This window comes from Sciurus carolinensis, chromosome 18 (assembly GCF_902686445.1).
Source record: "Sciurus carolinensis chromosome 18, mSciCar1.2, whole genome shotgun sequence".
NCBI classification, from domain to species: domain Eukaryota; kingdom Metazoa; phylum Chordata; class Mammalia; order Rodentia; family Sciuridae; genus Sciurus; species Sciurus carolinensis.
Genome location: NC_062230.1, coordinates 38,978,126 through 39,247,342, shown reverse-complemented (window position 1 = coordinate 39,247,342; position 269,217 = coordinate 38,978,126). Strand labels below are relative to the sequence as shown.

The 269,217-nt window shown below is 50.8% G+C and overlaps 24 protein-coding genes, 1 long non-coding RNA gene, 11 other non-coding genes and 4 pseudogenes across 67 annotated transcripts in view; 27 read left to right on the top strand and 13 right to left on the bottom strand.

Moving 5' to 3' along the window:
* Flywch1 (FLYWCH-type zinc finger 1) overlaps positions 1-15,985 on the top strand; it is a 21,707-nt gene extending 5,722 nt beyond the window's left edge. For 3 of the 4 annotated variants that reach the window (XM_047534109.1, XM_047534110.1, XM_047534111.1), the window contains 8 exons: positions 5,029-5,466; positions 6,092-6,562; positions 7,825-8,280; positions 8,434-8,697; positions 10,784-11,047; positions 11,941-12,213; positions 13,389-13,461; positions 15,286-15,985. In XM_047534109.1, coding sequence (XP_047390065.1) covers positions 5,139-5,466; positions 6,092-6,562; positions 7,825-8,280; positions 8,434-8,697; positions 10,784-11,047; positions 11,941-12,213; positions 13,389-13,461; positions 15,286-15,325 — 2,169 coding nt within the window. In that variant the 5' untranslated portion in view covers positions 5,029-5,138 and the 3' untranslated portion in view covers positions 15,326-15,985. The remainder of the gene's footprint in view (positions 1-5,028; positions 5,467-6,091; positions 6,563-7,824; positions 8,281-8,433; positions 8,698-10,783; positions 11,048-11,940; positions 12,214-13,388; positions 13,462-15,285) is intronic. The other variant, XM_047534112.1, reaches the window with a different exon arrangement.
* A 6,266-nt stretch (positions 15,986-22,251) lies between these two features.
* Kremen2 (kringle containing transmembrane protein 2) lies at positions 22,252-26,899 on the top strand. Of its 2 annotated transcripts, none has more exons than XM_047533337.1 (9): positions 22,252-23,202; positions 23,446-23,620; positions 24,384-24,475; positions 24,570-24,658; positions 24,877-25,030; positions 25,404-25,736; positions 25,805-25,930; positions 26,012-26,090; positions 26,338-26,899. In XM_047533337.1, the coding sequence occupies exons 1-9, from the start codon at positions 23,112-23,114 to the stop codon at positions 26,546-26,548; spliced, it is 1,350 nt and encodes a 449-aa protein (XP_047389293.1). In that variant the 5' UTR covers positions 22,252-23,111; the 3' UTR covers positions 26,549-26,899. The 2 variants fall into 2 exon arrangements, with proteins under 2 accessions (XP_047389293.1, XP_047389292.1); XM_047533336.1 differs by having other exon boundaries at positions 22,255-23,202; positions 24,570-24,694.
* Positions 26,900-28,255: 1,356 nt separating this feature from the next.
* Paqr4 (progestin and adipoQ receptor family member 4) lies at positions 28,256-32,335 on the top strand. The gene is made up of 3 exons (XM_047533338.1): positions 28,256-28,782; positions 30,084-30,305; positions 30,409-32,335. The coding sequence occupies exons 1-3, from the start codon at positions 28,617-28,619 to the stop codon at positions 30,840-30,842; spliced, it is 822 nt and encodes a 273-aa protein (XP_047389294.1). The 5' UTR covers positions 28,256-28,616; the 3' UTR covers positions 30,843-32,335.
* On the bottom strand, positions 31,730-39,775 carry Pkmyt1 (protein kinase, membrane associated tyrosine/threonine 1). 6 transcript variants are annotated; one of them, XM_047533330.1, is made up of 10 exons: positions 39,586-39,718; positions 39,048-39,144; positions 38,326-38,496; positions 35,422-35,919; positions 34,115-34,608; positions 33,343-33,449; positions 33,075-33,247; positions 32,834-32,991; positions 32,060-32,137; positions 31,730-31,979 (listed from the first exon to the last, which is right to left on the bottom strand). In XM_047533330.1, exons 4-10 carry the CDS (start codon positions 35,770-35,772, stop codon positions 31,868-31,870), a joined length of 1,473 nt encoding a protein of 490 aa, XP_047389286.1. In that variant the 5' UTR covers positions 35,773-35,919; positions 38,326-38,496; positions 39,048-39,144; positions 39,586-39,718; the 3' UTR covers positions 31,730-31,867. The 6 variants fall into 6 exon arrangements, with proteins under 6 accessions (XP_047389286.1, XP_047389288.1, XP_047389290.1 ...); XM_047533332.1 differs by lacking the exon at positions 38,326-38,496; XM_047533334.1 differs by lacking the exon at positions 38,326-38,496 and having other exon boundaries at positions 35,422-35,789.
* Positions 39,776-46,087: 6,312 nt separating this feature from the next.
* Positions 46,088-61,802, top strand: Grep1 (glycine rich extracellular protein 1). Its single transcript, XM_047532960.1, has 21 exons — positions 46,088-46,154; positions 47,759-47,788; positions 47,885-47,914; positions 48,899-48,934; positions 49,116-49,145; positions 49,242-49,274; positions 49,363-49,422; positions 49,718-49,750; positions 49,861-49,917; positions 50,742-50,777; positions 52,142-52,177; positions 52,260-52,295; positions 52,391-52,426; positions 52,667-52,798; positions 53,514-53,555; positions 53,685-53,717; positions 54,146-54,208; positions 54,298-54,327; positions 55,249-55,302; positions 59,353-60,186; positions 60,814-61,802. The coding sequence occupies exons 1-20, from the start codon at positions 46,088-46,090 to the stop codon at positions 60,141-60,143; spliced, it is 1,665 nt and encodes a 554-aa protein (XP_047388916.1). The 3' UTR covers positions 60,144-60,186; positions 60,814-61,802.
* A 4,160-nt stretch (positions 61,803-65,962) lies between these two features.
* Positions 65,963-69,876, top strand: Cldn9 (claudin 9). The gene is made up of 3 exons (XM_047533175.1): positions 65,963-67,503; positions 68,288-68,384; positions 69,150-69,876. The coding sequence occupies exon 1, from the start codon at positions 66,663-66,665 to the stop codon at positions 67,314-67,316; it is 654 nt and encodes a 217-aa protein (XP_047389131.1). The 5' UTR covers positions 65,963-66,662; the 3' UTR covers positions 67,317-67,503; positions 68,288-68,384; positions 69,150-69,876.
* On the bottom strand, positions 67,945-71,563 carry Cldn6 (claudin 6). 5 transcript variants are annotated; one of them, XM_047533170.1, is made up of 3 exons: positions 70,717-71,563; positions 69,774-70,419; positions 67,945-69,254 (listed from the first exon to the last, which is right to left on the bottom strand). In XM_047533170.1, the coding sequence occupies exons 2-3, from the start codon at positions 69,786-69,788 to the stop codon at positions 68,568-68,570; spliced, it is 702 nt and encodes a 233-aa protein (XP_047389126.1). In that variant the 5' UTR covers positions 69,789-70,419; positions 70,717-71,563; the 3' UTR covers positions 67,945-68,567. The 5 variants fall into 5 exon arrangements, with proteins under 5 accessions (XP_047389126.1, XP_047389128.1, XP_047389129.1 ...); XM_047533172.1 differs by having other exon boundaries at positions 69,774-70,318; XM_047533173.1 differs by having other exon boundaries at positions 70,118-70,419; positions 70,717-71,560.
* Tnfrsf12a (TNF receptor superfamily member 12A) lies at positions 70,835-72,835 on the top strand. The gene is made up of 4 exons (XM_047533174.1): positions 70,835-71,091; positions 71,782-71,886; positions 72,062-72,196; positions 72,276-72,835. Exons 1-4 carry the CDS (start codon positions 70,998-71,000, stop codon positions 72,329-72,331), a joined length of 390 nt encoding a protein of 129 aa, XP_047389130.1. The 5' UTR covers positions 70,835-70,997; the 3' UTR covers positions 72,332-72,835.
* Positions 72,836-72,879: 44 nt separating this feature from the next.
* On the bottom strand, positions 72,880-74,678 carry Hcfc1r1 (host cell factor C1 regulator 1). Its single transcript, XM_047533176.1, has 3 exons — positions 74,247-74,678; positions 73,659-73,787; positions 72,880-73,463 (listed from the first exon to the last, which is right to left on the bottom strand). The coding sequence occupies exons 1-3, from the start codon at positions 74,339-74,341 to the stop codon at positions 73,328-73,330; spliced, it is 360 nt and encodes a 119-aa protein (XP_047389132.1). The 5' UTR covers positions 74,342-74,678; the 3' UTR covers positions 72,880-73,327.
* On the top strand, positions 73,013-77,427 carry Thoc6 (THO complex subunit 6). 3 transcript variants are annotated; one of them, XM_047533167.1, is made up of 13 exons: positions 73,013-74,786; positions 75,378-75,489; positions 75,592-75,656; positions 75,741-75,844; positions 75,928-75,965; positions 76,048-76,096; positions 76,197-76,268; positions 76,356-76,458; positions 76,547-76,596; positions 76,677-76,739; positions 76,843-76,953; positions 77,040-77,174; positions 77,255-77,427. In XM_047533167.1, exons 2-13 carry the CDS (start codon positions 75,407-75,409, stop codon positions 77,333-77,335), a joined length of 954 nt encoding a protein of 317 aa, XP_047389123.1. In that variant the 5' UTR covers positions 73,013-74,786; positions 75,378-75,406; the 3' UTR covers positions 77,336-77,427. The 3 variants fall into 3 exon arrangements, with proteins under 3 accessions (XP_047389123.1, XP_047389122.1, XP_047389124.1); XM_047533166.1 differs by having other exon boundaries at positions 75,374-75,489; XM_047533168.1 differs by lacking the exon at positions 73,013-74,786 and adding an exon at positions 75,052-75,131 and having other exon boundaries at positions 75,374-75,489.
* A 47-nt stretch (positions 77,428-77,474) lies between these two features.
* Bicdl2 (BICD family like cargo adaptor 2) lies at positions 77,475-84,818 on the bottom strand. 4 transcript variants are annotated; one of them, XM_047533162.1, is made up of 10 exons: positions 84,663-84,818; positions 83,176-83,471; positions 80,776-80,991; positions 80,554-80,670; positions 80,294-80,452; positions 79,357-79,554; positions 79,095-79,241; positions 78,400-78,530; positions 78,057-78,177; positions 77,475-77,975 (listed from the first exon to the last, which is right to left on the bottom strand). In XM_047533162.1, exons 2-10 carry the CDS (start codon positions 83,455-83,457, stop codon positions 77,814-77,816), a joined length of 1,533 nt encoding a protein of 510 aa, XP_047389118.1. In that variant the 5' UTR covers positions 83,458-83,471; positions 84,663-84,818; the 3' UTR covers positions 77,475-77,813. The 4 variants fall into 4 exon arrangements, with proteins under 4 accessions (XP_047389118.1, XP_047389120.1, XP_047389119.1 ...); XM_047533164.1 differs by having other exon boundaries at positions 80,294-80,440; positions 84,663-84,817; XM_047533163.1 differs by lacking the exon at positions 84,663-84,818 and adding an exon at positions 84,119-84,606.
* A 5,487-nt stretch (positions 84,819-90,305) lies between these two features.
* Mmp25 (matrix metallopeptidase 25) lies at positions 90,306-100,320 on the top strand. 3 transcript variants are annotated; one of them, XM_047533672.1, is made up of 10 exons: positions 90,306-90,904; positions 91,295-91,427; positions 93,364-93,502; positions 93,606-93,895; positions 98,070-98,246; positions 98,350-98,431; positions 98,585-98,667; positions 98,976-99,128; positions 99,201-99,458; positions 99,578-100,320. In XM_047533672.1, the coding sequence occupies exons 1-10, from the start codon at positions 90,800-90,802 to the stop codon at positions 99,844-99,846; spliced, it is 1,689 nt and encodes a 562-aa protein (XP_047389628.1). In that variant the 5' UTR covers positions 90,306-90,799; the 3' UTR covers positions 99,847-100,320. The 3 variants fall into 3 exon arrangements, with proteins under 3 accessions (XP_047389628.1, XP_047389629.1, XP_047389627.1); XM_047533673.1 differs by having other exon boundaries at positions 90,307-90,654; XM_047533671.1 differs by lacking the exon at positions 90,306-90,904 and adding an exon at positions 90,950-91,163.
* A 5,000-nt stretch (positions 100,321-105,320) lies between these two features.
* On the top strand, positions 105,321-108,899 carry Il32 (interleukin 32). 3 transcript variants are annotated; one of them, XM_047533674.1, is made up of 9 exons: positions 105,321-105,395; positions 105,545-105,590; positions 106,621-106,659; positions 106,790-106,849; positions 107,201-107,227; positions 107,403-107,462; positions 107,903-108,013; positions 108,264-108,302; positions 108,450-108,899. In XM_047533674.1, exons 2-9 carry the CDS (start codon positions 105,576-105,578, stop codon positions 108,690-108,692), a joined length of 594 nt encoding a protein of 197 aa, XP_047389630.1. In that variant the 5' UTR covers positions 105,321-105,395; positions 105,545-105,575; the 3' UTR covers positions 108,693-108,899. The 3 variants fall into 3 exon arrangements, with proteins under 3 accessions (XP_047389630.1, XP_047389631.1, XP_047389632.1); XM_047533675.1 differs by having other exon boundaries at positions 105,340-105,395; positions 105,548-105,590; XM_047533676.1 differs by lacking the exon at positions 106,621-106,659 and having other exon boundaries at positions 105,374-105,395.
* Positions 108,900-111,680: 2,781 nt separating this feature from the next.
* Zscan10 (zinc finger and SCAN domain containing 10) lies at positions 111,681-115,364 on the bottom strand. Its single transcript, XM_047534189.1, has 5 exons — positions 114,969-115,364; positions 114,500-114,767; positions 114,286-114,347; positions 114,107-114,164; positions 111,681-113,346 (listed from the first exon to the last, which is right to left on the bottom strand). The coding sequence occupies exons 1-5, from the start codon at positions 115,362-115,364 to the stop codon at positions 111,794-111,796; spliced, it is 2,337 nt and encodes a 778-aa protein (XP_047390145.1). The 3' UTR covers positions 111,681-111,793.
* Positions 115,365-119,920: 4,556 nt separating this feature from the next.
* Positions 119,921-121,997, top strand: LOC124969904 (uncharacterized). The gene is made up of 3 exons (XR_007106048.1): positions 119,921-120,002; positions 121,332-121,455; positions 121,670-121,997. It is a non-coding gene; the product is annotated as an uncharacterized LOC124969904 (long non-coding RNA).
* Positions 121,998-128,806: 6,809 nt separating this feature from the next.
* LOC124970756 (shugoshin 1-like) lies at positions 128,807-130,495 on the top strand (annotated as a pseudogene).
* A 1,856-nt stretch (positions 130,496-132,351) lies between these two features.
* Znf205 (zinc finger protein 205) lies at positions 132,352-143,782 on the top strand. 8 transcript variants are annotated; one of them, XM_047534354.1, is made up of 8 exons: positions 135,952-136,032; positions 136,476-136,541; positions 136,622-136,759; positions 138,816-139,005; positions 139,225-139,316; positions 139,780-139,900; positions 141,996-142,109; positions 142,398-143,777. In XM_047534354.1, exons 3-8 carry the CDS (start codon positions 136,703-136,705, stop codon positions 143,471-143,473), a joined length of 1,650 nt encoding a protein of 549 aa, XP_047390310.1. In that variant the 5' UTR covers positions 135,952-136,032; positions 136,476-136,541; positions 136,622-136,702; the 3' UTR covers positions 143,474-143,777. The 8 variants fall into 8 exon arrangements, with proteins under 8 accessions (XP_047390314.1, XP_047390307.1, XP_047390308.1 ...); XM_047534358.1 differs by lacking the exons at positions 135,952-136,032; positions 136,476-136,541 and adding an exon at positions 132,352-132,965 and having other exon boundaries at positions 141,996-142,076; positions 142,398-143,782; XM_047534351.1 differs by lacking the exons at positions 135,952-136,032; positions 136,476-136,541 and adding an exon at positions 132,353-132,965 and having other exon boundaries at positions 142,398-143,776.
* Positions 143,783-148,050: 4,268 nt separating this feature from the next.
* On the top strand, positions 148,051-148,162 carry LOC124970842 (uncharacterized; annotated as a pseudogene).
* An 8,481-nt stretch (positions 148,163-156,643) lies between these two features.
* Znf213 (zinc finger protein 213) lies at positions 156,644-162,760 on the top strand. Of its 2 annotated transcripts, none has more exons than XM_047534425.1 (6): positions 156,644-156,983; positions 158,347-158,860; positions 159,531-159,654; positions 159,887-159,960; positions 160,134-160,257; positions 161,228-162,760. In XM_047534425.1, the coding sequence occupies exons 2-6, from the start codon at positions 158,462-158,464 to the stop codon at positions 161,872-161,874; spliced, it is 1,368 nt and encodes a 455-aa protein (XP_047390381.1). In that variant the 5' UTR covers positions 156,644-156,983; positions 158,347-158,461; the 3' UTR covers positions 161,875-162,760. The 2 variants fall into 2 exon arrangements, with proteins under 2 accessions (XP_047390381.1, XP_047390380.1); XM_047534424.1 differs by having other exon boundaries at positions 156,644-157,174.
* Positions 162,761-164,002: 1,242 nt separating this feature from the next.
* LOC124970611 (caspase-2-like) lies at positions 164,003-169,942 on the top strand. 2 transcript variants are annotated; one of them, XM_047534101.1, is made up of 11 exons: positions 164,003-164,135; positions 164,217-164,357; positions 164,442-164,637; positions 164,751-164,839; positions 165,677-165,787; positions 165,916-166,083; positions 166,612-166,834; positions 167,160-167,276; positions 168,076-168,150; positions 169,046-169,149; positions 169,749-169,942. In XM_047534101.1, the coding sequence occupies exons 1-11, from the start codon at positions 164,061-164,063 to the stop codon at positions 169,860-169,862; spliced, it is 1,413 nt and encodes a 470-aa protein (XP_047390057.1). In that variant the 5' UTR covers positions 164,003-164,060; the 3' UTR covers positions 169,863-169,942. The 2 variants fall into 2 exon arrangements, with proteins under 2 accessions (XP_047390057.1, XP_047390058.1); XM_047534102.1 differs by having other exon boundaries at positions 169,757-169,901.
* A 65-nt stretch (positions 169,943-170,007) lies between these two features.
* LOC124969965 (uncharacterized) lies at positions 170,008-175,863 on the top strand. Its single transcript, XM_047532959.1, has 4 exons — positions 170,008-170,021; positions 170,265-170,377; positions 170,943-172,164; positions 175,243-175,863. Exons 1-3 carry the CDS (start codon positions 170,008-170,010, stop codon positions 171,935-171,937), a joined length of 1,122 nt encoding a protein of 373 aa, XP_047388915.1. The 3' UTR covers positions 171,938-172,164; positions 175,243-175,863.
* Positions 170,572-170,644, top strand: Trnar-ccg (transfer RNA arginine (anticodon CCG)). Its single transcript has one exon. It is a non-coding gene; the product is annotated as a tRNA-Arg (tRNA).
* On the top strand, positions 171,945-172,017 carry Trnar-ccu (transfer RNA arginine (anticodon CCU)). Its single transcript has one exon. It is a non-coding gene; the product is annotated as a tRNA-Arg (tRNA).
* On the bottom strand, positions 175,405-175,477 carry Trnak-cuu (transfer RNA lysine (anticodon CUU)). Its single transcript has one exon. It is a non-coding gene; the product is annotated as a tRNA-Lys (tRNA).
* Positions 175,767-193,845, bottom strand: LOC124969964 (basic proline-rich protein-like). The gene is made up of 6 exons (XM_047532958.1): positions 193,810-193,845; positions 193,108-193,654; positions 186,712-187,243; positions 179,429-179,558; positions 177,579-177,722; positions 175,767-176,603 (listed from the first exon to the last, which is right to left on the bottom strand). The coding sequence occupies exons 1-6, from the start codon at positions 193,843-193,845 to the stop codon at positions 175,767-175,769; spliced, it is 2,226 nt and encodes a 741-aa protein (XP_047388914.1).
* On the top strand, positions 176,700-176,771 carry Trnap-ugg (transfer RNA proline (anticodon UGG)). Its single transcript has one exon. It is a non-coding gene; the product is annotated as a tRNA-Pro (tRNA).
* Trnap-ugg (transfer RNA proline (anticodon UGG)) lies at positions 184,319-184,390 on the bottom strand. The gene has a single exon. It is a non-coding gene; the product is annotated as a tRNA-Pro (tRNA).
* Positions 185,533-185,605, top strand: Trnak-cuu (transfer RNA lysine (anticodon CUU)). The gene has a single exon. It is a non-coding gene; the product is annotated as a tRNA-Lys (tRNA).
* Trnap-cgg (transfer RNA proline (anticodon CGG)) lies at positions 185,705-185,776 on the bottom strand. Its single transcript has one exon. It is a non-coding gene; the product is annotated as a tRNA-Pro (tRNA).
* Trnap-agg (transfer RNA proline (anticodon AGG)) lies at positions 187,393-187,464 on the top strand. The gene has a single exon. It is a non-coding gene; the product is annotated as a tRNA-Pro (tRNA).
* On the top strand, positions 189,478-189,550 carry Trnak-cuu (transfer RNA lysine (anticodon CUU)). Its single transcript has one exon. It is a non-coding gene; the product is annotated as a tRNA-Lys (tRNA).
* On the top strand, positions 189,970-190,041 carry Trnap-agg (transfer RNA proline (anticodon AGG)). The gene has a single exon. It is a non-coding gene; the product is annotated as a tRNA-Pro (tRNA).
* On the top strand, positions 193,745-193,817 carry Trnar-ccu (transfer RNA arginine (anticodon CCU)). Its single transcript has one exon. It is a non-coding gene; the product is annotated as a tRNA-Arg (tRNA).
* A 2,912-nt stretch (positions 193,846-196,757) lies between the features above and the next one.
* Positions 196,758-200,764, bottom strand: LOC124969962 (tRNA-splicing endonuclease subunit Sen15-like; annotated as a pseudogene).
* Positions 200,765-202,190: 1,426 nt separating this feature from the next.
* Positions 202,191-203,129, top strand: LOC124970102 (olfactory receptor 1F1). Its single transcript, XM_047533178.1, has one exon. It carries the CDS (start codon positions 202,191-202,193, stop codon positions 203,127-203,129), a length of 939 nt encoding a protein of 312 aa, XP_047389134.1.
* A 6,593-nt stretch (positions 203,130-209,722) lies between these two features.
* On the top strand, positions 209,723-210,598 carry LOC124970103 (olfactory receptor 1F1-like). The gene has a single exon (XM_047533179.1). The coding sequence runs from the start codon at positions 209,723-209,725 to the stop codon at positions 210,596-210,598; it is 876 nt and encodes a 291-aa protein (XP_047389135.1).
* A 5,300-nt stretch (positions 210,599-215,898) lies between these two features.
* LOC124969961 (olfactory receptor 1F1-like) lies at positions 215,899-216,841 on the top strand. Its single transcript, XM_047532957.1, is given in 2 exon segments — positions 215,899-216,473; positions 216,475-216,841. Coding segments are annotated over 2 exon segments (942 nt in total).
* Positions 216,842-230,237: 13,396 nt separating this feature from the next.
* Znf200 (zinc finger protein 200) lies at positions 230,238-242,127 on the bottom strand. Its single transcript, XM_047533177.1, has 5 exons — positions 241,973-242,127; positions 240,986-241,314; positions 240,281-240,372; positions 239,865-239,985; positions 230,238-232,657 (listed from the first exon to the last, which is right to left on the bottom strand). Exons 2-5 carry the CDS (start codon positions 241,233-241,235, stop codon positions 231,957-231,959), a joined length of 1,164 nt encoding a protein of 387 aa, XP_047389133.1. The 5' UTR covers positions 241,236-241,314; positions 241,973-242,127; the 3' UTR covers positions 230,238-231,956.
* Positions 242,128-248,410: 6,283 nt separating this feature from the next.
* On the bottom strand, positions 248,411-251,043 carry LOC124969960 (26S proteasome non-ATPase regulatory subunit 11-like; annotated as a pseudogene).
* Positions 251,044-255,833: 4,790 nt separating this feature from the next.
* Mefv (MEFV innate immunity regulator, pyrin) lies at positions 255,834-266,780 on the bottom strand. The gene is made up of 10 exons (XM_047532737.1): positions 266,470-266,780; positions 263,750-264,559; positions 261,839-262,185; positions 261,315-261,410; positions 259,941-260,171; positions 259,508-259,530; positions 257,902-258,017; positions 257,710-257,742; positions 257,318-257,350; positions 255,834-257,160 (listed from the first exon to the last, which is right to left on the bottom strand). The coding sequence occupies exons 1-10, from the start codon at positions 266,744-266,746 to the stop codon at positions 256,610-256,612; spliced, it is 2,517 nt and encodes an 838-aa protein (XP_047388693.1). The 5' UTR covers positions 266,747-266,780; the 3' UTR covers positions 255,834-256,609.
* Positions 266,781-269,217: the final 2,437 nt, after the last annotated feature.

Below are 269,217 nucleotides of genomic sequence, written 5' to 3'. Positions count from 1 at the left end.
TCACATCATTCTGTACAGGAAGTCTCTAGGTTGCTCCTTTTCTCTGTCAACTTGTTGCTTCCATAAATTTGGATTTTCAGAAGACTTTTATTAATTTTACATTTTTTATAAATTGCAAAAATAGAGCTGGGGTATAGCTCAGGGGTACAGTGTTGGCCTAGTTAGGCAAGAATCTGGGTTAGATCCCAGCACTGCGAAAACTAAAGAATTGCAAAAATAGTACAGAGAATTTCCACAAACCCATCACCCAGCCTCCCTGAACGCCAGCATCTTATTTAAGTGTCCAGGCAAAACCCAGAAATTAATCTCAGAATAGTGCCCTTAACTCCAGCTACTGACCTTATTCAGCTTTCAGCAGTGCTTCCCAGGCCTTGCTTCTGTTCTGGGTTTCATGTTGGCACAGTGGACGTGTCCTCTGCCTTCCTGATGTGACCCTTTCAAGTGTCCTGGTCCGGGTTTTGTAGGACGCCCTCCCTGGGGCTGGTGTGATGAGAACGAGGGTGCATTTGGGGCAGGATTTGAGCTGACGGTGCGGATAGGTCTGCAAGCTGGCGAGGATGCCCGTGGCCACTAGAGGGCGTCTACTGGGTTTCTCCTGGGCGACTTCCCTGGGGAAGAAGAAACCCAGTCTCTTCAGAGGTTACACGGTAATGGAATCCCTGTTTTTTTCTGAGAGTTGCAGAGTTAGGAAGCTGGGAGGTACAGTTTATCTTTAAAGTGTTTGATATTTTCCCACTGTAAAAAGAGTTCATGAACAAGTTTGAGAACAGAAGAAATTTAAGAAAATATAAAATCACCATTCTTAACACTTTCAACATTTTGATTTATTATGTCCTAGTTATTTAAATGTTTGAAAGGTATGGACATGTAAAACAAAATTAGTCAATAAATAACAAATGTGACCCAAGTGGAAAAGCAATAGAAGGGAAGACTAGTGAGCTGAGAGAGAGGTATTATTGGTGTCTTCATAACAGTCTGTCTTTTGTTTTTGTACCAGGGATTGAACCTGGTACTGGGCCTCGCTAAGTTGCTGAGGCTGGCTTTGAACTCCCTATCCTCCTGCCTCAGCCTCCTGACACGCTGGGATTACAGGCCTGCACCCCTGTGCCTGGCCTTTGTTGAATTTCTTAACCCATTATGTCTCCAGTTTTCAATTCTGTGTAGGATGATGGGATATAATGGGTTCATTGGCCCTTGATTTCTAACTAATATCTTTCATAAATTTCTGGGGGGTCATTTTAAAGCCCATCCCTGGTCCCGGGAAACATTTCCAGATTCTTGATTTGAAAACATTTCATTTTATCATGAAGGCAGTGGGAACATATTATGGGAAACATCGCCATCGTGTGGCCACCTAGAATATTGCTGTGGATGTGTTTTTGTAGCTGTTAAGAGCTTCGGTTATATAAAGCTTTGGTCCTTTATGAGGGCTCCATCTGGTCTGCAGGTGAGATGTTCTTCTCTAAAGGGGAATACAGTAGCAAACCACATGTTTTAACACAATGTGCGTGCTACAAAAAAGTGTGCACTAAAGGCACTAATATGAGAATGGAATAGTTGTGCATTTGGCAGAATTAGTGATCTACCAGCATTATGTTCTTAACATTTGTAAATGGGTTCCATATAAGTTTTAGGATATGATATTCCAAACTTAGAAAACATCACAACAGCCTGGTATGCCTGTAATCCCAGCAACTGGGGAGGCTGAGGCAGAGGATGGCAAGTTTAAGGCCAGTCTTGCCAACTTAACAAGGCTGTCTCAAAGTGAAAGAAAGGACTGGGGATGTAACTCAGTGGTAAAGCACTCTTGGGTTCAATCCCCACAGCCCCCCCCAAAAAAGAAAAGAAACAACATCACAACATATAACATATAATTCATGCCACCTGTCTCCATGGATGAGGAAACCAAGGCCAGGTAGGAGAACTTTAGTAGAGCAGTCTAAGGAATAGAAAATCTTTTTCATCCAGGTGACCCTCAGGATATGAGTCACACCTACAAGTATTGGTTTTTAACAACCTCACTATGGTACAATTAACATACCATGCAATTCAATGTTTTTAGTGTATTGACACAATTGTGCACTCCTCACCATTTTAGAACATTTTCATTATCCCAGATGGAAAGCCCATTCCCCTTAGCCATCGCTCCCCAATCCCCCCACCCTTCTAGCACCAGGCAACCACTTGTCTGCTTTCAGTCTCCATAGATTGTCCCATTCTAGACATTATGAATGTGTGCACGTGTATATGTGTGTATGTATATATATATAGGTAGATAGCTAGATAGATATAGATTTGGGGGGTGAGGCTGGGGATTGAAGTCAGCTTTGTGCATAGTAGGCAATCACTACCTCTGAGCTACACCTCCAGTCCCTAGGCATTTCATGTTGATGGACTCCTACAACACTTGGTCTTTGGTGACTGCCTGCTTTTACTAAGCATGTATTAAAACTTCATTCCTTTTTATTTGCTGAATAATATTGCACTGTATGGATGGGCCACCTTCTGTGGTTCATCCTCTCACAGGGAGGACTCTCGCTGAAGGCCAGGCCCGCGTGTTTCAAAGGAAGTTTCAGTGTAAAGTGCTCCGGGGTCCAGTCCCCAGTACCACCACCACAACAAAAAGTCATTCTAGATTTTATGCCAGATACTTCACGACCATTAAGATGATTCCACCTCAACCCGCGAGGCACGGTCACTTGCCAAGTATACCAGTTATTGTTGTGTAATGAATGACCCCGGTCTTAGTGACTTAAAATGACAATAGTTCATCATTGGTCAGGGTTCTGTGGGTGCACACGGCTGGAGGGGCAGTGGCCTGGCAGGAGAGAGGATCCCTTCTGTCCAGCAGTGCCTGGTGCCCACATGGCCTTCCATACAGCTTCCTTCCTTGGCATACCCGTGGCCATGGCCCAGGTAGAGGAGTGCTTGGGCACTTTCACTGTGGGCAAGACACTGAGGACAGTTCAGATTCAAAGGTGGAGACAAAACCCAACACAAAGGGCCCTGCCTACTTGGAAAGGAGGACCTGTCATTTAACAGTCTACCACCCCAAGCCCTTCAACTGGTGAGTGGGAACAGTCCAGCAAATCCAAATTCTGGTACATTGCAGGGACCCAGCGGGAGGTCAACACAGTGCTGGCCTTTTTGCTGTGCTGGTGCTTTTCCATATATTTTGAGGTACCTAGATCTTGGATGGTTTTTAAATAGAATTTTAGTGGAGGGGACTGCTTTGTCTGCTCTTAGACTCAGGGTGCAGCTCCATGGGAATGTGGGGGTTTCTTTTTTCCCACCCACCTTGACTCAAGAGGCCGAGCCTGCACACCTGATGGTCCCAGGCCCTGAGGCTGTGGAGGGGTCCTCCTGCTGTGGGCGGGCCCCCACCACGAGCTGGGCGGGCGGCAGCCTCATGGCTGCGGTGGGTGGCCTGAGCGGTCGGAAAGGCCTGACGTGGGTAGGCACCTGAGCTAGCCGCTAACGCCCCAGGGCGGAGACGCCAGACAGGGAGGACACGGGTCTCGATTGCCACAGCCATTCGTTTCCATCCATTTGCTCCCGGACGGAGAGCGCGCCCTGGAGCCCAGGGGCGGATTGACTGCAGAGGGACATGCGCCTGAGTCACTCAGCGCAGGGCGGGGCGTTGTGTGGGCGGGGCTCCTGGCGGCACCACCTGCCTGTCCTGGAGGCCACCTTGGGTGTCTGCCACAGACAGTCCCCCGGTCCCTGGCGTCCCCCGTTGCCTTGTGGGCGGGATGGGCAGGACTGCGAAGGACACACGGAGGAGCAGGGGTTGACTTTTCCAGGGGCTGAACTGAGGCGGGGGGATGATGCGGAGGACAGGCTGGGGATGCTTGGGGCTCCCCATCGTTTGCCTGTTACTTGGCAGATTTCCTTCAAGCCCTGTCCCTTGGGATGGGGTCTTCTCTGCTGCCCTGTGCTGGGCGCCTGTGTAGCTCCCGCCCGACGTGGAAAGCTGTTAGGGACTCAATGCCCTTCTACCTTGGCCCCTGGAGCTGACCAGGACTTTGTGGGGCTGACTGTGGGGCCCCAGACCAGGAAGCATGGGGGCAGAAGTGAGATACCAGTGGTAAATGGAACCACAGAACTTGTGGGGGTGCTGCAGTCTTATTTAGGGGCTCTTACTGAGCAGTGGGAATCATCCCTTTAATGCACACTGCCCAGCTGACCCAGAAAGCCAGCCCATGCTGATAACATGCTGCAGCCCCCAAGGCTGGGTCTCCAGGGCAGCCTGGCCCTGCACTGGCACCTGGTTATCCATCCTTCCTTCTTCTCCAGCCTGGAAGTCAGAGAGCCCCCAGTGACCTGGAAGGACTCTCCAACAACCTGCCCAGCTCCAACTGCTGAGGCCATGTCAGCAACAGTGCAGGCACAGGTCGCTGCTCTGGAGGGACTCCAGCATCTCTGGAGGCCTGGAATGGCCTGGGACCTGCACATTAGGCTAGGGACTGGCTCTGTGACTCCAGAAAGTCCCACCTCCCAGGGCTTCAGTGCTCTGGTCTGCAAAGTGCAAATGCTGACCAGGCCTTTGTTCCTTGAAACAGGTGCACAGCATCAAGGTGAAATATGTGGGGTCAGAGAGAGCCAGGAAAGTCCCTGGGCATCTAAGCAAAAACTGGGATCCACCTTCCTTCCTCGTCAGCCTCAGGAATGTCAGGTTTCTGTGCCTCAGTGTCCTCGTCTGAACACTGAGTCAATAAGAATGGCTGACTCAGAACACTGGGCTGTCAGCCTAGACAGAATAGAGGTGAGGACCCTGCATCTGTGCTGGGACCACAAGGGTCCCTAGGTGGAAACTCAGTTACGAGTGTGCGAGGCACCTAGAGAGAGGCCTTGCCTGCCGTGTAGTGTACAGTGGGGAAGGAGAGGCTCTGCGGAGAAGCACAGGCACAAGGCCCGGCCTCTCAGCCCCAAGGCAGCCGCATCTGCCCCCAGTTGCATCCAGATCTGTTTTCTAGGGCTCCAAGCCCAAAGGCTTCCTCTACTGACTGGGCTTTTGCCTCCTCCTAGGACAGAGCCCCTGGACTCCCAGGCTCCTGGTCAAGGAGGAGGAGGAGACACCTATCTGCCAGGAGTGAGGGTGCTGAGTTTGGCCTGAGGACCAGGCCACTGGTCTCGGGATGCCCCTGCCTGAACCAAGCGATCAGGAGGAGGAGAATGTGCAGGCTGGCCTGGAGCCTTCCCCTGATGTGGGCACAGATGTTGTCCCAGCTGCCCCCAGGAAACCCCAGGACTTCCCCAATCTGGTCCTGCTGATGGCCTCTGACCAGGATGGGGATGGAGTGGACTCCAAGCCCACTGAAGTGCACTGTATCGTGTCCTTGGAGATGTCTGGTCCTGCAACCCTGACCAGCACCCTCCAGATCCTTCCAGCTGAGGAAGAGCAGGCCCTGATAGTCCAGCCCAGCCTGAGGGCTCCTGAGCAGAAACGCAGCAAGCTGGATACAGGTGAGGTTCTGGGTCTGTTGCCCCTGGCCCCACCCCCTTTGTGGGCCTGCATGCTGAGGTGTGTGCCTGTGCACCCACCCTTCCATCATGGCGACCTTGGATGTCCTGTCCCTGCTCCTAGCAGAGCCTTCTGGTCTCTAGTCACCACTTCATCCCAGGCTGGGGTGCAGATAACGTGATGTCACCCTTGTGCAGCATAGGACCTTCTGGGCACCCAGTCCGCCTTAGCTCATGGGAATTTCAGTGATGTGCAGAATTCCTTTAACGCCTTAAAAACAACCCCCCCCCACGGGGCTGGGGCGGTGGCTCAGCGGTAGAGCACTTGCCTGGCATGTGTGGGACCCTGGGTTCGAGACTCAGCACCCCATGTAAATACACCAATAAAATAAAGGCCTATCGACACCTGAAATTAAAAAAAAAAAAAAAAAAAATCCAAAAACACCCCCCCACCACCATTAGCCTGGAAAGTCTGGCTTTGGGGCTGGCAGCCAGGTTCTGAGGCGGTACCCTATGCACCCAGTGACCCTGCCCCAGTCCAGAACCCCTCACTCTCAGGGGCCCTCATCCAGGCCTCTGGCCTTGGACCTTGGCCCTGGGCAGCTGACCCAGCCCTCTATTCCCCCAGCAGCCCCCCAGCCCCTGGAGTTCCTGAGGACCCCATTCGGGGGCCGCCTCCTTGTCTACGAGTCCTTCCTATACAAGCAGGAGAAGGCTGTGGGGGACAAGGTGTACTGGAAGTGCCGCCAGCATGCAGATCTGGGCTGTCGGGGCCGCGCCGTCACCCGAGGCCTGCGGGCCACAGTGATGCGAGACCACTGCCACCCGCCCAACACGGAAGGACTGGAGGCCCAGTGCCAGAGGGAGGAGACGCCCAGCCCGGCCCTGCCAGAGGGCTTGGGGGACTCCCAGGGGCCCCAGGGCCCTGGAGGCCAAGTGGAGGAGCCACCTGAGGGGGTAGGGCCGTGGCTGAACCCTGAGGAGCCAGAGCCCACGCCTGGGCAGCTACAGTGCAAGTCGGCCCCAGAGGAGGATGAGGGGCACCGAGCCCTGTCACTGCTGAGCTTGCCGCCCAAGAAGCGCCCAGCACTGGGGTTGGGTGAGTACGCCACCCCGGCCCATTCTCACGCCAAACACAAGGTCCCGTGTGTTTTTAACATTACACTCAAGGGAAAAAACGTGCTCAAGGTTAAGTGACTGAAAAATATAAGTACATCCCCATGATTAAACCCAAGGGACACCATCTTTGCTCCTGAACCAGCTGCAATCTGGGGTCCCATGTTCTTCCAGAATTGTCTAATATGGGGCTCAGAAGTCAGCATTTAACTGGTTCCAGTGATTCTGGGTGCCTAGTGAGTCTTGAGCACCTAGGTTCAAATGCCAGCCCCACCTGGTGGTGACCCTCTAACCTCAGAAAATATGCTTAACTCCTAGAATTCCAGAGCTTTATCCTAAGGCAGATGTGATAACATGGATGTTATGGAGATTGTGGGCTCATGCTTAGGAAGTGCTCAGCACCTGCCCAGCAGGCAGGGCCTGGGCAAGAGGGAGATGTGAGTTTTCATGGTTTTGTTACCACTAACTAGGAAGTGGGCCTAGATTCCAGAAGCTGAGGCCTCCTGACCAGAAGGGATTAAGGAACAGAGGTGATGCTGCACTGCTACCTGGGACAGGACAGGGCAGGGGGTTCTTCTCCACCATGTATCATTCAGTATCACTTGAGTTTTATAGCAGCATGTGCATGTATTGTTCAAAACATACATAGATAAAAAATTTTTAGCCAGGTGTGGTGGCGCATGCCTGTAATCCCAGTGGCTTGGAGGCTGAGGTAGGAGGATTGCAGGTTTGAAACCAACTTCAGCAACCTAATGAGGCTGTAAGCAACCTAGTGAGATCCTATCTCCAAAAATAAAAAATAATAATAAGGGCTGGGGATGTGGCTCAGTGATTAAACCTTGGGTTGAACCCTTGGGTTCAATCCCTGGTGTATTAAAAAAAAAAAAAAAAAAAAATTAAACAAACCCTAAACAATAACCTGTGGCCAAGAGTGACCAGGAAGATAGGCTGCCAAGTCAGAGCCAGCTCAGGCCCTCCCAGAGTGACTTGGGGCTGGTGTTTGACCCCCAGGAGCCTGGGACACCTCACTGGCCCTGGGAGAGGAACCTCACCTCCTCCCTGGGTGGCTTCGGGAGGGTCAGTGGGAACACACCCAGGCTCTGCACATGCCTGGCCCGGGGAAGCCACAGCACGTCTCCATACAGGAGAGAAGCACCCTCGGCTGCCGGCCGTCCTTCCTGGGACCGCTGGCTCCTTCCGCTCCTGTTGTCTCTGTCTCATGACTGCCCTGGGTCCCGCCCCCAGGCCAGGCCAGGCCCCTCGAGTTCCTGAGGACGTGCTATGGGGGAAGCTTCCTGGTGCACCAGTCGTTCCTGTACAAGCGCGAGAAGGCCGTGGGGGACAAGGTGTACTGGACCTGCCGGGACCACGCGCTACATGGCTGCCGCAGCCGTGCCATCACGCAGGGCCAGCGGGTAACAGTGATGCGTGGCCACTGTCACCCACCGGACATGGAGGGCTTAGAGGCTCGGAGGCAGCAGGAGAAGGCCATGGAGACACTGCAGGCCAAGCCAGATGGCCTTGAGGGCGGTGCCGACAAGCAGCTCCCTGGCGTGGACAGTCTACTCTACCAGAGGGGACCAGGTACCCTGACTCTGACGAGGCCCCGGCCCAGAAAGAAAGCAAAGGTCAAAGATCAGGAGCCTGCACAATCCCAAGCCCTGCAGGGATCCCCTGAGGAGGACCAGGATGCAGACCCTGGTGAGTCTTTGTCCTCCAGCGGCTCAGCTGGCCACACCTCAAGCCTTGCTTCCTGAATTGCAGGGAGACCAGAGGGATCCAGCCCACCCCTGCCTCTCCAGCCCTGTCCCTGCTCTCTGCATCCTCCCTGACTGCCTCTCTGATTTCCCTCAGGTGGTCCTGAGTTCCTGAGGACCCCTCTCGGGGGCAGCTTCCTGGTGTACGAGTCCTTCCTCTACAGGCGGGAGAAGGCTGCTGGCGAGAAGGTGTACTGGACGTGCCGGGACCAGGCGCGCATGGGCTGCCGCAGCCGGGCCATCACCCAGGGCTCTCGGGTGACTGTGATGCGAGGTCACTGCCATCCACCTGACCTGGTGGGCCTGGAGACCCTGAGGCAGCGGGAGGACTGCCCCAACCCCACTCAGCGGGGGAGCACAGGTGCCTGGGAGAACTCCAGCCTTCCCTCCTGGCTCACTTGTCACACCCTCCTCCGTCATTCAGTGAACCTGCTCATCCCCCTCCTCTGGCCCCTCCCTGGTCACCCACCCCTCAGCCCACCTGAGTGTCCCACTCTCCTGAACCTGCTGTGGACCAGCCCAGCAGTTTCCCAACGTCCGTGTGTGTGCCGGGGCTCTGCTCAAGGACTTGCTGTGCCTGGCTGTTCCTCTGTCGTGTCCCTCATCTGATTTCTTCCTTTGCCTCCCGTTACTGGGGTATCACGCCTCCTGGGATGACTGGCATTTTTGTGACAATGTCCAAGATCTCCTCCATTTGTTTTTGATGCTTGTATGTAAGTTCTTAAGTTTCTTCTCTTGTTTCCCGCCCCTACCCTGCAGTACTGGGGATTTAACCCAGAGGTGCTCTGCGCTGAGCCACATCCCTAGCACTTTTTATTTTTATTTTGAAATGGGGTCTCGCTAAGGTTACTTTGGCTGGCCTTGAATTTGCAATCCTCCCACCTCGGCATCTCAAATAGCTGGGATTACAGGTGTGTCCACGGCACCCAGCAAGTTTCTGCTCTGTAGTTGGACATGTCCTTCGTGTTCTACCTAGTCTCAGCAGAGTGATGGCCTCCACTTCTGCAGTGGCTGCAGCGTGGTTTCTCCAGGTGTCCTTTCTCCAACTGTCTGCCATAGTCTTTCCAGAAGCAGCTTCTCTCAGATGGCTAGTTACCCCAGGGTCTGCTCACGATGAAGGCCGATTCTGACCAGCTCTGCATGCAAGTGCTGACCAGGCTGAACTTGTGCCACGGGAACCCAGGCTGTGCCTCTGTGGGTCTTTGAGCTGGACACACATGACAGACCTGTCCAGGGCACACAAGCCTGGCTGCCTGTGTTCGGTCTTGGGCAGGAAAATGGGCAGAAGTGAGCTTTCCAACGCAGGCTGGTGCTTCCTCCCCACTCTCGTCTCAGCGTCTCTCCCAGCTCTTCTTCCTGACACTGCTGCCCCTTGTTTCCTTGCTCTTCCCCTGGCCAACTGTGTGGACCTCAGATCTCCAGTTCCCATCCCTGGGCTCTGCCGGCGGTCCCTCGTGCTTCCTGGCCGCTTCCCTGCCAGACCTGGTCGAGTTCTGAGTTTGCCGTGTCCTTAAGCTGCCTCCTGCACCCTTTTCCCAGTTTCTCATCCTGCCGGCTTCTTGGCCCTCCCGCCCTCTCCTCCCCAATCTTTGGCCTTGTGTTCTGTGCCTTTCATCCAGTATGGAGGGCAGTGAATGATGGCCCATGGTCACGTGTCTTATTTGCCTCAGGCTGGTGTCCCCTTCTTCCCCTGGCTGCCTGTTCCTGCCTCAGGGCCTTGTGCTGCTCCACTCTGCAGCTGCCCCTGGGCCTCTTCCCAAAGCACTCCCCATCCACCTTCTCCACCACTCTCCAGGTGGTTCCACAGCCAAGTGCCCCACCCTGGCCCTCACCTTGCTCTCCTGGCCTCTCCTGGTATCTGAGGACTGGAGTCTGTCTCCTGCTCACTCTGTGTGGACCCTGTGTCTGGACTGTGTCCTCTGCAGATGGGAGGGCTGCCCTCCAGGTGGTACTCCCAACCTCCTCCCCACGCCCTAGCTCAAACCTCCACCCAGCCTGGCTCCCAGGAGAGTGACCTTTCTATAGCCCTGTCCCTCTAGGTCACAACTCCCTGTTTAGCTCCTGAGCTGCTTTGTTCCCAAAAAACCATTATTTTTCCTCTAACTGACCCCTCTAACACATGCCCACCTGCTGGCCCTTAGGGTGCCAGCATGGATAAGCACACACAGCACACACTGCGACTGCCTTCCTGGGGGCTCTGTGGGATGGGCGCTCTACCTGCAGGGGCCCCGTGGGCCAGTCCCCTTCCTCAGGAGAGGGAGGCCCTGGCAGCTGAAGGTTGGTTTGGAGGGATGCTGGTTTCTGTGTCCTGGGCTTCAGGACCTCCTCACGGTGAGCAGGAGATGCAGACATGGGGTGGGGGTCTCACTAGGGGCCATGCTGCTCTTGGCTCTGCAAACTTCTTCCCTCCCCGGGCCTAGGCTCTAACTGCCTCTCCATCTCTGCAGGAGGTCCCGAGTTCCTGAAGACGCCTCTCGGGGGCAGCTTCCTGGTGTACGAGTCCTTCCTCTACAGGCGGGAGAAGGCTGCTGGCGAGAAGGTGTACTGGACGTGCCGGGACCAGGCGCGCATGGGCTGCCGCAGCCGGGCCATCACCCAGGGCCAGCGGGTGATGGTGATGCGCAGGCACTGCCACCCGCCTGACCTGGCGGGCCTGGAGGCCCTGAGGCAGCGGGAGCATTTCCCCAACCTGACCCACTGGGAAGGCCCAGGTGCGGGCAGGGGGAGTGGGACAAGCGTGGGCCCTGGCCTCCCTGCTGCCTGGCAGTGCCCCCGCCCCATCCTGAGCCCAGTGCAGCTGCGGCTCCTCCTGGGTGTGAGCCCCAGAGCAGGGGCCACACCTTCAGGCTCTGCACTTCGGACACTAGTCCCAGTCTGGGATTGGCTGTTGTGGGAGAAACCAGCTCAGACTGCTAGGACAAGGGAGAAGGGGCAGCGCGACATCACGGGCAGCCCCGGGCAGTGCTCAGCACTCATGGAAAGGGCAGTACGGCTGGACCTGGAGGACGCTTTGTCCCCTCTGGGTCTCTTGTCACTTTCAAACATGTCTTCCTCTGTCTTCTCTTGTTCTCCCTGTGCTGCCCCTAGTTTTAATTCCCCTCATTTTCTGAGACCGCCCCACCTCTAATATCACATGACCTTTTACTTCAGTTCCGTAAATGTCTGAAAGTTTGCTTGGTTGCCAACTGGCCAAGGGGCAGGTGGGCAGGGTGCTAGGAGACCCCAGTACCTGGACCAGATCAGCCATGTGTCCCCCAGAATGGCCCAGCGTCTGCTGGGTGTAGTTCAAGTGGTCAGGGGAGTCCTCCAGTGGAGCTCAGGGTTTGGGCAGCTGCAGGGCCAGCACCATAGCCCTTGGAAAGGAAGCCAGTCTGTATTTGTGGGTGTCAGGGCCAGGAAGTCTGAGCTACAATCCCCAGGGCCCCAAGGGTCAGGCAGAGGAGTGGGGAGCAGGGACCTCGGTGGCTCCTCCTGGGGGACTGCATTTCCCGGCTGGGCTGCCTGGGGCAGGGGACAAAGGCAGCCCTCCGTTCTGGCACAGAGGCCTGTCCCCTGCTAGCAGGCCTGAGCTCCAGGGCCCTCACTGCCTCGCTCTCCCCTCTAGAGCCCCTGCAGCCCCTGGAGTTCCTGCGGACTTCCCTGGGGGGCAGGTTCCTGGTGTACGAGTCCTTCCTCTACAGGAAAGAGAAGGCCGCTGGCGAGAAGGTGTACTGGATGTGCCGCGACCAGGCCCGGCTGGGCTGTCGCAGCCGGGCCATCACCCAGGGCCACCGGGTGATGGTGATGCGCAGCCACTGCCACCAGCCTGACCTGGCGGGCCTGGAGGCACTGCGGCAGCGGGAGCGGCTCCCCAACCCAGCCCAGCAGGAGGACCCAGGTATGCACAGGGTGGTGGGTGGGAGGCAGGGAGGCAGAACAGCCACGGATGTCAGAGTCTCTGCCAGCCCAGGGGACACGTGTCCCTCAGGAGCTCCATGCCTGGCCCACTGCCTTTCTGGACCCTTCGCCCCTCCTCTCCTCAGCCCGAAACCACCCCTCACCTGTCCCATCCTTGAAGACGACCCATCCCAACTACTAACTTTCTTTTTTCTTTTGTTCTGCGACAACTTTTTACAGGTCATTGTCTTTTTTGAAAATCTGACAAAAAATATAGCCCACCCCAGAAGGACATGCTAAGGTTCCTGCATGTGGTGTGTATACAGGCGCACACAAAGTTGGCATACGATTAATTTCATAGAATTGAAAATGGGTTCTCTGCACCTAAACAAATGTAAAACCAGACTTTCTTTATTTGGTCCTGGGGATTGAACTGAGGGGCACTTTACCACTGATTTTTTTTATTTTGAGACAGGGTCTCGCTAAGTTGTTGAGGCTGGCCTTGAACTTGGCCTCCTCCTGCCTCAGTCTCCCAGGTCGCTGGGGTCATAGGCATGTGCCAGTGTACCTGGTGAAAACCAGACTTTAGAAGGCATCCTGTGGGGTTGGGTGGTGGCTCAGTGGTAGCACTTGCCTAGCATGTGGCAGGCCTCAGTTTAACCCTCAGCACCACGTAAAATAAATAAAACAAAGGTATTGTGTCCATCTGCAACTAAAAAAAAAAAAAAAATTAAAAAATAAAAAGGCATTATGTGTCTCACATTGAGTTATGTGAACATTAAGTAGAAATGAATCCAAGTTGCATAAAACAACCAAAAGATACTTCATTTACGCTTAAAGACATAAATTTCCATGTGAAAGCCCTGGTTTGTCTTAAACAAGAAGTGGAAATCTTCAGAGGCTTTGGCACATGACAGCTTCATCTCCTGAGCTCCTAACTGATGACAAGGACTGAAGACCAACTCTCAGGATCTCGAGGAGCCTGTTTCACCTTGCACAGGTGGTTTTCAGGGTTAGAAAACCAGAATTCCCAACGCAGCCCCAGTCAGAGTCACTCTGCCTGCTTCTCTCTATCCTCAGGGCCTCGAGTTCATCATTATCAAGGTGTGTCATTTGTTCAGTGAGCTTCTACAAGAAAAGAATTCTTATTTCATCTTTTCATATTTTTTTCCTCAGAAAAGATAAAACTTCTGCCTGAAGTTCAACAGTGCTTCAAGACTGGTCCTCCTGAAAGCCAGCAGATTTGTGGGTAACTAACTGCTTTGGTTATATGATATCATATTGCAAATCTCCCCAAAACCTAGAGGTCCTCACAGTTTCCTGTGGGTCAAGGTTCCAGGAGTAGTTGGGCTGGAGCTTCTGACTCTGGGTAGGGAGGCACATGAGGTTGAAGAAAGGATGTCACTGGATGCAGCAAAAGCAATGCTTAGAGGGCGATTTATAGCTGCAGAGTTATATTTCAAAAGGAGGAAAGATCTCAAATCAACAACCTGAACTTACACATTAATATACTAAAAAAAGCAGAGAAGATAAAATCTAAAGCAAGCAAAGGGAAGGAAATAAAGATTAGGAAAAAAAATTAATGACAAAAGGAATAGAAAAATAATAGAGAAAAGTAATAAAACCAAAAGTTGATTGTTTGAAAGGATCAACAAAATTCACAAATCTTATTGGATATGGTGATCACACCTGTGATCCCAGCTACTTGTGAGGCTGAGGCAGGACTGCAAGTTCAAGGCCAGCCTAGGCAACTTAGTAAAAGCCTGCCTCAAAATAGAAAATAAAAAGGGCTGGAGTGCTTACCTAGCATGTGCAATGCCCTGGGTTCAGTCCCCCGTACTGTAAAAAAGAAAGAAGTGGAGGAGGAGGAGGAGGAGGAGGATAATTAATGCAAATTCCTCGCCATCTCTTTTAAATAAGAGGAGAGAACACTTCCTAACTCGTTCTATAGGACCAGTATTATCCTGATACCAAAACTAAGCAAAGATATCACAGAAACTGTAGACCAATATCTTTTAGGAATATAGAAGCCAAAATCCTCAACAAAATACCAGCAAACAGAATCCTCAATGTAAAAAAAAAAAAAGAATATACATTATGACCAGGGGAGATTTACCTCAGTTACATAAACTTGGCTCAACATAAAAAAAAAAAAAAAATTAATGTAACACAGAAGGTGCAGAACATTCTTAAAGCAGCAGGTCCAAGGCTGCTGCCTTTGGAACAGCTGCTCCAGTGGTGGATACCTAGCTGGCATCAGGAAGCCCGGATGGTAAACAGTTCCTGTGCCGAAGCTGGCCTTGAATTTTTGATCCTCTTGTCTCAGCCTCCCAAGTAACTGGGATTATACGAATGCACCACCATGCACAGCTGTCCCTGGGATTTTTACTGAACACCTGCTGAGAGTTTGAAATTTCAGTGACAGCAGTCACCCAGGTAGAAAGTACCTATGTGACCAACCCCAATAAAAAACCTGGCCTTGGGCTGGAGATGTAGCTCAGTGATAGAGCTCTTGCCTAACATGAGTGAGGCCCTAGTTCCGTCCCCAGCACCTCAAAAAAAAAAAAAAAAAAAAAAAGAAAGAAAGAAAAAAGAAAACTAAACTCAGGCTGGGGATACTTCTTGGTAGAGCACCTTGTATGTGCAAGGCCCTCAGTTTGATGGAGCTGATTTGTTGGGGGCGTATAAAATGAGCTAATGGGGGCTGGGGCTGGGGTTCAGTGGTGGAGGGCTTGCCTAGCATGAGTAAGGCACTGGGTTCCTTACTCAGCACCACATATAAAACTAAATAAAATGAAGTTATTTTAAAATGAGCTGGGCTGGGGCTGTAACTCAGTGGTAGAGTGCCTCCCACATACAAGGCACTAGATTCGATTCTCAGCACCACATAAAAATAAAATAAAAAGATATTGTGGCCATCTACAACTAAAAAATGTTTTTAAAAAAATAAATAAAAATTTAAAAATGAGCTAATGGTTGTCTCCAGGAAAAAGGATTCCAAGAGTCCTTAGCTTTATTATCTATTTACACCATGTTTCAGCCTTTGTAATGATGTGTGTTTCTTCGTTATCAGGAACACTGGAGATTTAAAGCCGGACAGTGAGTCTCAGTGAGGTGAAGAATCTCCGCAGAGACAGAGGAGGAGCCCTGTGCAGAGGCTGCTGGTGTTCTTCCTGTCCACACAGGCATTTCCCATCCACTCAGATGTGCTTGACTAAACCTTGCTTCCCTCTTCTGAAGCATGGAAGGCCTTCAGGCTTCCTCAGAGGTATCCCAGGAGGAGCACTTGGATGGTGTCCTTGTGTCAGCAAAAACAGCGTCCAGAGGTGGGGCAGAGCAGGGCGGTGGCTGCTGCCGCCCGCTTCTGTGGGCTCCTCAGCTCTGGAGAAGCACCCTGGAGGCCGCGCCCACTCTGCTGCTGCAGCCGTTCATCTTCAGGGCATGAGACTTTGCCGAGGACTTTCCACAGGGTGTGGCCCTGCTGGAGCGCAGGAGATGCAGGAAGGAAGTGGCGTGAGCCAGAGCGCATGCGGCCATCCCCTCCAGAGCCCGAGCGGCCATCCCCTCCAGAGCCCGAGCGGCCATCCCCTCCAGAGCCCGTGCAGCCATACCAGGTCTTTTTGGACAGGCGCTGGAAGACCTTCCCGGTCTTTGGCCACCTGCTGCCTGCTGGGGCGTGGCCCTCTGTAACCACTGCAGAGCAGGCCACACCAGGGCTCGCTGGCTGTCCTTCCTGTGCTCTTTTCCAGCTTAAATTAAATCCATGCTCATGACTCTCATGGCCGGTGTCGTTCCTGGCAGTGGGAGCCAGCCCAGGGTTGGCAGGAAGCCGGAACTAGGCACATGTGCCCTGGCTACCACAGCACCACCCCGGGCTGCCACACTCACCTGAAGCATGCGGAGAGTTAGATGGTGGCAAGGTGTATCCCGTCCTCCTCCTGTTAGGGAGCTTAACAGATGCCAGCCCTGTGGGTTTGTGAGCCGTCCTAGGAGGAGTCCCCTGTGTGCTAGCAAGGCTATGCCCTGGACAGCAGGTCCCTGCTCCATCCTGTAATGGGTTCCCCTCACTGGAAAGCTGGCCAAAGAGGTGCTGTCCTGCTTGGTGGCAGCTTGGTGCCCCCACTGGCCTTCTGCCCGTCTGCTTCCCTCAGTAAACACTATTTTATGTCCACTGTACACAGCTGGCCACCACGAAGCCACACACTCAGTCTCAGGACTACATGCTTGGGAAGTAATGGGTTTGGTAAGGCATTCCCCATGGGGAGACCCCCATGCCTGTGCAGTGGTGGTTAACTGGCCCAGATATGCCCTGGGCCAAGAGTAGGTGGGGGACCTGGCATGGGAAGCTCAGGATGGGGGCTGCTGAAGGGTCTGTTTCCAACCCACAGGGGACAGGGCAGCACTATGGCCTGTTCAGGCCCTGACAGAGCAGGCTACTGAAAGAGGCCTGACTCTCCTCCACTGTCCCTTTGTGTCCTCATTGGCATAAGCAAGGGCAAGGCTGGAGTGGGAGAGGCCCCCTCATGCAGACCACCTCTGGACAGGTGGCTCCCCATTTGTCACTCCAGCCCATTACTGCCAGCTCTGCTACCAGTCAAGAAGGTTGTCCAGTGACATGACAGCCACCTCCCAGGGAATGTCACATTGTCTGCCAATCAGCCATGAACACCCAGCACCGTGGCTACATCTCAGGCACTCAAGACTGAATGAATTGCTGGCAGCCAGAGTTGGGCTCTGTGGAAATGGACAGAGCAGCTGAAGCCAACTTCATCTGCATCCTGCACTCCGTGCACACCACGGGAGGTGCCACAGTCACAGGAGGGCGTCGACAGCTCCAGTCAGCTCCACCAGTGGTTAGTGCCACCCAAGCCTACAGTGCCCCGGAAGAAGCACCAAGGGTCACAGTAGCCATGGCTACCTGCAAAACCTATGCACCTGACAGTTCTGCAGCTTCCGCAGTGGGGTCTCCAAAGCTCTGGCTGTCCATCTTCCCTAGTTGCATGTCACATGCAGCCCTGTCACCTTGGCTGCCCTCTGGGCACCCAGAAGTCAGCATGAGGCTTGAGGAGAGTTGAAGGAACACCAGTTTCTCCCCACTTTCTGAACATTCACATTACTGGTGAGGGCTGGTTTGACCTTAGAGGCCAGATAGATAGCCCACAGGCACAGACTGAGTACGCCCAGAAGGACATGGACTTGCATATGGCTGTTGCCCAGGGTAGCTTCATGGGCAACCCACCCCTGCCCAGAGGTCACTCAGCCACAAGAGGCTGTCATCCCCTCACCTCCAGAACCTTCCCCCTCTCAAGTACACTTCCTCCATGGTTCCAGAGTCACTGAGATATCCCCTGCCACACAGCAAAGCATACCAGCGGGTCCTTCTCCTGATTGTGGATCATGCAGCCTGGCCAGACCTTGACAGACAGCTGCAGTGTACCTGGCCACCTCCCATTGCCTGCCCTAGCTCTGTTGAGGGTTCCCTCAGGAAACCCCACTTTATTATATCTGCACTATGGGGCACCAGTGTCTCTGTGCCCCGTGCATGACATGTCTCGTGGATTAAAAATAAAAAGTTAGCCGGGTTCAATGACATGTGCCTCTGGTCTCAGCTACTCAGGAAGCTGAAGCAGGAGGATCACTTGAACCCAGGAGCTGGAGACCAGTGTAGGCAACACAGTGGTTGCTTTTGGGACTCAGCTGTTGTTAGCATATCCTCCCCGATAGGTCACTGTCCATCTGCAGTCCCAGTCTGGTCTTCTTTTGCAAAAGGCCTCTGGGCCTTGCCCCAGGATCTCCTGAGGGCGGCAGCAGCAAGGGCAGCAAAGGAACTGTCTTTTTGGTCTCTTGTCTGATGGCACCACCACACCACTAGGAACCTGGAGCTGTCCACCAGAAACTGAGAGGCATGGAACAGATTCCCCTCACAATCTCACAAGGAACCAGCCCGCCAACACCCTGACCTCAGACTATGGCCTGTGCAACTGTGAGGCAATACATTTCTGTATGGGCTGCCCAATCTGTGGTACTTTGCTACAACAGCCACAGGAGCTGGGCACAGTGGTACATACCTGTGATCTCAGCGACTTGGGAGGCTGAAATAGAAGGATTGCAAATTTTTTTTTTTTTCCGTGGTGCTGGGGATTGAACCCAGGGCCTTGTGCTTGTGAGGTAAGCACTCTACCAACTGAGCTACATCCCCAGCCCTGCAATTTTTTTCCTTTCCCTCCCTCCTCCCTCCCTCCCCCCTTTCTCTCTCTCTCTTTCTTTCTTTCTTTCTTCTCTCTCTCTCTCTCTCTCTCTCTCTCTCTCTCTCTCTCTCTTTCTTTTCTTTTCTTTTCTTTTTGTACCAAGGATTGAACCCAGGGGCACTTAACCACTGAATCACATCCCCAGTGCTTTTTACATTTTATCGTGAGACAGAGTCTCAGGTTGCTGGGATTACAGGTGTGCGCCACCGTGTCCAACCATGAGGATGGCAGTTTTGAGGCTAGCCTCAACAACATAGATAGATCCTATCTCAAAATTAAAATAATAATAATAATAATAATAATAATAATAATAATGAAATAACAATAATAAAAAGAACTGGTGGATGTAGCTCATTGATAGAGCACCTTTGGTTTCAACCCCCAGTGCTAGAGAAAAACAAAAAACAGCCACAAGAAGAAAAGGGCTTGGGACTGGTTGGGGGAAGTTAAGGTAAGTAATGCCAGCTGCATAGTCAGAAACCCCCATCTCAGTGGCTTCACACCCACATGCTTATTTCTCACTTAGAGGTCCATGCTGGTACTTCTGGCTGGTGGCAGCTTGACTAGGTCACTCAGGACTAGCAACCTCTCATGCACTCGCATGACCCCTCCCCTGCCGGGTCCCTCAGCAGTGATACTGCTGCCCTATCTCTCTTCATGAGCCAACTCATCACCCTTCTCTATGCCCTGGGCATCCTCTCCATTCAGTTGGTGAAAGAAGAGAAACTGAGGCTATTGTAGGCCAGGCTGGCAGGGCCCTACATCAGTGCTTTCAGACTTTAACAGCTAGGCATCTTATGGAAGGCAGTCTTGGATGCAGCCTAAGAACGTGCTTTCCAACAAGCTTGCTGGTGTTGATAAGCACATAATCCAGAGACTGAACTTTTTTTCTCTTTTTCTCTTTTGCAGTACTGGGAATTGAACCCAGGGCCTCTCACATGCTAGGAGCACTTTTGAAACAATCTTGTACTTTGAGAGGGAGTCTCCCACTTAGTTGCCCAGGCTGGCAACTTGTACTCTTCCTGCCTCAGCCTCCCCAGTAGCTGGTATAACAGATGTGCAGCAGCACTGAGTGTTGAGAGGTCTGCCACGAACCTTGTCCGCTCCCGTAGTCACACCTAATGCAAGGGAGGTAGGACCTGGGAGAACCAGGATCAGTAAACACAGGTGGGTGGGACAGATGGGAGGCAGACAGGAGGAGCATAGCTCTCCGACAGGGAGGCAGTACCATTGCTGAGGGAACAGGTGACTGAGATTTTGTGACCCTCTGCAGGGGACCTCTTTCTGAACTCTTGGGAGGACCTCTCTTTGACCTGATCCCTCATCCAGGTCTCACTTAGGACAGGTGGACAGGAAGCTCGGAGTTGAGGCCTGGCTGGTTCATCTCCCCACAAGGGGCTGCTTGGAAACCTCTGGGGCACTCTGTTGCACATGCACACAGAACACTTCCACCACCCTTTTTTTTTTTTTTTTTTTTTTTTTTTTTTGTTACCAGGGATTGAACCCAGGAGCACTTTAATCTCTGAGCCACATCCCCAATCCTTTTAAATATTTTATTTAGAGACAGGGTCTCACCAAGTTGCTTAGGGCCTCGCTAAATTGCTGAGGCTGACTTTCAACTCATGATTCTCCTGCCTCCCCTAAGCCTTTGGGATTATAGGCAGCCACTGTGCTCAGCTCCAGTGCCTCCTTTTGCCCTGATAGCTGTGATGTGCCGTGCCATGAGGGCTGGCCCCAAAGGGAACATTATCCCCACTGCAAAGAAAAAAAGTTGAAGAGACAAGTACTGCTGAGTAGCCCCTGGGTAACACCCAGGCATGCTGACTCCACGCTGGAGTCCACCCTTGTGCTGACTGGCTTCCCGGGCAGAAAAGGGCTAGGCTCAAATGAGCCCTGGGGCTCCCTCAAGAGGGTCAAAGCTGAGCCTGCCGCTCCCCTTCCTGGGGCCACCTATTGGGGTAGAGTGGCCTAACTCTTCCTCTTACACAATGTCCCCTACCTTTTCACCATCTCTCCCACTGGACCTGGTGAATTTGGCATCACATGCCCCAAGGGAAGGGAGGGCAAGGCCCACCTGAGTCTGGGGTTCTTCTCTATCCACCCACACCCAAGCATTAGGCTTCTTTCTCTCTGCTGCCCTCACATGGCTGGTCTGTGCCTGGGAATCCACTCCTCAGGGAGGTGACAAGCCAAGGCTGCACCCTTGTCATGCTCAGGTTGTCATGCTCCGGTGACTTTAGGTTGACTACTGCCCCTCCCTGGTCTCAGTCTCCCCTTCTGTGAAATAGGCTGCTGGAGATCCTGCTTCAGGGACCTCAGCTTACAACAGGATGTAGCCATGGCAGTGGGGCTGCCAAGCAGACAAGAAGGAGCTGGTGTTTCTGCACCCAGACTTCCCTGCAGAGCTAGGGACCCCCAAAGAGTGTGGGATGGGGTCAGCTCTGGCTCCCAGTGCTGGGATCACACTGAACAGAGGGTTTGATTTCTAGCTCCAACACTTTATAGTCGGAAACAGCCAAGTCCTCGAGGACCTCTGAGCCCCAGCAGTGGCCCACAGAGTGGGGACATGAAAACATCCAACATCCCCTCCCCGGGGCTTCGGGAGAACAGACAGGCCGCTGCTTGCAGAGCGCCGAGTGCCCAAGGCTTGGGAAGGGGTGGTGTGCAGGGTACAGAGGCTTCTCTTAGTTCTGGAAGGTTCCACCAGTGTGACCTGAGACTGGAGCTTGTGGCAGGGATACATGACCCTATCTCAGTGCCCTGCACCTCTGAACTGAGCATCACCTCCCTTTCCTGGCTGTCCCAGTGACAGGGGACAGGACTGGCAGGTCAACCAGGGCAGACCCTTCTTTTAGGGTTAGGGTCCTGGCTGGAGGGGACTGTTCCCTGCACCCAACCTTTACACGATCCCGGTTCCGCACCTGGGGTCGTGATTGTCCAGTTTCCCACATCACCCTTTTCCTCCACCTCCTCACTCGCCCAACCTCTGCAAAGGAGACTGGGTCGATGTCCCGGGCCTTCAGGCCGGAGGGAAAAGGGACACCTCTGCTCTACTAGGGCCCCAGGCTGCTCCCTCCTTAGTGGGGTCAAGAGGGTTCCAGCACTCAGCCAGCGCGGGAGAGAGACGCTCAGCTCTGGCCAACCTGACCACCGAGAGCTCCTGGAGGAGGCGTACCTGGCACTGGCCTACGGTCTCCACAAAGTCATTTCCTTCCTTCGAACAGCCCCGGTCTTTGCATGATGTGCCCCCACCCCAAAAGCCTTCATGTGAGGCGCTAACTGTAAGATCCCCGCTTGTTGGACCACTGCTGTGGGCACTCGGTCTAGCGCCCCAGCCCGCCCACTTGCTTCTCCTGCTGCGGTACTGAGGACTGCGCGGGAGGCTAGGGCTAGCCAGCACCTGATGGGTTCACTTGGGCCCGGTCGCCTTTGAGGGCCTAATAAGAGGCGAGCAAGCTGGACAGATGGACAAGGGGTCTGGGCTAGGCGCGGCCGCTCTGGGCCCCCGCCCCTCACCTCCTTCCCCCGCCTCCGCCCTCCCACGCACCTGCGTTGGCCTCCCCCCAAGCCCTGGGGGCAACGGGCAGGCGGCTCTGGGAGATCAGAGGACTCGGAGGAGTCGGGCCTAGGGGGAGGGGGCGGGGAATTTCCCCCCACGCTTGCCTGGGCCTGCTACCCTCCCCCTCCTTCGCCAGGTGGGGGGCACCGCTGGGGGAATTCCACCGCACGGCGAAAGCTCCGCAGAGCCTGGGCTGGGGTCCTAGGAAGGAGGTGGGGAGAGGAGGAAGAGAGAGGGCCGGCTGTGACCAGGGCGCAGCTGCCTTCCTCCCCAGACACCAGCTGCCCCTGCCTGTCCCGGACTGAGCGTCCACGATTCCCGCCTGTCTCGCGGGTGCGGGGGCAGGGAGTGGCACTTCCTCCTTGGAGCCAGTAGCGCCGGCACCTGGGGAGGGAGGAGAAGGCGTGCGTGGGAGCGTGACAGTGAATGTGTGACTGAGAGCTCGCGTACACTTGAAGAAGTTGCTGTGAGCCTCCGACTCCGTGCGGCCGCGGGAGCGGGTCTCGTATCTCCCCCTTTAGGGTCCTCCGCTAGCCCAGCCTGTCCCCCTCCACGCCCTCCCTCTGGAACTCGCACCCACCCTCGGAAGGAGAGGGGAGGGCCGGGAGGCGTCTTCTGGGACGCTGGGGGTCCTGGGGGGCGGGCGTGGGAGGCGTCTGGACCTGCTGCCTGCGCTCCAGTCCCGGGCGGGGCTTCCCGTCCTCCCTCAGGAGGGAGGGAGGAACCCGCGGAGGGACGCGAAAGGGGCAGGAGCCAGCGCGTTAGAGACCTGGGTGAGGGAGAAGCGGAGAGCAAGGCACAGCTGGAAGGGTGGGTGTGGAGGCCGAGGCACCCGCCAGAGCAAAGAGACAGAGACAGAGAAGCCTCGGCCAGATATCCACCGGAGAGACCCCCAGGCAGGGACGAGGCAGAGGCACCTCCAAGGAGCAGAGACCCTGGGACCTCAGGGAGACGTTTCCCAGTCAGAGACCGAGAGCGTCGCCCAGAGTGAGACAAGGACTGACAGTTGAAGGACAACGCCCCCCGGGTCGCCTGGGAGACCCGGAGCGGGTCCGGGGGCGGGCCAGAGCAATCTCGCCCTGGTTGGGGGCCATGGGGACACCGACCCTGCAGGGCCTCCTCCTTCTCTTTCTCCCGTTTCTGCCGCTGCGCGGGGCCTCAGCGGGGAGCCTGCACAGTCCAGGTGAGTCAGGCACGGCGGCCAGGGCATGGTCACCTCTTCCTCCTCGACCTCTTTGCCCAGGGCTGGGGCTTCGAAGCTGGGGAGGCGGCAGAGCAGGTGGCTGGTGCAACTGAGCAGCCCGAGGGCCCCCGCGTGGGCGGGCGCTGGGGGTACTGCCTGGGGACCTAGACGGGAGCAGGGGTCGGAAGATGAGGATGCCCCGCGAGGGTCCAGACCTCCCCAAGTCCCGCGGTTGCCGGGCAGGCTTGTCCGAGTGCTTCCAGGTGAATGGCGCCGACTACCGCGGTCACCAGAACCACACCGGCCCTCGAGGAGCCGGACGCCCGTGTCTTTTCTGGGACAAGACGCAGCAGCACAGCTACAGCAGCGCCAGCGACCCCCAGGGCCGCTGGGGGCTGGGCGCGCACAACTTCTGCCGGTGAGGGGCGGGGCCTGTGCGCAGCGGAGGCGGGACTCTCTGCTGCGGGTGGAGGCCTGAGGCTGGGCCTCCGCGTAGGCGGAGCAGAGGTCTGTGCGCGGCCAACACACAGCCCGCGCAGAGAATATAGGGGCAGAGCCAACGCGAAGCGCGTGGTCTCTCTTGTACTTGGGGAAGGCTGGGCGCACAGTATCTTTGCACAAAAGGGGTCGGACTTAGGTGTCTTCTGCAAATCTTCAGGTCAGGACCAGAAGTGCAGGCAGGAGCACTTCTGGTGTGCTCATGGGGCTGGTGTGAGTGGGGTCTGGCCAGAGGAGGGCCCCGCGATGATGGGCCAGGCTCTTGCCTCACCACTTGAGAGGCATCTACTATTGGGGATGAGGAAACTGGAATTCAGAGCGACAGCTGCAGTCTGGAGCCACAGGGACAGAGCGGGAGGCCACTTCTTTGTTAATCCGCAAAGCTTAGAGCTCAACACTTGTGCTTTAAAGCGGGGGTTCTGAGGTGAAGGAAATGGCCGAGGCAAAGTTCTTACATGAGGTCAAGTCCTAGTTGACCTAAAAACAGCCCTCAAAGGTCCTTTACTGACATCCCACCATCGACTCAGAAGTTGACGTCCAGAAGCACGTTGAGAAAAAGAGAATTTGTGTGATAACAGAGAGGAACATGGCCTCTAACATACACGGAGCCTTAGTGGGCACATTGCTCATGATGGTGCTGGGGCAGGGCTGTGGGACCCTCAACCCTTCCCTCACACCTGCAGGAACCCCGATGGTGATGTGCAGCCGTGGTGCTACGTAGCTGAGTCGGAGGAGGGTATCTACTGGCGCTATTGTGACATCCCCACGTGTCACAGTGAGTGGACCAGCTGAACAAAGGTGGAAGTTCTGAAGAACCTGGGCAGAGGGTCTCCTTCAGGGAGGGCATCCTGACTCCTCTTTCTCTTCAGTGCCTGGCTACCTGGGATGCTTCGTGGACTCTGGTGCACCCCCAGCTCTCAGCGGGCCCAGTGGCACCTCCACAAAGCTCACTGTCCAGGTGTGCCTTCGCTTCTGCCGCATGAAGGGCTACCAGGTACTGCCCACGAGCCCAGACCAGTAACCCTGACTTTGACCTCAGGACCCCACTCAACTCCCAACACTCCGATGCCAAACCTTAACACTGGTTCTGAACCTCTAGCCTGATTCCTACTTCTGACCCCAGCACTCCACTCCTGCCCCATCCCTGCCTTTGGGTCACTCAGTCTGTGCTCCCAGCTGGCGGGTGTGGAGGCTGGTTATGCCTGCTTCTGCGGCTCTGAGAGAGACCTGGCCCGCGGAAGTCTGGCTCCTGCCACCGACTGTGACCAGATCTGTTTCGGCCATCCCGGCCAGTTGTGCGGTGGTGATGGACGCCTGGGCATCTATGAAGGTTAGGTGTGGATGTGGATTTGGGAGTGGGCTGGGTGAGGGGAAGAGCCCAGGTGGGACCCAATGTGTCATGCCCTAATAGGGGCAAAATCAGGGAAAGGGGATCGGTAGGTCGGTGTCCCGGCCTGAGGAAGAACTGGGATTGAGGACCGGCCCCGAAAAGGGGACTGGGCTGAACCTGGGAGTCGAAAGCCCGACCTGGAAGGTATTGGTTGAAAGCATGGATGGAAAGAGATTGGCTAGGGCCTGGGTTGGGGGCAGGGCCTCATTAGGGACTGCCCAGCTGGGCTTTGATACGAACTGCGAAGAGGAGCTCTGCGCGGTAAAGGAAGAGCCACTGGCTTCAGCGTCCTGACAGGCATCCCTGCCCACAGTGTCGGTGGGCTCCTGTCAGGGAAACTGGACTGCGCCTCAGGGTGTCATCTACTCCCCGGACTTTCCCGACGAGTACGGACCAGATCGGAACTGCAGCTGGGTGCTGGGCCCGACGGGTGCCTCCGTGGAGCTCACCTTCCGTCTCTTCGAGCTGGCCGACCCGCACGACCGGCTGGAGCTGCGCGACGCCGCCTCGGGCAGCCTGCTCCGCACCTTCGACGGCTCCCGGCCTCCGCCCCCCGGGCCTCTGCGCCTGCGTGCAGCTGCGCTGTTGCTCACTTTCAGCAGCGATGCGCGCGGCCATGCGCAGGGCTTCGCGCTCACCTACCGCGGTGAGCCCGGTCCCGGTCCTCCTATCCCCGCCCTCTACCCCCACCCCGCCTCACACTCCTCTCCGCAGGGCTGCAGGACGCTGTGGAGGACCGCACGCCCCCCAAGGGCTCGGCCCAGACCCCCGCAGAACCCCCCGCGGGGGCCAACCTGAGCTGCAGCCCTAGGCCCGGAGCTCCGCAGGCTGCGATGGGGGGTGAGGCGGGCTTGAGAGGCGGGAGGGAATCAGGGAGTGGACTTTCTGGGCCCTGTCCTCACTGCACCCGTGTGCCCGCAGCCCGGGTCTTCTCGACAGTGACGGCCGTCTCTGTGCTGCTGCTGCTGCTCCTGTCGCTGTTGCGTCTGCTGCGCCGACGGTGCGGGCGCTGGGGCAGGGCCTGAGGGCGGACCCCCGCACCAGGCGCTTCACACCTCGGTGCAGCGGGTCACTGGAGCCCCGGTGGGGAACTGGGGCCCCAGAGGAGAACTAGGAAGGGACTCCCAGGTTCCAGAGCGGGCAAGGCCTTGGGTCCACACCTAGAGTTGAGTGTGGGATCGCAGGCAGAACAGGATGCTGGAGGTGGGATTGGGTCGGGGTCCATCTGATGTCTGCTCCCTCTCTAGGAGCTGCCTTCTGGCTCCGGGAAAAGGGCCCCCGGCATTGGGACCTTCCCGGGGCGCCGGGAGAAGCTGGGCTGTGTGGTACCGCCGACCCCGAGGGGTGGCCCTGCCCTGTCCTCCTGGGGACCCCCAGGCAGAGGGTCCTGCCGCCGGCTATCGGCCCCTGAGTGCCTCCAGCCAGAGCTCCTTGCGCTCGCTCATCTCTGCTCTCTGACTTCGGATCCCCAGGGTCCATCGGACCTTCTGCCAGTGAGATGGACACCCAACACGTTATGCCGCACTCTACCTCTGCCTCTTGCCACTTTAAAGGCAGCTTGGCCTCTGGTCACTTCAGGGAGACCAGAAATCGGACAGGAAGCATCTCGTGCTATTCTGGGAATTTGGCCTGACTTTCTGGGTCCAGTTCACCAACCCATAGATCTTGATGTGGGAGGTAGTCTCTGTTTTTAGGGGTCTTCGAGCCTCTCTTGGAGTCATCTTGAATTGCTGCCCTCAGAGAGAGAGAGGGGTTGGAAGTTAAAAAAAAAAAAAATGTAGCCCAAATGTCACTGGCAGTCAGAGGAGCTCTGGAGGGGGGACCTTGACTCAGAACAAGTGGGGTCCTTGATTAACATGTTGTAAAAGAATTTCAGCAGGTGCCAGACACACACAAAGATTTATTTAGGAAAGCAGAAGCACATTCAAGGCAGAATGCGAGCCATTTCCAGAGGAGTGACAGCAACTTCTTGATATTTATATAGGAACAGTTGCTAGGGATTGGACTAGAGATGGATGCAGGGTGGAGTCACACAACTTCTGGCCAGTGTTTCTGGAACTTGCACTTTGCCCTCCTGTTACTTTTTTGTAAGTAAAGGCATGGTTTGAGGGCATGGCCTGGTTTGGTCAGGAGTTGTAATGGTTCACGGGCATTTTCTGCATATCAATGACCCATGGGCTCTTCCTTTGATATTCAGTATCTCCCCCATATATACCCAAATTCCTGTCTCAGAAAGGCATCACTGACTTTGAATAAAGGTCCTATTTTGGTACAGGCCTTGGCAACTTTTAAATAGTGAAAGGGACTGTGTTAATGAGGGTTCAGGAATCGAGGATTGCCTGTGTCCATGCAAATGAAGGGCGTCTCTTGCCAAGAGTTTGGCGGAACCTTCTGGAAGAGAGAGGAGGAACAGAGGACGGGTGGGCAGTACCCTGTAGAAAAGGGGGAAGCAGAGACTGATCTCGGGCAAAGATTTGCCTGACAAAAGGGTTCCTTCCTGGTCCCCGCCTGGGAGTGGCGGGATGGAGTGGGAACCGACCTTTCTCCCTTTGCCTCCTGCCTCATGTCTTCACAGTTTCCTACCTGACCTGGGCTGGGTCGAGGGTGCGCCTTGTGAGTGATAATAGGGAGTGAGCTGGGCCTCGCCCAAGCTCGGAGAATCCTGGCCGGAAGAGCCAGACCTAGCCGAGGGCTCCAGGTGCGTCACGCATCTCCTACGAGGCTTGGGTATCTAGGACCACTGGAAAGATCATCTCCAAAGTGGGGACGCGCCAGCGCTCGGTTGGAACCTCCCAAATGGGCCTAAGCCAGCAGCACCTTGGACAGAGCCCCGACCGCAGGGTGGGGCTGGGTGGTGGGGCTGTGAACTTGAGGGTGGATACACAAAGGTGCGACATCTTAGGGGTCACGTGGAAAACCGGGTGCGCAGTGCTGGGGGACGCGAGGTGCCAGGTCACTACAGCTTAGCCCGCTGGACCCAGAACGTCAGATCCCAAGCAAACATGCAAATGAGGCTGGCGCCCCATACATTATGCTAAGAAGAGAGAAGGCCTGGGAGCTCTCGGGGCGGAGCCTCCCCGCCGGCCGCGCCCATTGGCCCTGGCAGCATCAACGTCAAGAATCCAGCGCGCGAAATACCAGCAGGGTTGGTGGGGGCGAGGAACCGGGGCGGAGCCTGGTATTCCCTCCTGCGTCCGGCCGCGCCCGTCCTTCGAGCTGCGGCGAGACTACCGGCCGCCGCCGCCAACTGGAGCTATCCCCGCGGTGCGCCTACTCCGGTGAAACTGGCCGCACTGCGCTCGGGTGCCGGGTCTCCCAGCCTCCGCCCCGTGCGGGGGCGTCGGGCTCGCGCTTGCGCAGCGCGGGAGGGGAAGGGGCGCGGACCCTTAACTGTCGCGCGCGCTGACCCAGGACCCCGCGACCGGCAGCGTGGAGGCGGGCAGGATGAGCTTTCCGGCGCTGCAGCCCCACTGAAGAGGAGGCCCAGGAACTGGGGGAGCACAGGCGGCCCGCGCTGCGCGGGGCCATGGCGTTCCTGTCCGGGCCGCGCCTGCTGGACTGGGCCAGCTCGCCGCCGCACCTGCAGTTCAATAAGTTCGTGCTGACCGGCTACCGGCCGGCCAGCAGCGGCTCGGGCTGCCTGCGCAGCCTCTTCTACCTACACAACGAGCTGGGCAACATCTACACACACGGTGAGCCGCGCCCCATTTCGCGCATCCCGCACCAGCTTCTCCCCCGCTGGTGTCTGCCCGGGACCCGAAGGCCAAGGAGAACCCCAGTGCTCAGGTCCCGTTCTGTCCCGTCCCTGGTTTGGCCTGGAACGGTGGTGACAAAGCTGCCATTGTCCCGAGCAGAGCTGCCAGCTTCCGTTTTCCCAGCTGGGGGCCCCTGGGCTGGCGAGGGGATCAGAGTAGGGGGCTGGGACTGCTTAATCCCGCTGAGTCCCTGGGGTAAGAAGCCTAGTGTCAGACCCCTTCGTAATCCTAGTGCTCTGAGCACCCTCCCCCGCCATCGCCCGTCCTGGAGATGGATGTTAACTGTGGAGAGGACCGGCCTGGGAAAAGACGACCGCGGTCTCGGCCCCAGACGCTCCCGGCCTGGCCGCCCCGCCGCCCCGGCCCCAGCAGTCCTACCTTGGGGCTCCGCCTGGTGGTAGCTCCTTCCTCCCCGCCAACCCCGGCGGGCAGGCACCCGGCCCCTCCTCCGCAACTCGCGGAGCTCTGCTGACACAGCCCTGCCCGTCCTTGAGCCGCCCCAGCCGACCGAGGGACTGGGAGCCAGCTGGGTTAGCCTTGGGGCCTTTGCCTAGTGGGGGGCTATTGTCCAGCCAGGCCCTATCCAGAGCCAGCGCACTGGTTTGACCCCACTGAGGGCAATGCCAACTGCTTTGGAGAAGGCTTGTAATCCTGCAGAAGGGCTTGGGCTGGCAAGAATGGAGCCTCTGGGACACGCTTGGGAAGGAGATGGAACAAACTCCTTTCAGCCCCACCTGAGCATTCTGGACTTGCCTTGCCATTCATGGCCTCACCCCTTTCTGGAAGACAAAAAGACCCAAAACCCCCTGTGTGAACACTTGGATAGAGGCAAGCTTAATAGTCCCGAGCCTGGTGGTGTCCACATGGCCTACTCAAGAACTCAGATCATGGCTCCTGAGGCTTCTATGGACAGACAGGCCTCTTGGGGTCCTCTTGCTCTGTCTTAAGGGGTGAGGACAGCTTGGGAGCCATACAACCTGCTGGGGCAGGTTACTTGACCTCCAAGCTTCCATTTCCTCACCTGCAGAGTGGGCTCAGAATCTCTACCTCCAGAGCTGTCATGAACCATGGAAGTTTCTGAAAGTCCATAACCCAAGGCCCGCCTCTGTGTGGATGGCAGCAGCAGTCAGATCTGTTTTGCTCTTGTCCCTTTCATGTCATCTCTAAACTGATCCCTTTACAGATGTGACTCAACTTTTATGCCAAAACTGTCTGATGAATAACTCTCCCTCTCCCAGGGCTGGCCTTGCTGGGTTTCCTGGTGCTGGTGCCGATGACCATGCCCTGGAGTCAGCTGGGCAAGGATGGCTGGTTGGGGGGCACACACTGTGTGGCCTGCCTGGTCCCCCCTGCAGCCTCTGTGCTGTATCACCTCTTCATGTGCCACCAAGGCGGCAGCCCTGTGTATGCCCGGCTCCTTGCTCTGGATATGTGTGGGGTCTGCCTCGTCAACACCCTCGGTGAGCCAGGGCCCTAGAGAGGGGGAGGCTGAGGCATGAGCCCTGGGTAGGGAAGGGAAAGCAGACTCAGATTGATATACTTCCTCCTGTTCTCTCTCTGCAGGGGCCCTGCCCATCATCCACTGCACCTTGGTCTGCAGGCCTTGGCTGCGCCCAGCTGCCCTGGTGGGCTACACCCTGCTGTCTGCTATAGCTGGCTGGCGAGCCCTCACTGCTCCTTCCACCAGTGCCCGACTCCGAGCCTTTGGTTGGCAAGCTGGGGCCCGCCTGCTGGTGTTTGGGGCCCGTGGAGTGGGGCTGGGCTCAGGGGCTCCAGGTTCCCTGCGCTGCTATCTGCGCATGGATGCACTGGCACTGCTTGGAGGGCTGGTGAATGTGGCCCGTCTGCCAGAACGCTGGGGGCCCGGCCGCTTCGACTACTGGGGCAACTCCCACCAGATCATGCATCTGCTCAGCGTGGGCTCCATCCTCCAGCTGCACGCCGGTGTTGTGCCTGACCTGCTGTGGGCCGCCCGCCACGCCTGTCCCCCGGACTGAGCTGCCTCCTGCCTGCTGTGCCGGCTTGCCCACAGCCTCCTGGAACCAATAATGCCACCTCCCTCCTGCTGGTCTGCAAGGGGCTGGCTCCCTGGATGCTTACAGCTTGAGACTTCCCAGCTGGGAGCCCTTGTCTGTTCATTCTTCCCTGTGGACTAACCTCTTCTTCCACTCAGGCCCTGGAACTCCAACTTCCCCTCCCTGCCTTCTTCCTCCCGGGTACTGTTGTCAGCTGCAAGGAAACCTTTCCTTCTCTGGACCTCAGTTTACCCTCTGTGACCTATGAGGGTTGGGCCAGAGAGACTCTGGGGTCATATCCTGTCCTGACAGTCGGAGTCCTGCAAATTTGCCACGCCTGCCAATCCAGACCCATCACCCCTGGCATCCTGCCCTTCACAGGCCCCTGGGCCACTCCCTCTGGCCCCTGCTTCCTGACCTCCATCTCCCTATCCTGCATGCCAGCCCTTCCAGCAGCCAGAAGCCCGTCCCCACCGCCATCCTTCCATTTAGACTGGAGTAAGGGTTTGGGGCAGCAAACCCTTTTCCCAAGACCAAGTGGGTACTGGCCCTTTTGCACCAGCTAGATAAGGGACATGAGGACAGTGGCTGCTTTTCCCAGTTAACAGATGGACATGAAGTGAGTGGCTCTGGACCCAGTCCCCACTGGGATAAGGAGTCTGCCCCCCACCTTCAGTGCCATGATCTGACGGCTCTCTGCCTGCCTGGAACATGTCCACTCAGGAAATCTCTAGACTACACAGTGTGTGGTGCCAGTCTGCTGAGCCAAGGCCATGGGGCCCTGGGCTCTGCAGCAGGGATGAGCCTCAGCAGGATCCTCCCAGCGGCCCAAGACCCTTGGCAAATCAATAAAGGGACAGGAAATGCTCTAGTGGCACCAAGCTTGGGTGCTCCCAAGATTCAAATACATTTTATTAGACACAGTAGATCCCAGAGGAACCCAGCTTTCCAGGGGAAGGGGCAGGAAAGGAATAAGAGGTTAAAAGTACAGAGGCTGGGCCTGCAGCTCAGGCTGGGTCCAGTGAGTCCTCAAACAGGCTGAGGAGGTTCCGAGGCTCAAAGGAGGGACAGGAACTATGAGGGAGCTCTGAGTCCATGTCACTTAGGTCTAGGGCATCCCTGCGGGAAGGAAGAAAAGAAAAATGACACTCAGGATCCCAGGCCAGCCCTGCCCAGCCCCAACTCCTGGGCCTGCTCACCTTGGCGTGTACCTGCCCCGGGGGGTGGAAGTATTCCTGGCAGCACGGGCCAGAATGGCCTCTGGGGAGAGCGAGGGCCTGCAGGAGGGTGGGCAAAACAAGCAAGGAGTTGAGAAGTGTAGGAGACAACCGCCCTCAGGTTCCAGCCCTGATGAAGGGATGAGGGCCATTCAGGGCCACAAAGACGTGGTACACTGTGACAACCTTCAAGACCTCCCACCTGACTGTACCCAAAGATCACTTCTGTTCATTTTCAGAATATAGGCTTTAGCTAAGCTGGATCTCAGGTGAACTTTTGGTAAATGAAGCTTTCCTGGCACTTCCTTCGGGCTATAAAGTGCCCTCAGAGTGAGGGTACATTACTATGAGGAAGGGATTCCTCCTGAGAATCTGGAGCACGCAGCTTGCTTGTGTAGCATTTTCTTAATTACAGCCTCTCACTTGGCCACCTGGGGCTAAGGGCATCCTCTCAGGGCAGGGACTTGCCAGGCTCTGAGAGATTTTTCTCCACCCAGGGAAAGAAAATGCCCTATCCCTGGGCACCTGCAGCCTCTACTGAGGTGGGGCGTGTACTCTGCCTACCCTGGCAGGTGCACTGGCCTGCCTGCCACTCACTGGTGTGGAGCTGTATTGTGGGTGGCCGTCACCCCACTTGCTGAGCTGAATTCATACAAGACCAGGCTGTGGCTCCCTGGAATGTGGTAGGGCCCTCCATTTACCAGACCTCCATTTAGCTACACCACAGGCCCACCCTGGTGTCCGGCTCTCACCCACCCTATGCTGTCGTCATCCCAGCTGCTGGAGAGGCTGCTATCCAGGAGAAGGCTGCAGGGTGGCGACCCAGGTGGGGTGGCTGGCGGACCTGGGGGCTGCAGCCAGCTGGCAGGGTGAGCTAGGCTGTGCCAAAGCCAGCACAGCAGGGTGAGCAGAGCCTGTGGGGAGAGGAGACCTCAAGAAGCCAGGCAGGCCCTGGAGTGGGCAGCAGGTAATATGGCCTGGCACTGTGGTGGCTTACCTGCCACAGAGCCCAGCCTCGACTCAGGGCTTCAGCAGCCATGCACCACAGGACGCTCCAAGGCCTTGGCTGCCTCAGCATGGGCAGGGCCAGCAGGGACTCGGCCGTGGCCCGCAGCTGGGGGTCAGGCTCCAGCATCATGACAAGGACAGAACGCAGCTCAGCAGACAGACCTGCCCATGGGGCAAGACCATGTCAGGGACCCCAGGGCACGGACTAGACCCACACCACCGGCTACTCCCTGCCACGGAACGGGGCCCCCACTCACCAGCAGTAAACTCAGGAGGCAGGTAGCCCTGGCGCAGCTGCTGCCAGCCCTCCCCACCATGGGGCAGTTCCATGTTGCAGGCCACTTCAAGGATGGTGAGACCCAGACTGGGGATAGAGGGGGACACAGTTGACTTTGGAACACAGACCCCAGTCCCAGTGGAGGGTGGGAAAGGGCTGTTCTCTTCCACCACAAGCCAAGGAGGTGGTGAAAGAAGGGTGGGGACTTGAGTTGGTTGCAGCGGGGCCAACGAGCTCCATGCAGGATGGGGACCTTGTTGTGAAGGGTCAACCCTACACCCAGTGCTGCTGCAGTGGGTCCTCCAGTACCTCACTGACAGGCACCTTAGTTTCTAAGGTTACTTGTGCCATCGTCATTCTGCTGAGATGATTAGATATAGGTGCTGGAGGCAGGACAGTGTTGCCGGCATGAAGTTGGAACCCAGTGCCTGGGCCCAGTCCCAGCTGCTAACTGAATGCAGGGCAAGTCCCTTAACCTCACTGTACTGTTCCCTCCTGTACCAGAGTAGAAGCCATTCTTAGAAATTGAGGAGATGCTGAGGTTACTGAGGGTGCTTCAGAGGGCTTGCTGCTTATAAGCAGGGTACTGTGGAGGCCTCTTGGCTAGAGGGAAGCGGCAGCATCTCCGAGGCCTGAGGCTAAATGCCTTCCTGCCCTAGGGCCAAGATGGAGCTCCTCTTCTGGGAAGTTCCTCTCTCTGCTGACCACCCCAAGACAAGGGTCACACAACCCCTCCATGTCCTAGCTCTCACCTGAACACATCTGCCGCTGTCCCATAGGAGCCCTGCAGCAGCTCGGGGGCCATGTAGCGGGGGTCTCCCTCCTGGGCCTCACTGGCTCCAGTGGCCCCCAGCTCCACCAGCAGGCCAAAGTCACCCAGCTTACAGCGGCCCCGGGGTCCCAGGAAGATGTTGGCAGGCTTGACGTCAAGATGAACCAGTCCTTGTCCATGCAGGTGGGCCAGAGCAAGCAGGGTGTCTCGAAGATAGCCCCAGACCTGGGCCTCGGGCAGGCTGGCGCCCCAGGCTTCACAGTGCTGCTGAAGGCTGGGCCCACACAACTCCGTCTGCAGGTACAGGATGCCGCCCTCCTCCCAGGCCCGCTCCAGCCGCACGCAGCGCGGGTGCTGCCCCACCTTCTCGTGGCCGCCTACCTCAGCCAGCTTGCGGGCCCGGTCCTTGGGACCCCGGAATGGTGACATAGAGCGTTTGACTGCATAGAGACAACCATCTTCCTTGGAGCGCACCTGGAAGGGAAGTGGTACCTGCAGGTGGGGTTGTGCTGTGAAGATATCACACACGTGGAGGGGACAAGGCATCTGTCTCAGAGAGATGCCTGCACATGGTGATATGCCGGAGACCCACCATGGAGGAGGCAGGGCAGACCCACGTGCTCTGTCTGGTCCAGGAGATTCTCTGGAGCACTGTGCTAAGTGGAAACCCTGGTTCCAGAACAGAGGCAGCCTGCTCTGCTGTGTACAGCTTTACTCTGGGTGAGAGCTGACCCAGGGGACTATTTTGCTTGCATTTAAAACAATTATCTTCAAATAATATTTGTGCAAGGGTAAGTTACCATTTAAAAGAAAAGATAAATGATTAGAAAATGTATTTTAAGGGCTGGGGATATAGCTCAGTTGGTAGAGTGCTTGCCTCACAAGTACAAGGCCCTGGGTTCAATCCCCTGCACCGCAACAACAACAAAAATGTATTTTAAGGAAAAAAAAAAAAGAAAAAGGTGGCAGGCAGTGGGTAGCCTTCAAGCCTGCCAGCCCAGGGGCGGGGTGGCACTCTACCCCAGCCAGCTCTGGGAGCTGTGTGGTGCTCGCCAAGGAACTCAGCAGAGCTGAGTCCAGGCAGAGATGGCAACCAGGAGCACTGCAGGTTGTGCCAGGCTCTGGACAAGGGGCCAGTGTGCACAGGCAGCCCTCAGAGGGCCTGCACTGGGATTATAAGAAAGCAGTCAAAACAAAAGCAGAGAAGGGGACAGTGGAGCAGGCTACCCAGGACACTGTCCCACCCAGAGAGGGGAAGGAAGCAAAGGGAACCATCCCCTTCCTCACCTTGAAGACCTCTCCATAGGAGCCATGGCCCAGACGGCTGAGCCTCTGGAAGTTCTGCTGGAAAAAGGATTCTGGCCGGCTCGGGTCATACCCGGGGCTATGCAGGGTCTCTGAAGCCTCATTTCGGAATGATACCCTCCGGGGCTGGAGCTGGTGCCAACCCGGGGTCCGAGGAGGAAAGAGACGACTAATTGGGATGCTGCCCTTGGCAGGGGGCCGGGGTGGCAGGCTCCGACTGAGACCCCCAGGCCTCTTGAGGGAGAAGCCAGGCTCTGCATGGCGGAAGTAGGCTGGGACTGGGACAGGGGTGCCACTCAGAGGCGGTGGGGTACCCTCAGTGGGCACAGGCATGGCTAGCACAGGAGGACCTAGGGGCAGAGGTGGAAGGCAAACAGTGTTCCACTCAATCAGCGCCTGGTGCAATGGCCTCCAAGAGAGCCCAGTCTACACTGTATACACGTTCTGCTTTCCACATGAAGCCATGGGGACCACGGGCACCTGTAGGAAAAGGCAGAGGACAGGCAGTCACACAGCTGCACGACATGCTGTCTGCACCTCAGACATGACAGAAATATGAAATGGAGACCAGGGGCCTGAGTCCCTGAGGGTCTCAAGCCCAACGGGATGTTAAAACCAAAGAGGTTCTGGAGTCAGAGGCCTACATGTCCATTTCCTTTCTTTCAAGATCCCGAGACAGAAATATCAGCACTATCCCTCCCTTCCTCTCCAATCCCAGGGTAAAAGATAGAGACTTCTTTATTCCTTTCTTTCATTTTCATAACTGTGTTGCCAGAACTGCTCAGTGGCGCTCCACTTCCAGAACGGCACTCAAGGCAACACAGCAGAGCTGTGTTCCCAGCAACACAGGCAGAGCTGGCGAACATTACTCACAAGCAAGTATTGCAAGTGTATGGACATGAAACTAAGTGCATACAACAAATGAAGAAACATTTATATCAGAAAATCCACCTGTCCTGGTAAGAACATCCAGAGTGTGTGGCACTGAGATGCCCATCAGCACTGTGGGCAGGTGTATCCAAGGAGATGGAGCTCCTGCCCCCCTGTCAAAGTGAGGGTATCTGCCCAGGAGGGGCAGGCGGCTCAGAGATTTTGCCCAGGGTTAAAGGCAGGTTGTGAAGTAGAAAACCCTAAGGGGATTGAGGGAAAGTTGAGGGGAAGGGAGAAGGGACAGGTGAGGGAAGGAAATGTGGAATGAAATTGACCAAATTATACTATGCACATGTATACCACAGAGAGTCTCGTAAATACATTTTTAAATTGGTCATACACACACACACACACATATCCCAGTGCCTCGGGATTTAAGAAAAAAAAAAAAAAAAAAAAAAAACCCGCCCTGAATTTACTCCCCTATAAAACTAAAACACTGTGGTGAAGCTCATGACTAAAGGTGCTGTCAAAATTGATATAGATTTTGGCCATGAATTATTAAAAGGAGGCTGGGGGAAGCAACATAGCTCAATGGTAGAGGGTGTACATGGTATATGCAAGCCAGAATGGGGGCGGGGTTGGGATTAAGGCCTAAATAAATGGAAAGATGTTACGTGTTCATAGATCAAATATTTAATATAGACAATGGCAATACACTTCAAATTGTGGGCTAGGGGTATAGCTCAGTGGTAGAGTGTTTGCCTAACATATGCAAGGCCCTGGGTTTGATCCCCAGCACAGAATCCCAACTGATTTCCTTACAGGAAGTGCCGAATGATCTTAAAATTCATATGGAAGTTTGAGGGAAAAGTCAAAAGAAGTTCAAAAAAGAAAAAAGTTGTGCTGGGGCTGTGGGTCAGTGGTAGAGCACTTGCCTAGCATGTGTAAGGCACCTGGTTTGATCCTCAGCACCATGTAAAAATAAATAAAATAAAGATATTTTTTTAAAAAAGTTGGAGGACTCATACCTTAATTCCAAAATTTACTACACAGTCATAGTAATCAAAACGGTGTGGTACACACATAAGGATATATCAAATATCGATAGATAGATCATGGAAATAGAGTTGAGGGTTCAGAAATAAACCCTCCCCAGGCACAGTGGCACATGTCTATAATCCAGAGGCTCAGGAGGCTGAGACAGGAGAATTAAAAATTCAAAGCCAGCCTCAGCAACTTAGCTAGGTCCTAAGAATCTTAGTGAGATCCTGTCTCAAAAAAAAAAAAAAAAAAAAAAAAAAAGTAAAAAGAGCCAGGGATGTGGCTCAGTGGTTCAAGGCCCCTGAGTTCAATCCCTGGTACCAAAAAAGGAAATAAGTCCTCACATTTATGGTCAACTGACTTTCAACAGGAAGCCAAAACAATGGGAAAGAAAAAAATTTTAAACAGAAATGTAGTATTTACATGCAAAACTAATTTAGCAAAAAATCTGGTGGTTGCACAAGCCTGTAATGGTAGCTTCCGGCCTGAAGCAGGAGAGGATCCAAGTTCAAAGCCAGCCTCAGCAACTCAGAGAGTCCTTAAGCAACTTAGCAAGACCCTGTCTCAAAAAAAATACAAAAGGGTTGGGAATATACCTCAGTGGTAGAGTGCCCCTGAATTAAATCCCTGGTATGGCAAAAATAAAGAAAGAAAGAAAGAAATAAAAAGGGCTGAGGATGTGTCTCAGTGGTAGGGCACCTGACTGGCATTTTGTAGGCCCTGGGTTCAATCTCCAGTACCACAAAAATCATCATCATCATCATCAATCATCTGATGACCTATTAGTCCCTCTCAGTGAAATATTCATATATTTCTTGGCAGAAATATTAATGTATTTGTTCTTGGAATGATGTTCTATGCCTATCAGTGGTATTAACATCTATGGAAAATACACCCATATGAGTTTTCTAAATCTGTTTAAATTCTGAAATGCATCTGGCCTCAGGGGTTTGTGGACTCATACATACTAACCTTATGGAGGGCTTAGTCCCAAGTCCAGCATAAAGGCTAACTGCTATCATAAGCAAATAATGCCATAGACTATCATCAACTCTGGGTAGTGACTGAAATAACACAAAGTACAGTGGTCCCACAAGGTCAGTGCCTGTGTGTTGGACAGAGGGCTGTTGTGTTGCTATAATGCTGTAATTGAAACAGAAACAAACAAAAGAGGAAGAATCAATTTTTAAAGAAAGTCACAATGTACCAGAAGATGCCACACCTAGCAGAGAGTATACCAGTGACTGCTCAGAATCAGTCACCTGAAGAGTGGTAACTGTGTGGGGAGGGACCCTAGGGGCTTGGCTGGAAGGCTCACCCCATTTCCTGTGAGGACCCTTCCTCTGCCTGTTTACTTCAAGAATCCCATCCCATCAGTAATCCTGGGAGCTCAGGTGGCTGAGGCAGGAGGATCACAAGTTCGAGGCCAACCTCAGAATTTGGCGAGGCCCATCCCAGGGCTAGTCAAAGTGAGGAACCAGGAAGAAGTACAGCCCAGGCCACCTGCTTAAACTGGCTCCCCCTGGTCCCTGGTCCTTCCGTCGCTTACATTCTAGCACCACTGGCCTTGACAACAGCCTGAGCGGTGCAAGGGATTGACAGGGAAACCGGGCTGGGGGATAAAGCCAGGGTGGCCCGGAGCGAAGGCCCCAGTTGGGGTGACCTCCACATTTTCCAGGAGCCTCGGGCCTCACCCTCTCACTGGGCCCGACACATCTGCGTTAACTGCTAGACTGTGAGCTCCTCCCGGGCAGGGCGGCGGCTGAATTCTCTCCGTGGGTGTGGGAATACCTTGGAGAACATTGGGTAGACGGGCTGTCACCTGCTGGAAAGTGGAGGGCTTCTCCCCAGGGCTTCACCCCGGAAAGGTCAAATAAAGGAGGGCAGCCGCTGGGAAGGGACTCCCAGAGGAAGGGGACCAGCCCTGGGCGGGGTGGGGAGCGAGGGGCGAAGGCGCGGCTACGGGGCGGGGCCGGCGGCGTGGGCGGGGCCGTCGAGCACAGCGCTGGCCCGGAGCGCGCCACCAGAGCGCAGAGCAGGGCCGGGCCCCGCCGGGCAGGGAGGCGTGGGCTGTCGCAGGGGGAGGGCCGGGCACTGAGGGAGGGGGCCAGAGGGGTCGCGGGCGAAGCTGGCCGGGAAGGGGCCGTCGGGGGCCAGAAGCCGCCCGGGAGCGCGGGGAAGCGGGCGGAGAGGCTGCGCTCCCGGGAGCCCTGGGCTCGGGGCCCAACTCACCTGGCGGCTGGGCGGGGCGCAGCAGCGAGGTCCCAGATTCCAGGTCGGCGGAGTCGGCCGGAGGGCTCGGAGCGGTCAAGTGGGCCGTGGTCTGTGGTCGACGGCTCCCGACGCCCGGGCGGAAGGCTCTCCGGAAGGGGGAACTGCCCGTGAACGCGCGCCGAACCGGCTCGCGCCAAAAATTCCAAACCGGCCTCGAGGCCCCGCCCCGGCCCGCCCCTGCGGCCCCTGCGGCCCCGTCAGAGGCGCCGACCCGTGGCCCCGCCCCGCGGCCTGCGTGCGCGCCACCGCCCGGCTGCGCGTCCCCGTGGCGCAGGCGCACCGTGTACTCGGCGCCCGCCCAGGCTTGGCGGCGGTACGGTTCGAGCTGGAGACTCGGCGGGTGTCAGCGTCGGATCCCGCCCTCTGACCCTCCCTCCACCGGCGCCAGACGCCGGTCCCGGCCCCGCGGCCTTAGTAACCTCAGTAAAAGGGGTGGCCAGCGGGCGCACACTTGTAATCCCAGCCAAGTTTGGGACCAGCCTGGGCAACTTGGTGAGACCTGTCTCAACAAAAAATAAATAAGCGAAAAATAAGGAGGTCTGGGGATGTAGCTCAGTGGAACTGAGATGGGTTCCGTCCCCGTACCAAAAAGAACGAGGGAGGAGCGACCGCTCAGCGCACGCTGGCGACTTATATGCGGGTCAAGGGCCCCAGGACGAGTCGGCTGCTTCTTCCGGTGGACTGCACCGGGGTCGCGGTGGGAGCCCACCAGTGAGTGGCTTCGGGAGTCGGGAAATGCCGTCTCTTCGGGGAGCCCTTTAGACCTTCTCAGCCCGCCTTGCCTGTTCACAGCCTCCCTGCTTCGGCCTCTTCCGAGGCAGCTTTCCCCATTCTTTGGGTTTGAACCTTGCTGCTCAGCCCCTTCCCCGCTGAACGACCTTGGGAACATACTGGCTTTTTCTGATCCTCTGATTAGTCTCTCCTGTAAATTGGAACCGATGACGCTGGGATGATCCCCTTAAAGCGCTTAGCAGAGGGCCTGTGCAGATTGTGTCTTCCACTGAGGGGACCTTTATCCTTTAATGGGGTGGCGGGGAGTCATGCTTCAGCACCAGCCTTCCTCACCTATTTTCTATTTCACTTATCTCTATCTGAAATTTTATTTATACTTGTTAGTGCACTTGTTGGCCACCCATCTCCTCCTAGTAGTCCTTGTCACCAGAACCAGTCCCCCAACTCCCCCTGCCCCAAGTCTGAAAAGTCATGAACTGCAAGGCTATCAGACCATTCAGTGGCCGTGCTGTCAGCAAACGCTGCTCTGTATAGACAGCACTGGGGAGAGGGCCTGGCACCTGGTGAGACCCAAGGCCCAGAGCTGGGGGCTGGAGCCCACTTCCGTGTGCCCGTTCTCTACATTAGCGTCTCTGGCAGCCACGGCTGTGAACAAGCTGGTCCTTTCGAGGCCCTCAGGCTGTCCCCGGAGACCTAAGAAGTAGGCCTTCAGCTGTCTAGGGCTACTGCCAGCCACTTCCAGGACAGGCCCCCTTCCAACTGCCAGTTCCTCAAAGTCTGATTCACAATAATTTAAAAACAGTAAACAGCAGGCATAGTGGTGCATGTCTGTAATCCGAATAACTCAGGAAACTGAGGCCAGAGGATCACTTGAACCTGGTTGTTGGAGGAGCCCAGGAACCTGGCAACATAGGTAGACTGTCTTAATAATAATAATAATAATAATAATAATAATAATAATTTTAAAATGGGGCTGGGTGCTTGGCCTGGTGGTTCATGCTTGTAATCCCACTGGCTTGGGAGGCTGAGGCAGGAGGATCAAAAATGTACAAAGCTAGCCTCTGCAAAAGCGAGGCACTAAGCAAGTCAATGAGACCCTGAAGACTGGGGATGTGGCTCAGTGGTTGAGTGCCTCTGAATTCAATCCCCAGTACAAAAAAAAGAAAGAAAGAAAGAAAAAAGAAAAGAAATAGGGCTGGGTGTCTGTGGTGCACACCTGTCATCCTAGCCACTAAGGTTGCTGAGGCAAGAGAATTGAAAGTTCCAGGTCAGCCTGGGTAACTTAATGAGAACTTGTCCCAAATTAAAAAAAAAATAAAAAGGCCTGGGTGTAGCTCAGTGGTACAGGGCCTGCCTATAGCATGAACCAGGTCCTGGATTTGATCACCAGTAATGGATATGGAGAATAAAAAAATCCCCAAGATAATGAGACCTGGGGAAAATGAGTGAAAATGGAGGCCACATACGGACAGCCTTCGTCTCCCAGGACAAATGTGTTCCAGGCCCCGGCCAGATGCAGATAGGGAGGCGGTGTTTCACCACCCTTAAAAGAAGCAGTCTCTGGAAGGCGTCGATCTCTTCCAAAGTAAACGCTCTTCAAATACCTGCAGACCCTGACCAAAAGGCTTGCATATCCAAGCAAACTGATACATGCTCACTAGACCACCCCTCAAAATAGCCTATGTAAGCCCAGTCCCTTTCCTTGTTCAGTGGCTCATTTTCCACCAGGAGGGTGGGTTCAAGGGCACGGGCACCATTTTATCCCCCTGAATAAAGAACTGAGATGATGCGAGAGGTTTGCAATCTGACCGGTCTTTTTGTGCTGACAACCAGCACTGTAAAAAATAAAAGGCATATTTTAAGTTCCATAGCATGTCTCTAATTGACATTTTACCGCGTGGAGAAGGGCAATAAGATAAATGCAAAGAATATAAATAAGCACAGGTAGCAGATAAATCGTCAGGCTGTGGCGTCAGGGAATTCAGGGCTGCAATCCTGCCCTGCCAGTCTTCACCAGTGTAAACTGGGATAATAATAATAGCTCCTGTCTCCTTGGAGGAAATAAGCACTAGCTGAGAAGATGCACGTGAAGTGCTTAGACCACAGCCTACTCACTTTTTCTTAACAGCATATCTCTCTCTCTCTCTCTCTTTCTCTCTCTCTCTCTCTCTCTCTCTCTCTCTCTCTCTCTCTCTCTCTCTCTCGTGTTTGGCAGTTTTCAAGGCAGCTGCCTGGGACAAAAGGAAGCCTCTGCAGAAAGGGGCCAGAACTCCTCGCCTGCACCGGGCTCAGAGACAGAGCAACAACCCACCAGCTCTGAGCCAGAGCGCTGGGAGGGGGCTCTGTCGCCGAGGATCCAAGCTCTAGATTCCCGGGGTCGCGTTGGCACATCCAGGCGAGTGCCGCGCTCGCCCCCGTGCGTCCGATCGCCGCAACAACAGCGCGGAGCTCCAGCGGGCCCGCCCAGACTCCCAGGAAGGCGGCTCAAGCTCACAGGGCCACAGCGTAAAGGGACCAGAAAGACGAGGAAGCGATGACCTCAAATGGAAATGCGGAGACGCTAACGACAGAGAGGAGGCTGTGACGGTGCTTCTGGGGAGCTGCACTTTGTGGTTGCATGGTGTTGCCTCATTCGCCATATTGTGCATTTACTTCTGTGCTCTTCTCTGTGAATGCCATGTTTCACACTGGAATAAGGTTTAAATAAATTGGCAGATAGGTGGGGAGAAGGGGCCAATGGAGGTCAGCTTTGCAGGATGAGTGCCTGGGGGACTGCTCTGAGGGTGTCCTACAGGCAGCTGAAGCTGAAGCTCAGATTTGGGCTGAAGCGCTGCCCAGAGAGGAGAAGCTGGTGACCCAAGGGGTCAACAGCACAGCTGCAGGCTCAGAAGGTGTCTGCCCACAGGCGTCTGGCTGCCCCCACCCCCAGTTGTCCTTCCAAATTCACACCCTCACAGGTGCTGCTGAGGTCAAGCAGCTGACTGGGAGTTCCTTAACACTGGCTGTGCCATTTTAGGGAATGTACTTCCTGAGCCTTGAGCCTACACTTCCTGCAGCCCAGCTGTCTCTTTGCCCTTGGCTCCCACCCTAGCCCCTCAATGTTGCTCCTCTGTTCAGAGGCTGGACCCCATCTCCCTCAGGCCAGTGTGCTGGGTCACCCAGGCAAGGCTCTGTCAGGGATGCTTCTGGCCCTCTAGTCCTTGCGTTCTCAGACTAGCTCTGCCCCCGTGGAGCTGGGAGTGAGCCAAGGGGGTGACTGCACTGGGGACGGGAATGTGCTATTGCAGGTCCTGCGCAGCCCTCTGGCTGGCCCGCGAAGCCATGGCAAGCGTTTTCCACAAGCCCATGCCAGCACCCAAGCAGCCCGGCAGTGGCCAGGCAGGAACTCGGCCTGCACCTCCTGCATGGCACCTACCAGTTTCCCTGCCTGCCTCCTCCTGGGCCAAGCTTCCCTGCCACCCTGCGGGTGAGCCCTGGTGTCTGAGTGTCTGGGTGTCTGGGTCGGCACAGGGGTTCTTGGCTCTCCCGAGTTTGAAGCAGACTGGCACGGCTGGACCTGTAGGCTGCCCAGAGAGTGTAGAATGACAGAGCAGGGGAGCTGGCCTTGGGGGCCCTTGGACTGCCAGGCTCAGAGTCCAGCCCCATCACTTAGGAACTGTGCCTTCTGGGCCAGGTACCTTCTCCTCTCACCTGCTTCCCACGTGTGAAACGAGGATAGACCCAATAGCCCCGGCTGCTGCTGCCCCCACTGTTAACCATATCAGGGGAGAGTGGACAGCTTCAGAAAGGCCAGATTCTCACCCAAAGTCCCTAGTGGGTGAACCCAGAGCCCACCCTGCTAACACTAGGCCATTCAGTCGACCTAGGTGGGTAGACCAGGAAAGCATTGCCTGTGGCCATGGAGCAGTGCCCAGCAGGAGAGCCTCCCCAGGGAATCCTAATAGATCATTCTAGCTGCCCCGGGCTCTTGTGGAGTGCTCCCTCCCAGTGGCTGTGGAAGGTCCAGCCTCCTGGACAGCAAGCGGGACAGGAGGAGGGCATGTGGGGTGCTGTGCTGAGGCTATGGGCTGAGGGGGGCCCACAGCCAGCAAAAGGGCCTGGTGCAAAGGAAGGTCTGTGAGGGGCACAGCATGGCCGCGTGCACTCCTGTGGTGTCAGCCCTGGGTGGCAGCCTCCTGTCAGAGACAGAGCCAGTGGGTACAGCTAGGGGTGGAGGGGCAGAGGGGAGGTGAAGTGAGGGGCCAGCTCAGTGCGGGGGTGGGCCTGTGAGCGAGGGGTGCCTGGCACTAGCCCTGCCGTCTGCTGGCAGCAGCCTGAGCCCTGTAGGGGTGGCAGGCTCAGGAGCCTCGAGCTGAGAGGCCTCCCCCGGCCTTTCCACTGGAGCCGTTCTCCAGACACCCTCCTGCCAGGTTTGGCACATGGGCCTCCTCAGCCAGTGGCGCCAGGAGTGGCAGGCTGGCCGGGAGGGGCTGAGCAGACAGGGTGTGGTGCCTTCTGGATTTGGGTCTAGGGGCTGGGGGCTGAGCAGTGCCACCCCCCACCAGCTCAGTGGAGTCCACAGACTCACTTGGGGGCACCTAGCAGTCAGACCCCCGGTCCAGCTCCGCCAGGATGCCTCTCCTGTCCACCCAGGGTTCTCTCCCTGCCAGGCTGTCCGCCCCAGCCTGGCTCCGGGCTCTCCTGTCCGACCTCCCCAGGTTGAGGGTGCAGCCAGTGCCCAGGTCCCCTGCAGCCAGGCCCACCCATCCTAAGTAGTAGACCCTGAGTTTGTCCCCCAGGGTTAAAGTCAGTGCCGACAGCTGAGGCAAGGCCAGAGGGGAGGCCCACCTGGGGCTGGGCCTGGGCCTGAGCTCAAGAAACAGCAGCAGGACCGTACCTATTAAAAAAAAAGAAATGCGGAGAAAAAAACCAAAACAACAAAACGAAACAGCAGGATTCGCCCAGCGTGGAGGCACAGCCTGTACTCCCAGCTACTCGGAAGGCTGAAGCAGGAGGACTGGAAGAATTCAGTGGGGGAAAAAAGCTGAATGGACCAGGGAGGCAGCTCGGTGGTAGAGCCCTGGGTTCAATCCCCAAAATGAGGAAAGAGGGGAGTGACAAGCTGGGCAGAGGTCACCGGCTTCGGCGGCTCACGGTTCCTCAGGAAGGAGGAGTGTGGGTGGCGGTTTAGGGCCCCTCTGGCCAGCCGCTCCTCAGCTGGGGACAGAGGGCCTGCCTCCTGAGCTGGTCCCTGCAGTCTCAGGATCAGAGCAGACCAGCCTGGCTCTGGAGGACAGCAGGCCCTCCCTGGTGACACTCCGTGGCCTCCTCAGACTGCAGCAGCCTGGCTGGTGACACAGTGACTTTCTGCAGTCTGACAGACGCGCCCGCACTCCCAGTTCTGGCTCCCCTCTCCCCAGCTGTGTTTGAGCTGGGCCTGGGGTGTCACCCTGGCCCTCACCAGCTGCCAGTGGGGGGCGGAGGACATCTGAGCCTCCAGGCCTGGCGCCAGGACCCAAGTCACTGACAGGGTGGAGGAGCCTGGGGGGCCAGGTGGGAGGCCTCTCCTAGCTGTCAGCACCCATGATGGATGAGGGGTAGGGGCTGGAGGAGGGCCAGGGGCTGCACGCCTGTGAGGGGAGGGCCGGGGTTGGCCCCTTGGAGTCTTCAGAGTCTCTGCCCCTCACAGATGGGGGCCCAACGGTGTTTAAAGCCCCAAGGGTGCCAAGCCTTCCCACTCCCTGGCATCATGGGCACCTGGGTCTTCCTCACCACCCTTTTCCTTCTCTGCCTGACTCCTGAGACCCTACAAGGCGGTGAGGGCCGGGTGGCTGCGGGGCGTGGGGGGTCTGGGTGGCTGCATTTGGGGCTGGGGGTCAGGTGGACTAGGGCATGGGCTAGATGTGGGGGTTCCAGAGCCAGCAAGGGTCAGAACATGAGGAGCCTGGGTGAAAGAGAGTTCAGATGGGGGTGTTCGGGGACTGAGGGGCAGAAGCCTCGGTCTTGCTCCCTCTCAGCCTCCGTGGGCCACCCTGAGCAGCAGACCCTTCCTCCACTAGGGCTGCTCCCACTCCCTCCTGTTCTACAGAAAGTTAAGCGGCCATCCCTCAGGGAACAGGGCCCATCTTTCCCATTCCAGGGGCATCTGGGAGGCTTCTGGGGATGGCTCCAGGGGTTACCCAGCTCTGGGACTCAGATGTGGGGCCCAGGAAAGAATGGGGTCCCTCCCTGTCTTCCTGGCAGCCGTACTGTCAACAGTCAACTCAGGGGAGAACACAGACTCCCTGTGCTCTTGGAAGAGTTGAGATTTTTTTGCCCCTAAGAACAAGGGGCTTCTGGCAAAGGTATTTGAAACTGGTCTTGAGGGCAGGCTGTGACAGGAGGGGGTGGCATGTCCCTGGCAGCAAGAAGAGGCAGGTGGGACAAGAGGGGAGGGACTAGGTGAGCTGCAGAAGCTCAGGGGCTGGGAGTGTGGGGTTTAGTGTCATGGACAGGTCTCTACTCCTGGGGTGCTACGGGTGCATGAGGTGCTCCCCTCCTGAGACATGGTGCATCCAAGTGCCAAGAGAAAGATGGAGGGGCCTGGGGGAGGAGGGAGTGGTGAGAGTTCCAGGAAGGGAGGGGAGTCCAAAGACCCTCAGGACTGCCATGCACAGTGGCACTGTAATCTCAGCAACTCAGGAGGCTGAGGCAGGAGGATTTCAAGTTTGAGGTCAGCCTCAGCAACTTTGCAAGGCCCTAAACAACTTAGCAAGACCCTGTCCCAAAATAAAAAATAAAAAAGGGTTGGGGATGTGGCTCAGTGGCAAAATGTCTCTGGGTTCAATCCACAGTACCAAAAAAAAAAAAAAAAAAGAAAAAAAAAAAAAGAAAAAAGAAAAGAAAAATTTTTAAAAAGAAAGAAAAAAGGAAAGAAAAAAAGACCCTCAAAACTAAGATTGGCGCTGGGTGCAGTGGCATACGCCTGTAATCACAGTGACTTGGGAGGCCAAAGCAGGAGGATCACGAGTTCAAAGCCAGCCTCAGCAACGGCGAGGTGCTAAGCAACTCAGTGAGACCCTGTCTCTAAATAAAATACAAAATAAGGCTGGGGATATGACTCAGGGGCTGAGTAACCCTGAGTTCAATCCCGGGTACAAAACAAAAAACAAAAACAAAGATTGGAGGGGAGAAGCATAGAAACTGGTGAGGAAAAGGGCAAAGTGGGCTGTCCCCCCAGCCCCTCAGGGATACGGCTTGAACACCTTCCTCCACACCCAGGGACCCCAGCGTCCGCTCAGTGGTCATTAGACTGCCCACCTGGCTCTGTCCTCACCCTCCTGTGACCAGTGGGCAACTAAGCCGCAGGGAGGAATGTGGCATGCACATGTGGCCCTCCTTGCCCCTTCCTAAGTCGCCCGCTTTCTCCCTGACCCAATAGGCTTTGGGAGCCCAAATGGCTACAGATCAGGTAACGCAGGCTGAGGGGTGGGCAGTGGGCTGCTCCCTGTCCTCCAGTTCCTGCCTCTCCTGCCCCGCGGGACTCAACCTCTCCTTTCCCTCACAGGCTATGGCACCGTCGGTGGGCTGGGAGCAGGTGAGGACCAGGTCAAGAGGTGGGGAGACTGAGGAGCAGGGCAGCCTCCCTTCCAGCTGGGACAGAGGAGCAGGCAGGCAATCATCTCAGAAACCGAAGGGAATCATGCTGAGTGAAATGGGCCAAGCCCAAAACACCAAAGGCTGAATGTTTTCTCTGATAAGTGGATGCTGATATGTAACGCGGGGGTGTGGGGGAAAAGAAGAAGGAAGGAACTTTGGATGGTGTAGAGGAAAATGTTGGGGGGGGGACGGAAATAGTAAAATGAGACAGACAGTATTCCCCTATGTACCTGAATGATCACATGAACCGTGTGAATCTACATTGTGCACAACCACAGGAATGAAAAGTTGTACCCCACTTTTATACAATGACTCAAAATGCAGTATGTAAAAATTTAAGAATTTTAATTAAAAAAAAAAAAAAAAGAAAGAAACCTAAGGGAACAGGGCTGACCCCCACTTGTCCCTAAGCTGAGAAGGGGAAGGAAGGAGGGAAGGAATGGAGGGAGGAGGTTTGCTCTCCTGAAGGCGACTGGCTCTCTCTCTCTGATTTGAGCAGTCCCGAGAGCTGCTGCTCAGAATGGCTATGGGCTCAAGGGTGGGATTCTGAGGAACCCTGACTCAGGGGCCCCTTCATCTCCCCGCCAGGCTTCAGAGGGAGAGCTAGCTGGTAATCCCAATGGCTCAGGAGCCTGAGGATCACAAGTTTGGGACCAGCCTAGAAAGTTAGTGAGGCCCTAAGCAACTTAGTGAGACCTTGTCTCAAAATAAAAAATAAAAAGGGCTGGGGATGTGGCTCAGCGGTTTAGCACCCCTGGATCCAATCCCTGGTATAAAAGAAAGAAAAGAAAAGAAAAGAAAGAGGTGGGGGGAGGAAAGAGAAAGGCGGGGAGGGGAATGTTGCCAAAGCCCAGAACCCAGGTGAGCCCTGCCCAGGTCTCCCTGATTTTCGCTCACACCCCTCACTTGATCTGTCTCCCAGGATTCAGGAAGGGGAACCAGCTGAGAGCCCAGCCAGGTGAGAGTGCGGAGTCCAGGGGTCATCACTAGGGTCCTCAGAAGGGAGGGATGACCGAAGGGCTGTGGAGACTGGGAGCCTCTCAGGTGTGCTGGTTTCTGGCTTGGTCCAAGGAAGGGGCCCTATACCGAACCTCAGCTGGGACCCCACATTCCCCAGCTCATCTCCCCGCTCCTCACAGGCCCTCCAGCTCAGAATGGCTATGGAGCAGGTAGGGGTGGGCTGGGGGCAGCCGGGAGCCAGAACTGAAGGGATGTTCCTGGAAGGGGGGTTTCTGAGATGGTCCGCTGATCCTCATCCCTCTCAGGTATTGGAGGAAGTACGAAACCTCAGAAGCCAGGTGAGTCTGCTCAGACCCCACCTGCCCTTCCACACCTCTGCAAAAGCCCCCTCCTTCTTCCTGATTCCCCCTCGCCCTGTCTCACCAGGGTATGGAAACAGGTACAGGCTGGTAGCAGGGTCCTTCCTAGGTGCTGCAGCCCAGCCAGGTGAGGTGGGAGAAGAGGCAACTCCTGAGTCTTTACTTGGTTCTGGGGTGTGGCTGGGTCAGTACTGCCGAATCCTGCCGGGCCTCAGGGAAGGCAAAACTGATGGCTCAGGAAAGGTGGGCAAGAGGGGACTCAGGGTCTCTGGTGTCTGGTGGGAAGAGGAAACAAGGGCACCCTCAGTGGGCCAAGACACCCCTGCCTCACTCAGGCCCTAGGTTCAGATGGCTATGGACCAGGGACCCTGGGAAGGAGGCTGGGTCCCTGGGGTCCCTTCATCTCTCATTTCTGTTCCCAGGCTTTGGAGGGGGTGTGAAGTCCCAGAAGCCAGGTGAGAGCCCGCTCCATGCTTGTCCCTCTCTTGAGCTCTCGCCATCTTTCCCTCTTTCCTTTCGAAGGTTCATTCCCCTCCTTATTTTTCCCTCTGGCTCTGTCTCCCAGGATATGGAACTGGGATCCTGGGAGCTGGAACCTTCCCAGGGGTGGGAGCCCTACCTGGTAAGGACACCTGGGACCAGAGGGCAGAGCTGGGTTGTGGAGGGAGGGCAGGGGCTCAGCCTCTCCATTTATCCCAAGCCTGGCAGCGGTTGGGAAACCTCCGAAGCCAGGTGCAGGGAGAGGCCTGCCCTGCCCGTGTCTTGACTCCATCCTGCCTGTTCCTCTCTGTGCCCCCTCGTCTGCACACCCCATGCCTTACAGCCCTCACCTGTCTCTCCAGGTCTTGAGGGCAGAAATGTTCTGGGCACTGATGCTTTTCCAGGAGTAGAAACCCTGCCAGAGGAGGGTGGTCGAGGCAGGGCTCAGGGAGGGGCAGGTCCCCACCCTCACCTGGTGTGGTGGCACAGACCTAATCCCAGTGACTCAGAAGGCTAAGGCAGGATTGCAAACTAGAGGTCAGGCTTTGGAAGGGGCACAAAGCCCCAGAAGCCAGGTGAGTCTTGCACCCCTAAAGCATCCCACCATGGCTCCCTCCCTCTCTCCAGGGTGTGGGAAGGGGCTGGCACCTGGGGCCTTCCTTGCAGTAGGAGCCTGTCAGGTGACAAGACCTGAATGGAGCCCCTTAGAGGGTGAGGGCAGGGACCAGGAGGGCAGAGCCTGCTTGGGTCATAGCATTTGGGGACTGGCCCTGAGCTCAGCCTCCATGTCTCCACAGGAAGGGCAGAAAGTAAGGGGTCCCAGGGCCATGGGTGAGGCGGGGTGACAGAGGCCTGGGGGGCCTAAGGTCTCAGAGCCAGGTGGAGGGCCCCCCTTAACCCCCTGTCTCTGTGGCTGCCTCCTGAGTCTCCCACACCAACCCAGGCCTGCTCCTGCTTCTCCCCCAGGTTATGGCAATGGAAATGGACCGGCAGCTGGGCTAGGTGAGGCTGCTGGGCCTGGGTCCAGGGGCTGCTAGGAGGTGGGCCAGCGGGGGACAGAGGCAGGGGCCAGTTAAGACCTTGAGAAGAGCCAACTGGACACATGTCAGTCTCTGTCTCTCCCCAGGTGTGAAACCTCAGAAGCCAGGCGAGAGAATAGCCTTGTCCCTTGTTCCTTCTGTCTCTGTCCACACTTTCCTCAGATAATAAACAAACTGAGCTGGGTCATGAACCCTAACTCCTGCTTCATGAATGGAAGGAAGCTGGGGGGGGGCAGCAAGGGTCACTGGGAGGGGAAGCAGGGAGACACCGAGTGACCCCATCCGGCTTCATCCCCAGGCCCAGCTGTAGCACTTCCCCTCTTCTCCACAGGCCCTGCAGATCCAAATGGTGATGGACCAGGTAGGGGTGGGGCTGGGGCTGGAGGGGGGCAGAGATGGGGACCCCTGGGGCCCTCACCTCGTCCTGTCTCTCCACCAGGCTATAGAGGGAGTGCAAAACCCCAGACACCAGGTAAGCTCTGCCCTAGACAGTCTCTCTGCCTCCCCCAACCCTTCCCTCCTTCACATCTACCTCCAGGTGTGCCCTAGGATGCAGGAAAGGACATGGGCTGGACCAACCCATGATGGGGTTCATGTCTGGGGCGCCCTGTTAACTGTTCCCTTCCAGATCTCGCAAGGGATGTTCAGGGATTTCTCCAGGATCCTGGTTTCTGTCCTGGCCCTAAACCAGGGAATCACAAGCTGTTCCTGGAGGGTCTCAACTTAGCCAGGGTCCCAACACCCTGCTTATCCCTCCCTCCCACAGGTCTGCCAGCTCAGAGTGGCTATGGAGTGGCTGGGAGAGGTTGGGGGCATGGCCAGGGAAGGGAGGTGGGTCCCAGGCCCTGTCCGAGGGGGCCCTTTTGCACCTTAGTCTTTCTCCCACTGCCCAGGCCCTGTGGTTCCCGTAGCTCTGGGCCAGGTGGGCATGGGTGGGCATGGGGAGCCAGGTTCCGGGGATCTGGAGGAGAGGCCCACAGTGGGGGCATCCTGGACCTGCTCTCCATTTCTTCTCTTGGTGTTGGGGAAAGCATGAAGCCCCAGAAGCCAGGGAAGCCATTTCTCTTTACCCTCAGAAGTGGCCTATGGCCTTAAGGCCTCTAGCCCTCCCAACCCACCAGACTCCACAGGATACAGGAATGGGCTGGGAGCAGGAGGCTTCCTGGGGAAAGGGGTCCAGCAGGTGAAGAAAGGGGAAGGAAGGGCAAGGTGGTCCTGGGGAGGGGCAGGGCTGCCTGCCTGCCATTGGAATCAGGTGAGCCCGTTTCTGTTCCTCTTCCTGTCTCTCGGTGTCAGCCCCTTCCCTCATGCCTATTCTCCTCCCAGGGTACACGCCAGGGAGTGACCAGGGGCTTCCACCAGGTGAGTGCAGGGGCCTCAGCAGGGGAAAGGAGGGTTCACTCCGGGGAGGGGCTACTGGTCTGAACAGGCCTTCTTTCTCCAGGCCTGAGTGTGGATGGGAAAGCTCAGAAGCCGGCGAGTGAGGAACTGGCCCATCTCTGCCTGCACCTCCCCTGCCTCTGCTCCAGGCCCCATCTCCATCCAGCCCCTCACTTTCCTACTTTCCTTCTCCAGGATATGGCAGTGGAAATGGGCTGTCGGCCCAGCCAGGTGAGACCACTGAATGGGCCCTCCGGGGACGAGGGGCTGGGTGGGGAGGCAGCAGGAGCCCCTAGCCTGCTGTGGCCCTTGGAGCTCGGCTTTCCCCGGCCTGGCAGAGGTCTCCCGTGGATGCTGTGTCCACCTTGCAGCCACTGCAGGTTGGTGGCTTGGCCTGGCCTGAGCCTCCTGGGCAGCCGATGGCACAGATGCCTGGAGCTCACTCCCCTCGCCATCCTCTCGCCCACCCAGGTCCTTGCAATGTGGGAGTCACTCCACTGCTCACCCCCAGGCCTCCCACTCCAGGGGTTCCTTCAGATAAAAGGGGCGACTGGAGCCAGAAATCCCAGCACCCTCCCACAGTCCAGAGGGACAAGTTCCCAGGTCAGTGTGGAATGGGACCTGGGGACACAGGGAGGCACCTGGTCCCGGGAGGGTCTGGGCTTGGCTCTGTGTCCTGCTCTATCACATCAGCTGACACCAAGGCTCAGAGAAGGTGGTGACGTGTCACAGGGTGAATCAGCTGAGGAAAAACCTGGACTCTGAGACCCCATGGGGCCCCACATGGCAGCTCCCCTTGTCCCCTGCCCCATGGGGACAGGCTGCAGGCTGCAGCTTCTCAAGCCCTGTGCTGGGCTCACCCCCACTCCTGCCACCTACCCCACCTTTCTTCCTAGCACCAACCTGGCTATCCAGTGGGGACTGAAACCTCAGAAAGCAGGGACGAGTCCCTCTGTCCTCAGGCCCCACTTCTCAAAGGAACAAACCCTCCACTGAGCCTATACCCCTGTCTCCTGGCCAAATCAGGGTCCTCCTCTATCATCCTTTTTTTTTTTTTTTTTTTTAATGAGACAAGATCTTAGTTGCTGAGGCTGTCTTCAAACTTGCCAGCCTTCTGTTCAGGCACCTAGGCTAGGAAGTGCCTCCTAGAGCTGACCTTCCATCCTCTTGCTATTTTCTAAGCTTTTTTCCTCTGGTTCTGTCCTCTGGCTAGGGAGATTCCCTTCTTCCTTCTCAGAGTCCCTTGGGTTCATACTTGTACCTCAAGGAGTTAGGGAAAGTCTCCATACTCCATCACTGACCTCCGTTCCCTTCACAGGCTACCAGCCTCCCAGTGGCCTTGGACCAGGAGCAGAACAGGGTGAGGAGTCTCCTCAATGCATTCCTGCCTCTCTTCCCCCTCCCCACCTCTCCAGCCTTCCGTTTGGGGGCCCTGTTAGAGGGGAGGGGAGGGTGGGCCACCCCTGACACTCAGCTTCCTCCCCCTCAGGTTTTGGTGGTGACCTTCAGCTGCAGGAAGTTGGTGAGCCCCCCAGCTCTGCTCTCAGCCGAAGCTGGCTTCTCTCTAGGGCGAGCCCCCTCTACTCCTCTCTGCTGCTTTTCTTATTTCCCTTCACATATTTGCTACCTGCTCCGCCATAATGGTGCCTGAAACTTCATATGAGGACCAAGTATAGCCTGATGCCAGGCAGAAAGAAGGAGCAGGTTTGGAAGCTGCCCAGAGGGAAGTCAGGGGAGGCTTCCTGGAAGCAGCAGCCAGAAGGTGGAAAGCTGTGTTAGGGTTTGTGCGTGAGCGATGGGATGGGAGAGACCAGGCAGAGGAGTAGCTGAGAGGAGCTCTCTCCAGGCCTCTGAGTTCTGAGTTAATCTGCCTACTTCTCCCTGTCTCTACAAGCTGGTCCTGACTCCCTATACCATCCCTGACTACCCCTTCCAATCTGTCTCCTGCAGGTTTTGATTATAGGAATGGAGCTCTGGGAACCAGGGTCTTCCTAGGGGCCCACCCACAGCCAGGTAGGTGGAGTGGGGGTCATGGGGGTGGGAGGCTGGGTGTGCTGGGCCCAGGGCTTCACCCATATCTGAGGTTCTCTTTCCTCCTCCAGGGTTCCCTGAGGTCAACAACTTTAAGAATGGTGAGTCAACCCAAGGGTCAAGATGCTGCCCAGCAAGGGGAAGGGACAAGCCCAGGGGCTGGGCTGCAGTAACTAGGATCCCCTGCAGGGCCTGCAGGGGAGGCTCTTGTGTACTCCAAAGCGGCAGCTTCAGCCCCCTCAGGAGACAGTAAGAAACAACCTGTGGAAGCCGAGGGGCCTCTGAGGACCGGGGCACTGGGGTCTCCCAAGAGTCCAGCTCTGGGAGACAGGGTGCCCACACCATCTCTCCTCCTGCAGGTCAGGCCTGGCCCCTGCAGGTCTCTCCTTGGCCTGCTCTACAGCCCTGGGGCCCAGGATACAGACATGCAGTGCTCAGGAGCCATCCGGGTAATGGGTGTGCGGATGAGAGTGATTGGCATGGACATGGCCCCCTACCCCCACATGCTCCCAGCCCACAACTCTGCAGAGGAGGAAGAGACAGGAGGGAATGAGCAGGGAGGGATGAGGCTGAAGAAAAGGCCCTTGGAATCAGACATGGTGACTCACACCTATAATCCCAGCAATCCGGGAGGCTGGAGCAGGAAGATCCCAAGTTCAAGTCCAGCCTCAGCATTTAGCAAGACCCTGTCCCAAAATAAAAATAGAAAAAGGACTGGGGATGTGGCTGAGAGGTAAAGTACTCTGGGGTACAATCCCCAGTATGAGAAAGAAAGAAAAGAAAGCCAGGCCAGGCCAGGCCAGGCCCTAGGGTCCCTGAGTACAGGGCTGGACACAGGACTCAGACAGGGAGGGATAGATAGTGCAGGGTAGTGAAGCTTAGTTCTTCCTTCCTCTCCCTGGGTCCGGTGGGCAGCTGGTCCCAGGGCCCTTTAGTGAATAGGGACTTCCCAGAGGTGGGGTAAAGCTGGGTGGGCAGAAGATCTCTGGTGACCCCAGTTGCCCCTGGTTTGTCTGTCTTAGGGAACCTTGAGGGGAAGAGAGGCAACAGTGACCAGCTGGGAAATGGTTATGGAGGTGAGAGGGGGCCATGGCGACCCACGCGCCCCACACCTGAAGGGTCACATCTATCACCTGTCCAGCTGCATGGGGGGTGGGATGTCCCTGTCCTTGGAAGGAGCATCAGACCCTCGGTACCCTCAGAGTTCTGCGGAGTGATGACCTCAGATCCGCCTGAGGTGAGGAGGGGCCAGACCTCACCAGAGTCCTGCTCCGCCATAGATGCTTCTCTGCCTCTTCCTCCCAGGCCTCTGCCCTCCTGGGAAGTGCTGAGCACCGGAACCTGTCCCCTGCCTGTCTCCGAGGGCCTCCGCATCAGAGCCTGGCCCACAGGGCAAGGAAGGCAGGCCCTTGGGACTTGGTCTCTGGGCTTAAGTATCAATAAATTTGTCACGCTTTCCCTGTTGGCCTCTGTGTGCTGTGCGGGGGGATGTTGACTGGGGTAAGAGGGGCAGGAACCAGCACCTCATTCTCTCATTCATCATTCAACAAATGCTGATGTGGCTATGTGCCAGGGTCCATGCTCTGTAGGGTTATAGAAAATAATATTCCTAAAAGATAGCTCTCCAAGAAAAATGGAGGGACAGTGTGACTCTGGAGGAGGGAGGGGAAACAAGCCAAGGAAAAATGGGCCCTGGGGGAAAGGGGCAGATACTAAATGTTGGGCCCTAAACCATGACCTTCCTCCATGGCAAATTAGTGCTAAACGGAAGCACAGCAAATACCAGTGGGCAAGATTTGAGTACTCATCCCTGGGATCTGGATTCTTATCTCCCCAGACAACACTGAGTTTCAACCTTTTTACAACTACCCTCCTAAATTGTAGGTAATGTCCTACAGGCATACTTGGCAGCAGTCACTGAGTCAATGGTATAAGCAAAGGCCTACCACTCCAGCTGGACTGGAACGCCATCCAGTGGACTTGTGATGCTTGCTGTAGCCTTGGGAACATCTCCGATAAGCGGAGTTAATGACCTTTTCACTGGTTGATGCAGAAGGAGCCTCCCCTCGCACACGCAGCTGCATAGTCTATGTAACCAAAAGCTTGGAGCACAGCCAACGAAGTCTGCTTCACCCCCACCTCTAGCGAGTCCACAGTGTCTGCGTAGGTGACACCGTCACCCTCACCCCTCCAAGGCAGAAACCCCATTCAATACTAAATTAAAGTTTTAACCTGTGCAACTAGCCCCTGTCAAAACTGCACATACACAGCTCCCAATGATGACATCATTGTACCCTATAAAACCAAAATCCCCTCTGTAACTGACCGCCATTTTCCCATCTGGAAAATGGGCCTGAATGGCGTCTGAACCTGCTAAGGAATAAAGGCTTCTCTGAATCACTCGAGGTCTGCTTCCCATTCTTTGGTGCTTATACACGTTCTTTGATTAATGCCCAATTAAATTACAAATTTCACAGTTCTACTGACCCTTAGATATTTAGAATGACTTCTAATCCTGATAAATTCCCTTAGATATCTCAAATAACAATTACAAATTATCTACTTGAGTCTCGATTCCTCTTTGTGGAGGAGGGGCACAAACCTAACAAACAACTTCCTAATCACTTAAAGGCTCTTAGAAATGAATGAATCAGGTCAGGCACGGTGGCACACACTTGTAATCCCAGCAACTCAGGGGGCTGAGGCAGGGGGAATCTGGAGTTCAACATCAGTCTCAGCAACTTAGCAAGACCCTAAGCGACTCAGCAAGACCCTGTCTTTAAATAAAATTTAAAAAGAGTTGGGGATGTGACTAAGTGGTTAGGTACCCCTGGATTCAATCCATTCTACCCCCCCAAAAAAAGAATAAATCATATATTTATTCTAGCAGATTATGGGACTCTCAAATATTTATTCAGGGGAGAGGAACTAGGGCTTGAACCCAGGGATACTCTATCACTGAGATACATTCCCAGCCCTTCTTATTTTTTTAATTTCAAGACAGGGTCTCACTAAGTTGCTCTGGCTGGCCTTAAACTTGCGATCACACTGCCTCAGTGGATCACAAGTGTGTGCCATTGTACCTGGCTCTTTCAAATATTTTTAAAAGCTAGTTACTAATAATCCTGTATCAGATCAGTGCTACTGAATCCTTTTGTTTTTTACTCTCATGGGAACTGACCCAAAATTCCAAATTTTGACTCAGAGCCTGCACTGGGGGGTGCCCCCTGTCCTCTCTCCTGAGCAGAACCCTTCTAAGTCCATACCTTGTCTTGAAGCCTGGGAAGGTTACTGTTTATTTTTGTGGCACTAGGGATTGAACCCAGGACCTCCCACATGCTAGGCAAGTGCTCTACCACTGTACTATGCCCCAACCTGACAGCTTAGAGGAGGTTTTAACTACTGAAGCTTGAATTGAAAGGAGCTGATGGGATTTGGCACCATAAGGAATTTGGCTCATTTTTTTCTTTCAAATGGTACTCAGAATTGAACCCAGAGCCTTGTGCGTGCTAGGTAAGTGCTCTACTGCAAAGTTACATCCCCAGCTCTAAGCTCATTTTTTAATTGCATGATTTATAATAATGGGATTGGGGCATAGAACAAATCTCACTATAGTATCTGAGGTTTTGGACTGATCAGCATCTAGCAACTTCTGTAAACATTGTTGGAGTTCCTGCCTGATTTCTCTAAATCCAGCACATGTAATTTTGCTCTAATTGAGAATTAGAGGCTTTTGTTTTTATGCTGAATTAATGATTGTTTTGGTTTGGATATGAGGTATTTCCCAAAAGCTCCGGTGTTAATTCAGGAGGTGAAGTGATTGGAATATGAGATTCATAACCTATTCAGTGAATTGATCCATTTGATGGATCACTGGGTTGTAACTGTAGGCAGTTGGGCGGTGCCTTGGATTATATATTTTGTCCCTGGCTGCTTCCACTCCCTCTCTGCTTCCTGCCTACCTTGAGCTGAGCAACTTTCCATTGCCAGGCCCTTCTGCCAGCATGTTCTGTTTCAGATCAGGCCCAGAGCAATGAAGTTGGTGACCATGAACTGAGAACTTTGAAACTGTAAACCCAACATAAACTTTTGTTCCTCTGAGTCGTTCTGGTTGGGTATTTTAGTCAGAGCAACAAAAAGCTAACACAGTGATTTTGTAAAAATATTGAAATAGTCTTGTTTTTTCCTGCCCCAAAGCATAGCAGCTTTCTTTCCTGGAAAAGAGGTTGCTGAGCCAATACCACTTGCTCACAGAGGCCAAAGCAAACTATTTCAGCAAAGGCACTATGACAGCCGCCCTCCCCTCAAGACTGCTTTCTGGGGATCAAACCCAGGGCCCTATGCATACTAGGCAAGCACTCTACTACTGAGTTACATCTTCAGCTGGGTTATATAGCCTTAACACCTAGAAATGTTCTACTTTATATATATATTTTATATTGGCATTGGCACCAGAGATTGAACCCAGGGGCACTTAACCACTGATCCACATCCCCAGACCTTTTTTGTATTTTTATTTAGAGACAGAGTCTTGCTGAGTTGCTTAGGACCTCGCTGCATTACTGAAGCTGATTTTGGACTCGCTATTCTCCTGCCTTAGCCTCTAGAGCCGCTGGGATTACAGGCATGCACTGCCCGGCTCCATATTCTAATTTGGAATCAATTGGCCTTGTTCTCCTTTCCCCACCAGCTACCAGACCCTCAGCAATCTATCATTTATAACCCTTAGGAACTTTTAACTCAAATGCTACATGTAGTCACCGAACGCTGCTTTTTAACCATGATCTTTTCTGTAAGATAAGTGAATGCAAATCTACATAGACCTTGACCCACCCACCCAGGAGCATCATTCTGGAGTCTCTATGGGTAAACAACGGAACCACACACTCTACAAATTGGCCACAGCCGATGAGCAGGGCCGGACCAGGGAAGGCAACCTGTGGTTCGCAGTGGCTCATCGGTCCTCAGGCCAGGTGGGGGCGCCCACTGAGCATATATAGCTCCGGGTCTCAGGGATGCGTGCAGAGACTGCGGCGCTACGAGACGCGACGATTGGTTGGATTAGGGGAAGGAGGGAATAGAACTTGATGGAGCGCTCTGAGCCTCTGATTGGCTGCCACGGAGAGTTTGCGTCAGCTGGTGGAAGAGACGCGGAGGGCCGCTAGCGCATCGGCCTCTGATTGGCTGGAGCGCGGCAGCGTGCACCTCCGTTTGCCTGGCCGTGCGCAGCGCGACTCGGGGCCACGGTCCTGGGGTACCAGGCACCAGCGAGCGGCGCGCGCCGGATCCTGGGGTGGCGGCAGCAGCCAAACTGGCGGCGCGGCTGCCCCGCTCCCGCTCGCACCCGCGGCTCGCCCGCGGCCGCGTCCACTCCCAGCTGGGCCGTGCCCGCGCGTCGCTGCCGCCTACGCCGCCGCCCCCGCGGTCCCTGCCTCACCCGCCGCTACCGTGCCTGCCGCCGGACCTGAGCTCCGGGGCCCCGCCGCCCTGGGCCCTCGCCCGGGCTGAGCTGCCACCGCTGCCCGCTCTCCCACTGCGACCCGAGCCCCTGGCGCCCTGGGGCCCCCGCGACCACCTGGCCTTGCCGGAGCTGCCGCCGGAAGCCTGCGCGCCCGCGCTACCTGCCTCGGCGCTCGCCCTGCAGGACCTGCCGCGCCTGCCCGCGCCCGCGCCGCCGCCCGCGCACCTGCCGCTGCCGCCGCTGCCCGAGGCCGCGGTCGCCACCGCGCCGGGGCCCGTGGGCGCGCGCGGACGTCCGCCCCTGCTTGACGAGCCGCCGCCGCAGCCCCTCCCACCGCTGCCTGCGCGACCCTCGCCTTTCAACCTGCTGGCGCTGCCCGCACCCCGCGACCCCTGGCCGCTGCCCGTCTTCCCTCCGCCCCCACCTCCTCACTTCTTCCTGTCGCCGCCTTGCTGACTGACTCCCTCCCGAGGCCACCCGCCGCAGAGCCAGCGGACAGGTGAGTGGACAGCCTCCGAACATGGGCAGATTCGGAAGGCCTGGGTCAGAGCCGGAACTGGGTCGAGAGAAGGTTATCAGGGCAGCAGCCCAGGTTTGGGGAAGAAAGGCGTTTAAGTCTGACCATAAAGTCCTTTTAAGTAAATTAGGGGCTTTTCCCCACCTTTCTCTCCCGCCCTGAAACCTCTTGCAAGGTTATTTAAGAATGTCACTTAGCCCAGTGCTGATAAACTGGCTGGTGTCCAGGGTGGCAAATGGAGTGCAGCACATGGGGAAGTAACGGGGATTAAGGGATGAAAACAAGTTAGAATGCTTCAACCACCGTCCAGAATGCATCACTTTCCCTTATAAGGGGTCAGGATGCCATGGCTGAGGCCCTCTATTTACCCTTGGAAATTCTGATCCTCCCTCCCAGGGCTTAGTCGTACTTTTAACTGAAATAGATCCAGGGATCCTGCTGGCCCCTAGCGTTGGTGATGGACAATCGATACTGGGCAGGCAGATCACATACAAGGGCTGTGAAGTCATCCTTATGGGACAGGAGAACTGCAGGCTGACTGGCCTTCCACCCCCATCTGGCCAGTTTCTGTACAGGCAGTGCCACTCAATGAAGTTCTTTGTTCCACAGGTGGCAGAGGCTCAGGTAACCACACAGATGGCCGATCCCCACCGACTTTCTACGGCAGCACAGCAGTGGTAACAGGAAACCAATCTTGACTTTGAGGGACTTCTAAGAGCCCAGAATTCACCAACAAGAGGGTAGTGCATTAAGTTCCATGGCTGTGATAACAAATCATCACAAACTGAGTGGCCCAGGTCTGCAGAAGTCTGCTCTCAGTTCTGGAGGCCAAAATCCCAGATACAGGCATTGGCAGGGTCTCTCTCTCTATCGCGCTCTCTCTCTCTCTCTCTCTCTCTCTCTCTCTCTCTCTCTCTCTCTGAGGCACTAGAGAAGGATTCTTCTTGCCTTTCCCAGTTTCTGGTGGCTCCAAGCCCTCCTTGACTTGGTCCTTATCACTCCAGTCTCTGCCTACCCCACAAGCTTCTCTGTGCCTTTCTCACATCTCTCTGTTTTCATCTGTCCTTGGATTACGGGACCCACCCTCAATCCATGATCTCATCTTGAAATCCTTCTTGTAATTACATTTGCAAAGATCCTTTTATCAGGTAAGGTAGCATTCCCAGGTTCTACATTTTGATTGTGAATCGCCATGAACTCCATACAGGCAGTGTCCTCCCCTGTTGAGCTGGCCCAACTCCCTACCTGTTTTCCCAGAACTTCTAGGACTTGTCCCTTACTGACCAGGGTACTACTGGAGCCTTGGGCAGGAGCCAGTGGTACTAGTATTTTGCTAAAGCTCTTACTGGCACCAGAAGAAAACAAAGTGACTGTGTTTTTCCTCTGAATTATGGCCAAGTTCCCATCCTCTTAACTTGCTGCTTCTTCACCCCACTTTGTATTGTGTAGCCCTCCCCTCAACTAAGAAGTGGACAGCAGAGACAATGAATACCTTCCTTTAAGGACAGCACTATGGGGACCCCACCCTCAAAGCTCTGGAGTCATACCTACTGCTGGTTGAAAGAAGACAATCACAACTGATAATAAAGTTAATTGTTACCCAGTCACTGTGTCTGTTCAGGTTTACAAGTGAAATTGCCCCATGCTCTTGTCAAAAGCCTTGTCCAAGTCAGTCCCTATATCCAAAGTGTGGGATGCTCACCTGGAAAATACCTGAGGTGGCCCTGGAGCTAGGCAGAGCTACACTTCTGTCCCTTTAAGCCTGGAGTCACCTGAGGCCAGGCAGTTGTGACCTGCCCAGAGGTCCTGGGGTGGACTAGAGCAAAGGGTGGCTCCCACACCAGGGGCTAAGGCTAGGTGAGCGTGAACCGGAGGTGTGTGTGGGGGTGCTTCCTGGGTAATCAATAGTGGAGAGGGGAACTTTAAAAAGTGCTAGTAAAAGTAGATCTTGAGTTCAGTGGACATGAATATACAAGGCAAAGTTTTTATCTTTTTTTTTTTTTTTTTTTTTTAAAGGAGACTGAACCCAGGGGTACTTTACCCTTGAGCCACATCCCAGTCCTTTTTATTTTGAGACACAGTCTCACTGAGTTGCTGAGGTTGGCCTCAAACTTGTGATCCTCCTGCCCATCCTCCCTAGTGACTGGGATTGCAGGCATGTGCCACTGTGCCTGGCTCTTATAATGTTTTCTGGCATCATCCTGCACTTGGTGTTTATAGTTGATTTGATTAAGAATATAAGGGAGGGGTCTGGGGAGGTAGCTCAGTTCATAGAGTGCTTGCCTTGCAAGCATGAGGCCCTGGGTTTGATCCCCAGCACTGCCAAAAAAAAAAAAAAAGGAGAGAAAAGGCACATTTCATATACTGTAAAAGCAGGGGAGTAGGAGACTTTTAGTGTAACAGATTATTTATTAAGGCTGAGGGTTTCTCTCTATCATCCTGGTCCCTGTCTGTCTCAGGTCTGGCCACAGTGCTTTCCTGGAAAGGAGAGAATGGCAGGCTCCAGAGGAATGGGTGTTTGAGAGGCTCACTGGGGAGAGCCCCTGTCCACTATGGTCAGGAAGGGCACCCAGAGCCCCTCTCCACCCGCCCCCGCCCCCCGGGAGCTGGCTCTGAAGTTGGTTTGGGCAGCATCAAGCTTGTCCTACTTCCTGAGGGTTAGGGTTCCACAGCACTCAGGGCTTGCTTGTGCTGAGAATTATGGGGCCTTCTGGTTTCCTCTGCACTCTCAGGTTAGGGACTGGATTGTGCACCATGAATACAGGTCCTCAAGCAGGCAGGGAGTGGAGCTGCCCTGGGGGTTCTTGTGGTGCAACCCAGGCCACTTGCCATAGTCCCCTCCCCTGCATCTGTCCACGTCTGCCCTACCAAAGCTGAGCTTGAGCTGCTTCTGCCCACCCGAGCCTCTCTGTCCTTTGGTTCTCCCAGAGGGAATCAAGACAAAGTCATTTTGCCACTGCAGGATGGGGTTGGCTGATGGAGGTGGGCTGAGGCCCAGCCTCGACTTCTTCCCAGGGCAGTGCACTGTAAGCTTCCCTCCCCCACCTCCGCTCCTGCCTGCGAGAGGCGGGGTGGGGATACCTGTGGATATGTTAAAGTGCCTTTGAGATGGTAACCAGGCCGAGCAGGGGCCCAGCTCTCCGTATCAATGGCATTCCAACCCCGTCAGTCCCTGCTTAGATCCCAACTTAACCCCTCAATTCCCAGGATCCAATTGAGTCCAAGTGGATGGGGTACCTAAGAGAGGGCCTGGGCTATCTCCCCTCTCTGCTCTGCCCCATGCTTTGGGGAGTGACATTTTGTTTTATCATAGGAAGAATGGGAGGCGTGGGTGGGTGTCACTGAGCTTCCTGGGCCACCAGTGGGCAAGCTTGGCAGGTGCTGATCACTGGGGAGGTGCCTAAGTCCTGCACCCCTCTGGGGCTGGCTGGTTCCTGGAAGTGCAGGCTCTGTACTTGGCTTTCTATAGACATTGAGCCAAAGCAGGAAAGGCCTCTCTGGTGCCAGGTCTGGGCCCAGCCCACCACCCAATTATGCTGTTACGGGTTTGGAGTTTCCCAGGAACTCGTGGGCCACTGGGGCAAGGCCTGGCTGTAGGGTAACCAACTATCCCAGTTTTTCCAGAAAGCTAGACTCAATATTCAAACTGGCCAGGGGATAAAAAGCCTCTTGGGGAGGTGCTGAAGGGGCACACAGAGGCCGAGGACAAGAAAGAAGGATATGGGCAGCCCAAGGCAGTTGTGCAGCCCAGAACCTGACTCTCCCAATCAAACTGGGGATACTCAGATTGGAATGTCCCAGGTCAACTGGGTGAGTTGGCCACCTAAGACCTAAGGCAAGAGGACTTTTTCTGGGCCTGGGGAAGAGAAAAACCCCTATATGGGGCTGCCTAGGGTAGGGTCTGGGCCCTCTGGATCCCCAAGCTTGTTGCTGCCACCTGACACCTGCCCAAACCTGTATGGCTGGATTCCTGGCAGCCCCTGAAGGCCACAGAGGGAGCCCACAGACAGGCTTGTCTCTATTTGCCATTCTTTCCACCAGCCCCTCATCCTTGAGATCCAAGCCCCAGGGGCTGAATGACCTGGACTAAGCCAGCACCATTACTGCAGGACTGGGGATAGGCCATTGTCTAACCCACTGTTGTGGGTTCCCACCCCACTCCTGCCTCTGTGGAAAAGGCACCTCCTACCTCCTCTGGTCTAGGGCCCTCAGCCAGCCCCTCATCCTGGAGGGTCTGCCTCCTGTGGGGAGTCACACAGTGGCGGTGGAGGAAGCCACCACCCAGTCCACCTTCCCAACCCACTGACTGGCACTGGCTTCCGGCTCCATTTTTCTAGTGGGCAGAGATTCTCAAGCTTTTGGAGATCACAAACCCCTTTGTAAATCTCTTGGTTGCCATAAACTTCTCTTCCAAAAGTGTTAAAATTCATACCCAGAAGGGATATTCCTGCTCCTGAGTTCCACTCCTGAACATCCTGGAAGCTAGAACCTTTTGTAAATGAAGTCCCTTTGAATACAAAGCCCTGAAGGTCTCACCTCCCCTGCCACCAGGTGTGCAGAGGGGGCACCCAGTCCTGTCCTCACCAGCTTCTGATGTCCATGGCCAGGTAAGCTCCAGCTTCATCCCCAGCTCTTTCTTGGGAGGAGGCATGGAGGTGAGAGGCTGTCAGGGATGAGGACCCACTCAGCACTTTGTGGGATCGGTGCACCTCCCTGGAAATCGTGTGAATGCTACTCCCTTTTTAGATTATAGTCCTCATTGGGCATGGTGGCTCACACCTGTAATCCCAGTGACCCAGTGACTATGGGAGGCTGAGGCAGGAGGATCACAAGTTCAAGGTCAGCCTCAACAATTTAGCAAGACTCTCAGCAATTTAGTGAGTGTCTCAAAGGGGAAAAAAAGGGCTAGGAATGTAGATCAATGGTCAAGTACTCCTGGGTTCAATCCCCAGTACCAATAAATAATAATAATAGTCCTCAGCGATTCTTAGTCCCCAGGGAAGGGCTTGAGGGAGTTCCTGAGCTCCCCCACAATGACAGGCACATGTTTGCCAGACTGTGTTCCCATGGAGGATGTGGGTCTCTTGAAGTTTCTCAAATGGGTCTTTGATGCAAGGAGGTTAAGGAGTTGACTTTCCATGATCCCTTCCTGGTAGGGGTCAGAATCTGAGAGTTTGTGCCACTCTCAGGCTGTCCCCCATGAGGGGACTCCCAGGGCTCTTTCCTGTGAACTGGAAGGCAGGGTTCAGGGATACCAGAATCCTCTGGGGTATCTTGGCTGGGCGGCCAGACTGGACACTCAAGCAATGGCGGGAGGCCGAGTGGGAGCTGCACCCTGCCCGGGGTTGCCCCGCCCTTTCTTGCTCGGGACACCTGGGTGGCCCCAGGCTGCTTGCCTCTCCAGCAGACTCCTCTTTGTCCCCTGTCCTCTGGAGGCTTTCAGCAGCTCAGCTCAGCCCCAGCCCCCCAGTTTCGGCAGTCGGGGTGGGGTGGGCACACCTGAGCTGAGATAGAAGGGAGGTAGTTTTCTAGGCCGTTGTCAGGGCAATGCCACCTGAGCTGGGCGCCAGGCACCTGTTGCCCAGGGAACCGAGCGGGCGGGGCCCCTCCCCCGGGAGCCGCCAGGGCCACTGGGCTGAGACGGAAGACAGATCAGATTCCGGAGAGTCTTGGGCTGGTGTGGGGACCGAGAGGGGGTTCGATACTCGGGGAGCAGGGGCACGTTTACATCGTGAAATGGGGCAGGGGGATGGCAAGCATGGCAGGGGAGCAGGCAGGCTCAGAGGGCAGGCCCAGGGACCCCTTGGCTCCTTAGTCCCTAGCCAGTCACCTCGCCTCCCCTGCTCGCTATTTTTCAACTTGCCCCAGGTCATCCCATTCCTTGTACCCGAGCATTCATGCAAAGTGGTTCTTCCTCCCCAGTCCCGCCTGGTGGAGGTAAACCCCCTCCTATTGACCCTGAGGCTCCCGTGCCACCCCCTCCCTCGCACCTCCAGCTCTCTGCCTCAGTCCTCAGGGCCCCGAGGCCCAATCAAGGCCTCCCGACTCCTCACTCTGCTCCTCCCCTGCTTGGTCCTTAAAACCCCGCCTGCAGCCCAGACCGGCAGAGGCCTCAGGTGGCACCTCGGCTGCTGCACTGCTCAACAGGAACCAGAGCCAGCTGGGAGGGGAGCGGCTGAGCTGGGTGAGCTTGGCCTGACGTGACTGCAAGAAGTCTGCTGGGCGGTAGGCCACCAAGGGGGCAAACCCCTCAAACAAGTAGGACAGAGATTGGTTTTTATTCCGTGAGGATCAGACAACTGTGAGAGGCCTACAGATGCGAGGACTGCCCTGGCATAAAGGCAACGACTGATTCTCCCCTCTCCCCGGGCACCTACAACCCACCCACCTGACTCCTTTGGTCTCCGCTGTGAGTCAACTGGACTGTTTGGGACTGGGAAGACCTAACTGAGGGACGGATGGCTTCAACTGGCCTTGAACTCCTGGGCATGACCCTGGCTGTGCTGGGATGGTTGGGGACCCTTGTTTCCTGCGCCCTGCCCCTGTGGAAGGTGACCGCTTTCATCGGCAACAGCATCGTGGTGGCCCAGGTGGTGTGGGAGGGGCTGTGGATGTCCTGCGTGGTGCAGAGCACCGGCCAGATGCAGTGCAAGGTGTACGACTCGCTGCTGGCGCTGCCCCAGGACCTGCAGGCTGCGCGCGCCCTCTGTGTCGTCGCCCTCCTGCTGGCCCTGCTTGGCCTGCTGGTGGCCATCACTGGTGCCCAGTGCACCACGTGTGTGGAGGATGAAAGCGCCAAGGCCCGCATCGTGCTCACCGCTGGAGTCCTCCTGCTCCTTGCTGGCATCCTGGTGCTCATCCCGGTCTGCTGGACGGCCCACGCCATCATCCAGGACTTCTACAACCCCCTGGTGGCTGAGGCCCTCAAGCGGGAGCTGGGGGCCTCCCTCTACCTGGGCTGGGCCTCGGCTGCTCTGCTCATGCTGGGTGGGGGGCTCCTCTGCTGCACATGCCCCCCACCCCAGTTTGAGCGGCCCCGTGGACCTAGGCTGGGCTACTCCATCCCCTCCCGCTCAGGCGCGTCGGGGCTGGACAAGAGGGACTACGTGTGAGGGCAGCAAAGGCTTCCTCCAGGGTCCTGCACCTTCAGCCTCTGCACCCTTGCTTCTAACTGCCCCTTCCCCTGTGGGAGCCTACTTCTGCAAAGTGGGAGCCAGATCTGGCTCTACTAGTGTCCTCCTCGGCTGTTCTGGCTGAACTCACCCTCAGTGGGGTTGAAACAGAGCCAAAGCTTGTTGGGTAGGTCAGCCCACCCTGTCTCCCCCATTTTCTTCTGTCGTCCAGGACATAGACTGGCCTCTCACTTCCTGAGCCTTCCCCTGCCCCAGGAACAAAGGACAGCACTTCCTGGTCTCCAAAGAAGGGAGCATGCTCTCCCTGCTTGGCCCAACCTCCACCTGCATCGGCAGGCCCTTTGGGGACCAGCCAGACTGTCAGTTCCTAACCTCTGCCTGCAAGTCTGGAATCTGGAATAAAAAGAGATCTTGTAATCGGGCTTTCTCTGCTTTGTGTACTCACTCCCCTCAAGTGTCAGTCCAAGGCCTGCCCAGTGGATAACCTGTATTGGGACCATGGGTTCCAAGCCAGGGATAGATCTGGGACAAGAGATCATCACTGACTTGTACCCACCACCTCCTCCTCTAGAAAGGTTGGGCACTCAGCTCCCAGCAACAGCAGAGGCACAGTAATAAAACATACTTTATTTTGTAAAATCTTGTGTGGGCAGACATGTGCAGGACTAGAGGTGGGGGTTGGGGGGTCTACAGTACAGTTGGGACCTGACTTGGGGAGAGGATGTGGTAATAATGGAGGAGGTAGAGGTCAGAAGACAAGGTGGTGGGCAGTCCTTTGGTACTTTATCAGGAGCCCTTCCTGGGATGAGAAGGCCTGACCAGGAAGAGGTGTGGCTGTCCCTGAAAGTCTAGGGAAGCCCAGCCCCCAGAAACAGCAGGAACTCTTGGGGTAGGCCATCTTGTGGTCACAAAGGCCAGAGCAGAAAGCAGCTTTCACTTTGCTTCCGCAGCTCCAGCTTGGCTTCCAAGATGGGGATGCTCGAAATGAAGACGAATCCAGAAACAAAACAGCATCCAAAGGTGAAATACGGCAACAGCAGAACCCAGGTGGGAGTCTGGGTCATCTTGGTTCAGTTATCAAATGGATTAAAGAGATACCTCCCCCTCCCCCATAAAAACAGCAAAATACAAGAACCAAACCCAGAGCTGTTGGGCATCAGCGCATCTTGATGGCTCTGGCTCAGGGGCCAAGGCTCCCTGGTCCATGGCGCCCTCGCTCCCTCACTAGAATCAAACATAATTCTTGGTGGGGTACTCGGAGGGTCCCCGGGAGGGGGAATGTGGGACAGATGCTGAATAGCGGGCCATGTAATGGCTGGAGTTCCGGGCCTCTCCGGAGGGGCAGGTGCAGCACAGCAGCCCCCCACCCAGCATCAGAAGGCCGGAGGCCGCCCAGCCCAGGTAGAGGGAGGCCCCCAGCTCTCTCTTTTGGGCCTCAGCCACCAGGGGGTTGTAGAAGTCCTGGATGATGGTGTGGGCCGTCCAGCAGACTGGGATCAGGGTTAGAACCCCTGAGATGACAAAGATGATCCCAGAAGTGAGCACCAGGCGGGCCTTGGAATCCTGGTCCTCCACACAGGTGGTGCACTTGGCCCCAGCAAGGTAGACCAGCAGGCCAAGCAGGGCCAAGAGGAGGGTGACGACACAGAGGGCGCGCGCAGCCTGCAGGTCCTGGGGCAGCGCCAGCAGCGAGTCGTACACCTTGCACTGCATCTGGCCGGTGCTCTGCACCACGCAGGACATCCACAGCCCCTCCCACACCACCTGGGCCACCACGATGCTGTTGCCGATGAAAGCGGTCACCTTCCACAGGGGCAGGGCGCAGGAAACCAGAGCCTTTACCCAGCCCAGCAACGTAAGGACAATTCCCAGAATCTGCAGACCAGCAGAGGCCATGGCAGGGTTGAAAGGGCTATGCTGTGTGGGAGAAGAGAAGCAGAAGAACGTTAAAGACCGGTGTCCCAGCTGGGGCCCCCACGCAGGATGCCAACAGCAGGAGCCCTGGGAGTTGGCCACAGGTCCTGATATTCAGCAGGTTGTACTCCCTGAGCCTCATTTACTCATGGGCAAAATGAGCATCTAGATGGGGGGACCCGAGTTCCTTCTCCAAGACCACCACACTGACAGTCTGGGTCCACACTTCCACTCTCCCCTAGGGGCCAAGGAGTGGGCCCTCAAGGTTGGGGCATTTTTGTGTGTGTGTATTCAGACTAAAAGGCCATGTTAGGGTCCCAGGAGGAGATAAAAACCCAGGGTCTGTTCAGTGAGCCTGTTCCTCTACCACCAAGCTGGCTGCACCTGTGTTCGTTAGGCCCAAGAGGTCGGGCTCACCAACCCTGGAGGTTTCGCCCTTCTGCGTCCCTGCCCTCGTCCCCTTCCCTTTCCACACACTGTGGCGTGACTATCCGAAGGCGCCCGGGCGGTTCCACCACCCACCTCCTGGGCCACCATTGCATGGGACCGAGCGAGTACCCGGGAGGGGCTTAATGGCGCGCGGCAGCTGGGTTAGCTCCCGCAGGTGAGGGGGAGGGGAGTCCCGCCCCGCCCCGGAGAGGGAAGGCAGGTGGGGGAGGGGCTCACGGGGTTTCGGTGCCTTTGTCCCTGGGGAGGGGGAGGGGCGTTTCACCCTCGAGTCGCGGGTCCGCTCGCCGGGTTCGATGCAGCCCTGTGCGCAGGGACGCGCCCACTCAGGTAGCACCGCACGCGCCCCCATGAACCCAGTACCAGGCTCCACAAGGTGTCTCTCCCTCGCCCGACGTACACACTTGCCCCGGGCTCACCTGCGTGAAGGACCTGAAGGATTCGGAGGCCGAGTGTGGGGACCGCGGCGTAGGCGGGGGTCTTAAAGAGGCAATGACGTCACTGGACCACCTCCCCGGGGGAGGGGCAGAGACCCCGACCGGGTCGGCAGTGGGCGCGAACGCATCCCAGGTTAGTCAGAGAGGGGCGCTCAAGACACAGACTGCTGCACCTGCAACCGGCTGGGATTTGCGGACCCGGGTTGGCTGACGCCCCAGCCACCACTTACAAGCGCTATGACCTCCGGAATTCATTCAACTTTCCCGAGCCTCAGTTTTCTACTCTGAAAAATGAAGATGGCAAGCTTGCATTTAATGTGTGTGTCCTAAGGTAGGAATTGAAGGGAATATTATTTTTGTTATTGTTGCAGCCCCCGGGGCCCTTAAGAAAGCAGCTGGTATCCCCTACTCTAAAGAATCTTTGGGAGGACTGGGAATGTAGCTCCGTGGTAGAGTGCCAGTACAGGAGGTCCTGGGTTCGATCCCCAGCTTTGCAAAATTAAAAAAAATCTTGAAAGATCTCACAGATTTAAAAATTACATAAGAAAGCAGCAGTTATCTTTTTATGGGTTGTTTCATACCTGATGCTCCCTATCCCACAAGTTCCAGGTTTGGGCGCCGAGTGGGCAGTGCCGGGTCCGCATGCTCGCAGGGTACTGGAGGCTCGCGCGCGCGGAGACTGTTTGTTGAACGAATGACTGAGCGTAGCGGGCCGCACTGGGAGGAGCACGCCGGAGCGGATGGCGGGGCGGGAGGAGGCCGGGGCCCCGCCCCGGAAGGCGGGGGCGGGGGCGGGGCCGCGGTCCTAGGTCTCCGCCGCCGGTCGGCGGGTGCAGACGGCAGCGGCCTCCCGGCGCGCACTATGGCTCTCGGCTCGCTGCGCCCGCTGTTGCGGCTCCTCGTGCTGGGTCTCGGGTTGGTGCCGCTGCGCACCGCGGCCGGGGAGCAGGCACCAGGTACGCGGGGCACAGGGGTCGGGAGCGGGATTGGGTGCCTGGAGGGCCATCCGGAACTGGGGAACCGGACAGACGTAGGGACCTGGGGTCCGGTGGTCTTCAGACGCCGGTTTTCTAGTGGGGAAGGTCCCATCCCACTTCAAGTTTCATTCCCAGTCGGCCCTCAGTTTTTCTGCACGTCCGGTTGGGGTGTGAGGTCTTCTGTCCCAAAAGTCGGTACCACAGTAGAGAAAGTTGAAGGCGGGATGTTTCGTTTGGTGAGGGGGCACACCCCCGGCCTGGTCTTGAAGGGTCTGCCCAGCCCCAGGGATTGAAGAGTCGGGGAGAGGGTTTGGGGAGGGCCGTGGGGTCTATGCCCTCTATACCATGTGGGGTGCCCCCTTCCATCCGGTGACTTCAGTGCCCAGCTATGCGGGGGGAGGGACCGGGGTCGGGCCGAGTGCCCAGGAGTGAGTCACTCGCTGGCGGCGGGGGGGGGGGGGGTTGTGGGGACCTGACCCCTCTCCCCAAAGTCCCGCGCTACTCCCCCGCCACCCGCACTGCCATCTCCCGGTCAGGCCGTTCGGTCACCTGTGAGGAATGCGGGGGGAGGGCGCCGGTGACTCACGTTATTCGAGCCGACCGACCCTGACCTCAACCCCCAGAATAGCCGCGTCCCGCCCCCATCCTAACCCGCGGCCCCCTCCCCAGGCACCGCCCCCTGCTCTAGCGGCAGCTCCTGGAGCGCGGACCTGGACAAGTGCATGGACTGTGCTTCGTGTCCCGCGCGACCGCACAGCGACTTCTGCCTGGGCTGTAAGTGGGGGGCGGGGCGGGCAGCGACTGGACCCCAGCGGAGCCGAGAGGGTTGCTGGAGCGGAGAGGGGTCTAGAGGGCTTCAGTCTGGGAAATTGCCGACTTGAGACTCGGCTCTAGATCGGTGGGGCTGAACCGGAGAGGGTCCAAGTCTGACTCGACTCCTGGCTTCCAGGCGCTGCGGCACCTCCTGCTCCCTTCCGGCTGCTTTGGCCCATCCTAGGGGGTGCCCTGAGCCTGGCTCTGGTGCTGGCGCTGCTTTCTGCCTTCCTGGTTTGGAGACGGTGCCGCAGGAGAGAGAAGTTTACCAGTAAGTGTGTCCCGGCCCTGCGGCTCACCCCATCACTCTTCCACATTTTCGCTGCTCATGACCGTGTCTTATCTTGCAGCCCCCATAGAGGAGACTGGTGGAGAGGGCTGTCCAGGTGTGGCGCTGATCCAGTGACTGAGCACCCCCAGCAGCCTGTGCAGGCACTCACTCGTAATTGGTTCATTCATTCGTTCATTCATTCTGGAGCCAGCTCCTGCCTCCCAGACACAGGCCTAGCCAGGCTCCTCCAACCACAGGCGGGGCAGGCAGTGAATCACCTCAGGCTTGGGCCCAGGGTTCTGGAGAGCCTTCCAAGGTGTCTGATTGCCCTGTGCCTGGTTCCAGGACAGAAACGGAGCCTCAGGTTGGCTCACACTAAGAGACTGCAGCATTTGCACAAGGGGGTTTCCCCCTGCCCCTGATGCCCTGGATCACGGGCTGACTTCAGGGGCAGACACAACACTAGGCCCCACCCACAGAGATGGGCTAAAACTCCTCCAGGGGTCCTCAGCTTGGGGGATTAGAGACCTGTTCTTAACACTAGGGGGCTGGCCCTCTAGGGGGGCTGGCCCTAAGATACAGACCCCTGCAACCCCAAGGGGGGAGGAGATATTTATTTTGGGGAGAACTATGGAGGGGAGGGAGAATTTATTAATAAAAGAAACTTTAACTTTAAATGGTTTGGAGTGTGGCATGATCCCCAGCTTGACTCCCCAGAGTTGGAGGGAGGGAGTGAGTCAGTCTGCCGCGGGGGCGGGGGGTGAGGCTCTGACTCACACATTCTCAATGCCTGGAGCCCAGCCTGCCAGGACCTGGCCAGCCCTGACCGTTTTCCAGGGAAGATCTTGAGGAGAGACACCAGCATCCAGCACCCCACCCTGCCCAAAAGGCCTCAGGTTTCAGACTGAAGCCTTCAATTGTTCAGCCATTTTTATTCCCTTTTTGAGGGCATTTCTCCCCTTCCCCTGCTGCTGCCCTCCCATCCCAGGGTTCCATTGAGTTTAGTGTCCTCCTCTCTTGGGGGAAGGTCCTGGTGCCCAAACATCTGGTCTGGAGGAAGATAAGCAAGCACCTAGTCCCTTGAGGGTTGTGGTCTCCTCTGTAATGGGGAATGGTGTTGTCCACTATTATTCAGAGCTCCATTATGTCCCCAGCTGGGGTTGTAGGGTAGTGGGGACCAGGGGTGTCTCCCAGCCTCAGCAGCCGAAGAGCCTCTGGGATTAAATTCCCAGGATAGCGCCAGAGAAGTAGTTCTGAACAAGGACTCCTGGAAGAAGAAATGACAGTCAAGGCACTGGGCTGAAAGCTGGCCTAGACCTGAGTCCAGGTTCCTAGGAGTCAAGATGTGAATCAGCACAGAAGTTGGCTAGAAGTTAAAAATAGCATGATGAGACAGGGTAGGATGAGTGGCAGCTCTGAGGACCGGGTGTGATCCTCTAGAAGACTTAGTGTAGATGCCTACCTCAGTGAGGACAGGGCTGGTGGGAAAGCCATGGGGGGGCTGCAGTAAGGGTGGTCATTATGTAGGCTGAGTCGAGAGAAGTAGGTGGCCATGTTTTCCTCAGACAGGAACTGCTTTCGCAAGGGCTCCCTGGGAAGAGATGGGGAGGAAGGCAGGCAGGGATAATGAGAGGGGAGGTAGCCTGATGGGCATCAGAGAACACTGATCTTATTGGAAGTCCTCCCTGCCCTCAAACTCACTGCTCCTTCTCCAGGCGCTGCTTGGTGCTCATAGGCATAGCTCCTGGGAGAGGGGAGCTGGGAAAAAGAGCCAGGAGCACCCCACCCTCTCGGTCCCTTCCCAAAGATCTATCCACCTGAGCCTGCAGCATCAGCACCTGAGTTCCCAGTCCATTTCTGTTTTGGTGGCATCTAAGCCACCCCTTCTGGTCGTCAAACAGCGTATCTGCCAAGTCTAAACCCTAAGCTCCTAGCCTCATCCCTACCCCGCTGTTTGGCCCACCCTGTATCAACCCTCAGGCGGGCCATGGGTCCCCAGCCAAGGCTCCTGCGCTCCACAGTCCGACCAACCCAGGGATCCCGTTCGTACCTGGTGTCCAGGCCTCGAGTCACCCCTGAGGCGGTCCGCGGGTCTTGCAGGGCCCCACCTGGGGGGACCCGCTCCAGGGGTTGCTGCAGGATCATTGGGGTTTGGGGTACTAAGGCAGGAGGGGTGGGATCCGGGTGACAGGGGCGGAGCCTCCGAGGGCGTGGCCCACCGCGAGGGGCGTGGTATCAGGCGCGCGCAGTGGCGAGGCCTGCGCAAGCGCGGAAGACCAACGGCGCGTGGCTGGAAGGCGGCTTGGTTCGGCGGGTTGGGGGAAGGGGTCCCAACGTAGCAGGGCAGCGGCGGGTGCCACTTAGTGTCGGGGGACTTCGCGGCGCTCTCCTCTGTTCTTCGGGTGCGGGAGGAACGTGCGGGCCACTTTTCGCGCCCTGCCGACCGGCAGTGTTAAGACACTGGGAACAGCGGAAGGGAGCCACTCCGGGCACATCCGGAGTCGGAAGGCGACGTTGCGCGCGGAGCACTCTGGGACTAGTAGTTCCTGAGATGGAGCGCCCTGCCCCGCTAGCGGTACCTCTGGGTCAGGTGAGCCGGTTGTGCGCGCGGTGCCTTCTGGGGTTTGTAGTCCACACTTTGCTCTGACCGGGTGGGCAATGGGAGATGAGACAGCCCTGGTGTGCGTGGGCGGTTTGTGGGACTCGGACTCTAATCCGGGAAGGGGCAGGAGAGTAACTCAGAAGAGCCCTCCCGCCTAACATGAAAAGAGGATAGGAATTAGATGTCACTGCATTTTTCTGTGCTGGAATAATAGAGTCACTTAAAAAAGAAAAAAAATAAAAATTGAGAGCAGGCGCGGAAACTCACTCCTGGGGACTCGAGGCTGAGGTAGGAGTATCACAAGGAATTGTGGCGTCGTCAGCCCCCATACAGGTGAGACAGGGCCAGGTGGGTGGAAGGCAGGTGGGGTAAGGGCACTGCCTCATTGGTGCTAACCCTGCTCTTCTTGGTGGCTCTTCTTGGAGCCACTCTTGGGAATACATGGCCAAGTGCCTTTGTGGTGGGCCACCTCAACAGAGGGCTGAGAAGTCTAGGTGGTAGGGAAGGCCAGTCCTGTGGTAGGGAAGGCATGAAGGGGTCTGTGACTGGGGGCCTCATCCAGCTTCTCCCCATAGACAGAAGTGTTTCAGGCCCTGCAGCGACTGCACATGACCATCTTCTCCCAGAGTGTCTCACCCTGTGGGAAATTCCTGGCGGCAGGCAACAATTATGGACAGATTGCTATCTTCAGGTACCCTTGCCCCCTGCTCCCTACATCTGTGAACCCTGGCATTTGGCCCTCCTGGGGCACCAGTGCACCCTGCTTCTGACCTGGCCTTGTCTCCCCCTGTAGCTTGTCCGCTGCTTTGAGTTCAGAGGCCAAAGAGGAAAGCAAGAAACCTGTGGTGACCTTCCAAGGTGGGTGTAGCCATCAAGTCTGGCCTAGAGGACCCTGGAGTGGAAGAGGGGACAGGATGGGCTAAGGTTCTTCATTTCTCTTAGCCCATGATGGGCCCGTTTACAGCATGGTTTCCACTGATCGACACCTGCTGAGTGCTGGAGATGGGGAGGTGAAGGCCTGGCTTTGGGCAGAGATCCTCAAGAAGGTAAGGAGTCTAGAGCCTCGGGAAGGGCTGGCCTGCCCCATGCCACAGAGCCTTTGAGGTCACCTGGTGTCTTCCCTACAAAGGGCTGTAAGGAATTGTGGCGTCGTCAGCCCCCATACAGGTGAGCCAGGGCCAGGTGGGTGGAAGGCAGGTGAGGTAAGGGCCCTGCGTCATTGGTGCTGACCCTGCTCTTTGTCCCCTAGGACCAGTCTGGAAGTACCTGAGATCAATGCCTTGCTGCTTGTCCCCAAGGTCTGATCCCTTTGTGACAGTTCTCGAAGTTCTGATCCTTTGTCCTCTCCCTGTCTTGATTTGTCACTGACTTCCAGCTCTGCCCTTCCTTCCTTTGCAGGAGAATTCCCTCATCCTGGCTGGGGGAGACTGTCAGTTGCACACTATGGACCTTGAAACTGGGACCTTCACGGTGAGCAAGGTCCTGGAGCTGGGGCAGATCTGAGCCAAGGGAGGCACTCTTCCTGGGTTGTCTCTTGACCCCATCTCTCTCCTGCAGCGGGCCCTCCGGGGCCACACAGACTACATCCATTGCCTGGCACTGCGGGAACGCAGCCCTGAGGTGCTGTCAGGTGGTGAGGATGGGGCTGTGAGACTCTGGGGTAAGTGGGTCCATTGGATGGCAAGATAGTGGTGAGGAAACCTGGGACCAGCAGGGCTCTCAGGAGTCCTCGTGGCTCTTTCCCACAGACCTCCGCACGGTCAGAGAGGTGCAGACGATCGAGGTCTACAAGCACGAGGTGAGGACAGGATTCATACGTCCATTCTCTACACGCCCAGCCCCCATTCTTGTCTTCACCTCTTCCCTCCTCCCTCTCAGGAGTGCTCAAGGCCGCACAATGGGCGCTGGATCGGATGCTTGGCCACTGACTCAGACTGGATGGTGAGCCTGCAGAGTGTGTGGTCAGATGGGGTGGCAGCTCTGGGCCCTATCAGCTGAGGGCCCCTGGCTCTCAGTGACTAGGGATTCCTACCTTTCTGCCTAGGTCTGTGGCGGGGGCCCAGCCCTCACCCTCTGGCACCTCCGGTCCTCCACACCCACCACCATCTTTCCCATGCGGGCACCACAGAAGCATGTTACCTTCTACCAGGACCTGGTAAGGCCCTCTGTTTTGCTTCTGCCACCCCTGCCCAGCTCCGCTCTCTAGCCCTGACCCCTGAGCCCACTCCCTGCCCTCTACAGATTCTGTCAGCTGGCCAGGGCCGCTGCGTCAACCACTGGCAGCTGAGCGGAGAGCTTAAGGCCCAGGTGCCTGGATCCTCCCCGGGATTGCTCAGCCTTAGCCTCAACCAGCAGCCAGCAGCCCCTGAGTGCAAGGTGGGTGAAGCAAGAGTTTCTCGAGAGTCCCAGGAGGCCTGGGGGTGCTGGCAGGTCAGTCACGCCCTTCTTGTCCTTAGGTCCTGACAGTTGCTGGCAGTAGTTGCCGGGTGGATGTTTTCACCAACCTGGGCTACCGAGCGTTCTCCCTGTCCTTCTGACATCTGACGACACACCCCCATCCCAGGGATTTGGAGTGTTTTTCTTTTTTCTTTCTTTCTTTCTTTTTTTTTTTTTTTTTAAACAATAAAGTTTCAGGTTTTTTTTCCATGTGCTTCCTTCCCAAGAATGGAGGCCAAGTTCACTTAGTGGTTTATATATTACTCTGTCTGATATTGATACATAAATACCCACCCCCACCCCTGACCTGGAGCAGCCAGAGACTCAGGGAGTCTAGTGCTTAGAAATGATAGACCTATGTAGACTGGGAAAATAGAAGCTCTATTGCACCTGCCCCCGCCACCCACCTGGGCCTCTGGCCCCAAAGCTGTCCCTACTCCCGAAGAGCCCCTGTCTAGCCTCCCGGGGCGGAGAGTTCACCGACCCCACTTGGAAGACATCCAGGCCCTGTCGCTCCATTGGCCCTTAGAGGAAAGGACGCCCCAGAGTGGGTCAAGGGTGGTCGCCTCGGCCCAGCCCTCAGGTCCTTCGGAAAAGGTTGCTGAGGAAGCCGCCGGCCGGCCCGGGACCCAAGCGCAGTGAGAAGCGTGTTGTGGGACGGCGTGGGGCCGACGCGGCTGCGTTCAACTCTTTCTGGCGCTGCGAGCGCAGCTGCTGCCCGATCACCACCTGCATGTCGTCCTGCGGGAGGCGGGGCGGGAGGAGCGGGTCAGCGCGCAGGTCCCACCTGCCCCAGGCCCCGCCCCAGGCCCCGCCCCTCACCTGCCAGGCCTCCAGCTCCTGCGTCAGCGCCACCTTCTGGCGGATGGTGCGCAGCAGCTCCCGGGACAGGGAGTCCCTCTCCAGCGAGACGCGGCTGAGTTCCAGGGACAGTTCCACGGCCCTGCCGGGGGAAAGCGGGTCCGAGGGCGCCGGGGACTCCAGGAGCCGGGATGGTGGTGGGCTCCTGGGCCTCGACGGGAGGGGTTTGGTAACACGGAGACCTCGGAGGTGGAGATGATAACCCATATCGCGGATGGCAGGGAATCAGGAGCCCAGAAGGACCAGAGTACCGTGGGGGCCTGTCGCCCCGGTGAGGCGGTGGTGAAGGATGGCAGCGGCTCACTTGTTCACAGCCTGTTCCCGGTCCGAGAGAGCGCAGCGCAGGGCCTCCTCGGGGTTGTCCTGTGCCCGAAGCTCCTTCTGCCTTTGCAACTCCTCCCTCAGGGTCTGCAGCTCTTCCTGCTGCAGTGTGATCTGCAGCAGGGCACAGGCAGTAAGGTGGCTCTCCAGGCAGCCTAGGCTCCTGTTCTCCCTGGCTCCCCTGTCCTTCCCTTTCTGCTCCACTGTGCTGAAGACTCCTGAATTTGGAGGCCCTCAGACTGGTGCGGGGCAAGACTGGTGTGGTGGTATATGCTGGAAGGATGCTGGAATCGGCATTGGGTGGGGGAGGGGCAGTGCGCATGGGGGATATGTTCTTTTTGGGGGGTAGAGGGGATTGAATCTAGGGGCTCTCTTCCACTGAGCCACATCCTTAGTCCTTCTTATATTTTATTTTGAGTTGAGTCTCCCCAAGTTGCTGAAGGTCTCACTAAGTTGTTGAGACTGGCCTCAAACTAGTAATCCTCCTGCCTCAGCCTCCGGAGTTGCTGGGATTACAGGCATGTGCCATTACACCTGGCATAAGTTGACACTTGAAGCATGTTGAGGTGGAGGGAAATCCATATATAGGAGGCTGAGTGGGCAAAGGCTGGGAAGTGAAGGTGGGAAAGAACAGGGAGCTGGTGGGGCTTTACATTCAGCACTATGCCCTTCCCCCACCTCATCTTGCAGCCTAGCCACTTCCTCTTCCTTCTCTTCTAGTATCTCCACTGGACTCAGAGAAGCTTGCTTCTTAGGGGACTCCAAGCTCTCCTGGGGTGAAGGCTGGGGTCTGGATGCCTCTTGAGTCTCCAGAGGCAGGGTGGTCTGTGGGCCAAAGGATTCAGTCAGTACCCTATGGAATCTTGCAGGAAAAGGAGAAGGGGCATAGCCTGCACCCCTAGTTGATGGCACTGGTGGCGGGGCTGGTGGGCTAACTCACCTGGGTGTCTCCATATACACTAGTATCCTGGTCCTTGTCCTGGTCGCTGTCCAGGCTGTGGGCCAGCTCCGATTGCAGCGAGGCACCAGAGACGTCAGCGTCCTGAAGGCGTGACTCCTCTTCCAGCTCTGAGACGCGTCGCTGCAGCCTCCGCATCGCGCTCAGCGCCTCCCCGGCCTCGAAGCGTGCACGTTCCAGCTGCGAGGGCGGCACAGAGAGCTCCGGCTTTCAGCCTGGAGCGCCGGTGCTTGCACGTGGTTATGGCCCACAGAGGGCGCCTGAGTGCCCGGTAGCCTCGCGCCCCATAAGCCCAGTCCTGCAGTCTCTAGATCAGAGAGCGACTTCCCCTGGACGGCTACCAATTTCCTCCCCTATAAAGTAGGGCGCGCCGGCATCATCCTTGCCTGTTCCACCCATCAGGTCACCTCACAGCGCATCCCCTCCCATGTCCAGTCTAACTTCTAACTCTCACTAATTGCTTTGATCCAACATTTATTTCTCCTAAGCCTCATGCCTCACCACAGCCCAGAGGTGAGGCCATTATCATCCCATAATCACAGGTGGGAAAGCAGGCTGGGCACCCCACAGTGGTAACGAGGGACACTGGGATAAACAGCCAGGCGATCCAGAGCACAAATTTCAGAGGTCTCAAATACCAGGTCCTTCCCCTTTTTGTTCCTTTTCTCCACCCCAGACATGGATGAGCAGGGCCAGGCATTTCTGGCCTCACCTCTGGTCTTAGCCCTCTCCCAGCTCTCCCAGCCACCAGGCTCTGATGCATTCTGCTCAACAGCCTCCTGTGGCTCCCACTTGCCCCAGCTCAGGCCCATGTTTTTGTGACCCAGGCGCTGGGCTTCCAGGGATCCAGTTCTGGCCACATCTCCCAGAAAACCCTGAGGCTGTTGCTAAGGGCCCAGCTGCCCCCTCAGTAGTTCACCTCGAGGCTGTGCTCCCTCTTCTCCCGCCGCAGCAGCAGCAGCTCCTCATGAGTAGTCTGCAGCCTGCCCTGGCCCTTGTTCACCTCCTCACGCAGGCTTCGGATCTGTGCCTCTAGGTCCTGCCGGCGGCTCTGCAGCATCTGGTTCTGGGGAAAGACCTCAGGGTGGGGTGGGGAGAGTGGGCCGGCCCCACACAGCACCCAGCCCGGTCTTCGTGGTTCAGGCTGACCCCCAACCCATAACCCCCAGCTGCACTCACCTCCCCCTGCACACTCTCCAGCCGTGCTCTTAGCTCTGCCCCAGCTAGCGCCTGAGCTTGGCACTGACCCCGAAGGGCATCTAGTTCTCTCTGCAGCTCCTGCTCGGTCTGGGAGGCCTGGATGGGGGAATGGGCAGTGGAGCACTCAGCTGGCTCAAGCTGATGTTCCCACTGGCCAACCCAGGGACCCACATGTCAGCCCCACATGTCAGGCAGTCCCACCTGGGCCAGCTGCTGACTGAGCCGGAGGTTCTGCTCGCTGAGCTCGCTGAGCGCCTGTGCCCGCTGGCGGCCGCTGTCCTGTTGCTCGGAGCGCTGCTCCCCCAGCTGGGCCCTTAGCGCCTCCACATCCCCCTCCAGCTCCACAGCCCTGGCCTCCCACTCAGCGCCTCGGGCTGCCAGGCCCCTTCGGAGCTCATGGTTCTCCTGCTGCAGCCGCTGTGGGACCAGGCAGAGGGTCAGAGACAGAAGGAGACATGGAGGGACAGACAACCAGAGAGCACCTGGGGTCCCACTGAGTGAGCCCTGAAAGCCAGAGAGGAGAGTCAGGGAGAAAGCGTGACAGTAGAGCCCAGAGCATCAGAGAGCAGGCTGTGGAAGAAAGTGTGAGAGAGAGAGAGAGAGAGAAAGAGAGAGAGAGAGAGAGATAGAGAGGGAGAGAGAGAGATAGAGAGGGAGAGAGAGAGAGAGAGAGAGAGGGGTGCGGGGCCGGCGGGATGGCGACACCGGCTGGGGGTGCCACTCACCTCTGGCTGCCGCCTGAGCTTCTGGACCCGAGGTCGCAAGCGCCGTTTCTGGCGCCTGATTCTGGCTGAATTTAAGCCCCGGCCCATGGCCTCACACAGCTGCAGTGTCCTGGGGGCTCTGCAGGCCAGGCCTCTGCCCGGCCCCTCTTCCCCAGTTCCCTCTAATTAACTCTGGTCAGCCCCACCCTGGCCCCAGCCTCTACGTACCCTCCCCCAAACCTGTCAGACCAGCGGGGGGACGCGCTTGGCACACCCATGCCCAGCACGAGCAGACAGACAAGTTGGGGGGCACTCTCTAGAGCCTCAAAGCAGGAAGTGCCGGGGCCAGGTGACAACAACCACGGGTGGGACAGCTGTTAGCAGGTATTCCTGCCAGCTGCCTGTCAGCGTGCCACCTGGGCCACTTCATTCCATCGACCAGAGAATGGAACATCCTCAGATCAGGAAAGATTCAGGGGTGCTGAATGCCTTGCCCAAGGACACAGTGGAGCAAGGATGCCAACCCAGGCAGCCAAAGTCTTAACCAAATACTGTGGGGCAGCCCTGCTGAAGGACGAAGCTCACAGGTTAGGGTCCACTTGTCCTGGCTCTGCTGCTGTTGCCGTGTGGTCTGGACAAGTGTCTTTACTACGTCCAAGTTCCATCCCTCCCTCCCTCCATCCTCCATCCTCCATTCTCCATCCAGTATTTCCTGAGCTCCTGTTCTGGGGTCTAAGTTGACAAACCACCAAATCCACTGTCTCAAGCAGCTTTGAGTCCAGAGGGCAACAGGCAAATGGATACAGGCTTGAAACAGGCAATTTGAGAGAGATGGCGAAGAAACCAGAAGTGATGAAGAAAAGGGGGGGCTTGGGCCTGCGGGGGCAAGCTGGAGTCACTCCAGGAACTGAAAAGGGGCCCATCAGAGAAGGGGTGGGAGGGGTGGTGAGGCCAATGGGTCAGGGAGGCCAATTGACTTGAGGGGACTCTTGGGCGGTGGCTAGAGTTTCTCTTTTATCCTAAGTGTGATGGGGAGCCATGGGGAGATTCTCGTTTGTAGTGTTTGACATTCACTGGCTGCCCCTTGGGAATGGGCTCTAGGAGGCAAGAGGGGACCCAGGGCCAGTGATGGGGCGCTGAAGTGCCTTGGGTAAGGCAATGCCGTCAGTGTGGAGGCTGCAGAGGTGGTAAGTGGACAGATCTGGAAGCTAGTGTAGAGGAGCCAACAGGGTTTACAGATGTGGGGGAGAGTGCCTGCCTGTGGGGAACCCAGTGTCACGTTGGGATGTCATCAGGTAGCCTGGTGGGAAAGGTACAGGGCAAATGGCTGCCCAGGTCAGCTCAGCGTGGGGACTGGGGCCAGCAGTGCACGTATACAAGGAAGCTCCAGGAGGAAAGGGGCTCACAGCAGCCTTGGCAGAGGGAAGAACTGTTCCCACTTTGAGAGGCTGGGCAAAAATGAACTGAGATGCTGTTTGGAGGGCATTTGGCCAGGAAAAGGTGGGCAGTGGCTCTCAGTACCTGTGGGCTGAGAAGCTGGACCTAAGATCTTGAGAGGGCCATAGTTTGCTCAGAATCACATAGCCCCATGGGGGTCTGGGCCTAGATCTTGACTTGTCCTCAGAATTCTTTTATTCTTTTTTTTTTTTTTTTTTTTTTCTTTTCTTTTTACTTATCTTTTTAATGCTGAGGATCCAAACCAGGGTCTCACCAGGCAAATGCTTTACCCCAACCTAGAAGTTTTGTTCTTAACCACTGGGCTGTTCAGAGGCATCCTCCTGCCCACCCACCTGCCCCATGCTCTTCTCTCCTCTGCTTGTCTGGTTCCCTTCTCTTGTCCACCCCAGGCCTGCCTGTTTTCCACCTGCCCTCTGCCCAGGCCCAGTAGCCAGCTCACTTCCTCGTGCTCAGCGTGTTGGGCACTCAGCGTCTCCAGCTGCCTCCGCAGCTCCTCGTTGCGCTCCAGAAGCATCTTGCCCAGTTCTGCTGCCAGCAACAGATCTTTCTCCTTCTGCTGCAGCTGCAAGGCCAGGTCCTCGGGCTCATCAGGCCCTGGGCCCCCTCCCAGGAATGAGTCCCGCCGCTCCAGCACAAAGGGGAAGAAGCCGTCCTCGCCACTGGGGGAGGCAGCCCCGGAGAGCAGCCCCGACCGGAAGCGTGGTCCATCCGGGGAGCTCATGGCATCTGCAGCATCTGTGGGGACAGGTGGCTGCAAACATGCCACCCTGCTGCCCTGTGGGCGTGCCCCCTGCTGGCCAATACCTGGCCATGGCAGTCCTGCGACCTCGGCCTCCCTGGGCCACCAAGGGTTAATGATCTGTGTTTTGGCCACCCAGCTCCGTTAATGTCCCCAGGGTAGACTGAGGCGAGAGCAGAAGGAAGTGAACTTCTTTGCCTTTTGCTTTTGCCCCAGGAAGCCTCTTCTCAGTACCCTGGGGCCACAGGACACCCCCTGACAGTCCCTGCTCCTTCTCACAACCCAGCTGTGGCTCCCAGGCCCTCACCATGGGGCAAAATTTCCAGAACCCAGGTTTCTAAGGACTCTGAGGGGTGAATCCAACTTCTCCCAAGGACGCAGGATCCTCACCTCACCTTTGGGAACTCAGGTGTCCAGGAACACAGCTCCCTCCCCTGGCAGAAGCCCAGCTGCCCAGCCCACGGCCCTCCCGTCCTGGCCTTCTTTCTCCTCTTTTCTCAAGGCCCAGGTGTTTGTTCTCGACCCCTTCAGACCTGGAGGTTCCACCCTTGGTGTCCACCCTCCCGAATTCCCAGCCCAGTCCTCCAATTTTTGCAAAACTGAAGAACTCCTGCCCGGCGCCTCTGGACTCAGGAGCGCTCACCTCGGGGCCGGCTTCCCGCGGCCCTGGCGCCAGGCCCCGGGCAGGGCGAGGTAACAGGTTGCGCCGGCCAGCGCGCAGCCGCCGCCACTCCGGGTGTCTGTTTACTTCCCGGCCCGCCCTGGGGACCCGAGCCCGCGCTCCCCGACGGCCGCGGGGGCCCCGGCTCCAGGGGCTCGGGTCACACGGGCTCACCGGCTCCAGCCCTCTCGGGGGTCCCGCCCCCTGGGCACTCGGGAGCGCGCACACGCGCACCTGTCCGGCCTCCCCTCGCCGGCGTCCCAGCGCAGCCCCGCCCGCGGAGCCCGGGTGTCACCGTAGTCCTGGTCCAGCGGCACCAGGGCCGCCCCGGGGTCTCCCCGGCCCCAGCCCCAGGCGTCTGAAACCCAGCCACCGCCTTCCTTCCTGCCGGTGTCCCCGCTTCCCGGAGGAGCCAGGGGACCGCCCGGCCGCCCCGGTCGCCCTCATCCTCTCCAGCCGACCTGGTCCTGCCCATTCCTGCCCGAAGCCCGGAGGGCCCCGCCCTCGGCGCCCCCTAGGCTCTCACCAGTCGCCGCCGGACTCCCTCCGAGGTCCCTGCGGTCCCCTCTTCCGGAGGCGGCGCCAGGTGCACAGCCTGCACAGGTGAGGGGGCGGTGCCGCAGGAGGAGCAGGGGCGTCCCCTGGTGGCCGGAATGGCCAGGTGGGGTCAAAGGAAAGTCGCCTCCACTCTCAGAGACACTGGCTCATCTCGCTGCTGTGGGAAATGATCACTGGGTGAACATTAAATGAGTACCTACTCTGCGCAGATCCTACGCTGAGCATAGAGGTCAGATCCTTTCTCTTCACAGCTACCCTGTGGGACAGGAAATAATTAACAAGGAACATGGTAAGGCCTCTGCCAAGGGAACCTTTTATAGGCATAACTTGTTTACCTTCATGACACCCTAATGAAGTGGGACCTACTATTATCTCCACCTCAAGCATGCTGAGGCACAGGGAAGTCGCCTACCTTGCTGGGGTCCTGTGGACAGAACTTGACTGTGGTGGTGCTCTTTACCGATTGCCATGCTGCAGACCAGGACACTGAACCCAGGACAGCTAGTGACTTGCCCATAGCCACCCCTGAGTCCACATGGCTCCAAACTTGGGACTCTCAGTTCCTGTAATGTGCAGGGTTTCCCGTTCCAGACGGACAGAGCCTTCGGTGTGAAGGAGGAGATCCAAGGCAGGAGACCCGTCCAGCCTTGGTGCAGCTTGGGCATGCGCTGGTATCCCAGCCATGGTCATATGGCTTGTCATGATTCTCTTCAGACCCCAGGACTCCCTGAGCTATTGGATGGGGGCTCCGGCCCGGGGAGCAATCTGAAGGGCTGAGTAGATCCTGGTAAATGTCAACAATAGGCTCTCTCAGGAAAACAAAAACCCTGACTTGCATTTGCCAATTTACTTAGTGTAAATGCTCCCATCTGGCCGATTTCAAGCTATTGTCAGTACATAACTGAGTGTGAAGTACAATTGATGTATATAATTCATTTTATGCTTTATTTTTTACAGAACAGGGGATAGAACCCAGGGTGTCATGCATGCTAAGCAAGTGCTCTACACTGAGCGACATTCCCAGCCCCATAATTTTGCAGCCAGTATCAGCTGGGTCCACGTACCTCCAACCCGGAGTCAGGCCTTCTGAGTCTTGGGAAACTAGGAGCCTAGTTATTTGGAATCTAGGAAAATGCTTTGTGGAAAAAGGAGTGCAAACACTCCTTGGACTGGGACTCTGGATCCCAGAAAGAAAGAAGAAAGAAAGAAAGTTGGGAGGGAGGGAGGGAGGGAGGAAGAAGGAAGGAAGGAAGGAAGGAGAAAGAAAAGTCACATTGCCTGGTGGTCTTTGTAGGGCTGAGGACCTCCCAGTCTCTCCTTGGTATTGCCATCTGATTCCTTGGAAAACATAAGCTCAGTGTCTTTCCTAGGTGTTGGAGTCCCGACCCGGGTCCCCACCACACCACACCACATTCCGCACACCTTTGTTGAGCCCTCCCACCAGGCAGGGACTGAGCTCATCTGGAGACCAGGAGCTGGCAGTCCTCCCAAGACGTGGGAGGGATTGTAGACCCGTAAACCCGAAAAGAATCAATAAAACAACAGAGCAAAGGAACTTGGCTCATGGGCGCCGGCACCACATGGCTTCAGTGCAGTTCCCAGTCTGGTCACCTACCAGATGTGTGTGCCTGTGCCATTCAGCCAAGTAACGTCTGAAGCCCTCAGTTTCCTCATCTGCAAAATGGGAGTGATTCCAGCTTATAGAAGCGAAGGATGAGATGCGGGTGATCCTCTGCCAGGGCGCAAGGTGACTCACCAGCATGCTACCTTGTTTTCTACCTCAGGGCAACCAGCGAAGTCATACCATTCACAGGTGGGCACTAGCTCAGAGGGCTTTGTCCATGGGTACATGTAGGCCCCATCTGGCTTGCCTGGTTCCCAGCCCTAGGCATCCTTTGGACACTTGAATCCCGTCTCTAGCCTCCTCTGGACCCAGGAATCCATGCTGGACCTTAGTTCTGACCACCAATGTGATCAGAGCCTCCCAGCACTATCCTCTTTCCCCCACCTCAGCCTCCCTTCTGATAAGGAAGCAGATGGATAGGAGGGACCGAGAAGCCCCAGGGAATCCCTGGAGAGGCTGGGATGAGTTCAGGTAAGAAGCCAGGGGATGATCCCCACCTTCACCTTTTCTTCAGCCTGGCTCTCCAAGCAAGCCAGCTTCCTGGAAACTCCAGGCCCATGTCCAGCCTAAATGGCCTCCTGACCTTCCCCGCCACCTGGAGAGCCCCTGGGGGGAATGTTCTCCACCTTGAGGGAGCCTTCCCAGATCTCTTGATGCCTTGGCCAGTCTATGCTGGGCATCCTGGGGCCAGCAGAACCCCACAGCCCTCCCTGAACTTCCACACAGGCAATGCAGCAAGAAGGGCTTGGTTCCAGACCATGGCGCCTCCAGGCTTTTACGACATATACAGTCTGTGAACAATGAGTAGTATTGTTTGGTGTGCTTATAACTTTTACATAAAATATTTCACACTGAATGCATTGTTCAGCTACTTGCTTTTTAAAAATTTAACATTACGTTTCCAAGTTTTTTTCACAACTTAGAAAAAAATCAACTTTAGTGAGGCAGGTATTAGTTTCCTAAGGCTGATGTAACAAAATGCCACATATTGAGTGGCTTGAACAGTGGCATGTATTCCTCCCAGTTCTGGAGGCCAGAAGCCTGCAGCCAGGCTGGTCCCTGCTTCTGCTGATGATCCTTAGTGCTCCTGGCTTGCAGTGTCACTCCACACTGCTGGGTTCCATATGGCCCTTGTCCTCTTGGTCTCTATGACTCAAATCTCCCTCTGGTTTCATTGATAAAGACACCAATCATCTGATTTAAGGCCCACCCTCAAAATAAGGTCACATTCTTAGGTACCTGGAGTTAGAACTGGATGTATCTTTGTAGACACAATTATAACACTACAAGAAATAATTTATATATAATTAAACTCACTAATTTTAAAGATTTCTGTTTTTTTCTATCTTTTTTCTTTGTGGGGGAGTGTTGCTGGGGATAGAACCCAGGACCTTGCGTCTGTTAGGCAAGCGCTGTGCCATTGAGCTACATCCCTAGTCCCTAAAGTGTTTCTCAGGTTTATCCAGAATGATGCATTTGGATTTACTTTGTGCTTATTACCAGTTGTATAATATTCCATCCAACGTTTACATCACAGTCCTTCCTCTCTTCTCTCTTTCTTTCTTCCTTTCCTATAATGGGGATTAAACCCAGTGGCATATACAACTGAGCTACATCCCTAATCTTTCTTATTTTTTATTTTTATGGTACAGGGAATTGAACCCAAGTGGTGCCTACCACTGGGCTACATCCCCAGCCCTTTTTATTTTTTTTTATTTTAAGACAGGGTTTTGTTTGGTTACTTAGGGCCTCACTAAGCTGCTGAGGCTGGCCTTGAACTTGTGATCCTCCTGCCTCAGCCTCCTGAGTTGCTGGGGTTACAGGCATCAGCTGCTACACCTGGCTCTCCATTCTCCTATCAATGAAGACTTTGGCTTTCAGCACTTTTCCCCAATGATATAGACAATAATTTAGTGAGCATCTCCAAGGACATGTGGGGGGTGTCCCACTGTCACACACCTATGGGTGGAACTAGCAGGTGGAGGGGTTCCGGTGACCTTAAGATAACAATTTATTTGTTTGTGGTACTGGGGGTAGAACCCAGGGACTCTTGCATGCTAGGCTAGCGCTATACAACTGCGCTACATCCCAGCCCACAGTCTCTTCTCTCTCACAGTTGTGAGCTTCGGCTGGGTTCTGCTGGGTGGTTCTTGCTGTGGGGCTTTTGAGAAGCTGCGGGTGGATCTGACTGGGACTGACTTCAACGGGATGGGACGTGTCTTCATGTACACGTCTGGGGTCTGGGTTGGCTGCTGGGGCGGCTTGGGATGTAGAGAGGGTTATGCCACATCTCACTGAGAGGAGGGGAAGAGTTGGAAACCATCTCTGCCCCCCACAGAGGCGAGGCTCCCCGGCTTTGTTTAGTATTGCCAAACTGGTTCCCCACGCTCAGATTTCCATCTGCACCCTGTAATAAGGAGTCTGACTCCATTTTTTATGTTGGACTGCTGACAGCTTCAAAGCCCTCTGCCTCCCGCCTCCCCTTTGCTCACATCTGGGCAAATTGAGGAGGCCTTGATACCTTCTCTTCCAAACTCTGGAGGGATCTTTAAACCTGGAAAGTCCTGGCCAATTTCAAAGACCTTGCCTCAGCCTCACCCACTCAACCCACTAAGAGCCTCTCTCAGACCATTCTCGGACCTGTGGAAGAGCTTGCCCTGTGCCCCAGACAGCCTCATCACTAGTAAGCAAACTCTGCCTGTGCCTCATCAGGCTCCGGTCTGAACTGAATTTGGGTGGAGGGTTGGTCCCATCCTAGAGCAACCACAAAACACTCACCTTGGCCACACCTAATACCTGTTCTCATCAGACTTTTTACCTTTTGCCAGTCTGACAGTGAACACACGATCTTTATGAACTGAATCCTGTCCCCTCAAAATTCTTTCATTGAAGCTCTAACTCCCAGTAACTGACAAGGTGACTGTATTTGGAGATGGGGCCTATAAAGGGGTGATTAAGTTAAAACAAGGCCTTTTGTGACTGGTGACCTTTTGTGACAAGGCCCAGTGACTGGTGACCTTTTAAGAGGAAGAGGCATAGAGAGATGACCAGGAGGGAAATCTCAGGAAACCAACCCTGCTGGCCCCTTGGTCTCGGACTTCCAGTTTCCAGAACTGTGAGAAAATAAATTTCTGTGTAAACCATCCAGGCTGTAGTATTCTTTCAAGGCTGCCCTGCTCAATATTTTGTCTAAAATACAGGTAGAAGCCAGCTGTGTGGCACACACCTGTAACCCCAGTGAGTCCGGAGGCTGAGGCAGGAGGATAGGAAGTTCGAGGTTAGCCTCAACAACTTAGCAAGGCCATCAGCAAATCAGCGAGACCCTGTCTCCAAGTAAAATAAAAAGGGTTGGGGATGTGGCTCAGTGCTAGAGCACTTAACCAGCATGTGTGAAGTTCAGATCCCAGTACCACAAACACAAATGTGGAGCCCCTCAGGACTCCCCCTCCTGGCCACTCCCGGGACTGAGTTGTCAACTCACTCCGGACTCCGCCCCTGGTCGGGAAGCCCTCTGGCGACCCGATTCCGCGGGGTCTTCAGCCGCCGGCCCCCGCCCTGGGCTGTCGGGCACCAGGTCTCACCAACAGTTGCCGCCCACGCAGCCCCTCCTGCGTCCGCGGCTGCGGGCACCGCGCAGGGACCCGAGGCTCTGCGTGGAGGTTTTGGATGTAAACGCCTCGTGCCTGCGAGAGGGATGCGGTCCCGAGCACCGCCGGTCTTGGGTCTGAAGGAGCCCACACGGCCGGGCACCGAGCAGAGACGCGCGCAGCCCTGAGGGCTGGGGAAGGACTCGGACCCGCGGGGAAGGGAGCTTCCCTCCCAGCCTCCTGCTGCCCAGAAGTGCCCGGGCGCTCCGACCGCCCCGCCTGGGGTCCCGGGGACGGCGGTGGGTAGAGCAGGGGAGGCCGGCCTCCCCTCCCCCGCCCTCGCGGTCCTGAGAAAGCAGAAGCGAGCCCCTCCAGGGAGTCCCACTGGCGTCGCCATTCGGGAAGAGAAACTTGCCGACAGCGGCCGGGGGAGGAGAACCCGGGGCGTCCCGCCTTCCTCCGGCGCTTTGAAGAGCGGGAGGAGGGTCCCCGGGTCCGCGAGGGGCGGGGGCCGCCGCCTGGCCCGCCCTTCTCGCCGGACCTGCGATCAGCCGGCGGCTTCCCCCGCCGCGCCCGCCACACCCGCCCTCGGGCCGCGGGGGTAGAAGAGGGCGGCGCGCCCCGCGCCCGGACCGCACGCGACCCCGAGAGGCAGCCCGGCTGACATTCACCTGGCCTTCGCCCCCTCCGGGGACTCTCCATCCTCCCGAGACCTCCTGTCGCCGCCCGGCATCCCTTCCCACCCTAAGGTGCGTCCCAGGACCTTGAACCCTCTCCTGCCCATCCTACCTACCCCGCGCAGTCCTCTCTGGGCCCCTGGCCTCCTTCCCCAGGTCCCAGCGACCTGGGTCAGGCCTCCTTCGGGCCCCCTGGTTGCGGGGGCTGAAGCGCGCCATGCAGTCGCTGGCGCTCGGACTCGGGTTCCTGACGCCGCTGCTCCTGCTCGTGCGGCCGGCACATGCCGCTAAGCCCTCGGCGCAGGACGTGAGCCTGGGCGTGGTGAGCCGGGGTCCGCTGTCCCCTGGGATCCTGAGGGAGGCTGGGAGAGGGAAGCCGGGAAATGGCTGAACTTTTGGGTGTGGAGGTTGGAGGGTCCCAATTCAAAGGTCCAAAGAGTAACTGGGGATGGAGTCTGGGGACCCGGATTATTGTCAGCCAGTTTTGGAGCCCGAAATTGGAGGTCGGGAAAAGAACTGGAATGGGATTCGTGCCTCAATTCCTGGGTCCAGACGAAGGCTGGCAAACCGGGCGATGGAAGGTGGGGACCTGGGGTAGTGGAACAGGCCAGCATCGCAGAGCTGGGGGATCTGGGCTCTGGATGCCTGGGAGGGAGGGGCTTCCAGGATGGTGGTGAGCTTCTGGCTTCATCTGTCCCCTCTGATGGCTTAGGACTGGCTGAGACTCTATGGCTACTTGCCACAACCAGATCCAGCCCAGGCCCAGCTGCAGAGCCCTGCGAAGCTGCGGGATGCCATCAAAGTGATGCAGAGATTTGCTGGGTTGCCTGAGACAGGACTCTTGGGTAGGTGCTGCAGCCTGAATCACAGGAGCTCAAGAGGATGTTGAGCTCAAATCCCAGCCACAAGCCCTGGGGGGGTCTCAGGCATTTATCTCCCCCAGCCCCCAAACACCCTGGGAGACTGAAGCTTAGGCATTTTGCAACTGGGCTGCATCCCCAGACCTTTCTATTTGTTATTTTGAGACAGGGTCTTGCTAAGTTGCCTAGTCTGGACTGCCACTTGCTCTCCTCCTGCCTCAGCCTCTTGAGTAGCTGGGATTACGGATGAGTGCCACTGTGCCCGGCACTCATGGTTCAATGAACCTTTACTAAGGTTCTCTTATTAGTCTATTTTAGGCTCCACTGTTAAGGTAGTGTTGGAAATAGATAGGCTTCTGCACTCACAGAGCTAACATTCTGGAGAGAGAGAGAAAGATCAGGAACATAAATGTGCAAAATGGTTTCATCTAGTGGTGTTTTGAAGAAAACAAAATGTTTATAATATCCAGAGCTGGGCACTTTTCCCCCCTTTGGTGTTGGGGATTGAACCCAGAGCTTTAAGGACTCCAGGCAGACACTGTACCACTAAGCTACCTCCCAGCCCTTTTTATTTTGTCCAGGCTGCCTCAGCATCCCAAGTAGCTGAGATTACCACCACACCCAGCTAGGCTGCTCTGAGAGATGTCATATGATGTGAGACCACAAAAAGGAAGAGCCAGTCAAGGGAAGATGTAGGAGAAAGTGTCCCAACCGTGAAAAGACTGTATGCAGGCACAACTCTGTGTGCCTGGAGTCAAAGAAACGTGCAGGGCTTAGGTAAAGGTCTAATTGGAGATGGTGGTGCACAGCTGAAATCCCAGTGGCTTAGCCAGATCAGCCTCAGCAATTTAGCAAGACTCTCAGCAACTTAGTGAGAACCTGTCTCAAAAAATAAAAATACTGTAGATAGAGCTCAGTGGTAAAGTACCCCTGGGTTTAATCCCCAGTATCAAAAAAAAAAAAAAAAAAAAAAGAACTTGAATAAGGGACCTCAAAAGATATTTGGGCTTTGATTCTGAGTGATAAGAAACCAGAAAAGGGTTTGAAGAAGGAAAGCAATTCAATATGACTTGCAGTTTTAAACTTGGTTGCAGAGGATGGAGGTGGGGGTGCCTGGAGAGCAGGAAGGAGGTGGTTATGGCCCCAGATGGCCTGGAGTAGGGGTGGGGGTGTAGCCAGAAGCTGTTGAATTGAGGATGTGTATTTTGGAGGTAGAGCTGAGGTCTCCTCTGTGGAGTTATTTTTTATTATTTTGGTGATAGGGATTGAACCCAGGGGCACTTAACCACTGAGCCACACCCCCAGCTCTTTTTATGTTTTGAGTCAGGGTCTCACTAAGTTGCTTATGGCCTCGATAAATCCCTGAGGCTGTCCTTGAACTCACAATCCTCCAGCCTCTGAATCTGACCTGGGGGTGGGGGGTGTTAAATGGGGTGGAAGAGGGAGCTTAAGGATGTCGGCTAGCTACAGGGAAAGATTCTTTGTCTCATTCACTCTTGGAACAGCCTAGAACACGGTCTGGTATTTGTGTGTTTCTGAAGTTCTATGTCACCTCAACCAGTGAGATGTGGTTTGACCTTAATTTGAAGATGAGGAATTTGATCCCCAGCATACACACACACACACACACACACACACACACAAACAAACCCTGAAAACGATGTGCTGGCTGGGAATGGAGCTGAAAAAGGGGGTTCCCAAGGGACTAACCTGGGCTTGCCACAGGGGATTGGGGACTCTGCTCGCCTGGGGACTTGGGACTTGATCGGCATCCCATGAGGACTTGGGAGAAAAGGTGTGAAGTGTAGGCGGCGAATTTCTTAACCCCTCTAAGCCTCGGTCTCCCCATGAAGAGGGTTAACTGTGCATGGTTAGGGCAGGCTCTCCTGTGGCTGACCCTGTCCCTCACTGTCTCCCACAGACAAAAGGACTATAGCCACCATGCGCAAGCCCCGTTGCTCCCTGCCTGACGTGCTGGGTGCCGCAGGGCTGGTCAGGCGGCGCAGGCGCCGCTATGCCCTGAGTGGCAGCGTGTGGAGGAAGCAAGCGCTGACCTGGAGGTAGGTCCAGGGGCCTGCCCTCACCTAGGCCTGCCTGCTGGGCTCCAGGGTTGCATGGCTGCCCTTGCCTCCATGGCCACCTGCTCCCCTCCTCTCTCCCCAGGGTACAGTCCTTCCCCCAGAAATCCCTGCTGACCCCACAGATAGTGCGGACCCTCATGAGCTATGCCCTGACCGTCTGGGGTGTTGAGTCAGGCCTCACGTTCCAGGAGGTGAACTCCCCGCAGCAGGAGGCTGACATCCGCATCGACTTTGCCCAGGCCTACCACCAGGACAGTTACCCCTTCGATGGCTTGGGGGGCACCCTGGCCCATGCCTTCTTCCCCGGGGAGCACCCGATCTCCGGCGACACCCACTTTGATGATGAGGAGATCTGGACTTTTGGGTCGCAAGGTAAAACCTCCCATCTTTCCAGTGCCTGGGCTGCTGGCAGGAGCCTGAGTGGGGGAGGGGCAACTGGGGCCGGTGCGCAGGCGCTGTCGGGAAATGGCGTCTAGTCAGAGCCTGTGTTGATGACAGTGCCTGCTGCATGAAGCAGGTGGGCTTTTGAAATTTTTATTTTTGTGGTTCTGGATCTGGAACCCAGGTTTAAGATATGTCTGAGGTTTAAATTAATTGATCAACTGAGGTTGTATAAGTTGAGGGTCTCCAGAGAAATTACCAAGAAGATGTGTGTGGAATGCATGTGTGTAGATTTATTGTAAGGAATTGGCTCCCCAGGATTGTGGGGTGAACAAGGCCAATTTGTAGGGGAGGCTGGAAACTTAGGCAGTAGCCCTCAGTCTGCTCATAGGGATTGAACTGTTTGGACACAGACCACCCCAATAGGAGAGACTTGCTTTACTGATACTAGGTGTTAGTCTGATCTTCAAAATATTTTCACAGCAACATCTGGCTGGTATTGATCAAACCCCTGGGCACCAGGGCATGGCCAAATTGACACATAAAATTAAGCACTGCAGAGGACTACCAGGTACCTGGCTGTCAGCTGGGCTGACTTACAGAGCCCAAGCCACCTCCCTGTCAGCAGCTGAAGCAGAAGAATAATGGGCAGTTACTACACACAGTGACACAACTGCCTGAAATCACAGCAGAGGAAGTCCTAGAGCCTAGGACTGCTCAGAGGTGGCCTCCTAGAAGGGGTGACTCCATTCACTCTACATACATGCACCGAGCACCAGGCAGCAGAGGCTTCTAGGACAAGGCCCTACTTTCCTGGAGCACACAGTAGGGGGAACTCACGATGAGAAAGCACAAGCCAGTGAGCTAGCTGAGTGCCAGGTAGTCAGGAGCACCCCTCTGGGGTGGTAGACATGAACTGGGACTCCTGAGACAAGAAGGCAAAACTATGGCTTTGGGGAGGAGGTTGTATAGGATGGCAGGTCCTAGATCATAAAGGGCCTGAGAGAAGGTAGAAGAGTTCGGACAGGGGGGCTCTGAAGGCAATGGGAGCTATCAAAGGGTTGTGCATTCCAGAAATATTGCTGGCTATATGAGGGGGTGGAGAGAGACAGGGAGGCAGGAAGCTGCTTCAGGGTCCAGGTAAGTAGGGAAGTGGGCCATGGGGTGGGGTTAGATCTGAGGGAAACCAGGTGGGATGGGATAGGCAAAGATCTTGCTAACTCCTGGGATAAAGGAGACAAGGAGGGTGGAATGATGTCCAGGGTCCAGCACAGGGTCCTGGGGGATTGCTACTATTAGTGCACATGGGGGAGGGGAGCAGGCTGGCCCAAGGTGGGAGGCATGCAGGTTTGGACAGGTATTTGCCGTGCACCAATGATCCATGCAGATGCAACAAGCACCAAGAATCTTGCTTTAGACTTGGGCTCCTCTGTCCTAGGTCAGGTTCCCTGGAAGTGGAGCCCTAGATGGAAATTGTTATGCAAGCAGTTTCTCAGGGGCACGCACTTGGGAAAGGGAAGGACGAGAGGGTGAGAAGCTGAGGAAGGATGTGGTCTCAGCTGGAGAGGAGACTGCTCCCCAGGAACTCTGCAGTGGGAACAGCCTGGGCTGGGCTGGCTCTTCCCAGACCTATATTCACCAGTCGTTGTGAACTGCTGGGGGAGCCTGAGTGGGGAAGGGGCAGCTGGAGCTGGTGCCCAGGCACTGCCAGAGACTGCGTCCATGACCGTGAGGCAGTCTCCAGCAGCATTAAGCAGGTGGCTTTAAAATTTTTTATTTATTCATTTATTTGGGGGGGTTGTGGATATGGAACTCAAGGCCTCTCGCAGGCTAGGCAAGTGCTCTACCACTGGACTGCACCCCCAACCCAAGCAGGTGGACTTTAAAGCTGAGTCAAGTCAGGGTTTCTCCAATTGTAACGTGTACAAGTTACTTAACCACATTGCACTCAGTTTCCTCAACAGAGAAATGGGGGATGGGAGTAGTCCCAGCTGGCAGTGTGGTTTGTGCACTAGATGAGTAATTCACCTACAGCCCTTCACTCGCTCAGAGCCTGGTGCAGAGCGGCGCTCTCTGCATTGCCAGCCCTTATCGGAGCTGGGCCTGGGGGCAGAGTTAGTGTCCACAGGGGTTTGTCAGCTTACCGGGAAGACAGTGTAGAATGTGAAGGTCAAGTTATGGAGAGCCCCATGGCTAAGAGGTGGGTGGCGGGGGAAGAGGAATTAACATTGATGGAGAAAGAACAGGCCAAAAGGTGATGAAGAACAAGAGTGAAGGAGGAAGTGGTCAGCACTGGCCAGAGCAAACAAATCCAGGAAACAAGTGACATATCTAGTGTCTCTAGGCTCCATTAGTGGGGGAAGAATCCCAAACTGTAGTGGGTTCAGGTGTGAAAGGAGCTGGGGAAGTGGTCTGAGTTTAGATTATTGACTGAGGAACTTGGCTAGGGACGGACTGCAGAGAGCAGTGTGCCTGGGAGGCCAGGTCCCCATCCAAGGAGCATCCTGAGGTGAGGGGGAATCATGGGCATGGGGGGGCAATTAGCCAAAAGAAAGAATGGGGTGGGCATGCATAGATGGGTGGGACATTGTCCTTGTCCTGAAGTTGCTGAGTAGGGCAGGAGGCTAGAGGTGGACCTAGGCAAAATGAGACCATCTGCCCCAGGTGCACGGCAAGTTGCAGAATCCATTGGACTGCCTGTCTTGATGAAACAGGAAGTATGCTTATTAGCATCTGTCATCTGAAGACGGGACTTATGATGGGGTCACAGCTTTGGGGGGTTGTGGACATGGAAAGGAGGCTGAGGGAAGAGGAGTTGCCTGCTGGGACAAGAGCAGGGAGGAGAGGAGGTGTGGGGACCCTTGCACAATACCCATCAGGACTTCAATGGGGCTGGACCTGCACGGTTGTGTAATTTCCTCAGCTGCATAGCGTGAGAAGGGTACAGGAAGGGGCGCCTGGCTCAGAAACCCTGTGCAACCAAAGGAGAGATGAGGCAAGGGAAGAAGGTGAGAGAACAAAGTTACTGATGTGATTGAGACACCAAACTTCCTCCAGTTTCTCAAAAAAAGGATTTGGAGCAATAAGAAGACCTGCAGTCAACAGGGAAATTGATCAGATATGTGCAGTTTTGAGGGCCCTTGACCTCCATCCCAGCTTGGCCTCCTACCTGTGCCTCTCTGTGCCTCAGTTTCCCCCTCTGTAAAATGAGGATAGGAAGTGGAGGTTTGAGAGATAAATGAGGCCTCCTAGAATTTACCAGATTATTTCACTCCCAGACTCAGCTATCAGCCCTCAGGGGCTTAGAGAAATTTGCTTTTCAATTCCCCAGGTCATTTCCAATAATCCTGCTTTCAATGTTGCTAGCTCTGGTTAGAGATTCCCACAAACTAAATCAACATCTGCAGAAATCTGTGCTCACTGATGGGTTGCCTGTCTCTGTCACTGCCTCTTCTGGGCGGGGCCTTTGACTGGAGCAGGGGCAGGCAGATCGATGGAGAGCCTGCCCCTGGAGCTGGATCCCCAGGGAAGAGGCTGGGAGAGAGGCTGTGGTCTGAGAGTGCATGGTGGAGGGAGCTCCATGTTCCTGAGGAGATGGGGGAAGTTCAAGGAGTGAAGGGGTGGGGACCCGAGGGACTAGGGAGGAGGAAGCTATGGGCAGGGGAGATGTAAGCGGGGGATGGAGGATGTGGGAATGTGGGCAAGGAATAGGAGCAGAGGAAATGAAAGGGAAGGTTAGTGGGAGGACCTGGGGATGGGATGGGGGACAGGGACCTCTGCTCATGGACTAGAGCCCAGAGGAGGGAATGCTCCAAGGGAAGGCTTCCTGGAGAGAATTACAGGCACTCAGGTTTCCTGCCGCTCCGAGCTTCTATATTGCAGTCTTCCCTTCCAAGAGAGGGGCTACACCTGTCTAAGGTCCATTCTGTGGGTCTCTTTATCCCTACACCCAGTGTCAGCACCACCAAACAGGGCAACTCAAAAATATTTGCTGAAAGAATTTAGGAATAATAACATGGCTCAAAAAGGGGTCAAGGCACAGGCGGCCAGAGTCCCCTCCCAAGGGTCTCCTGGTTCTTCCTGCAGGCCAGCAGACCCCACTTCCCAGGCATACTTTCCAAATGTGGGGTGCCCTCAGTTCCAACCTCCCTTTCCCCCTCCCCAGATGGCGAGGGGACTGACCTGTTTGCTGTGGCTGTTCACGAGTTTGGCCACGCCCTGGGTCTGGGCCATTCCTCCGCACCCAACTCCATTATGAGACCTTTCTACCAGGGCCCAGTGGGTGACCCTGACAAGTACCGCCTGTCCCAGGATGACCGTGATGGCCTGCAGCAACTGTATGGTATGGCAAGTGAGGGGCCTGCCCTGAGCCAGCTCTGCTGTGGCTCTCCCATGTCCTCTGAGCAGCCCCTCCGGGAGCCATACCTGTCTGACTCTTCTTGCAGGGAAAGTGCCTGAAAGCCCGAATGACCAGCCCACAAGGAAACCCCTGAATCCTCCCCAGCCCTCTGTCCTGCCCCCTGACAGGTGAGTCCCCCACCAGCTGTGTGACCTGGATGACCAGCTCCCTAGCCTCAGTGTCCTGGGTAAGATGGGATAGTGAGCCCTGCCCTTCGGGACTGTGAGGAGGGTAAGGGATGGAGGAACCCGGCCCTCTGCTCACTCACCTTTCCTACCCAGTCCCTCCACACCCGTCCCTGACCGATGTGAGGGCAGTTTTGATGCCATTGCCAACATCCGGGGTGAAACCTTCTTCTTCAAAGGTAAGTCCCTTTTGTTGGTCCCTGACTCCCTCAGCACCACAGTTGGTTCCCTATACACTTCAGGTGACCCCTGCCACAGGCTTCAAGGTTTCCTGGGACGTGTGACTTTTAGTGCTAAAAACTGGGAAGTCCTGGCAAGCCAGAAGGAGCTTGTCGTCCTAGATTTAGTTGCTCTTGATTTCCGTTTGGACCCCACACACCTAGTGGGGTGGGAAGACCCAGCCCTCCTATGCCACACACTTTAGGCAGGGGCGAGCGGGGTTCCTCCTACCATGGCATGACCCCTGTCCTCCTCTTCTTGCCCCAAGGGCCCTGGTTCTGGCGCCTCCAGCCCTCAGGACAGCTGGTGTCGCCCCGACCTGCCCGGTTGCACCGCTTCTGGGAGGGGCTGCCCGCGCACGTGAGGGTCATCCAGGCCGCCTATGCCCGGCGCGGAGATGGCCGAATCCTCCTCTTCAGCGGTGAGTGCGGCCCGCCGGCCGGGTCCCCGACGGGCCGGGGGAACCGCCGGTGACCTCGCTGCCTCCCTGCAGGCCCGCACTTCTGGGTGTTCCAGGAGCGGCAGCTGGAGGGCGCAGCGCGGCCGCTGGCGGAGCTGGGGCTGCCGCCGGGCGAGGAGGTGGACGCCGTGTTCTCGTGGCCGTTCAACGGGAAGACCTACCTGATCCGGGGCCAGCAGTACTGGCGGTACGACGAGGCGGCCGGGAGCCCGGACCCCGGCTACCCGCGCGACCTGAGCCTCTGGGAAGGGGCGCCCCCCGCCCCGGACGATGTCACCGTCAGCAACACAGGTCGGGGGACGCAGGGGAGAGGGCTGGAGGTCGCCGGCGCGGGGGACTTGGGGCGAGGCGGGCGGGGCGCGGCTTGGGGCAGGCCTGGACAGAGGCCCGAAAGGTCTCCTCCGCCACAGGTGACACCTACTTCTTCAAGGGCGCCCACTACTGGCGCTTTCCCAAAGGCAGCGTCAAGACCGCACCGGACTCGCCGCAGCCCATGGGGCCCAAGTGGCTGGACTGCCCCGTCCCGGACTTTGGCCCTCGCGCTCCCGAGTTCCCCAAAGTGACCCCCAAACCCGGAACCTGCGATTGTCAGTGCGAGCTCAACCAGGCCGCCGAGCGGCCGCCCGCGCCGCTCCTGCTGTCCCTCCTGCCTCTGTTGGCGGGCGTCGCCTCCTACTGAAGGGAGGACATCCATAGCGGAACAGCGCCCTACACCGCGTAGGGCCAGAGTCTGCGGGACCTCGCGTGGGGCTGTGGGTCTGTCCCCTTGCGGGGCTCCCTCCAGCACAAAGCTGGACGGATTCCCGGGGGAGGTCCGGCTGCCGCCAGGACTTTACCTCCAGCGCTCCCTGGGTGGCGCCCGCCGCCAGGGGTCGCCAGCGCGCGGTGACCGTGGTCAACAGCTGCCTAAGAAGCTGGGCAAGGGCTGCCACAAGCGGACAGTGCAGACTCTACTCCCGAGCCTGGGGAAGGGGCGGGACGCAGCGGGAGCGGGGACGAGAGGCAGAGCCAAGCGAGTGGACTGTACACTTACACCGGACATGCTCTGCCGGCCCCCCTTGTGCTCACAGAGAGGAGACACCTCCGCCTCCGCCCCGGCCACATCCTGCCCCAGTAGGACTTTCCGTTCCCCAGAACGGCCTGGCTTTCAGTCCTTGGACTATCTCCAGCCCCTATCACGCAGTCAACAGTATCTGGCCTCCCAAAGCTGCGGAGTTCCCTTGAATCTTCTCTCCTGACCTGTGCCACGCATCCCACAGCAATCACCATCACACGATTGGGGCCCAGACCAAGCCCGGAGATCTTCCTTGAGGATCCATGCCTTCCATCCTGGGTGACATCAGTGGCCACATGAATGGTTCTCCCCACCTCTGGACCCATTAGCCTCCTTTCTGGTCATCCTCACCCCAGATCACACAGCCTGGACACCACCATAACTCCAGGGCTTCCCCCATTCAAATAGACACCTTCCTACCTGAACATCTCCTGGCCTGCAGGAGTGACCACAACTTCCGTCTAGAGCAACTTGGCTCCAGGTAGCTCCCTGCTCCTGGGAGGATATGGACAGACCCCTCTTTCAAGTCCCTTTAATGCCTCCTCAGCACTCCTGGAGGCTCTAGTCCTAGGCTAAGGAGTAGATGAAACCTGTGGTCTCTCATTCATCCGGATTCCCCACAGATTCAAGATCTACATCATTGTCTCTGGAACTATGCTCCTGGAATATTCCGTATCAGAGTCACCCAGTGGGAATTTAGATATGTGGATCCCATTCCCTCATCCTGAATCCTCCTTATGGGAGTGAAGTCAGGCATCTGTATTGTAACAAGCTTGGGTGTGATGTTCACCCTGATGGGCAAGGAGGCTGGCTGGCTCGTGGCACGGCAATGCCTCTGCCCAGTCCTCCCTCCCAGGGAACACTCTCTTTCTATATTGTCTGTAGAGCTAGGCTGGTTGAGAGGTGTCCACTCCCCATGGATGGAGTCACTTAGTGGGTCACTTTGTGATGGCATCTAGCTTTAATGAGAAGTTGTCTTCAGTTGTTCCTGACATCCAGACTAGCCTGAGGACAAGAGCCAGGCATCATCCACCTGTCCATGACCTGACAAGTCTGTGCCACCAGGGAGCCATCTGGGCCTCTGTCAGGTTCCTTTCCAAGTTGGAGAGAGAAATAGATCCACCCAGGAGGAGAATAAAAATGATGAGGAGAGAGTCCTTCATTTCTTGTGAGCACTGGTGGACCCAGGGTTCAGTTTGGGGGCAGAAACTGGGCAGATTTGCATCCATCACTGTTTTGTAGAAGTTGGAATCCAGGGTTGCTGGGAACAGGGGATTATTGAAGTAGGAAAAGTGGGAGGAGAGAGCTCAGATGGATACCTGAAAGTTGGTGAGGAGAAGCCAGAGGAAAGATGGACCCTGTGAAACTGACTTGTTTTCAAGACTACATGCAAACTTCTTCAGCTATGAATACTTAAGTCTACTACATAAAAATGTCATATCGAATTGATTACTTGTGCTGGGCACAGTGTGCATGCCTGTAATCCCAACGGCTTGGTAGGCTGACCCAGGAGGATGGTGAGTTCAAAGCCAGCCTCAGCAATGTCGAGGCGCTAAGCAACTCAGTGAGACCCTGTCTCTAAATGAAATACAAAATAGGGCTGAGGATGTGGTTCAGTGGTCAAGTGCTCCTAAATTCAATCCCTGGTATCCATCCCAAAAAAAGATTACTTGTATTTTCAAAACAGTACAGTCCTAGAACCAAAATTAAAACTTTTCATATTTCAAAGGACACCATAAAGAACTTAGAAAGACAACCCACAGCATAGGAGAGAATATTTGCAATTCATATATCTGATAAGGGACTTGTATTGAAAAATAAAAAGAACCCAATTAAAAATGGGCAAAGGAAAGCCGTGCGTACCTGTAATCCCAGTAGCTTGGGAGGCGAGGCAGGAGGATCACAAGCCAGCCTCAGCAATTTAGTGAGCAACTTAGTAAGACCCTGTCTCACAATAAAAAATAACTTTAAAAAGGTGGGTGGCGCTAGGGATGTGGCTCAGTGGTTAAGTGCCCCTGGGTACAAAAAAAAGGGCAAAGGAACCAGAGGAGTGGTACATGTCTAATCCCAGCAATTGGGAAATCTGAAGCAGGAAGATCACAAGTTCCAGGCCAGCTAATTAGTGAGATTGTGTCTCAAAATAAAAATAAAAAGGACTGGGGATTTAGCTCAGTGGTAGAGCACCCCTGGGTTTACTCCTCATAGAATGGAATGTCATTCAGCAATAAAAGGAGTGAAGCACTGATTCAGGCTACAATATAGAGAAATCTCAAAAAGCTGCTGCTTGGTGAAAGCAGCCAGAATCAAAAGGCTACACGTTGTGTTGAGTCTGTGCATATGAAAGTCTCGAACAGGCGGATCTCTAGGCGGAAAATGAGTGACTGATTGATAGGGATATTGGGGGATGGGGAGATGGATATTTGGAAGTGATGGTTCAGGGGACAGATTTCTTTCTTTCTTTTCTTTTTTTTTTATGTTTGTGGTACAACGGGTTGAACCCAAGCCTCATGAATGCTAGGCAAGTGCTCTCTCACTGAGCTACACCTCTAGCAGAATTTTTTTTTTTTTTGGTAGTATGGATTTAACCCAGGGGCACTATACCACTGTGCCACTTCCCCAGTCCTTTTTGTTTTATTTTGAGACAGGGCCTTGCTAAATTGCTGAAGCTGGCTTTGAACTTTCGATCCTCCTGCCTGAGCCTCTGGAGTCGCTGGGATTACAGGTGTGTGCCACTGTGCCTGGCAGAATTCCTTTTTGAGATAATAAAAATGTTCTAAAATACATCATAAGGACTGCCCAGTTCTATGCTTCGACTTGTATGCTTTAATGGATGAACCGTATTGCATGTGAATTATATCTCAATAAGGCTTTAAAAACAGTCTGGGGTGGGATTGCAGCTCAGTGGTAGAGCGCTTGCCTAGCATGTGCGAGGCATTGGGTTCGATCCTCAACAGCATTTAAAAATACGTAAATAAAATAAAGGTATTGTGTCCATCTGCAATAAAAATAATATTTAAAAAAACCGAGTCTGCCATGGATGGGGGCCCTTGGGGTGGGCCATGGAGGCATTGGCGGCGTGGGGCAGATCATCTTCTGGAGATGAGGCCTAGAGGAATGGCCTCCGCTAAGGTAGGAGCAGCCCTTCTCCCTCCCCCTCTAGAACTCAAAGACAGTTCAGGGAAGGTTTTGTCCTTTCTGGGTATGGAAAGGGGGGGTTCCAGACAGTGCTTTGGGTTCATAAGCAACAGGAAGGTGACAGACAGCTAGAGTCTAGTGAGCACAGGCGAACCTCTCACGGGCACGTGTGATCTACAGATTTCATCATAAGTTCCCTTTAAGGGGTATTCTGGGATGTATTGCAGCCCCCTCAAATTCATATGTTGGAGTCCTAAACATCAGGACCTTAGAATGTACCCCCATGTGGAGATAGGGTCTTTGCAAAGGTTTTCAAGTTAATAAGACCATTAGTGTGGGCCCTAATCCATTAGGACTGGTGTCCTTATAAAAATTGGAAATTTAGGCACAAATTTCACACGATGCCATGTGAATCTGAAGGTGGCCTCTACAAGCCCAGAGAGAGGCCTGGAACAACTTTTCCTCCCAGCCCTCAGAAGGATCCCACTCTGGCCACATCAAATCTGAGACTGCAGCCTCCACTTCACCAGAGGATCAAGGCTGGTGGCTAAACCCATGTTGTGGAATATTGATCCAGCAGCCTGGAAATCGCTGAGGGCAAGGTGGAGGCGGTGCTGAACCAGGAAAGCCTCTGGTCTCCAGGACAAGGAACAGCTGAGAGGTGAGGCCAGGAGAGATTAACCAGTGCAGCTGGCTAAAGTCTGGCAGAAACCTGTAGAGGAACCTCAGGCTGGGAGGCCATGATGCAGGAGGGATCAGGAGAGCCTGGTCAGCTGGGCAGATAGTCCTCCCGAGGACTGGTCCCATCCCCTGAGAGGATGGCATAGCTGCAGCGCCCCTGCCATCTCTCACAACCCAAGCCTCAAGGGCCCACCCCAGCATCTGGCAGGTCCTATCTTCCTGTAACTCAGCAGTTGCACCAGAAGCTTCTCTGGAGTTGAGTCAGGTAGATCCCTGCAGGCACCTGGTCAGCATTTCACTCAGAATACTACCCCACCTGGCTGCCTGCCCTCCCCTGAACTCTGAGGTTTCCCATTTGCATCCCAAGTCCATACTTTTAATTATGTGTTTATTTTGCAGTGCTAGGGATCAAACCCTGGGCCTGGCAATCGCTAAGCACACCTCTGTGCTGAGGTGCTCACTTCCTCTGCCCCTCCCTCTCTCAGGCTGCAGGGTGGGTGAGGCCGACCTGCCTTGGCTCAGAGATCCCATCCCAGCTCTGAGAATGTTTGAAGCAGGGATGAGGGAGTGGCGTGGCGTGAGCAAGGGAGAGCCTGTGATGGGCTGACAGATCTGGCTCCATGAGAATGTTACAGGCCAGACTCTAAGGGAAATGACTAAACAGACTCCATTTTGCTCTGATTCCATGTTATGTAGGAAATAAGTTTCTCCCATGGGAACACCCCACCTCTGTGCCCATCATCAGTTACTTAGTGTGACATGTTTAATAATATACAATGGCAACTCCTATGTAGTGAAGAATTGCTCTCTTTTGATTCCTATTGCTCCTAAACAATGTACCATGTTAACAGTGATTGTGTGGATGTTAGCAACCATTCTTTAGTTTGTACCTAGGTAAGGGTCATTTTGACCCACTACCCCCTCTGTCGATGATCTCATGATGTTAATGTGTAATTTCGAATCATAGCAACAGACACTTATGATTAATGTGATTTTTGGTATAAGATTCCCTACAATCCTGTGGTCAGGGCTGTTCTCCCAATAGCCATTTTTTGGGGCATTGTGTGAGACAGTCAGCTGGCCAGCTTAAGAAAGACTCTCAAATTTGGACTTCTCAGTGATCGGTCTGTTCTTAAGTTGCACCCCATAACAAGCCCTCACCCCTCCCGGGCCTCAGACTCCTCGGTGTCTCTTTCTCTTTCAGTTTCTTTGATTCTGAACCACTGCCCTTCCTTTGATCCTAGGGAGGCTCCACCTCCCATCCCCACCGTCCTCCCTCCTCTGCTCTTAAAGCAGCTAAGGCCTCCCTCCTGGGGCAGACATCAGCTGGCCTTTGAGCTGGGAGAAGGAAGGAGAAGGTGAGCTTCAGTGGGGGTCAGACCCCTGGGGTCAAGGCCAGGCCCGGTAGTGGTGCCACCCTGGGGAGAGAGCTGGGGTCTGAGGCCAAGGACTCTCTGGGGAAGCAAGGATGCTTCTCTGAGTTTTCCTCTCATCTGTTCTTTTCTAGCAGGCCCCAGACCCTGGAACCCTGAGTCACGATGGTCTGCTCCAAGGTGAGTGAGAGCAGGTGATGAACTGGACTCAGGGTCCATCTCCCAGGCCACACCCCTCCCCCACCTGCTCACCCCTGCATGTCCACTTCACTCTGCCCTGTTCTCCCTTGGTGGGGGAGGATTGTAGGGAGCTGGATCATGGGGATAACAGGCCCCAACTTAGGATGGCTCAGCTCAGCTAAGGAATTACTGACCAGCAGACCCACAGCTTCCTTGGGCTCTGGGTCCTTCAAATGACATTAGCAGGCTGGGTGGGAGTCACACACCTATAATCCCAGCAACTCAGGAGACTGAGGCAGGAGGATCTTGAGTTCAAAGCCAACCTCAGCAACTTAATGAGGCCCTAAGCAATTCAGTGAGATCCTGTCTCTAAATAAAATATCTCTAAATAAAATAATTTAAAAAGAATTTTTTTAGTTGTAGATAGACACAATGCTTTTATTTTATTCACTTATTTTTATGTGGTGATGAGGATCGAACTCAGTGCCTCACACATGCTAGGCAAGCGCTCTACCACTGAGCCACCACCCCAGCCCCTAAATAAAATATTTTAAAAAAGGGTTGGGGATGTTGCTCAGTGGTTAAGTGCCCCTGAGTTCAAACACCAATACCCCCACCCCCACCAAAAAAATGACATTAACAGATCCTGGTTATGGGGACCTGGGAGGTGAGTCATGGGCACCCCTCTCTGGGAGTGTGAAAAAAGGCAATCAGGGGCCCAGTGGCAAGAAATAGAGTCAAGTGATGAGGGTGGACCAGTGGGTCAACCTGCCCTCAGGCCCAGCCAGGTCCATGTCCTATATGCTGATGTGGCTCTAGAGGAAGCAGCAGAGGAGCTGTGCCGACCCCTGCCTAGCCCTAACAAAGTCTTCCCTGGGCCATGGCAGGTGTTGGAGGCCACGCAGAACTGGCATCTGCTGATGCGATGCTCCTGCTGGCCTGTCTCTGTGTCCAGCACGAGTGTGTGTGGCTGGAGCTGGGGGGCAGCATGAGGTCACCCAGGGCCTGAGCATTGCTGTCACTTCCACAGATAGCAGATAATTCCTTGGCCTCTCTGAAGTTTAAACTAGTAAGTCTCTTGTCCCCGGGTGCTCTGGGTAGTGGGCGGAGAGACTGGGTGCCACTAAGAAGGTTCCCACCCACCTGGGACCCAGGAGGGAGGATCAGGCCTGGTGGTCCCGTGTCTGCTCTCTTCACAGCACAAGAATTTCGACACATGGCTTGATGATATCCTAAATCCACATGCAAAAAAGGGACAGGTGAGTCAACCTGCCAGGGCTCGTGTCCCCACCCTCAGCCTGTCCACAGTTGCGTAGAGGTGGGCTACACAGCTCACCCCTTACACCACACAGATCCCTGCAGCCCACTGACTTCTCAGTCACACCTTGTGGCAGGTGACCACCTGGGTGAGGGTAGGGGGTCCAGAGAGACTAGGAGGTGTCCATGTCCCACAGGGCATTGAGGGCCAAGTAGGGGCTCCAGGCACCTGGTCCCCAGGCCCGGCTGGACCCAGTTCAGGGCTGAGTGGGGACTGAGCACAGGCAGGACTGAGGACAGAGTGATGTCAAGAGTGGCCAGCAACTCGAACCTCATATGATTTTTCCTAACAGATCCTGCAGAGCACAGTGAAGTTCCAGGTGAGTGTGGCCTTGCTTCTCCCGCAAAGTTTAACTCCTGCTCTCAGGTTCCCCAGGTTATGGGGGCTGAGTTTCTGGCTCCCTAGTGACTCCCGTGGACCCATGGAGGCCATAGTGGAGACCCAGCAGGCAAGGGTGTGTCTGCAGCCCCTGCATGCACCTTCTTTTCCCCCAGGACCAAATCAGCAAGGACATTCTGGACACCATGGATGTTATTTACCAGAAGAGCAACCCTGTGAGTTTCAGTTGCCTAGCCCAACCCTTCTGGTCTCTTCTCCTGCTTCCCTCTCGTGGTTTGGATGTGGGCCTGTGGCCTGCAGTCCCCAGAGCTAAGGTGAAGGGTTCAGAGGGTGGTGGTCTCCCTGGTTCCTGCCCCCAGTTCTCCCCCAGCACACTGGGACCAGAACCTGCCTTAATGCTATGTACAATGGAGCCCTCAAGGGCCTGGGGCTAGACTCAGAGTGCACAGTGGACACATACCTACAGCGATGGTGGTGTGTGCCACAGAGGGGAATCTAGCATGGAGGCCTCTGGAAAAGTCTCTCATACCTGTGGGATGAATGCAGGAAACCAGCATCCATGAGCTCCTGTCTCCCGCACTCACACAGAGGCACGTAGGCCCCAGGGGTCGGGCTGGGCTGAGCCATCCACCCCTGAACGGCCTCCATCCTGCAGGACTCCACTCCCCTCCCTCCTGATGCAAAGAAGAAACTTCAGAGAGCATTACAGGATCCTGATGATGAGGGTCCAGGGGTCCAGAAGCCCAAGGAGACCTTCGGGGACAAGGTGCTGACATGGTTCCAAGGAATGCTAATGTGACTGCGGAAGCAATGGCTGTTCCTCTCTAGCCCTAACAAAGCCCCTGGGGCCATAGCAGGTGTTGGAAGCCACCCAGAGCTGGCACCTGCTGATGCAGTGCTCCTGCTGACCTGTCTTGTGTGCAGTGTGTGTGTGTGAGAGTGCGTTTGTGGCTTGACTGGGGCTAGGGCGCAGCATGAGGTCACCCAGGGCCTAAGCATTGCTGTCACTCCCACAGGTAGCAGAAAATCCCTTGGAGACTCTGCAGCCTAAACTAGTAAGTCTCCTCTTCATGTGTGCTCTGGGTGGTAGGTGGAGGGCCTGGGTTCTCAGCCTGTGCCACCCACCACCCACCTGGGACCCAAGTCAAGAGGGAAGGGTAAGGAAGGTGGGGAACTTGAACCTTGTGATTCTTTCCTATTAGGACCAGGGGAACCAAACCCAGGCAGAGAAGAAGAAAGAGGAGTTGCTGAGTCAGAAGGAGGGTGAGGAGGTGTTTGGGGAAGTGGTATTAAAGCTTTTTCAAGATATTCTGAGAATCGTGCAGAAGAAGTGTGAGGCCCTGCTGACCTGGATGAAGCAGACCTTGGGTGGCATCATGGAATCCGTGTATAAGGCTCTCCAGGAATTCTGCAGCTACCTGGCAAAGTACTTCTCAGGGGTCTAGGGAGGCCAAGTCTACCCAACCCCAGGAACCTCGCCTCTTGCAGTTGAGTGTTCGGAAGATTCCCTGTGCTCAGCCTCACTTGCTTTACTGGCCTTCATCCAGGCCCTTCAGCACCCTGTGCACCACCTCCTGGCCCACCCCTCCCTGACCTGTTGCTCCTTCCATGTGTAATAAAAGTTGCTTTAACAGAATCAAGTCCATCTTGAACCCAAGACACCACATCTCTCTTTCTTTCTAGATGGGGTCTTGCCATATTGCCCAGGTCAGTCTCCAAATGGGGCTCAAGTGATCCGCCTGCCTCAACCTGCAAGAATTCTGGGACCACAGTCTTGGCCCATCTGTTCTTTCCTTCATGGAAACGAATGAGCCTGTAATCCAAGATCAAGTGTCTGGGCGCCAGCAGTGTGGGACACCCACTGGGTCCAGGATGGAGGCAGAGGAGGGAGGGGACAGTGGTCAGATCTCCAGGCCTGAGGCCATTTCTGAGACCCTGCTTGCCCCCACCCCTGCTCAGCATCTCCTGCATCCTGGGAAGAAGGAAGGGGTAGGGCCAGCATGGTCAATCGTGGGGCCTCACCCAACCCCCAGAGCTGGGTCCAGTCCTCTCTCTAACTCTAACCCCTTGAGTTTCATCTGATGTTCCTTCAGCCCAGAGGGCCTTGCCTCACCCGAGTCCCACCCTCCCCAGACCCCCCAGCTCCAAGGTGCTACCCACCGCCAGCCTTTCCTTCTCAGTGGCCCTGACCTTGGGTCTCCTGTTGGAGGCCTTTCATACCCTTGCCTTTACTGCTCAAGTGTCCCCTTGCCACTCCCTCAAGTACCCCACCTGGCTTCTTAACTACAAAATTCTCCCACAGGTCACCAGGGTCTCTTGAGGGTCCCATTGCCACACTGAGGTCACCATCCACACAATCCCAGACAAGTATAATGGCCCCTTAGCTGGTCTCTTTGTGATTTATTGCTTCCAAACCATTTCCAGTAGTTAACACCCAAATGATTTTATTGGTAGAAATGAAATCACCCCCTGCCTAAAAACCTTACCAAGAGCACCAGCTACTTAGGAGACCAAGAGAGGAGGATTGTAAATTCAAGGCCAGTGTGGACAATCTAGTGAGAGCCTGTTTCAAAATGAAAAGGGCTTGGGATGTACATAGCTAGTGGCCTAGCATGCAGAAAGCCCTGAATTCTACCCCCAGTTCCACGAAAACAAGATGACTCCTCTGTCCTGCCACGACCTTGTTCTGGCCTGTCAGTGTCAGGTCCTTTACCATGAGCCCCTGCGCATCTCTGATCCTGAACAAACATGGTCCAGTCAAGCCGCGCCCTACCCAGGACCTTTGCACATGTTGCTCCCGCTGCCTGGGACATGTCCTTCCTGTCCTTCAGAGGCTGCCTCCCGTCATATCTCAGTCCCCATTGCTTCCCTTGATAACCCCACATTTCCTGGCCCGTGGATGGTGCTCAATAAATATTTAAATCCTGTGGGCTCCCCTAACTCTTAATCCCTGGTCTCTTAGTTTATGAATTCTTCCTCTTTGGAAATTCCTTCCCTTTGGTCTTCCACAAAATGAATTTTTCCTGTGACATCTGGTAAATTTCTGAACGCCATTCTTCCTCCCACCCCTCAAAAGGCTGGACTTTCCCTGGGCTCAGAGCTCTTCTGCCAAGTGTCCCCAAGAGTCATTTAAGCTCTTGGGGTACAGCTCAGTGGTAGCGGTTGGGCCTAGCATGTGCAAGACTCTGGGTTTGACCTCCAGCATCACAAAAAGTTAAAATAAAAATCATCTTATTTCCCCCTAGATTTGGGATCAGATCTCGTTGGCCCCTTGAGCCATTCGTGAAGTTGTTTCCTCTCAGGGATGGAGCAGAAGTTCTGTGAGATGGGGGCTGAGGGCAAAAATGGCTAAGTTACAATATTGTTATCCCCGAAAAGCAGCCAGCTACGAAAACAGGAAGGGTGTGTGCTCTGAGGCTGGAGGGTTTTTCCTCTTTCATTTTTAACAGAAATCAGCTGACTTCCCAGCAGCTAGGCTACCTAACGGGCAGCACCAGGGCACAGGGCCAATGTGCTGGATTAAGAGGTTCATGGGCAGCCAGTGGATACGTAAGAGACAGCCTGCTTGGCCAGCAGGCAGATTTAGTTCACCTGCTTCTGTTGTCAGTGTGGAGTAGTTCCCAAGGTGCCAGAACAATAATCCAGAAACCGGGATTTAACATTTTATTCCATTGTGATGAATTTAGAGAGCCTCATATGGCTTGAGACTGCTGTATTGGGCAGCACAGATTTGGGGGTAGACTCTGGAAGAGAATAAATTCCAGGGTGAGATTCCTGGACCTTCCATCAAGCTGCCTGTCACAGCTGGCTTCTTTCCCCACTACAGATGGTTGGAGGAAGACATCACTCTATCACAGTGGGAAGGGTGACAGATGGCAGTTTGGTGGTGTAAATAAAGGGATTGGGCCTAGGGCTGGGGTTATGGCTCAGTGGTAGAGCACTTGCCTAACATGCGTGAGGCCCTGGGTTTGATCCTCAACATCACATAAAAATAAAATAAAGGTATTCTGTCCACCTACAACTAAAACCAAAATATTAAAAAAACAAAACAAAACAAAACAAAAAGGATTGACCTAGTGGGGCAGGGGTGGGGTTAGAAAAAGAGAGAAGAAAAGAAAGAGGACCAAGAAGGCCGATTTACTTCAGGCATATGAAGTACACTCTTGAGGCCAGGAAAAGAAGCAGCAGGAGGGGCCAGGTGTGGGGGGCCCCGCTGAAATCCCAATGACTTGGGAGGCTGAGGTAGAGGTGAAGAGGATGGCAAGTTAGAGGCCAGCCTCAGCAACTTAGATTCGTCTCAACATAAAAAGGGCTGGGGGCTGGGGAGAGAGCTCAGTTGGTAGAGTGCTTGCCTTGCAAGCACAAAACCCTGGGTTCAATCCCCAGCACCGCAAAAGCAAAAAAAAAAAAAAAAAAAAAAGTCACAGGTTGGGAGGACAATCACCAAGGAGCCGGAGGGCATTGGGCATGTCGGGGACCTAGAGGAAGGCCTTGGGTGCTATCCACCCACAGGTGCGTGGGGCAATGCTACTGGAACCTGGCGATGCTAGTACAGCGTCTCCCTGGCGTGGGTTCGCAGGTGGCGCAGCAGGTGGGAGTTGCGGCTGAAACCACGCCCGCACTGCGCGCAGGAGTAGGGCCTGGCACCCGTGTGCACCAGCAGGTGTCGCAGCAGGTTGCAGCTGCGGCTGAAGCTCTTTCCACACTCTGGACACTCCTGGGGGGCCTCCACTTCCTGCACTACTCCTGTGTGTGTGACCAGGTGGCGCTGCAGATGGGCATTGCGCCGGAAGCTGCGGCCGCAGGTCGGGCAGCCATAGGGCCGCTCCCCAGTGTGACTGCGGCGGTGACGGGCCAGATTGGAGCTGTTGCGGAAGCGGTGGCCACAGATGTCGCAGGCATGGGGCTTCTCCCCAGTGTGGATGCGCTGGTGGCGCGCCAGGTGGGCACTCTGGCTAAAGCCCTCGCCACACTCGCTGCAGCGGCAGGGCTTCTCGCCCGTGTGGCTCCGCAGGTGGCGGGCAAGGTCCTGAGTCTGGTTGAAGCTCTTGCCACACTGGGCACAGCGGTGGGGCCGAGGGCCACCGTGGGTTAACAGGTGGCGGGCAAGGCCGGCGCGCCGGACAAAGCGCTTCCCACACTGTGGGCAGGCGTGGGGCTTCTCACCTGTGTGCACTTGCTGGTGGCTGACCAGCTGGGAACTTTGGGTGAAGCTGCGACCGCAGACCTGGCACGAGAAAGGTCGTTCACCTGTGTGCACACGCCGGTGCATCACCAGGTGCTCGCTGCGCCGGAAGGCCTTGCTGCAGTCACTGCAAACGTAGGGCCTGCTCTCGCTGCCCAGGCTAAGACTACTCGGGTCTTCAGAGCCCTTGTGGTCCTTGCCCTTGGCATGGATCCGCAGGTGACGCTTTAGGCTGGAGCGGCGCTGAAAGGTCTGCACGCAGTGGGGACACTGGAAGACAGTCGCCTCTCTCCCTTCCTTCTTGGCCTCTGGGACACACGTGGACTTTTGGTCCTGGGCGTGGGCCAGCAGGTGTTGCACAAGGCTGGAACGACGCTGGAAGCCCTGGCCACACTCAGCACACAGGAATGCAGGCTCAGAGGAGTGCGTCAGCAGGTGTTTGGCCAGGTGTGAGCTCTGGCGGAAGCGGTGGTTGCACAAGTGGCAGGCGTGCGGCCGTTCGTCAGTGTGCGTGCGCATGTGCAGCTTGAGGATGGAGCTGCGGCCAAAGCTCTTTCCGCAGCACAGGCACTGGAAGGAGCGTGAAACCTGGTGAGAACGCAGCTGGTGTGCCTTCAGGCGGGACAACTGCCGGAAGCTCCCTCCACACTCTGCACATATGAACTGCAGCTCTGCCTCTGACCTAGGGCTGCCAGCGCCCACTGTGACCTCCAAAACTTCAGTGCTGCCAGGAGGGGTCCCTCCTCCACCAGTACCACTGGTCCCAGGACCTCTCCCCAGCGTCTGGGCAAGAGGCTCTCCAGTCACCCCCAGGCTGTATGCCTGTGACTCTGCTGAGATGGCAGTGGGCCAGGCAGCCCCGTTGGGCTCTTCTGGTTTAAATTCTTCCTTGTCTGGGGTTCTGCTTTCAAATCCTAGGGAAGAAGCAAACAGGGATGTCGGACCTCTTTTGAGGGACTCTTGGGCATCACCCAAACCTGATGGGCCTAGAAGGGGAAAGAAACCCAGGACCCTGCAAAGCTGGTGGGTGGGTGAGGCTGGGGTCCATTTTCTCTATCACCTATTTTTAAAATTTTCCGTAAAGTATAGATGACATAAAATTTGTCACAATACCCTTTAAAAGCATACATTTTGTGTGCATTAAATACATTCACAATGTTGTTCAACCATCACTACTATCTCAAATAGAAACCTCATACCTATTAGCAGTCATTCCCTTGGCTACCTATTTTATCTTTCTCATCTAGACTATTCATTTTTTTCAAATGGCACATTATAGTTAAACCTAATAGAGGGATTCACTGTTACATATTTGTACATGCACATAACATAATTTGGTCAATTTTGTTGACACCACCTATTTTATTTTTTATACTGACTGCCTATTTTTAAAAGCTCAAAATTAATGGGTTGGTGATTAGACCAGATAAGGAGCCATTTTAAAAAAAAAAAAAAAAAAAAGACCAGGCATGGTGGCGCACACCTGTAATCCCAGCTACTGGGAAGCTGAAGTAGGAGTAGGAGGATCACAGTTTTGAGACCCACAACGTAGGACCCTGTCTCCATTAAAAGGAATAAAAAGAAAAAGACCTCACCAACAAAAATTTAGGCAGGGTCTGGAGCTGCAGGCAAAAAAGACATTGGTGGTCATGACCTTGGAGAAGGACTGCTTACCCACAATGTGCCTGGGCCAGGCCTTCTTCACCGGGACATCCTCGAAGGTCAGGGACTCCTATAACAAGAGCAGACACCCTTAGTGAATGAAGAACGGAATTCTGGGACCTGAATGGAAGGAAGCACCTTCTCGAATTAAACTAAGGAAGACCTGGGGTGAGGGGATTAGCTCAGCTCACCAGCACAGCTGCCAGCTCCTGCTCTTGGGTATTTTCCTCCTGCCACAAGGGGCCCTGCGGGGCTGAGAGCATCAAGACAGGAAGCAAGAGCTGTCAGGAGGTCACACCAGGGGCCCTCCGGGCATGGCCCCCATGGCCCACACCCCATGAAGCCATTCCCGCTTTCTCCCACCCACCCCCATCCAATCCACTGTCCAGGGCACCAGATCCTCACTGCTGTCTTGCAGGGACGGGAGGGTCCTCTGGGACCCTGGGCTCAGTGACTGTCTTGGATCTGGAGCAGGTTTCCACTCTCCAGACGCAGCAGGACTGGCAGGTCCTGGCTGGGATGGGGGCAATTCATCCGATGGACGCAGAGCTGGAGGTTCTTCTGAGGGTACTTCCTTTTTGGGGCTGTGGCTGGGGACCTGAGAAGGGCCCCCTTGTTCCTCCAAGTTGATGTCTGCATGGGGGCAATTCTTGCCAGTATTGAAACTAAAATCCTGTTGGAAACATGTCCATGTTAGGAGGCAAACAGGGGCAGTCTAAGGTCTACTGCCTCTGCAGGGACGGGATGGAGGAAAGGGGAGAGTCTCATGTGGAAGAGGGTAAGGAGTTGGTGGAAAGTGGAATTCCGGGTTTCTTCCTGGGGCCATCATCCCTGTCCACACCCCTGCTGCAGTCTGCTGCCTGCCCCCTCTCACCAGTGGCCCCACGTGGCTGGAATCCACAGACACACCCTCCAACAGCAGCACCACCTCCTCTCCATCCCTGAGCTGCTGACCCTGCAGGCGGCCCAGCAGATGTGGGGGCAGCACACTCAGGAACTGCTCCAACACCAGCAGCTCAAGGATCTGTTTCTTGGTGTGAAGAGCTGGCTGCAGCCAATGGTGGCAGAGCTCCCGTAGCCGGCTCAGGGACCCACGTGGCCCCATGTCCTCCTGATACTGGAAGCATCTGAAGAGCTGATGGGCCACCTCAGGCCGAGGCCTGGCCTCTGGCCTCCTGGTATCCTCCTGGCCAGCAGCCTCCTCCTCCTCCAGCTTGACAGCTCCAAGCTGCTCTTGCTCCTGGGCAGTTGGGACTGGCTCTGCAAGCATCCTTCACTGTGGCGGTTGCCTCTTGCAGTTGGGCCCACTCTCAGGTCCCTTTCCTCAGCTTCTCCCACACCTGTGGAGCTGAAAACCCTGGGTTAGGACCTGCTGCAGGGAAGCTGACCCCACCTGAGTCATTAGTGTTAAGAGATGCTAATGTGTGGCCTCCTCAGAGAACTGCCTTTTCCCATTGGTCAGGGTCTCTGCCTGAGCAATGCAGAAAGGACAAAGAAATCAGACAGTTCATCTTACAGCATTTAAGACTTCATAGCACTTTGCCCCAGGGATTAAAGTGAGCACCTCCCAAAGAGGAACAACCTGACCTTCCCTCCTCCTGATGCAACCACTGGGTACACACAGCACTATGGACCACAGGTCCTGGCTACAAATGTTTCATCTCAATCCAGTCTGGGCTGTACAGCCAACCTCCAGTTCCCAGAGCATTGTAGGGAATAAAGAACAAATCAAACCATCACTTGAAGGAACAATTCAACACATATCCCAGATAGGACTTTGGGGAATGGATCTGGGTTCTTCAGAATGTGAATAATAATGGCCCATGGGGATGTTGTTGTTCTACAGGAGACTAAATGATGGTCACTCCCAAGTGGGTGAACCTTGACTGGATCCTGATTAACTCATGTTTCAAAGGCTCTCAAGGACAGTCTGGGATCAGTTGAGGTAGTCTGAATACGGATGGGATACTAGATTAACGACTCCATTTCTGAATGAGATTCTAGCCTTGTGAATCTAGGCCAAGTCTATTAAAAAGATGCTGGGGATAGAGCTCAGTTAGTAGAGTGCTTGCCTTTTTGCAAGCACAAGGCCCTGGGTTCAATCCCCAACCCCACAAAATAAATAAATAAATAAATAAATAAATAAAAAGGAAGAAGAAGAAGATGCTATAGGGTTTGGATCTGAAGGGGTCTGAGGGTTCAGCCATGTTCATGTACTGGTAAGATACATAAAGGGAGGTTCATTGACCTGCTCTTCCAACTGCTCTGAATGTCTGAGAACTTTCAAAGTAAAAAGGCTGGGGGAAAGTTCATGCCTACACTATCTCCTTGATCAGGCACACAGACCCTCACCTTGTCTCTGGAGGTATCTCAGAGGGGTCAAGGCCAAGGCCACTCAGCTGACCAGTGCTGTGTTGGCAAGGGTGGAGCTCTCACCTTGCTTTCCAGCCACCCACCTTCCACAGTTCCAGTCCCAGAGGTTGAGGCCAACCTGAGCTGGAGGAAGGGTGGAGGGAGAGAGCCCAGGGCAGCACAGAGCATAACTGGAGCCCAGCAGGGGCCAGCTATAAATGCCTGTTACAGCAAAAAGGTCTGGGACAGATCAGGCAGCCAGCGGAAGTGGGCTCCAGATGGGAGAGTAATTTGCAGAGTTTTGTGACAGGCGAGTCCTCAAGGCAGGAAGATAATGTTGCCTGGTCTGAGAGGCCCTGGTGAGGGAGCCAGGGCATGGGTAGGTGAGGCAGTCATTTTCCTTTCTTTTCTACCTGCGGCCTCAAATTCTGGATTTTCCTTGGTTCATTCCATCACCCTTCTTGGGGTTCCCACAACAGGCAAGCCATGGGAACAGTGTCTCTAGCTGGCCACCAGGGGGCACTTGTTCTGCAGGACCAACCACATTTTCTTATGTCTTTCCAGCCCAACCCTGGGGGCTACGCCTTCCTTTTTTGAGTAGCCCCAAACTACCATGGGGAACTGCCCCAAGCACAGGGGACTCAATTTGTTCCTGCTCAATTCTTCCTTCAGTATCCCAGGGGGCTTAAGCTCTTCTGAACAGGCTACTCTCCCACCCTCCATTCCTCAGGGGCATCCCAAGCAGGACAAAGACAAGAACACCTTACTTCCAACAGCACAGAGCAGTGTCCCACATGGGGTAGTAGCACATGGTCGGCACACTTCAGTGCTTGCTATTATGGTTCTCTTGTTACTGGTTATAGCACCAGTGATCATGGCCATTAGCAAAGGACAGCAGCATCCTTGCCCTCTTTACACCTGAGGACACTAAGGCATTTGCCCAAGTAGGTAACCCAGTTTCCATAATGTCAGCCTAGCTTTCTTTGAGTTGGGACAGTTTGTTGAGCCTCCTTATAGGAGACAGAGCGTTTTCTAAATCTCCTTCTTAGGTGGGGTGAGCGGGGTGGGGGATGGGATGGTAAAGAACACAGGAAACCTGTACTTTAAGCCTGGCATTGGCAACCTGACTCAGGTCTCCTTCCTGACCTCTCCCTCCTACAACTCCTACAGCCTCCCCACCTCTCCCTCCTACAACTTGGGCTTTATTCCCTTAGGCTTTTCCTGTTGCAGCCACGTCTTACCCCCCATTGGTGCCTCCCTACTGGGACCCCACAACATGATCCCCCTGTGGATCATGGTGCTGCGGTCCATCATGTTTGAGTGTATTTCTTCCCCTGGCCTACAAATAGGCACTGTGTCTAATTCAGTTAGCGTTCATCCAACACTAAAAGTGCTGACGACTGTTAGTAGGTGTAACCAAGTGGAAATGATACTGGTTACCTTGATGTCCTAAGAATCAGCCAGATGCAGTGGTGCACACCTGTAATCCCAGCAACTCTGGAGTCTGAGGCACAAAGATCACAAGGTCAAGGACAGTCTCAGCAACTTAAGGAGAGACCCTTTCTCAAAATAAATAAAAAGAAGTGCGGATGTAGCTCAGTGGTTAAGTGCCCCTGGGTTCAATCCCCAGTATATATATATAAAAAAAAAAAAAAATCTAAGAATTGAGGAATACATGCAACAATCCCGGGACAGAAAAGGTCTTTGATAATTGTTCAAGAAAATGGGGTTCTGTTTTGTTTTTAATAGCATGTGCAAACCAACTAGAGAATCAGTCACTCTCACCAGTCATCCTACAGTAGCAGCTGGCAGGTGCTGAACAATTATCTGCCTGGATGCAGCCCTGAAACTCACTTTATCCCGCTGCATCTGTGTGCTAAATCATTTCTTTATCTGATCAGGGTGACTTGCTCACAGTCATACCAGGTGCAGCCAAGATTTGATCTAAGGTGAGAATGTGGTTCTTAGGCCCCACAAATATCTGGAAAAGAGAGGATAGGTTTGCCTCTGGCCCCGTGTGATTTTTCCCTGCATTGGCCAGGATATCACAGCATGAACTAGAAATAAGAGGATTCCAAAGTCCTAAGGCCTAGCCACACAGGGTGGCCGGAATCTCCAGGTGAGGCCCCACCAAAAGCTTTTGAGGAGGTGGAATTCAGGCTAGTTGGCCTTGCAAAGTCTGTCCCTCCCCCCAGGTCTCCAAGACAAAAGCTCTATTAATATGCACATCTGCAGGGGGTTGGCTAGGTGGGGGTAGAGGGACAGAAGTAGAGCCATGCGGATGGGACCAGCCCTGGTGGAGGTGCTGCCCTGAGACTCCACAAACCCCATGAGCGTGCAGAGTCTGGGAGGGACAAAAGGTGGGATCCTCTCCTGGGACCGTTCCTCTCTCCCTGCACACAGTGGCAGGTACCTGATTTGCTCCTCTTTGTGGGTCAGGCTCCCTCTGTGTGCTGGGCTGAGTGAATGAGGCTGGTCAATCCACCGGGGCACATGCGGCGGCTGCCTCCTTCAGGTCACAGGGCATCCTGGGACCCTCCCGCAAGCCCCTCTTTGCCACAAGTCCATCAAGCTGGCTAGCAGTGGCCCCCCAGCACAGATCACCGCCATCCTCCCAAGATTTCCAGTCCCGCCCCCATCAAGACATGGAGCACCACCATTGTCTCTCTGCTGTGAACCTCACCCCAGGACTCCCAACTCACCACTCAGGGTCTTTACTACAGAGGTAGAGATACTTGGGGTTTTCTCAGGGCTCCAGGGCCAAAGACATCCTCCACCAGCCAGGGGAAGGACTCCGGCAAAATGGGACAGGAAGTGAGTTCCCTCCCCAATCCTACTCAGGTGCTGAAGGGGCATGCATCCTCGAGTTAACCCTTAACCTCCCAGTTTAGGATCAAGGTGGAGAGAGGGCGGGGCCAGAGAAACAAATAGCGATGAACCCAGATTCCAAGCCTGCCCTACCCGAGTCTAACACGCTCCAAACCAGAACTACCTCTCCAGTCCCACCTAAATCATGACAGGTCGATACTCCTTGGGGGTCTGCCAGTCTGCACCTTTCTTTTGGGACAAGAGCAGCAGCTTAAAGTGCCTGCTGTGTACCGTCTCCCTTGCTAGTCTTTTCATTCGACAAATCTTTGCCAAGGGTGTGCTGTGTGCCAGACGCTGAGGACTCAGAACTAAACGTGAGGAAGGAGTCCCTGCCCTGGAGACTGCAGTCCAGGGGACAGGGAGCAGTGATGGTGCTAAACTGCAACAGGAAATGTATTGGAAAAGTGAGAGCTTTCGGTCCACTTCAACCCCTAAAGTCCTCCCAAGAAACCCTCACGTGACTTTTGTCCCAACTCTACCGATGGCGCAGCGGGAGCTCCCCAGGAGGGAAGTGACCTCCCCAACCGCGTTGGAGTCAAGCCCTTCCAGTTGCACGGAGATTTTTCTTGGTCGTGCCGGTGGCCGCATCCCGGAGGGTGCTTCTAAAGGGAATCGGCGGTGCCTCTCAGTGCGCCCAGGGTCCCTGGGCAGGCCACATCGTACACGCTTGTGACCAGGGCTCCTATCGGTAGGAACAGACCCCACGGTCCGTCGGGACCAGGACCTGCCTCCCTCGACCTCTTCTACTGGGTCTAAGTTTTCCTGCACGCATCAGCACCGAGCTTATCTTTAACTCTCACTGGACCACGCGCTCATCGTGGGCACTGGTCTATCTCCTTGCGGCTCTGCGTCCCCCGCGCGCAACACAGCCTGCGTAGTGGCACACGCCTGTAATCCTGGAGACGCGGGGGCTGTGGCAGGAGGATAGGAAGTTGGAGGGCGCTTCAGAAATTTAGCGAGGCCCACGGCTAAGAACTGGTGATGTTGGTCTGGGGCAAAGCGTCCCTACTTTCAATACCCAGTACTCCCTTCCAAAAAAAGGAAAGGAAGAAAGAAGAAAGGCTGGGCAGCCGTGTGAAGCGGCCCAGCCCCAGCGCCGCCACAAATTGCCCGGGTTTCCAGTGCGCCCCCTGCGGAGCGCTCTGGCGCGGGGCTCCTCCTGCCGCGCCTCGGCTCGGACTCCGCCCTGAGGTCCGCCGCGGGCTGGACCAGGAAGCCCCGCCCCGTTTGGGCGTATCTGTCGACTGGGGCGGGGCCTAGAGCTGGAGCGGTTTTCCGCGGACCCGCAGCGCTGTAGGGCAGGGACCTGTCACTCCGTCGAGAAGCCGATTTGCCGCGCGTCAGCAAGAGGGGCGGGTGGAAGGCGACTCCTCTCACTCCTGCTGCTCCCCGCCCCGCCCCAGGCTGAACTCGCACCGGCGCACCCCCGGCTTGACCTGCCCCTGTCCGAGCGCTGTGGGGTGTCCCCTTGGCCTTGGCCTTTGGGACGTGGCCGGGTACCTGTACCCTTGGGGGCCAAGTGAGATGGCCCAGCCGCGGGCGCTGTACCAGGACATGATGCCTGGCAACTGAGGCAGTCGGAGACCCCCGCTCCCGTGAAAAACAGGACCCCTTAAGATTAAGGGAGTAAAATCTTTCAGGGGAAATGGGACAGCTAAGCTAGTTCCCAGTCTTATGAGGTTTTACAGGCATACCAGAAAATTAGGAATTCAAAAGTAGGATTGGGGTTGTGGATCGGTGGTAGTGTCTTGACTGGCATGTGTGAGGCAGTGGGTTCGATTCTCAGCGCCATGCAGAAATAAGTAAAGAATAAAGGTCCATCAACGACTAATAAACATACTTTTTTTTAAGAGTCCAGGACCTTTCCCACTAGCTGCCATAAAAGCTGTACACCTTCGTCCTTTTTTGGAGGCAGCCTGTTATTTCTGTCTCCAACCTTTTGCTTCCCTTTGCTCAAAGGTGAGAATGTAGAGTGTTGTTCCTCTGCCAATGTGTTTTTGTCTGATTCTTTTGATAGCATGAGAACTTCATCATGTCAGTGACACAAATACTGGAAGACAGTCTTTGGGTGAGGGACTGGCGCAGCATCTGGAACTGACAGTCTAGGAGAACTGACTGGGAGTGCAACAAGAGGGACCCAGGTTAGTTGTAAACATGGACTTCTGAGATCTCTAAATCTGGAATATCAAACTTTCCTGGGAATATGTCAGAAAAGCTGAGACCAGCTTGACTCAACCACCAAAAATAGCCTCAGGCAGAAAGACAAAAACCCTGTGGGTTTTTGACCTTCCTCATTCCTAAACCTCCAAGCCCCCATGGGCTTAGCTAACACCCTGTTTCTGGCTCTGTGTGCAGGTGCCACTCACTCATTCTTTTGGGAGATATTTGCCTCCTATTATGTGTCCTTTTGAATGACCAAGGATGCTATGCTGAACAGGCATGTGCTACCCTTCCGAGGTGCACACATCTGGACAAGACTACTACGCAGGTATTCCTGTGGACATTTATTAATTCAAATTACTTTGCAGAAAAAAAAAATCTTAAAGCATTAAGGTCTCTTCAAATGTTTTCTGGTCTTTGAAAATGCACTCTCCTATTTCAAATTGCTATCCACTAACAGGTGTGAATTCTTGTGAAGTCACTGGCTTGTCTCATCGCCACTCAGTAAGGGATATCTTCAAAGGAGAGAGTCCCCCCCCACACCCCTCAATGCTGGGGATTGAACCTAGGGACTCGTGCATGAGCTCTTCCAGTGAGCTATATCCCCGGTCTTTCTTCTCCTTCTTTTATTTTTATGATACTGGGGATAGAACCCAGAGGTACTCTCCCTTTGAGCTGCATCTAAAGCCCTTTTTACTTTTTATTTTGAGGCAGGGTTTCTCTAAGTTACCTAGGCTGGCCTGGAACCTGCAATCTCTTGCCTCAGCCTCCTCAGTAGTGGGCATTACAGATGTATGCCACTGCACCTAGCTGAAGGAAAAACTTTTAATGTAAATCTACATATTTGAGGTATATTTCAATGTCTGCCTCCTAAAATTATCTTGAAAATACAAATTGTTCTAGTTATTACTGTAGATATTTGGGGAAGGGGGACAAACATTTGTAATCCCAGGTACTCAGGAGGCTGAGACAGGAGGATCGCCAGTTTGAGGCCAGCCTGGGCTGTTAGGTCGGAATTTGGGCAACTGTAGGAAGGAGAGCGGAGCAACTGAGATAAAGGGCAGCACACCAAACGGTGATCAACCAAACGGACAAGAAAACTCCACTGACCCTTAACTCCACCTGTTGATCCTTAATTCCACTGACCCTTAACTTCACCTGCTGACCCTTAACTCCACCTGTCACTCAGCAGGAACCCCACCCATTCCAGCCTATAAAGACCCTGGGCAGCCAGGGCCACGCATGATTTTCTCTGGCTCCCTGCTCTGATCTGTACCCTGGGGGGATTCCAATAAAGTTTGCATTGGCTGCTAGCCGAGCTTACATGGGCAATTTAGCAAGACCCTAGGCAGCTTAGTGAGAACCTGTCTTAAAATCAAAAAGGGTTGGGGATGTAGCTTAGTGGTATAATGACCCTGGGTTCAATTTGAATCAAAAGAGAGAGCGAGGGGGATATGATATTCTGAGAAACCTATAATTTAGGATCTTTCAAGCACTATCTACTGATCAGATAATGAAAACCACATCAGCCTGAGGATCCTAAGACTGACCAGACCACCAAAAACTGTCTTGAGATCTCTGAAGGATATGGAAAAACAACCCCCAGGGAGAGAAGGAGAACAATGGGCTCTGGACTTTCACCATTTCCCAGCAGCAATGGGCTCCAGACTTTCACAGCTGTTTGCCCTGACTGTCCAGCCGACACACTGTGCTATGATTCAAGTATAACTGAACCCTCTAAAACTCAGACCCCTATTGTAACCAGTTGCCATTTTCTTCCTGAAAATGTGTCCCTCTGTTGCTTAATAAAGTATCGCCGATCCGTGAAGTTCTGGCCCCATTTCATTTACTTTTGCTTTCAATCATACCTACCTGATATCATACCTACATACCTTTCCATACCCATCGTTCACCAAGTTTCCTTTAAACAAAGAGCCGAGAACCCCCCAAATGCTCTCTCAGTCTGGAGATGGCACACATTTTCCCTTGAAAATGCAATCCTTGCTTTATCCTTAAGGACCCCCTTCTCAATAATAGCCCTCATTCTCCATTGATTATGTGTCTTCTTTCCTAAATAAACCTCTGTCTATGCCTCTGAATGGTCTGTGCTGAAATTTTTCTTCATCATGTAACCATGGACCCCAATGATCCTGAGTCAAGTTGCCCCTTCTCTCCAGGAACTGGGACCCTTCTTTGGGGACACCTCTTCTCCTGGGACAAAGGGAGAATTCCTCCAGCTCCAGGAAGAATCACTGTTAAACCACTATGACCTCATGTATAACTAATTAGAACAAATTAAAAAAAAAAAAAAAAAAAAACCCGTGATTCCTCAGGTGTCTGTCTTAAACTGTGATAGTCATAATACAGGAGAGAAGAAAGAAGGACACCATGGCAGGTTTGGGCTGAACTCCAACTCCAGGCTCTCCTGGGTAAGCTGTGTGTGACCTTAGACTGGTCGCTTTTTGTTTGGAAGCGACAGTTGCCTTCTATGGTGGGGACTGTGGAAGATGTTTGTGAGAGCACCAAGCCAATAACCATAATAAAGGTGTTCGCATCTGCACCTGTAGCAAGGGGAAGCCAAACAGTGAGGTGCCCAGGGATGAGAAGAGGGGAGGGGGCACCTTTAGAACAGCATCCCCCAAGGAATATAATGTGACCCACAGCCGTAACTTAAAATTTTCTGGTAGTCACCATGAAAGCCCTAAAAGGAAACAGGTGAAGTTAATTTTAATAATAAAGTTTAATTCATTAGATCCAAAAATGTAATCATTTCAGATGTGATCAATACAAAAAATTATTACTTAAACCTTTCACATTCTTTTTTCATACGAAGTCTTTGAAATCCAGGTTGCATTTCACAACCTGGGGCACATCCTAGTTTGAACTGGGCACACTCTACTGGCGTGCTCAGTAACCAAAAATCCTTGTTTTTTTTTTTTTTTTTGTTTGTTTGTTTGTTTGTTTTGACATCAAGGCTTTAACACTTCCTGCAGGAAAGTCCCCATCCTGGTGCTGGACAGAGAGGAAGAATAACAAGAGGGAGCAAGGAAGAATTGAGGTCCCTTAGGAAGGCCTGGGGTCTCTCCTGGAAAGCACTCCACTGCTTACCAATTAGGAGCCTAGAGTTTCTGCAGGGATGAAGGGGAGACAGGATGTGAGGAAAGAAGGAAGGGAGGGAGACTGGAAACTGGATTTGCAGCAAGCTTATTAAGGAGGCTCTCTCAGTCCTTGGGCCACTCCCAGTTAGCTACCTGCCTGCCAAAGAAAACTTTGAAGTCTGGGAGGGCCAGCAATTAGAACCAGGTTCTGACTGCAAGTGGGTTGGGGTGGGGGCGGGGGCGGGGGCAGGGGGAGAAAAAAAAGAAAAAAGAAAAGAAAGAGGCAAAGAGAGGGACCTTTAAACTCGAGCCCAAGCCTACCATTTGATCGATTGTTCCATGGGTGTTCCCAGAGTGGTTTGCTCTGAACCACATTGTCCTACCTCAAAACTCCCTAAGGAGTAAGGCCCTTCTCATCAGGCAAACACCTGGGTTAAATACCTTAGTTTTCTTATTGCAGAGGGATAGCTTATGATTCGTATCTAACAGGCAGCATAAAATATCGGCATGCACTTCTTGCCAAAGGACTTTGAATTTACTGATTTCCCGTTCATTCCAAAAGTCATGTTGCAAGAAATTATATTCATGGCAGATCACATAGAGATGTAGTACATCCATTTCCTGTAGATATTTGATTTGTATGATTCCAGTGAGACCTGCAGCAAGCTTCATGCTTGGGCCACTGTTCTTTTGCAAATGTTGAATCTAAAAGACCAGAGTGCTGAGAGCCTCGTGAAACGATGTTTAGGTGAAATCCATAGAGCCAACTGCTTAAAGGATGTTTATTTGGGTAATTCTGCCAATGCTTAGGAATATGCTTAATAAAAAGGGAAGTTTTAGTGGTGGCCACACGTCATCACCCGTTTTTTCAAACCCATAGAATGTGCAATGCTAAGGGGAAACCCCAACGTAAAGTATAGTCTTTTCTAATGTACCTGCACATTTATCTGTAAAACATGAACAACACAGAAATGAGTGTTTAGCAATTTTTGTTGCAGCGTTGTTGGATTTATCCTGGATGCCAATGCCCAAGAGTTAGCACCTTGACTCTGTGAGGTAAAGAGCTGTCATTCTGGAATCCTGGAGCCCTCCTCCTTCTGGACCAGGTCCTCCCGCAAAAGACCATCAAGGCTGCAGTGTCCTGATATCCCAATCTTGGGCAAGGGACACCAGGAAGCACCAGGCTGGGGCCTTGAAGTTACCTCGCCTCCCCAGCTCTGGGCAAGCTCCCTTGGGCTCTGGGTCCCAGAGCTGGGAGATGTCAGCATAATGACAGAGTCTCATGCTCTCCTGGGTTGCTCTCCTGGGACCCTTTTTCAGGCTGTAAAGCCAGGTTGGAGCTTGACATGTGCCTCCCCAGTCCATGGCCCCAAACCCTCATTTTAGTGTCTGCACTGGCTTCAGAACCTCACCACAAGGACCAAACTGGGCTTGGTACCATTGCTTCCCATAACCCACCTGGAGGAGCAGAGGTCACCAGGCCCCAATAGAAGGTCCTTCACCAGAGGACAAGAGGAGAACTAAGGAGCGGATGGGTGAGGATCCCACCCAGCCCCTGTGCAGGGAGCAGAGGGCTTTCTTGGGGCAGCAAAAGCCCCTTCTTGTAGGCCTGCTGCTTAGGTTCTAGAAGATGACGGGGTGCTGTGGGGACAACCTCCAAGATGTGTAGTGCTTAAGATGCAGGGCCATGACTTCTTAGAATCCTTTTGGCTGTAACAGTTTCTCAGACATTTCTTACTTCTGATGACCTGAACTTTTTTGCGGGGCTGGTACTGAGGATTGAACCCAGGGATGCCTTAGCACTGAGCTGTGTCCCATCCCCCCCCCCTTTTTTTTTCAGATAGGGTCTCGCTAAGTTTCTGAGGATAATCTTGATCTTGCGATCCTCCTGCCTCAGTCTTCTAAGTTACGTGTACACCGTTGTGCCCAGCTGACTTCAATGATTTTGAGGAGAACTGTTCAGGAATATTCTAGGGTGCCCCTCAGCTGGACTTTAATGTTTTCTCAAGATTAAAAAGGGGTTGTGAGTCTGGGAAGGAGGACCACAGAGGTGAAGCGCCATTTTCATCGCATCCCATCAAGGACACGTACTGTCAACTTGTGTTATCAACGTTGGTGGTGACCTCGGTCACCTGGCAGAGGTCTTGTTTGCCAGATTTCTCTATCTGTACTTCATACTTGTTCTTTGGAAATAAGCTACTACACGCAGCTCACACCTAAGGAGCAAGGAGTAAGGAGCTTTGTTCCGCTTCTTGAGGAAACTATCTACATCCCTTCAGTTTTCTTCCTTCCTTTCTTTTGCAGTGCTAGGGTAGGTATCATGCACGCTACCAAGCCCTCCACCACTGAGATCTTCCCAGCTCATATTTTTTTTTTTTTTTTGAGACAGGGTCTCATTATATTGCCCAGGCTAGCCTCCGACTCCTGGGCTCAAGCAATCAGAGCTGCTCCTGCCTCAGCCTCCCGAGTACAGTAGCTTCCTGAGTCTCCTTAAAACCATGTCTTGCCATTTTGTTTGTTTTTTAGCACTTCCTTACTTTCTGGTGCTACAGATACTTCAGGCTTGTCTTGTGCATTTCGTGCTCACTCTAGAATCGGCCATTTTTCTAAGGAACCCTGGTCTTATCATTAGCTGATTTTTTTTTTCTTATATTATAAAGCATCCTCAAAAATACAATTTTTAAAAAAGATGAGATAGCTGGGTTTGGTGGCAGACACCTGTAATCCCAGCGGTTGGGAGGAAGGCAGGAGGATCTTATATTCAAAGCCAGCCTCAACAACTTAGCAAGGCCCTAAGCAATTTAGGGAGACCCTGTCTCCAAATAAGACATTTTATTTTATTTTATTTTATTTTTTTAATAAGACATTTTAAAAAGGACTGGGAATGTGGTTTAGTGGTTTAGCGCCCCTGGGTTCAATCGCTGGTACTAAAAAAAAGAAAAAGAAAAAAAAAAAAGAAAGATAAAATAAAAACAAAATGGAGTTGGACATGGTGGTGCATGCCTGTAATTCCAGCGACTCAAGAGCCTGAGGCAGGAGGATTCCAAGGCCAACCTCAGCAACTTAGGCCTTCAACAACCTAGTGAGACCCTGTCTCAAAATAAAAACAAAAAGGGCTGGAGATGCAGCTCAGTGGTAAAGCATCTCTGGGTTCAATCTCCAAAACATCCCCCAAGACTCCCCCCCAACACACACACCAATTAGAGTAAAGGAACAGAAAAGTGATTTGTGTGAAAGAAAGACACCATGACAAGTAGAGGAGGGCTTCTTAAGGTGGGGGTGGGGAGAGGGCATAGAGACCTCAGAAATGAAAGGCTGAGGACTCCAGCTGAAAAGGACATCAGGGTAGGTGGGTGCTTATGCACCCCCTCCCATTTGCTCCCAGGAGGCACCTTCTATAACGTTCCTCTAGTGTTGAGCCCATCTGAATGTCTCCTCCATTCCTCCATCCCCTCCTACTTCAGTATCTTGGCTGATGTGTGAGGGAGTACAACCTGAAACTCTACCCAACACAGGGGCTGCTTTAGGTATCAGATAGCAGGAGCATGTCCTGGTTACCTACAAATGCACCAACCTCCAATGGAAAGTAATTTAACTTATCCTAATTTCTACTCCAAAGCCCCTAAACCTGAGTGACTTTGACTTTTTTTCCCCCTCCAGGGCTAGGGATCAAACCGAGGACCTTGTGTACACTAAACAAGTGCAGGGAGGAAAGTCAGCAGTCTAAGGTAGTATACTTCCTATGCGTTGTGTTGGGACTGGAACCCAGGGTCTCCTGCATGTTTGGCAAGCATGTTAACAGTGGTCCACCTTACCTTTTGATATAGCTCTCCTTGCTCTGAGGCCTATTTTTAAAAAAGATTTTTTGTTGTAGATGGACACAATACTTTTGTGTTATTTACTTTTTTATGTGGTGCTGAGGAACAAACCCAGGGCCTCACACGTGCTAGGCAAGCGCTCTACCACTGAGCCACAACCCCAGCCCTCTGAGGCCTATTATTATTTTTTTAAATATTTATTCAGGGGGAGCTGCATCGTCGCATCACGTGACCTCCTCCAGCCAGCCAATAGGTGAGCGCGATGAGAATTTCGAATGTGGTGGCGGTAGTTGCGGGTGACGCGCAGTCCTGCAGGGCTGGGAGCGCGGGAGTAGCGCGCGGGGACAGCTTTGTGGAGCCTTGGGATGTGAGGAGGAGGGCGACGGCTGCAGCAGCAGTAGTGACCCAGGCAGAAGATGGCTAACGAAAGGTGCCAGAAAAAATCCTTTCAAGATAGTCTTGAAGACATAAAGAAAGGAATGAAAGAGAAACGGAATAAAAACTTGACAGAGCTTGGCAAACGCAAATCCTTCATAACTGCACTGTGCCAAACACCACTTCTACCTTGCTGAAAAGTCACCAACAAAACAACAAAATGTTAGTTTTAGCTTTGGGAAAATGAAAAATCCAAAGTGAGAGAAGCCCAAGATATCATCCTACAGCTGAGAAGAGAGAGTTACTACCTGGCATGTCAGTTATATGCACTGAAAGAGAAACTTGCTTCACAGCAAACAGAAGCTGCTCGGAACCAGGAAACACATCCCTCCGGAATGGACTCCAGTAGAGATGACAACGCATGTGATTTATTTGTGAAGTATTTACTGCAACTTCCTCTTGAAGAAACTGACCTTCCAGGACATGGAGAATCATTACAAATAGAAGAGTAGATATCTACTATTCCTCAAGAAACACTGAGATGTGATTTTGATTCAGATGAAGCCAAATCTAATAATGATGTGTTACCTAGAACCGTGTCTCTCCGTCGCCATTTAAAGAAAGATTTTAATGATCTATGTCAGTTCAGTACTTTGAATGACTTTGAAATCAGTCATTTGGCAGGGCAGTCTTCTGAATTGGAAAGAATCAGATATGTAGACCCAGGAATAAACATGCACATACCTGAAAATATAGAACAAAATGTTTGTTCAGTGGAACAAGGACCAAATTAATTTATCACCAAAGCTTGGTGCAGGCCATATAGCCCATCTTGTAGAGTGCCTGCCTCTCATGCTGGAGGCCCGGGTTTGAGTCCACAGCACTCTGCAGTTGTGGAAATTACAAACAAATGAAAACAACCAAAGCTTATTCACCCAGGAAAGTTTACTAAAACAAAAGAAGTTCCTTTGGAATCTAAATCTGAACAAACTAAAAGTAAGTGTAAATATGCAAAAGGAAGAAAGAGAGAAGAGAAAAGCAAAGCTAAAGGAGAAAACCAAAATCTACATCAAAGCATAAAGGGAACAAAAATGAAACTAAAACAAATATTTCCAAGAGTAAATTGGATGGACCTGTCAGTTCCAGGGATGCTTACAATTTTAATTTGGAAGGGGGTGTTCATCTCACTCCTTTCTGACAGAAAATAAGTGCTGATTCTAATAGAGAAGAAAACAACCATAAGTCTGAAGAGAGCATCTGTGAATCAAGTGGTTCTAGAGATGATTCTGATGACCTCTATCTGCCCCCTGGCAAGTACACTCAAAATCTTGCCACCAGATCAGATGGGAGACCAGTCACCAGGCCTCGATCTAAAAGAACACTGCAGCATACAGAAGAAAAAGAGAGAGAGGATTCTAAGTCAACAAAAACTCCAAGTGTGCCACCTGAGACTTACCTGTCCCCTCGCTCTGGCCTGAAGGATATCACCAATGCCCCCTTGTCTCCTGTAGTGAAAATGAAGAAACTGTCTTTCTCCAAAAAAGAACACAGAAAGTACAGCAGTGTCTCTGCCCAAGCGTAGGTGCACAACCAGCATTAACTATAAGGAGCCAACACTTGCCTCGAAACTAAGAAGAGGGGACCCTTTTACAGATTTGTATTTTTTGAATTCTATTTTCAAGAAGAAGGACGTGAGATGTTCTAAAAAAAGTATGAAGCAAATGCAGTAAATCTCACACTTTTCTATTCCAATAATCTGTTAACACTGTACACAAATGTATGCAATTATTCTCATAGAATATTCTCTTCATAGGACTCTAGATTATGATGATTTCAAAACTGCACTTCAGAATTGTTTAGATTTCTTAAGTTACTTAAACCCCTTAATTTTATTCAAAATGAATCTTGCACCCACATTTTGAAATTAATGATTATTCAAATTATTTTAATACTTTGGCGTCTTTATTCTTCCCATAAGTGGGGAATACTAAACAATTTAAGGCAAGCAGGACCTTTTCAAAATCCTTATAAAAATTTTGGAGTTAAATAAATCCTAGACATTCACAGTAAAGTAAACCCCAGGTTGTTTGTGGGTCCCTTATAACAGAGTTGTATTTAGTTCTTCACATAAATGCATATGGGTCATGATTAGAGAATGTGGTTTTTCAGTCTCAGGGATTAGGTGTCTGGTTGTGAACCCTAAGTGTGTGCTATTCAAAGTGATGCCTCAGCAAACTCAAATTATGTCACAGACTTTCAGGAGTGCCCCCCCCCTTGTGATTTAATCAAGAATCTCAAATGTGTGAATACCAAAGGGTTTTCTCTACTTTTGATCAATCAGTGAGAGTCCAGAAAGTTTGACATCTACACTTGTGTATAAACTTTGAAATCATTGAAAGTAGTCCATTTTTAAAAAACAATAAAATTTGCACAAGATAAAAGAAATTATTCAGTTGTTGATGGGTATTTATTTATTTATTGATATGTGGTGCTGAGACTCGAACCCAGTGCCTCACACATGGGAGGCAAGTACTCTGCCACTGAGTCCCGACCCCAGCCCTGAGGCCTATTTTTAAAAGGACGTGTTTTCTTTTCCTCTTCTCCCTCTCCCCGTCCCTAACCTGGGGGCGGGAAACAAGATTACCTCGAGTTAAAGGTGCTCCACAGGAAGATGTCCGCCAGAGGACCTAGGAAGTGAACATCTCCCAGATTAACAAGTGAAGCCTAACACACCGTCAGGCGCCCCCCAAATCAGGTCACACCTGAAAGCAGCCTTTGAATAGCTTCCTTAAAAGCCCTGTTTTCCCTGATGGGCAGAATCACAGCCTCAGGGACGAGGTTGCTGTGTTCCTCCCTTGCCAGCAAAGCAATAAACTTTTCTTTTTCCTTTTTCTCAAAACCGTGTCCTCATTATTAAGTTGGCATGAACTGGCACTGGGGACAAAGACCAAGCTTTCGGTTACAAGCGCTCCACCACCGAGCTACATCCTCAGCACTCTTACTTCCATTTTTAAGACAAAACGGCACCCAAAACAGGTGAGCGGAGGTGGATGCCGGCTGGGGAGGCGGGCCTGAGCGCCGGGTCGGAATGGCGTTCAGGATCTAGACCTGTCGCGAAGGCGCGGCTCTCTTTAACAAGACCCCGAGTCCCAGGCACCGCGGCGGCCGCGGGAATTTCCGGCAGGCAGTCTCAGTTTCCCTGCGGGTGGAAGTCCAGTCGAGGACGGGCGTGCCCTCTCCCCGGCGTCCTCACCGCCCGTAGTCGGACAGGTGAGTGGCCGAGAAAAAGCAGCGCAAACCGGAAGTTGCTGTGGGGCAGCGGGACAGGAAACGCGGGGACACCAGCCAGGCCAGGCGCGCACAGGGTGACCCTTCTCCCCCCCCCGCAGGACTACTCTCGGGGGCGCGGACGGGAGCGCGCAGGTGAGGGTACTGGGCGGTGGCGCGGTGGGGCGTGCCGGGAGGAGGGGGCGGGGCCACGTCTACAGCCAATCACTGGCGTCTTCCGTGGTACGTGGGCGGAGCGGAGTGGCATCGTTGTCTGGGAGACAGGCTCCCCGCGTCAACGTGGGCGGGTCGGGGCGCGCAAGGCTCACAGCTGCGCGCCGGGCGCCCGGGCCTCTGCGTCTCCCGCCGCTCGGAACGTGTGCTCCTGCGGCGGCGTCAGCTGCAGGCGAGCGGGTCGCGGGGTCGCCTTCATGCCTCCGGAGCTCTCCCTGGCCTGGGCGTCCTTAGTTATTTTTCCTCTTTTAACAATTTTAAGCCCTCCGAGCACTGATGACCTTTTCTGCTTTTTTTCCTGCTGATTACCTTTTCTTCTTTTTCAACGTTTAGGGTTTTCTCTGCTGTTTATTAGTCTTATTTCTCTTCTCTCGCGTTCCTTTATTCCCCCCTTGGTCGTCTGTTTCCTTCCCTAGGCCGCATCTCTGCATCGCCCTGTCTCTGGTGTAGCTGCTGTAGTTCGCGTGTTATTTTGTTCTTGCTTCAGAAGATGTTCTTGCTAGTTTTCATTGTTCTTTAAGGCTTAAGTGGACGGCCAGGCTAATCTCTGCCAGTAGATGGTGATTTATTTACCAAGGGTGGTGTCCTCTCTTTGCTCACGCTCTGGGCAGCCACCAGGCACTGGAGTTGACGTTCGTTGAGCGTTTCCAAGGCCTGAAGCTCCACTAAGCGCCTTAGTGTTTGTGACAAGGCTCTGAGGTAAGTACAGTCCTAAACGGGCGGCCTGTGCGCCGAATGCAGAGGCTGGACGTGCATGGAGTTTTTTGTTTTTTGTTTTCCCTTTTGTGATACTGGAGCACTCCAAAATTGAGCTATTTTTATTTTTTCTTGAGCCCTTTTTATTTTTTCTTTTAAGACAGTGTGTCTGGCTAAATTGCCCAGGCTGGCATTGAACTTGTGATCCTTGTGCCTCAGCCTCCTGAGTAGCTGGGATTGTGGGTGTGCAAATTTAAAAGTTTTGTCATCAATTTAAAACTCAGGAGAGGGCTGGGGATATAGCTCAGTTGGTAGAGTGTTTGCCTCACAAGCACAAGGCCCTGGGTTCAATCACCAGCACCACACACAAAAAAAACAAAAAACAAAAAAACAAAAACAAAAAACAACCCTCAGGAGATTTCACATAGAAATCAAATTCTTGCGAGGTGTGGTGGCACAAGCCTATAATCCCAGTTACTTGGGAGGCTGGGACAGGAGGATGGTTAAGTTCCAGGCTAACCTGGGCAACTTAATGAGATCCTATCTCAAACTAAAAATTTTAAAAAGGGCTGGGAATGATCTAACTGGTAGAATGCTTGTCTACCAGACCCTGGGTTCAATCCCCAGTACAAAAAAAAAAAAGAAGAAATTGAATTATTTTTTGACTTTGCTTGAAAAATATTTGAACTTTGGCATTACTGGCCCCTGACTACTCCCTCTAAACAAAATATGGTTGGTTTTAGCTATCCCTGAAGTCCCTTGTACTCCCTTATGTCCATTGGTCATTTATGGTACTCACTGGTTGTTGAAGGCATTACTTTTTTTTTGGGTGAGGGGGTTACCAGGGAATGAACTCAGGGACATTCAACCACTGAGCCACATCCCCAGTCCTATTTTGTATTTTATTTAGAGACAGGGTCTCACTGAGTTGCTTAGCAACTCACCTTTGCTGAGGTGGGTTTGAACTCGGGATCCTCCTGCCTCAGCCTCCCAGGGCGCTGGGATTACAGGCATGTGCCACCATGCCAGGTGAAGGCATTATATTTTTGATGTCTGCTTTACTTATGGCCTCACTTTCCCCCAGGTGTCTTTCTGAACTCTTTCAGAGGCTACAGTTCCCACACAGCAACTGTGGTAACCCTCTCCCTGAGACCTGCTCAGATCCTAAAGCAAGTTGTGGAATGAATTTCTCTCCTTTCCAAGAAAGGGTTAATATCTAGCATATAGTAGGTGGTCAATGAATTTTCTGTGAACAACCAAATGAATACTCAAACTTCATTTAGTCCGTCTAGGTGATCTCATGGCAGGATCCAAGCCTCTAGACACCCTGTACCCCTGCAGTATTCCTGAACTGGTCCCTTTTGCTGGTAAAGAAATTTTGCCTTGAAATCAGAACACAGCTGCTGATTTTGGACTTTGTGCTCTCCTGGGATTGCGTGGGGTGACATGACCCTCTCCAGAGTGAATACTTGTATCCTGGATACTCACCTCTGCTCATCGTTGGCACACTGAATACAGTCATGTCATTTTTTCAGGACCCTCTTTGACTTTGTTTCAGTTCATAGCTGTCTGGATTGAAAACAGTATTGACTTTGATTAGAACTTTGTATGTCCCTCTTCACCTTGGAGTTTAGAATGCCTGGAAACTAACTAGAGGCAAATCCCAGGGATAAATTTTCTTAAAAGTTGACAGTAGAATCAAGCCAAATCCAAGGACTCCTGAAACATATTTGACTCCAAGAGCAAACATATGCTACAAGGGGTCAAGTGTGGACTGTGGCCACTTGGGAGGCAGGTTGTGGGTGAAGGGAATATGGGTCCAGTATTGCCAAATGTTCTGATTTAAAAAAGAAAAAAAAAATGAGAACTCTGCTAATTTTTAAATGTTAGAAATTAAGTTTAAAAAAATTAAATCCTGGACCTGGGGTTGTGGCTCAGTGGTAGAGCATTTACCTAGCACACGTGAGGCACTAGGTTCAATCCTCAGCACCACATAAAAATAAATAAACATTAAAAAAAAGAATGCTTTTTAAAAACATTAAATCCTGCGAGCCCACACAACACACCTGTGAACTGATATGCCACTGATCTTCCTGAGTGAAGCAGTGGATCTCAGAGGTGAGTTAAAGGAGGCAGGCACTGGATGATCTGTTGGAGGAACCTTCCTGTAGGCAGACTCCTGGACTGGGACCCCACCTCTTTCCTGACACCCTTGTGCTCTGCCTAGAAGACATGGTTTCTCACCCCAGAAAGTAAAGCACAATCACTCCTCCCCATTTGGGACTTTAGTACAAGGGTCTGACGGCCAAGGGAACCTGAGGGGTGGCATCTGGAGCTGTCAGGGGTGTTTGAGGATCTGGAGCCCCTGGACTGCTGAGGCAGGCCTCTTTACCACTGTTTCTGAGCTGGAGTAAGTTTGGAAAAATCACACATCTTGCCAGGAGTAGGTTACAGATGGTCCCAGCCTATTTCCTTAGTTCACTTGTAGGGAGAGCATTCTGCCAGTCTTGGAGGAACCCAAAGGACCCCCTGATCTAGGGAGGCATAATTGAATCCAGGGACCCCAAAGAAGTGCTGTGTGACTGTCCTCTTCCCTCCACCCATCAAAGTGTCGCTTCTTCAGGGATGACGGCAATGCTCCCTTTGAAACATTAGGTATCAAAATCTTCCCCAAAACGCATCGCTCTATTTTTTGGTGTGCCTGCTTGGCGGGCATCACAAATACGTGCTGGGTAAAAGAATCATCATTAGCAGGCATTGCCGATCTTGGGAGTTCCCTTCCTGTCAAGAGCAGGTGCAGCCCAGGACCCGAGACCCAGTCGCGGAACCCTCGAAGCTGGGAACCCTGTAGGGCTGCCGCTGTGTGGGGAACGGGATCTGGAAGGGACTTCCTGTTGTCCCTAATCCCGGTCTCTCCCCGGCCCGCCCAGCGCTGACTGCAGAACCTCCCTTCCCTGGGGAGGGGCAGCGAAGGGAGGGGCCCCACTGCCCCAGGTACCCCCTCTGCCAACCTCCACCTCGGTGAGAAGGGCGTGTTGGGGAGGGCGCCTGGATACCGAGACCTGCCCAGGTGACCAGATTGCAGAGGGGACAGGGTCAAAGGTGGAAGGCTTCGGGCTGGCAAGAGAGAAGGGGGCCTGGATCCGGGTTTGGGAAGGAGAAGGACACCATGAGCAGGATGGACTTCCCAAGACTGGCGGTTGCATCTGCAGGGGAACTGCTGAGTGGGCAGGTTGATTTCTGGCTTCTAGGCTGGGCTTTAAGGCAGACGGGGCACAGGGTGCATGTCCTGGGGTCAGCCAGCGGGGCCTGAATTCTTCTGACTGACAGGTGGAGCCTCACCAGCAACTGTTTTGTAGGAATTCTGCAGAATTTTCTGCTCCTGATGACAGGAAGTACCATCAATTTGGTCCCCACTTTCCCTGGCTGGTTGCTCTGAAATGTGGGGCTCTTACTTCAGCAACAAAGGACACCGTACACAATACCTTTTTTTTTTCCTTTCTTTTTTTAAAGGAGGAAACTAAAAACATCATAGAAAAGTGGGACCCCTGGATAGGGTCTAGCAGACTTTATTTCCAGGTAGGACCAGGGAACTCTGGTCGAACATGGAGATTTTTCAAGGCACTCTAGAGATGGCTGATTTCTTTCTCCTCTTCCAGGCTCATGGCCAGAAGCAGGAGGGGGCTTGGCCAGCAAGTGGGAGAAACAACTTGCTGTTCTTCCTAGCTCTCAAATAGAAAATGTCTACAGACAGTGGAAGCATCCAGGCTGCTGAGAACAAGGAGAGAGCCCAGGAGGTAAGATGGGTTCTGGGTGCAGAGGCATGCCATGCAAGGAGCTGGGGCAAGAGGATTTTCCAAACAGGGTGTCTGGGAAAAGGAAGAGTTAGATTCACTGGCAGTACAGCGCTGATGGATGGGGGCAGTGGGTTGGAGGTATTGGAAGGAAGGTGGCATGATGGGAAATACCTCCATTTGACATTTACTGTGTAACTGTTTTGCTTTGTCCAGTGAATAAGGGTAGTCAACAGGCACATGGAATAGCAGGGGTGTTTGGTAGGGTCCTCCAGTGAGGTTTTCTCTGAATAGTGCCTGCTTATTACACTCCACACTTCCTTCTCCCTGAGTCGGTTCTCATCTCTCTGAATCTGAGCTCCCAGTCCTGCCTGTGCCACCTGCTGCCTGTGTGTGCGTGTGTGTAATTACCACCTCTGGGGGACTGGGGTCTTTGGCCTTGGAGTCAGAGGACTCTGAGTCAGCTGCAGGCAAGGTGTGTGACTCAGGCCAGTCACACAGTGTATGACTCTGACCTGTGGGAACCAGTTCTGTCATCTGTAAAATGCAGATTGTGTGCTAGCCATTGCCTCCTATCTTGGGGGAGCTAATGGGCATGAGATTCTTCTGTAAGCAGGTGTCAGCTCATAACTGATCATAATTTTGATACATGAAACAATAACACTCACAGCCAGAGCCCAAGTCAGAGAAGTGTGTGTCCTCTGACCTAGTGTCATAGTGGCTATAAATAAAAATGCACAACTGGTACTAGTGCTACTGTTTTTATGCTGTAGAATTTCAAAGAATTGTTATCATTGTTTCCTAACAGCTTTTTATATATGCCTTGAACCTGACAAACCTTGCTGATCGACATTCTGTGTTGATGTTGGATTCTGTCAAGTGTACATAGAATAATAATAATAATTACCCACACTGCTCTGTGTTCATTCAGAGACTTCTGGAGTGGGCAGCTTTCTCTCACATGTGTATGCCCCCATGACTTTTGGTGGCAGGCAGCAGAGCAGCTGAGTCTCGGATGCCACCAGTCAGTCAGGGCATTGTTAGATCTGCCCTGAGCACTCTGACAGCTGGTCTTTCCCTTCAAGACCAGAACACAGAAACTGGGGGAGGGTTGGGCAGGGATGGGTGAGCTCCCAGTAGAAGGCCAGCCTTGCTGTGGGTGACTATGAGGACCCTCTAGGGCTCGCTCAGTGAGAGGGTATGCCTTGCCAGAGCTTCTGAGAGGCCTCGTCGTGAGCCTTTGTCTAAGCCCTAGGCTGTTTTGTGTTAGTTTTGTGTGACTGCTGTAACAAGTTCCCACTGACTGGGTCACATAAGAAAACCAGGATTTATTCTCTCCTGGTCCTGGAAGCTAAGCTGTCAGCTGGTCCAGGCCTCCTCCAGAGGATTTTGGGATAGGAAGAGGGTCTTCCCACCCTTTCCAGCCTCCTGTGGCTCCTGATACTCCTTAGTTCAAACATTGCTCCATCTCTACTTCCTTCTAGATTTCTGTGTCTTCTATTTGCCTTTTTTTTGGAGGAGGGGGTGGGGAATTGAACCCAGAAGTACCATATCACTGAGCTAGCTATACCCTAGCCCCCTGACCCCCCACTTTTAATACCTTACCCCTTTTTAATTCTAATTTTGAGACAAGGTCCTTTAAAATTGCCCAGTCTGACCTTGAACGTGCCATCTTTCTGCCTCAGCCCCCTGAGCTGCGGGGATTATAGGAATGCACCACTATGCCTGGCTCATCTTGAGACTCTTGATTACCTTTGTAAAGTCCCATTTTAGGGGATTAAAGCCTCATTGAATCCCCAGTACTGCTACAGCAATACCACCAAAAAACCTTTTTCCAGGATAGATGTGAGTTTTGGAGAGTCACCATTTAACCCAGTCTACTTGATTTTATCACATATTGAAAAACATTGTGTACTGTGGCAGTGACTTGACAAGTCTTCTATCTCTTGCCACTCTGTCCTTGCTGGGGTGAACTGGGGAGAGAAAGTGAGGTCAGCCCTTCAAGCTCTTCCTTGCATGTGTGTGTGGTCTGCCAGCTGGATGCTGATGTCATTCCCAGGTTCTAGGTCATGTGCATTCCTGTCAAGAAATGCTCTCTGGGCTGGAGAAGAAGGTGCCCCACATTAAGACAGAACCAGAAGAGCTGCACCCTGAGGGGACATCACAGGAGGACAGGGCTGCAGGTGCACGGGGCTGGGTGCCCCTAAGTCCTGGCCCGAAGGAGAAAGTTCTCTTCTTGCCTGGGGGAGGTAGGAGAGGGATATGGGCAAGGTGCCTGGGCAAGCAGCAATGGGGAAGGTGGAGGCTCGGTCTGGATAGGGCTGGGTCCTTAACCTGCGAGGGGACCCAGAGGTCTACCTGTGCATCTGCCGGTTTGTCCTCTTGGGTTGGGGTGGGGTGGGTATTGGGGTGACTAGGTGAGCAGCAGGGCCTAGCAGTTTGAACTAACACCCCCTCTCCTTCCGTAGCCCTCCCTTCCTCCCGGATCCCTATGCCTTCCCGTGAGGGGAGGACCAGAGACCGGCAGATGGCTGCAGCGCTCCTCACTGCCTGGTCCCAGGTGAGTGTCTATGCTGGTCGCTTTGCCCACTCTCCCACCCCTAGTGGAGGCAGGGCCTTCCCAGACCACCACATGGTGCTCAGCCCTTCCCAATCTGCTGGCCTTCACACTTGGATCTGGAACCTCTTGCTTAGGAGTCTCACTGATGTGCAGCTGGAGTCCGAGTACCATTTTCCAGGTTTGGGACCCTCAGTCACTCTGGTCATGGCTGGAGGAAAAGCAGAAGGAAGTGGAGAGACAGGTCTATGATATGTGACTCTTCCTTTGGGGTCTGAACTGAGGAGGTGCTGAGCTTTGGCTGTGGTCCTAATAGTACCACTTTGTTTTTGAAACACCTTCCCCCAAAAAAAGGCCTCTCACACCTGATGGTCAGATCAGGAGGCGGCAGTTGCAGGGCTGCAATCTCACCATATGTCTTGGTGTCCATGGCATACCCTGGACAGCATGCTTCATGTTGTTTCAGATGCCAGTGACCTTTGAGGATGTGGCCTTATACCTCTCCCGGGAGGAGTGGGGACGCCTGGACCACACCCAGCAGAACTTCTACAGGGATGTGCTGCAGAAGAGAAATGGGCTGGCCTTGGGTGAGGCTCACCTGGAGCGGGTCATCTGGTTTCCTGAGGCCTGGGGTGTCTGGCTCTTACTCTCTGCTCACCCCTCACCTCTTGTTCTGCTCCCTTCCCCCTTCTCTTCATTTAGATAGTAGTGTTCTGTAGAGCCTTCCACATGAAGGCTCTACATCTGTGGAAGGCTCCACAGATGAAATATTTTGCATCTGCACTCGAATGGTGTCCCTAAACTCAGTCGCTGTTGAGTGTTGGAAATGTGGCCAGAATAATTGAGTTTTTAATTTTTTTAACTTTGCTCAGCTCAGATGGGAGTTTGAATAGCCATGGCCTGTGGCTGCTCTCCTGGACAGTACTGATCTGGGACTCTGCTTTTTTTCCCATTCTTTCATGGCTTCATTTTATCCCAGTAGTTCTGTCTTCCTTCTCCAAGCCCCTGCTTTGTAGGTATCTGCAGAGAGCTCGATTCTGTGTCTGTGGGCTGCTCTGTGGGTGGAAAGTGGTATCAGCTAACCTCTCAGGCCCTGTAGACAACAGGGAGCCCAGGGAGCATGTGCTCCTTGGTTTCTCTGATGGCAGGTATTTAAGTCCCAGGTTTTTACTCCTCAGTTTCAGATTAGTTTTCTTTTTTTTTTGTGGTGCTGGGGATTGAACCCAGGGCCCTGTGCTTGTAAGGCAAGCACTTTACCAACTGAGCTATCTCCCCAGCCCCAGATTAGTTTTCCTGACAGAATTTGATGCGGTCTTCATTGTCATTCATTTATTCAATCAACACATAGCTGTTGCACACCTGGTAGTCCAGGTGCATCTGGACCTTTGGCATGTCCACCCTTGACTTCAGTGGTAGCCCTGAGACCCCTGCAGGATGACACCAGTCACCCTCACTCCTGTAATTATCTCAGGCCTGCACAGCACCCATTGTTAACATTCCTCAGGGTCGGACCAACAAGTCTAGTCAAGTCCTGGGAGATCAGAGGGAACTTAGCACCCATTTGCAGCCCTACGGCAGGCCTCAGAGAGGCCCTAAACCGCACCATTGGTCCAGCAAATGCCTTTTCTCCCACAGGTCAGGACAACCAAGGTCCTTCTGCTCTATTACTGGCTTGACCAAAATTCCCAGGCCTCTCACCCCAGGGAATTGGCAGATGGGCCCTTTGGTCTCATGACTTCTTGGTTGTCAGCGTACTCAGCCTCTTGTCCCAGGCCCTCCCTCTTGGCCTTTCTGCACCCCCAGTGCTCCCTGGCACATGCAAGTTCAGGAGTGAGATAGCCCTTCCGGCATCCCTCCAGGCTACTGGGCCCACTGCTTGGAGTCTGTGATGATGGAAGGGAGTTGCTGTCCTTACCTGGCCTCAGAACCTGGACTTCTCCCCTTCAGATTCTGAGGTTTTGTTCAGGGAAACAGGAGTCAGAGTTGGCTTAGCACTGGGAGGAGTATAGTTGGGTGCTACCCCGAAAGGGGATGAGAAGGGATTTTTAAGGTGCTGAGGATTTAACCCAGGGCCTCTCACATGTTAGGCAGGTGGTTTACCACTGAGCTGCACCCTATCCCATTTCCCGCCCCCCTTTTTTTCCCAGTACTGGGAATTGAACCCCAGGGTGCTCTGCTACTGAGTTTATTCCCAGGTCCCTTTTTAATTCTTTTGTGTTTTGAGACATGGACTTGCTAACTTGTTGGGGCTAGCCTTCCTGCTCCAGCCAGGAATGGTAGGTGTGAGCCACCAGCCCTTGCCTGGACTGAAGGAATTTTTGAGTACACTTTGTTTTGTACCATGTTTCCGGAGCCTCACTCTCCGCTCTTGCCCGATCAGTTTTTTTGTTTTGCTTTGTTTTGGTACTGGGGATTGAACAAAGGGTTGCTTAGCCACTGAGCCACATCCTCAGCCCTTTTTTAAAATTTTATTTAGAAACAAGGTTCATCAAGTTGCTTAGAGCCTCACTAAGTTGCTGAGGCTGGCTTTGAACTTGCAGTCCTCCTCCCTCAGCCTCCAAAGCCTCTGGGATTACAGGCATTTGCCACTTCACTCAGCTGTCCCATCAGTTTTTGGAGGGTTGATGTCTATGGTTGGCAGCCCCACAAGTTCTTTGCTGAGCATGCCCTCTTTCTGGACAGGGTTTCCCTTCAGCAGGCCTCTCTGGACCCCCCAAGTGCAGGGAAAGGGTGAGGCCACCAGCTCCAGCCGGCAGACAGGAGGTGAGAAGGAAGAGAAGAGAGGCCCTGGTTCAGGTGAGGGACCTTGGCATGTGCCTTGGTCTGGGCAAGAGCCATTTGCCCCACCATTCCCAGGTGTTCTTTGTTGATGGGGACTGTCTGTCTGCTTCCTGTGGGTGCAGGGCCACTAGATGGCTCCTCCCTAGAGGGTGGCTCTTGGCTCCAGATTTCCCCTGAGTCCTTTTCCTTTTTGCTATCTCCCAGAATCCAGCCCCCTATGGGTCTCCCACCCTCTGGGGCCCTGCCAGAAGCCTCTCTCTCTCTCTCTCTCTCTCTCTCTGGAAACCTTCTCTCTTTCTCTAGGAACCTTGGAGGTGGGGAAGGAGGTGCCAGTCCCGTCCGGCCCGGGAGCCTTTGGGGACATGAAGCCCTTGAGAACCAGGCCTGGGTGGACTCCAGGGGGTGTCTCGCAGTGCGGGCTGCAGGGAGCCAGCGGTCAAAGCACTCTCTCAGCCAGAGATGCCGGACAGCTGGCTCCCCTGGATGCAAGAGAGCCGAAGCAAGCCCCTCCCGACAACCCTCCCACGAAGCCACTGCAGGGCCACGACCCAGAAAAACCCAACAAGGACGAGAAGGGCGCCCCAGAGAGCGGTGAGGAGGGCCTGGCCCCTGACGGCGACATAGGCAAGAAGACCTACAAGTGCGAGCAGTGTGGCAAGGGCTTCAGCTGGCACTCGCACCTGGTGACACACCGGCGCACTCACACGGGTGAGAAGCCCTACGCCTGCACGGACTGCGGCAAGCGCTTTGGTCGCAGCTCGCACCTCATCCAGCACCAGATCATCCACACCGGTGAGAAGCCCTACACCTGCCCCTCGTGCTGGAAGAGCTTCAGCCACCACTCGACGCTGATCCAGCACCAGCGCATCCACACTGGTGAGAAACCCTACGTGTGCGACTGCTGCGCCAAGCGCTTCACCCGCCGCTCGGACCTGGTCACACACCAGGGCACCCACACCGGTGCCAAGCCGCACAAGTGCCCCATCTGCGGCAAGTGCTTCACACAGAGCTCAGCCCTGGTCACCCACCAGCGTACCCACACTGGTGTCAAGCCCTACCCGTGCCCAGAGTGTGGCAAGTGCTTCAGCCAGCGCTCCAACCTCATCGCGCACAACCGCACACATACAGGCGAGAAGCCCTACCACTGCCTCGACTGTGGCAAGAGCTTCAGCCACAGCTCGCACCTCACTGCCCACCAGCGCACCCACCGCGGCGTTCGGCCCTACTCTTGCCCGCTCTGCGGCAAGAGCTTCAGCCGGCGCTCCAACCTCCACCGGCACGAGAAGATCCATACGACTGGGCCCAAGGCCCTGGCCATGCTGATGCTGGGAGCTGCAGCTGCTGGGGCTCTGGCTGCACCCCCGCCTGCTCCCACCTAGGGCGGGAGGTGTGCACCCAGGACAGCTGGGACAGCCTCATTAAAGTCAGGGCCCTGGGTAGAAGCAACAGCCTTTGCTCCTGGCCTAGGCAGCGGTGGTGGGAGCCAAGGGGTGAGAGAAGGGAGCCTGGGATGTGCAGGTGGAGGGTGGGGCATGGCAATGTGGGAGGAGCTTGGGTGAGAAGGCACAGGCACTCTGGCACAAATTAAAGACCTTGGAATTCAAGCTCTGGACCGCTGCTCTGTCTCATGGGTACTGGTGCTGACCCTGGCGAGTGGGGGCTGCTGGGCCAATCATGGGTCCTCATTCAGGTATCCCTGAGTCACCTGCTCTTGTTTTTTTTACACCTTTATCCTCAGCCTTGACTAGGTTTGGGGTCCAGAACCCAGTTCAGAACATTGGAATAAATCTTTGAACAAAGGCTTCTGAATGCAGACAGGTTTCCAAGTCTGAAGCCAGCCAGTCACTTCTGTAAATGGACCCTGGTGAGGATGTCTGCTGCTGCCATTATGTCCCAAGAATGTTCACTGCCCACTAATTCCTGGACTCCTCTTTGGCTCCTCTCTTTGGGAAGTGGGAGCAGGACAAGCCAGTCTGAAAACTTCTGCTCCGTGTTTCCTGCTGGCCCACCTCCTCTCAGGCACTATGGCTGTTTTGTGATTGGCCTTTTTCTTTAGTTTTCATTGGGGCCTGCCTGTGATCCAGTGAGGATTCCTTACTTACAAGGGACCACTTTTCCTCCTGGTCCATTATGCACCTGCGCCACCTCCCTTGCTTCTTACCTACTTGACCTTTATAAGTTCTTTATAATTTGTCCTTCCTGTCGCTGCCTGACTCTAATTTAGTCCTGGTCTTCTCCACTGTGGTTTCCATTTCCCACTCTCTACTTAGGAGTAGATTCAGCCTATTATGCTATACTTGTGGCTCAGCTGCTAAGGTAACCTTCAACTCTGATACCAGGGGATCATGAGAATATCTGTCTGCATCAGGAAGGCCACAGAGACCCCACCTGTTCATGGATCATGGGGCCAGCAGGGTAACCCTGGTTGACTCCCAGCTCCTAAGTATTGCAACGACTTGAACAGGACAACTGACAGAATAGTAACAATAGCTGCCAGTTGTTGAGCAACTGTTCCAGGCATGGGGCCAAGCCCCCAAATATATCACCTCTACTCTCTGCAACTGAGTGGATTTTATTATCTCGGTTTTATAAGTGAGGAAACAGGATAAGAGAGAAGTCCGATCACTTGCCCAAAATCATACACCCAGAGAACTGAAAGTTGGTATCACATTTGTATCTCATGCTTCATGTATTTTTAAATGAGATACAGTAGGGCCTTGTGTACACTAGGCAAGCACCCTGCACTAAGATATATCCACAGCCCTTTTTAAGACAGGGTCTTGCTGGATTGCCTAGCCTGGCCTTGTACTTGTGATCCTTCTATTTCAGCCTCTGGAGTAGTTTGGATTACAGGCATGGGCCACTGCATTTCCTAGTGCCCCTGTTTACCGTCTAGTAAAGTGCATGATATGAGGCAGGACTGTCTAAAAAGAGTAGAACAGTCAATAGTCTTGATCATCAGGGACATTGGACTCATTTGGACATGGTGGTGGCCTGGGGCATGTAGTCAGCTGGACACAGATGAGCCAGGCAAGCCTTGGTGGAGTCCGGGTTAGGGTTGCTGGCAGGACTGGTTGAATTGGATGGTTATTTCTCAAACAAGCCAGGAAGCAAGCAGATTGCTTCCTTCAGCTGGTCCTCATGGTTCTAGTCACTCAACCAGAAATGGGATTCCTCTGACTCCGTGTAAGGGAAGCTGTCACTTGTAAAGCAGTTGCTCTCAGGGAGCTTCTTTTTTAGTGAAAGACACAGGTGGGAAGGAGACTTGTTAAAATGACACTGGAAGCTGTCCTCACTTGTCAGAATGGCTTAGCACAGAGTTCCCACTTGCACAGTGGGTACTGCCTACTTTGATTTCAGTTCCTCAGGCTGCAAGGCTGACACATTGGAGACCAGGTATCAGGACTTGAGCCAGCCATACTTGTGGAGTGATTCAGGCAGTCATTTACAATCTTCACTCTGGCTTCCAGGTAGCTCAGAGATCACAGTCTCCAGGAGAAACGTTTCCCCACTTATGGCAGAGTGCAGAGGGATATGGTTCCAAGGGCCCCATGGATAGTACCTGCACACCACCTCTGCTGGGGCCGTGTCCACTTCTGCCCAAAGATCCACCTAGAAGCCACCATTCTGGGATGGGTCTGGGAAGAGTATGTTAAGAGTGGAAGGTGACACTTTGGAAAATATTGGACAAGAGCAAATAAGACTGAGGAGGCAGTTGGGGTTGTTTTGTGGAAGGGCCTCTAGTGCCAGAGAGTCGTGCTCATAATTGGGTGGGTTATGGGTGGGAGGCTAGGGGGAGAAAGCCAGGGAACCATCTTGGTGTCTGGGTAGAGGGCGAGGCAGCTGAGCGGTCTGGCTTGTCTTGCGCCCACATTCTGCATTCCAGCTTCTCTGCCACTACGGAACTCAACATGACTGGTTTACCGTTGACCTGCGCCGCCAGGAGAGGTTGGAGGGGGGAGGGAGCAAAGGGTTTCCATCTGAGCTTCCCACCCCTTTCCTGCGGCCTGTAGTCAGGGCCCCCCTGGCTTCCCCAGAAGACTCCGCTCATCCCCAGCCTGGACAGTTTCTTGGAGCTGATGGGGCGGGGCCCGGCTGTGGCTCCGCCTGGCTCCCCAGCGGCCTGGCCTCTAGGAACCCGAGGCCCCGCCCCCAATGCCCTCAGCCAATCAAGTTTCAGGGCGGGGCGAGGGCGTCTCCCGCAGAATGGCCAATCACGGCTGACGTTTGTGCCCACAGCACAAACGTTTCCCGGGGCAACGGTTTGAAGTTCTACTTCCACTTTGTCCCGCACTGGTTGCTTGAGGAACCAGAGACCCGCGTGCTGGGCTTCGCCGCCGGCCCACAAGCGCTTGCCTCCCACGCCGCCGGCTTCCGGAGCCCACGACGGCGATGGCGAGGTGCGGCACTGGGGGCCGGGGCCAGGGTCGCGCCCGCCCCGGACCACTTCCGACTTCGCTCGGCCACATCTGGCCCGGACGACAGCCGGCTGGTCTTCGGCCCCGGGGGAGTCCTGGCGTGTCCGCTCGCGGTTCGGCACCTTCCCAGCTCCCAAGCAGTGGCCCAGGGTGCTGCCGCGGAAGAGGCAGGCGTGGGTGCGGTCAGGAAGGAAACTGGGCATCTTCAGCGGAACTGGGAGAACCGAGGCGCGCAGTGCGGGAGAGGTGGACGTGGCTCCGGGTGATGGGATAGGGCAAAGCAGCAGGAAGCGTTAATAACGGGCTTCGATGACTTCTCTCCTTTATTTTTTCAAATACAAAATGAACGGTTGCGTTCCAGGTCTTTTGCTAAAAGTTGAGGAATTATCAATGAGAAAGCCAGGCAAGATCTTTGCCTTCGTCAGTGAAGGAAATTGACAAATAGAAATGATACATTAATTACTAGTAGTGGCGAATGCCAGAAAGAAAGGAGCTAGGCGAAGCAGAAGATGGTAGGAACGTCCCTTTAGGAAAGGAGACATTTAAACTGAGTCTGAAGGCTGAGAAAAAGCTGTTTTGCAAGATTTTGGAGGAAGCACATTTCAAGCAAATGTAACGGGAAGAATAAAAGTTCTGACAGAAAGAGATTGGTGTTCCGGGAGCTGAAATGACATCCCTGTCTCCTGAGACAACTTTTGTACTACTTATCAGGTAGATCCAAACAGAAGAGGAAACACAGTGATTTGAACAGGGAAGTTTAATGTATGGAATTATTAGCTGTGAAGAGATTGCATTCAGAAAGGACTGACTAGTGAGAAAACCTCTATTAAAGTCATGGAGTCACAGCAGATAGCAGCAACAGCCATAACCTCATGGAAGAGGGTTTCCCTGCCCCTGTACCGAGACCCAAACAGTGGAGTAGGCATTTCTGAGGTGCACTGAGTTTCGGGGAAATGACTGTTGTACTCCACAGGTAAAACTTGCTAGCAATCCATCTTGAAGGGTGATCACAGAGCAATGTCTCATCAGACACCTATTGCATCTGCTACAAATCTAACAGAGGGGGACTCTGGGGAAAGCTGCTAGCTGCCATGTGTTTCAGGAACCAGGCACTGGAAGTGCACACTTCATACTGTGGGAGCCTGTTGCTACAGACACCACCCAGGCTGTAGGAGCTTGGACTGGGGAACTCCTGGGTGTTGCAGAGTCTGCCTAGTCAACACCAGTATCTGGAAGGGAAACCCCATTCAACTACAGTGTCTCTCCCGTGTCCTCTACTGACAAAACTTAACATCATGCCAATTAGCAAAGGAAAAATTTGAAGCCAGAGTCACTATTTATAGAGCAGGAAATTGAAGGATAAATTTGGAGCCGGACATACTGATAACTGGAACAGTTATGTTATTCATCTATAGCATCCTGCAAAGCCCTCTATATAACATTCCTTTACCAGCCACTGGCACTAAGCATCATTATGTCTGCTGGATGATGTGGCCCACAGAGCAGAGCAACCAATCCGAAACTGGAACATATTTATATCATTTAGAAAGGGGTCATTCAGTAGTGCCCCATGGCAGGGCAAACTGTGGCCCTGAACCATTGCCTGGCCTCTGCCTGTAGTCTGCTGGCACTGAAGTGGGTTGCATAGTGGAAAAACAATGTGTCACTTAGCAGTCCTACAGGGAAGCCCTGGTGGGGAGAACTTAGGTCTCCTGCCAATAGCTGTGTGTGTGATCCATGGACGACTAGGGTTCCCACTGACATTGTGATGGCAGCATCTGAAAAGATCCGGAGTCAGAACTCAAAACTATGTGAGATAATGTGGTTTTCTTTTCTTTTTTTTTTTTTTACTACAGATCAAACTCAGGGACTTAGCCCCCAAGCCACCTCCCCAGCCCCTTTTTATTTTTGGGGGTGTTCACAATTTATGACAAATATTCCATATCTACAATTCTCTCTGGTCAATTTTAATAATTTTGTTTTGTGATTGTAGATGGACAAAATGCCTTTATTTGTTTATGCAGTGCTAAGGAAGGAACCCAGTGCCTCATATGCTGGGCAAGTGTTATGCCACTGAGCTACAGTCACAGACACAGCCCCCAACCCTTTTTTATTTCTCGAAACAGTTTCAATAAGTTGTTTAGGGTCTTGCTAAGTTGCTGAGAGTGGCTTTGAACTTGCAATCTTCCTACCTCAGCCTCCCAAGTCACTGGGATTACAGGCATGCACCACTGCACCTGCAGAAAACAAAACTTAAGTTTTGAAGAAATTGGTTATCCCACAACAGATAACTAATACATTGAATATTTATATTATTTTGTGTTTCTATTGCATTTGAATCATAAACACAAGGTCTTCATTAGAAAGTATGTCCTCTAGTTGGGTGCAGTGAGGCATGCCTGTAATCCAAGCAGCTCAGGAGGCGAAGGCAGGAGGATCACGAGTTCAAAATCAGCCTCAGCAAAAGCAAGGAGGTAAACAACTCAGTGAGACCATGTCTCTAAATAAAATACAAAATAGGGCTGGGGCATGTGGCTCAGTGGTCAAGTGTCCCTGAGTTCAATCCCTGGTACTCCTCCCAAAAAAGTATGTAAATACCACACAATGTATACTATATGGTATCCCATACATATGTACAATTTTATGTACAAATATGCCAATTTAAAAGTAAATTTAGCTGGGTGCAGTAGTAAAATTAAAACATGAAAAGAAATTTAAATGAGAGACTGAGGCTGGAGGACCACAAGTTCAAAGGCAGTCTGTGCAACTGGAGAGACCCTAAGAAATTTAGTAAGACCCTGTCTCAAAAATAAATACATACTACAATGATGTGGCCACATCAATGTTTACAGTAGCTCAATTCATAATAGCTAAGCTATGAAACCAACCTAGGTGCCCTTCAACAGATGAATGGATAAAGAAAATGTGGTATACATACACAATGGAATATTATTCAGCCATAAAGAAGAATGAAATTATGGCATTTGCCAGTAATTGGATGGAGCTGGAGACTATCATGCTAAATGAAATAAGGCAGTCCCCAAAAAGTCAAATGCCAAACATTCTCTCTGATATGGGGATGCTAACTCACAATAAGTGGGGCAAGTGGGGGGAGGGCAGGAGGAGGAAGAATAGAGGTTCACTGGATTAGACAAAGGGGAATAAAGGGAGTGAGGATGGGAATAGAAAAGACCATAGAGTGAATCGGACATGACTTTCCTATGTTCATATACGAATACACGACCAGTGTAATTCCACATCATGTACAATCACAAAAATGGGAAGTTATACTCCATGTATGTTTGGTATGTCAAAATACATCCTATTGTCATGTATAACTAAAAAGAACAAATACAAAATTTAAAGAATGAATGAAAAAATTAAAATATCTAATTTTCAACGTAATAATCCACTTCAGGGAATATATACTGCAGAAGGAAAGTTACCAGCATTAAGAATATATGTACACACAGCTGCGGCACGAGACAGACATGTTCAACCAAGGCACAGTTGAACCTATGGACCAACTGCTTCGAAAAGTGGACCTGGCCAAAGACAGAGAGCAGTGTGTCAGAGAGCACAAAACGGGCAATGTTTGCCCTGTGGACATGGAGATCTAGACACGACTGTGTGGCCCCGGGGGGTCCTGCCCAGGAGAGGGGCTGGGTGTCCCACGGAGAGGAGATAGTGTCTCCTGCTGGGTGAAGCTGCCCTCCCGCCCACTCTCCTGTCCACTGAGGAGAGAGGAGAGAGCTGGCGATTCCAGAAGGGTGATCTGGATGGCCCAGCTGGGGGATCCCAAATATTCCCAGGCCAAGAAGACAGACCTGCAACCCTGCCCTTGTCTCCAAGACTGAAGCCCCCAAACCCCATGCCATGCTTGTTGCTCTGAGAACAAACTGAGGCTGGAAAAAATATATATATGTACAGAGTAGCTGGGGATGTAGCTTAGTGGTATCACACTTGCCTGGCATGTGCAAGGTCCTTGATAAATCCCAGAACTACAAAAGGGGGAAAATACCTACATACACATACAGGCCAAGGGAAGAGGATCACAGGTTTTAGGGCAGTCTCAGCAATTTAGTGAGACCCTGACTCAAAAAATAAAAAAGGACTGAAGATGGAGCTCAGTGATAAAAGCACACCTGGGTTCAACCGGGAATATATATTTGGGTTAAGTGGTAGTGGTGCTTATAGATGGAAACTGGTATGCTCATTAGTTTGCTTTTAGGGCTGCAATTTTTTTGGGGGGGAGCTGGGGATTGAACCTAGTGGTTCTTAACCCCTGAGCCACATCCCCAGCCACTGTTTATATTTTATTTAGAGACAGGGTCTCACTCAATCGTTTAGAACCTTGCTAAATTGCTGAGGCTGGCTTTGAGCTGGTGATCCTCCTGCTTCAGTCTCCTGAGCCACTGGGATTACAAGCGGCTCAGAGCTGCAATTTTAATTGTTCCACTTGAGGTTATAAATTGAACTACTACCCGTGTAGCTTGAAAAGACACTCTGTGAGCGCAGCACAGTGGCACATGCCTGTAATCCCAGTGGCTCTGCTCTGGAGGTTGAGGCAGGAAGATCTCCAGTTCAGAGTCAGCCTCAGTAAAAGTGAGGTGCTAAGCAACTCAGTGAGACCCTGTTTCTAAATTGAAATGGAAAAGAACCAAAGTAGCGCTATTTTGTTGTGACCAGGCTCCACTGTATGCTTGCTTATAATGTTTTCCTTCCAGTCTCCTGAAGATGCATCTATGTTGACAGTACAGTAGGCCCTTCCCACATCCCTATGGCCCTGATGCATAACAAAATGACTCTGAAATGTATTATCAAAATGATTCTCCAATGTAATCAAAGTAACTATCTCTATAGGGACTTTCTGACCTATGTGTCTCAGTGGTTCTTGTGGGTTTTGCCTTTATAAACTCTACTTCCAAAATTCAGGTGCTGGGAGTTCTTTGAGGTGCTAGCCTGCTCCCAGCCACCGCTTGCCTGGCATGCTCACTAAAGAACCGTTTTTTCTCTTTCAATTTGGCTCAATATGCATGGTGGTTTGTAATTCTCACGTGCTCTGTAACAAAATAAAATACAACATAGGGCTGGAGATGTGGCTCAGTGGTCGAGTGCCCCTGAGTTCAATCCCTGGTACCTCCCCAAGAAAGACCCTCTATGGCTTTATAGTAGGTAATAACCCCAAATATTCCTAATCTCTGGAACTTAAAATATTTCCTTATTTAGAAAGATAATCTTTGTAGATGTGATAGAGTTAAAGATTATAACATGATGAGATTATCTGGAATACCAAGGTTTTCATAAAAGGGAGCTATGACTACAGGAGAGGAGAGAGGAGATGACAGAAGCTGAGAGGAATGATCCACTTTGAAGACAGAGGAAGGGGCCATAAGTCAATGAGCACAGGCACCTCTACACGCTTGAAAGACAGTTGAACTCTCTGAAAGCTGCCAGAAGAGCTAGCTTTGCAGACACCTTGAAATGGACCCAGTGAGGTAAAATTCAGACTTCTGGTATTCAGAATTGTAAGACAATACATTTGTTTTGTTGTAAGACACAAAGTTTGTGGTAATTTATATTAGGAAACTAATGTGCTTCAGCCCTCAGAAATAGCAATTTGGAGCTGGGTATGGTGGTTTAGGCCTGTAATTCTCACAATTCAGGAGTTTGAAGCAGGAGGATCGATAGTTTGAGGCCAGCCTCAGCAAATTAGTAAGCCCATTTCAAAATAAAATATAAAAAGGACTGTGGATATAATTCAGTGGTAGAGCACCCTTGGGTTCGATTCCCAGTTTAAAAACAAAACAAACAAACAAAAAACTTGGTTGGAGATAGTTCAGTGGAAGAGCACTTGTCTAATATGTACCAAACCCTGGGTCTGATTCCCAGCACCACCACCACCAAAAAACAGAAACAAACAAACAAACAAAAAACCCCACCACCAACAAAAACAAACCAACCCCAGCAACTTGCCATTAATAGGTTACAGCAGGTAAAATACATTTTTGGTCAAGTACGTGAAAAGCAAGAATATACTCATGCAGCCAATGGCCATGTAATACTCAGGGCTCTCTGACTGTCAAAGAAAGCCAGCAAAAACAAAAGGGGGATATTTTTGTAAAGAGAATATTATCTCATGGAACATGTGGGTCACAGGACCCAGGAGCTTTTCCAGTCTCCCTCCGTTTTCCTGTGGCCTCCCTCAGGTCACTCCCATCCTCCCCTGTTGAGGCTTTCTTATTCACTGATTTTGTGTCTAGAAAACAAGAGGAAACAGCAGTGTCTGCCAGTTCATGAATCTACGCTCTACAGGGCCACATAGAGAAGTGACTGGAACCTAGTCCCAGTTCTAGATTCCAGGTAGAGAGGAGCTAGGGACTCAGTCTGAGCCAAAAACTCTTTCCCCCATTGCAGTCCATTTTGCTGGGGCAAATTCATATAATGCAAACATGGCTACCAGGGATCTGGGAAGGATGGGGTGAATGGTGGAGGTCTCATGTAGGCTGGGTAGGTACTGTGAGAGATGTATTACAGCTTGTATTTGTCAACTCAAAACAGAATATTGCTGGGTGTGGTGACACATGCCTGTAATCCCAGTGGCTCAGGAGGCTGAGGCAGGAGCATCAGGAGTTCAAAGCCAGTCTCAGCAACTGAGTGAGGCCCTGTCTCTAAAAATCAAAATAGGGCTGGGGATGTGTCTCAGTGGTTGAGTGCCCCTGAGTTCAGTTCCTGGTACAAACAAAACAAAATAACAAACAACAACAACAAAAACCCACCCAAAATATTGTTCCTAAATTTGCAACCCAGGAATACAACATATCCTCCATAGTCTCTGAAGCTCCAAAATGCACTATGATAGCCTCCCATCCCAGGGGCACAGTTCTAGTAACATAGTAACATAGGCTCCAGCATTGCCCAGTGCCTGCCATTTTGGAGAAACACCCATGTTTCCACTAACACAGGTGCTTCCTACCCTTCCTACCAACCTGGGGGCTCTTGGTTACCTGCCACAGCACATGGTGCACAGAGCTATGCTCTCCCAACATGTGTCACTCAAGTTAGGGCCTCTACAACTTCCTGGCATTGTCCAATGTGCTAAGGCAGACACACTCTGTTGCTTTACAGTGCAAAAACCATCTAGCCATGGTTAAGCCAGGAAGGACCTGGCGATTGACTTGCTGTATTCTCTAAATTATTGAACAGAAATTTGATGGTCCTGAAATGCTAGCCCATTTGATGATTTTTTTTTTCCAGTAGAGGGCGTAAGAAGAACACTGTAAAGCCAGAGCTGGATAAAGGGACTTTCACCTTCCCAGCACAGGCTGGTAGAGCTCAGGGGAGGAAAGCTTGGGCATTCACTTCCAGCAGCGTTCCCTGTGTGCACTTGTCACAGCTGCTGGCTCTTACAGGTCTGACTCTTTGCCTTGACGGAAAGGGTGGGGGTATTTGAGTTTGTGTCCTCAATCTTGAACGCAGAATTTGCTTCCTGCAGTTGCTATTTCCATAACTTTTAGAGACTCTCTTACCCCTTTTACTTTTAGTAGGTAACCATTTTTTGTGATTTAACAAATCTTTGTTTCAGATTTTGTTCAAATTACTGACATGTTTTTAATCTCTAACAGAAGCAAGTAATACAATGGGGGAAATAATCACAACCACAAAATCATAAATGAACAAAAGAAACAACCTACTTTTAGAAAGAACAAATGATAGACAACAAAATTTTACTAAAATATATCAAGTCAAAATATATCTCTGCATGGGAAAACATTATTGTAAAAACACCATTTCTCCCCAATATTAATCTGCAGACTTAAAATTTCAATCAAAATGTCAATGGTGTAGCAGGGTGTTTAAGCAAATGCACAAAGCTACATATACAAGTTTAATTGTAAATTCTGAAAATTATAAACGATCTAAATGTCCAAGTGCACTTTGTTTTTTGTTTGTATGTCTGATCCTGAATTTTTAAATTATTTTTTTTCCAGACTTTGGTGCATTATAATTATGCATTATGATGGGCTGACAGATCTGGCTCCATGAGAATGTTTAGGCCAGACTATAAGGGAAATGACTAAACAGACTCCATTTTGCTCTGAGACTCCATGCTTTGTAGGAAATAAGCTTCTCTCATGAGAACACCCCACCTCTGTACCCATCATCAGTTACTTAGCATGGCATGTTTAGCAATACAAAATGACAATTCTTATGTAATGAAAAATTGCTCTCTTTTGATTCCTATTGCTCCTAAACAATGTATCATGTGAATGGTGATTGTGTGGATGTTAGTAACCATTCTTTAGTTTGTACCTAGGTAAGGGTCATTTTGACCCACTTCCCCCTCTGTTGATGATCTCATGATGTTAGTTTGTAATTTTGAATCAAAGCAATAGATACTTATGATTGATGTGATTTTTGGTATAAGAACCCCTACAACCCTATGGTTGGGGCTGTTCTCCCAATTGCCATTTTTTGGGGCATTGTGTGAGACAGCCGGCTGGATTAATAGACTCTCAAATTTGGATTTCTCAGTGGTGATCAGTCTGTTCTTAAGTTGGGCCCCCTAATAGTGCAAGTGTGATTCATTGTTACTTATTTGTGCATGCACATAGCATAGCATATCAGTATAATTTAGTCAGTTTCATTTCCCAGTACCTCACCTTTGCCTCTCCTCCTCCTTTCCCTGGTTCCCTTCCTCTATCCCACTAAAGGAGAGTACTTTAAATAAATAAAATATGGAGGCTGGAATTGTGGCTCAGTGCTAGAGCGCTTGCCTAGCACATGTGAAGCACTGGGTTTGATCCTCAGTACCACATAAAAATAAATTTAAAAAGGTTTTAAAAAAGAATGCTTTAAAATAAGAAAGAAAAGGGAAGAACTTTAAAAAAACAAATAAAATAAAATATGGAACTCCCATGCTGGGGAATACTAAGCAGTTTACAAAACTGATGCATTTTATTTGTATGTGCTGACACTGAAAGATATCTATACTACTTAATCAACAGAATATGACTTAGAGTGATTCCTGAAATATATTAGAAATATAGTCACAGATGTAGAACTATAATAAATACTACAAAATGACTAGTGCTTATTTCTGGATGGTCAAATTAGTTTTTTTTTTTTTTTTTTTTTTTTTTTTTAACCTTCATTCATTCCATCAGTGTGTACTGATCACCTACCATGTGCAGATGCCCGAGGCAGGGCAGTAAAAAGTGTCTGCGTTCGTGTAGCTACCAACAGAGGAGTAGTGAGATACATATTACAAATACGTGTCAAACGATAAACGTCAGGAAGAAAAATAAATCAGGGTAGAGATGGTTCAGAGGGTTAGGTACGACCTTTTTGAGGGGGTGACATCTGAGCTGAGTGAGGAAGCTAACTTCACGAAGAGAGAAATACCTTTATAATTTTCCAATCTTTTTTATTTTCTACACCAAGCATGCAAAACGTGCATGATCGAAAAAAAGAGCTTTTCACTTCTGAAAAAATCTGGAGCCTGAAATCTTGAGGCGTGGAGAGGGTGCGAGTGGGTCCAAAGTAAGGAAATGAAAACCTGGAGGTTCCCGAAAACGGTCCGCCAGCTCTGGACCCTTTTGGGCCCCAGGTCCATCGCCGCTCTTCAGCTCTGCGCAGACAGAGCTGCTGGTGGGAGGGTGCGGGACCCGCCTGGGACATCGCAGGGCGGCGAAAGACTAGGGAGAAGTGGGACGCAGGGGTCGGGGAGCGTGTCCCCGGGGCCGCGGTCCCCAGGCCCTCCACCCGCTCGTTGGAGCCGAGCATCTGGAGCGGAGGGAGGAAACCTCTCCAGCGCATCCCTTCCGGCGGGGCTAGCGCTCCGGTGGCTGGGCCAGGGGTGGCCTCTGCTGGTCAGGCGTCCTCTTTCCACTGCTCAAGGGCCGAAGGCGCCGAGAAAAGGAAAGCGCAGAGGAAGGAAGACAGCAAACCCAGAGACAAACCCAAGCCTTCAGCCCCGCTGCCTGGGTGCTGACGCGCCGCCGTCGCTGCCTGCTGATTGGCTAACCCCAGGAACTTTCCCTGTTGATTGGCTGTTCGTCGGCGGGGAAACGTCCGGTCTCCGGCTCGCCCTGGCGCGTGCGCCGCGTGGTTTCCCGGCGAGCCCCGCGCGGGCTTCCGGCGCCTGGGGCTGGCGGCGGAACTGGGAACTCCGGGGCGGTTGTGGGCGGTGTGTCCCGGGGGCGGGGACCGGCGACGCGGGCCTCCCGGCTCCAAGGTCGAGCGCGGAGCTTCGGGTGGCCCGGGCCGGCGCCCGGAGGTGTACCCCGAGGGGTCGTGCTCCGCTGGGAGGTGCGGTCCGCCCTAGCGCGCCTGTTGCCCGCTCGGTCTCCGCGCAGACACCCTGCGCGCCCGCCTTCCGTCAGCTCCGCGCAAGCGAGGCTGCTGGGGACAGCGCGGGGCTTCGGCCGGGTCAACGTACCCGCCTGCCGCGTCCTGCCGAGCGACCCTGGTGAGTGAGTCCTGGCCTCTCCGGGGAGACCTCCTCGGTCAGCGGAGGACGAGAATGGCGCGCGTACCTTTCAAGAGACTTGTGAAGAGCAGAAGAGTGAATAAAGTGCTTAGTGTGTCATAGAGAAGAACTGGAAACAACTCGTGCATTACTCGTGTATTGGTTAAGAAACCCGAGTACACCCATACCACGTAAGCTCGTAGTGCTTCTAGTGAAAGAAACGTTCTCATTTATGTGAAAACACACATCAAGCACTTTTTTTTTTCATTTGTATGGATAACGTTTTTATTAAAAGCACAGGAAAAGGCCTGGGACGTCTTATGTCAGACTGTCAAAGAGGGAGAATCGCAACTTCATCAAGGAAAGGAGTTTCGCTTCTGTGTATTTGTGTATTGTTTAAATCCCCCGTCCTTTATTAGATGTTTGTGTTTGTTGCTAAAAAGAAAATTTCAAAATACACTTATCAGAATTTTGAAGAGTAACAACATAAAGTGTAACTTTGCAGTGTAAGTGTAAAGGATAATAGTCTGAATGTGTCATACATTTATATATAAAGGGCTTTGGATAGTGTCAGCGCGCTGACCCCCGCTCCCCGCCCGATATGTTTGGGGATTCAGAAGATTTCAATTTTGAGAATGAATACAGTGCCCATATGGTATATTAAGTAACACCCCCAAAGGGATTGGGGACAACACTCAAATACAATAATTAAAATTTTTAATTTAAATAAACAAATGGAAAAATGTCCTAAGTATAGTTCAATCAATCTTTACAAACTGAACCAATACATTAGTATTTTTGCCATAAAACATGGACATTTACATTAAGTAGTATAAATATAAACATAAATGTGCTCATATCAGTAGGTCTAGTAGTACTACCAAATGAGTGAGATTAGGTTTTGTAGTTAGTTGAGTCAGGAAAAACCCAGGGTTTTTTATTTTAGGCTTGGTGATAGAGTCCTAAACCTCTATTAGTAGGAAAGACAGTTACATAGAACAAAACATAGCCAGGCACCAAGGTGCATGCCTGTAATCTTAGCTACTCTCCCAACTACTAGGGAGGCTGAAGCAGGATAATTGCAAGTTTGAGACAAAGCTGGACAACTTGGGAGACCCTGTCTCAAAAAATAAAATGGACTGGGAATGTAGCTCTGTGGTAAAGCACCCCTGGGTTAGATCCCCAGTACCCCCCCCCCCAAAACACACACAAAGCAAAAAGAACAAGGTATTACAGTAAAGCCTAAAAAATGTTCCAGGGCACCAAAGGATGGGTACTGGAGTCCCTGGATAACTCTTTAGGCTGATTGTTTGCTTATGTATTCCACTCTTCCCCAAATCCTGCTGGTTTGCTCTTTCCCCAGGAGTGTGTGTCTAGATGCCAGCCCAGCCATCACAGGGGATCCCTCTGGGAGATTGAAAGGGTCAACTCCAGGACCCAGGCTGAGGCCAACCAGCCCTGAGCCTTAGGCCAGGGGAATGGCATCCCCCCAGGAGTATCAGGACCAGGCTCCTGAGGAGGGAGAAGGACTTCTGATTGTGAAGGTGGAAGATTCCTCCTGGGACCAAGAATCTGTCCAACAGGAAGACAGCAAGGATTCTGAGGCCTGCCGCCAGCGCTTTCGTCAGTTCTGTTATGGGGATGTGGGTGGGCCACATGAGGCCTTCAGCCAGCTCTGGGAGCTCTGCTGCCGTTGGCTTAGGCCCGAACTGCACACCAAGGAGCAGATTCTGGAGCGGTTGGTGCTGGAACAGTTTCTGACAGTGCTGCCAGGGGAGATCCAGGCCCGGGTGCGGGGACAGCTTCCAGGGAGTGGCGAGGAAGCTGTGGCCTTGGTGGAGGACCTACAGAAGCAGCCAGTGAAAGCCTGGCTGCAGGTGAGGGGCCCCTCCCAGATCCAGATGGTACTTGAGCTGAAGGAAAATGGCCATCCCCATGGAGATGAATCTCCAGGAGGCTCACAGCATAGGGGAGACCCTGAGCCCAAGGGAGCAGCACAAAAGCATGATGTAACACGTGTTGCTTTTTTTGAAAAATGAATACGAAGTAAATTTGGTTGGTTTCTTTTTGGTGGTTTCACAGGGCAAAGTGGGCTTGTTCCAGAAAGAAGGTTTTAACTTCATATAGGTTCTGCAAATGTATATTCGTGTTCTGCTCTAGGCCAGGCCCGGGGATATGGTGATATGCATAAGAACTCCAGAAGGGTATGAGAAGGTAGAGCTGACTGTGGACACCCTGCTATCTTGTGGTGTGTTGGGTCCTTGAGACTGGAAACATCTGGGGAGGTGCTAATGATCTGTTAGGATGTGAGGCTCTGACCTGGTAGGAGGGCTGGTTTTTGCATCATGATTGATGGGGAGTATCCTTGGGCACACAGCAGTGCCTGGTGTTACATTCTTCTCTGGATTTTCCCAGGGCTCCATATTGATCTCCTTCTCAACACCCTAGCCTCCTGAGGGCCATGTCCTGTGTCTCCTTCCCAGGGATTAAACTCTGTCTCCCCCATCTGATCTCGGTGCTGATGAGCATGTTGTGGTTCCTGCACAGGATGCGCCCTCAGAGGAGGTGGAACCAGAGTCTGCAGTCCAAAGATCCCAGGCTAGGGGGCCTTTGCTGATGGTGGGGGCATGGAGCCGGCTGCCTGTACCCCAGGAGCAGCATAGCCATAACAGTAAGTAAACCTCTGTCCTTATAGTGGCTGGCCAGGGGCCTTGCTCCTTCTCAAGCATTGCCCTAAGTGTAGCAGGTAGGATGTTTCTGTTGTCTGAAGCCCAGTCATACATGCACATCTCATGTGCATCTCTGTGTATGCGTGTGTGTGCATGTGCACATGTGCAGGGGAGACTAAGGTCTCAGTCTCAGGCCTGAGGTGGCCTCTCTGAGGCTCCATTCTTTTCCTTCAGCCCAGCTTCCTGCTCTTCTTAAAGAGGGGAATACCAGAGAGACCACAGATGCCTGCTTTGCCTCTGGGGTCCATGTGAGTTACCAGTCCTTTTGTCCTCTCTGAGACCCTTGGCACTGTTGAGTTTATAAAATGTTCCTTGCTTTCTCCTGTAGGCCTCTTTCATCTGACCCACCCTGTCCCCACCCACAGCTGCCTGGGAGGCTTAAGCAAAGCAACCTGAGCTCAGTCTTCCTTCCTCATTCCAGGGACCTGTGGCATTGGGAGACATTCCCTTCTATTTCTCACGGGAAGAATGGGGTTCTCTGGATCCTGCTCAAAGGAATCTCTTCTGGGACATAAAGCGGGAGAATTCTCGGAATGCTGCCCTAGGTAAGGGTCTTGATGGCCCCTTTTCCTGATGCAATTCTCAGTCTTTATTCCCATGCTTCCCTCAGCCCATTCCAAAGTGGGCTTTTCCTTGGTTTCCTCAAGAGCCCTGTGGGATTCCTTTCTTGTGTTGATGTTCAGTTCGCTGTACCTCTATGTGTATATCATGTGATAAGTGCCTAAGATGTGCCAGCCTGTGCTGAGTGCTGGTAAGGGCATTTTCTTCTTTGATTCACACAACATAATGCATTGAAATATTGTCCTCATTTAATAGATGAGGAACCTGAGACTCAGAAAAGTCAGTGCGCACTGAAGGGACAGCACTAAGACATGCTTTGTTGTGAGGCCACCTTGCCTCACCAACTGAAGGAATGTTGACAGGGCTGGGCTGCTCTCCAAGTCCACATACCTTGCCATTTGAAGCCACACACTATGGGTCCCTCTCCAAGCCAGTATCATCTCATTTAACCCACACCACCCAGTGGACCTGGCTGAGATCCTTCCTTATCTGAAGTTACTCTGTATTCTTGAGTTTGGAGAGCTGGAGCCTGTGGAGTGAGGGGACCGCATAACCACATCACTTGTACCTGTTTTTACCAGTTTGAGTTTGGTTAATTCACCCAATTAAGCTGAGTCCATTCAATGAGCTTTGAGAGTGGGCCTTTGGTTGCAGGTGTAGAACCCAAGGTACTTGAATGGGTTAAGGACCTTGTTGGGTAAGGGACCTAGTGGAGGGTCATGATTAGCAGGCATCTCTGCAGACAGAATCTGCCCAGCTGGACCTTCTGGAGCTCGATCAGAACTACTCTATTGGCTTTTCATCACTATCCCATTTTGCAGATGAGGGAACTTGGGCTTGCCTGTCTGACCCTCCTACCCAGGGAGCTTTCCCCTGAGCTGCATTTCTTCCTGGCCTCAGCACCAGCTCCAGAACAAAGTAGGACTGAAGAGTCTGCTCCCTCCCCCTTTGCAGGTTTGGGGCTCAAAAGTCAGAGCGAGAGGGCCCAGCTGGAGGAGGCGGTGATGGTGCTTCCACGCCAGCCAGGCGGTGAGGTGTCCGTATCCTGGAGCCCCGAAGAGGCTGAGGCCTGGGAGAGCGAGAACCGGCCAGGGGCAGCCCTTGGCCAGCTGGTGGGGGTGCGGCGGGGTCGGCCGCCCACTCGCAGGCGCCAGTTTCGGGACCTAGCTGCCGAGAAGCCTCACAGCTGCGGGCAGTGTGGGAAGCGATTCCGCTGGGGCTCAGATCTGGCACGGCACCAGCGCACACACACCGGTGAAAAGCCACACAAGTGCCCTGAGTGCGACAAGAGCTTCCGCAGCTCTTCGGACCTGGTGCGTCACCAGGGCGTGCACACGGGTGAGAAGCCCTTCTCATGCTCTGAATGTGGCAAGAGCTTCAGCCGCAGCGCCTACCTGGCGGACCACCAGCGCATCCACACCGGCGAGAAGCCCTTTGGCTGCAGCGACTGCGGCAAGAGCTTCTCCCTGCGCTCCTACTTGTTGGACCACCGGCGTGTGCACACTGGCGAGCGTCCCTTTGGCTGTGGCGAGTGTGACAAGAGCTTCAAGCAGCGTGCACACCTCATTGCCCACCAGAGCCTGCACGCCAAGATGGCCTAGCGCGTGGGGTGAGCAGCCAGTGGGGACTGGGTGAGCAAGGCAGGTGCTCCCTGTGATCTCCCTTTGTCCCCATTGAGGATTCTCCACTGGTTTTCCACCACTGCTAGGTCTGAACAGGACTTGCAGGGTTATCCCCCAAAACTGGCCTGCCCTGCTCCCAGGGAATGGAAATTCTGCTACTTTGTCTTCCTCTTCTTGCTCTGTGTTTTTACCTCCTCTAGTTTCCTGGAGTTTGGCACATTCCTGGCTGTAGCAGGAAGTAGTTGAGGACTCAGGCAAGGCCTGGGGCTTCTTCCCAAGGACCCCTCAGCTTTGTCTGGCCGTTGCTCTTTGTTCCCTACCTTCTTAGGTGGGTCCATGAGCCAGGTCCTCTGCCCTGCCAACCTGTGCCTTCCAATCGGGATGGAGAACTGCCCTTGGCACCAGTGGCTGCTGGACTTTGGGAGAGACAGTCAGCCCACACCTAGGAGAATCTGGGTTTTGGATGTGTGCCCAGGAGCGTTTCAGCTTTCATCATCTCCCACTTCCAGACCAGGCCTGGCCATAGGAAGCTGCTTGCCTTTGCTCTTGGCAGACTCATCCTGCTGTGAGCCCCCAAGAACCACCCATGTGCTAGTCTGGAGGTGGTGGCAGTGGCTCCAGCAACAGGAGGCCAAACCTGGAGACCAGGAACAAGGTGGGCAGAAGTCTCCTACTGTCCACTCTTCCAGAGGACTGGCCTTTGTGGTACTTAACATCAGCACTTCTTTGTTGACTCCTCAAGCACTACATTCCATTCTTTGGTCTGTATCTTGTGCAGACTTGCAGTAACACATACAGGCCAGGAGCTCCCAAAGAGCTTAACCCAGTGGGTCTCAAAAGGGTTTGAATAAATGTGGAAACTTCCCTTTAGTCTCTGTGTCTTTTTTTTTTTTTTTTTTTTTTTCAGTACTTGGGATTGAACCAAGAATCTCATGCATGCTAGGCAAGTCCTTTACTGCTGAGCGCAGTCTGTCTTCAGATGTCTGCTGTGGGGATGGGAATTCAATTCTTGGCCTCCTGGCCTGGTCATACTGCTGGTTTGTAGAGTTGTGTGGTCACCAGGTAGAGCTACATCCTGGACTTGTAGGTGGGTTGGATCCCTAAGGGCAATCATGTACCCTGGTTTTCTCATCCCACTCTGTCAGCCAGTGTCTTCCCTGGTCTGGGTCAACTCTTTGCCCTGACAGAGTGGGGAGCCAGACAGGACATGGGTTGTTGTTCATCAGGCCCTCTTCTTCCCCAATGATGAAATGTGCAAGGGGCTGGAAAGGGGCTGTCTCAGTTGTTTGGAATACTTCTGCTGCTCATTAGGTCCGAGAACCTGAGGCTGTCTTGTGCTTAAGGGTTACAGGTCAAAATGGGCCCTGACCTTGTTCCCCAGACAGCCCTTGATATCCAGCCTTACCCCTGCCCAGGCCCACACTAGGGCCTGTGCAGAGCTGGTGGATGCTTGGTCAGAGCCAGTGGTCACCTGAGTACAGCCCCTCCTAACCAGATCCCTTTCTATTTGCCTGGTGTTGTCTCAGGTCCATCTGAGGAGAGGTGAGAGCAGGTGGGATAAGATGTTCCTGTCCCTCTTAACTGGCCTGTGTGTGCCAGCCCCTATTTAGCACATCTTCCTGTGGTCATGACTGTCCCCATTTCCCAGATGAAGCAAACAGGGTTGAACTGTGGACAAGGTTGATTCCAGTCAGTGATACTGGACTCTCGGGCTCAGAGCTGTTGTGTGCGTGTGTGTGTGTGTGTGTGTGTGTGTGTGTGTGTGTGTGCGTGTGCGTGTGTGTGGGTGTTAGGAATGTAAGGGGTGGTGGGGCAGTATGAACATTTTTTAGAGCTGGTAACTGCCTCCAAAAGGAGACACTCTGGAGTAACAAGATCAGATAGGAATGTGAGCCAAGTGCTAAGAATAGAAACAGGCGCAGGTTCCTGGCTCAGGTGGGGGCACATCAATGTCAGCCAGAAAGTAATCAGCTGGAGCAAAAGAACAGAGTTGGGCTGGGGTAGTGGAGCTCAGGCTTCCAGAGGAGGTGGGCAGAGTCCAGCTGAGGTCATAAACAGCTGATAGGAGACAGCTTGTGGAGAGGGCAAGGGTTGGGACCCAGGGTACTGTGAGTCAGGACCAAGGAGGTGAGCTGGGTGCTTGGATAAAGTTCCACCTGATCTCCATGGCCTTCCTGGTGGCTGGGACCCTGCAGGCAGCCTCACAGTGGGCAGATGCTCAAGACAGCCTGGGGAGAAAGGTAGTGGGAGGCTGCACCTGGCCCAGCCCACTCCTGACACCCAGCAGAGCCCCAGCCCCAGCTCTGACTTTACCTTCTCAGGGGAAATACAGCCTGCAGGGTTCAAGAGTGGCCCTGACAATCAGCAGTCATGGGGTGTCCACTGCTACAGTCACTGCCCTGGACTGCATATTTGGGTCCCTGGGCTTTGAAAAGTGTGAGAAGAGGAGGACCTCTGTCCAGGTGAGCCTCATTCCTCACCTAGCCCCAGCACCCATTCCATTCAGGTCTCCCTAGACTCAGACCAGGCCTTGGCTCTTGCCCTAGTGCTTCCTTGAGGAGCTGGTTTGGTTTCGGCAGCATCTGGATGCCCACAAGGGACCTGTGAGCTGTGCCCTTGTAGCCCTAGTGGCCCCCAGTGGGCAGCTGAGGCATGCACAGCTGTTGGTCCGGGAGCTGAGTTGCTGTGAGGCTCTGAGGGGCTGCCCCAAAGTCTTCCTGCTACTCTCAAGTGACCATGGGGGTGAGTGGCTGGGCAGGGACCTTGGTTCTGGGGGGATAAAGTGGGGGCAGGGGATGGGCGGGAAAGCTCCCCACTCTGGCCAACACGAAGCTTCTGTGCTGTTTCTCCACCAGCTGCCCCGGAGCCCGGAGCCTTCCTTGATGGCCTGAGGGAGCTCTGTGGCTGCTGTCCACACTGGTCCCTGTTGCAACTGCTGACAGAGGTGGAGGCCTCAGGAGGGGAGTGGGAGATGGTGGTCCTGGGTCCCCCTAACCCTGCTGTTCCAGTTAAATTCATTCACATACCTGTCCCCCATTCACTCTTTATTGTGTCAGCCTTGGCCGCACCTGTGCCCCACGTAGGACCACCCCAGACACTCCAGGCTCCCATTCCACGCCCTTGCCCAAGCCACTCTCTGTGTGGCAGGCCTTCCTGTTGCCCTGGCCAGCCTCACATGGTCTCAGCCTCTGAGGCCATCAGCACGCCCTTCCTTGTACTCTAGGCATCCAGACTGGCACCTCCATCTGTCCCTTTTGACACTCATCCAGGCAGGGACTGCTGTCACTGTGGGGCTGGGACTGACCCAGGTCTGGTCCTGGGGTCTGAAGTTCTGACTATGCAGTTGGGTGGTGGCTGGGTGACCCTGTGGGTGGGGCATACGGGCGCCAGCTCTTCTCCAAAGCTCTGCCAGGGAAACACCTGCCCTAAGAGCCTTCCTCCACAGGCGGCCCCACTCTAGTGAGCTCTAGTGTGTACCCTGATCCCCGGGGCAGGGCAGGAGGTAATGATATGCCCACTGTCCACTTGAGGACAGACATGACATGCCCAGGTAAGTCAATGACCTTGAGCCTGAACTAGAGCTGAGGCCTTGTGTAGGTCCATCTTGCCCTCCTCATCCTCCTCCCTCCTCTGGCAGTTGACCCCTAAAAGCCTGTCGTAGCCAGGAACATGCAAAGCCTTACCCTGGAGTCAGGATCCTGCCACCCGCTTGGGTAGTGCCCCTCCCCCCAGATCCCTCACCAAGCAGCCCTCTGAGGTGTCCTGGGGCCCACCCTCCCAGCTCTTCTGCAGGGTGGCTGAAGACTCTACTGGGGACACCTCCTGCCCATTCCTTCGGAGCTCCTTACGGGGAGCACTATGCCTGGGAGGTGTGGAGCCCTGGAGGCCTGAGGTGAGGCAGGGATCCCATCCTATGGCTGCAGCTGCAGGTGGGATGAGCCTGAGGACACCCAGTTGGGGGAGGCTAAGAATTTGGGGTCCCCTTAGACCATTTTGAATGTGCCTCAACCTTCTCTGTAGACAGAACCCAGGCTCAGGGCTCAGTATGACCTGTTGGGGGTCAAGGCTGCCCTCCTCCTGGCAGTGATCCAAGACCGGCCTGGGGCCCAGCATGATGTGAAGGCTCTGGGGCACCTGTGCCAGGCCCTGGGCTTTGAGATCACCTTGAGAAAGGACCCTACAGCTCAGGTAAGGGGAAGCCCAGGACTTCTGGTGGTACTTCAAAGAAAGGGCGCCCCTCCCCTAGGATCTTGGGGATCCCCTCCTGGCCTCTCCCGCATCACCAGCAGGAAGTACACCCATAGGTCTAGCCTCCATCTTCCCTGCTGCATGCATGGCAGTCACTTTCCTGCCTTGGAGAGTATGGTCTCCCTTGCTACTAAGTCTCCCCAGGGCAAAGCTTTCCCTCCAAGAGTCTCTGTTGGTTTTGTTTCTGGACATTCATCATCCTGCTGCCCTCTCCTCATGCCTTTAACTTCTTACCCACTGGGGTAGGAGGAGAATCGGCTCTGGCAGGCTGGACCTCCACATCACCTCCAGTGAGCCGTGCCAGGACTTGCAGCAGGGAGTTAGGGCTTCTTCCCTGGGCCTGAGGCTTGAGGCAGGTGGAGACTGGGTGGGCAGACACTGGAGAAGACATCTCAGCCCCCTGGAGGACAGCCAGGGGCTAGGGAGGCAGTGGCTGCAGCCCAGGCCTCAACCTTGTCCCCACTCCAGGGGTTCCAGGCAGAGTTGGCTCAGTTCCGGGAGAGGCTGGACACCTGTAAGGGCCCTGTGAGCTGTGCCCTTGTGGCCCTCATGGCCCATGGAGGGCCTCAGGGGCAACTGCTGGGGGCTGATGGACAGGAGGTACAGCCAGAGGCACTGGTGCGGGAGCTGAGCCATTGCCAGGCACTGCAGGGCAGCCCCAAGATCTTCCTGCTTCAGGCCTGCCGCGGGGGTAAGCCTGTGGGGGTGAGCAGCCGGCTTCCAGTCTGCCTTCTCCTGCTCTGGCTTTCCTGTTGGCCCTCAGCCTCCCATGCTTGCTGTCTACCTTCTACAGGAAGCCTGAGCATTCTTTCTACTCTGTCCTAGAATCGAGCCTACAGATTTGAACCCTTAATCCCAGCCTGGTCTACATCACTCTGAATATTTCCAGCTTAGCAGGCCTGATTCGGGGCTCAGGGGGTTGGGTTCTTGCTTTGATCCCACTCTTCACATCAGTTCTGGACCTTTGGAGACATCTCCAGGTACCCACTGAGTGAAGGTATCTGACCCCCCACCAGGAAAGAGGGATGCTGGTGTGGGGCCAGTGGCTCTCCCCTGGTACTGGCGATGGCGTCGGACACTTCCAGCTATCCCTACACAGGCAGATGTCCTCCAGATCCATGCTGATGCCCAAGGTGGGTCCTGCTTTCCCTCCGAGCGTGGGCTTGACAGGTCTGGTATCAGGGTGGGAACTGTTCAGAGGGCATTTCTGGGGCTCTTAGCTGGGTCCTGCTGTTGTCACAGAGTACGTGAAAATTACTAACCACTATGTATATTAAGCCAAATTGAAGGGGAAAAGGGTTCTTTAGTGAGCATGCCAGGCAAGCGGTGGTTGGGAGCAGGCTAGCACCTCAAAGAACTCCCAGCACCTGAATTTTGGAAGTAGAGTTTATAAAGGCAAAACCCACAAAACCCACAAGAACCATTGAGGCACATGTAGGTCAGAAAGACAGTTACTTTGATTACATTGGAGAATCGTTTTGATTATACATTTCAGAGTCATTTTGTTATACATCAGGGCCATAGGGATGTGGGAAGGGCCTACTGTACTGTCAACATAGATGCATCTTCAGGAGGCTAGAAGAAAACATTATAAGCAAGCATACAACAGAGTCAGGTCAGAACAAAATGGTGCTACTTTGGTTCTTTTGTATTTCACCATCACCTCTGCCCGCTCTTTGCCAAGAGAAAAAGGGAGGAAAAAATTGCATAGGCCTTTGGGAAGTGAGGGCTACTCCCTTTAATTGATCCTGGAAGTAACTCTCACTAAGATGAAGTAGCTTCTCTAAGGTTACAGTTAGTAAACACAGGACTGATATTTAGGTTTCCAGCTATCTTTCCGTTGCCCTGTGCTACCCTTGAGCCAGAGATGGGGAGAAACTGGACCTGGTGGAGTCTGAGGATGCTGGTGATTGCAATTGACTTCTCTTTCAGGCAGCCCCTCCAGGGGTTCCACTCCAGGAAGCTCTGACCAAGCAGACATCCTGACAGTCTATGCAGCCACTGAGGGTAAGAAGTTCGTGGTTACACTGGACCCAGCTTCCTGCTCTGAGATCTGGAGTGGCCTTAGTGGTAGCCAGGGTTGGGATTCAGAATAACCAGCCCAGGTGCAGTTAAGACATCTCCTTCCACCTTCCACAGTTTTCTTTTCTTTTCTTTTCTTTTCTTTTCTTTTCTTTCTTTCTTTCTTTCTTTCTTTCTTTCTTTCTTTCTTTCTTTCTTTCTTTCTTTCCTTCCTTCCTTTGTTGTTGTCCTCCTCCTCCTCCTCCTCCTCCTCCTCCTCCTCCTCCTCCTCCTTTTTCTCCTCTCTCTCTCTCTCTCTCTCTCTCTCTCTCTCTCTCTCTCTCTCTCATACCAGGGATTAAACTCATGGGTGTTTGACCACTGATCCACATTCCTTGCCCTTTTATATGTTTATATTTATATCTGGCTGAGTTGCTTACAGCCTCACCAAATTGCTGAGGCTGGTTTTGAACTTGTGATCCTCCTACCTCAGTCTCCTGAGCTGCTGAGATTCCATGGTTTTCACTCATTAATAGCAATGCTAGTGAGCCCAATGTCAAGTGCCCTCTGTGTGAAGCAGTGCACGTGCACCACTTCCTCAGGCTGTAACTTCTGTGAGGGCAGGGCAGACTGTTTGTTTCAGAGCCCTGCCTGACACCTAGTAGATCCATAGCAAATGTTTATTCAATATTGAATCTATACACATAATCACTCAGCAAACACTGAGAAACAATTTGGTCCAACTGCAAGAAGTCCCCGCCCCACACCATGTTCTCTCTGGTCTGATCTCTGGATCCTCTGAGCTTGCTATCCCCCATGTCCAGTCACAGTGGGCCCCTGGGGTTGAGAGGCAGAGGCAGGGGCCTGAGCCTTACTCTCTGGCCTTTGTTCCCTGACCTAGGCTGTGTGGCCTATCGGGATGAGAAGGGTTCTGACTTAGTCCGGACGCTGGTGGAGGTCCTCAGAGCCAACCCCAGGGGAGATCTCCTGGAGCTGCTGACTGAGGTGTGTGTGTGTGTATGGGTGACCAGGAGATAGGGGCTGGATTGACCCCTACTCCCTAGCCCTTCCCATCATCCCCTTGGTGAAGGGGGGATTCCCTGCCCTCAACAGTCTGAGGTAATGAAACGCAGGACACCTGGCTCTGGTCAGATGAGAGCAGTAGTTACTCACATACACTAAAATCTGGGGGAGGAGGACGGGAATGCCATGCAGGGCTGCAGGGGATGCACTTGGAAACAGGGAGCCAGCAGGGACAGTGGGAAGCAGGCTTCCTAGAGACAAGAGGGTGAGGTGCCCCTGGTTCCCACAGGAGCGTGGGATTGGCTTATTTGACTACTTATGTAGGAAAAAAAAAAAGTTATGTGGGCTGGCAGAGAGGTGAAGCCTAGAGGGGGATGCAGCTGGTCTTATTGAGAGGGGAATTGGAGGGTGAGGAGCAGGGAAATCCTGTTAGGCCTTTGGGTGCAGTGTGAGGCTCAAAGATTTCAAGGAGCACTTGAAGTTTCAGGCCTTACAAAACAGCAGGCAAGGGCTGCAACGGGTGCCAGACTGATCCCCACAGGGCCTAGAGTCCTGGGCACAGGCTCAGTGTGACCCCTCAGGTCAACAGGCGGGTGTGTGAGCTGGACGTGCTGGGGCCAGACTGCGATGAACTCCGCAAGGCTTGCCTGGAGATCCGCAGCTCCCTCCGGCGCCGGCTCTGCCTGCTGGGCTGACCGCCCTGGCACATCCAGTCTATCGACTTCCTCAGGACAACGGGGCAGGCAGCCTGGGCATGGCGCTTAGCGTTCAATAAATATCTGTTAATGATTGCTGTGCGTGGGACAGTGCCTGCTCTCGGGGATCTGTGAAATAAGTGCCATGACGGATGTAAGGTACCTGGCACTTGGTTAGGGTGCAATTGTGCCCCTGGGAACCAGAGGCGGGAATGGGGCCTGTGCTCTGTCTCGGAATAAGGAACCAACGTGGGCTGGGCGGGGCTGGAGGTCCTGGAATGGCCCAGGGAAAAGGCAGCAGGGCCAGCCCGGGGGCCACGTCCCTCTCTCCCTGGAGCTGGGGCCATGGAAATGAAGGAGAAACCGCCTCTGCTTTCCAGCCGGGCTCCAATACTCTTGCAGATTCACCAGTGAAGTGACGGGGAAAGCGCAGGAGAGGGCTGAGCAGGAGGCGGGCAAGCGCGGGAAGAAGTCGGAAAGGGCCTCTAGGAGCCGGAGAGGACTGCCGGGGGAGGGTGGGGACCTGCAGGCTCATCCCGATTCGAACTCTTGGCGCGGCGCGCCACCCGCACTGCGTCCAAGCTTGAAGCCCAGCCCGCGTGGAGCCGCCCAGGGTAGCGCCTTTGTTCACTTTGAGCATGCGCATGGGTACAACGCGCAGGCGCTTCAACACACTTTATAGAAAAAATTGCAGATCAGAAAAGCGTGGGGCCGCGTGGCCTAATGGATAAGGCGTCTGATTCCGGATCAGAAGATTGGGGGTTCGAGTCCCTTCGTGGTCGCTGCGGGGAAATATTTTTCTAATTCCACTAAGAAGTTTTCCTTCTCTCGGGACGACACTCCCACGGGGCCAGGACTCTCCGACCGCCCGGAGCCTCGGACACCGCCCCGCGTCTGCAATTGAGGATGGGGTCGTGGTTGCAGCCAGGGCGACCGGAGGCGGCGGCCGGACACCCGCGCACCGCGAGCTGTGCTGCTCAGTCCAGGCGATGGAAAGTGGCGGGCGAGGGTTTGGCGTCCTTGTGGGTGGGATGGGGAGTGGCCCCGAGGAGATCAAAGGACCTGCCTTTTAAGACCTAGGACGTGATCGTGGTAACGGCCGCACGACGGCGACCGTGACGGGCCTGAGCCGCGCGCTGGTGAGGCGACACGACCCGCGGGTACATATTCACGGTTCCGACGCCGCAGGGCAAAGCCCAGGCGGTCGGACCTTGCGACGAGTGCATTCCCAGGGCGCGCGGACGTTGAAAGAGGCCGAGCCCCTTCCCGTGCCCCTTGGGGACCTCCCGCCTGCTGAGCTCCAGCCCCCTCCCAGGCCAGCGCGAATCTTCGGGGTGCCGAGCAGGGGGTCCCACCTCGCCGGCCACGCGGCGGGGACGCGGCCAAGGCGGCGCGAACGGGGCGCCGGGGACCGGGCTGGCGGCCACAGCCCCTCGCTCTCCGCGACGCTCGGCGGCTCAGCGCAGAACTGCGCGCGCTGGGGACCCGAGGGGAGGAGCGGGCGCCAGGGTCGGGGGCCGCTCGGAGGCCACGCCTGCTCGGCGGTCTGGCTGGCCGCGCCCGGAGGTTATTTTAGGGTCGTTGAGTCAGACTCCACCGCGGGATCTGCCGAACACAAAAAGACAGCCACAGGAACGGACGCTGGCCCACAGGTGGCGTTTCCTCCAAGGGACAGTGGGAGAGGAGGAGGGCTCGCTGCTCCGGGTGGGTCCCTGTCAGCTGCGGAGCACGAACGTCGTCCCTGCTCCGCCTCGAGCGTCACGGACACATTTTCCCACGGCGGCTTTCTGGATAAAGGGCTGGTCCTGGATTTGAACCAGGAAGCCAGACGCGTACCGCCCAGGCCGACGACCCTAGATGAAAACCGGGGTCGCACGTGGTTGAGCTCCATCTTCGCCCGCGCAGCTGGGTCCCAAGGAGGCTTGGGAGTGGGCGAGACTCCGAGCCCGAGCGTAGACCGAGAAGTGAAGTCCAGGGACCGGACAAAGACCAGGACGAATCTCAAAGCCCAGCCGAGTTTTGCGGGAACCACGCGAAAAATGAAGAGACTGGCTCAAGAACAGAGAGTTCCTTGACTCGTCGGCCCCGGTGGCCTAATGGATAAGGCATTGGCCTCCTAAGCCAGGGATTGTGGGTTCGAGTCCCACCCGGGGTACATAGTTGCGTTTTAGGCCTCCCGGAAAAGAAGTTGCAAAGAATTGAAATGTAGGTGATTAGTTATGTATAAGCCCCCCCGCCCCCCAGCGGAGGAACCGAGCGAAGGAAGGGAATTTTGGAGAGTTTGAACGCAGTCAAACCCTAAGTAAGTACAAGAGGGAACATTTTCATACCAAAGTGCTTTTTCAATTTTCAGAGGGGAATGCTGGTGTTCTTCACATTGTTTCAAGAACTATTCATTATATATATATATATCCCAACTGTTCAGCGTCTAGATGTATAGTTGTATTGTAGTTACGCATATTTGAAAAACTCCTTGTCTTTTTAAACACACAATTATTTACAGATTATTTCAGGACAACTGGTTTGCTTTAAAATCATGGACTGAACTCGGTAGGCTGAGGCAGGAGGATCACAAGTTCATAGCCAGCCTTAGCAACTTAGCAAGGCCCTAAGCAACTCAGTGAGACCCTGTCTCTAAATAAAATATTTAAAAGGGCTGGGGATGTGGCTCAGAGGTTAAGTGTTCCTGGGGTCATTTCCTGGTGCAAAAAAAAAAAAAAAAAATCATGGACTGGATGAAAACAGGTAAACTTATCTGTGAGTTGATAATGGTGTAAGCTGAGGGTCACTAATACTATTTTCTCTGTTTTAATGAACATTTGACATATCCATAATAAAGATTTATCCTTTTAGTCAATGCAATACATTACTTCACCCTCAAGGTGAAATTTCCCAGACCACAAGTCATGGTGTAGAGTAAAATCAGAAATTGCTCATTCCAGATAATCCAGGTACCACTGCTGGAGCTTGTCATATATACGAATAAAAGCATAGTTCTTTTTGCTTTTAAAACCCACATGGAACTCTCCTGTCCCTTCCGCTTTGGCATCATTCCTCCCATTTCTCCAAACATACTGGGGACCCCATCTTTCCCACTGCTCAGGAGACTGTGCAATAGCACAGTTTTGCATTGTCATGCAGTGCCTGCAGAGAATGGCCTTCACAGGGCTGTGGGAGGAGGCTGATACTTCCCTGAGCAATTTTTTTCTCGATGCCTACTGAAGGGAGTTTCCTCTAGGCCTTCCCAGTGGGATTGTGGGCACGTCCATTACACACGAAAGATTCACTCCAACATTTCTCAAAAAGGTGTCGATATGCTGGCAGACTGCAGGTGATCGCAGTAGACAAATAGGGTAAACAGCAGGGAATTGATAAGCAGCAAAAACTGCCTCACCAAGAAACAGATATCCTCTGCTTGAAACCCGAGTTACGGAGGGACAAGGAATGCAGCTTCCCTCTAGTCCACCATCTTGGATCCACTCCAACATTTCTCTAAGTCTGTGAATTTCTTTATCTACCTGAGGCCAGGCCAGATGGAAAATAACAACTCTGCCTTGAGGAAATAAGAGAACGGTTTATTCTGAGCCAAACATGAGTTACTATGGACTGTGAACACAGATTCACAATCCCTGGAATGACATGGTTCTTCGTGAGTGAAATCACAACAGTTCTTAGAGTCCCAAAGGAAAGTAGATGGGGTCATCAAATTGGCAGACTACAAAGAGGAGGGAATATCTACAAGATTCAGATGCTATTTCCAGCAAGTCAGGAGAAAATTCGCTACAGGATTCAGGTTTTCTCTCATTCCTTCTTTAAGGTTGGACAGAGATCTGTTAGGCTTAGCATACATTTATCCAGTGGTCACAGCAATGCCAAATCAGATATAGAGGCTGACAAAATGGCTGTCAAAAGGGACCAAAGCTAGTCCAGTGCAACCCTAGCTTCCCAGCTGATTCCATCTTTCCATAATGCTCCCAACAGCAAAATTCAAACGACATGGAAACTCCCCGACACAAATGGGGCCTCTGCAGACAGCTTCAGTTCAGTCTGTGGAGTCCTTTCTCTACCTGATGCCAGGGACAATCTGGAATCTCAATCTCATTAAATATAGGCCACTAGTGCCTTCAGTTTTTATCCCAGCAACCAAGAAATCTGCGAGGGCCATGTGCAGCTGCATGAGATAACATTATCTACAGGTTCTTTGGGAAACGCACCAGAACACTAAATTTGCCACATGCAAAATCCTATCCTATCCTATCCTCTTTATTCTAACACCTGAGAGACCGTCCCACACCTTCTGCAGGCTTCTTCTGGCACAAATTAACAAAACTCGGATGTTTTTCGAATACCCTGTTTCCTCTAAGTTCGGACTTTGCACGTGTCCCCTGCAGCACGTGGAGAGGTCTAGTTCTATGAGTCGGGTGGTAAGGAAGGGTGGTTGGTATGGGCTTTGAGGAGGACGGGCATCCTCTTGCAAGACAACTGTCCTAAGTGAGATCGTGGAAGGATAGTCACAATAAGGAAAGCTAAATTCCAAGAACAGGCTGCTTCCTATGGCATGGAAGAGTCGGGTTACTCAGGTTCAATCTTCTTAACTTTCCCTGAGTCCACCCTGTTGTCCCAAGCCTTTGGCCCTGCACCTTCCTAATTAATGCCGTATCTTTCACACGCATGAAAGAGCTCCTGGGGTTGCAAATTCAATTTTCCTTGTCATTCTGCAACATGAGAATTAAAATGTGTGTTTGATTATTTTTTTAAAAAACAATATCAGCCCTGTGGCTGCAAGATGTTCTATGACACCCAAAGTGTTCCTGGGTCTCTGAATACTACTTTCCAGAGCTGAGGCTTAGCCTCCTAAGTAACTGACTCCAGATGGATGAAATGCAACTGCCATTACTTCTTGATTTGGCCTGTTAGCCACTGCTGGCATAATAGAACTTTCAAGGAAGTCCCTAGAAGCAGAGCCCCTCTCAGGGCAAGTACTACGACACAGACCGGGTTGTGTGTGTGCCTGGAACTTTTTTTTCTTTTCTTTCCACACTTTTATTTTTAAATTGGTGCGTTATAGTTCTGTACCTGGAATAATATATAAAATTCACGTAAATTTCAACTTAAAAATATATGAAAACTCATGAGACGAATCTGTTCGGCCCAAGGCTGGGCGCACGCCTATAATCCCAGCCGCTCCAGAGGCTGAGGCAGGAGGATCGCGAATTCAAAGCCAGACTCAGCAATTTAGGCTGGAAGCAACTCGGTGAGACCCTGTCTCTAAATACAATACAAAAAAGGGCTGGGGATGTGGCTCAGGGCTTAAGCGAACCTGGGATCAATTCTCCGCATGAGGAAAGAAAAAAAAAAATTTTTTTTTTTTTTTTTGCAGTCCAAGAAGGATTTGGGGGCCAGCGGCAACCTGTGATGACTCTCTCCGACCCAGCAAGTAGCTCGTGTCTGGAATAGGATCCGAATGTGGCCAACTGGCTGACTTCTGGAACGGAGGATTTATGATGGGGTCACTGGCCTCAGGTTAACGGATCAAAACTCACGCCCAACGTGGGGCTCGAACCCACGACCCTGAGATTAAGAGTCTCATGCTCTACCGACTGAGCTAGCCGGGCGGCTTTCCGGCCGCCCCTGCTCGCCGCTGGAGTTCTGTAAGCTTCTGGCAAACGTGCTGGGGACTGTCCCGGATCCCAGACGTGCCGCACTAACGCGGAACCCCAGTGTTGAGTCGCGGGTCCGGAGCGCGCGGCTGTGCGGCCAGGCCCGTCTGCGGTGCGTCGCTGTCCCCGCGGCGCCTGCAACTCCCGGGAGCGGGAAGGTCGGGGACCTGGGGATCCATAGCGAGCGCGGTGCGATCCCCGCTCAGGGCACGACGTCCGGCTCGAGTCCCGCGGTCCCTCGCGTTCAGTCCGCGCTCAGTGCGGCCTCGGGCCTCGCGCCGGAGCAGCCTGGTGCCCTGGATTCCGCGAAGAGGCGCATCCCTTCCCGCGCGAGAGGGAGGTCACGGTCGGGAAGGAAGGGCCCGGAGCGGGCCTGGCGAGGGGCAGCCGTGGGGTCCGGGGTCCGGGCGAGGGGCAGCCGTGGGGTCCGGGCGAGGGGGCAGCCGTGGGGTCTGGGGTCCGGGCGAGCGGCAGCCGTGGGGTCCGGGGTCCGGGCGAGGGGCAGCCGTGGGGTCCGGGCGAGCGGCAGCCGTGGGGTCTGGGGTCCGGGCGAGCGGCAGTCGTAGGGTCCGGGGTCCGGGCAAGCGGCAGCCGTGGGGTCCGGGCGAGGGGGCAGCCGTGGGGTCCGGGGTCCGGGCGAGGGGCAGCCGTGGGGTCCGGGCGAGGGGGCAGCCGTGGGGTCTGGGGTCCGAGCGAGCGGCAGTCGTAGGGTCCGGGGTCCAGGCGAGCGGCAGCCGTGGGGTCTGGGGTCCGGGCGAGGGGGTAGCCGTGGGGTCCGGGGTCCGGGCGAGGGGCCAGCCGTGGGGTCTGGGGTCCAGGCGAGCGGCAGCCGTGGGGTCCGGGCGGGGGGGCAGCAGTGGGGTCTGGGGTCCGGGCGAAGGGCAGCCGTGGGGTCCGGGCGAGGGGGCAGCCTTGGGGTCTGGGGTCGGGAGGTGGCATCCCTTGTCCTGTTCCCAGGATCCCGGACCCGGTGCGCGGTGCCTGAGATTTCTGGGTGGGGTGCACACGGAAAGGCCCCGGCGCTCCGGGGGCCTCGCAGGCCGCCCTGCTCCGCTGGCGGCGGCCCCTGGTCCTTCGCTCTCTGCTAAGACCCAGAAACGCAGCGGGAGCGGTGCGCAGGAGCAGGGCGGAGCCGGTGTGGCCTCCAAGGACCGGTGTCAGAGAGTCCCGGCGTGGTGGCTCGTTGGTCTAGGGGTATGATTCTCGCTTTGGGTGCGAGAGGTCCCGGGTTCAAATCCCGGACGAGCCCGTACCGCACTCTTCCGTTTTTGCTTCAGAACTCCACTGAGTCCAGGGCCCGGGGGACCCTGTCTCTCCTTTCCAGCACACCCCAAGGCGGTATTCCGGGAAGCCTGCGTCCTCCCCGTCTTGCCCAATGACCCTCGTGTCGCCTGGTCGGAGGGAGGGCCAGCGCCTCACCCAGTCTGATGCTTGGACCTAGGAGTTCTGGATGCGGCTGGGGAAAGGAACCCAAATCCGCAGCAAGGGAGAGGAGGGCAAACCCACCTCCCTGCCCTCCCTGAAGGGTCCCTGGCATGTGCCAGACAATCCCGGGTCTGGGATGTGATTAAGTCGTGAATTCAAATTCCGGCAGAGCCCAAAAGTTGAACGTCCTTTTTGCTCTTGAGGGGCTGCCAGGGTGCCTTCCACAACCAAGGGGAGGAAAACTCAGCAGAGACTGAGGGCTAAGCTCTGTACCGGTTGGGGCTGCCAAGAGTTAGGGGTCACTGGAAGGGCAAAGGGCGCTCCTGCCATGGGTGTCTTTTCTCCATGCCTGAAGAACTGCAGCATTTTAATAAGTTTACTATAATTCGAGTGTAGCAAAACCAGCAGAGGAGACAATTGCCATTGAGAAGACAGCTTGTTGCTCACAGTATTTGAGAGAAGCGGATAGGACATCAGGGGTATCCATAAGGGGAAGGGAGGATAACTAGGCAAGAGCCTGTGCTGTGGATTTCATGGGAGCAACAGACTATGACGATAAGCAGGTTAAAACTGACTAACTTGAATAATTTCAGGGGACCCTGGAGTTTGGGGCTGTCTAGTTGTCTGGTACCTGGTCCTGGGTGATGCAGGCTGTGAGCCCTGGCCCAGAGTACTCAATGAAAGAGGAGATTGGGGTTGTGGCCTCTGGGTGGGTGGGTTTGTATTTGAAGTGCATAATCTGGAAGGAGTTGTTTGCTATCTCCAAGAATCTAACCTGGAAGGAGAAGTCCCTCCAGGATCAGTGAGGCCCCAGATGTCAAAGTTTCAGAATGGTGAAAATAGGAGATGGCTAATACAGGCAGGGATTAAGGGTTTTCGTGGAAACTGGGGTGTCCTAAACTGGGACAAGTGACCCAGGATCACTCTTGTAGGCCTGAGGATTGATTGCTGCCCTAACCAAGTGAATTGAACACAGACAAGAGGTTCAGGATGTACTGCCCACGCCAGTGTCCCTTCTTTCCCTCAGGGTGGTGTGTGCTGGTGGCCCTTTCATGCCTTGTGATTCTCCAGCCCCTGAGCACTGTGGAGTCTCTTGCCCAGAACCCAGGGCCCACTAGGTTGCCCGAGAAGGCCTCCCCTCACCCTGTGGCCTGGCGTAGATTGGGGTATACACGGGCTCTCCACTGGGTGCCTTCTTTTCCTGCAGCCAGAACATTTTAAATTCTGGTTCCTTAAGAGGAAATCATTATCTTATCACCCCCACTAGCTGGAGTCTGCACTTCAGGAACTGTGGCATTCCTACTGCTGCACCCGGGTTCTGAGCTCCCTTCCACCAGCACTCAGCCAGTGCCTGTCTCTAGCAAGCGTTTGCCACCATGTGTCCAAGAGGAAAGCAAAATGGGCTCTGGAGCAGGAGTGAGACTTGGAGTTCCACTCTTTCTGCTGGGGATCTGAAATCGAGCAGCCTTGGAGGTGAAGGCCCTGGTCCTGAGGCAGCCTTGCTGGGCAGGACCAAGAGGGAAACAGGTGGCTCTGGCTTCAGTACGTGGCACATGAGTGGAATGTGTTCTGGGAGCTTGCAGGAGCCCACAAGGCCTGGGGGAAGTCTAAGCCCGAATCAGGCCCTTCACCGGGTAATGGAAGGAGGACTTGGGAGCGCTTCCCCAAACTGATGGCCTCAGTTTCACAGGGGTTGTGGGGAAAGCAGGATACACAAAACCTGAACCAAGGGCTTTACAACCTGGAGGGCGGGGTAGGGCAATGCTACAGTTCCCCTGATCTTCTCCCTACCCCCACTGTCTTCTCCTGATCAACAACAGAAGAGGGGGATCATCACAAAACTGCAGTTGTAGTTCAGCGAGAGTGGAGCCTCACCAAAGGCAGCCCAAGACTCCTCTCTTTACTCTTGTTTCCTGGCGCTTTGGTCTAGGGGTCTGATTCCTCACTTAGAGCGTGAGAGGTCTGCGTTTCAAATCCCAGCTGAGCCCAGGTAGCAGCAGTCCCCAAGCCCTCTAAGTCAGAGCCTCGGGCTTCAAGAGGGAATGCTCTGTAATTAAAAGTGGTAATTGGTAATTGGTAGATTCCAACCAGCTTTGAGAGTTGTCTGTGACCAAAGAACACACAATCCCTCTTCCCCAAAGTAAACATTCAACTGCTTTTCAGGCTGCCCTTGGGTGGGTTACAAGGAACAGCGCTGTCTGATATTTGGGTTGGGTTCGAAGCCCCTGATGGACCTGTTTTTAAACCTGCCTCGCTCAGACAGGAAGGAGACGTTGGCCAACACCCTCAAAGGTCAAAAGAACGCCCAGTGTGGGGTTCGGACCCAGAGATGAAGAGTCTCGCTCTACCGACTGAGCTAGCTGGGCTGCTCTAATCCCTTCAGATGACTAGTCAGTTTACCACAGGTAAAAAGGCCACTGCAGACGTCACGACTGGTATCCCCTGGGACACACTGCCGCAAGGGAACAGCCAGGAGCCAACCTCCCGGGGACTTAAGACGTGCGCCACGCCGCGGCGGTGCAGGCGCCCAGTCAGGCCCGGGGCCGTGGGGTGGCGACGCAGGGACTGCAAGATCCTGTCGGGCTGGGAAGGGAGTGGGGCGGCGCCCGACCTAGGGACAGGCAGACAAGGCCCAGCCCTGCGGCGTGGGCAGGACCCAGGGCGGACCTGCGCGAGCTGAGCGCACGAGGCACTGACACCGGCCCTAAGTGGAAGGGACTGTCCCCCTCTAGATGATGAAACCCACCAGATTCCACTCGTTCGCATGTAAACTTCACACCTGCTTCTTTTGAATTATCTAGAATCTTTTTTTTTTTTTTTTTTAGTTTAATAATTTAAAAAAAAAAAAATCTGTGTCGGCCTGTGTTCATTTTTCAAGCTTGGGCTTTCCAGGCTCTTAGTATGACCAGGCCTCTGCTGACACCCCGGCTGGGAGAAGGGTGTTTTTACTGTTCCCGGTGTGGACAAAGAGAAAGTTGGGCCACCACGGATTGCGACCACCGTGGGGTCATGCTAGACTGCTGGAGGCACTGGGTCACAGGCCCCGGTGGCTCCTATAGTTTCTGTTCGGATCCCACGAAGTGAGGAGAAATCGGATTTTCTGGTCCCAAATCGAGGGGGCCATTTGAAGAGACGTCCTCTCAGGACAGGCCCAAATCTGTGGGTCCGGAGAGAAGGGGTTCTAGGGGTCCCCAGAGCCGGCCCTGGTCGTTAACGGAAGCAGGAAGCAACACCGCAAGCCCGGGCCAGGAACCGGCCAGCTCGCGCGCCTCCTGCGGTACCTGCCCTGGGCGGAGCCGCTGCCCAGCCCCGCAGCATCCCCTGGTGGCCGAGGCGCGGAAAAACAGCTTGGGGGCCGCAGAGCGTTGCGTGCAGTGAGCGAGTCTCCCGCCTAGGCAGAACCCCACATCCCTCAAACTACTCAAGTTGGAGTTCCAACTCGGGACTCAGAGATTAGGAATGTCTGGCCCTGCCGAAGGGTCAGTGGTCTGGGTAAGGGGGAGAGAAGCGACAGCACTTCAGGGGCCAAGGTGAACCCAGGGCCTGCACTGGTCGGGGTTCTTGCCCCTATATCGGTCAACCAAGGTTCCCACTGAATTCTACCTGACTCCCCGCTGTTGAAGAAAAAGAGAAGGGGTCGTCTGGATTTTTTTTTTCTTTTGGTAGAAAAAAACGTTTTATTCACTTCCCAAGAAAGAAGAGGAGCCAGACTCTAAGAGAGGGGTGTCAGCCTGAGTTCTCAGGGGGTCGGGGTTTTTATGGACTTAAAGGGTTGGTTAGGGTTAGCAAGTGCTGCAAGAAGCAGAGTGTGTTGCAGGTTTTCAGGGTGTCTCTGAGACAGCTGGTCGGATGCATGTAGGGGTTCTCTCAGGATGTGGGTTTCAGCTAACTGCTTGCTGGGGTCTCTTCTATTTTGTTTCCGTGCGTGTTGTTTTGTTCAACTGGTAACCTTGCTGTAGTTTTTTATTGGCCTCTGTGTGGCCTTCAGGCAGGCATTCCCTGGACCCTAGGCCTTTAAGGATTAGAATCTTTATTTCTATCTTGCATCTCTCTTGATCTTCATCGAAAAGACCCAACATCAGAAAGGCTTCTAACACTGGGCAAGGAGTAACACAGAAGGCAGGAACGCAGCCTCCCTTTGCAGTCAAAATCACAAAAGCACCCTTGCATCCTGAGTGCAAGGGTGAACTAACTGTGGAAAAGGACCACAGTGGCCATGGTATCCCGCTTGTCCAACCCATGTCCTCACGCACCATAGTGAGACACAGTCCTTGGCCTTATTGGTTTCTGGTCACCTCCATGCTCCTTTTGAGTCTTGCAACAGTGTCTGTTTGCATAGTTTCCAGTTGTGTAGGACCCACAGGAGGCACCTCTCAGTCCTGAGTTGGAGAAAAGGCTTCAGCATCTGCTTCCCTGTTGGTGCCTGATCTGGGACGCTGCAGTTCTGCAGGTCTCAGTCTCTATTCAGCCTCTCCCAGTTCTGGACACAAATGGCCTCTCATCGCCCTCAAAGAAGCCTACACTTGGGAGGAACTTGTGGGTCTTTCCCTGCCTCCAATGCCCCAGGCCAGAGACACCCAGAGGGCTGGGAACTGCGGTCCTCAGATTTTTCCTGTTTCAAAGAGCCATCTGGCCTCCCAGCTGCCGCCTCCCAGGGTCGGGAGCATTGGTGGCTCCAACCAGTGTGGTCTGGGAAGTGTGGAGGTCTTTCCCGGCCCTCCTTCAGGAGCCTTCACCCCGACTGGTTTCCTCTGCCCCAGCCTGGGACTATTCCTGCTCAGGAGCTTTGGTCAACCCCTCTTCTGTGTGCATTCCTGTCCATACCCGGAAGCATTTGAAAGTCCAAGGCTCAACTTTCCAGCTTTCTCATCCGTGAGGTGAGAAGGAGGCCCATGACCCAAACACCCTCCCACTTTCCTCTTGCTCTTGCTGCCTGGGAGACCTGCCCTCAACTGTACCCCCTGGTTTCATTCTCCATTAACCCCAAAACTTGTGGCAACCAGGTTCTAATCCAGGCAGTGTGCCAGAATTCTGCAGACCAGTGTGGGCAGGCCAGCCCCAGCTGGGCAGGACATAGCCTTTGAACCGGAGGGGCTCATACCTGGACTCCTGGTCGGGGTGGGGTGGGACAGAGAAGGGGAGGGCAGGCTGATGCATGGTGTGGTTGGTAGGAGGCCCAAGTGGGAAGGAAAGGAGGCGCCCTGGGCACTGTGCATGCACACTCCTGGCCCGTCCCAGGCTTCCCATTCCATCTAGCTTTGTGACTTTTTCAAGGGCAATACCCTTCCTTGAGGCTGGATTTTGGGGGAAACAGAGGGCAGGGTCAGAGCTAAGGGAAGATGTCCCCTCCTGGCCCAGCTTAGCTTGTGGAACTCCACCCTGGGCCTGCTCCCCTGACTGAGCAGAAAAAGCAGATAATGGGCCACCCCCCCCAAGACCCTTCTAGATGGTGAAGTCATGGTGGGGGCCTTCCTACTGTCCACCCTGCACACAGGTCAGCAGGGGAGTGGAGGGGACTGGTTCTTAGAGTCATTTTAAACAATTTGGAGGGTCAGGCACACCTCTGTCATCCTAAGGACTTGGGATGCTGAGGCAGGAGGATGGCAAGTTTGAGGCCAGCAGGGTTCGGGTGGGGGCGTCGGGGAATGAATACTTGGCTCCACAGAGCAGGGACTTGGATTCCTACTGGGAGCGGGAGCATGGACCCAGGGCCCTTCTCACCCACACTTGGTCTGAGAGGAGGACCACCGGAAAGAAGACCCCTGAGCTAGAGCCTGAGGCCCCAAGCCGGAGAGGCCACCTAGTGGGAGGGGCGACTGTACAACCCTGAGGTGAAAGGACTCACACCCCAGGACAGTAGCTGGGAGCAGGGGCACAAGCTGGACAGTGTCCCTGACGCCCGGAAGTCCTCCTGGGGACTGCATCCACTTCTCTGAATCCCAGAGGGTCAGCCTGGTGGTAGCTATCTCCCTGGATCTGCACTCACCTTTGCCTTTTCTTCTTTTCTTTTTCTTTCTCTCTCTCTTTCTTTCTTTTCTTTAGGTCCTAGTCCCTAAAACAGGAAACCTGCTAATGTCTGCCCAGCTAGCTGGGTCGGTAGAGTGTGAGACTGTGGGGTTTTGAGCCCTATATTGGGCAGATGGGTTTCTTATATTAAAGATAACATGAGTGGATTAAATCAAAGTGGAAGTGAGACCAAGCGGACATTTCATTAGTTAACCATTAATTAATGTCTCTAACATAACACATCACAGAGGCCAATGAGGGACCTTGCCCCTCCCCTGGGTCCTTGGGACGCCAGCTCCCAGGACTGTGCCTTTCTTGGTGTGGGGAATTTTTGTAGTCTCACTAGTGTTTTCTGGTGCTCTTATAGTAAAAGAAATAACTAATGTTGAGTGTACTAAGTTAGGTCCATAAACCTTGAACTTTGCAACTATTTTTTTGTACTGAATTTATTATTATTATTTGCATTACTGGGGTTGCTCTACAATTGAGCTACAACTCCAGCCAGAACTAGGCCCAAAGCATCATTTAAAACACAGGGCTAGAACCCACCTGCCTGGGTACAGGAACAGAATAGCCCCAATGGAAAGGAACTCATGCTGGTAGGAGCAGCTGTGGCCCAACAGCCCGGGTGCTTAGTTGTCCGCAAAACTCGAGACCCCAGATAATCAGCAAGATATTATAGCCAGGCCTCACACTGCCTCTCCAGAAGAGGCCCCTTGGGATGGAATTGAGGACAGCTCACTTTTTTTTCCTCCTTTGGTACCAGGGAATTGAACTCAGGGGTGCTCAACCATTGAACCACATCCCTAGTCCTTTTTCTATTTTTATTTAGAGACAGGGTCTCAATAGGTTGCTTAGGGTCTCGCTAAATTGCTAAGGCTGGCTTTGAACTCACAATCCTCCTGCCTCAGCCTCCCATGCCACTGGGATTATATGAATGTGCCATGATGACCTGTGACAGCTTACATCTAAAGCAAGGAAAACCTCCTTAAGCCAAATAGTTCTTTTGCTTGTGCTCCCTGGTGACCTTAACTTCTGCCCTTAGTAGCCTGGAACAGTTTAAATTGCTTTTCCCAAGGAGTGAGAGAGCATGGCCTGGGAGTTTTGGATAACAAAACTCTGCCTTTGTTTAGGACCATTCCTTAGGGTGTCCCCAGCGAGGGATATCTTAACAGTTCCCTCTAACCTAGGACAAGGGAACCAGCAGTACAGGGAGACACCCTTTTCTCCTCACTTCCCTCTGGGCCAAGCCACCAGAACGTTTGGTTAAAGAGAAGTGAGAAAGGACCAGCCCAGCTCAAGGGTGAGGTTTTGCAGATGGACCCTGGTTCTTGCCTGGCTGTGTGCCAAAAGCACAGGGGCGTGGGGCTCGTCCGGGATTTGAACCCGGGACCTCTCGCACCCAAAGCGAGAATCATACCCCTAGACCAACGAGCCAACCCGGAGAACCGCCTTGTCCTTGGTTCTGTCCACTTGCTCTCTGCCCTGGCTCAGCTAGGACTGTCCTATAAGCCTCGGGGGGAGGGGCAGAGGAGGGCGGGCTGCCAGGTCTGGAGCTCAAGGGTTCACTTCCCGCGGTACCTCCGCAAGGAGGACCTCCCTCCAGCCCAGGTGGAGGCGCGGTAACTTGGGTCACAACAGAGCTGTGCATGGCAGAAGAACGGCACGGGATTACCTGTGAGACCCCCACTACAGCTTTTCCACCTTTCTGACCCACCAGCCCCAGCCCCGAGCCTCCAGTCGAGCGAGGCTCACCTGCCCCTGAAAAGGGGCCAGAGTTCAGGGAGACTCAGAGGCTCTGTTCCCTGCAAAGCCTGCGCTGCGCTCAGCCCGCGAATCTCCCGCGAGGCTCTCGTCCCCGGAAGTGCAGTGTCTTCTCTTGGGTCCCTGCTTTGACTGGCAGTCTTTCCCATGCTGGGGCGTCTCTGGGCTGGACCAACTCCAGACCCCGGGCACACTTGTCTTCCTTTGTTAGCTGATGAATGTTCCAGAAGCTGGCTGAAAAGGGGGAAGGTCCTAGTTCTACCCAATGACTGGGTATCACCTTCCTGGTTCACTCCACGCTGCCGCCCTAAGGCAGGGGGAGGGGAAGGGGGTGCTGGGGAGGGTGTGGGCGGGGGCTGGAGAAGTGGCACTTACGAGTTTTGGAAGTGCGAGCTCCTGGGAGGTTTGGACCCAGGACCTCCCGCAGACCCAGAGGAGATCCAGCGCCTACGAGCCAATAAGGGAATGCCACCTACCTAGTGACCTGGACCCCATGACCCTGACCCCACTGACTAAAAGTGACTCCCAAGCTTCCAGTCTGGAGAGGGGAGGCACGGTTGGAAGGAAGTTTCCTTTGGATTCCAGGGGAAACGCCCACTTATAGCATCGCCCCCACCCCCCTCCGTTTCCCTGCACCAAACACTGGTAGTCCAGGGGGCTGCGGCCTGGGCCTGGGCCTTCCGCTGTCCATCTGTATCAGCCCGCCCTCCTTTCTCTCTGGGAGGTCCCTTCTACTGGCTGTTTTCAGCTGGAGACTCCTGGGCAGTTTCCTGAACAACCCAGGCTACCTGCTCTTAGGAGGGGCTCTTCAAGTTGCCCGGCTAGCTCAGTCGGTAGAGCATGAGACTCTTAATCTCAGGGTCGTGGGTTCGAGCCCCACGTTGGGCGTAATTTTTTTTCTGCCTTAGCATAGGAACTGGAATCAGGGCCCCATTGCTTATTATGGTTTAAAAAGTAACATAACAGTAAGAGGTAGAATACACACCAGGGCTCGTCCGGGATTTGAACCCGGGACCTCTCACACCCGAAGCGAGAATCATACCCCTAGACCAACGAGCCTCCTTCTTAAAGCCTTTTCCCTAACTCTTCTTTCACAAATGTCCCCATCTCCTAGAACTGAGCTGATTCCCAAAGGGGCTGAGCCCATCCTCACAACTAGGTCCTGGAGGGAACACAAGTACCCCTGCAAACGCGCCCAGGAGGAGACATCCACGCAGTCTCAGAAAGAGGGTTCCCTTGGACCAGGAAGAGAGGTTAAATCCTGCTCCAAGCGGGTCAGGAGCAAAACCGTGCGGGGGTGTTGGGTGAGCAGAAGGCACTGTGGAGGAAGATCGCTTTCCTGGGAAGCCCTCCGCCTGCGGCTGATTGCGGGGGGGGTTGTGGTTTGTGGGTAGGGGAGTCGTCAGACAGGTATCAAGTAAGCCCCGCCCCAAATACAAGCCCCAAAGGTCCCACAGAGCCTTCAGAGCAGAGGCTGGTCTGGTCGGAGGCCCGTAGGGAAGGAGGCCAGATTCCGGTCGCCTACAGTGGACTCGAGGTCCCCTCTCCGACCTCAGTTTTCCGATTGCAGCTCAGGAACTTTGCGTCTATTAAGGCTCAGTCCCCAGGGTCTGGTCCTGTGCAGGCAGGGGTGGTGCTGGGGACCCAAGAAGTCTCTTCAGGAGCAGCCACGTTAACTTGAAGCCTCAGGACCAAGAACAGGTGGACCAGATGGCACCTCCCCGCGACCCCTTGGTCGGTAGAGCCCTGAGACAACCTTCTGGTCATGGGTTGGGACGGACTGTGAATTCCATCACAGTGCCACACAGGTCCATCTACCGCTCCAGTCCAAGAAGTGTCCTGTCCAGCGCAATGAGAGACAGGTGTGTAAAAGCCGGTGCCTGCTCATCCCAGAGTCTTGCTGGGTTCTGGCCGCTCAGCCCGGGAACTTCTCACCAGAGGCGGAGGGAGTTCGCTCTTGGCTCCAGAGTGGGCGAGACCTGCTCAGCCCAGACCTGCCAGGCTGGACACGTGGAGGACCCGAGCTGGCCTCCAGCTCGAGGGAGGCATCCTTCGTCTTCCCCACGCCTTGGGGACCGAGGACCTGCCCCGGCCCGGTGAGGCGGGGAGGAGGGCGCCTCGCTGGCCCGCCCTGGAGCGGGGTCTGGTTGGTGGGCTGGCCCGCCGCCCCCCGGCGGCGCGGGCTCTGCGCGAGGTCCAGTCGCCCTCGTGTGTTCCGGGCTCCCGGTCGGGGCTCTTTCCGTTTTCGTTTTATTTTTTTTCGCCTCGCTGGGGCGGCCGAGGTGAGGGGAAGCGGCGCGGGCGGAGCAGCCCACTCTGCACACCGCGGGCTGTGGCGCGGCGGTGTCCGGTGGTCGCGGCGCGAGGATCCTCCCCGGGCGGGTGCTGGGAGTTGCGTCTTCTGACCGGAGATGCCAGATCTGACCCGAGCCGGAGCTGCGGCGCGGGCGCTCCCGTCGCACCGCCCTGCGGCGATCCGCCGGACCGGGGGACACCGGACTGAGGGGCGCAAGGGCGGCTCCCCACCTGGTGGGCCCCAAAGAGTGGCTGGGGTCTTGGGCTCCCTCTGCGTCCACCCCTGCTGAACTTGCTCTTCCTGGTGGCTCTGAAATGCGACTCTCCTAGCCGGAGGATGACTGGTCGTCATAAAGAGTAGAGGAGGACAGCGTCCTTGTGGCTCGTTGGTCTAGGGGTATGATTCTCGCTTAGGGTGCGAGAGGTCCCGGGTTCAAATCCCGGACGAGCCCTCCTTTTTGACAGTCGTACCCTGTTTTCCTTCCTCAGATGCGGGTCAGAGATTTAGGCCTGAACCCTAAGAGCCCAGCTTTGGGTATCAAAGTCGGACCTCTAGGAAGGTAATTTTTAAAAAGATCTGAAACTGAAGCTGCCCACGGCCGCTCGTTGAAGTTTAATCGGGCGGTGCCTGGCAAGCTGCTTCTGTGGTCGAGTTGGAGGCAGTGAGGGAGTGGCACTTCTCCAGCCCTGGAAAGCCAGACCTTCGCATGCTGCCCACACTGTGGTTCTCTTCCGACTCCCTCTTCCCACTATTAAGGACCCTTAAGATTACGCTGATCCCACCCAGATAATCCAGGATAATCTCCCATCTCTAGGTCATTTGGTTAGCAATCTTAATTCCACCTGTGATTTAATAATTTAACTTTGCTACGTATTCTAACACATTCACAGTCTGGTGATTAGGACATGGACATCTTGCAGCAGGTGGGGGGCATTATTTTGCCTGTTACAGACACTAAACCCTTTCCACATGCCCAGCTGTGCTTTTGTTGTTTAAAGAAGGGACATCGGTCAGCTCCCAGGAAGCTTGCAGCATTCTGCCTGCAACACCTAGGATGCCGCAATTTTGCCAGTATCTGAAACAACTACTTCTCCTGCACCTAAACTTGGGGAACCTCAGGAAAGAGGTTCTCTCTTTGGATACAGGAAGGCTGGTCACTCTAAAGGTAGACTTTTTAGTGGAAAGTGGAGAACACAATTTATGTTGGTGCCCTCTGGACAGAGGCTCTGGCCCTCCCTCCTCTCCAGGCTCCAAACTCTCAACTGGTGGTAGACGGAGGCAGCTCGTGGCAAGCTGTTGCCTGGAGGTAGGAGCACGGAAGGGAGCAGTCACTTCAGTACACTGGATGTGGCAGTGGGGCTCAGGTGCAGGGACACAATCAGAGACAGACAAACTGACATCCAGACAGAGCACCCATGCTGCACCCCCGAGACTGGACCCTCAACCTCTTGGGTTCTCCCCTGGGTATAGCACTGTTGCCTGGTGGGCTTCCTTCCTGTGATCTGGATGGGTCCAGTTTTCCTGGGCCTCTGTCTCCCTGAGATGCAGAGGCCCAGAGTGTGGGTGTGAACTGGGATCCTGGGGGTGAAGTCCATGCTCTGGGGAAGGGGAGTCTTGGGCCTGGGTTGGCTCTGATGTCACCCCTGGACCATCTTGGAGCCTCAGCTAAAACTCTGCTAACTCATTCAGAGCCCCAGTTGGATTCCAGTTCACTGACCTGCTTCTCCCTTGTACCAGCTAAATTCTGAACTTGGTGGCACTGGGGCTGGCTTAGTCCAAGGACCTAAGCCTCTTAATGTCAGAGTATAGACATTGCTCTTTTTTAGGTTTAGCTTTGAGGGAACCGGGCTGGGGAAGCACAGAGAACCCAGCATCTGGGCAGATGTCCAGGAAGCATCTCCTGGTGGGCACAGCAGTGACGAGCTGCGGTCCCAGATTCGTCTGCACTTCTCACCAGCCAGGTACGGTTTTGTTTCCTGGGTCTGACTGCATAGGTGTTTGTGGGATAGGAACAGGATTGGGTGCACACCTGCGGCAGGCTTGTTTTGCATGGTTAGAAGTCGGGGCAGGAGGCAGGGCCCTGCAGCACTGAGAGGAAGATGGGGATCTCCACTAGGGGTGTGGGGGGAAGGAGATGGGAGGAAGCCTATCAGTCCCAGTCCCTCTGTCCCTAAGGCTCCCTTGGTGATTTCATCCCCAGGTAGGGCTCTGCGTGGGCTTGGGGGGACAGGCACTGCGCCTCTCCGACCCTTGGCTTCACCCCTGGATTCTTCCCCTCCGTGCTCTATCTGGTGGTAGGAGGCCGAGGTGGTGCTGGAAGGTACAGAGGGGGCGTTGGAGGTGAGTGCAGCCGTGGTGGGGACTCCCAGGGAAACCTGGCCCAGATCTTTAGACGGACTTGTTACCTCATCCAGCCCTCAGGCCATTATATCAATTTTTATAGCCAGCATCTCTTAGCAGGGAAGCCCGGCTAGCTCAGTCGGTAGAGCATGAGACTCTTAATCTCAGGGTCGTGGGTTCGAGCCCCACGTTGGGCGACTTGATGTTTTGGTATCTTGGAGTCCTAAAATACTGAGCTGGCGTTTACCTCCTGGGAGTAGGGGAGGGGGAGCACACTCTCCGAGTGGCCTGGGGTCACTGCTGTGCTTAAGTGGGGTCCTATGTAACTCTGGACAGGGAAGGCCCTGGCACAAACTTTTACAGCAGAGGGTGGGTTTAGTGAGGAGACCAAAGGGCAGACCCAGAAGCTTGGGAGCATCAGCTGCAGTGGTTGCTGTGAGTGTGGCGGATGCCATTGGACTGATGAGGGGTGTGTGTTGCGGGGGACACAGGGAACTAAGAGGGAGCATCCCGGGTCTAGATGCCTCTTTTCCAGGCAGTTCTGAAGCCCGGCTCTGGGGTCTACTGTCCCAGGACACGTGCGGTTTTAAGGAACAGAAGGAAAAGTTGCTGGTGTGGTTCGTTGGTCTAGGGGTATGATTCTCGCTTAGGGTGCAAGAGGTCCCGGGTTCAAATCCCGGACGAGCCCTATCTCACTTTACAAAAGGGACTTTTTTCTTTTTTTTTTTTTTTTTTTAACCCCTGAAGAGATGTGGAAATCTCATTTTTGGACGGAGATGCTGGGATACCCATGGAAGCAGGGACTAATTGTTCAAAGATTCAAGTTGTTTTCTGATACCTTTAAACTTTTAATTGTAGTCCTGGGGTCCGCAGGACATGCAGGTGCAGCTCAGGGTGGGAGAGAGGGGGTGTCCATCGGCGGCTGCGTTTCCCAGAGCCGCGCACTGTGCAGCGATGCCCGGTGCATTCCCACGCCCTGACCGCCCGGCAGGCCCTCCTCCAGGTTTTTCCTCCTCCCCGCCCGTTCCTCGCGCCCTCACCGGAGCCTCCCGGTTCTGCTCTGGGCTCTGCCCCAAGTCCCCAAAGGGTTTGTGGACAGGGCCTGGGCAGTCCTGGAGCCCCGGAGCCCCGGCGTCCGGAGGCCTCCTCGGCGGTGGGGCCTGGCGGAGAGTGACTTTGACGCCTAATGAAGTCGAGTCCTCAGCGCTGCTTTCCCTGAAGGGCAAAGGCTCTCGGCTTCTTCCGATGGTAGCCGGCTAGACTTCCTGAGATTGATCATCTCCGTCCTAAAGTTATTTCCTTTTAAAACCTTTCATTTGTTGGTTTTAAAAATTGTTAACAGATCAGGCGTGGTGGCGCACGCCTGTAATCCTAGCCACTCTGGAGGATGAGGTAGGAAGATCATAGGTTCGAGGCCAGCCTCCCCAATTTAGTGAGACCCGTCTCTAAATAAAAACCAACAAAGGACTGGGGACGGAGGTCAGTGGGGAAGGAGGTTCAATTCCCTAGTGTCAAATAAATAAATAACACAAAATAAAAACCGTTAACATAGGTGAAATGCTTCAAGACATTTGTTTGGACAAAAACTTTTTTGGGGGGGCGGGTGTATGACCCCCAAAAGCACAGGTAACAAAAAACAAAGTTTGACAGATAGGAATTACATCAAATTAAAACCTTTTGAACTCGCTGGGTGTGGTGGCACAAGCCTGTCATCCCAGCGACTGGGAGACTGAAGCAGGAGGATGGCGAGTTCAAGTTAGCAAGAACCAGTCTCAATATAAGGGCTGGGGATATGGCTCCGTGGTTAAGCCCCTCTGGGTTCAACTGCTGAACAACAAAGAAAGCAATTAACAGAGTGAAGAGATGACCTGAAGACAGGGAGAAAATATCTGCAAACTATTGATTTGACAAGGGATTAATTTCCAGTGTAACATAAGGAATTCAAACAACTCAACTGGGGGAAAAAAATCCCCAATCATTATGGAAATAGCACTGTCATATGATTCAACGATCCCAGTCTTGGTATATACCAAAAGGAACCGAAATCAGTACATCTCGACGTTTATTGCACAACCATTCAGGAGAGCCAAGATATGCAATAGATATCCATCAGAAGATGGATGGAGTTGGTCTGGTAGCACATGCCTATAATCCCAGCTGCATTGTAAGTCTGAGGACCGCCTCAGCAATTTAGTGAGACCCTCAGTAACTTAGGTCCTGTTTAAAAAAAAAAAAAAAAGATAAAGAAAATGTGACATATACATACAGTGGAGTATATTTGGCCATATAAAAGAATGAAATACTGTTCTTTGCAGCAACATGGGTGGAACTGGAGGAAACTATGTTAAGTGAAATAAGTCAGCACAGAAAGACAAATACCACATATTGTCACTTACCTGTGGAAGCTAAATAGTTGATCTCAAAGAAACAGCAAATAGAATAGGGGTTACCAGAACCTGGTAAAGATGTGTGGGAGGGAGAGATGGAGAGAGGAAGTTAGTGGGTAAAGGGATGTCGTAGACAGAAGGGATAACTTCTAATACTTGCAGCACAGCAAGATAACTATGTGCAACAAAGATTAACTGGATATTTCAAAATAGCTAGTAGAGAGGATTTTGAAATTTCCCAACACAAAGAAATGACATATGTCTGAGGTGATGTGCCAGTGACCATGATCATTACACATTGTACACATGTATCCAAATGTCACAATATACCCAGCAAATATGCACAATTATTTTCATTTAAAAGTAAATATATTTAAATAATATAAAACTGCATAAAATAGCAATGATGCACACTCTAAAAAAAGTTAACATCAGTGGCTCACATCTGTAAAACCAGCTACTTTGTAGGCTGACACAAGAGGATTACAAATTTTGAGGTCAATCTGGGTGTTTTAGTGAGATCTTGTCTCAAATGAAAAAATAAAAAGGTCTGAGAGTGCAGCTTAGTGGTAGAGCACCCTGGTTTAATCCCCAGCACTGAAAAAAAAAAAAAAAAAAAGTCAACGGTTTTAAGGAAATTACAAAAGAAAGCACTCTCAGAAAGACTCAAAATTTCCATTAACATTAATGGGCGGGATTATTGGGACCAATTGTCTTGCTAAAAACAATTAAAAATGCTGGATATTAAAAATAGAAGAGGTTGTCTCTCCCTCTGGAGGTAGCCCGTATTCTTCCTTGAGTATCTACTTTCCAAGAACAAACAAACAAAAAACAAAACAAAACAAGCAAACAAACAAACAAACAAAAAAACTTGGCTATGTCTGAAAAAAATCAAAATAAAAACTCAAAAAACAAACCCTTAAGAGTGGTTCAAGAGCTTTCAGGACAGTAAAGAAATACCAAGCCACGTTTAAGCAGAGGAAGGAACAGGGAGGGGCGGGTAGAGCTCCAGGAGCTTCCTCTTTCTCCGCCTTCTGCTGAAATGCACAGGATCGTAAGTGGTGAGCTGGTCCCCAGACCTCCCCCATAGGAAGGGAAAGGGCGCTCCAAGAAGAAGCCAGAGGCCCAGTCGCCTTAATGACGACCCTCGCCTCCCACGGCTGATTCTTCCCCGGAGTCAGCAATGTTAACGATAACTGGGTGACGCGAGGGGTGGTGTCCCTCTGAGGTGCCCGAAATTCCCTGGGGGCACAGGATCTTGAGCAGCTCCAGATTCTGCTCGATTTTCACCACTGGATAAATTACAAGCCACCAAGACTAAAGAAGGGCGGATTTTGAGAAGATTTCAGGGGTCGTGTCCGTGATACCGAGGACGTCGCTTTGGGCACCGGCACTGGGAAGGGCTTTTGTCGGGAGCTCCGCAGCCCCTCGAGCGCGGTGCCTCCGCACCCAGCCTGCCCGCCCCGCTCCGGGGTCAAGCTCTGCGCGTGGCGTCCAGCCCGGGCGCGCACCCGGCGGCTGAGGAGGCTCGGACCTTGGCCTGCCGTTGGGGCTGAGAGGATGCGGGGGTCGCCTCCCTACGTCGGGCGGCATCTGCTCCGCGCGTTCCCTCCTAGCGCGGGGCGCTGCTGGGTCTAGGTCAAGCGCTGGGCCCGGGAGTTCCGCCCGGGAGCGCAGCCTAAGGGCCGGCGGAGGCGCCCTCAGCTCGCCCACTCGTCCTCCGAAGGAAAATCCGAAGCGTCCGGGAGCCCGGGAGGCCCTCCGCGGGCATCTCTCCAGCGGTGTCCGCCGAGCCCGGGGGACGGAGGAGCGAAAACGCACCAGGGCGAGGCGAGCGCGGTCTGCAGAGGAGCTCGGCGGGGCCGCGGCTTCGGGTCCAGTTCGCTGCTGCGTCCCTGGCGACCTGGTTTGAGCCTAGGATGTTGTAGGGACTCAGCCAGGTGCCTTTCAAGAAACGTCCAATCCCGGGCCATGCTAACCACCGCTGCGAGTCGCCACTCCGTCGCCCCAGTGGCCTAATGGATAAGGCACTGGCCTCCTAAGCCAGGGATTGTGGGTTCGAGTCCCACCTGGGGTAGCGTGGTCGCAGTCTTGGTCGCTGTCATCTCTAGCGAGCTGGAACTGCTCAAGTTTTGATTTACATAAACCGGCGAGGTGAAGAAATAATAAGTGGAAAAGCAAACGGCCGCCCCACAATAAAATGTTCCATTCACTACGGGAAGAAAGCAGGACTGGAACGTGCCTATAATCACAGGTATTGTGGAGACAGAGGCAGGAAGATCAAGGCCAATCTGTGGGGGGAAAAGGGCTGGTTGTTTCCGGAGTGGGGTGTTTTATTGAAGCAGTTTGGTGGGGTGGGGATGGGGGAATAACTGTCAACAGGGAAGAACTGAGTAAGTTTTGTTTCATTAACATTGTTCAGGGGTTGGGGTTGTGGCTCAGTGGTACAGTGCTCTCCAGTGCATGGCACTGGATTCGATAAAATATAAATAAAAATAAATAAATAAAATAAAGGTATTGTGTCTATCTATGACTAAAAAAATATTTTTTAGAAAAACATTGTTCAGCCTAGAAAGGAGCATTCAGTGCATCTTGGTTGACTGCGATGATGGACAGGCAGTAACTGCAGTCTCAGCTCTCTGTATATGCCTGCTGTGAAAGGCTCTCAAAGCTCCCTGCCGAGGAGGGGAGCAGAGAAAAGACTCCAGTCACGTTGGGAAAGCATGCAGGTCAAAGGTGAGCACAAAACATGGAAAGCAGGTACTGTTCCTTCAACAAGCGAGTGTGTAAGAAGTGAACAGCCCCTGCGTACTTGGTGTCCTGGGTAAATGATAAGACCGACTTGATCTGGGCTATGCTTGTGGATGATTTTTTCCTTGGATTTCTAGTTCAGTACAGCTTCTTCTGCAACTTTATAGTTTCTACAGGAAGGGAAAGAGCTTCTCTGGGGGTCTTAGTGTCAGTCCAGGATTTGGGGGTCTAGCAAACTCTGTCCTGATTGGCATGTAACTCAGGGAGCACTCTGGTGTGGGAAAGTCAGGTGTCCTCCTCATACCAGGCCAGTTGGGCTCTGGGAAGGGGGTTATGGAGTCTGGGCATGTGCTTCTCGCTCAGAGCGTTTGGGTCCAGGACCAAATCTTAGACCAGTTGCCTCTGGGCCTCACTCCCAGCGGGCAGGGCAGAGGGCCTCACTCTACACAGGCAGGGTGGCTCTTGGAATAGGGGAGAGAATTACCATCCCTAAGAGGAGGGCTAGTGCAGTTTGTGGTTGGGTGAAGCAACATGCTGGCTTCAACTGGAGGCCTGGAGCTCAGGGTGGAAGGGAATGGAAAGGCCAGCAGCGATGACCTCTGAGCTGGAACGCACCCCTCTCTTTACTACACCACCTTGCTATTCAGGTGCTTTACCACTGAGCCCCCTTCCCCCTTTCTTATCTTTTAAAAATCTGTTTTGTTAATTGCTGTTTCCCAGTGCAAAACCCAATGCTATTAACTCTTCAACTCCCAGGTTGAGTTCTATTGGATATCATTTTCCTTTTCAGTTTGAAGGTCTTAGATTATTTCCTCTGTGCCAATGACATACAGCCTTGCCGTGATCATTTTGACATGATTTCCTGATTACAGTTAGGCAGACTACAGATGTCAGGCTTTGGTTTGGCTCAGTCAGTGTTCAGTCTAGCCCTCCTTCCTTCTCTGCCTCTCCCGTGGAGTCTCACAAACTAGCTATGTGCTTTTCCAGGCTCCCTTGCAGCTAGTGGTGGCCCTATGACACCATTTTGCAAGGAATAGTATTTAGTAACCAAGATCTGGGTATTAAGGGTATTCATTGACATTGGGCTGTCATTGGGTATAGTGTTTTTTAAGTATTTTTATTTTAAAATATTTTATTATCAAAGTAACACAAATAAAAGTTAAAATATTGAGGAAAGATAAAGTTATCCATTTATTGCTCTGCCATCCTACTGTAACCACAGTTAATGATTTCATCTACTTGACCATTTTTTTTTTGCAGTACTGGGGATTGAACCCAGGGCCTTGTGCTCGCAAGGCAAGCACTCTACCAACTGAGCTATCTCCCCAGCCCTTGACCACTTTTTATTATGTACTTTTGGCGTGTTATTTGCAACCAGGATCACATTCATTCATATACTTTTCAATCTTATAAGTTTTTAACATTTTCTTATGTTTTTCATAATATTCATCCATAAATTTAATGAGTACATATACCCTTCATAGATCTGTTTACTGACTATTTACCTTGACCAGGGGATGACAAAGGATAGCCCCACATTTGAAAATAAAGTTTTATTGGCACACAGCCATGTCCATTTGGACACATAATATCTATTGCTGTTTTCATGCTACAAACGTTAGTGTTGAGAAGTTATGACACAGACAAAATGACCTGCAAAGCCTAAAATATTTACTCTACAGCTCTTTAAAGAAATAGTGCTCCTCCTTAAACTTTGATAATTTGAGTTATACAAGCAATACCATTTGGACAATTTTTGTGCATATTATTTTTCATACTTGGACAACTCAATTGGAGGATATTAATAAAAGAGGAATAACTGGGTCTAATTAACAAATACATTTTTAAAACTGCAACTATCCCTCACTCTCTCTCATAATATTCCAGCTCTGATATGATAAGGATGGCGGTGACGGGATGGAAAGGAGGGCCCAGCACTCTCGTAGGTAGTATTTCTCTGGTCTCTATTAATCCTGACATGGGAATTTACACTCTTGACAAGCATATTTTTCTTCTGATTTAAAGTCAACCAAAGAGAGAAATAACAGTAAGTGCAACAGAAAAACAAACCTATTCAAAGAAATCTTTTACTTTCTACTAAAGATGGAAAAGCAGGCAGAAATAAACTCTCCACATGTCAGAATGTACATGAAGTACCAGCCCTAGCTGGCTACAGAGGCCAGAAGGCCCTGGGAGAGCAGAGTAAGGGAAGAGGTGGTGGTTTCAATGAGCCAGCAGTGGCTCGTATGAATGTGGGTGATGAAGAGGCACAGAGTAGATCTGAGCACAACTGTAACTAAACTGTCTCCAATAAGCGTTCTAGAGCAACAACTCTATAGTTTCAAGCAATACAAATTCTTCTACCTAGGAAAGTTTTATTCTTGAGAAAGAAAACTTATGGAATGGAAACATTTAAATCAACTCTATCTCTGAGATAAAAGATAAAGCAGGTGGATGGGTCTCAAATCCAATCTTTTATGAATAAACTTGAAAAGTGCAGATGTCATCTTCTAAGGGGAATATTCTGAGGGTCTGGCAGCATAAACCCTTCACTGAGTTTATAATAGACTGTTGTAGAATCAGATTCCACCATGACCAGAGTGAAAGAAATTGGCAAATCCGGATCTGCATCACCTCGTAGTTTTGGAGATGCCTTCAAGATGTCCCTTATCCTTTGATGGTTGACAGAAGCAGAGATGGGTGCCGGCAACACGGGTCTGTGACCCTTCCCCTTCTATCTCAGTACCAACCAGGCAGAAGAGCTGGAGTTCAGGCAATCCTACAACTTTTATTCTCCATGAGATCCAGGTAAACCAAGAAAGCTATATAAACTTGAGTGGCATCTCCATGTTTAATTCCATCATTTCTAAATACTTAGGGTGGGTGCTCATCCAGGCGTCCTGCGGTGTCCACTTGTGAGCGCGACGCCATTGCCAACGCCGCCCGAGTCCAGACCGCTACAGCCGGGAGCCGGCTCAGGATCGCCCCGCTCCTCCAGGCTCGCCCGCGACACTCCTGGGTATAGGTTTTTTCCCAGTCCCCCGAAAAAATCTTAAAACAGCTTACTAGCTTATGTCTGTCTGCTAAGTTCCTTCTCCAACCCATTCGCTCAGCCTTGCTGGCAACGGACGCTAGTGGACTGTGGATTCTGAATTTGGGTTCATGGGCATTCCTTCCCACTTCCATTCTTCAGACCTGTCTGGGGAGGCCCTATCCTCGTCCTTTTAGTTCTGGGATAATGAACTGGATTCTCACGTGTAATGTGTGCTGATCAGCTTTCCATCTCTATAGTAAATATCTGAGATAGTCAACTTACAAGGAGAAAAGGCTCACAGTTTTGGAGTTCATCATGTATTGACTGTGGTGAGGGCGCACGTCATAGCAGCAGTGCCAGGCAGAGCAAAGCCATGGTGCAGGACCAGGGGCGGGAGAGAGATGAATAAAAATTGTGGCATAAAGGATTGGGTTTATGGGGCTGGGGAGATAGCTCAGTCAGTAGAGTGCTTGCCTTGTAAGCACAAGGCCCTGGGTTCATCCCCAGCAGCCCCCCCCGCCAAAAAAAAGAAAAAAAAAAAAAAAAAGGATTGGGTTTATGACCCAGAAGGACCAGAATATTCCACTCTCCCTTTCAAAATGGTTGATTCAGGTTTGGTTGCATGACCCAAGAAGAGAGGGTCGTGCAGCCAGCCTTACGTGAGGTTAATAAGTTGACATTGGTAGAGAGAAGTTCTATGTGCCCTGTTCTATGCTAGTCTAGGAGGATGTGAGTTTGGAGCAGCTATCTTGCTGCCAAACAGAGAGACAATCTACAGAATGAAATAGAACAGAAGAAAACAAAGTAGAGAGATACAGGATCCTAATGTCATTATTTGGGTCCCTGAATTTAGCCCTGCCTGAAAACAAAGACTTTGTAAGAAGACACTGTACTTTGCAATTATATCAACCAATAAATTCCATTTCTCCAAAAGGCTGATATGAGTTGGTTTTCTATCACTTGCAAATAATGCCTTTACTAAATTAATGAGTATACTTCCCACCCTATCTTTCATAATTAGCTTTATGGGTTGTTTCTTTTGTGGCCAATTCTGGAGACAGGATAGACAGAACTTGATGTCTAATAGCATGTGTCTGATGAAGATATGAAACCTCATTAAAACCCGAGGTTTCAATCTTGAGTTATTGGGAGCCACCACATATTAGTTAGAGGAACACATGGTTTTCAGAAGACATTACTCAAAGGATTTGACTGCCACTTCTGACTCAGAGTTTCTGTGGGGTTTTTTTGTTTGTTTTTCTGGTACTGAGAATTGAACCCAGGGGTGCTTAACCATTGAACCACATCTCCAGTCCTTTTTAGTTTTTATTTTGAGACAGGGTCTTGCTAAGTTGCTTAGGTCCTCATTAAGTTGCTGAGGCTGGTCCTGAACTTGTGATCTTCCTGCCTCAGCCTCCTGAGTAGCTGGGATTACAGGGATGTGCCACTGCATCATGGCAGGTGTGTGGTTTTTACAAGTGATTCTTTAATTTACCAATCCAGAGTAGTAAACTTTACAGTGCATAAGATCAAATGCTTTACAGACATCGTACAGTCAGATCTTGCCTTCAAAACAACCGTAGAGGAAAGGTCGTGAAGATTGATACCCACTGGGATCAAGAATTCTCATTTCTTCACTGGAGTCCATGTTCTACCAACTTATAAATAGACTCAACAGTGATTCCCATTTCTCATTTATCCCTACTTAAGATATAGAAGAAAAGACTTGTCATATGACCCCTTATAAAAATGACTTGACATATGAAGATAAGTATGTGGCACTATTTCCAAATGATGTGTATTGAGCAGAGAGTCAAGTTTGCAAATATGATTTGATACCTGTAGTTTCTATTTTGTAGAGTGGGCCCTAGACCATCACACTGATGAGGTAGTTATAAGATGTTTAACAAAAATTATCTCATTGAGTCATCACAACTCGATAAGGTGAATATTATTTCTCCACTCTACAGGTGGTGAAATTTTGTGATAGCAAATGAGATAGGGGAAGTCACGTGTGTTGGTGCATGCCTGTGACCGAGCAACTCAGGAAGCTCAAACAGGAGCATCGCAAGTTTGAGGCCAGCTTCACCTGAACTTAGAGACCCTAAGCAACTGAGTCAGACCCTGTCTCAAAATAAAAAATAAAAAAGACCAGGATGTGACTCAGTGGTAAATTGCCCCTAGGTTAAATTCCCAGTACCCTTCCCCAAAAGAATGAGATAGGTGGGCTCTCAGGGAGAGGAGGAGACCCTCGCTGGAGGGAAACCGGGATCTATGAGCATGACCGGCCATGCTTGGCTCTTCAGTTAGAGGAACAAAACCTGAGGGTGGGCTTGGACCAGATCAAGCAGAACAAAAACATAATCAATTTAAATGTAACCAGATTCAAAGACCTACACAGTGTGCCTGTGCAGATTTATGGCTAGACCGCTTAACCAGGAAGAAACAGCCTGAACCCCAAATTTGAAGTAAGTGACATGGGACTGATTTTCTCAGTGCTGCCTGGGAACTTGTACTTTTCACCCCAGGAAAGCCCTGAGTCGAGTCAGAGAGCTGCACACTGGGGCGGGACTCTCTTCTCTTCTCTTCTCTGAGAGGCGAGGGCATCTGCACCCTGCCTTTGGGGTGTGTACCTTTGCTTCGCTGTCCTTGAATACATCTTTTCTTGCCTTGCTCTTTGACACATTCTGAGGTTCTTTTCGGTGGTGTAAGTCAAGAATCTGTCTGGGCCAAGTTGAGGTCCTTCTGCCGCCCTGGGGCCCCTGTGTAGTGACAAGAAGAGATTGGTAGCTCACCCAAGGTCATGTAACAACTGATAATGATGGATCTGCAAGTTGCGTACAGGTCTGTGAGAATACAAAGGAAATTCTTTTAAGCTCTATACAGCCTCACGTACATTTCCCAGTAAGGACACCATCCCAGCTGGGTGAGAGATGCAGTACAGAATTCTGAGTTTCCTTTAGCAGAAAGGTTTTGCCAATGGCTTCCTGCAAGGTTGCATCATTTTCAGTGTTGCCAACCATGAAGCAGAGTTACATAAGTCAGACGACAGGTCTTTATTGATGGTGTTGGACCACAAAGAGCCCAAGAGGTGAAGGGACAATTACTCTCCACTAGTCTCTAACAAGGCTCTTAGGGAATGTGACCCTAGTGGCCACGGAGGCGCCTATAAAGCACTTACCCTGGGACTCTCCTTCTGGCACTGGGGCTGAGTCCTGCCACTCCAGCAGCTTGTTCATGCAAACTTAGCCTGCGAAACCCAAAGACAAGTCCTCCTCCCTCAAACCAGTGACTTCTGGCCAGGTCTGAAAAAGCGAAGCCAGTCCAGGACTTCTGGTGACTGTGTGTGTACTACTACTCCTTCTGGGTAAGAGCCAGGTCAGAGGGCCTTCATCAGCAACTACCTGCCAGCAGAGAAGCTCACAGGACACTCCTCAGTTCCTTCTTTCCTTCCCTTTTCCTCCCTCCCTCTCTCCTTTCTCCCTTCCTCCCTTCTTCTCTTCCTTCCTTTTTCACCAGGGGTGATTGAATCCAGGTGTGCTCTACCACTAAGCTCAACCTCCGTCCTCTTTATTTCTTATTTTAAGACAGGGTTTTGCTAAGCTGTTGAGGTTGGCCTTGAAATTGTGATCCTCTGCCTCAGCCTCTGTACTGAGTCACTGGGATTCCAGGTGTGTGCCACTGTACTTGGCCGCTTCTTCAAAAAATGGAGCCATAAAAATAGTCCTGAGATCATTGGCAGTACCTTGAATCACCCATCACAATCAATGTCTGTCTGTTTTTTTTCTGAGATCCTGACTGGGGAATAGATATGGGCTATTTCTGCCCATACCTCTGGGTCATTTCCACTTAGCTTTACAAGTCATATTCAGGGACCTCAGTGGAAATAGCCATGAAAGCCTGACTCAGACCTCTGTAAAGTGCTCTGTAAATGTGAGCCCAGAAAGAAGCAGCATTACTGTCATTATCACTCTGGGAGCAGATATTGACTGCTCATGATCTAATCCTCTAAGCAGATGGGTCAGGAATGTTCAAATTACAGAAGATAAAGTGGAGTTCTTTTCTCTAAGGCAACGGCACTAATGGTATTGATGACATTAATACTCAATACTAAATGCTTGCTGCATGACAGTCTCTATGAAAATCACTTTATGTCTTCTCTGGAACTCCTTGTAAGTACTGGAGTCTCTATTAACATTCCTGTATCCCTGGTATTTTATCTCACTTACTTCTTACAAATAAAAGGTATTGATAGAAAGTTTGAACAGTACAAATAGTTCGCAACAAACCTACAGTCACAACTCCTCAGTGTCCTTCCAGAGATGCTGTCCACCGATTCATAAGGAAACAATTTCATTTTTAAGGAAGGAATGGAGGCACAAAGAGGGCGGTCACTGTATAAAATACAGGGAGCAAACTCCTAACCCGTACCTAAGTTCATGCACTCTCCTCCTGCAATCTTTTAACCCTTGTTGGTTGTTGATGGACCTGTATTTCATTTGTTTTTATGTGGTGCTGAGTTGAACCCAGTGCCTCACTAGGCCAGCCCCCTACCACTGAGCCCCAGCCCCAGTCCTGCAATCTACTTAATTGCCTCATCTGAACCATCGCGTCCCAATCTTTGGAATTTATCCATCTTTGTCTCCAGACCCTGCTTCCAGCTCCATGAGAGGCACAAATCAGTCAGGCATCTCCGAGTTCCTCCTCCTGGGACTCTCCAGGCAGCCCCAGCAGCAGCAGCTCCTCTTCCTGCTCTTCCTGATCATGTACCTGGTCACCGTCCTGGGAAACCTGCTCATCATCCTGGCCATCAGCACAGACTCCCGCCTGCACACCCCCATGTACTTCTTCCTCAGCAACCTGTCCCTCGTGGACATCTGCTTCTCCTCCACCACTGTCCCCAAGATGCTGGCCAATCATGTCCTAGGGACGCAGACCATCTCCTTCTCTGGGTGTCTCACACAGATGTATTTTCTTTTCATGTTTGTGGACATGGACAATTTCCTTCTGGCTGTGATGGCCTATGACCGCTTTGTTGCCATATGCCACCCCTTACATTACACAACAAAGATGACCCATCAGCTCTGTGCCCTGCTGGTGGCTGGATCTTGGGTCATCGCCAACCTGAATGTCCTCTTGCACACTCTGCTGATGGCCCGGCTCTCCTTTTGTGCAGACAATGCCATCCCCCACTTCTTCTGTGATGTGACTCCCCTCCTGAAACTCTCCTGCTCAGACACACACCTCAATGAGCTGGTGATTCTCACCGAGGGTGCCCTGATCATGGTCACCCCGTTTGTGTGCATCCTGGCTTCCTATGTCCACATCACCTGTGCTGTGCTCAGAGTCCCCTCCAGCAGGGGCAGGTGGAAAGCCCTCTCCACCTGTGGCTCCCACCTGGCTGTGGTCTCCCTCTTCTATGGCACCATCATTGCTGTGTACTTCAACCCTTCCTCCTCCCACTCGGCTGAGAAAGACACTGCAGCTACCGTGCTGTACACAGTGGTGACGCCCGTGCTGAACCCTTTCATCTACAGTCTGAGGAACAGGGACTTGAAAGGGGCTCTAAGAAGAGTGGTGGGCAGGAGGGCATTTTCTGTGTGATGAGAGAATCAAGACTGAATCTCGTTCCCAAGCAGCTTTGCTCATCACCAGTTGAGTGTGATGCGGAAGTGGTTTGACGCCCAAGCCAAGCTTTTCCTTTTTAGGTGGTCTGTTTGGAAGATCACACTACGTGTGCATTCGGATATTGCAATCACCCAGGAAGCCTTTACTGTGCAAATCAACCAGAATCTCTGGAGATAGGGCCCCAACAAAGGATTAAACACACACACACACACACATCTCATGTGATTCTAGAGTGCAGAATGGAGGGTCTACCTCCGCCTTCTCTATGTGTCCTCTATAATGGTCAGACATGAAGGCTGGTCACAGGATTAGTTTGAGACAGACCAACGAACGCGGAGTGAACTCTTAGACTAATGTGAGTAGTAGCATCTGGGGTGAGACTCGGAGGCCTGATTTGGTGCATGACATGAGCTTCAAGGGGTGCAGGAACACATAGGCGTGGGAACCCTTAGGAGCCTCATGATTGGCTGCCTGGCCTCAGAGGCGGGCTTAGCTGGGAGTTCGGGAACCTGTGAAAGGCTGCTTGACCTCAGGGGTGGGTCTTGCTGCGCTGTTTGGTATCAGGAAAATAAGCTCACATTGACTACTCCCTCTGGGCAGACTTACAGCCCTGCTCTCCTCTCTGAGTAGCAACCGCAACCCACGCCTTCAAGAGCTAAGTCAAATAGCACCTGCTCCTCTGTGAGACCCTCCTGACTTTCTCTTCCGGTTCTCACAGCTCGATTTTTCTTTGCCTTAGTCTATCTCCTCCACAAGGGCTTTCCATAGATTCTGAGCTCTCCAGGCCCAAAAGCAGACCCTACTCCCGTGGTATCTCCAAGTCTGGCGCAGCTCCTGGACCAACAACAATAATCATCTTTAGTTGAGAAACAAAAACAAAAACGAATGAACGAATATTGTCTTGACTTTTTTATTGTGGTACTGGGGGTGAAACCTAAGCTCTGGGATATGCTAGGCAGGTGCTCCACCACTGAGCAACATCCCCAGTCCTTTCCATTTTTTTTATTTTTAGACAGGGGTTGGTAAGTTGGTCAGGCTAGCCTTAAGCTTGCAATCCTCCAACCTCAGCCTTCTGAGTAACTGGCCTACAGGCATGGAGCACTGTGCTTAGCCACCTTAACTTTTAAATGGGACATTCTTACTTTAGAAGTTTATAAACTCTCGCCATTAAAAATATAATTTTTGGTATTTGAAAGGTAATACTCAACTGGTGACACTGGCACATGGCTGTAGTCCCAACACTTGGGAGGCTGAGGCAGGATTATTTGAGCCCAGGAGCATTCTGGGCTAGCATGGGAATACCAGCAAGAGCCCATGTCAAAATGGAAAGATTGGAGAGGAGAGGAAAAGAAAAAGGATATCAGAGAATGAAAGTGGGGAGAGAGGGAGGTGGGAAGGAGGAAACTAACACCCTGAAACAACAAACTCATAACATAAAATGAAATTAAACTGTGCCCCTGTTGATCAAGGAATACTGAAGTTCTGGGCTGGGGAGATAGCTCAGTTGGTAAAGTGCTTGCCTTGCAAGCACAGGCCCTGGGTTTGATCCCTAGCACTGCAAAAAAAAAAAAAAAAAAAAAAATACTGAAGTTCTATACTGGGAATATAGTTTTGTAGAAGTCGACTACAATTTATCCACATAATTTTGGGTTCTGATTTTCCACTCTTCTTCCTATGTTAGTAAAGGCTTTAGGAATGTGATTTTAGTAGACAGAGTATTCCCTCACTTGGACGCATTGTAACCTGTCCATTCCCAAATGGAACAATTTCATCTGTTCCTGGAATATCACAATACCACTGTATACTTCCTTGTGTGTGATCTTTGTGTTCCTATTTGCCACAGGAAGCCTGAGTGAACTACTTCTTCAGCTTGGAGCAAAAATAAACATCATCAACCTTCCTTGCTTGTTCTTTATTTTTGCCCAGCCCCACTTGCCATTACTGGCAGGGAACCAGTGCCTCCCTTTTGGCATTAAGGCAGCCAGAACTCAGTCAGGGGAGTCAGGACCAAGTTGGGTGCACCCACCAGTATGGTCTGATGAGTTGGTAGCACATAGTTCAGCTCCCGAAGCTGCATCTTTTTGGGTCTGCTGGTGTCCTCTCCACTGCAGTCTTGATGTCCATGATCTACATCCCTAGGGGGCCACGCAAGACCCACCTAGGGTTCAGGTAACTGCCATCTGCATTCAAATTCCCTTTATTCTCCATTAACATCTGAGTAGGGACCATGATGGATACACCCACTCATAGTGGATGACCCCACTGCATCTAGACCGCTCTCCCATGAATGCTCACTTCAGGTTTGCCTTTCTTCCTTTGCAATATCCTCTGTGTTCTTGGGGTCTCTTTATGTGGAAAAGACTTCTATCAAGTTTTTTCCCCACAAAAAAGCTATGTCTGTAAAATAGAATTCAAACAGGTATCTATGCAGATGGTAAGATTCAGAGTCCTTGTTTTCTCTTGATTCAGTCACCTAGTTTGTAAAGTCTAATAACTAACATTCATTTTTTTTCTATGTGTGCACAGCTTTTACCTTTCGAGTTGGTGTGGGGTTCTGGAGGGCCTAGGAGTTCATGAATGTTATACACTCACTCTGGGTTTGACCTCCTGGCAGAAGATCTTTTTCCTCTGTCATCTTTTTTTCCTCTGAAAGCACACTTAGTTTAATAATAATGTTCCCAGCTTTAACTTCTTTTAGCTTGTGTTTCTTTTTCTCTCAGACTTTCTGAAAGAGATTACTTGGATGAAAACTTCTTTTCCTGGTGAATCAGGATCTTCTTTTCAAAAAAGCTTTCAATGCATGATAACTCATTAGAATACACTGTACTCGTAGATAGAGTAGTCTATAATGGATGCCTCTATTTCCTACTAAAAACAAACAACCCACAACATTTTGTTAGTATAAATTGCTACATGCTTGGTGAGAGACAGTTCTCCAGGGGTCTCTTGCTTTTCTGCATGTGTCGTGAATAGAGGTATCAGTTGCTTTTAGACAATCTCTTTAAGGATGTTTGTGTACTGAATAGACTGTGGTAGGGCCTCTAAGTCACTCTGTCTTTTCTGTGCTTGTTCCACACCTTCTACCCTAATTCCAGACATATTGCTTGCTTTTCCCCAAAGAGGCAAGGCTGTTTTGTGGGCTCATCTACTTCCCTTTGCCTAGAATACCCTCCCCCATTTTCTCCCTTCCTTGTTTCCCTTTGTGGAAATCTCTCTTTCAAATTTGAGACTCCACTTAGGTCCTTCCTTTCCCTCCTGCACCTTCTCCCAGTGGGGGCAGGTTACCCTTTGCTTTATGCTGACAATGATCCCTGAAAGATGCTGCTGGGTGGATGCCGTGTGCAATACTACTACGCGTTGGATCTTAAACACCCTCAGAGGCTCATGTGTGGAAGGCATGGTTCAGCTGATGGTGCTGTTGGGAGGTGGTAAAACCTTTAGGGTAGGGGCTTGTGGAAGGGCGTTAGGTCACTGGGGGCATGTCCTCGAAGGGGATATGGGGACCTTGGCCCCTTCTTTTTTTTCCCAGGTACCATGGTGTGACAGGCTTTGCTCTACCACATGCTCCCTGCCCTATAGGCTGAAACCAGCAAGATCAAAACCATGACTATTTTTTCCTTCTAGTTGATTTTGTCAGGTATTTTGTTACAGTGACTAGTACAGCAAAAAAAAAAAAAAAAAAAAATCTTCAGGAATGAAAGACTTTCCCCCTAACTACTAGGATTGTTAGTGGTAGAAGACTCCCAACTTTTAGGCTTATTTGAATATCATCTTGCAAAATCTGAGCTCACAAATTCCATTAATATAGAATCTAGGTTTGTTTGGATCACTTTCTTCCCTTGTTTTTTCATGTTGTTCACGTATCTTCCCCTCTAGCAGTGCAGATCTGGGGTACTGCAGTTTTCCCCCATAGGCTTATAGTGACCCTATAGGTTTCCAAAACCTCTTCTTTAAGGGGGAAATCAATATTAGCAGCACCCAATACAGATAAGAGGCAGCCCTAAACCAAACTGCCCCTATGAAGACGTTAACAATATTGTCAAAATAAACAGAGAGAATGAGTTCAATTATTATCTACAGTATTTGCAATAAGGTCTGCAGTTTCTAATGGAGGACAAAGAGAATGGGGAGGGGTGTAGGATGTAACTTTTATTGGGATAGGAAAAGAGTACTTAGAAGTTCTAGGTTGTAGAAAGAGTGAAAGTGTAATCAAAAGAAGTTGGTTGTTAACATGAGAAAAGGGAGAAAGAGACTCTGAGGAAACAGGTAAACAAAAGGAAAATAGAGCAAGAAAAATAAAGATATAAAAATTAAAACTTTTCAAAAGGGAGAAAAAAAAAAAGAAAAAAAACCTGCACCATAACAGTCATATAGTATTCAAACCTCCCAGTCTTCAGTAGCCTGATGCATGAGAGGTACCTGACAATGAGTTTCAGGTCTCCAGCAGGCATCTCAGGATGGGATTTGCCCCACCTAAAGATGGGAGATACAGCTTCCAGGATTATCCAAGATGGCCACTCTGGCTTCCAAATGTATTGGCAAATAGGGAGCTGCAGCTTACGGTGTGGACGTGGTCAGTCCTGAAGGCAGGGTGTGGTTAGTCGGGCTGAGGAATCCTGGAGACTGGGCTCCGTCAGTCTGACCAGGGGTCCCATGGTTCCTGGCTGTTGTCTCAAAATGGTGGCAGTCACATGTAACCAAACCTGCAGGTACTGTGACAGTGGACTTCCAGGCAACAGCAGGCAGCTGGCAATTCACTGGTGGTCTGCGGTTGGTCTGTAGGCTACTGGCGGATGGTTGGCAGGTGGACCTTGGGTGGTGGGTGATGGGTAGGTGAAAGGCAGGCGATGGGCAGGCAAGAGGCAGGCAAATGGCAGATGATAGGTGCCAGTCAGTGAGCAATCTGCACTCAAAAAGTAGTCAATATGCTGACAGACTGCAGGCGATTGCAGTAGACAAATGGGGTAAACAGCAGGGTATCAATAAGCAGCAAAGACTGCCTCACTGAGAAACAGATGTCCTCTGCTTGAAACCTGAGTTACAGAGCTACAAGGAATGTAACCTCCCTCTAGTCTACCATCTTGGATCCTGAGCTCACAAATTCCTTACCAGGAAGCCTGCACCCAATGGTAGATCAATGCTGAGGTTCAACTGCCAGGTTCTAGCACCCCAGCTGAGCAACTCCACAATGCCCCACTCACCACATGGAGCCTGTGTTGACCAGGGGTTTCCATTATAAGTGAAGGTTAAACTGTGAGAGTTAGATGCCCAAAAGGCATCTACTCCACAGGCCTGAAATTTGTAAACTGTAGCATGTTTTGTTATCCCCGAGATAGCCTGTGAGAATCAGGCTACAATTAAGCCATCTAAGTCATGTGCTCTTAATGTTCCCATCTGCAAAGGGGAGAAGATACGGCGTCAGTAACCTTTGACAGTGTGCAGACATAGTAAAGTAAGAACTGCAAGAAACAGAGAGATACACCCATGACTGAATGAAGAAAGGGGATAAAACAACTAATTTGCACATCAGTGGGCACAGGCCCACATCACCAAAGTGATGAGGCTTGAAGTCCCAAGGGATTCCATACAGATTTGTCTCCTTCACTATGGATTCATTTCTAATATATTTAGCTTTTGACTCAAGAGTTACATCTAAACTTTTAAATACTCTTTGTTATCATTGTTGGGTCCAAAGGGACCAAGAAAGTAGTTGGCACAATTATTCTCTGCTTGTCTCTAACAAGACTCTCAGGGAATCTGGTCCCAGTGGCCAAGAGGCTCCTGCAAATGCCTGCCCTGAGATTGCCCCAAACATCATTCCTGCCTGGAAGACTAAGTCCACAAACACCTGCTCCTCACTAACTCAGGACCTGCTGATGTTTCCAAGACTCCAGTCCCTACAAAAAAGAGCAGCTCTGACCAGTCATGTCCACATGAAGAGAAATAGATAGCCATAGCTCCAAGCTCCTTGGTAAGGTTGCAGCAGTGGAGATGTAACTGTTTGTTTATTAAGACATAGACTTCTTTCAGGAATCTCATGTGTCACATCTTACAGAAAAAGGAAATAGTAGAGGGGTCCTGACTTCATTGGCTGTCTCTTGAAAGAAACCCAGTAATAACAAGCCATTTTTTCTGCACCTTTACAAGCTACTAAGGAGTTGGGTGTGGATAGAGAATGAGAAATGTAATCAAAGACACATGGTCTTAGATTCTGTGGTTTCTTGGCATTAAATATACAAAACAAGTGACTGGGCTGTAGCCCAGTGGTAGAGCACTTGCCTAGTGACTGCGAGGCACTGAGTTTGATTCTCAGCACCACATAAAAATAAATAAATAAAATAAAGGTATTGGGAAAAAATTCTTTAAAAAATATACAAAAGAAGAATCAGCGAGTCAAGTAGGAAAAGCATCAGATGGAGTGTTGGAAACTGGACTTGCGGGTGGGGTGGTCCATCCTGTTTTAGCAACTCTGAACAGATTTGCAGATGTGGACCTGCTGGAATTTGATCGCATCCTAAACATTGTGCAGGTTTTGAATTCGCTGTCCTCTGCTTATCTGAGCTCAGACCATGAGAGGTACAAACCAGTCGGGCATCTCCGAGTTCCTCCTCCTGGGACTCTCCAGGCAGCCCCAGCAGCAACAGCTCCTCTTCCTGCTCTTCCTGATCATGTACCTGGCCACCGTCCTGGGAAACCTGCTCATCATCCTGGCCATCAGCACAGACTCCCGCCTGCACACCCCCATGTACTTCTTCCTCAGCAACCTGTCCCTCGTGGACATCTGCTTCTCCTCCACCACTGTCCCCAAGATGCTGGCCAATCATGTCCTAGGGACGCAGACCATCTCCTTCTCTGGGTGTCTCACACAGATGTATTTTCTTTTCATGTTTGTGGACATGGACAATTTCCTCCTGGCTGTGATGGCCTATGACCGCTTTGTTGCCATATGCCACCCCTTACATTACACAACAAAGATGACCCATCAGCTCTGTGTCCTGCTAGTGGCTGGATCTTGCATCATCGCCAACCTGAATGCTCTGCTGCACACTCTGCTGATGGCCCGGCTCTCCTTTTGTGCAGACAATGCCATCCCCCACTTCTTCTGTGATGTGACTCCCCTCCTGAAACTCTCCTGCTCAGACACACACCTCAATGAGCTGGTGATTCTCACCGAGGGTGCCCTGATCATGGTCACCCCGTTTGTGTGCATCCTGGCTTCCTACGTCCACATCACCTGTGCTGTGCTCAGAGTCCCCTCCAGCAGGGGCAGGTGGAAAGCCCTCTCCACCTGTGGCTCCCACCTGGCTGTGGTCTCCCTCTTCTATGGCACCATCATTGCTGTGTACTTCAACCCCTCCTCCTCCCACTCGGCTGAGAAAGACACTGCAGCTACCGTGCTGTACACAGTGGTGACGCCCATGCTGAACCCTTTCATCTACGTCTGAGGAACAGGGACTTGAAAGGGGCTCTAAGAAGAGTGGTGGGCAGGAGGACAGGGTCTTACTGATGAAAGCACCATGGAGCTATTGATCATTCCCAGGCCCAGAGATCTTTGCCAACTCATCAAAATGACGCAATCTATTTCTCAAAGTTTTTTCAAAGAATTTAGTATAACACACTCAGTGAACTCTGATATTTATTTCTAATTCCTATGTTTTAAATGCTTTCACAGGAAAGCCAAGCATTTCCTTGCTAAGTGATTGTCACTCTGACAGCCTACACAGCACAAATATTTTTTACCCCCTTTTGAAAATGCTCTCAGAATCTACAGCACTACAGTTCTGGCTGCGTGTTAGTAGCACCTGAGCAGCTTTGAAAATATCTACCTGATGCCTAGCCAAACTTCAGCCTTCTGAATTGGAATCTCTGGGTGGGACCTGGTGTTGGTGTTTGCCCTGCAGGTTCCGCAGTGATTCTAACATGCTTTCTCAGTCGGTCATCATGCTGCTTTGGATGTCTCTTAGGGTTGCTCATGAGAAAGAGTGAGCCCAGAAACCCTCAAGGAAGTCTGAGGTCTGATGTAGGTAAAGCCAGCGGAGGTAAAAAACAGAGCCACTGGCAGTTCTCTGTAGGGCGAAGCACTGTGTGGGAAGGCTGGACCTTTGGCCATGATTCACAATCTTGGGTCTCACTTAGAATCCGAACCCACCTCACAATAGTGTCTCATCCTCCAATTTGACCATCTTACCTTGTGGGGGCATATTTGGCAAAATATGCACCTTTGATTTCAAGGGTAAAAGCATCATTTGCTGTTTTGTCTGTCTAGGATGGCTTCCTCTCCCTGGAGCAAACCCTCCCTAGACCTACAGGACCCAAGTCACTGTCTCCTGCTTTTTGAAACCTTTGCCAGTTCTCCTGGGCTGAGACTGTCATCTCCTTTTCTAACTCCCCAAGAAAACTGTTTGAGTTACTGTACACGTGAGACCATCTAGTCTGCTTATGGCTCCTTCCTCTCCCCTTTCCTGCTTCATCTTTAAGATCCTCTCAAAGATGTGATCTTTAGGACTCACAGACATACTGGGCACCATGATGTCCCATGAAAAGCCTGGCTCCCAACACAAATTACACATGCGACCCATTTTTAGTGAATGAATGAATCAATGAACATCATCTTTCAATTTGACATACTTAGGCAAGCAAGAGGCTTTCAAAATTATATTTGGCAATTGAAATATTTTATTTGCACATTGTAAAATATTTCAGAAAGTGTAAGGAAGATTTGTAAAAACTTGAATGAACTGTATTTGTGTGAGTCTGTTCTGGACTGTACTTGGTTTCATAGATCTATATGTCTATCCTTTAGCCAATACCACACAACTTTGCTGACTCTAGATTTGTGATAAATTTTTCTTTTTTTTTTGCAGTACTGGGGATCGAACTCAGGGCCTTGTGATTGCGAGGCAAGCACTCTACCAGCTGAGCTATCTCCCCAGTCCTTGTGATAAATTTTAAAATCAGGTAAAAAAAAAAAAAGAAGAAAGTGGTGTAAGGAAGAAAATTAACTTGTAAAATACTTCTAAAAGTCCATGAAAATAATTTTAACTGAAGTTGACTTCAAGTTGTCTATACTGTCTTGCATTCTGATTTTTCCCATTTATCACTTCCCACGGCATTTAACACCTTAATAATGTGATGTTTATAGCTGTCTAGTATTTCATGAGAAGGACTGTATCATAACTTGTTTGGTTAATTCCTAACTTTGACCAGATTCATTTCCCCTCAAGTGTAAATTACACTGCAGCAAACATCAGAACTCTGCATTCATTAACATTTCCTTCCTTCCTGGGAATTGAACCCAGGGGTACTCTATTATTGAATACAACCTCATCCCTTTTTATTTTTACCTTGAGACAGGGTCTCACTATGTTGCCCAGGCTGACCTTGAACTTGCAATCCTCCTGCCTAAGACTTCTGAGTAGCTGGGATTACAGGTGTGTGCCATTGCAATTGGTTCTATTAATATTCCCACAGATAACTGGTGTGATCCACTTCAACAGCAAGGGAAGGAACTGGGTCACATTCATGTTATTTCCATGAAATCACACTGGCCTTTGTTATCACAGAGGCCTGTATCACCCTCTTGTTGACAGAGGCTCTCAAGTCTCAGTTACCCAATGGTGTTGACCATGTCCAAAGTTCATGAATGTCATGTTTTCATTCTCTTGCAAGTTGTGCTTTTGTCATTTTAGTCCTTTCTCTGCTGAAATTCTAATTTTTCATAATAAAGTTCCTACCTGGGCTGTCATGGTTTGGGTTTGCCCGAATTCACCTACCTGTTCTATCTAATGTGTGACTTGAGAAACTGGTTTTGTTCCAGGGTCGGGGGTTTGATGTACCTATTTCTGTTAGAGGGGTAAAACTGGAGTCCAGACCCTCTCCTGGAAATAAGATTCCTCCACCTTGGGAGACAAACCAATCCAAACCACACACAACACCATCTTTCACAGTACTGCAGGCTGGGAATCCTGGCATGGAGCAGGGCCTCTGCTTGGCAGCTGGTGGCTCTGGTTCTTTTACCCTGAAGAGCCACAAAAAGGCACTGCAGGATTGGTTGGTGCCCACAAAACCTGGGCACCTGGAAGGTCCCAGGAGTCCTCCCCACTTCACTGCTCTGGGTCCTTTAGGTATCTGCCCCACCTTTCTGACCTTTCTGGTTAGGACAGGTGGTGGAGGTATTCAGGATTCCTATATTCTGCTTTTCTAGGTGAGTTCTGAAGGAACTGAAGGCCCAACATCCAATCTGGATATCCTTAAAAAGGTGAAATTGGCCAGGAGCTGGCGGTGCATGAACAAGTAGAGGTAGCTGGGTTCTTCTTTGAGTAAAGGCTCTTCTTCCTCTAAGGCCAAGCTCTTGTGCTACAGTTTGGGTGTGGTTTGTCCACCAAAGGTCATGTGCTTTTAGAAACTTGGTCCCTGATGTGATGGAATTGAGAGGTGTTCCATCTCTAAGAGGTGGGCCTAGTGGACAGGTGATTAGATCTTGGACAGCACCCTTGCAAAGAATTAATGTAGTTCTTAAAGGACTAGGTTAGTCCTTGTGAGAGCAGATAGTTAGGAAAGAGTGGTTCTGGCCCCTCTCTGTCTCTTGCTTCCTCTCTACCTCGTGAAATCTTCTTCATGTGCTGTGCCTCACTCTTCCACATGCCCATCTTATTCTGTCATGTGTGCATGTGTATGCATGCATGTGTGTATGCATGTGTGTCTGTATGTGCATGTGTGTATGTATGTGTCTGTGTGTGTGTGTACGTGGCATGTGTTTTGCTCTTACTTGTAGACTTTTGGCCTGCAGCTGTGAGTCAGGAGAAAGTTGCAAGCTTCTGGATTAATATGTACAGGCCAAACTCTACTGGTCATGACCTGTCAGCCCTTAGTCCAAGTCCAAAGTCCCCCATTCCGGGCTGGGGAGATAGCTCAGTTGGTAGAGTGCTTGCCTTGCAAGCACAAGGCCCTGAGTTCGATTCCCAGCAACAACAACAAGAAAAGTCCCCCATTCCAATCATCAATCCTCACTGGGGAGGGTGCAGTGGAGTATAAATTGGGCTGCTGGAGCCCATGCCTCTGAAGGCCTGTAGATTAGGGTAGGAAGACATTTCAAAAGAAGTTTACTCTAGGAGCATTGTTATGGTTTGGATATGAAGTGACCTCCAAAGACTCATGTGCTGAAGATTTTGTTCCTAACACAGCAAAGTTCAGAGATGGGACTTTTGGGAAGGTCATGAGGGGTCTAGACTCATCTGTGGATTTTAAGTCTGAATGGATTATTGGGAGGCAGTAGAAACTTAGAAGGCGGGGCCACCTTGGAAGAAGCAGGTTACTGGTGGCATGCCCTAGAGGTGTATTTCATGTCTCTGGTCCCTTCTCTCTCTCTATCTCTCCATGCTTCCTGGGTGCCAGGAGCTGAACAGCTTTCCTCTTCCATGACCTTCCGCCACCATGTTCTGCCTCATCTCAGGCCCAAAGTAATGGAGTCAACCAACCATGGACTGAAACCTCTGAAACTGAGATGAAACAAACCTTTCTTCCTTTAAGTTGTTTATGTCAGGTATTTTGGTCACAGTGAGGAAAATATGACTAACACAAGAATGGAGTTCCTCATTCATAGCATAATATGCACTCCTGACATCTCTTACCCAAATACAAAAAAGTTACCCTTTACCCCAAATGCTTTAAAGAATCAACCCAATTTTGAAATGCTACCCTTCCCCACTTCCATAAGTCTCTTATCTGAAAATATGTCACCAACTTTACATAGTAAATGACCAGATATGAAAAAAATTTAAAAGGGCATTTAATTCAGACAACATTGCAATATTCTATTTAAGAAAATAAGGAGAAAAATCTATTAATGACTGACTCTTCAAACCTACAAATGTAAGCTTTCATCAGTAAGATGATGAAATTTGAGGTCTCAGGTAATTTTCTCCACCCAGCTGACTTTATCAAGTTTTGATACAAGAGTTAGGTGGTACACTTTATCACCATTGCTGGTCCACAGAGACCAGGAAGTAGGTGGGACAAATACTTTCTGTTTGTCTCTAATGAGACTCTCAGGGAGTCTAGTCCCAGTGGCCTTGGATACTATTGTAAATACCTGTCTGTTTTCCCCAGATATCCTTCCTTCATGGAGGGATAAGGCTATGAATATCTGTTCCTCACTCACCCAGAACCTGCCAGTATTTCTATGTCTTTCCAATTCTTAGAATAAAGAGAAAGATTGCCCAGCAACTCCAAGGTGACTTGTGGGATAGCAATAGCTTTGACCTCTCTAGGTACTAGCATAACAGGGGAGAAGTGAATGTTCTTTACTGGTCAGTGATGTTCTCTGAGGCCTCATTGCTAAATGTTCTACATTCAGGGAGCAATAGCAAGGGCCGTGTGTCCACTGGCTGGAACTTGAGGTAAATACAGTAATGACCAGCTGTCCCTCTTCCCTGTGAGCTGCTAGGCCGTCGGAGAGAGTCTGGGAAATTAACAGAGACAGACATAAAAGCAGAGAAGGGCTGTGACTATGACTCCTTGTTGTTTTTCTTACATTTTGTAAAACAAAAGGAATGAGTCCAATGGGAGCAGCAGCGTTTAGGACTGAGAGCTGGAGGTCGAGGGTGTAGAAACAAGATCCTGAACCAGCGGTTCTAATACCGCTTTCCTTAACATGGCCATGGCTGGAGCATGACTTGCCATATCTAGACCCTCGGCCTCTGTGCTTCTGACCTTTGTCTGTCTTCTCTGCAGCTGGGTTCAGACCATGAGAGGCACAAACCAGTCGGGCATCTCCGAGTTCCTCCTCCTGGGACTCTCCAGGCAGCCCCAGCAGCAGCAGCTCCTCTTCCTGCTCTTCCTGATCATGTACCTGGCCACCGTCCTGGGAAACCTGCTCATCATCCTGGCCATCAGCACAGACTCCCACCTGCACACCCCCATGTACTTCTTCCTCAGCAACCTGTCCCTCGTGGACATCTGCTTCTCCTCCACCACTGTCCCCAAGATGCTGGCCAATCATGTCCTAGGGACGCAGACCATCTCCTTCTCCGGGTGTCTCACACAGATGTATTTTCTTTTCATGTTTGTGGACATGGACAATTTCCTCCTGGCTGTGATGGCCTATGACCGCTTTGTTGCCATATGCCACCCCTTACATTACACAACAAAGATGACCCATCAGCTCTGTGCCCTGCTAGTGGCTGGATCTTGGGTCATCGCCAACCTGAATGTCCTCTTGCACACTCTGCTGATGACCCGGCTGTCCTTTTGTGCAGACAATGCCATCCCCCACTTCTTCTGTGATGTGACTCCCCTCCTGAAACTCTCCTGCTCAGACACACCTCAACCAGCTGACGATCCTATTTGAAGCAGGGCTGTTAATGATAGCGCCATTTGTGTGCATCCTGGTATCATATACTCCTATTGGTTATGCTGTGCTCAGAGTCCCCTCCAGCAGAGGCAGGCGGAAAGCCCTCTCCACCTGTGGCTCCCACCTGGCTGTGGTCTCCCTCTTCTATGGCACCATCACTTCTCTGTACTTCAACCCTTCCTCCTCCCGCTCGGCTGAGAAAGACACTGCAGTTGCTGTGATGTACACAATGGTGACCCCCATGCTGAACCCTTTCATCTACAGCCTGAGGAACAGGGCCTTGAAAGGGGCCCTTCAAAAAGTGGTTACCAAGAAACTTTTATCTATTAAAAAATGATACCAACTACAAGAATCGTGTAGGGAACAGATTTTTAAGAAAATCCTATTCATTTTCTCTACTGTGTGAAACTCAAGTGTTTGTCTTTTGTAAGTGAAGCATTGACTGTTTATCTTGGGAGAATAAAGGCCTTGACATCCACTGTTTTCTTTTTTCAGCACTGGACGGAATCCAGGGCCTCATGTGTGCTAATCACATGCTCTACGTTGGAACTAGTCTCAGCCCTTATTTTTAATTTTGAGACAGGATCTCCCTAAATTGCTGAGGCTGGTTTTGAACTCGAGATCCTCCTGCCTCAGCCTCCTGACTTGTTGGGATTACAGGCATGGGCCACTGCGCCCAGCCTTCAGGCATTTTGTCACAGTGATGGAAAACCAACCAACAAATCTGTTGAGCCAAGTACTGAATTTTTTAATTTCAGTCATTATACTTTTCAACTCCAGAATTTCCATTTGGCTCTTTTTTCACTTTTTCTATTTCCTTATCCTCTATTTCATGGGATATTGTTGTTGTGCTTTTATTTACTTATTTAATTGCACTGCCCTTTAGTTTTGTGACCATTTTAATAATGATCACTTTGAAATATTTTTGGTAAACCTGATACCGGGTCGCTCTCACAAGCAATTTCTGGTCCTGGTCTTCTGGTGTGTGGGTCATAATCTCCTGGGGTATTTTTGTGTTTTGAATATTTTCTACGTTTTTTTTTTTGTTGTTGTTGTTGTTTTTTGGGAACTGGACACTTTGGAAGATATATTGTAGCATTGCTGGGTATTTGTTGCTCCTCCTCAAGGATTTGTCCTTGTTGTTTGTTTATTTAGCGATGCTGGGTTATTTTAGTGAAATCTAACTCTCCAACCTCTACCTGACAGCACTGAGCCTCTGAGTTGCTCCTCATGGAGGTGCAGCTTTGGGCATGCCAATCACACTGGGATGATCTTGAGGTAGGTGCGGCTCTCTTACATTCTTCGTGACCACACATTGTTAAATGCCATTAATTTCAAGCTGATTACTATTTTTAAAAAGCATAAATTCCTCTGCAAAATAATCTAACCAAATTAGATTCCTTTAAAGGAATAGTTTCTGAGGTCTTTTTTGATATTTGTTCTGATTCTGTGGCAGGCTCCTCCCCAGCTGTCTTATTCCCTAACTTTCTCTGGCAAACTAGCTAGCCTATACATCTGGGCTGTATCATTCGTTCCAAGGATGTCCTCCCAATTTATTTCAACACAACCTCCACTGCTCTTGAGGGTGCCTCAGGTTTAAACTTCATGCACTGTCATAAATTAAGATGGTTTCTGTGGGAAAAGATCAGGAGCTGTTTATGGCCTGCTTCTCCTCCCAGACAAAAATCTCATTTAGAACTCTGGAGCTGGAGGTGGGAACAATGACAAGATGCTCTCTGAGTGACACTCCCTCTGGGCACTGAGAATTTGGTGGGTAGAGGGGGATGCAGTGACCTGGGGTCCCCTTATTTTGCCTCTCATTGCTTGAAACCCAGTGCCATGATCCAAAGGAACGGTCTTTGGGGCTTCGGTATTCTCAGCATGGCATCTGCCTGTGGGAGTTGAGTGGAAGAGGGAGCTATCTACTATACTTACCGGGGACTTAGCAGCAGGCAGCTGGGGGCAGGAGGAGGAATGCCGTAGTGCAGAGCTCATTCTGAGAAAGAAGCCCTCTGGTTTGGAGCAGCAGGAGAGATTGTCCTGCTTTCTCTCTTGGCTGCTGTGTCTCAGGACAGAGTTTCTGCCTCACTGAGCTGGTAAAGTGGAGGGCTGGAAGGGTCTTGGTTCAACACCAGTCTTACCTTTCTCACTGAATTTTTATAGATTTTTTTTTTTTGATAAACATTTTCTCATCTGCTGTTTGACACTAGGATCATTTTCCAGAGGATTTGGCTGCTTTTTAAGATAATTTGTACCAATTAAAAAAAAATTTTTTTTGTAGTCATAGATGGATAGCATGCCTTTGTTTATTTTTATGTGGTGCTAAGGATCGAAGCCAGGGCCTCACACATGCTAGGCAAGTGCTCTGCCACTGAGCTATAGCCCCAGCCCCATTTGTACCAGTTTTACTGGGGAGTGGGTCAGCAGAGCTCCTCATGCTGGCAGGCTGTCAACCTCCCATTCATTCTCAACTTTTTAAATAATATGTCAGTAGTCAGTCTTTAAAATACATTTTTGCAGGCATCCTTGATTATTTGTTGGAGATAAATTCTTAAAGTAGACATGGGTGATAGCTGACACTTTAATACATATTTACCAATTGTCCTCCAGAAGGTTTTGATCAATTGTTTTCTATCAGGGAGTGAGGTTGCTTTCTTACCTTATCCTGGGCATTTTAATTTTTTGGAAACTTTGTCAACTTATTAAAAAAAAAAAAAAAAAAACAGAGGGATCCAAGATGGCGGACTAGAGGGAGGCTACGTTCCTTGTCACTCTGTAACTCTGGTTTCAAGCAGAGGATATCTGTTTCTTGGTAAGGCAGGTTTTGCTGCTTATTGATCACCTGCTGTTTACCCCATTTGTCTACTGTGATCACCTGCAGCCTGCCAGCATATCAACACGTTTTTTGAGTGCAGATTGCTCACTGTCAGATGCCTATCATCTGCCATTTGCCTGCCTCTCGCCTGTCCATCGCCTGCCTTATACCTATCCATCACCCAACGCACGAGGTTCACCTCCCGATTGTCCCACAACAGTCAACAAATTGATTGCCGATGGCCAGTGGAGCACCAGTTGCCTGCTGCTGTCTGGAAGTTCACTGTGACAGTACCTGCAGGTTTGATTACACGTGGCTGCCGCCATTTTGAGACAACAGCCAGGCCCCCTAGAACCCCTGGTCGGACTGACTGAGCCCGTCTCCAGGATCCCTCAGCCCGACAGATCACTCCCTGCCTCCAGGGCCCTCAATGGACTGACTGCTCCCTGCTGCCAGGACCCCCAGACCAACTGACTGTGCCCTATCACCCAGGACCCTAGACCGACTGATTGCAACCGGCCTCCAGAATCCCACAACCACACCAAACACACCCGACCTCCAGGACGCCTGCCTGACCAACCGCATCCCTCCAGGACCTCCTGCTGACCACGGCCACACCCTGAGCTCCAGCTCCTCATTTGCCAACACATTTCGAAGCCAGAGTGGCCATCTTGGATAATCCTGGAAGCCGTAGCTCCGATCTTTAGGTGGGGCAAATCCCATCTTGAGACGCCTGCTGGAGGTTTGAAGCTCATTGTCAGGTACCTCTCAAGCATCAGGCTACTGAACTCTGAGAGGTTTCATTACTATATGACAGTTATACTGTAGATTTTCTTTTTTCTCCTTATTGAAAAAATTTAAGTTTTTATTTCTTTACTTTTCTTGCTCTCTTTTCCTTTTGTTTACCTATTCCCTCAGTCTCCTCCTCCCTTTTTTGCATGCTAACATTCAATTTCTTATGATTACACTCTCACCCTTTCTATTATCTAGAACTTCTGTATATTCTTTTCTTATCCCATTAACAGCCACATTCTACATCCCTCTGCATCCTCTTTGTCCTCCATTTGAAACTGTAGACCTTATTGCAAATCTGTTTGTTTTACTGAAGATAATATTTGAACTCATTCTGTTTATTATGACAATTTTGTTATTGTTCTCATAGGGGCTGTTTGGTCTAGGATTGCATAGTGTCTGGGCACTGCTAATATTGATCTCCCCTTATAGGTTTTGGAAACCTATAGGGCCACTATAAGCCTATAGGGGGAAATCTGTAATAACCCAGATCTGCACTGCTAGAGGGGAAGATACATGAACAACATGAAAAAACAAGGGAAGAAAATGATCCAAACAAATATAGATTCTATATTAATAGAATCCAATGACAGTATGGTAGAAGAAACGTCAGAAAAGGACTTCAGATTATACATGATTAAGATGATTTGTGAAGCAAAGGATGAGATAAGAGAGCAAATGCAGGCAATGAATGATAATAACAATAAGCAGTTGAAAGAGCAACTGCAGGAAGCAAAATATCATTTCAACAAAGAGATAGAGATTCTCAAAAAACAAAACAAACAAACAAAAAAACAAACAGAAATCCTTAAAATTAAGGGAACAATAAACCAAATAAAAAACTCAATGGAAAGCATCACCAAAAGACTAGACCACTTGGAAGACAGAACCTCAGACAATGAAGACAAAATATTTAATCTTGAAAATAGAGTTGCCCAAACAGAGAAGATGGTAAGAAATCATGAACAGAATCTCCAAGAACTATGGGACATCACGAAAAGACCAAATTTAAGAATTTTTGGGATTGAGGAAGGCACAGAGATACAAACCAAAGGAATGAACAACCTATTCAATGAAATAATATCAGAAAATTTCCCAAACCTGAAGAATGAAATGGAAAATCAAATACAAGAGGCTTAGGGAACACCAAATGCACAAAATCACAACAGATCCACACCAAGGCACATTATAATAAAAATGCCTAACATTCAAAATAAAGATAGGATTTTGAAGGCCGCCAAAGAAAAGCATCAGATTACATATAGGGGGAGACCAATACAGATAGCAGCCGACTTCTCAACCCAGACTCTAAAAGCTAGAAGGTCCTGGAACAACATATTTCAAGCTCTGAAAGAACATGGTTGCCGACCAAGAATCCTATACCCAACAAAACTAATCTTCAGATTTGAAGATGAAATAAAATCCTTCCATGATAAACAAAAGTTAAAAAAATTTACAAACAGAAAGCCTGCACTACAGAATGTTCTCAACAAAATATTCCATGAGGAGGAAATGAAAAACAACAATGGAGGTCAGCAAAGGGAGGAACTACCTTAGAGAAAAACCACTCAAAGGAGAAACCAAGCCAACTTAAAAACCAAAAATAAGCCAAATGACTGGGAATACAAATCATATCTCAATAATAACCCTGAACATTAATGGCCTAAACTCATCAATCAAAAGACATAGACTGGCAGAATGGATTAAAAAGAAAGACCCAACAATATGCTGCCTGCAAGAGACTCATCTCATAGAAAAAGACATCCACAGACTAAAGGTGAAAGGATGGGAAAAAACCTACCACACACATGGACTCAGTAAAAAAGCGGGGTTTCCATCCTTATATCAGATAAAGTGGACTCCAAGCCAAAGTTAGTCAGAAGGGATAAAGAAGAACATTTCATACTGCTTAAGGGAACCATAAATCAGGAAGACATAACAATAGTAAATATTTATGCCCCAAACAATGGTGCATCCCTGTACATCAAACAAATCCTTCTCAATTTCTGGAATCACATAGACCACAACACAATAATTCTGGGTGACTTTAATGCACCGCTGTCACCACTAGATAGATCTTCCAAACAAAAACCAACCAAAGAAACCATAGAACTCAATAACACAATCAATAACCTAGACTTAATAGACATATATAGAATATTCCATTCATCAATGAGCAGATTCACTTTCTTCTCAGCAGCAAAGGGAACCTTCTCGAAAATAGACCATATGTTATGCCACAAAGCAGTCCTTAGGAAATGCAAAAAAATAGAGATACTGCTTTGTGTTCTATCAGATCATAATGGACTGAGAATAGAAATCAATGACAAAATAAAAAACAGAAATTACTCCAACATCTAGAGACTAAATAATATGCTATTGAATGAAACATGGATAACAAAAAAACATCAGAGAGGAGATAAAAAAATTCTTAGAGGTCAATGAGAACGATGATACAACATATCAAAATCTCTGGGACACTATGAAAGCAGTATTAAGAGGAAAATTCATTGCATAGAGCGCATTCCAGAAAAGAATGAAAAGTCAACAACTAAATGATCTAACATTACAGCTCAAAGCCCTAGAAAAAGAAGAACAAAATAACAGCAAAAGTAGTAGAAGACAGGAAATAATTAAAATCAGAGCTGAAATCAATGAAATTGAAACAAAAGAACAATTCAAAAAATTGACAAAACAAAAAGTTGGTTCTTTGAAAAAGTAAACAAAATAAACAAACCCTTAGCCACACTAACAAAGAGAAGGAGAGAGAAAACTCAAATTACTAAAATTCGTGATGAAAAAGGAAATATCATGACAGACACCACTGAGATACAGAACATGATGAGAAGCTACTTTGAAAATCTGTATTCCAACAAAGTAGAAACTACTGAAGACATTGACAAATTTCTAGAGACATATGCTCCTCCCAAACTGAACCAGGAAGACATAAACAATTTAAACAGACCAATATCAAGCAATGAAATAGAAGAAGCCATTAAAAATCTACCATCCAAGAAAAGCCCAGGACCAGATGGATTCTCAGCTGAGTTCTACAAGACCTTCAAAGAAGAACTCATTCCAATACTTCTCAAAGTATTCCAGGAAATAGAAAAGGAGGGTACCCTACCAAACTCATTCTATGAAGCTAAGATCACCCTCATACCCAAACCAGGCAAAGACACATCAAGGAAAGAAAATTTTAGACCAGTATCCTTGATGAATATAGATGCAAAGATCCTTAACAAAATATTGGCAAACCGTATCCAAAAACATATTAAGAAAATTGTGCACCATGATCAAGTGGGGTTCATCCCTGGAATGCAAGGATGGTTTAACATCCGTAAATCAATAAACGTAATCCATCATGTCAACAGACTTAAGGATAAGAATCATATGGTTATTTCAATTGATGCAGAAAAAGTGTTCGACAAAATACAACACCTCTTCATGCTCAAAACACTAGAAAAAATAGGGATAGTAGGAATATGCCTGAACATGGTAAAGGCTATTTAGGCTAAGCCCATGGCCAACATCATTCTTAATGGAGAAAAACTGAAATCATTCCCTTTAAAAACAAGAACAAGACAGGGATGTCCTCTTTCACCACTTCTATTCAACATTGTCCTTGAAACTCTAGCCAGAGCAATTAGGCAGACCAAAGAAATTAAAGGAATACAAATAGGAAAAGAGGAATTTAAGCTGTCACTATTTGCTGATGACATGATTGTATATTTAGAGGATCCAAAAACCTCCTCTAGAAAACTTCAAGACCTCATCACTGAATTCAGCAAAATAGCAGGATATAAAATCAACATGCATAAATCTAAAGCATTTTTATATGCAAGCGATGAAACAGCTGAAAGGGAAATGAGGAAAACAACTCCATTTGCAATAGCCTCAAAAAAAGTAAAATACTTGGGAATCAATCTAACCAAAGAGTTAAAAGGTCTCTACAATGAAAACTACAAAACATTGAAGAAAGAAATTGAGGAAGACCTTAGAAGATGGAAAGATCTTCCATGTTCTTGGATAGGCAGAATTAATATTGTCAAAATGGGCATACTACCAAAAGTGCTATACAGATTCAGTGCAATTCCAATTAAAATCCCAATGACATACCTTACAGAAATAGAGCAAGCAATCATGAAATTCATCTGGAAGAATAAGAAACCCAGAATAGCTAAAGTAATCCTTAGCAGGTAGAAACAAACAGGGGGGTATTGCAATACCAGAACTTCAACTATACTACAAAGCAATAGTAACAAAAACGGCATGGTATTGGCACCAAAATAGACAGGTAGATCAATGGTACAGAACAGAGGACATGGACACAAACCCAAATAAATACAATTTTCTAATACTAGACAAAGGTGCCAAAAATATGCAGTGGAGAAAAGACAGCCTGTTCAACAAATGGTGCTGGGAAAACTGGAAATCCATATGCAACAAAATGAAACTAAACCCCTATCTCTCACCCTGCACAAAAATCAACTCACAATGGATCAAGGACCTTGAAATCAGACCAGAGACCCTGCATCTCATAGAAGAAAAAGTAGGTCCAAATCTTCAACTTGTTGGCTTAGGATCAGACTTCCTTAACAGGACTCCCATAGCACAAGAAATAAAAGCAAGAATCAATAACTGGGATAGATTCAAACTAAATAGCTTTCTCTCAGCAAAGGAAACTATCAGCAATGCAAAGAGAGAGCCTACAGAGTGGGAGAATATCTTTGCCACTCATACTTCAGATAGAGCACTAATTTCCAGAATATATAAAGAACTCAAAAAACTCTACACCAAGAATACAAATAACCCAATAAACAAATGGGCTAAGGATATGAACAGACGCTTCACAGAGGATCTACAAGGAATCAACAAACATATGAAAAAATGTTCACCATCTTTAGTAATAAGAGAAATGCAAATCAAAACTATACTAAGATTCCATCTCATCCCAATTAGAATGGCGATTATCAAGAATACAAGCAACAATAGGTGTTGGAGAGGATGTGGGGAAAAAGGTACACTCATACATTGCTGGTGGGGCTGCAAATTAGTGTAGCCACTTGGGAAAGAAGTGTGGAGATTCCTTAGAAAACTTGGAATGGACCCACCATTTGACCCAGCTATCCCACTCCTCGGCCTATACCCAAAGGATTTAAATCAGCATACTACAGAGATACAGCCACACCAATGTTCATAGTTGTTCAATTCACAATAGCCAGGTTGTGGAACCAACCTAGATGTCCTTCAATTGATGAATGGATAAAGAAACTGTGGTATATATATATATACAATGGAATATTACTCAGCTATAAATAATAATAAAATTATGGCATTTGCAGGCAAATGGATGAAACTGGAGAATATCATGCTAAGTGAGATAAGCCAATCTCAAAAATCCAAAAGACGAATGATCTCACTGATAAGCGGATGATGACACATAATGGGGGGTGGTAGGGAGGCAAGAATGGAGGAAGGAGGGACTGTATAGAGGGAAAAGAGGGGTGGGAGGGGTGGGGGGGAAGTAAAAAATAACAGAATGAATCAAACATCATTACCCTGTGTAAATGTATGATTACGCAAATGGTATGCTGTTACTCCATGTACAGAAACATATACCCCATTTGTTTACAATAAAAATAAATAAATAATAAAAAAAAACTACTCTCACAGTCCCATTTACAGCCAGCTGGCACAGGAAGACTCCAAGCCCAGGCTGCACTTTGGGGAGTCCTGCCTCCTTGCAAGGAGGATGTCTATATCCCCCCAGCCTTTTTTTTTTTTTTTTTTTTTTTTTTGCAGTGCTGGGGATTGAACCCAGGGCCTTGTGCTTGCAAGGCAAGCACTCTACCAACTGAGCTATATCCCCAGCCCATCCCCCCAGCCTTAAACCACTACCATTCTCAAAATCTAGCCCCACTAGAACTGGGTTAATCCTAAAAGGGCAGTGGTAACAACAAGGGTTAGGGGTATCTTCAAAAAAAAGATTTTTTTTTTTTGCAGCGCTGGGGACAGGACCCACAGCCTCATGTATGCTACGCAAATCCCTACCACTGAGCTACATTCCTAGGCCAGTACTGAATTTTCAACAAAAAACTTTACTGTGCAAAATTTTAAATGCATTGTTTAAACACCAGCACAAAGGCTGGTGTGTTCTTCAACCAGAAGGGCACATATTGTCTGATGGGTCTCCTCTTTTCTGATGTTAGCAAGCACTGATGCTTAAGGCTAAGGCACTGAATTCATTAGTTCACTTTCCTTGCTTTTCTAGTCATCTAGGACTTCCTGTATTAAGTTGAATAGGGGTGGTGAGAGGTACATCCTCATTCCTGATCTTAGGGGACAGTGTCTAGTTTTGGGTCTCTAAGTATCATGTCAGCTTTATAAGTTCTTGTGCATGTTATTTATCCATTTGTTTCCCTCTATGCCTGGATTGCATTTTTTTAAAGTCACAAATGATTGTTGAATTTTATGAAATGCTTTTTCTACATCTATTAATATTATCATGATTTTTCTTCATTAGCCTGTTGAGGGGATAAATAGCATTGATTTTGAATGTTGAACAAATCTTGCATACCTGGACTAAATCCTTTGTTATGGTAATTTTTTTAACATTGTTGGATTTAATTTGCTAATATTTCATTGAGAATTTTTTTTGCATGTTTGTGGAAGATACTGGTTTCATCTGGTTTTGGTACTGGTAATACTAGCCTCATAGAATGCGATAGGAAGCCGTTCTTCTGCTTCTACTTTCTAGAAGAGACTGTAGAGAATTGGCATTATTTTTTTCCTTAAATGTTTTGTAGAATTCACCAGTAAAACCATCTGGGCCTTGTGCTTTGTTTTGTAAGGCTATAAGTTATTGATTAAATTTATTTAATAGATATGTCTGTTCAGATTATTTCTCCTTATGAGTTTTGGTAGATTGTCTTTCAAGGAATTGCTCTATTTCATCCAGGTTATCAAATTTATAGTCATTGAATTTTTCATAATATTCCTTTTTCATCCTTTTAATTTCCAAAGGATCAGTAGTAATTGTCCCTCTTTCATTTGATAGTAGTGACTTTTTATCTTCCCTCTTTTCTACTGCTATATCACCTAGAGGTATATAGATTTTATTATTTCAAAGAACAAGCTTTCATTTTTATTGATTTTCCTCTATTGATTTTTCAATTCATTTATTTCTGTTCTTTTACTAATTCTTTTTTTACTTACCTTGGGTTTAATTTGCCCTTCTTTATCTAATTTCCTAAGGTGGAAGCTTAACTACAGTTGGATCTGGAGTGTACCCCCAAAGGCTTGGTCACCAGCCTGTGGTGCTATTAGGAATGGTGGAACCTTTAGGAGGTGAGGCCTCGTAGAAGGAAGTTAAGATTACTGGGGCCTCAGTTCCTTCCTGACTCTGTTTTCTGGCTGTCATTACATGAACAGGAGTCCTCCAGCACATGTTCCCATGATGATATACTGTGCAGCCACAAGACCAAAGCAACAGGGCCAAATGACCATGGAATAAAGTGAACCAAAATAAACCTTTCCCCCTTTTTAGTTGATTTTCTTGGGTCTTTTGTCACAGGCAAAAGTTTTAATGGAAAAGCTAACAAACACAATTTAGGTCTTTTGTATTTTCTAATGTGTACATTCTTTGTATGAATTTCCCTATTACCAATGCTTTTGCTGTATCTCACAATTTTCATTTGGATTTTGTTCAAAATCTTTAATTTCTCTTAACACTTTTTCTTTGACCCACTTGTTATTTGGAAGAATGTTGTTTAATCTCCAGACACTTTGAGATTTTTCCAGCTACCTTACTGTTATTGATTTTTCAGTTTAATTGCATTGTGACCTGAGTGTATGATTTGGATTACCTCTTTTAGATTAGCTAAGGTGTGTTTTTCAGCCCATAATGTGGTCTGTCCTGTTGAATGTTCATGTAAGTTTGAGGAGATCGTGTGTTCTGTTTTGTTGGATGAGGTATTGAGTGTTAATTATATGTACAGTCGTTGGCACCATGAAATTGGGTGGGATAACTGAGAACAATTCATCTGGTCCCAGACAAATGGAATCATATCCTCTGGAGTTTGACCCAAACACTGATAATTTAGGAAACTATCTGGATGATTCTACTGTGCTCTTAGTGTTGAAAACCTGATAGAGCTAGCATTCACAGAAGACAATAAATGGGCTAAGGATTGAGCCCTGGGGCACTTCAAAATTTACAACAGTGGTTCTTGGCTGACCATTGGAATCACCTGGAAACTGACAATGACTCTTCGCTTAACCAAACTTTAGTCAGATTTCTCCTAGGCCCATCTGCAGTTTCTTGTAAAGTTGTTTTAACAAAAGAAGCCTGTTAAGTCACTTTACCAAGAATATCCTTCTCTTGAATATGTGATCAGGTCCCTCATTCTCCACTATCCCAGGAGATGTCTGACCACCCTGGTTTGTCTTCAGCAAGAATCCCGTCAGGACACTTCCTCTTAGCAAATTTTTATCCATTGAACTTGACCCTGCTCCTTGGCTATAAATCTCCACTAGTCTGTGTTGTATTTGGAGTTGAGCACCATCTCTCTCCCTATCATGATGGTCCTAGTCTTCCTTACCATGTTTTAACAAATATCATTAATTTTTAGAAACCCAGCCTTAAAAATTATCAATATCTGCATCCCATCAGATTCAAATTTAATTGGTCTAGTGTGTTCTCTGAGCTTTGATATTTTTAAAAAGCCCTCTAGGTGGCTTCAGTGGGCAGCAAAGTTGGGAACCACAGATTAAGAGGTTCAGTAAAAGGAGAACAAAAGTGGATGTGGTGTCACAGGCTTGTAATTCCTGTCACTTGGAAGGCTGAGGCAGGAGGATCACAAGTTCAAGGCCAACTTCTGACACTAGCGAGATCCTGCCTCAAAATTTAAAAAAAGGGGCTGAGGATGTGGCTCACTGATAGAGAATCCCTGAGTTTTATCCCCAGTACAAGAAAAAGCAAAACAAGCAAGCAAGCAAGCAAGCAAGCAAGCAAGCAAGCAAGCAAAGAAACAAAGTCAGAGAGAGTGGGGTCCTGGGAAACTAGTGGGGGAAGTTTCAGGAAGAATATGATCAAGAATATCAAATGCCAGAGAGACAGTCTAAAATATACCAATATTTGGATGTCAAACTTGGGAATACTGGGTATAGTTGGTAACCCTGACAAAAGCAGTTCAGTAAAGGGTGGGCTTGGAGGTAAAACTACTGTGAACTCAAGAGAGAATAGAGTGGAGACCTGCCCTGCCAACTAAGGTTGGTAAAAATTTTTATTAGTTTTGTAATCTTTGATCATATTTATCCAACCCTTTAGGTTTCTCATTTTTTAGTTATACTGTCATGATTTTTTAATGACATAGATATATGGTTGAGTGAAGGAGTAATAGTTTTGTTTTGTTTTGTTTTGTTTTGCGGTGCTGGGGATTGAACCCGGGGCCTTGTGCTTGTGCTTGCGAGGCAAACACTCTACCAACTGAGCTATATCCCCAGCCCGAGCAATAGTTTTTTAACATTATGATAGTGTGGGTGAATTCAGCTGTCAGGTATATTTTGCAAAGTTGGACATTTATACACAAAACCAACTCCAACATGACATCTTGTCTCCAATTTGTAATTCTTAGGCTACTAGTAAGCCTGAACATTATGTCTTTTAGCTATTTGTTTCCCTCTTGGAAAATCCACCTGTAACTTTGCTAGAATACTAGTGCTCACCAGTTTACAGCTACCTGTGCACTGTTAGACTTCCTGGTCTGTCATCTCACCTCTGCCTCAGAGGACACTCCAGCTTGGTGTATTTGGGAATCATGTTTTCCAATTGTAGTTACATTTGGAATTGGATCTTTGCTTCTTCACATTTTCGAGGGCTTGTGCTTGCAGCTGTATTGGGAAACCTTTCACGGTTGTGTTCACCCTTTTCTACTCAAGTGTGAACGGGTCCTTACTTATCTAACTTGCCTGATTTCCAGGGGCCCAGGCCAACACTGGAAGGTATCAAGCGGGGTCACTCCTGGAAGAACCCTGGGGTCAGTAGGCCCTGCCCACCCAGCACCAGGGACAATGGCCCAGGCAATACTGGTCTGGAGACCCTGTCCTAGTGTGTGGGGACTTCCAAAGAATCACCAGGACCTATGAGTAGCCAGTTTCGTCCCTTCTTTTAAAGGGTACTGTTGACTTGAAATAGGAAGTTATTAAAGGGCAGTTTTTGTTTTTAAGTGTTTAGGGATTTTTTGTTTTGTTTTGAAACTGTGATTTCCCAGAATGAACTGAATCATGAAGTTTCCTTTTGTCAGAACACTTTGTACCAACAAACCTTAGAATCATGTTAAAAAAATAAAACAGAAACAAAAAATTTCCAACAGGCAGAAAGGAACAAACTATTATTTGTAGATGGTAAACCTTTACCACGAACAGAACTGTACCATTCGGTGAGGTGGTACACAAATAATTTTTTAAAAACTTTCCTATATAAGAGCAATAACCAATTTGAAAAATGGAAAAAAACTACAATGACAGAATTGTGTAGAATTTCCATGAAAAGAATATGGTAACAAAGGAAGAAGGTGTTTCTGGGTGTGAAACAAATAAATCTTCCCAAATGGCTTATAGGATGAACCCATTCCAAACAAAATAACCAATATAAAACTTTGGGAGACAAAAACAACAAAACTGACCAAGAATCCCAAATCACACCATAGGATGAGTCCTATATTAAGGCACCACCGGTCTTGACTCCAGGCAGACAGCACAGGAGGTCTGGGTATCAGGAGGAAGGACGACAATTCACTACAAGACATGGAATCCCGTTTCTTGAGGGAAAATGGAGCTAACCACTAGAGGTAGTCTCTAAATACTCTGCCTTGTGAGGTAGTGACCATTCAGTTGCCAAAGGTCTGTTGACTGTAAAGGAGAATTAAGACTAAGTGAGGTTATGCCTAGCCATGGATCCAAGTCAACCTTTTCCTGTCCACAGGTGTCCCTTTTCTTTAGGTTCCAGGTTTTCCTTCCTAGCAGTTAAGATCTTGGATAGCAAAGGGACAAGATGCTAAAGAGCTTTCCTAGCCAGCAGTGGGCCTAGATGGTCAGACCTGAGTGATCCAAACCTCTTTTGGCAAGGGAGAGGCATGAGACAGATGTCTGAGATTAACAGCTGGAGAGACTACAGAAAGAATGGTAGAGACCTTGAAATTATGCTGTGAAAAGGATTTCTATAAAATAGTCCATTTTAGCCACAAATTACAAATATTATTGAAATTATTAATAATTATTTTAGATCACTTATAAATGAAGGTAAGTCTTTGATAATCAAATGCTCTAGTTTTTTTGTATCAAAGAGTAAACAATTCAACACTCAAGTCTTATCAGGATGTTCTGCGAGAGTTATACAACTGTTATTAGAAGTTGTTGACTTAACAAATCAGTAGTTTGGTTCTTTCCAGAGGACCAGTTCCAGATACAGACTTTTGCGTTCTCTTTCCTCAAGTGTGAATTCCCATGCGAGGGAAAATGGATCTATTTCAATAGATGTGATTCGTCCTGCTCACCTTGCAGGTAAACAGCCCCACACTCATTCATATTTAAATTCTTGGGAAACAGATCTGTGATCTACATATTGTTGTACAACTTCACAAAGAAAGCTTCTTAGTCCAGAAAGCTTGGATGCTGAGGTATAGCCCTTGAGGATATTTCCCTCCCTGTGAATTTTCTAACAACTGAGGGTTAGCCAAGATGGGTATTTATCCAAATTTGGCTATCATGAAGTTTTCACATATCTGTGTTTTTAGGCAGCCTTGTGAAGCATTCTCAGGCTAAGGAAGGATGGTTCCCAATCTCATTTCTGCTTTCGAGTCTTACATGCTGAGTGTGTTCTCTCATGTCGGGTACAGTTTGACAGTCGACCAAATCTTCTTCCACATTTTTTGCAACTGTATGGCCTCTCGGCCTCATGACTCTGCAGGTGAAGAACAAATTCTTCGTTCTTTGGGAAGGTTTTCCCACATTCTGGACACTTAAATACCTTCTCCCTTACATGGATTCCTTCATGGCGACTCCGATGAGAATTCTGGCGAAAGTTTTTCCCACACTGAGAACATGAATAAGGCTTCTCTCCTGTGTGGATTCGCTCATGTTTATTGAGGTTTGTTTTATGATTGAAGCTTTTCCCACAATGGCTACAGTCATAGGGTTTCTCGCCAGTGTGAGTCCTCTGGTGGGAAATAAGGTAAGAGCTTTCATTAAACTGTTTCCCACACAGTGGACAAGTGTACCATCTCCTTGTTCTCCGACTCCTAGTAAGTGCAATAACATTGATGTCCACGAATTTCGAGAGCTCCTCTAGTGGAGTGTCATTTTCAATGGTAACTAGAAGATTTCTCATTTTCATTTGCTGTGGAATGGGTGTATTTAGCCTTTCTTCTTGGCTACCTGGAAGCTGCTCAGAGATCAAGGAACAGTCCACTCCATCACCATCTAAAGACTTTTCTCTACAATTCCCCTTCTGAAGATCTTCACCTGTAGGACTATTGTCATTGGCTGTGGAAACAGAGAGAAACTGTAATAACTTGAGGGGCAGGACAATACCAGGCAGGAAAAAACAAGCTGGGTATATTTTGAAACAATATCCTTGAAAGTCAGAAATTTGAAGTCTGGCAGATAACCTCATTAACCCTCTTTTTCTACTCTTATTGAGATGTGGCTAGATCACTGATAGATCTTCCCATCTCCCACAGTGAAAGCAAGCAGTCCTCTTTTCACTTTTCTTAAAAAGTGAGTGGGAATGCACTAAAAGATTTCATATATTTGTTTCTCAACAGGCACAAATGACATAAGTTCATATTTACCTTATATTCTGTGTAGGGGCACTCAGCTAATGACATGGGGATAAAGGACATGCATAAGAAAAGGCACTGCTCATAATCTTTGGAATCCAGTGATAGAATGAAGTGCTTCCAGATTTTCACTCTGCTAAACAGTGCAATATTATAGCAATTTTACAATATTATATACAAGAAAAAACTGGAGACAATTCAAATGGACAAAATTGAAAAAGGCATTGCATATTCACACAAGTGATTAGTACTTGGCTATTAAAGAGATTACTACAACTGATAAAATGAACTATGGCATTAGAAATCAGCAATTTTTCTTTGGGAAGGAAGGGGAGTAATGACTGGGAGGGGACACGTGAAATTTCTGGGGTGCCAAGAACAATAATTGTGGGTGTTAGATAATTGTATAGACTTTGTGAAAACCTAAGCTGTATACTTATGATGTATAGGTTTTTCTGTTTTTATAATATAGCTCAAAATAATGTCTGTATAGCATAACAGATTATAAAAAGTAGGTAACAAAGTGGGAAAAGTCTGTTGCGAACAGGTGGGGTAACAAGGAATCCCTAAATTCTGAAGAACTGATGGAGGATAAAGTAAAAGGTTGAAAACAGCCCTTCCATGTGACTGAGCCACAAGCTAGAACATAAATCACTTCATTTAGCAGTTTCACTCCAATCGATTTTTTTCTTTTTAATTATTTTTTAAATCACTATCTTAGAATAATGAAAATGCTAGGTTAAAGAATATGCCAATTTTTATCACTGTTCTTTCTCTCCTCCTTCCCTTCCCTCCTTCCTTTTCAATTTTTTTTTTTTTTTTTTTTTTTGCGGGATCGAACTCAGGGCCTTGTGCTTGCGAGGCAAGCACTCTACCAGCTGAGCTATCTTCCCAGCCCTCAATATTTTTCTTAAAATATATTATTGCTGTAGAAAATTTATTTAGTGTTAATAGTGAAAACAGTCTTATTTTTTCCTCAGTTGCAAGTAATTACTACCAGTGTTTTATGAATAATTATAAATATTGTTACACTGATTTTAAAAAGTTAAATATCTATTTTGAGGAGAATATGTACAACTCATATTCCTTATTTTCTGAAAGTGTTAATGAATGTATTTCATATTCCTTTCATGTACTAATTTTTAAAATTAAAAATTTCAATAGCTAATACATTTGTATAGCTTAAAAATCAAAACATGAAAAGGTATATGCTGAAACGCTTAACTCAATCACAGTTTCCATTCATTCTATTCATTCCCCAGTTTTTGTTAGTTTCTTTTTATTTTTTTAAAACATTTTTAATTTTGATTCGTTGTACACAAATGGGGTACAACTATTGTTTCTCTGGTTGTACATGGAGTCGCACCATTTGCGTAATCACACACGTATATAAGGTAATGATGTTTGTCTCATTCTATTATTTTTCCTTCCCCCCAACCCCTTCCCCACCCTTCATTTTCCTCTATACAATCCACCCTTCCTCCATTCTTGGCCTCCCTCTGACTCCCCATTATATATCATCATCCAGTTATCAGATAAATCATTCAGCCTTTGGTTTTTTGGGATTGGCTTAATTCACTTAGCATGATATTCTCCAACTCCATCCATTTACCTGCAAATGCCATAATTTTATTCTTCTTTGTGGCTGAATAATATTCCATTGTATATATATACCACAGTTTCTTTATCCATTCATCTGCTGAAGGGCATCTAGGCTGGTTCTAGTTATTGTGAATTAAGCTGCTATAAACACTGATGTAGCTGCATCACTATAGTATGCTGATTATAAGTCCTTTGGGTATCTTTTTATTCTTTCTGTTTCTTCAGGTAATACCTTTTCTCCTTTCTTATATAAAAAGTAACATACTATGCATATTTCTGCTACTAGCTTTCTTCCAATCACAAAATCCTAGGGCATAGATATTATCATGGTATGATTCATGGACATATTATATTCAACTAGTCCCAACAGAGATACTTGGCTTGTTTCCAATCTTGTTGGGTTTTTTTCCCACAAACAATACCACAGTAAATAACCTTGTTTGCATATCACTTTGAGTGTGTGCTGCTGCTATATCTATAGGTCAGATTTCCAAAAGTGGGACTGCTGAATCAAAGGGCAATGCAGCTATAGTACAGGAAATCACTGATTCCCACACAAGGGGCTGTACCACTTTGCATGCCCACCACAATCTACCTGTTGCCCAACAACCTTACCATCAATGTGTTAACATTTTTTAAGTTTCTAATTTTTATAAATATTATAGATAAAAAATATAACTCAGTGGAGGTCTAAAACTTGTGTTTAGAGTAACGTAGAAAACTGTCCATGGGTTTAAGGGGTAGTTTGTCTTTCAAGGTAAATGTGTTGGTTTTTATCTTCCCTATTTCTAGAAGCTATTTATGAATTAGGAAGAGTAGGCTTTTGTGTGATTTGAGTTGCAAACACTGTCCCCAATATATTGTATTTTATTTATGTATTTATTTCTTATCATGCCATACAAAAGTTTTAATTTTTATGTATTTTATAGTTTTTCTTTCAAAGTTTTTAGACCTCTGAACCTTAATTACAAAAGCCTTCCTATTCCTTAGGCTGGTGTTGTGGCTCAGTGGTAGAGTGCTTGCCTAGCATGTATGAGGCTCTGGGTTCAATATTCAGCACCACATATAAATAAATAAATAAAAGACTCATTGACAACTTAAAAAAAAAAAAAAGCCTTCCTTATCCCAAGGTTACAAAAGAATTCACCTGTATTTTCTAACTGTGCTTTTGTTTTTGTTAGTTTGAGAGATCTTTGATCTCTTGGAGTTCTTAGTATGCTAAGTAAGGTAATAATGATTCACTAGTGGCTTCTCACCTGTCCCAACACCTTTTGTCCAGAAGTCTTCCTTTGGTGGGGGCAGTGGTGCATGACTGTGAACTCAAGCTACTTGGGAGGCTGAGGAAAGGGGATGGCAAGTTCAAGGGTAGCCTGCAATCTAACAAAATAATAAAAGAATAAAAAAGGGCTTCAGGTATAGCTTAGTGGTAAAGTGCAGCTGGGTTCAATCCCAGGTATGGTAAAAAAATAAATAAATAAAAATAAATAAGTTAAAAGAATAAAAAATAAAAGTCCATCTTTACTTTGCTGACATGAGATGCTGACTTTGTGTATGTGCAGTCATTTTGGACTTTGTATTCCATCCCACTGGAATCAATCTACTCATGAGCTGATACCATACCATTTGCACTATGGAGATTTTGTGGGCTGCTTTAATATTTGACAGAGTGATACGGTTTGAGTCTTAACTGTCCCCCAAAGGTCCATATGCTAAAGATTTGGTTCCCAGCCTGTGGTGCTATTGGGAGGTGACAGAACTTTTAGCAGGGGGCGCCTAGTGGAAGTAAGTTAGGTTGCTGGGGGCATGCCCTTGAAGGGGATATTGCACTCCAGCCTCTTCCTCTCTGCTTCCAGCTGCCCAGAGGTGAGCAGAAGTGCTCAAATTCCTACGCCCTGTCTAATGTGCTGCCTAGGCACACGGCTAAAAACAGCAAGAAGAGAGTTGACCAGGGACTGAACTTCTGAAACTATAAGCCAAAATTTCTTCTTTTACTTTTATGTCCTTTCCAAGTTTCCTCATAAATTTTGCAAATAACTTTATTCCTAGGTAATTAATCTTACATGTTACTATTTTAGTAAGGTCTTCCACCATACCTTTCAAATGATTTTTTTTGCATACATGAAATCTATGATTTTCGTTCATTTATTTCCCATTCCATTGCCTTACTGAATGTTCTTATTATTTGTAGTACGTTTTCAGACATTCTCTAGGGGTTTCCAGTTGCACAATTATATCATGTATAAACAGAGGTAGTTTTCAAAATTAATTAATTAATTAATTAACTAATTAACTAATTTGGGTACTGCAGATTGAACCCAGGGGCACTTAACCACCGAGCCATATCCCCAGCTTTTTTTAAAAATTTGATATTAGGGTCTTGCTAAATTGCTGAAGTTGGCCTCAAACTTACAATCCTCCTGCCTCAATCTCCTGAGTTGCTGGGGATTACAAGCATTCTCCAAAGCACTCAACTATTTCTTCTGTTCTTAATAGTCTACTAAGTTACTAATGCATTCCTAGACTAAATATCACTTGGTTATAGCAATCTTTATCAGGTTTTGGTATTTTTGTTCTACTAATTTCATAGAAAATTTGTAAGTCTTCCTTCTTTTTCTGCATTCTGGGAGTTTTAGTGAAACTAAAATGCCTGATTTTTAAAGGTTTAGAATCATCTACACAACTGTTGGAAGTTGGTGCTTTTTCTTGGGTGGGGGGGCTAGTTTTTCAACAATTCTAATTTCCTCTATTAAAAGTTTACATTTTTCTACTTACTAAGTTTTTCCAGGCTTTCCCCCTATTTTAATTCATTGATTTCTAATTTTATATATATTAATACCTTCTTTTTAAATTTATCCTACTGTTGTTCTAACTTTGAATCAGAGGCTTACCTATTGTCTTTTATCAAAATTAATAATTTAGAAATTAAATTAATGACTCATTCAATGGTCATGAATTTTCTTTTGCACATCATTTTAGGTTATACCATAGATTTTGATAGTGTCTTTGGAAAAATTATGCAATTCTAATTGTATTTCTCTTTAACCCAAGTTTGCTCAGCAGTTTTAAAATTTCTGGAAGAAGGAACTTTTATTTTGTTATTTCACTATTCAATTCTAGTTATAAGTTATACTAAATTGTGATAGATTCTAATATACTGAGCCTCTTTTTGTTCCATAGTATTTAGTCAAGGTGTCAATGTTGAAAGGTGTATTATTCTCTTGCCACAGCAGAGAGGGCACAGGTTTGCAAGAACTATCTTACTGAGATCTGTTTAAATGTCCTACCTTTTCACCTATTTTTATACAGTTCACTTGGACTGATAAACATATCCTCTTGATTTCCTATGTCGAGGACTCTCCTTTGGTTCCTGTCTCCATGAGCTTCAAACCCTTATACTTTTGCCTTTGCAAATGACTAAATATAACTCAACTATCACTTACATGCTGATGATTCCCAAATCTCTACATCCTTCTATCTGTCCTCCAGTCCCCAATTTCTAAAGACATGGAAGACAATCTCATTTTATTTCTTGTCACAGATTTAATCTCATCTAAAATCAAATCCATCTTCTTCCAAATTCTGTTACCAGATCCAAATCCTGCCCCAACCTTGTGACAGCTCTTCATATCTATACAAATTCCACACTGCTTATCTTTTAAAGTGATCAACTTGTCTGACAAACCAGATTGGAGGAGTGGCAGAAGGCAGGAATGGACCATTACATATCTTTGCAACATGCTGAATATCAACTCCAACCCTGCCTAAGGAAAAAGTAAGTAGTATTTATGAAATATTGGTGAATGACTCTAAGTTTAAACCTTCATGGTATGGGCAGAGGAAGGGAGGTGGGAAAGGTTAAGATTGGGTTTTAGGGCCCCAAAGTACAAGGCTAAAGTATTGTCAACATACCTGATAATCAGTCACACAAAATAAATACTAGCTTTGTCCAAGACTCAAGAAAAACCCAGAGTATCTAATCTGTTTATACTTTTCTCTATAACAAAGAAAATATTTCAGAGAGCATCCTGTGGGAGATTAACTAGGCCCATTATGTACCACTATCTCTGAGCAGACAGTTCAATACAGCTGAAGGTTCTACAGTAATTGATTTGTGTCACCCCAGGCAACTCCCCCAATCTACTCTCTACTTAACCTCAGCCTCAGAAGCAAACAGCTCGGAAGGCAAAGTTAAAAGTATCAAGTACTCAGGAAAACAGAGGGCATCTGCTTCTAGGATAGTAGCATATTTCCAGAGGAAAGCTGAAGCATGTCTAGGCAGGTTACAGTAAGGTGGTTTCCAGATCAGCTCACATATAGCACTGGGAATACTTGGAAAATGAAGACAAATAAAGGCAGTCCCATTCACAAACCTTACAGAAAACTCACTAACAAAATTATGAACAATGTGGGCCAAGAGGCCACATAGCTCCAGGTCATGACTACAAATTCTGATGTTAGATTTCCCCAATCCAAATCCCTGCTACAGCTGGGGGTGGTGGCACATGCCTGTAATCCCAACAACCTGGGAGGCTGAGGCAGGAGGACTGCAAGTTCGAGGCCAGCCTCAGTAACTTAGGATCAAAGCAACTTAGTGAGATGGTCTCAAAATAAAAATAATTTTTAAAAGGGTGGGGGATTGTAGCTTAGTAGTAAAGCACCTCTGGGTTCAATCTCTAGTACCAAAATAAATAAATCAATCCATCACTGCTTCATTACTTACAGCTGTATGAGGCTTTGGCAATTTTCTTAACCTCTTCCTACCTCCAGCTTATCATCTATATTGTAATAACAATTCCCACAGTAATATTGTGAGAAGTATATGAAACAATAAATACATGCAAAGTACACTGGCCACTGCCTAGCACGTAGTAAAGTGTTAGACATTATTTTCATTGAAAGTGGGATATATTTTCACTTACACTAGTGGGCTTCATACCTACTGAACATCAGAAAAAATAAAGGGGGGGAGACTTAAAATAGTGATGTGTCCAATGTAAACACTAATTCAAAATATACTTGTGAGAACAAACTCCAGAAAAAAGGTTCAGAAACAGTCTGTCCACATTTTCCATTGGTTTGCAGAGCTTGCTTACCAAAAGAAGTCCCTTCTTCCCTCACTGCCTTCTAGCACAGGGAAAAGGGCCTCCTACAGCTGGAATTTTGTGGCTAGGCTCTGCCACAAGGAATAAAACAAAAACAAAACATATGTGCTTTAGCAGGTGTGAATAGTACCTCAAAGGTTCCAGAAATGAAGGACACACTTTTGCTGTAACACACAATATGAATACACAAAAGACTTGATTTCTTACCCAGTAATGTCATCTCTCCAACATCACTGTCCTTGTCTGATGCGGGCTGTTGAGCAGGATCCATGCTCACACATTCCTCTTGGGAATGAAATACATTCAAATCCTCAAAGACCACAAGCTCCTGAAAGAACAAGAAGCCCCCTTCCTCTTAGTAACTGAGGCTCCTTGGCAGCCCTCTGGCAAGAAAGACTTAGATTCAACGATCAAAGAAAAGGATGGCAAAGGGATCTATAAGCCCCACAAAGGAGCAGTACAGACAGGACAGCTAGGATAAAAGGAGCCAGAAGAAAGCAGAAAAGAAACATCCAAGGAGGCTGGCTCCCAAGAATGTTATACAAGGGTTTGCCAAGAAGGGAAGGCTGCAATAGCAGAGAATGTGATGCACTCAAGACAGTGAGTGGAAAAACTAAACCCACCTCAGAGTCAGCTTTAAAACACAGAGACACTGTCTCCTGTTTCTGCTGGACTCCTTCTCTGGGCAGAAGCTTCACTAAGGGACGAGGTTGCACTGGGGAAAGAGGAAGCTATAGTTAGTGAAAAACTCAGTGACTCTAATGCAGACACTTGGTCTACACCTTTAAGCCAAGCTGTCCTTATTCCTTTGGCAGGATATTTACAGTCTTTTCTTCTCCAATTAGCCCTGAAAAAGTTCAAGCCATAAGCCCCATGTCTTGAACCTTTATGGTGTCTCCTCATTATGAAAAGGATTCCCCTAAACACCTTTCAAAATCTCCAAGAAAGAGTCACTACAGAAGAGACTGGGGAAAGGCAAAGTGTAAAGATGTCCTAAGAAAGCACAGAATTCTAAAATCCCACATAAACTGAAGTCAACTTGATAATTCATCTGATTTCTTTATTCTTAAAAAGATATTTACCCTCAGAATGGATAAAATGGCAATACAGAAAGATGCGCACACTACGTATTCTGTGGTTTTACACACACCTGACACATCACTTAATCTCCAGCTTGAGAAGAAAGAAAATACCTCAACAAGTTAAAACTAGTTCCTTTTTAACACCCACCATCATAACCTGTCTGTATTCATGACTAACATGGAAGTCCATCTCAGCCCCCAATACCACCCACTTCTCTTCTAGTGAAACAAGCACGTGCTTCTCACCTCTGTTCTGAAGGCTTGAACTCACATCCTTCATAATAACCAAGGTCTCCTTGACTTTCTCACTGGGCTGGACCAGGCTTGGCTTGGGCAAGAAGGTAAGGAAGTGCTCCAGCACCAGCTGGTGGATGGTCTTGGGCCCACTAGTGGCATCTCGAACGAGGTCTTGACCCAGCTTGGAGTCTGGAGGAACTCTCAGTATAAAGGACTGCTTTGGCTTTGGGGATATGGGAACCACTTTTGCAGCCATCATGCCTCGCAATAAAAGACCACACGTTTCTGGGGGATTCTAGAGCCACCTCTTACTGAAGAAAATCTGCCAGATAGCAAAGCTGCAGACAGAGAAACCATGGATTACCCACAAGACAAAGCAGGGCATGATGATGCTCCAATACACAGCTTGGATGGTGAGGAGACACGAGATCTAAACCAGAAAGCAGACAGGTGGGGAAGGGAAGTCTTAACTGAATGGAAGGTCCCTGAACAGGATAATTTTAGGAAGGTCTAAAAGGAAGACTCCGAGAATAAAAACCAAAGCTCAAGAGCCAAACGGAAGTGGATAAAGGTGGCCGGCAGACCAAGGGACACCTTCCCCAGAAATATGAAGTGCAAAATCCGTTGGGAAGTGGTTTAACTTATGCTTGCACAAAGAGCACTGGGCTGGGAGACAGGAAACTGGATCCAACCCCGAGGGCGTTTGCTTAGGGGCAGGCTGGTGGTTGGTCCCTCGGGCCGCAGAGCTTCCCCGCCAAAGCCCTGCTGGGAGCGACACGGACCAGGCCCACTCTGGGAGCCTCTCCACCCGCCGCGGGACAGACAGCTCCGCCGCCAGGTCCGGCCGGCGGCACTGGCCGGGGCGCGCCGGCTCCTACACGCCTGGATCTCGGAGATGGGTCGCACTCGGCGCCTCCGCCCGCCTCCCGCCCCTCACCTCTCGGAGCCCCTTCGCCCCCGGCGCTCGCTGAGGACGGCTGAGAGCGGGAAACCAACCTGGAGGGAGAGCTCGCCGGACCCCGCAGCGTCCGCTCAGGCCGCCGGCTGCTTTCGGGACGCCCCGCCTGCGGCTGAGAGGCCCGCCGGCCGGGGCCTTCCGGGACGCCGGCTGCGCCTGCTCTGTGACGCCACGTCCGGCGGCTCGCTTCCGGCGCGGAAGCCTGGTCTCCCCGCTCGGAGCGCGCAGTCTGCACCCAGGAAGGCGAGGCTCCAGGGCAGCCGGGAGAGCCCTCGGGCCCGAGGCGGGGCCCGGCCGCGGGCGCCGGAAAGCAGGAGGCTGGCACCAGTCCACCGTGACGGGCATCCCGCCCGGCGCCAGCCCGCCGGACTCCGCGGCCCCCTGGGAAACGTAGTCCGGCGCCACTCGGCCGGTGGGAGACCCCAGGCGGCGGCGGTCGGGGCGGGGCGGGGCGAGGGCCGGGGGAAGCCGCTGTCTTTCGCGGCGGAAGGTCTGCGCTGGGCACCGCAGCTTCCGCCGCAGCTTCCGGGCGGGCCGCGGCACTGCGTGGCGTCCGCGCTGCGGTCGGCGTGCGCAGGCGGTGGCTCGGGGCTGCGCCGCCCGAGAGCGCCCCGGGCGTCCCTCCCCGCGCCCGGCTTGCCCGCTCCTCCGCTGCCTTCGGACCTGCCCTTTTACCTTCTGAGACCTGGCCCGACCTCCTCGGACCGTCTGCGTCCACCTTCTCGATTTCAGCCTCCCGCAGAGGCCGAACAGCTGCTTCTCTTTCTGCATTTTCCGTATTCAGTTCATTCTTAGTGAGGCACTGAGCAGAGGACAGCTACCCTGTGACACCAGGCCTTCAGCAGGATGATGAAAGTAAAAACGAGTCAGTGCTTTTCTTAACGCTCGGTATAACTGACTCACTTAACCAACTTAAAACATGTTATGAAAAAGAGGTATGAAAACTGTGGCGCCAAGGAAATTGTGAAAAATAAATAATCTGCCTTTCGGACAAGATTAACCAAGCAAAAACCACCTTTGATCAAAACAGTATGGTTTGATACTGTTGTATCTTGTAAACCGATGGAATAGTGGGAAAAATTGTACGTGCAAAAATGTAATATATATAGACCTATGCGATAGGGTAGGGTATCATTTTAACTTATTGGGAAATAAAGGGTAAAGGGTTATGGAAAATAATATTTCTACAAGGCAGCTCCCCAAGAAAAGCAGATGGGCAAACATGAAACCTCTCTCATTGTATTCTTTCCTGATAACAATGGGCCCTGGGGGAAAGGGGCGGATATGGAATGCTGGGCCCTAAACCTTGAACTTCCCCGGTTTCAAGTTAGTCCTAAGTGACAATGGGGAAGATTTGAGCTCTTATCCCTAGTATCTGGTTTTAACCTGTACAACTAGATTTGGTGGTCAAAACTGCACGTGCACGGTTTCCACTGATTTCATCATCATCACTGTACCCTATAAAACCAAAATCTCTGTAACTGAGGGCCAATCCAGAAAATGGGCCCGTAGGTGCCCCAGTCAGGGAAAGAGTAAAGGCTTCTCTGAATCGTTGAGGTCTGCTTCCCATCTTTTTGCGATTACAAAGGTTGCTAGCAAAACGTGTATTCTGATAAAGCAAGATACTCTATCCCATCTTCATATTACTGGAGAGAAAAGGTGGTTCTTGGCTTCTCCACTAAATCTGGGGAGGCAGAGGTTGGTGAAGGAAACAGGTTTATTCAAAGCTGACTTGTGAGGAAGATATAATAAACACTTTCTGTCTCAAATCTCTGTCTTCTGGGGGTGGGGGGGAGTTCCTCAGTGGTTCAAGAACCTATATAAGAGGAAAGGGTATGGTGGAACTAAAGGCAGAAAAAATATAGAGAGAGAGCTAGGCTGTGCTAGTCAGAAATATGTCTCAGTTTTAGTTTCCTTGGTGTGCACTTGGACCAGGGGTTAGCTTCTCAGTTTCAAAAGCAGTTACCAGGAAGATGGAAAGCAAAAAAATTAAGGGCTTTTAATTTCAAAGGTGTTCTGTTACATTACATACAAAAAATGAAATTCAATAAAAGAACACTAATGAGAACAGTTGAGTTCAATGTGAGACAGAAGTGGAAACTAGACTATAAGTAAAATGTAATCCTGTGCATATTTTTCTTTCCCCAGTGCATAGAAGTATCTTTATGAGATAGATGGGCTCTTAGGGAGACAGAAAAAGAGACCCTCAATCTATTAGTATGACTAGCTGTGCTTGTCTCTTTAGTTGGATGAACAGAAGCTTAAGCATATGCTTGTACCAGATCAACCAAAAAAAAAGAAAATTTAATTGTCACTAAATTTAAAAACTCAATATACCCACAACTGCCTTATGGCCAGACTGTTTGACCAAGAATAAACATTATGAAACTCAAGTATCAATGGTTGATGTGGGATTTGATTTTCACAAAAGTTTGCCCGAGAACCTGCACCTACCTTCTCAGGAAAATCATATTTGTAGTTAGAGAGCTCAACCTTGGGTGCATCACTCATTGAGAGGTGAGGGCCACCTGTGATCTGCCATTTTGGGGTGTGTGCCTTTGATGTCCTTTAATCTTGGCGTATGCCTGCTTTTGATGAATTCTGAATTTTTTTTTTTTTTCAGTGATGTAGGTCAAGAACCTGCCTGGGCTGAGTTGAGGTCCCACTGCCCACTTGGAGAGATCTCCTTGGACACTTGTTCTTTCTTTCTTCCCTTCCCTTTTCCTTTTCCTTTTCCTTTCCTCTTTCCTTTCTTTTCTTTCTTTCATCTATAGTACAAATGGACTTGGTGCATCCCCCTCCTTCTGTTCCTTTTTCAACCTGGTCCAACACCACACACCCCAACCCCTGCCTGTCTTTTTACTGAGATGCATAGGAAATAATGGCTGCTTTGTTTTCTGGGTTCTCACTGTCCTAGCAGAATGCAAATAAGTAGTCAGCCTGTGTATTACTTCTCTGGTTCATCCCTGTTACTGCACTTTTGTTTTAATATCTTTGCTCGATTGTAACTATATTGTTAAACAATTTTTTAAAAAAACCAACAAAGCCAAAAAATGTTAATAGGCTGCAAAATAAGTGTAAAACAGAAGCCAAAGAATTGGACTTTCCCAACAGGAAATGATCCCTTGCCAACTGACAAAAAACAAAGGCAAATGCTATTCACAACCATTTCATAGAGGAGGTAAACTCAAGTTATTAACATTCGAAAAGATGCTTAACCACCTAATTGTCACCTATCCAGTCTGAGCAAGTCTCTTGGAGCAAAGGAGACCTCTACTTGAATTCTTCTTTTAATGGTCTTCTTGGAAAGGAATTTCAGGACATATTAGGTTTTAGTAACACAGGAAGAGATTTATTGCAAAAGACACAAGGGGAGTGTAGGAATACTCAAGAGCCCAGTGGTGCCACAGGAGGGTTGTGGTCTGTGTTGTTTAAGGGTATTAATATAAGCAGGGATTGAATATGGATCAAGTTCTCTGGAATTGGGAGGTCGCTTGGTGGAACCCAGCTCAGCTTCATTAGCAGTTAAGGGGTGTGTGAACTGCATGTAGACCTGGAGGAGTGGCTGTAGGACATTAAATGAGGGGCATACCTGAAATACCAGTGACTCAGGAGGCTGATGCAGGAGGATCACAAGTTTGAGGCCAGCCTGGACAATTTAGCAAGACCCTGTCCCAAAAAATAAAAGGGAGGGGGGTGTAGTTCGGTGGTAAAGTTCCTCTAGATTCAGTACCCCAAATAAAAGAATATTAAATGAAAAACAGTAAGCTCAGAATTATGTATATTGAAAAGACATGCACAAAGTCCGAACAGAGTCCAACCACCACGCCACACACCAGAATCTCTTACAAGAGATTTATTGTCAGTAGCACATGGGCCAAACGACATGACTGTCCCCCTGGGGAGAGCAGTAACTTGTCACTTCTCACAGAGCAGTTTTATAGCCTGTAATAGGAATTTTTTATGCATGCTTAGGGGTTGCATCATGAGCTGGGGTGGAGTTGACCTCTACATTTTATGGGAAGCTAAGTGGCTTTGCCTTAGGATCAAAACTTAGGCGCCCCATAGGTAAAATGGCTTCTGACCTAAAATGGCGGGTCTGATGCCAATATATATAATGCATAATTACATTTTTGGAACAAAAAGAAAATACCATGTGTATGTTTGTATTTAAGAATACACATTGAGGGGGCTGGGGAGATAGCTCAGTCGGTAGAGTGCTTGCCTTGTAAGCACAAAGCCCTGGGTTCGATCCCCAGCACCCCCCCAAAAAAAAAAAAGAATACACATTGAACTATTAATAAAATTGATGCTCGTGGAGTGGAGAGTAGAAATGGGAATAAAAGTGGAGAATAAACATTTTAATTGAATCATTTCATTTAATGAGTATAAATTTAGTTACTAAAAATAAAATCTTAAAATGAAAAAGATAAGTGGAATGATAAATATTTTTAAATTGATGGCATCCCGTTCTTAAAAACTGATCAGTAAAATAGATACCATAAATGGATTTGAAGTAACACCAGATATTAATGTTTTAACATGAAAAGATGGTCATTATCACATAAAGTAAAAGAAATGCAACTTAAAATAATAAATGGAAATTCTTTTGAATTCTTTTTTGCAATAAAATAATTTAAAATTCTTTTTTGGTAATTCTTGTGTGTCTTATTATTTTAAATTGCATTTCTTCATCAAAAATTATATTCAGGCTGGATGTACGTAGTGAGGTACACCAGAGGCGGAGGCAGGAGGATTGAAAGTTTGAGACCGGCCTCAGCAATTTAGTGAGCCTGTTTCCAAAAAGAAAAAGGAAAAGGGTAAAATAACAATAATAATAAAATTCAGTGTTCTGAAAGTAAACTAATATTGAGGAAAATATAGCCCTATTTTGAAAAGTAGCATGTTCATAAACTTTGTCAAATGTTCAATTCTCAGAATTTATTTTAAAGAGAACAGTAGAGGTGATAAAACTTTGTTTGAAATATCAAAAGATTTGTTAAATTATATGCTTATACAGTGGAATCAAATACAACCATCAAAAAGAAAGAAATTAAGCAAAAAGTCAAGTTACAAAGCTGTGTAAAATATAATGGAATTCAAAAATAAAATGCATTTTTTAAACTGGAAGAATATACAGTAAGAGTTAATAGAGTTTATTCTTGAAGAGTAGGATTAGGAGGTATTTCTTTTCTATTACTGGAGATTGAACCCAGAGGTTCACTACCACTGAGCTATGTTCCAAATCCTTTTTATTTATCTATTTGTGTTTCTTTTGAGACAGGGTCTCACTAGGTTGCTTAGCACCTTGCTGAGTTGATGAGGCTGATCTTGAACTTGTGATCATGCTGCCTCAACTTCCTGAGTCACTGGGATTACAGGTGTGCACCACTGTGCCCAATTTAGAGGTGACTTTTTTATAAATCTGTAAGTTTTCAAATAAATATTATTTTTGTAATTGGAAAACCCCAGATATTTGAAGGTAAGTTAAGAATTTTTTAAAATATACATATTTTTTGAAAAAATATTGGAACTCATCTGAACATCAGATATACCTGGTGTTGGTTATCAAGAACCATTTGTACATTTGCTATTGATGGTGCCAAAACCAAAACAGTAACTGGGCATGATGGGAAGAGAAGATGTTAAGAACAAAAACCTGATTTTGGAGAGGAAAATAAAAGCCAGTCCGATTCAGTGAAGATGCAAAACCTGGTACAACAAAATCCTTTTACAAAATATGAATTTATTACGAAAACCTGGAAGGATAATCTGAGAAAGGTAAAGAAAGAGAAAAGGAGGCCAGCAGAAGGAGTCAGGAAGACAGAAGTGAAAAAAGGAGATGAGAGAAGAAAATATTGTTGAGCACAGCAAAGGTGCAGAAGCTTACCTGACCGGATGGCATTAAAGCCTTGCTATGTAATCATATCAGAAAACAAAGCATGCTGCAATACAGTGCTCTACCTCCCATCCATTCGAGTTCTAAGAGGTAAATAAAGATGCTCCCTGGGAAGGGGACATGAGGTTGCTCAAAAACACAACAAGGAAAATTTTTTAAGAAAAGACCCACAGTCCCATTTCTGATGTTCACTGCTTTAAAAAGGAATAAATCCGGGCTGGGGATATAGCTTAGTTGGTAGAGTGCTTGCCTCACAAGCACAAGGCCCTGGGTTCAATCCACCACAAAAAATAAATAAATAAATAAATAAATAAATAAATAAATAAATAAATAAATAAAAATAAAAAGGAATAAATCCATCTGAGAGTCAGAGAGGAGTAGTGGGAGAGGGAAGGAAAAGGTGGTCTCCTGATTGAGAGAGGGGAAAAAGAAGAGAAAGAAGAGCAGAGCAAAGAGAAGAGGGGCAGTTAAAACACTGACGTCTAGTCTAATTACTGTGTTAAAAAAAAGCCACATGCACAGCAGGTCCCCTGGGGGCTGAGGGCCCTCCCTGCTCCCTGTGTGGCTGTGGTAGACACTAGCTCCTGGCCTTGTCCCCATTCCTTTCACAGGTCAGAGCAGAGCCGTGCAGGTGCTGCTGCTGATGCAGTGGCGGCAGTGGCTGCAGTAGAAGGACCTTCAGCTAGTCTGCTAGAGCCAATATCAGGGGAAGGAAGGATGGACAGGCCAAATGGCAGGGGAAAGAACACCGAAACACCTCATTTCAAAAAAAAAAAAAAAAAAAAAAGCAGTCTATATACAGTTGTTTGTTTTGGTTCAGTACAAACAGAATAAAAAGTCATTGCTTTTGATGGTCAGCAAACACCCAGTTCTGAAGAGAAGAGGTGATGCCCAGCGGGTAGATTAGGGCCCCCAGGGGTTGGCGGGGTGCCTGGCTTTGTGGCCCTCTCCCAGGAGGCAGAGAGCACAGCTTTAGGTAGTGTAAGCCTTTTTCCTTTTATTTAGAATAATCTTTTTTTTAAGCAATTTCCCCATTCCCAAGTTGGGCCAGTAAAGATTACATGAAAACTGGTACACCTATCAGCTGGAATACAGATGCACCAAATGAGGATTTAAAAACTTTCCAAACGAAAAGTAGAACAAAAAAAAGAAATCTAGCATTTTGCCCCAAGGTTTTATTCTCCTGCCACACACACTCTCCAAAGGACCCTACAGATCCAATTGTATGTCAGTTTCTTGGCTTTGTTGTAGAGGGAACCCCTACTTTACTCATGTTCTGAATTGTTTCCAGAGCAGCTTCATAAGTTTTATCTACTGGGGGTTCATCAAAAATAATTAGGACACCCTCCCGGGTCCAAAATCCCATGAAACTTCTTGTCAAAAATCATCTGTGATAATTTCCTTTCCACATCAACCTTGGAGAGTTTGATGAGACTAGATATGTGTTCAATCTGTACTCGGGAAAAAGGCTCAATGACTTGGATTAGATTCTGTTCCAGTAAGTTATCATACAACTTGGCCAAGTGTGTGCTGATGATTGGGTCATCCCGGAGCTCTGCCTGGTAATCTGTCAGGACCTTTTCAAAATCTGCCAGCGATCTGGTCTTGCTAGACTGAGCCACGCATTTTAATGCTTCTGTCTGCCTCCCTGTCTGCACACCCGAGTGCAAGCTTCCCACCCACCAAAGCCTGGACATCTTCTGGGGTGTTGAGAGTGATTTTACACAGTGACATGTACTTCAGAGATGTGATGGCCTTGGGGCTATTGATGGAGTCATAACCTTCAAATGCCTCATAAAAGTATGAGTATGCAGTTTTCCAGTCCTTCTCCTCTGCTGCATGGATAATACCTGATTGCATGTCCAAGGTGGCTTGCAGTTTAGGGGGGCAGTAGATGGCATTTGCTGTGGTTCGAGCGGAGGTTAAGGCAGCTCGAGTCTTCGGCAGATTGCTCAGAGCATGGTATGTTTTGCTTTCTGAAAGTTGTACTTTCACCAAAAGGGCTTTGTCATCCATCTTTTTCAACTCCTGCAGCAACTGAGAAGACAAGTGCAATGCTTCCTGGTACCTCTTGGTATCAAAGTACAAAGAAACCAGTCTTGTCTCCAAAGTGTAAGAAAGTCCTTTTCTCTGATTTGGCCCATTCAATGCACTCTAAACACAACTGGACCTCCTGCCTTGTAGGTGCTTCCATATCAAGAAATAGATCAAGAAGAGGCCGGAAAGACGAGCTGCTTTAGCCTTACTGATAGAATTCAGAAAGGGTCCTACAGACTTCAGGAGTCCCCCAGGCTCTGCAGCTTGTCCAGTCTTTGCCAGGAGAGACCCCAGTTTGAGGATGCTCTGCTCTTTGACCTGCTCTGCCTCCTCCTCATTTTCCTGAATGTCACGCTTCACGATGGAGTGGAGGATGACGATGGAGGCCTCCCAGAGACTGGGCTCTCTGGAACTCCACCACCGCTGCAGCCACCGTCTTACCGCTCTCACACGGTCCCGGGCCGCCGACCTTAAATATATATTTTTAAGTTGTCAATGGACATTTATTTATTTATATGTGGTGCTGAGAATTGAACTCAGTGCCTCCACACCTGCTAGGCAAGTGCTCTCTCTACCACTGAGCCACAACCCCAGCCCCCGAGTTAATAATTTAATATTTAATCAACGAGCAGTTAAAGTGAAGAAAGGAAATCCTATTTAAAATATAGTAAGTGCAAATCCAAACCGCAATAAGACCGCTTCAGACACACTGGAATGATGGCGATTTTAGAGACAACAGAATTACAGGAGGACAGCTGGGCGCCGCGCCTGGCCGGGGAGCCGGGGAGGGGCCGGCCTCTGGATTTCCGTAATTTTGAGGGGTTTTTTTCCCCAGTGATTTCTTATTCTGCACTAGCTGATGTTTGAGGCAGCGTGTCGCGGAGGAAGCAAGCAAAGCCTCGACCGTTCCAATCCGACCTCGAGGCGGCCTGGCTGCGGGCGCGGGGCTCCGCCCGGGCGCGCACAGGTAGGTGGAGCCGCAGCCCTGCGCGTGGGTGACCCCAGGACAGTTCTAGGACGCAGTCCTGTCAAGCTCCCAGAAATGTTCCAGAAGGATTTGGCGGCGAGGTCAGGAAGCGGAGGGCCTTCCAGTTTCTGGAGTCAGTACGCAGCCGCGCCCTCCAACCGGCTGGCGATGAAGGCCAAGAGCTCTGCCATTCGGAACGGCGGCATCCTCCAGTTCCAGGAGCCTCGGCAGCGGGGGCAGCTCACCTATTAGCGCGCTGACGGGAAATCTGGAGCAGTTCGGGCTCCCCTGGCCGGCCTGGAGAAGATGGCAAGCAGCGAGAACCGAACCAAAGTCCGCTTCACGCGCTTTGTAGAGAACTGCAGAGAGTCGTCCCAAGTTAAAGCAGCCGCGTACTAGACACAGCGTTCCTGTTCAGGTTGCGACCTGTGGTGGGTGGCCTCCTACCCCTTGCTCTGTCCCCCTACCTTTTGGTCCCTTGGGTCTATGAACTATGACATTATGAAGACATTCTTCTGTACCTTGTTCAACTTCTAGAGTTTTAAGAAAGCTTATTTATTAGTGATATAACCTTGCTTCCCGAACAGAATGCAAGCATTAACTTTGGTCTTCTGTATTTTGGACTAAATACTAATTGACTAGGGTGCTATAAACTTGTAACATTTATGGCAAATTGCATGTTGCCCTGCTAGGCGGTCTTAATCTGGCGTTAACTTCTTTTCTCTATCCAGCATAATATGAACCTGGTGTTGAGGCAATGCCTCAGTGAGGCATTAGGTCTCTAATAAAGTCTGTATATAAATGCACACTTTGATTCTGCTGGAAAACTTTATCAGCAAACACGTTGTCTAATCTTTCAAAACAGATTTAAGGAAAGGATTTAAAGTGCAGACTGAACAGTGTGGTTCTTCGAAAGGTTTGGGGTTTCGTTTTGTAGAGCTTTTCCATTTTGAACTGCTATTTGTATTGTGCCTTTTACTTGAGTCTCTTCATTGTTAATACGTTTCTGTACAGTAATAAGCACACACTATTCCTTAGGGGGAAAAAAACAAGTGTTGTTTTGGTAGTTGAAACTGAGGCATAACATTTTGCCTTGTAGGTATATTCATAATAGATAATGTGTGATGGAATTTCACAATGCTGCTAAGGTATAACATCTTGAACAACCTTCAGTGGAGAAAATGTAAATGCTCTTGTATATACAGTAAGAAATATCACTTTCATTAAAATGTACATATGTTCCTCACAGGAGCAAATGCTTCTTCTAGACCTTCTTGATCAAGAGAGCAGCTATGGTGTTTGTTTTGTATTAGTTATGAAAGAAAAAAATTGAACTGTTACATGCACTTTCTTGGAAAGTTGAAAGGAAAGAGTGGGTACAATTTTCTTTAACATTTAATATTTACTAACAACAGAGATACTGTAATTTTACTCAAGTAATCAAATACTTCTTTTTGCAAAAGAAAAAAAAAAGACAACAATGATTATAATGGGGTCTTACCTCTGTTTTATTTCACAGCCTGTAGGTGAAGTGTAGAAAGTGAAAACCTCATATATTGCTGATGGGGATGTAAAACAGTCCAGCAGTTTGGAAAACACTTTGGCAGAACAAGCAGTTTCATCCTTCAGTATAAACCCAAGAGAAATGAAAATGTGTGTCCACACAAAAACATGTATACAAATGGCAGCATAATTCATCACATAGCTGAAGAGTGGAAATGACCCAAATGTGGTATATACATATAGTGGATTATTATTTGTCAATAAAGAGGAATAAAGTACTGATACATGTTACAATATGGATGGACCTCAAAAACGCTATACTAAGTGAAAGAAACCAGTCACAAAAGACTGCATGCTGTATAATTCTACTTTCATATTGTAACCAGAATAGGCAAATCCATAGAGACAGAAAGCAGCCTAGTGGTTTTCAAGGGCTGAGGGAAGGAGATGATGGGGAATGACTGCTAATGAATACAAGGTTTCTTTTGGGGGACATAGAATATTCTGGAATTAGACAGCAGTGATATTTGCACTCACAATGAATATACCAAAAACTATTGAATTTTGCATTCTGAAGGAGTGAATTATAGTATGCAATTTAAAAGACCAACAGACAGAGAAAATTCCATCTGACAGATACAAATGTTGATCATCTAAAATATTTATGAAGTAGTACAAAAAACTAAGTTCAATATCTGGATTCCAGAATAGCAAGTAATCAAAGGACCTGTATTGTTTCTATAGGATAAATCAAAAAGCAGGAATTCACATGGAAACATTCATAGCCTCATTAACAGATCATGAAATCAGAGATAACACACCATTACATCCCATAAAATCAGCTAAATTTTAAATGGTAAACATTGCTTTAAGCATGAAAATTTTTAAATCTTTCTGAAGGAATGTATGGTAAACCATTAACTGATACTTTACATTTCAGAACCATGTTAGGAATAACACCAGAGGATAAAAATAAGGTATGTGGGGAGACAGTAGAAAATACACAGTTGTTCTTGGAAAACTTATAACTAGGGAGAAATGGAAGTAACAATGGCCAACCATAAGGATAAAATAGGGCTCGTGAGCTGTGTTGGCACGTGGATTCCACAGGTGGAATAAACTCCAGCAAGAAAGAAGAGCATGCTCTTGCATGCTGTGATCCTAACGATGGAGAAACTGTGGGTGCACTCTAGACTGTAAGGGTGAAGACAGAGAGGAGTTGGGAGAAGAGGAGTTTGGAGTTCAATCTTCATTTGAGTTTTTTCTTCTTTTAAAATTGTTTATTATCTTGCAGATCCTCCTCAAGCCCCAACTAGATGGGTGCACAGTTGCTTTCTGGGAAGAAATTAAATAATTTTTGTGGTGGGTGTGAACGTAGCTGAGAATTTGGTGGGTAGGAGAGGGGCTCAAAATAAAATAGAGAAATAAAATAGAGAAAGATTTTAAATGTGGGTATGGGGGTCAATCCAAGTTTTAAAATGCCCTTTTTGGGAGGGGGATGTGCTGGGGGGGTGATATTGGCCAAATCATAGGGTTACATTGTGTGCATGTACAAATATTAACAACAAATCCTGCTACTATGTACAACTCTAATGCACCAATAAAAAATGTGGGGGAATAAAAAGTGTTTATTCAAGCAAAGTTTAAAAAAGAGAAGAGATCCAAGATGGTGGACTAGAGGGAGGCTGTGTTCCTTGTCACTGTGTAACTCGGGTTTCAAGCAGAGGATATCTGTTTCTTCTTGGTGAGGCAGTTTTGCTGCCTATGGATCCCCTGCCGTTTACCCCATTTGTCTTCTGTGATCACCTGCAGTCTACCAGCATATCAACACTTTTTGAGTGCAGATTGCTGTCAGGCGCCTATCACCCACCATTTGCTTGCTTCTTGCCTGTCCATCCCCTGCCTTTCACCTACCCATTATCCACCACCCGAGGTTCACCTCCAAATTGTCCGACAGCAGTCAGCAAACTGACCGAAGATTGCCAGTGGAGGGCCAGCTGCCTGCTGTTGCCTGGAAGTTCACTGTCACAGTACCTGCTGGTTTGGTTACACATGGTTGCTGCCATTTTGAGACAACAGCCAGGTCCCGTAGGACCCCTGGCCGGACTGACTGAGCCTCATCTCCAGGATCCCTCAGCCCGACTGATCACTCCCTGCCTCCAGGGCCCTCACATTGACTGATTGCTCCCTGCCACCGACCCCCAGACTGACTGACTGCATCCTATCACCAGGACCCCCAGACCAACTGATTGCACCCCGCCTCCAGGACCCTGCCTGACCAACCGCACCCCGCCTCCAGGACCTCCAGCCGACCACATCCCGAACTGCAGCTCCCCATTTGCCAACATATTTGGAAGCCAGAGCAGCCATCTTGGATTATCCTGGAAGCCGTATCTCCCATCTTTAGGTGGGGCAAATCTCATCCTAAGACGCCTGCTGGAGACTTGAAGCTCATTGTCAGGTACCTCTCATGCATCAGGTTAATGACGACTGGGAGGTTTGAATACTATATGACTGTTATAGTGTAGATTTTCTTTTTTCTCCTTATTGAAAAATTTTAAGTTTTTATTTCTTTACTTTTCTTGCTCTGTTTTCCTTTTGTTTACCTGTTCTCTCAGAGTCTCTCCCTTTTTGCATGCTAACAACCAACTTCTTTTGATTACACTGTCACTCTATTATCTAGAACTTCTATATATTCTTTTCTGATCTCATTACCAGCTACATTCTACACCCCTCCACATCCTCTTTGTCCTCCATTAGAAACTGCAGACCTTATTGCAAATCTATTTATTATACTGAAGATAATAATTGAACTCATTCTGTTTATTATGACAATATTGTTAACATCCTCATAGGGGTTATTTGGTTTAGGGTTGCTAATATTGATCACTGCTAATATTGATCTGCCCCTTAAAGAAAGGGTTTTGGAAACCTATAGGGTCACTATAAGCCTATAGGGAGGAAACTGCAATACCCCAGATCTGCATTGCTAGAGGGGAAGATACATGAACAACATGAAAAAACAAGGGAAGAAAATGATCCAAATAAATCTAGATTCTACATAATAGAATCCAGTGACAGTATGGTAGAAGAAACGTCAGAAAAGGACTTCAGATTATACATGATTAAGATGATTTGTGAAGCAAAGGATGAGATAAGAGAGCAAATGCAGGCAATGAATGATCATACCAATAAGCAGTTGAAAGAGCAACTGCAGGAAGCAAAAGATCATTTCAACAAAGAGAGAGATTCTCAAAAACAACCAAATGGAAATCCTTGAAATGAACCAAACAATAAATCAAATAAAAAACTCAATGGAAAGCATCACCAAAAGACTAGACCACTTGGAAGACAGAATCTCAGACAATGAAGACAAAATATCTAATCTTGAAAATAAAGTTGCCCAAACAGAGAAGATGGTAAGAAATCATGAACAGAATCTCCAAGAACTATGAGAATCATTAAAAGACCAAATTTAAACAAAGTTTAAAAAAGAAAAACTTTATTTATTTGTTTTGTCAGACCTTGAACTCCTGGTCTCAAGTGAGCCTCCTGCCTCAGGTGTTTGAGAAGCTGGGTCTACAGGGGTGAGCCACCATTTTTCTAATTAATTCCTTTTCTTTACATCTTTCTAAATGGGGGATGAGTTGGGGGACATGTGTGAACCAGAACATCTACTATTACACAAGCCCGCAGATTTTCTGATTCAAACCAGACAGAATAATCTGATAGTTGGAATATGTGTTAAGTGTTTTAATAGCTTTATCTCTTTTATGGTATTTAGTAGGGGAATGGGACACCCAGCTGAGTAACAGATGCAGTTATGATCAAATTTTCTAGTTCATTTATTCATGAGGCCTACTCAATACTTTTAAGAATCATAGTTCATTAACCCAGATATACATATACTTCAGTAACAATCCAGTCTGCTTGGTTTTCCATATCCTCAAGACAGGGGAAGACTGAAAGAGGGACATATCCTTGCCATGGGGAAGGAAAGGAGAGAAGAGTATTAAGAGTAAATTCATCCAAGGACTTATACAATGGCCATGTGCCTTCTTCTCTGATAGCCACTGCATATCATTGGTACTTTGATATCTTCACACTTGATTTGCCAGTATTTGGATACCTAGTTTAGCTCTGCTGTGATTTGGCAAGCAACTTGGACATCAGCAACTGGCACCCAGTGAGTGCACCATTAGTGACTGTTGAGTGCATGAGTGCAAGACACAAGGCCAGGAGTTGGAACTGAGAGGCAGTGTTGGGCAATCAGTAGGGCCCCTGGCCACCCACTGGGCAGATGGTCAGAGGACCCATGTTCTTCCCTCCATCATGTGTCCCAGGGCTGAAGATAGGTTGAAGGGGCCCAGAGGAAGAGAAGCCAGTAAATTTGTAAATGGGGGATCTGGCGGTTACATTGTAAAAAGAAATGTCCCCATTCTTCCAGTCCAGGAAGATGCCCACACGCCTGGGGGGCTCTCTCAATTGCAGGCGGGTTGGAGGACAGGTGGATGCCTGGTACTCGTTTTGCTTCATCATCACTACCCAGCAGCCATTCTCTGGTGACAGAGTCATGCTTCCCTTCCTGCACACTGATGCCTTGCACACTCCCAGGACCCATGCTGTCTTGTCTCCAACCTCCACCTCCCAGTAATGGCGGCCAGAGAAGAAACTGGGAGAGCCCAGGGTGATGATGCAGCTTTTGAATCTTTCTGGGCTGTCAGGTAGCCAATCATTTCTGTTTCCAAGTCTCACACTTTTCATGTCATCAGAGAAGACGAGGTTGGGGTGGGCGGTTGCTGGATCCAGGATTACACTAGCTGCAGAGAGAATGCCAAGCTGGGGGTCTGTGGGCAACATGCCCCCAGGGTTCTCCCCATCTCTGGAAGTGGGGACAGGACTGCTCTTCTAGATTGTAGTGGAGGACAGACAGGGACCCAGCAGGTCAAGGCCACTGGCTTTGATTTGGGCACTTACCAGAATGTGCCTGTGCAGCAATCAGTTCTGGGACTACAGAGGTAAAAAGAGAAAGGAGAAAAAGTCCTGAGTATCCCCATTCAGAGGACCTGAATTACACTGTCTCCACAAGGAAAGATAAGTATCCCCCTGCTCAGGCCCTGCATCTTATGATTGGGTGTAAACCAAGGCCTCCCAGGCACCCAGACCCACCTCGGAGACTGTAGTATAGTGAGTTAATTTGCCAATGAGGCAGGTACGAAGGACTGTGCAGAGCTGTGAGGCCTACCACAACCTTTCTCCCACCTTGTTTCAGGTGTTTTTCTCTCTTCTAAACAATGCCCCCAAACCAACAGTATAAGGGACTATCACAATAATCCCTGGTCAACACACACTTCCATCTCCACACTCACCATTAAGCGTTTCCATTTCTGATCGCAGTGTTTCTAAAAAGGGGTAATAGGAGTAGAGAGAAGTTTGAATTAGGTCTGCTGTCTAGAAACAGGAGAAACTGAAGGCAGAGTCTGAAAGGCCATGGGAGACGGAGAAGGGAGGATCCTTGGAAGGAAGTGAGGCCCCTTTCATTTACCTCCAAGCCCACCTACCTGTGAAGTGCTGTGTGCTCTTCTCCACAAACTCTATTTTCTGGTAGAGTAGGTGGATCTTTTCTTTCACCTCTGGAGGAGCAGCCCATGGCTCAGGGACAGTCATCGTCTTGGCCCTAGAGACAAGAGACTGTTGGACAGAGAGGACTGAAGCAAGGGGGTGGCCTTGGTCCCTGTAAGCTGGAAGTGAGGTGCAGTCTTCATGGGGCACACCAGCCCAATCTGGGCTATGCAAAGTTCTTCCTGGACTTGGATTTCTGATACTGGTCTTCAATTTTGGCTGCAAATTGATATCTACTGGAGAGTTTTAAGAACCATTGATATCAAAATCACGAGTTTAAATAATGGCCTTAAAGTCATATTGATAGCACCAGAATTCAGACTGCTATGTCAAATTAATTATACTTCTATACTTTTTGTATTGAAATAGAAATAATAAATAAAAAAACAACTATAATGAATACCACATCTCAGCTATTAGGATGGCCATTATAAAAACAACAACTGAAAATAACAAGTGTTGGTGAGGATGTGGAGAAACACCATACTGTTTAAGTTGGATGACCATCAACTGACGATGGGTAAACAGAATGTGGTATCCACATACAGTGGTGTATTACTCTGGCATTAAAAGGAATAAAATTCTGACCATGCCACAATATGGACAGATCTTGAAAGCACTATGCCATGGGAGAGAAGCCAAACACCAAAGGTCAAATACCGTATGATCCCACTCAAGAGACTCCTAGAGTACTCAAATCCATAGAAAGTAGAAAGTAGTTGTCAGGGACTTAAGGAAGAGAGTGAGGAGTTAGTGCTTAATGGTATGGCATTTTTGTGTGGGGAGGTGGAAAAGCTCTGGAGGTAGATGGTGTGATGTGTGTGCAAGTGCAAATGTATTTAAAGCCACTGAACATGTAAAAGTGGTTAAAACGGTACATTTTATGTACCACAAAAGACTTTTTAAAAAACCGGGCTGGGGAGATAGCTCAGTCTGTAGAGTGCTTGCCTTGCAAGCACAAGGCCCTGGGTTTGATCCCCAGCACCCAAAAAAACAAAAACAAAAAAAAAACAAAAACAAAACAAAACAAAAAAAAACCCTCTGATGCTTAGGTCCCACTCCCAGACATTTGGGTTTAAGTGGTGCAGTTGTGGACATCAGGATCTCACAAAACTCCACAGCTGACTCCAACCTGCAGCCTCCTCTTCCTTCCTCTCCCCTCCCCTGCCTGCTTGGCTCTGCCCACCTCTGAAGTGGCTCCCCAGAGACTCTTGGAAAGTGCTTCCTTACTTGAGGTCATAGGCAGCTCTGCAGGGGCAGTGTATGTTAGGTGGATTTCATGGGACACAGTTCATTCAGGAGGTTTCTCAGGAAGTCACTATCTTGGTTCACCAGGACTTGGCTCAATTCATCTTCCCAGTCTTCTGCCCCATGCCCTCCCTCCCGTCCAGGCTCTGGTAGCCCCTGTGCAAATCCAGGAAGGCCCCTGGAAGCTGCAGGCAATGGGAGGAGAACTGAGTCACAGACCCAGATCCTGCCTAGGATTGTCTCGCCCAAATGCTTCCTGCAAGACACCCCAGGGGACACCACAGAACCTCTTTGTACCTGTGCAAGGTGACTCCGACGTCCTAGGAGAGAAAAGAGGGAAGCTCTCCATTACCAGTCTCCTAGAGGCTGTGCTGAGTCCTGGCCTCTCCTCCTGGACTCCTAGATTTTAAACTGCTGCCTAGGCTTTCAGTTCTAGAGTGTCAGTAAACTGGAGTATTTCTCCTCAATTATAATTCTAATCACTTCTTGGAAGCCCCACTGAGGTGGAACTTCACTCAAACTCTTATCTCTTCTGGGCAATGCCAGCACCACTCTGGGCTCCTGAGAGACCTCAACAGAGTGGAGCCCATGGCATCATGGGTCATCAAGACCAAGCCCCACCCAGGCCTCAAGGGCCTCACTCCCTGGCTTGGGCAGAGTGGATGAGAGTGAGAGGAGCCTGTCATCCACTGGACACTGACCGGGGAAGGCCAGGCCCAGATGCACTCACTTGCATGATCTCCCATTCAGACTGGCTTTGCTTGGCTTCCAGCTCCCCAATGAGCTCATCAAGGACAGAGATGTGCTGGAACACCTGAGTGTCGAAGGTCTCCCTGACCTGACCAATGGTCTGGTCCAGCTCCTCCAGCCAGGCCACAAATAGCTGCTCCTGCTGCTCTAGAAACTGGCACAGCTGCTTCAGTTGGCACCGGACCCTCTCCTTCTGGGTTTCAGTTTGTTTCTGGGGAACAGAGAATAGGGAGGTGTAGGGATCTGTGTTATGGGTGGACCTGTGTATCCAGAGAGTCCTCAGAAGCCCACCTCCTTCCTAGAGGTGGGTAAGAAGTAGGCTTCTTCAGCCTCTTGGAGACCAGAGCAGGGGTATTATCTGGAAACTTCCAGAACCATCCAGAACAGGGGCTAGCTCTTGTAAAGTGCTCTTATACCTGGCATTATAGGTTCAACTGTGTCACCTCTAAAATTTATATGTTGAAGTCCTAACCCTGAAGTACCAAAGAATGATTTTATTTGGAGGAAGGGTCCTTGCAGATGTACTTAATTAAAATGAAATCATATGGAATAGGGTGGGCCTATTGTGTCCTTATAAAATGGAAACATTCAGACACAGACACACACATACATAGAACACCAGGTGAGAAGATGGCCATCTACAAGTTAAGGAGGGAAGGAACCAACTCTGCCAACCAACCTTGATTTCAGACTTCTGACCTCCAGAACTGTGAGACAATAAATACCTATGTATGATGGCCACGGGAAACTAGGACCCTTCAGTTTTGAAAGCCTGTGTGATAATGGCAAAGGCCCTGGGGGTCATAAGTGGTCAAAGCAGTGACTACCAAACCATGCTCCAGGATGGAGGCCTCTCCCACCTTCCAGAGTGCTGGGGCCATCAATCTGTTTGAAGGCAGGTGAATTTGGCTTCTATGACTGTCACACAGGGTCCTTGGAGACAGCCCCTTTCTGTCAAGGTGGTCTTCCTCCCTCGGATGCCATTACCTTCCTGCCCCCAGTAGGGCCCATTTTTAAAAATTTATTTTAGTTGTAGATGGACACAATACCTTCATTTTATTTACTTATTCTTTTTTTTTTTTTTATTTTGCAGTACTTCCTGCACTCTACCAACTGAGCTATATCCCCAGTCCTTATTTACTTATTTTCATGTGGTGCTGAGGATGGAACCCAGTGCCTCACATGTGCCAGGCAAGCGATCTACCACTGAGCCACAGCCACAGCCCAGGAGTACCCATTTTTGCTGCCCTGTGAGCCCGAGCAGAATCTTGGGACCGCTGCTCACTCCTTGCCACCTCCCTCCTTCGGCAGACATGAAGGGGCAAGGGCTGACCACAGGACACTCCTGGCTTACCAGGAGGTGCTCTGTCTTCTTTTCTCCCTGGGATCTCTGCTCCTCTCCAGATTTCCTCAGCTCCTTCAGATGCTCCAGCTGCTTCTGGATTTGCTCCTGGAGAAAGAGTACTTCTTGAGATACTTACACTTGGCTCCTGTCATCTTTAGCTGGTGCCAACTCTAGCGGGGTGCCAACTTTGCTTCCAGGGGCAAAGCTATAGGTGCTGCAATCAAGAGCATGAGAAAGGGTACTCAGGAAAGTGGAAGACTCAATCTGCTGCCAAGGAAAACAGAGCCATGGGGTAGTGAGAAAGAGTCCCAGTGACTCCCTGAGAGCCCCAGGGTCCAGCCACACCTGAATCCCAGAAGATCCCCTTGGACTTCCCAGAAACATAAACACGTCAATTCCCTCTTTGCTGGCCTGATTTGTATTGTTTTGCTGCACACAGCCCAAGAGTCCTGGCTAATGCACCCACATCCCTGAATGGTTAGGAAAATGAAGCAAGGTCTAGTGGATACAAGTCCCAGGCAGGAGGCACCTACCCTGTATTCCAAGGCAGCCTCCTCAATGGGGCGCACCCGGTGACCTCGATGCTCCTGACTCAGCCTGCAGATGAGGCAGATGGGCTCCCCATGGTCCTCACAGAAGAGCAGCTGCACCTGCTTCATATGGCGCTTGCACTGTGGCAGGGGCTCAGGGCTCAGGCCTCCAGAGCTCTTCTTTCTGAGTGAGGCCTGGCACTGCAGGCAGCTAGGCAAGTGACTTCTAAGGGTCTCAGGCTCCCCTGAAGCAACTGGGCAGCTGCAGGAATCTAGCACACTGGTACCAACAAGAAGATCTCCTTTCTGGGTGTGGCAAAGGGGAAATGCAGCCTCATCCTGTGGCCTCCCTGGGGACATGGCAATGGAAAAATCTCCTGAGTGGTCAACCCAAGTTTATGAGAGAGAGAGAGCCTGTGCCCAGGACGTGTGAGTTCTCTGTTAGATCTGACACTTCCTAGCACATCCTGCCCTGACTTCCCTCCAGTGAAGCAACTAACAGGCCCCCGGAACTGAAAGCAAAGCCTAGACATTAGGCTCTTTCTGGTACTTGGGATTCTTGGGCATTTGTTCTAATAAAGCCCCACATCCCTTTGCTACAGATCCTCCTGCACAGATGTGGGTCTAGTGGGTGAAATGAGAGAGAACAGCAAGACATCATGGACAGCATTTGCTTTGCTACTTGAAACCTCTCCAGGCTGCCTGTTACTCATGGAAGACCCCAGGGAGGGGTGCCTTGCTTGTAGACTGACCCTAGCCCTAGCAGAGTGCCTGCAGGCTGTGTGGTAGGCATCTGGAATGTGTGTTGAGTGAAGGAGCAAACAGATCATCACTCACATTCAAGTTCAAGAAGCAAATAAGGGAATTTTAAAAGGCTTTGTGGTGTATATTTCACCATGAAGAATAAGTTATGATTAGCTGTGCCCCAAGACAGTAGCAATAACTCCATCAAGCAGAAATGATAGGAGACACAAGAAGAAGTAGCAACACATGCAATGCATAAGTCTGTCCCTTCTCCTCCCCTCATTGTCCCAGGAATTCAAATCATATCTGTAAACAAGACTTCTAGTGAGTCCTAGGAACCACATCTCCTCCTCCCTTGTGATAGAATTGATGACTTCCTCCACTCCAAATAACCCCAGATTCTTAGCCTCCCTTGCAGAGGAGTGGTCATCTGAACACATTCTAGCCAAAAGGATGTAGAGAAGGTGTCCTGAGCAGCCTCTAGAAACTTCTAGAAACCTTCACTTAGTGATGCTATTCCTCTGGGCCCTTCCATCCTGCTGCTTGGAATGAGGATGTCACCATCTGAAACCATGAGTTTTAGAGCAAAGTTGGTGGTCTGGAGTCCTGGCCCATGGATCTGTCTCAGACAAATGCACGTCACTATCTGTGTGTCATTTGTGTGAAAGAAGAACAAAGTCTGTGTTGCTTAAGCTACCATGATTTGGAGGTTTCTGTTACTCATGAATAAACATAATCCTGATGACTAACTCCTCAGCAAAAGAGACCTATGATTTTGGTCAACTGCTTCAGTCCTTGCACAGTGAAAGAGAAATAGTAGAATCCCAGCCCCATCACAAACTGCCTTAGAGTATTCGTGGGAAGGGAATATTTTTACCCAGTCTTCTCTGAATCCTCAATCTGGGGCCCTGAAGTCTGTGGATACTAAAGAAGAACTTGTGAGGATCCAAGAATAAGTTGAAATTTGGTGCAACATTTTGTGAATATGTGTGCATATAATGTGCATTTTCAGGTCCACAGCCTGCATCAGATTTGCAAAGATACCCTAGGAGGCATCCATGTATCCCCCAGTGATATAAATGCAGTAGGAATAAAAGGAAATTCAGGAGGAATAGCCTTATAGGCTACCATTCCTAAGAATGCTAGGTCTTCCCAGGGCACCCTTCTCACCTGAAGACAAAGGTACTTCTGAATTTGATGACTCAGGGCACACACTGCCCGTCATCTTCTCCAGGGTCTCCTGGGTCTCTGCATCTCTAACTCCATGCTCCTCCCAAGATGATATGGATTTCTCCTCTCTAGCCAATAATGCATTGCAAAGTGTGTTCCTGACTGTTTTCCCTGTCAGGACCATGGAATGTTCTGGACTTGTGTAGCCCTTCTCCAGAGTCACAGTTGCCTCTCCATCCAGAATGACTATTCCCCTGGGGCTGGCTGCTGAGTCTGGTTTTGCATTTCTCATTTTTGCAAGAGAAGTCAGAAGAGTTTCTGGATTTGGGGATTCTCTCTCTTCTGAAGAAACGGTAAATTCAAAACTTCTGGGTCGCTGCTTCACTGAATGTAAATATACTTCAGATTTCTTGGATTCTTTCCTTCCTGGAGCCCCACTGGACAGCCCCTGGAGCCTTCCTGCAGAGCTGGCATTCCTGCGGAGCTGGGCACTCTTCCTGATCTCCTTGTCCCCTGGCAGTTGGGCAAGGACCAGGCTTCTTCTGGAGGGCAGTCCTGTGCTCCGGGACAGAGGCTTTCCCTGCACATCCAGGACCTCAGAGCCCTTCTGATCCCTCCGTTTGCTCTGGGACTTCTTCTGGGGCCCCCTCCCCGCCTCATGCTGGCTGGATGGCAGGCTGGCCAGTCCCCCACCACTTTGCTGCTGCCCATCATCTTCTGGGCCATCTGGCTCCTTCTGGCTCTTGGGCTTATTCTCTCCAGAAGAAGACCCTGTGGATGTGTCGGTGCCGCTGTCTTGTGTTGGATATCCTGGAAGGATAACCAGATACAAAAATGAAGTTGTACCACATTCAGGGCTGAGGGCTGGGGGTGGTGCAGAGAGGGAATCCCCTTCGGCATCGCAGAAGGTAAGTGTTGAACATGCTGGACAACAGCAGTCAACTACCACAAGTAAGAACACACACATGGTGTTTTTCTCAAGAGTACTTTTCAAACTTTTTAAGCAGGAGAATTTGCTTCAAATAAAATATTATGCAAAATTCCAAAACATAGATAAATAAAACTGTGATTTATTAGTATAAAATTATGTTACTATAGATGTACAATATTCATTTTATGAAATCAATTAATAACAAATAATTAAGATGTCTGATCAGCACAAACATTTGAAATCAGGACTTATAAAGGAGCCTGTGTTTTTCTTTTGTTGCATAAATTAAAGAAAATCTTAACTTGCACAGATGAATGTAAATGATGATTTAAAAAAAAAGTTTGCCTAGAAATTTCAGGATACTGTTTACTGTTTACAAATGATGAGAAGAAAAAAAAATGATGCGAAGGCCTTATTTACAAGGTCTACATAAGGAAATAAAGATAATCTGTACTCAGCACCTTACTTTTTGGCTTGAAGACGCTTTTATTAAAATTAAAGTTGTTTGGGGGCTATGGGTAGTGTAAGTGCTTAGCAGCCATGAGACCTGGGTTTGATCTCCAGCATCACACACACACACACAAACACAAATTTAAGTTCTTTATAACAGTTTAAATTCTTTATAACAGTTGGCTTTCTGAAAATATTTAAGTTTCCAAAACTGACTCAAGAACTGGTGAGAAACCCCAAACATGCTAATACTCAGATTTTAGAACATGCAAAATTTTAAAATTCTACTCATTAAATTCTACCAGATTCAGATTATGGTTTAAGTTCTATTACTCTTTCAAAGAGTAGAGAAATTTTATGTTGTTCAAACTGTTCTGCCTCAGAGAAATACCTAGAAGTCATTTCTCCTAGGTATTTAGGATATAGCCTAAAAGTCTAGAAATAGAAGAAAAATTCGAACACCAAAAAGTATTTCTTTAAGCTGACCATGTATTAGGCTGTCCCTATCACAAAAGTCTTTAAAAGTAGAAATCAAACAGATTACATTTTAGATCATAATAAAATCAGAAATTTACTACAAAAGATTAGTAGGAAGGAGAAGAAAGCAAGAGAGAGAAGGAAAAAAGGAAGAAGGAAGGAAAGAGGGAGAAGAAATCCTCTTGAGATTTTTTTTTGAACCATGTGTTAAAAAGGGCATTAGCTGGGCACTGTGGTACACACCTGTACTCCCAGCAACTTTGGAGGTTGAGGCAGGAGGATTGTGAGTTCAAAGCTGGCTTCAGAAACTTAGTGAGGCCCTTAACAACTCAGTGAGACCTGTCTCTAAGTAAAATACAAAAAAGGGCTGGGGATGTGGCTCAGTGGTTAAGTGCCCCTGGGTTCTATCCTCTTTCAAAAAAAAAGAAAGAAAAAAAAAAAAGAAGAAATTTGAAATTAGGTGGACAACAATGAAAATATCATGCACCAACCCTGTTAACATGATTGGTTTGCATATACTTCCTGTTTACCTGTTAACCTAAAGACACTGGTCTGCACATGAGTGCTAACTGCAAATGGAATGAAGAATTCTCTAGGAACAGGCGCTCCAATCCTGTTTCTCCTTATTCTGACCCAGTCAGAATCTCAGTCTTTTTTAGAGTCATTAGGAATCTGAGGGTGCTTTACCAACCCAGCTACAGAGACCAGAGAGGGACAAGATGTCCTTTACCCAAGTTGCCTGGGCTATGGACCAGGGTCTCCCAAGCAGCAGGCCAGAGAACTTAGGTCTGAAGGTGGCTTCCCTCTTCCTGCCAGCAGCCAGCAATTGGTGCTGGGCCAGGAGGGGGTCTGGACCACTTACCCTGGCCAGTGGCCCTGTGCAGCTCCTCTGCCAGGAGGCGCTGGTTGATGGCTCGCAGGACCTGCAAGGTCAGTTGCACAGCATATTCCTCTCCATAATGGGTGATCAGTAGGGTTGCCAGCCTCACCGGCCTGGCCATCTGAAGATGGCCCCGGGGGATCCGGGAGTGCTCTTTCTCCAGGTTGGTGTTCTGTAGCTTGAACTTGAACTTCTCAAAGTCATAGGGCACCAGTTCCTCCAGGGTGCTCAGCAGATGGTCACTAAGGGTCTTGGCCATGGCACTGATCAGAAGAGACTGGAGCCAGCTGGCCAGCTTTTGGCTCTTGGTAGTAGAAGAAGCTCCCTGACCTGCAGCCTGAGGATGAGGAAGTGGCAGCTTGTGAAATAACGGAAAGGCACAGGAAATGCTTGGTGTTTTAGTGGGAACTGAGACCCAGGATGAGGGTGTGTCCAAGCTATGGCATCCTCTCCTCGCAGACTCAAAGACTTTTCCAGTGGAGAAGGCTCAATTTTTCCAGCTGTGTGGTGCCCAGAGTCTCAGCTTCACTCCACGCTGGATGGCAGAGAGGTGGGCAAGTCTATAAGGTAGCCTGGGGTTGGCTTCCAGACCCTCCATCTGCTCTTTCTTGTTCCCAGGACCTGGGGATGAAGGAGAGATGAGGACAAAGAGCCAGACTGCGGGTCAGCATCTCTGGCCAATGGTTCCCCTTCTGACTTATGGAGTTCATAGACCCTTGGCCAACAGCAGAGGAAGGAACAGGTAGCACGCAAGCTTTTCCCTGGGTGCTCGAGAACGCAGGCGAGGCTGGAAAGGCACTGCCAGGGGACAAGTCCTGGTGTCCTTCCTGTTGATGTAGCGCCAGTCAATGTCTGGTCCATCCTGCCACACCAAGGCCTCCAAAGGCAATGCCTAGGACCACCTTCCTGACTTGTCTGTTCCCAGAGCTGACCCAGCCCTTGCTCCCTGGAGCTTTTCTGACACATGTTCGAAGCACTTGCCAGGAAGTTGAAGATACAGGGTGAAAAGCTACAGATGTTCCTCCAAGCTCACAGCCTAGAGGTGACTCTGAAGCTAAAGGGGGTTACATGGGACGTGGGAGCTGGCTTCTCCTGTACATTCCAACTTCTGTCCTTTTTTTGCGCTCTGATTTCTGTCCTCAACCCTTTGTTTTGAAAAATTTTAATCTATCATAAAGTGGAGAGTTTGGGGCAGTGAACACTTATCCATAGAGCCACCATAACTTAACATGCTACAGTATTTTCTACTCCCTCCTCCACACTTTTTTTTTCCCTCAACCATTTGGTAATAAATTGCAAACATTCTCACCTAAAATACCCTATATAACTTAAATACTAAGAATGCAATATTAATTTAAATAATTACAATATGATCATCACATACAAGAAAGGCAACCTTGTTTTACAAGAATCAGTCCATGATCAAATTTCCCCAGTTGTCTTGATGATATCCTTTGTAGCTTTTCCCCCCAAACATGGGGTCCAGAGATCATGCACTGTGGTTCAGTTGTCTACTCTTTATATTTTCCTTTTATCTGCAACATTTCCGTACTTCCTCAGTCTTTTTTTTCTTTTTAAGACATTGATTTTAAAAAGTTCATTTTAAAACAATATTTTTAGTTGCAGATGGACACAATACCTTTATTTTGTTTAGGTTTTTTGTATGGTGCTGGGGATCAAACCCAGTGCCTCATGAGTGCTAGGCAAGTACTCCAGCACTGAGCTACACCCCCAGCCCCATAAAAAGTTCATTTTTACATCCATCTATGTACCATGTGTCAAAGTGCATTCTACTGTCATGTATAACTAATCAGAACAAATTTAAAAAACGGGCTGGGGAGATAGCTCAGTCGGTAGAGTGCTTGCTTTGTAAGCACAAGGCCCTGGGTTCCCCAGCACCCCCCCCAAAAAATTTAAAAAACAGACTCAGAAAAAGTCTGTTTCAAGTAGAACATCCAGGGCTGGGGAGATAGCTCAGCTGGTAGAGCACTAGCCTTGCAAGCACAAGGCCCTGAGTTCGATCCCCGGTACCGAAAAAAAAAAAAAAAAAAAAAAAAAAGTAGAACATCCATCAGTTTAGGTCTGTGTGCTTGTCTCCTCATAAGTCTGCTGAGGGTGCCATGTTTGAGGTTATTTTTTCCTTATCAGTGACCTGAGTGTGTGTCTTTGCCTACATTCTTTCACCCAATAGCTTTAGGATTCATTGACTATGACTTAGTTGGCATTATTTGCATATTTTGGTTTAAACTTTCTGTCCACCCCATAAAATTTTTGGATTAAAAATGTAAGTGGGAACAGGGAATGTAGTTCAGGGGTAGAGTACTTGGTCTAGCATTCCCAAGGCCTGGAGTTTTATTTCCAACACTGCAAAAACAAAAACAAAAATGGTGTTTTGTGGACAATACAACTCATTTTTCAATAGCATTTATTCTGTGCCAGGCACAACTTCTCTATAAACACACTCTGCTAAGACCTCCGTGGCACCCTGCAGGGCGGGGTTCATCATTCCCACTTGCCACTAGGAATCTGCTTCATGACTGGCTCAGAGGAAGAATGCAAACACACTGTTAAACCACCTCTCAGCATTGTCTCCCTGCACAATAGTAGCTTATTATTTTCCTATTTGATGCTATCCATGGATGTCACTTCTTCAACTGACCACTGAAGCTCGGAATGAGCCACTCACAGGTTAATTTCAACATCTGACACCTGCCCAGTGTGTGAGCGCCT

Excerpts from the sequence above, each read along its gene's own strand:
- Kremen2 (XM_047533336.1), top strand. The coding sequence starts at position 23,112 with ATGGGGACACCGACCCTGCAGGGCCTCCTCCTTCTCTTTCTCCCGTTT. Across the intron at positions 23,203-23,445 it reads GGGGAGCCTGCACAGTCCAG|GCTTGTCCGAGTGCTTCCAG; the intron begins GTGAGTCAGGCA and ends GTTGCCGGGCAG. Across the intron at positions 25,737-25,804 it reads CTTCGCGCTCACCTACCGCG|GGCTGCAGGACGCTGTGGAG; the intron begins GTGAGCCCGGTC and ends TCCTCTCCGCAG.
- Paqr4 (XM_047533338.1), top strand. The coding sequence starts at position 28,617 with ATGGCGTTCCTGTCCGGGCCGCGCCTGCTGGACTGGGCCAGCTCGCCG. Across the intron at positions 28,783-30,083 it reads GGGCAACATCTACACACACG|GGCTGGCCTTGCTGGGTTTC; the intron begins GTGAGCCGCGCC and ends TCCCTCTCCCAG. Across the intron at positions 30,306-30,408 it reads CTGCCTCGTCAACACCCTCG|GGGCCCTGCCCATCATCCAC; the intron begins GTGAGCCAGGGC and ends CTCTCTCTGCAG.
- Pkmyt1 (XM_047533335.1), bottom strand. The coding sequence starts at position 35,772 with ATGCCTGTGCCCACTGAGGGTACCCCACCGCCTCTGAGTGGCACCCCT. Across the intron at positions 34,609-35,421 it reads CCTATGGAGAGGTCTTCAAG|GTGCGCTCCAAGGAAGATGG; the intron begins GTGAGGAAGGGG and ends CTTCCCTTCCAG. Across the intron at positions 31,980-32,059 it reads CGGGGCAGGTACACGCCAAG|GGATGCCCTAGACCTAAGTG; the intron begins GTGAGCAGGCCC and ends TCCTTCCCGCAG.
- Grep1 (XM_047532960.1), top strand. The coding sequence starts at position 46,088 with ATGGGCACCTGGGTCTTCCTCACCACCCTTTTCCTTCTCTGCCTGACT. Across the intron at positions 49,423-49,717 it reads AGGTGCTGCAGCCCAGCCAG|GCTTTGGAGGGGGTGTGAAG; the intron begins GTGAGGTGGGAG and ends TTCTGTTCCCAG. Across the intron at positions 50,778-52,141 it reads TGGACCGGCAGCTGGGCTAG|GGTACACGCCAGGGAGTGAC; the intron begins GTGAGGCTGCTG and ends TTCTCCTCCCAG.
- Cldn9 (XM_047533175.1), top strand. The coding sequence starts at position 66,663 with ATGGCTTCAACTGGCCTTGAACTCCTGGGCATGACCCTGGCTGTGCTG.
- Cldn6 (XM_047533169.1), bottom strand. The coding sequence starts at position 70,779 with ATGCGGACCCGGCACTGCCCACTCGGCGCCCAAACCTGGAACTTGTGG. Across the intron at positions 69,255-70,716 it reads TGTGGGATAGGGAGCATCAG|CATAGCCCTTTCAACCCTGC; the intron begins GTATGAAACAAC and ends TCTCCCACACAG.
- Tnfrsf12a (XM_047533174.1), top strand. The coding sequence starts at position 70,998 with ATGGCTCTCGGCTCGCTGCGCCCGCTGTTGCGGCTCCTCGTGCTGGGT. Across the intron at positions 71,092-71,781 it reads GGCCGGGGAGCAGGCACCAG|GCACCGCCCCCTGCTCTAGC; the intron begins GTACGCGGGGCA and ends CCCCCTCCCCAG. Across the intron at positions 72,197-72,275 it reads CAGGAGAGAGAAGTTTACCA|CCCCCATAGAGGAGACTGGT; the intron begins GTAAGTGTGTCC and ends CTTATCTTGCAG.
- Hcfc1r1 (XM_047533176.1), bottom strand. The coding sequence starts at position 74,341 with ATGATCCTGCAGCAACCCCTGGAGCGGGTCCCCCCAGGTGGGGCCCTG. Across the intron at positions 73,788-74,246 it reads ACTCGAGGCCTGGACACCAG|GGAGCCCTTGCGAAAGCAGT; the intron begins GTACGAACGGGA and ends ATCTCTTCCCAG. Across the intron at positions 73,464-73,658 it reads CCAGCCCTGTCCTCACTGAG|GAGTCCTTGTTCAGAACTAC; the intron begins GTAGGCATCTAC and ends TTCTTCTTCCAG.
- Thoc6 (XM_047533166.1), top strand. The coding sequence starts at position 74,748 with ATGGAGCGCCCTGCCCCGCTAGCGGTACCTCTGGGTCAG. Across the intron at positions 75,845-75,927 it reads GGGCAGAGATCCTCAAGAAG|GGCTGTAAGGAATTGTGGCG; the intron begins GTAAGGAGTCTA and ends TTCCCTACAAAG. Across the intron at positions 76,740-76,842 it reads CCACTGACTCAGACTGGATG|GTCTGTGGCGGGGGCCCAGC; the intron begins GTGAGCCTGCAG and ends CTTTCTGCCTAG.
- Bicdl2 (XM_047533162.1), bottom strand. The coding sequence starts at position 83,457 with ATGAGCTCCCCGGATGGACCACGCTTCCGGTCGGGGCTGCTCTCCGGG. Across the intron at positions 80,992-83,175 it reads AACACGCTGAGCACGAGGAA|CGGCTGCAGCAGGAGAACCA; the intron begins GTGAGCTGGCTA and ends CTGGTCCCACAG. Across the intron at positions 78,531-79,094 it reads TGGCTAGGCTGCAAGATGAG|ATCACACTGCAGCAGGAAGA; the intron begins GTGGGGGAAGGG and ends GCCCTGCTGCAG.
- Mmp25 (XM_047533671.1), top strand. The coding sequence starts at position 90,966 with ATGGCTGAACTTTTGGGTGTGGAGGTTGGAGGGTCCCAATTCAAAGGT. Across the intron at positions 98,247-98,349 it reads TGGCCTGCAGCAACTGTATG|GGAAAGTGCCTGAAAGCCCG; the intron begins GTATGGCAAGTG and ends CTCTTCTTGCAG. Across the intron at positions 98,432-98,584 it reads TCTGTCCTGCCCCCTGACAG|TCCCTCCACACCCGTCCCTG; the intron begins GTGAGTCCCCCA and ends TTTCCTACCCAG.
- Il32 (XM_047533674.1), top strand. Across the intron at positions 108,014-108,263 it reads AGGAGACCTTCGGGGACAAG|GTAGCAGAAAATCCCTTGGA; the intron begins GTGCTGACATGG and ends TCACTCCCACAG. Across the intron at positions 108,303-108,449 it reads AGACTCTGCAGCCTAAACTA|GACCAGGGGAACCAAACCCA; the intron begins GTAAGTCTCCTC and ends CTTTCCTATTAG.
- Zscan10 (XM_047534189.1), bottom strand. The coding sequence starts at position 115,364 with ATGCTTGCAGAGCCAGTCCCAACTGCCCAGGAGCAAGAGCAGCTTGGA. Across the intron at positions 114,768-114,968 it reads CCAGCCACGTGGGGCCACTG|GATTTTAGTTTCAATACTGG; the intron begins GTGAGAGGGGGC and ends TGTTTCCAACAG. Across the intron at positions 113,347-114,106 it reads CTGGCCCAGGCACATTGTGG|GATTTGAAAGCAGAACCCCA; the intron begins GTAAGCAGTCCT and ends CTTCTTCCCTAG.
- Znf205 (XM_047534352.1), top strand. The coding sequence starts at position 136,703 with ATGTCTACAGACAGTGGAAGCATCCAGGCTGCTGAGAACAAGGAGAGA. Across the intron at positions 139,006-139,224 it reads TCTCTTCTTGCCTGGGGGAG|CCCTCCCTTCCTCCCGGATC; the intron begins GTAGGAGAGGGA and ends CTCCTTCCGTAG. Across the intron at positions 139,901-141,995 it reads GAGAAATGGGCTGGCCTTGG|GGTTTCCCTTCAGCAGGCCT; the intron begins GTGAGGCTCACC and ends CTTTCTGGACAG.
- Znf213 (XM_047534425.1), top strand. The coding sequence starts at position 158,462 with ATGGCATCCCCCCAGGAGTATCAGGACCAGGCTCCTGAGGAGGGAGAA. Across the intron at positions 158,861-159,530 it reads CAGTGAAAGCCTGGCTGCAG|GATGCGCCCTCAGAGGAGGT; the intron begins GTGAGGGGCCCC and ends GTTCCTGCACAG. Across the intron at positions 159,655-159,886 it reads GGAGCAGCATAGCCATAACA|CCCAGCTTCCTGCTCTTCTT; the intron begins GTAAGTAAACCT and ends CTTTTCCTTCAG.
- LOC124970611 (XM_047534101.1), top strand. The coding sequence starts at position 164,061 with ATGGCCTTCCTGGTGGCTGGGACCCTGCAGGCAGCCTCACAGTGGGCA. Across the intron at positions 164,638-164,750 it reads ACTCTCAAGTGACCATGGGG|CTGCCCCGGAGCCCGGAGCC; the intron begins GTGAGTGGCTGG and ends TTTCTCCACCAG. Across the intron at positions 168,151-169,045 it reads AGTCTATGCAGCCACTGAGG|GCTGTGTGGCCTATCGGGAT; the intron begins GTAAGAAGTTCG and ends TCCCTGACCTAG.
- LOC124969965 (XM_047532959.1), top strand. Across the intron at positions 170,378-170,942 it reads GAGAGGACTGCCGGGGGAGG|GACGTGATCGTGGTAACGGC; the intron begins GTGGGGACCTGC and ends TTTAAGACCTAG.
- LOC124969964 (XM_047532958.1), bottom strand. The coding sequence starts at position 193,845 with ATGACAGCGACCAAGACTGCGACCACGCTACCCCAG. Across the intron at positions 193,655-193,809 it reads CTGCGACCACGCTACCCCAG|GCTCAAACCAGGTCGCCAGG; the intron begins GTGGGACTCGAA and ends ACAACATCCTAG. Across the intron at positions 187,244-193,107 it reads TGCCCAAAGCGACGTCCTCG|GTGGGGAGCCGCCCTTGCGC; the intron begins GTATCACGGACA and ends GGGGCCCACCAG.
- LOC124970102 (XM_047533178.1), top strand. The coding sequence starts at position 202,191 with ATGAGAGGCACAAATCAGTCAGGCATCTCCGAGTTCCTCCTCCTGGGA.
- LOC124970103 (XM_047533179.1), top strand. The coding sequence starts at position 209,723 with ATGAGAGGTACAAACCAGTCGGGCATCTCCGAGTTCCTCCTCCTGGGA.
- Znf200 (XM_047533177.1), bottom strand. The coding sequence starts at position 241,235 with ATGATGGCTGCAAAAGTGGTTCCCATATCCCCAAAGCCAAAGCAGTCC. Across the intron at positions 239,986-240,280 it reads GTTTTAAAGCTGACTCTGAG|GAGCTTGTGGTCTTTGAGGA; the intron begins GTGGGTTTAGTT and ends TTGTTCTTTCAG. Across the intron at positions 232,658-239,864 it reads TGGAGAGATGACATTACTGG|CCAATGACAATAGTCCTACA; the intron begins GTAAGAAATCAA and ends CTGTTTCCACAG.
- Mefv (XM_047532737.1), bottom strand. The coding sequence starts at position 266,746 with ATGGCCAAGACCCTTAGTGACCATCTGCTGAGCACCCTGGAGGAACTG. Across the intron at positions 260,172-261,314 it reads AGAAGACAGAGCACCTCCTG|AAACAAACTGAAACCCAGAA; the intron begins GTAAGCCAGGAG and ends TCTGTTCCCCAG. Across the intron at positions 259,531-259,940 it reads CTGAATGGGAGATCATGCAA|GACGTCGGAGTCACCTTGCA; the intron begins GTGAGTGCATCT and ends TTTCTCTCCTAG.